General features: G+C 39.5%; 18 protein-coding genes and 1 long non-coding RNA gene across 29 annotated transcripts; 9 read left to right on the forward strand and 10 right to left on the reverse strand.

Moving 5' to 3' along the window:
• Positions 1-289: 289 nt before the first annotated feature.
• LOC147054497 (chloride channel protein 2-like) lies at positions 290-61726 on the forward strand. Of its 2 annotated transcripts, XM_085916565.1 has the most exons (24): positions 290-561; positions 13470-13620; positions 24394-24525; positions 24665-24793; positions 25008-25141; positions 25924-26001; positions 27126-27204; positions 27352-27477; positions 28776-28860; positions 30254-30355; positions 30652-30736; positions 31979-32134; positions 36336-36405; positions 36729-36839; positions 40364-40577; positions 44309-44442; positions 45301-45491; positions 45995-46106; positions 46260-46333; positions 46747-46821; positions 53279-53314; positions 54089-54193; positions 56935-57021; positions 58916-61726. In XM_085916565.1, exons 1-24 carry the CDS (start codon positions 511-513, stop codon positions 59111-59113), a joined length of 2715 nt encoding a protein of 904 aa, XP_085772691.1. In that variant the 5' UTR covers positions 290-510; the 3' UTR covers positions 59114-61726. The 2 variants fall into 2 exon arrangements, with proteins under 2 accessions (XP_085772691.1, XP_085772692.1); XM_085916566.1 differs by lacking the exon at positions 46747-46821.
• Positions 61727-62214: 488 nt separating this feature from the next.
• On the reverse strand, positions 62215-64363 carry hspb12 (heat shock protein, alpha-crystallin-related, b12). The gene is made up of 3 exons (XM_085917124.1): positions 64138-64363; positions 62531-62688; positions 62215-62409 (listed from the first exon to the last, which is right to left on the reverse strand). Exons 1-3 carry the CDS (start codon positions 64361-64363, stop codon positions 62215-62217), a joined length of 579 nt encoding a protein of 192 aa, XP_085773250.1.
• Positions 64364-70026: 5663 nt separating this feature from the next.
• fam131ab (family with sequence similarity 131 member Ab) lies at positions 70027-82228 on the reverse strand. The gene is made up of 6 exons (XM_085917028.1): positions 82198-82228; positions 78585-78724; positions 76178-76271; positions 75719-75901; positions 71577-71708; positions 70027-70643 (listed from the first exon to the last, which is right to left on the reverse strand). Exons 1-6 carry the CDS (start codon positions 82226-82228, stop codon positions 70027-70029), a joined length of 1197 nt encoding a protein of 398 aa, XP_085773154.1.
• A 4318-nt stretch (positions 82229-86546) lies between these two features.
• On the reverse strand, positions 86547-95424 carry alp3 (alkaline phosphatase 3). The gene is made up of 11 exons (XM_085916075.1): positions 95315-95424; positions 93665-93781; positions 93335-93450; positions 92568-92742; positions 92118-92290; positions 91918-92058; positions 91427-91496; positions 90005-90139; positions 89264-89455; positions 87701-87817; positions 86547-86958 (listed from the first exon to the last, which is right to left on the reverse strand). The coding sequence occupies exons 1-11, from the start codon at positions 95382-95384 to the stop codon at positions 86639-86641; spliced, it is 1626 nt and encodes a 541-aa protein (XP_085772201.1). The 5' UTR covers positions 95385-95424; the 3' UTR covers positions 86547-86638.
• Positions 95425-97243: 1819 nt separating this feature from the next.
• Positions 97244-120382, reverse strand: eif4g1b (eukaryotic translation initiation factor 4 gamma, 1b). Of its 6 annotated transcripts, none has more exons than XM_085916331.1 (31): positions 120320-120382; positions 117827-117867; positions 117607-117729; positions 116616-116681; positions 115143-115337; positions 114640-114742; positions 110755-110894; positions 107659-107748; positions 107377-107464; positions 106135-107100; positions 105908-105996; positions 105554-105743; positions 105168-105301; positions 104591-104716; positions 104059-104472; positions 103844-103987; positions 103482-103718; positions 103283-103387; positions 102837-103121; positions 102560-102668; positions 102386-102485; positions 101726-101967; positions 101481-101608; positions 101180-101352; positions 100458-100583; positions 100299-100380; positions 99933-100031; positions 99645-99779; positions 99200-99281; positions 98800-98940; positions 97244-98679 (listed from the first exon to the last, which is right to left on the reverse strand). In XM_085916331.1, exons 3-31 carry the CDS (start codon positions 117679-117681, stop codon positions 98501-98503), a joined length of 5043 nt encoding a protein of 1680 aa, XP_085772457.1. In that variant the 5' UTR covers positions 117682-117729; positions 117827-117867; positions 120320-120382; the 3' UTR covers positions 97244-98500. The 6 variants fall into 6 exon arrangements, with proteins under 6 accessions (XP_085772457.1, XP_085772458.1, XP_085772459.1 ...); XM_085916332.1 differs by lacking the exon at positions 120320-120382 and adding an exon at positions 118931-120271; XM_085916333.1 differs by lacking the exon at positions 116616-116681.
• Positions 120383-121212: 830 nt separating this feature from the next.
• On the reverse strand, positions 121213-127490 carry psmd2 (proteasome 26S subunit ubiquitin receptor, non-ATPase 2). The gene is made up of 21 exons (XM_085916340.1): positions 127099-127490; positions 126641-126697; positions 126384-126548; positions 126136-126257; positions 125770-125994; positions 125516-125674; positions 125289-125433; positions 125001-125061; positions 124677-124823; positions 124489-124595; positions 124193-124320; positions 124004-124091; positions 123743-123905; positions 123439-123540; positions 123201-123349; positions 123047-123130; positions 122733-122901; positions 122393-122487; positions 122195-122321; positions 121958-122076; positions 121213-121786 (listed from the first exon to the last, which is right to left on the reverse strand). Exons 1-21 carry the CDS (start codon positions 127219-127221, stop codon positions 121604-121606), a joined length of 2718 nt encoding a protein of 905 aa, XP_085772466.1. The 5' UTR covers positions 127222-127490; the 3' UTR covers positions 121213-121603.
• Positions 127491-127545: 55 nt separating this feature from the next.
• prss59 (serine protease 59, putative) lies at positions 127546-132373 on the forward strand. The gene is made up of 9 exons (XM_085916341.1): positions 127546-127818; positions 128075-128256; positions 128577-128809; positions 129689-129824; positions 130134-130248; positions 130745-130946; positions 131698-131788; positions 131877-132079; positions 132157-132373. Exons 1-9 carry the CDS (start codon positions 127630-127632, stop codon positions 132264-132266), a joined length of 1461 nt encoding a protein of 486 aa, XP_085772467.1. The 5' UTR covers positions 127546-127629; the 3' UTR covers positions 132267-132373.
• Positions 132374-135150: 2777 nt separating this feature from the next.
• On the forward strand, positions 135151-139525 carry serpine2 (serpin peptidase inhibitor, clade E (nexin, plasminogen activator inhibitor type 1), member 2). Its single transcript, XM_085916137.1, has 9 exons — positions 135151-135394; positions 136767-137040; positions 137119-137337; positions 137421-137618; positions 137789-137987; positions 138074-138171; positions 138605-138691; positions 138782-138865; positions 139033-139525. Exons 2-9 carry the CDS (start codon positions 136773-136775, stop codon positions 139068-139070), a joined length of 1191 nt encoding a protein of 396 aa, XP_085772263.1. The 5' UTR covers positions 135151-135394; positions 136767-136772; the 3' UTR covers positions 139071-139525.
• A 650-nt stretch (positions 139526-140175) lies between these two features.
• wdfy1 (WD repeat and FYVE domain containing 1) lies at positions 140176-150277 on the forward strand. Its single transcript, XM_085916136.1, has 12 exons — positions 140176-140545; positions 142475-142542; positions 142651-142724; positions 142902-142956; positions 143529-143679; positions 143752-143864; positions 145061-145187; positions 145838-145943; positions 146349-146450; positions 146541-146671; positions 146800-146908; positions 147299-150277. Exons 1-12 carry the CDS (start codon positions 140409-140411, stop codon positions 147356-147358), a joined length of 1233 nt encoding a protein of 410 aa, XP_085772262.1. The 5' UTR covers positions 140176-140408; the 3' UTR covers positions 147359-150277.
• Positions 150278-150956: 679 nt separating this feature from the next.
• Positions 150957-155450, reverse strand: dhrs12la (dehydrogenase/reductase 12-like a). Its single transcript, XM_085916362.1, has 10 exons — positions 155395-155450; positions 154021-154154; positions 153358-153440; positions 153184-153279; positions 152978-153059; positions 152833-152894; positions 152521-152625; positions 152283-152373; positions 151302-151439; positions 150957-151091 (listed from the first exon to the last, which is right to left on the reverse strand). The coding sequence occupies exons 1-10, from the start codon at positions 155448-155450 to the stop codon at positions 150976-150978; spliced, it is 963 nt and encodes a 320-aa protein (XP_085772488.1). The 3' UTR covers positions 150957-150975.
• Positions 155451-156260: 810 nt separating this feature from the next.
• ap1s3a (adaptor related protein complex 1 subunit sigma 3a) lies at positions 156261-159623 on the forward strand. Its single transcript, XM_085916069.1, has 5 exons — positions 156261-156397; positions 157031-157209; positions 157708-157816; positions 158251-158388; positions 158485-159623. Exons 1-5 carry the CDS (start codon positions 156395-156397, stop codon positions 158518-158520), a joined length of 465 nt encoding a protein of 154 aa, XP_085772195.1. The 5' UTR covers positions 156261-156394; the 3' UTR covers positions 158521-159623.
• Positions 159624-159752: 129 nt separating this feature from the next.
• Positions 159753-161671, reverse strand: scg2a (secretogranin II a). The gene has a single exon (XM_085916068.1). The coding sequence runs from the start codon at positions 161669-161671 to the stop codon at positions 159869-159871; it is 1803 nt and encodes a 600-aa protein (XP_085772194.1). The 3' UTR covers positions 159753-159868.
• A 5033-nt stretch (positions 161672-166704) lies between these two features.
• LOC147054509 (uncharacterized) lies at positions 166705-170933 on the forward strand. The gene is made up of 3 exons (XR_015066721.1): positions 166705-166829; positions 167913-167969; positions 170363-170933. It is a non-coding gene; the product is annotated as an uncharacterized LOC147054509 (long non-coding RNA).
• Positions 170934-179291: 8358 nt separating this feature from the next.
• Positions 179292-181021, reverse strand: kcne4 (potassium voltage-gated channel, Isk-related family, member 4). Its single transcript, XM_085915709.1, has 2 exons — positions 180451-181021; positions 179292-180044 (listed from the first exon to the last, which is right to left on the reverse strand). Exon 2 carries the CDS (start codon positions 180015-180017, stop codon positions 179496-179498), a length of 522 nt encoding a protein of 173 aa, XP_085771835.1. The 5' UTR covers positions 180018-180044; positions 180451-181021; the 3' UTR covers positions 179292-179495.
• Positions 181022-181174: 153 nt separating this feature from the next.
• On the reverse strand, positions 181175-196468 carry acsl3a (acyl-CoA synthetase long chain family member 3a). Of its 2 annotated transcripts, none has more exons than XM_085915705.1 (15): positions 196322-196468; positions 192085-192509; positions 191255-191432; positions 188666-188775; positions 188335-188473; positions 186854-187004; positions 186393-186516; positions 186247-186318; positions 184740-184879; positions 184297-184469; positions 183854-183928; positions 183022-183210; positions 182764-182878; positions 182547-182704; positions 181175-182475 (listed from the first exon to the last, which is right to left on the reverse strand). In XM_085915705.1, exons 2-15 carry the CDS (start codon positions 192457-192459, stop codon positions 182318-182320), a joined length of 2157 nt encoding a protein of 718 aa, XP_085771831.1. In that variant the 5' UTR covers positions 192460-192509; positions 196322-196468; the 3' UTR covers positions 181175-182317. The 2 variants fall into 2 exon arrangements, with proteins under 2 accessions (XP_085771831.1, XP_085771832.1); XM_085915706.1 differs by having other exon boundaries at positions 196210-196348.
• Positions 196469-196853: 385 nt separating this feature from the next.
• Positions 196854-205512, forward strand: farsb (phenylalanyl-tRNA synthetase subunit beta). Its single transcript, XM_085915704.1, has 18 exons — positions 196854-197052; positions 197566-197621; positions 197855-198009; positions 198122-198194; positions 198285-198400; positions 198626-198776; positions 198863-198971; positions 199571-199641; positions 199718-199779; positions 199955-200006; positions 200083-200144; positions 200277-200484; positions 200569-200649; positions 200736-200828; positions 200932-201049; positions 201770-201922; positions 203948-204095; positions 204397-205512. The coding sequence occupies exons 1-18, from the start codon at positions 196995-196997 to the stop codon at positions 205154-205156; spliced, it is 2526 nt and encodes an 841-aa protein (XP_085771830.1). The 5' UTR covers positions 196854-196994; the 3' UTR covers positions 205157-205512.
• A 516-nt stretch (positions 205513-206028) lies between these two features.
• On the reverse strand, positions 206029-214918 carry sgpp2 (sphingosine-1-phosphate phosphatase 2). 2 transcript variants are annotated; one of them, XM_085915707.1, is made up of 5 exons: positions 214669-214918; positions 213823-213984; positions 209201-209380; positions 207711-207800; positions 206029-207069 (listed from the first exon to the last, which is right to left on the reverse strand). In XM_085915707.1, the coding sequence occupies exons 1-5, from the start codon at positions 214891-214893 to the stop codon at positions 206527-206529; spliced, it is 1200 nt and encodes a 399-aa protein (XP_085771833.1). In that variant the 5' UTR covers positions 214894-214918; the 3' UTR covers positions 206029-206526. The 2 variants fall into 2 exon arrangements, with proteins under 2 accessions (XP_085771833.1, XP_085771834.1); XM_085915708.1 differs by lacking the exon at positions 213823-213984.
• A 2433-nt stretch (positions 214919-217351) lies between these two features.
• On the forward strand, positions 217352-218134 carry rnf228 (ring finger protein 228). The gene has a single exon (XM_085915748.1). It carries the CDS (start codon positions 217358-217360, stop codon positions 218132-218134), a length of 777 nt encoding a protein of 258 aa, XP_085771874.1. The 5' UTR covers positions 217352-217357.
• Positions 218135-223101: 4967 nt separating this feature from the next.
• Positions 223102-240664, forward strand: pax3b (paired box 3b). 3 transcript variants are annotated; one of them, XM_085915744.1, is made up of 9 exons: positions 223102-223186; positions 223413-223648; positions 223762-223891; positions 224061-224204; positions 234723-234922; positions 235601-235766; positions 235851-236050; positions 237716-237995; positions 240630-240664. In XM_085915744.1, the coding sequence occupies exons 1-9, from the start codon at positions 223102-223104 to the stop codon at positions 240662-240664; spliced, it is 1476 nt and encodes a 491-aa protein (XP_085771870.1). The 3 variants fall into 3 exon arrangements, with proteins under 3 accessions (XP_085771870.1, XP_085771873.1, XP_085771872.1); XM_085915747.1 differs by having other exon boundaries at positions 223762-223819; XM_085915746.1 differs by having other exon boundaries at positions 237716-238000; positions 240630-240647.
• The last annotated feature ends 32422 nt before the right edge of the window (positions 240665-273086 follow it).

Below are 273086 nucleotides of genomic sequence, written 5' to 3' on the forward strand. Positions count from 1 at the left end.
CACCACGTAGCTCCGCCCCTGTTTTTTTCTCCCAGTTACTATTGTTTCAAATTAGCGGTACACATTGGAGCCAGAGAGGTCTGTTTATTTTTTTATTTTAGTACTACTCATATTACTGACAGTCTGGAAAAAAAGTGTTTGTTTGAAAATACTTTTCCTTAAAGTCACAACAATACATGTACTATAAATACATAAATAAAAGAGAATAATATAAACAACAAATCAAGCAGGAGGTATGTTAATTGTGCTGATCTCAGATGGGAGTGTCAAAACCCACCTCAGTGAGCCAAAGTCCCGCCTCACAAGTAAGTCTCCTCCGGCCGGGACTTGAGACTATAAAATGAAGGAAACAGTCAGCACTGAGTTGGAGTTTGATTTCGAACTAATCTGACGTTTTAAAGCAGGTCAAATGCTCTGATCGCTGCACACACAGTGAGACGTCGCTGTCACCTATCGGTTTCCTCTCAATTCCAAGCACCAAGCTTTCACCCGGGCTGCACGGAGCTCACCATGGCTGGGGACGGCTCCGACCAGCGGGCGCTGCAGTATGAACAAACTCTGGTGAGTTGGAGTGCAATGCTTTCCACCGATCTCCTGCTCGCTGGTAACACGCACAAATGTCACTTTCTGCCCAACTGTTAAATTAAGCCGAATTTCAGCGAACACACCGCCGATTCCAGCGATTCACATCAACATTAATATGAAGGCGGTTTTAATACTCATGTAAAGTAGCGACGTCAAAATATAACTTTTATCCATGCAATTTGTTACTTACTGGCGTCTGCATGTCGCTGCTGCTGAAAATGAATGGACGGATCGAAGCGAGAAAAGTTGCAATGCTTTCTCGTGGTCTATTCGTCTACGCTTACGTTTGGCATGTGACGTTTTGGTAGACTAAAATAATAAACAGAAACACGAAAAGCATTGCAGTGCAGGTAGCGAGCTAAATGCATAACATCTGGATTTGACTCTTTCACATGATATTGACAAATGTCTCATATCATATATCCCCTAGGAAAGAAATAACGCCTCAGGCCAAATTCGCACTCTAACAACTGTTAATGTCTAGAAAAAAAATCAATACTTACCACAAGCCTTATAGGTGGGTTCAAAAAGTTAATGAAAACATTTATTTGAATCAGTTAATTTCAGTAGTCGTAGTCATATTTTGCATTAGTAATCTTCTTTAAGTGTTGCCAATATTTACTGAAATTTGAAATAAAAATATTTATCAGTTAATCATGCTATCGTTTTATATTTGACCTGCAATCTTTGTGGTCTCACTTAAGATAAAAAACGCTAGAGGATGGAGTTTGAGTCAAACCCATTGTGTGCAAGTGTGCACTTGCATTTAAACGTCACATAGTGTTTTTACTGACAAAACCGCTGAAAGGCTTGAAAAATCTTCTCTTTCAGTAGACTTGTTTTATGGGCCAACAGTAGCCATTTAGCAATTGAAAGACAAGCCTTTCGAGAGACACTACTGTAACACATTTATTGCCTCAGTTTTCTTTTCTTAAACAACTTCCCTTGCAGAAAGCCCTTTAAACACGCGCGCGCAGGCACGCACGCACGCACCCACACACGCGCGCAGATCGCACGCACGCACGCACACAGTGTGTGTCATTTAATCTGTATTTGTGTGTTTGAGCGATTACACAATGTGCGCCCTGCTGATTCAGCACTGGACGCTCCGTCACCCTGCAGGGTCTCATGCTCCGAGCAGAGCAACGTGCACAAGCAGCTTTTGCTAAAGAAAAGTCCCCCTGCACCTCCTCTTTGTTTAATGTCCATCACCCTGCTGATAATTTGAGGATAAGCAAAGCATCAAAATTGAAACAAATACACAACTCTACTGCCAGAATAACTTCTGATAGTGTAAATGGGCTCACTCTGGGCCTGTCATCAGCTCCCTGTTGGTTGTAGTAACATTGTTTCTTTGTATGAAACTGGCAGTTGTGCTGGTTTCTTGTGGGCAGCTGAGTCAAAGAATTCACTGTAAGAAGTACTTTATGGCTGCCTACTGAGATGTCTGTATTGACAATTTATTGAAGGCTGAAGCAGTTAGTGCTTAAATGTGGGTGATTTTAGTGTTGTAGCAATTCATTTTTTGAATAACTAGATGTTGAGGTTGAAGCTTGTAATTACTAATCATCTGAGTTCTCCCCTTGCTACGTTTACATTGGCAACATTTCTTCAATCCGAGTTTGGATTAAAAATTTTCCACGGACACTAAAACTATTGATAGGGCTTGTGCGTTCATGCATCACACTTTCGATCAGAGCAAATCACTTTGACGTGCGGAGATTGACCAAATACACTGGAAATAGTGGGAGAAGAAGAAGCCGTAGCAAATTCTGTGCCAACAAAACACATCTCCTTCCATTTCTACTTTTAACATTCGCATCATTTTTCTAACACTTCCTAATGAAACTGTACTTTTGTATTTGCGATTGTTGATTTTTAAGACACAAGTCCAGCTGTACGTTCTTCCACATGCTGTGATGAACTGAGAGCGACGGCAGCTTCCGAGAAGAACAGAAACATATTGACGTTACGGACATGAGCGATGAAGGCGGTTTGTTCCAAAATGTCGGAATAAGTGTTTTTACATGCGCCAAATGGATTATCAATCGACATAAACCACCCCTCTCATTCGTAATGAAATCTTGATCGAAATAGGCTTGATCAGGTCACAATATTCCAAATGGGGTGCGTACGTGAAGCATTTTTATTCCAATCAGTCAATCAATAATTTGAATGAATGCGTCTATTGTAAACGTAGCCACTGAACAAAGCAATTGTGGACTATTCTATATTTTGTGGATCATTGTCTGGTCAAGTGTGCTCCAGTGTACAGAGTCATCACCAGAAAGGAATGGCTGAAAGAGTACGGTGTTAAAGATAATCTTAGTCCTAGCAAACACAGTTTGGACGGACGAATTTGACCCAAAAGTGAAGCTGGGTGTCTTTCAGTTCCAGTGACCTTTTAACCACATAAATGTTCCCCGGGCGGAATGGAAAAAAAGTCTCTTTGGAAAACAAGTTGATAAATGAGCATTCACACAGCGGTTGCAGCTTGCCTCATTTTGATAATTTGATGTGTGGTGTCATAAATTGGCAAATCCTTGGTTTATGTCAACCCTTAATCCAGCATCTGTACCTTACACATGGGACAGCAGGAAAAACGATGTGATAATCTCGTCATATGTAGAGGAAGGTTTGCATTGACACGTGTTATTCAGCCTAGAGGCTTGGCATGAGTTAAAAGGTTCTGGACTTTAAGCACTTTGAAATTATACAATAGCTGGGAATCACAGAGCCTTGTCAATCATTGATACAGCGTATCAACAATGTGTAACCTACTGTTGCTTAAAAAATAATAAAATAGCAGGAGGTGGTGGTAGTACCTTTAAATTACATGCTTGTAAAGATTTGCATGCAACAGAGCTGGCTAGTGGTCACTTCTGAGATTTTATTTCGTACTCGAGACAATTGGAGGAGTGTTGGGTTTTGAGCTGGAAGTTTATGAATTAAGGAATATTAATAGGAATGGTGGAGGTGTAGCAATATGTAGGAATAAAACTGAAATTTGAAGTATTAGAAGATATGACATCTGTGATTGACAACTTACTAGAATGTTGCAACTTACTACTGAAACACATTAGGAAAAATATAAGAATGTTAGTTCTCAAGCGGGCAGCTCAACAAAACTGGCAATAATCGAAGCTGTTCAAAAAATATCAAACACTATTGATCAGAGAAAGCAAACTATTGGAATATTTATTGTAGGGGTTAAAAGCATGGAAAAGGAATTCTTTATGTTGTGACATACTATTTGAAGTTTTTTTTAAAGTCCTATTTCTTACCTATTTTCTACAGAAGTTACTAGCTCTGCATTACTTTATTCTGAAACAATACAACAGTCCAATCAAAGTATGTGGCAAAGAGCAATAGGAAAATTAATAATTAATAAGCATTGTACGTGCGTGCTTAGCCATTTGTCTTGAAACATTTCAATGGCATTTCGGAAATTTGATCTCTGAAATTCTGCCATTCCTTATTGGCCCTCTTTTCTTTATTTAGCTATTGATATTTATTTGTCTGGGGAAGAATGTCAGGTCGACAAGTACTTGACCTATTCTTTTAAGGCTAGTAAAAAAAAGGCTGTTTACGCAATATTTGTTCAACAGCTAAACTGAGAACATGCTTCTGGCTCTAAGCATAGATAAGCAGCAAAAGCTTCCAACATTTTCCCCAGGTAAAAAGGATGGCCTTGGCTGTTTTGTTTGCCAAAATGATCCATTCAGCTCAATGTTTGTCATGAGCACTTGTCGTGTGAATAGATGACAGGATTCAATTGTAGATGTTTATAAACAAACCAAAAAAGAAAACATTTGCTTGAAGTAACGAACGTTTAGCCCAAGGGTGAGCATGCTAATCTCAACGAGTTTGCAGTTAGAAAAAAATGTCCTGCATGTGTAGATATGGTATGTATTGGTATAAATTAGGAAATAGGCATTTTAGATAAAATTACCTCCCAACTCATATAAGTAGTTGAGACTTCCAAATATATAATTAAATGGGAAAGCGGAATCATTCACAACTGATGCATGTCGTTTGTCCGCAGGCGTAAATAGCCCATCCCCAATTTGCAGGTTTACCCAAGATTTACAAATCAGCGACAGAATGTGGCAGTTCAGCTCCGCAGGATCCTGATAGTGAACGTGATCATTTGAATCAGGTGTCTTGGAGGAGGGCATTATCTAAAACATGCAGGACCAGGGTTTGAGACCTCTAGTTTAAATTGAAAAAAAATCGGTTTCAGTGCTTTTCTCAATTTCTGGAGCTCTGTGTTAACTGGTGTCGTTTGGACGTTATCAACCGCATCTTTCAAAAACACTGAAAGAAAGTCAGGGTAACCTTGAAAAGGTGGCATGCCCTTCAAAGTTCTCGTATAAGCGGATGTACAGTTTATAATCTATTGTTTGTATTGAATTGGGAACTGTTTGTTGATAACACAATTTTGATCATATGATCTCGTTTACATATCAACTGCACATCATTTAAAAGATCAAGACAGGAAAGTATGGTAATTTATATACATTTACCAATTTAAAAAAAAATGTTGCTCACTTTGCATCAATAATTTCTCAGTTTTTACTGATTCTAATTCACTTCTGACTTTTAAACTTGCCAGGTTCCAACCAATTAAATATTAACACAACATTCTTGGAAGTAAATTGTTTTTTTTTGTCACTATATTTAAAGTTGCAGTGGACCTCATAGTATTTATTGCACTACAAAGATTTTCCATTTCCAATTTTAGGGCAAACAGACAAAAATGGAATGCCAAATGATAAAATCTACAAGAAAGAATTTTTTGAGCTTGAAGGATTTCATCTCTGTCCACTCATGCAGATATTTGTCACAGCAAAAGGGGATGTGGTGTTAAACGCAATCTTGTGATGGCATTGCGGAATCATTCCTTTTTTTTTTTTCTTTTTTTCCAAATAATAATTCTTTATTTTCTTAAGCACTTCCTTAATCTTTCTGTAACTCATCAAAAAAACATTGAATATTTGAAGAGGTGTGTAGAGTTTTTTTGTCCACTGTATATACTATTTTATTATTTTATATTTTATTGCATGACTTAAGTGTTTTTTAGTACTTTTTGATTGTGATTTAATCAAGGACTCCTGATCACATGGTCAAATAGAGTTCCTGTATTACTAAAAAAGTGATATTGTTACTATATTTAACTTACCAAAAGTTTCATTTATCAGCTCGTTTTGCATACAATATTGATGTTTTAAAACATGATAGCATTTGAAATATAAAATTTGCTTATTTTAACTTTTCTTTTTTAATGAATGCCAAAACAAAGTTACAATTTTTAACCCAAATAAGTCTCTCGGAAAAAAGATTTATAGGACAGAAGGTTCCCTTTTCTTCCAACAAGGACACACTTTGTTTGAAAGTCTCCCCATTGGGTCTCAGTTTAGTATGTGTGTGTGACTAGACTGTTAACTTCTTTGTTTTGGATAGATCCACTCTTCTCTTCTCTTTCTTTTTTGAATTTTCTATTGATTTGCTTTAGTGTAGTCACAATTGAATGTTCATTTAATCTTTTTTCATGTGTACACTAAATATATATCGCACTGACATCTATATGAGTAAAACGATATTGTATTTTCTGTTTTCTAGTTCGCCTTATTTTAAAATATATTTAACCTGATTTTCTCGAAATGTTTAACAGTTAATCTCTCTGTTAATATGTTATATAACTTATTTCAGCATGCAAGAGTTTGCTTTGCATGCACTGCTGAGATGCCTTTGAGCAAAAGTGCTAAATGGTTGGTTGTGTAGCCTGAAAACAACCCTGTCCTACTGAAGATCTGCAACAGGCCATTTGTCATGCAAGCTCAAACTGTTCGCTTAGACCTCTCTGAATGTGCTTTTAGATCTTCAATGATATCCCAGTTGGCACACATGTTTGTGTGTGTATATAATATACACATAATAATAATGTGTGTACAATGGATATAAAAACTCTACACACCCATGCTAAAATGCCAAGATTCTGTGATGTAGGAAATTGAGACAGAGACAAATAATTCCAAAACCTTTTCTACCACTGTGGCGTAGGATATTTACAAATCAATAGAATCAAAAATCTGAAAGGGAGTAAAAATTAAAAAACAGAGTTGAAACAACATTTCAAGACAGTATATTGCATTTATGCCCTCAAAACCCAATATTAGTTTGCATTTTTTCCTTTGATTTTTTTTCTTTTGATTGGCGTGCTGTGAAGAATTGCCAAGTGCATTTTTTATTTTTTTACAATGGTTCACTTCAGTCACATTCAGCTGTGTTGCTCGTTGTGCATCCGGCCCTAGGCAAGAAGAAACAAACCACACTAGTTTTCAAAATAAACTTGTAAAACCTGATCTGATACACTAAATAACATATTCGCAAAGTGTTTCTGTTGTTCAGAAAGGATCCACTGTGTCCATCTTAATCTTTGTGTTTCACTATCATTAGGAGTTTAATATATAAAATTGGGGAATATACATTTATTTTGTTAAAATACCGAGAGTAGCTAACATTGCAATAATAATGTGAAGCCTTAAATTTGATAAAGCTTGTTAAGGCTGAATTTAAATGCAGTGTCACAATACAGACCTTTTTCTTATATATTTTTTTTTAAGACCACTGTTAACACCGGGGCTTGTGAGATGTGCACTGCTACACTTTTCACACGGGTACAATCTCATTATATATTTATATATATATATCTCCAGGGATTCCTCATCCCTGATTTAAACTCACAAATAAAGTAAATGAGATTTGTGTATACATTTGCAATGTAGACTGTGTATTTGATTTACAACAAATAAACAAATGACTTAGTGTGACTTGTTAGCTATCTTTAAACACTGACTTTTTCCACAAATTTTCCACGTGATGGAAAATGATTTCACTTGTGACTAAAAACCAAATCCCATCAATCATATAGCATTAAACAGACGTTATCACAGCACACAAAGATGACAGTCACCAAGGAAGTTTTTCTCTTTTCATCACCACATATTAGTCAGGCCCGTGCTGTGTATTTCCCCACTAATGTTGTTCCCAGAGTCATATGATCTAGCGTAGCTATCAATTCACTAATTGTGCACGTGTCCGCAGATATTTAACATCAGGCCGAGCACTCCAAATTGTTCCTAGGTGTGAGTGCGAGTGCGAAGGGTTGTTCGTCTCTGTGTGCCCTGCGATTGGCTGCCAACCAGTTCAGGATGTCCCCCGCCTACTGCCCGATGACGGCTGGGATAGGCTCCAGCATGCCCGCAACCCCCGTGGGGACAAAGCGGTTCTGAAAATGGATGCATGGATGGATGCATGGATGGTTATTTGTGTTTTTTGAATAGATGGTTGAATCTTTTTTAAAATAGGTGGTGTTGACACTGTTAACAATTCTTATTAGTCCCACTACTAGGAAGCAAGGTCTCTCTAGTGATACAGAAAAAGGTCAGGTCAAGGCCTAAGGACAGGTATTAACCACTTTTTGGGACCACTTATCCTCACAAATGTCTATTGTATGAAATGTTAGTAAATTCTCTGTTTTCTATTTGATAAATACGTACATGTATTCTTAGTCTAATATTTATTTTTATGCTCGTCACTAGGTGATGCTAGGAATAGTTAGGTAGCAAAAAAAGTGGTTGCAATCTCTCAATGTTTTTAAAAATGTCAATTATGGAACAGAATTTGGCAAGTAACCTGAAGTAAATGCACATGATTTCCTTTAGGGGCCAAAAAAAAATTATAGGGTGGGCTGGATCGGCACCCTGGGCCTTGAATTTGACACCGCCCATTAAAGTGCAAATTGTAGTCTTCTCTGTGTCAACCCTGTCAGCGATGCAAGATATTTATTCCTTTTGCTAGCATATTTGAGCATATGTGTAAATCTCAACAAGCTAATCTGAAGGCACATGATTAAGATGAAAAAGCTTTGAAGCATTTGAGAGTGCAATCATGCATGCATGTGTGTGAGACTGGGGAAGTAAATCTTTTATTGCAATTATGGATCGGTATTTGATAGATTTTACTTTTAGGGACCAACCTCAGATAAATAATTACATAGATAAATACAAACAAACACAGCCTTCCTTTGTCTCTCCTCTGCATCCTCTTTGCATGTCTCCAAGTGTGCGTGAGAATTTTTGAGCCTTCATTTGGAGTGTCTTCTATTGTTTATCCTCCCACCTGGTTGGGTATTTGACTTTCTCATAGTCTCTGTTTTTTTCCTCTTTCTTACATGATCTTCTAATCATGTTGTGACTATCAGATTTCACCCCCCTCGCTTCTCCATTATTCCACCAGCAACTCAAGAGTCTTCACTTGTTTTTTGGTTGCTTTCTGTCCTTAGATTTGTGTCAACAAGTTCTTCTTCATCACCTTCTTAGGCCTGATATTATCACAGCTGTGTTTTTGAAGTCGGACGTGAGTGATGAGTTTTTCAGATAGAGCGTCCCCAGGCCGAGAGTGTGTGCACTGGGGCCAGTGCAGGGCAGTGCCATGGCGGTGCTGTCCCACATCCTGATCAAGCACGTGCAAGAGACACGGAGAGAAACACTGGGAGTCATTGTGTGCAAATGTGTCTCCCTCCCGCCTCTTCTCACTTTGTCTCACGTCTTTTCTCACTGGTACTATTGTCTGTTCATGTTTGTTCTGTTACTTATGTTTCACTCAATTTTATCACCAGAAGCAATTTGAGGCAAAGTATGTGTAATATATGACAATAATATATTACAATGATGGACCTATTATTAGCGATGTTCAGTACCGTTTTTTTTTTTTCAGAACAATACCAGTGCAAATACTCAACTCTTGAGTATTCACTAATACTGATACTAAGTAACTGATACTATCAGGACTTTTAATACATGAGATTTATTTTAAACCAATTACAGATCATTTTAAAAACCTTTCGTTCATTTCTGACAAAAAGCAAGAAGTGATTGCAATAGAGAACTGAAATAAAAAAATAAAAAAAAAATTTAAACAACTCTATGATTTCGGATTCATTTGTAAAGAAAGTAAATAAAAAAGATGTAAAAAATAAAACTGGCAACTTAGTTTTAGTCTTTGTTCAAAATAAAGTGGTGCAAAATAATACAAGTTCAAATCCTAAATCTTAACCAGGACACTAAAGTTGAAAATACAGCTCAGCGATACAAATAAAACATTTAACTGAATGTAATTTTTTTCACGTCAGCCAATAAGGGCTGTCAGAATCGATTTTTCAATCAATTATTTTATCGATTAGTCAAATAACCAGATAAATATTTATTTCTGTTAGTGTATTGAAAATGTTTTCATTTTCCCCAATTCCTGTTTATTAACCAATTATTTTTGTTCATTATCATTGTTCATGTCACATCGTCCATCACTAAATATAATCTGAACTAAATGACAGAAAAATTCTCAATCTCGAAATATACCCCAGTTGTCCATATTCCTTTTTTAAATGGATACATTTTCAAGTGTTTCAAACAGTGATTCACGCATAGCTGCGATTATGTCACTGGTCATATTATTAGGAAAAGGAAACAGTTATTCCTAGGCTACTTGCATAAGCACTAATAAAAAATAGAGGTGACTCAAATGTAAATTGAGAATTAATTTGACAGAAAATGAACATACTACATAACAATGGGCATAAATCTATTGTTTACAAGATGTGTTTGCACTTTAATATATCCTTTTATCAAATGGGATTCATCGAGGCAACAGGTCTGAAGGCCTTGTCGTTTTGTCTACCAATTACAGTATTCTTTTTGTTCCCTCTGTGTTTACTTTCTACAATCCTTTGACTTAAAAAAAATGGTATAGTCAGCTCACATGAATTCTGTACTCCATTGCTCAGGTTCATGCTACTTTGTTTAAGTGCCTCCTGTGGCTTCTTCTGCCTCTCAGTTTTCTGTCCTTCCTCCATCCTGCTTTTATTTGAAGTCTTGTCCAACTCTGGGTGAGTGGAAGAGAAGCCTAAAAGGTTGGCATGGCAGTCTGGCATAAGCACACAAGACTTCCCCTATTAGGCTCCTAGGGTCCCCCCACAGGGCCATAGAAAAAGCTTTTATTTATTGTGCATCCTTTTCCCTTTTTCAGTCTCGACAATACACCGTTTTTTTGTTGATACCAGTAACACATCCCAAGTAGTTACTTTTCAGTTGTGCACATTTTTGCGTAGCGACTGAGCACCTACTTGCGTGTAAAAAGTATACAATTACTTTTATAATATCATGAATATGTTCGTATGAGTATTTTCCTCTAAGGCACTCCCTCCTTTTCAGTACATTGAGACTCGCATGTTCAATCACCTCAAGGGAGGAGAGACAGAGATTGGTGTTTTCAATATGGAAGTACATGAATGATTAGTATTAATAATTAAAGTAAAAATAATTAATAATGAGTCTCATTATTGTCAGCTAAGAATAAGAATATTAAGATTTGGTGCACACTGTGCTCTCAAACTGTGGAAAACAAAGGTCAATAAGGGTGGATAGCTGCTCTTTGCCATACCAGCTGAAACTTATCCACAAAGTTACAAGTTAAACGGTGGACAGTTATTCAAGTGGTATCAAAAGGGCTTAGTTGTAATTCTGTAACTTGATCCAGCTCCCTCAGAACACTAAAGTGGATAAGTGATATACAAAATGGATTTGATGGCCATTTGGAAAATTAACAAAATCAGAATTGGCCTATTAATAATTCAGGAAGAGAATGTAGAACGAAACATCACAAATTGGCTCCGCAAACTTGTGTGGGAAGGGAGACAAATCATTGAGCAATTAATCAGAGGGAGGCTATGTGTAGGGGAGTGAGGCAATACAAGATGAGGAATTAATCATTTGTTTTGAACTGAAACCAGGGCAAACATTGTTGGCCGAATACACGTTGATCTTTCCTTCTGGTGTAAGTTACTTGGTTTACCACTGAAAAATATTGATTTTCTTATAAATTTGTTTTAAGTTTTGGAAACTTCAAGAATATATCTACAAATTGCTAAATACCACTTGCACTGCAAGGTTTTCTTAAGCTACAGGGCATTGTGCTTTTCCACTCACAGAAATAAAAATCTCATAAAAATTATAAGCACATCTTTTGTGAAGGTAATCATCTGAAGCTGGAGTCTTCTGCCCATTTGGGGTGAATTCCTGGATCTGTATTCATTTCTCTCTTGATCTCTTTTTCGCCCTTGGCATGTGGAACATTTTGTGATTCATATACTTTTTTTTTTTTTTTGTCTTGGCACTGCACATTAGTTCTTGCAGCTGTTCCAGTGGGTAAAACAAATTGTCAAGCATTGGTATGTCTGAATCTGAAGTCAGGGATGGGCAACTGGAGGCATGGGTCCCACAGCCACTGATTAATTCCCTCCTATGCCCTATATTACATTGTGAGTAGCCCGAATATTATTTTGCAGATTTAGAATAATATGCAGGACAAATTTAATAAGTACCTCAATAATATTCCCATTTTCTGTGAGTTGATTTTTATTTTTATTTTTATTTAAACATGCACAAAATTAGTTTTTGCTATCACTTTAGCGACCAATACTGTGTGATTTCGTATATTTGCGCGTTACCCGAAATAGTCGGTCACGTTATAATAAACCACGTGGTGACAATGTTAAAATATACTTGTAATGTTTTGTATTTTCAATATTGTGATTCATGCAGATAACAGTCAGACTTTATTAATTTACTAAAAAAAGGGCCGTGCTGTTTTTATCGGACGCTTACGTTACTTAAATGATTTCATGCGCCTGTCCTTTCTTAAAGGACACTGGTTAGGGTAATGTCGAGGACATCGTGTTTATCTTGCATCAACAAGCCCAAGAGAGCAGGCTCAGCTGAGGATTTTTGAGTATACACAACAATCCCATTGTTCTGGTTGGATGTGATTGTTTTCCTCTCCTGGTCAGCTGTTAGCTTTGAGGGATTTTATGGAGCCAGGGTAGGCTGATAGATGAAGTTTATTTTTGTTTGGAGCTAATTTCTATTACTTGATGAATTTGATAAGCATTCCTGGAAAATATGACAGATTTTGCCTTACCAAACTGTGTAGTGAGATCAGAAACATCACGATTCTCATGTTTGTTTATTGAGTCCTTGTTTTTCAACGATGATATAATGAGGCCAATGAATAGCTCCTTTTCGTGTTTGTCTTTTTCAACGCTGATATAATGAGGTCAATGAATAGCTTCTTTTCATGTCTGTCTTTCTTTCTGTCTTTCTCTCTGTCTCCTGAAGTTACACCAATCAGCAAAGACACCTAAAATACTTGGTGCACCAGTAAAATTAGTGTTCCGCTTGGATGCCCTGACTGAAACCAAACTGCACGTTTCATAGGCGCCAAAAAGGCTAGACATTTAATGAGTCTGTTTATCAAACCTCAGCAAATCTCATTCTTTGTGACCTTTTACCTGTTCTTCGTTCTGTTGTTGCGACCTCTTCCTGGCCAATAGCATTAAGAAAGGAGGGGTGTTGTAGCTGAAGTGGTCCACTTGGCACTTCCTGTTTCTTGCACTGCTGACTTAATGACTTTTGCACTGTGATTTTTTTTTTTTATTTAACTTTGATTTATTTATTTCTCAAAGGCTGTGTGTAATTAGGCATTCATGCTGAATTTGTATGTGTCGCTATGCTCATTCCATGCATTTCATCACATTTCATGACCCCCAGATATAAAGAATTGTTTCTCATGGTACACAGGTCTTTCTGGTCATTTTTGGTGGTTGCTCTGTAATCTCACCCAAAGGAACAAAATGGCACGCAATCTGTCTTTTGTGTAACGTTTTATGTAAACTACTCACACAATTCTTGTCGTTTGCTAAATTAGGTAAGAGAACAATCCTTGTTCCTCTCATTTTATTAATTTTTACTCTGACTTTTTTCTAGATGTATGGGCGCTACACCCAGGAGCTGGGGGTGTTCGCCAAAGAAGAGGCAGCTCGACTGAGGGAGAGTGGGCAGAGGCGTTCGATCAGTGAGCGAAGCCGAAACTTGGACCTGCTGGAATATAACAAAGGACGCTGTGCTAAGTGTCGCAGTAAGTGTCAGGACTCATTGTTAGTACTTAAGAGACAAGCCACACATAAGTAATGTTCTACTCCTATTTCTAAAATATACGACCAGTTTGTTGGTGTTAGCATTTTTTTTTTTTAATCTGCACTTTTTTGTGCTATGGGAAATATAATATGAGCCATATAAATTCTTGAAAAATTCTAAAATACAAGAAAAAAGGTTAATTCTATATTCTATCAATTTTTCTTCTCTGTGAATCTGCGGAAACATTGCCCAGTATTTCTTTTGTGTTGCCTCTTAATCTGTTCATTTTGTGGTGATATCGTCATACACATCAGTGTGACGCACGAGTATATGTATCAAAGATCCCAAAAAGAAAAAGCAATGATGATCCCTTTTGAACATGTGTCCTAAAATGCACAATGGATAAATTTACAAGACACGCAATTGCAAACGAAACATATTTCGTGGCCTCTGGGTCTATGTGGCAAATTATGTAAGGTCATCCTGCTCCATATACCTTCATCCTGGTGCAGGAATTGTTTCTCTGGAAATGTAGCACCCTCTACTGATACTCAATGCACATAGCATCACTGACATATGGTATATCACCTTTATGTTCCTGTGTCCAAAACAAGTCTTATCTCTTGCAAAACCTTTGCCGTTTCACACATGAGTCATCTTCCAGTAATCCTAAATCAACGGAGCTGCACATGACAACAACAGCATATAGATAATTGTAAAGGTTGCCCCCAAGCAGCTTGCCTCACGTTTAATAGATGCGATGACTTGTCCAACTACCACATGTCCTGTACTGTGTGATTAAAAAGGCAAATAAACACAGTAAATCTAAGTAAAACTCTTTCACAATGCGCACACATTGCAAAATCTTATTCCAAAATGCAATATATATTTTTCTTTCCTCCACATTCTACAAACAAAACCTCATGTACAAAAATTTACACAGAGAATTTTAATCCAACCAAGTGTGGACTCGGCTACTGAAGGACATTCACAAAGTTGTCCGAAAGCCACCACTTTGGCACTATCTTGGCTCTGTGCTTCGGGTCGTTGTCCCGCTGAAAGACGAAACATTGCCTCAGTCGGTCGGCTCTGTGACGTTTCTGTGGAAACTCTGAAACAAATAGACTGCATAATGCTGCCTCTTCGATGTTTCATTATAGGGATGGTACTGGCCGGCTAATTGTCTCTATTCTGGTCTGTTGGTTTGGTGAGACAAGATGTGTGTTTGACCAACTCCAAGGGGGCTACCATTTGCCTTTCTACTAAGGAGGGACTTTTTAGTAGCTTGCTGAAAAGATTGTTGTCCTTCTGGAAGGTTCTCTTTCCTATAAAGGAGCCCTGGAACTCTGACAGTGACCATTAGGGTTTTTTCGTCCCCTCCTTGTCTTCTTCTTCTGATGGAGGTGTGACTATATTTTTGAGAGTCTTGCTGGTTCCAAACTACCATTTACAAATGGTCAATCAATCAATCAATCAATCAATCAATCAATCAATCAATCAATCAATCAATCAATCAATCAAATCCGCTTTATTGTCATTACCTATTACTAGGCAACGGGATATACTGAAAACAAATGGATTATTCTGCTTCCTATTCCAATATGAATCCGAACAGTGCTTAGATTAAAGAGAGCACAAATCATAATTGCAAAAACAAATTTGACTTGACTTCCACTTTAAGGCCTGTCCCTCTTGTTGAATTTCACTGATCTCTGAGGAAGATCCTAGTTTGGATTGTCTTCCAGGGAAGGTTTCCTTCCTTCTTGGTTTCAAAGCTGTGTCAAACACAGTTCGTTTTTGCTTCTTTACTAAATGAAATATTTATTCAGGGGTTTTCATGAAGGTGCTTTGCCTGCAGTTTTCAAAGTTGGCAAACCGCACCAGCAGTTATGATAAATCATTCAGTGTCCTCACAACACAGGGGTTAGGAGTTAAAACAGGAAGTGTAAGTGACTGGGAATGACAATGCCTTTACATTCCTTATATGCCTCACTTTCACCATATCATTATTTTTGTAGGCATGTAGCCATCATTGCAACTTCCCAGTTTTTATCTTTTTTCAGATAAACTACAACTCTGCAGTATTGGAACAGTGAGGCCAAAGTTTTGCTGTAGACTGAAAAAAAGTTCAAAAAACGAACACAAGATGATAGTAACAGTTACTTTTTTTGCAAGTATTTAAACCCACATCTGAAACACATTATTTCTAACAAAATAAACAAAATTGTATGTGAACATTTGAACAGATTTACAATAGAATTTGAGCCAGATTGGGGGGGAATAATGTTTCATATAAATGCTTAGTTTGCAAGAAATGCGACTTTTCCATCCCCAAGTTATTTAGGGCCTTTTATTGTACCGAAAATAGACAGCAGGGTGCAGCATTACACAGTAACTTTTTATTCAATAGTTTTATCTGTATAGTGTACGTGCTACCGTAGTACTCTGTTAAATGTTTTTTTTTCTAAAGACTATTTTAGTCTCCCATTATTTCATATGACACTATTTGACGAAAATCGTGATAATTCGTCTTGGACCATTAAGTGATACACAACTTCAAGGCATTTTGTGTTTGATGCAATTTGATGAAAATTGGATTGGCCTGCATAGAGCCGTGACCCTTCTAATCCACTCTAAACTACAACTGGTATTCTAAATCAGGAACTTGCTCATGGACAAGTGTCCCACATACTACATAGAGTGGAAGCGTAGCAGATGACAACTTTGTTATCTTCAATATTCTCTGTTCTGTCTGAAACAGATGTATTCTACCCCCTATAAGGTTTTTATGATTATTTTTTTTTCTGTTCGTTTCCCCATTCCTACTGGTCTTCTTTTCTTCACCCTGTTCTCCTGCTATGTCATTTATTTGGTTCTGCGGACACATGCGTTTACCCACGTGCAGTGTTTCGCATCAAGTGTGATGTCAGCAGGAGCTCAATTCTGGTGCCTGATGTTGCTATGGAGACATGCAGGCGCCTAGCGACCGACAGTTGCACTTTCTTCTTCTTTTCTTATTATACTTCGTCATTTCCTGTTTTTCTTTGTCTCTCCTCATTACCAAAAGCCATCTCCCTGCGTTTGCACTCTCAGCTTTGTTTATCCCCCTCTCTCACTCAGCTACTTTATGCCACCTGTTCCATTTGTTAGAATGTGAAAATAGATTTGGTTTGGGATAGGTAGGTTGAATGTATAGTTCAAGGGAACACACAGCGATAAATGTACATTGTCTCATTATCGTTTGCAATATTGTGTTTGAGTGGGCAATGGGTGAGTGTATGAAAGCACCTGCACAGTGTGCAAAATTATAGCCCCAGCTTGGTAATGGCTTGTGACATGTTGTCAGAGCCATTTAGGAGGGAATAGCAAAAACCATCTGAAATTCACCTTTTATTCTGTGAATAATTGCTGCAATTCAAATGAACTAATCATCATCTGTATGCGCGCCACAAGACCTGTGTGCGAGTGTGTTTGTTCTTTAAACACCGCTAGTGCCGTCTGCCAATCAGTTCAGTCCAGATGTAATGAAATACGCACATGAGCACGCACGCACACACAACACTACACACACACACACAACACACACACTTGGGCATTGTTCGCCAATTACTGTGTTGTGGGAAAGTTTTAAAATTAAATTAAATGAGATAATCAAGGAGACACTGTGATCAATATTTGGGTCAGTGCCACGTGCAGGGTCTGGGTGTGTGTGTTTGTGTGTGTGTGTGTGTGTGTGTGTGTGTGTGTGTGTGTTAATCTTGGACTGTTGTTGCGAAGTGTTTTACTGTAGTGGTTCTTGGCACTATTCTATATGCTGTACTCAACCCTGAATGTTACGGCATTGAGAGAGTCCTTGATACACAGTGTTGGCTTACATTGATTTTGTAATCCGACAATCTTAGGTTCAGCCAAGATGCAGCCATAAGAAAACTTGTTGTAAAGATTTAGATAATAGTGATGACGTTTACTCTTGTCCCATGTCGCCAACTGAGTCGTAGTTGTAATTTTGTTTTACAGCTTGTAGTGCACAGCGCAGGTCAGGCATTGAAAAAGGAAGATTGCTTTTTTTTTTTTTGTCATTCTTAGTTAAAAAAAAAATCCACAAATCAAATACAGGTACTTTCAAGTCCAATAAGTGCAGTATGTGCTTCTTATCCTAATAAAGTAAAGTAAAATTTGCTATATCTAAGTTCTATTTTGTGTGGATATTTTAAAATATCGTCAAACCATTTCCAAAACATCTAGCAATTGGAAGCCAAAACACTGTTACCATTTACGAGACTTAATATGTCCTTGTTTCATAAACAATTCTGTTATACCCTGTCTTCTGCAAAATTGTTAATTTTGTCGTTATTGGACAGTTCGTAATGAAATTGAGTTTAGACATAATCCATTAGGGTTAGCATACTCATATTGCCCCTGTGTTACAAATTTTACAAACAAGTCAAGTGGTATGGATGGATGGATGGATGGATGGATGGATGGAGGGAGGGAGGGATGGAGGGATGGAGGGATGGATGAGTGTATTTACATATTTAAGTTAATGATGCCTCATCTAGGTAGTTTCCTTCCACTCCAGACAGAGGAAGGGAAACATGTGGAGCCTGTTGTTTTTCTAGCATTTACAAGGTGGTGACCATGCTGAGATCATAATGATGATCGCATCTCATGAAATACTGGGTCAGTGGCTTACAGTAAAAGCTGGTTTATATGATCAGCAAACTGTAGATGAAGGAAAATCTGTCCATGAAAATGCTGTATATGAAGTGTTTTACCTTATTGCAACTCTACCTATATTCAAAGGTAACATTTTTATGAATCCTGGTATTGATTTTGTGTTTTAAAAGATGGTTTTATAGATGGGTCCCTTCTCAGAACACAAAATTGATAAAAAAAATAAATACATAGGGTAAAGCCATTCAAGCCTGTATTCTAATCCCTCTTCAGATACCGATTGCCTGCCACCACCTTTTTTTAATTCAGATCATTCTAATACAAATTGAAATACCAGTGATCTTGGCTGCTATAACAGTGTTTGAATTGAAATTTTAAATATCTCATCAATTATAAATTCATAATATTAGGTCTATGAATTATAGTGATCCTTTTAGTCTTTTTTGCTCCAATTGCTTGTAAGAACAGCTTCCAATTTGCACAGCCATAGTCTTCACTCACACTTTCCTTCAACACTTTGTTATCCCATTCTGACACCTCCTGCCCTTTCATTCTCATTTTTTTTTTGCATTTTCAAGCCTAAACCCACTCCCAGAGAACCATTTTTTCTTCATGTCTTCATCCATCTTCCTCATGATTTCCCTGTCCTTTAGCCATATAATAGGCTGCTGAGTTTGCAAATATAAACTTTATTTTATTTTTGTTTTTAAATATACATTGAATGACAAAGTATCAGAATCATTTACTATCGATTTATCTGTTTTCAGCACATACTGTACTTTCTTACGATAATTATCATCTGTGGTTTATCTGTCCTCCAGGGTCAGGGTATCCATATGTTCTAGAAGCACCACCCCAGGACTTTATCTCTGGTAAACAAGTAAACAACAAATTGCCCCTTTAACTTTCAATTCCTCATTAAACCTGTGTTGCCATTCCCTTATCATTAACCTTTAATAACTTCCATTCCCACTTGCTTTGAGACATAACAGCCATACTCTTGGAAAAAAAAAAAAAAATTAATGTGTAAAATATAAACAAAAACAGAATGTGATGACATGCAAACAAATTTCAACTAATCTATCGAAAACACTACAAAGACAAAAAAATTCATGTTGAAATTGATGAGCGTTTTTGTTTTGTTTCTTTCTAAATGTTCTCTCATTTTGAAATTGATAACTGCAGCATATTCCAAAATAGCTGGGACAGGAGCGATTAAATAAAGGTTGAGGAATGCTAAAAAAAAACAAAACGGTGAATAGGTTAATTAGAGAAAGATGAGTATGATTAGGTATAAAAAAGAGCATCCCAGACAGGCTCAGTGATTATAAACAAAATGTCTGAACAAAAGAGTCTGTTTATATTCATTACATAGACTTGATGAAGCTCATCAAAATAGGCTCAGTGATTCACAAGCGAGGATGAGACTACGTTAACCACTTTGTGAACATCTTTGTAATGATATAAGGTTTATCAAAACTATCTGAAATTGATAACAATGAAACATTTGTCAGCCTATTCGTTCAAATTGTTAAGTGCAACAATGATCCTAAATACACAAGCAAATATGAAACAACAAAAGAAGAAAGTCTTAAGATGTTGTGATGGCTGACTAAAATGCAGTGACAAGATTATGAAAGAGATTTTATTCATGCTACAGTTGTTTTTTTTTAACTATTTTGTGTTAAAAAAGTTCTGACTTGTGGCTGCCTCACCATGACAATGCACTTTCGCCATAATGGAGCAAAATCACCCTTCTGACATAACCTGGCTCGGTGTGATTTTTTTTTCTTCTTCTATTCTTTTCCAAACTCAAGTGGGTTGTCAAGGGCACCCATTTTAAATATATGGCTGATATCAAGATTTCTGTGATGAGGAGGATCCTGGAACAATCCTTCCAGGATTACAAGAAGGCATGGCAGAAAATGCTGGCAAAGTGTGACATTTTGATGTCAATACTTTGAAGTTTGTCTTTTGGAACTTTTTGGATACACCTTAAATAGAACTTTTTGGACACACCGTAACTATAAAACATGATTAATATGATTTGAATTCCACAAACTTCATCACGTCAGGGTCTCTATTGATTTTGCAGTCAACACAAACATGTTTATTGTTTCCACAAATTCACCATAGTGAATCTGTGTGTTGACTAATGCTCTCATCCTGGCCTTATTACAGCTTGCCCCAAGATCTAATTGAAAGTAATAAAGAATGTTCAATATCTTTCTTTTGTTTTGTGTGCATACGTGCATTTGAGAAAAAGGAGAATGGTAGATAGGAGAGATGAATATAGGTACAGTATTTCAAAGAACATCCGCAGAGGACTGCAGTGCGGAAGTGCTGACACTGCAATAGCAAAGATGGGTTTGGTGTGTGGGTGGGCTACAGAGAGTGAGCGTAAAAGCGGGAGCAAAAAGTGGAGAGAGGGAAATGCAAAAAATCAGAGAGTGATGACGAGTAATAAAAACAAAAGAAGGGGCAGTTCCTGGCAGAGGTCTGAAGGATAAAATGGATGCATGAGAGAATGATGTAATGAAGACAGAGGTCCCTTGGCTTTTGATCCAACACACTTTAATCCAGGAAATGAGCAATGCACATTAATCACATTGCCAGTGCAAAACATTTTCATCAAGCAGATATAGTGCATTCTTTTATGAGATGGACACTAGTTTTCTGTTTTGCTTCGCGTGTTGTGGCCATAGTACGTTGTGGTAGACATCAAATGGATGAATCTCTAAGGACAAATACAATTTCCTATTGACTACATGGTTAAGATCCCCCCTCGAGATTTAAAACAATTTGTACTACAGGAAATTAAGTGAATCAATTGTACAAGGGTCAAACTGTGACTCTAACAACTAACTTTTTTTTTAGCTGTATGGGCTTAACTTATAAATAGTTATTGTTATAATTTACCATGATAATAGTTGAGCACTGATGGAATAACTGTGTTTAATTAGAACGGCATAATGCAAAAATGATTTCTATCGCTAATGTTCTGATCTGTATAAACAGACGAATCTTTTCAAGTTTATTTCTCATGCTAATCATGATTTTCATGTGCATTTTCATTACACTGCATTTAGCATACCGATACATTTTATTACAATCAGAAGAATGATGCCACAATGGCTGTAACCCTACAAGTAAACAGATTTGCAAAAAGAGGCGTTTTGTCTGAGACCAACACCTATGCCATTACACAACATTTGCATAAACATCACTTTTAGACCTAATTAGAATGGAAAATACGTCATCATCACAAAGTCTGGAGGAGATGGTTCTGTTTTGATATTAAGTGTACCAAAGGCAACACTTATAAGTATACGGTTGACTTTAATGGTCTTTTAAAACAGCCACAAACACACTTGGTCAATATTTTCAAAAACAACCTCAATAATGGCCACTGCAAGGATTTCTTAAAAACGGTATGTTTTTGTTTTTTTTTCTTTCATGTCACATCCATTGTTTTTTCCTCTGTTAAACATTTTATGTACCCACCAAAATTGAAATTGGGCTCACTCGTTACGTGGCGAATGTAAGTCTCTACGTATGGAGAGAGATTGCAAAATCCATTGAAGAAAGATGCAAAGAAAAAGATTGTAGGGATGTTGCTTGGGGGGGTAAGTCAGAGATGAGAGCCTATGATACGCTGAAAGGCAGAACAGTTTTGGGGGTGAACAAATGAAGCAGGGCAAAGGGAGATCAACAGGTAATGAGAGATTGGGCTGGAACATGATTCTTATTGCATGCCTCCAAGAATCAAGATGGCAATTCATCTGCAAGTTAAAGTCTGTGTGCCTGCATGTGTGCACATGTGCAGAAACTTCCATGAGATATTGCCAGCATCAAGACCTGGAACTAAAGTACATGTTAGTTTAGACCTTAATTAGCGATAGAACCTGCCTATATGTCAAATATTGGCTCAGCAAAATAACCACTTAAGCACCATTCAGAGGAAGTGCACAACTTTTTGTTCCGCTCAGACCTGACTCCAAATGTGTTGTTTTCATTTTAAAGAGCGATGCATTTGCAAGTAATAGTCATCACTCATCAGTCCTGTTCGCAAAAACCCACAGAATGAAATAAGAGGAAGTAACTCCAGCATTTGTGTCTGTCAAATCCAACAGTCACGCTGTGCCAGACAGCAGCTGCTACTCCAACTAAGATTCTGAGCGCACTGCTATTAAGATGCGTGTGACATGAAGCCATCCAGGCACAACTTGTTCTGTGCAGCAGCTCGTTCAACAAGCAAGCAAACAAACCCTCACCTGGGAAAATTGCACCACTGACCTTGGTTTGCATGATGGATATCAAATTAGCTATTCCGTTTGTGAGCAAACCCATCCTTTGGTAGATGAAAATGTCCTACTAAACTTTGACTGCCTTGCAAACACACAAATCTTCTAAAATATTGAAACGTTGAGGCCATTTTTTTCTTTTTTGCTGAAAGACGATAACAATGGGCTTTCAAAAGCTCAATATTCAATTTTCAGCTCAGTTTTCTAATTGTCATCTCAACAATTTAGATCGTGTGAATAGCGTGCTCAGTTGATGCACACTGTCTCACAAACGGTATTCTCAGCGTTTTGAAACAAAGTTGGCACTGATTGTCCGGCGTGGGTTCCACACGTCTGATCTTGTTACTTCTGTCCGTTGTCACATAATCAATAAACAACAGTGTGCTAGTTCACAGCGAGGAGTTTAATACTAGGTTACGTAGAATGCATTTGGATCCATAAATTTAGCTCACTGATTGGTTGGGGGTATATGTTCTCTTGGATTTTATGGTGAGTGAAGAGTTTGACAATTAGAAATTATGTTTCAGAATGCCAATAGGTAGCGTGATATGCTCCGCTTTCTCTTGGAATGGCAGAAGTAATACGAACTCCAATAATGGGATTGCAGTGGTGATTTCATTAAGGATCTAATGGAGTGTATAACAAATGGTAAAGGTTTTCTTCACTTAATAGATGTATTTACATAAATAATGTATTTATATTAAGATTCAGTTGTTGGTTATCCCTCTATCATAGGTGAAAACAGGTGAACAATTTATGATCACTGTCACATAAACATCTGTTCTGCATGCTACAGATGAGAAAGAACAAACAAAAATGGTTGTGCACATCATTAGTTCATGGAGCCTCCTACTGTTACCAAGAAAGATTTCCCTGTAGAAAACGGAGATGAGAACACCGTTTGGTAATGGCAAAGTGAAAGAACAGAATTACTGTGTGTATCAGTGTTGCTTTGAAATATAGTGTGTGCATACACAATTGCACATCCGATGAGTCATAGTCAAACTGTTTTGTTCCAGCAATTAAACCTGATTACTAAGCACATGTGCATGTCTCACAACAACTTTACAATACTTGTAACCAGTTCCTGCAGTGTTAGAGCCCAAAAGACTTCATACCTGCAAGGGGTGGGTGTTTAAATACATTTCTTTCATTTTATTTCATGATTTTTTTTAGTTCAAAATGTACAACAACAAAAAAATCTATATTTTTTAAACCAGTGTCAAAAATTGTTGACATAAAGTCATCTCTAATTATACTTTGCTGTTGACCAGTGTTGTTAGTAACACAACAATAACATTGTTAAAATTAACTTAAGCAAATGTGTTATTTCTGAAGGGAGTGCCAAACTGATAGCCCTTCTTATTCATCAGTACCCAAGAAATAGCTCTCAATCTCCAACAGTTTGGTTACCCCTGTTACCCCATTGCATTTGCATTCTCCATTTTGTTCACCAGCAGATTTAGTTCCCGGTTTATCATTTATCACTATAATGCGGTTGCTCTTATCATCACATTCCAATTCATCCCTCATGGGAGTCGGCACACACCTGCTACCAAGTGCTTCTCATAGCCCAAAATAAAGTCCAGATATTTATTCGAGGAGAATCATCTTAATATTTTTGTGATCACAAACGGAAGGAAGAAAAAAAAGGAAAGAACAGAAATAATTTCAAGGAATTAAAAATAGACCTTGATATTTTACAATTAAAATAATTGTTTGTTGCAGCCATCAACTAGTTTTTGTATCATATGTGATCTTTGAGCCTGAACATGTCTTCTTGTCTTGCCTTTTAGTTTGCACTGTTCGCTGCCAGAAGTTCCTGATCTCGCGGGTCGGGGAGGACTGGATCTTCCTTATCCTGCTGGGCCTCGTCATGGCGTTGGTCAGCTGGGTGGTGGACTTCTGCATTGCCATCTGCCTTCAAGGTGAGACATGTTGAACAGTAAGGAGTAACAGTCATGTTTTCTTCATGGGTGTAAAGTCCATACAACCTTTATAAATACATTGGATGCTCTTTATGTTCCAATAATGCTGTTGGTTACACTTGTGTATGTGTTTCCACAGCACAGAAGTGGATGTATGGTGGCCTGGACAGTAATGTTTTCCTGCAATATCTGGCCTGGGTCACATACCCTGTAGTACTCATCACCTTCTCAGCTGGCTTCACTCAGATTCTCGCTCCGCAGGCTGTTGGTACGATTAAATACAATATTCATATTCGTATTACAATTAAAATGTACTTTTTAGAACAAATCTTAATAATGTATCTATTTGAGAAGTGGCTCATAGAGAAGGTAAATACTTAAAATGTGCCTAAAATTTAAATGTGTTGACATTGCAATAACTTCAATGATAAAATCTACTGTACATGGTGGATGTTTCTCTTCTCAATTTCTACTGTCTTCAGGTTCGGGTATTCCAGAGATGAAGACCATCTTGCGGGGAGTAGTACTGAAGGAATACCTCACCTTCAAAACCTTTGTGGCTAAAGTCATCGGCCTAACCTGCGCCTTGGGCAGTGGAATGCCGCTGGGCAAGGAGGTAACACACTGAGCTACACAAGTTAGCCCCAAATAACTTGTGTCCACACATTATACATTGATGTGAAACCAGTAAGGGCATTCCATCATTGGTGAACAATTCTGCTCACATCTGTCTAACTCATGCAGTGGCTCGTATTGTCCCACTCTAGAAGCACCCCACAGCAAGAAGTCTGCTGGAAAATACATCCACTACCTAATTGTTATTATGCACCTACGCTGCTCGACTAGTCAACGGATAGTGTAGTGTTATTTGTTTGTATCTTATAACTTTTCAAACATTTGTTAAAATTGGTTATGAAATCTTGAAATGCTGCAGCATCCGGTACATACCTACCCTACTTTCTGGTATCCCTGCAGCATGAATAACAAATGATTCTCAAGAGGCACACCGCAGGCACATATGCTTGGCGTTCATACAGAAGGAAGGTGCTATTTTTTAAGTTGCCCCAAATCCTAATGCGAATACTTTTAATTAAAAGAAACAAAGCAAAAAGGTCTCTTGATTGACTCTTTTTTTTTTTTTCTTTTTTTCCCCGACGTCAAACCCAAATGTTTTCAGTCCATAACAAACGTAAGGAAATTTGCCTTATTGTTCCAATACTTTTGGAGACGAGAACACTGTACTTCACCAAGACTCTAAATACAGTACATCACTGCCTTGAGCCTTTCAGTGCAGGCTCTTCTTTTTTCTAGAGTGTCCGCGTCTTGCTGTAATCTTAATTCTCAAATATTTATTCCACTTTCTGTCAAATATTTTTATTGTGCACTTTTCTTCTCCAGGGTCCATTTGTCCACATTGCCAGTTTGTGTGCAGCTCTCCTCAGCAAATTCATGTCTCTATTTGGAGGAATTTATGAGGTATCTCTTGTCAATGTTATTTTTGCTATTCACTATTTTCTGTTTAAACACTAGTTCTTGCTATGTTTTAACCCATAGTATTAGTAGTATATCTCTTTAACTACACAGTACATCCCACTCATGATCAACATTGATAATACTATATACCAGCAGTCTCCAAACTTTTTAGAACGACGTACCAGATTATTGTCGGGCAACTTGGTGTCGCAAAAGACTTTACTGAACATACGCGTAAACAAGGGATAGAAAGAACAACAACGGAAGTGCGTTACCACATAAACACCACTTTCCCAACACATCCTTCAACCCTTAGTTTCATCGGGGAATTTTGTATGCAAACACCAACTGCAACTTTACAAGCAGCGTTCTCATAACATCACACCAACAGGTTTCGACTATGAAATCCAAAAATTGTCTATTGTCAGTAAAAAAAATAAAACAAAATTGTGTGTGTGAATGTTTAGAGTCTTCCTGTACCTTTATCTCCAAAACAAAGTTGTTTTCGCCTCCCATACCACACATTCTTAGATACCCCATGATAATTTAGTGAGAATTCAGTTTGATCAACAGCTGCTAAGCTTGGAAGACAATGATACACTACTGAATGTACACTTAATGTACACCGAAAAAAAATGCTCTGTCCCCTTTTTACCACTGTCACGCTGCTTGAAGGAAGTCAATTTTACAGGAATAAAGGTATGTTAAGTAATTGGAAAACATGTATGTACATACACACCATCCATTTGTTGTCCCTGCTCAGACAAATATTGCCCTATGTACATTTGGAAATTTTACATACAGTTTTACCTCCACATCCAAATATATTTCCTCTCAATATAGAATATTAATTTGGTTTTAACAATTTTTCATCTCTGTGGTTGTCTCATCCTGTCCCATTGTCATTTGTTCTATGTAATAGTTCACTTTTGTTTGTTATTTTTCATTTTGTGTGCTGCACTACAATTAATCAGTTCTGATCTCAAAGCATCATGAAGAATTTGAAATCTTGCAGGTCACATTTCCAAATCTGTTCAATGTAATTACCTACAAACCACCCTGGGGGTCAGAAACTGACTGGAATTTACAATAACCATTTGTTGTGCGCACGCGTTTATGTTATTTAGAACGAGTCAAGGAACATTGAGATGCTCGCCGCAGCTTGTGCAGTGGGAGTTGGTTGCTGTTTTGCAGCCCCGATAGGAGGTGAGTTGCTCAATACAATAGATCAGAAAACCCTTTAAGGATTAAATTTAACAATTGTTAAATATAAAACATTTATCAAAGAAATTTCATGTCATATCTGAAGTCTTTTCATCATATATCTTAACTGATATCTTGTGTTGCATTTAGGTGTTTTGTTCAGTATTGAAGTAACTTCCACATTCTTTGCGGTGAGGAACTATTGGAGAGGTTTCTTTGCTGCTACCTTTAGTGCCTTCATCTTCAGAGTGCTTGCTGTTTGGAACAGAGACGAAGGTAAGATATACATGATTCTGTTGCCTCTTTACATAATCAGTTTTACGCAACAGGCTGTTACAGTGATCCCTCATTTATCGCGGGAGATACATTCCAGAACCACCAGCTACAAGTGATAACTGAAAATCGCAAAGTAGAAACGATATATGTATTATTAAAATGTTTTAACCCGTTGTATTGAAATTTTTAACGTGTAGTGTTTCTCGTTGCCCGCTACGGGGCATGGGTGTAATGCACATCAATTAGAAGAGTGATTCTCCTTGCCATTAATGCAAAGTGTCCCCCTTCTGAAATCCCTAGGGACATCATGCATAGCAAAACCAAAGTGAGTTTTGGTTGCGTATGAATCTCCTGTTGCATTATGGTCTAGTACACAATATTAAAGCTTCTTAAAGCGTCCCCAATACCTTTAGAGTAAATAAAAGAACAAACACGTTATATTGTCACGTGTCCTGACCCCTTCCGGACTGGTTGGTGCATGGCCAGCTTCCACCTCCTGCGCTTGAACTCAGTCACGTCCGCAGTAACGCACATTGCTCAGAGGCACGCTCAGCGCTATCAGCTCCCATTCTCCCGTCACTTAGAAACCCGCTAAGTAGCATATTCGCGAAAGATGAAGCGCAAAGTGGCAAGGGATTACTGTATATTCAAATGTATTTGCAAATTCTCAGGAGATGCATTTTCCCCCATAAAGACATGGACGTGTGCACCAAAAATCTTCAAACTTATTAAGTACATGCTCATAATGAGTCAATGTTAACCACAGCTGATTTATTTTCATTTTTAACAGCCATGAATACAACTTTCCTTAATTATGTATGTAGGTAAATCCAGTGATTCTAAATCCTTCTAGGATTCTAATTCAAACCTAATTTGTAACTTCTGTCACATGTGCATTTCTTGAAAACTATTTGAATGAACGCCTACAACTGTAATTGTATGTCTACTGACTTTCAAGACTGAAAATGTTGAAAGGCAATAAGCAATAAAACCTGCAATATTTACTCAATGTATTTAGTGACTCTTCAGGCAAAATGCTGGTATGGAAATGAGATGCATCGAATAGTCATACACAAGTCATTTAATCTAAGAGCGGGTCGGAAATTCAAACTTCCAGCCAATTTAATCATGGCATTGTTATTTCCTCCGTTGATGAGAAAGAATCAAATTCTGAAGCCGAATGTACACTGTGAGAAAATAAGTGTACATACATCTCATTAAAAGGTGCAATATTTTTTTCCCGTTTTAATTGTTGCTTGCCATTTTCTTTCTACCCCCGCCCCCACCCACCTCTCCAGAGACAATTACAGCCCTGTTTAAAACTCGCTTCCGACTAGATTTCCCATTTGACCTCCAGGAGTTGCCTGCTTTTGCTGTCATTGGGTAAGTTCTATACAGTAGTTAGTTAGATGCTTTATTCTCAAGTACATATTCTTAGTCAAACCCAAAAAGTTACATTTTTACTCAATACAGCGATGTCTTAAACAAAGTAGACGCATAAATCTTTTTAACATTTTAACTGACTTTTTGAGGGAGCCCACATGACAATACATGTGTTCATCTACCTAACAATCTCGCCATGTGCAATCAAGAGTCTCATTCCCCAAACCAGCAGTCTTGCCTATGACCAGAACTGCTTGTAATAAGAGGCTGCATGATTACACAAGGCATCCCAGACTGTTAAAATATATAAAATATACTTTTAATATTAGAAATTGGAAATGGCAACATTTCTAAGTTAATTTTTACATATATTCGGCCATATAGCATAGTTGCCTATAATTAATAAAATAACCATCAAATTGATAAAATTTTAAATTAGCGATTTCTTTTTTGACATGGCTCTAGATGAAGTTCTATGTCAAATCAAGAGCATCTTTCTCTCTCTAGTTGTGTTAACGGCCAAACCTGTATGAGTCATCATACATGGATAATTCATCCTCTAACAGTTGCTAGGGCACTGAGGGATAGCTTTTATCCTCCTTTGCCTGGGAGGCATTTTCATGACCCTGATTGAGACTCGTTTACAACAAGAAAGCCAGAAGAGGTAGAATGGATTGCAAACACTTCTTCTTTAGTAGAAAATACAGTGCACTAAATGTTTGGTCTTTTCGAGCTTTGACTGGATGTTTTGGCACCCACGAATCAAAGGTTGCTGATGTTGTTTTTTTCCATGGGTATCACTAAGAACATTTGTGGCCTTTTCTCAAAAGCCAAGTCCAGGCAATGAAAACAACTCATTTTAATGTATTTCTATTCCACCCAGCTGCTAATAACTGGGGACCAGTGTAATGATTACCTACATTAACTATGGTATGAAGAGTGCCGCCTGTTTCAATCAAAATATATAAAGATAAAACAAAAAGTCTTTAAATGTGTGTTTTATAGATTATCTCACTGGATAAAATAATTCTTCTCGTCACACTGTTGAAAAGCCTGTTTACTTTGAAATGAGGCACTAGTTCATAAACTTGCATTTGTGCTGTGACGAGCAAAGCAATTGTCTCTGCGAATCTTTTACTGTTGTTGCAATTAGCCAGTGTTATTCAGTAGACTGAATTAGAACCTCGGGGAGAGGAATAAACATTGAAGCAATCTGGCTAAATGTACAAATTTAAGGTACAATTGTAGAAAATAACGCTTCTACAAAGCTTGGGGTGGAATTTATTAGTGTATGTTGGTATAATTTGACTCGTAAAATGTTCTGGAACATAATTTCAAGAAAACAGTGGGAATTGTGATATCGTCTTTCAAGCATGTTTGTCTCTCTTTGCAGCATTGCCAGTGGTTTTGGCGGAGCTTTGTTTGTGTACCTAAATCGTCTTATTGTCCAGTTCATCAGAAATCAAAAGGCCATCAACAGATTCCTCATGAAAAAGTGAGCATTACATTTTGGGACATGTTCTACAAGTAACTCGTGGGTGTTGGCATCTTTCTTATTGTTATACAACGTTAGGGACAGAAACCATTTTAGCCACTAACCGCTCGAATGTGTTATGCAACAAATCACTCACTTCATTACTTGATGAGTGTTAATATTTATTCATTCGTTTATATCTTTTATGTTTTTACATGCATTTGGCATTTTGCTAAATTAATTCAGTCTTGGGTGGGGTTTTTTCAGTTTTGCAAATTTCTATTTTTTGGTCACTGCCTCTAATATCTTTTTCTCAGGCGTCTTCTGTATCCGGCATTGGTAACTCTGCTAGTTTCCACACTAACATTTCCACCTGGCTTTGGACAGTTCATGGCTGGCAAGGTAAGTGAATTGCAACAGCTGTATTGCAACCATTATTCTACGGAATGTATTCAAATATGTTGTGGACATATCTTGAGTTCCTCGTTATTGCTGATGTACATGTACATACAAGGGCTATGTATCCAACCAAGGTGAACATGATCTACTAAAAGTGTACAGTACAATGCAGAGGTTCTCTTCAGAGGATCCACGCGTACTCCAGCACCCGTGGACCTTTTTTAATTTATTAGTATTTTTTAATATTTGCATTTTTAATATTTTTTTAAACTTGCCTGCCACCATTTTCATCATTTTTCATGGCAAACACATATTTCAGGTTTATCACATCATTTTCATTCGAGTCTAATGATAATGATCTGGCCTAATGATTAGACAATCAGAATGCATACTTTGATTTGTTTTTTTACTGAGGCACACAAAGCTCATAATATCTAAAATTAAAATCACAGGCTATGGGGTGATTTTAATTTTTTCTGGAATGTATTTAAATAATGACTCATACTACGTATATTGCATTGTGTCCTTTACATTGTAGGAGGTAGGTAGGAGACATGCTTTTGAAGCTTTAATTTGACCTACTCTTAGCCACTTCTCTTAAAGTCTATCATAAGAGTTTGCATGCAAAATATTCTCATATCCTTCTTTTTTTACAGTACAGATATGCCATTTTTAAGATCAACTGCAGATAGTCTATTTAAATCTAAATCTGTTTGCATGCAGTCTCAAATCTTTGACATTTCTTTATACAGTATCAGCAAATCATACCGTATCAAATTTTTCCCAAAACTGCAGTGCGCAGCAGATTTTAATTATTCTCATAGGCCTACACTGAAGAGAGTCTGAAGCCCCAGAACTGACATGGAGAAAAAAACAGAAGGCGCAGTATATAGATACATACTTAAAAATGATAATGTGTGGTCACTAAATACTGATTGTGGTCAAGAAATAGTTATGTGTGCACAAATATCAATTTATCAAAATTGTTAAATACAATGTTGCCTTTGTTGGAGCAAATTTAACATTGTTAAATACAATAACATGTCAATCATAAACTTCCTTTTGCCTTTGTTGGCGCAAAATTCTTAAATATATCTCTCATGTTGGATCTTTGCAAGCACTTTATTTTTATTTGACTAACAGAAATAATTTAGTGCATTATGTTTTAAAATCCATATGTCATTGTGATCTTAACATGACGACCCATGTCATTTTGATAATGATGATTCCTTTTGTGGCCTGCAGCTCACCCAGAAGGAATCGCTGGTGACTTTGCTTGACAACCGCACTTGGGCCAAACAGGGCATTGCTGAAGAGTTTGACTTCATGGGACACTCCCAGGCCTGGCAACATCCGCAGGTCAATGTATTTGTCACACTGGTCATCTTCATTGTCATGAAGGTAGGTGATGAATGCAGAAAGATTTACAGTGAGCATTATTTCATATGTATATGGTTAGGCTTGATTTCAGCACTGAAATTAAAATCTTAAAGCTGTTTTTAAAGGAACATTTCACCAAAATGAATTGTTAGACCAGTATGTCAAATCATATAGATTAAGTACTATATCTATGGTATAGAAAGATAAAACAACAAGTCTATAAATGTATGTTTTATAGATTATGTCGCTGGAGTAACAATTCTTCCAATCGCTAAATTGGACATTATTGAGAATCCTGCTTATTTGGAAATTATGCACTAATTATGCACAATTATACATATGTTTTTGTGGTGTGACCAGCACAACAATTGTCTGCAATTTATTTACTGCTGTTGCAATTGACCAGTGGTATTCAGTAGACTGAAACTTATTGATGACAAGGAAAAATCACTACATGCTACTTAATGCTATTCACAAACTAGAAGACCCATACCACAACAACGTGGGACCTCCTCTTTAGCAGGCTGGTGCATGAGTGGTCATGGTCACTCTCGTGCAAATGGCAAGCCCAAGCCAATCACACACGTGGTGTCATCTTTAAGGTTGGAGTTTGATCTCAGACTTTCAAGCTACCGGACCGTAAAATCTCATTTAAATATCTCATTGCGTTGCATCATTCATGACATTCTAACCAGATGCCACTTGGTGAGCAGTTGGGGTTACCTACTGGAATTGCAAAATAACATTCAAAGCAACAGTAGTTAGTTTAGACAGTGAATATTTTGAACATTTTACTGTAATCTCGGTGCATGTGCTATGTGTATTGTAATTTCAGAACCATAAACCTCACACAAGGATAAATTGCACCAGCTAAAATTAGAGGAAAATCCTGTTTTGCTCATATATATATATATATATATATATATATATATATATATATATATATATATATATATATATATATATATATATATATATGTATGACGCACTGGACTATATATAATATAATGTTTAATTTCCATATATAAGAGAATATGCACAAATCATACAATATCATCAAAATCATTAAAAAAATCCATAGAATAAACCGTGCAGGATTCAAAGCTTGTGCAAAAACTAGCGGCTTATAGTCCTTAAAATACGGTACTCTGTCAACCATCCCGTAAATGCACGTTCCTTACAAATGTGCCTTATTTAAACAACCTGGCGTTTCAGGCAGAGGATATCAATAAAACACAATTCACATAAAATATTGAAGGATGGAAAAATAGTCATGGTAAAAGTTCCAGCGTGATTCCGTGTTATATGTGGAGGGACATTATTAGCGTCTACATGAGTGCGGAACTTTATGTCATGTCCAGTATGCATAATTCCCATCGATAGTAGCCGCACCTAGTGTGTTTGAGAAATTATCTTATACAATATGTATATGTAAGAAACAGAAAGATTCACACTTTTCTCAAGTGCTGTTTTCCCCACTGGTTCAGACAAATACCAAAACAGTACAACGGGCACGCATGCATGCGCACACACACACACACACACACACACACACACATTGAATCTGCAATACCTCCGCCTAATTGCAGCCTTTGGTTTTCTTAGATTCAGCATTGTGGTTTTCAAGGCGAAATTGCTGTCTTAGTCTCAGTCTCTGTAATGAATAGTTGTTTTATTCGTCATGGCAGCCATCTTTGCCTGTGCTCCTTTCCAAACAAACTTTCATTCCAACGACCAGGCTTTACTTTTAGGGTTGTTGAGGAAGGGAGGGTTCTTTGAAGGATGTTAAATTAATCAGTGCTTGTAACTGTAACAAATACTTAAAATGATGTGTTTGCAAAGCAAGGTTTGTGTACATAACCACACAAATCTGGCATTCCTTGTAGCAGAATCCCATTATCGTGGAAAGCAATCATGAAAACTGTTGGCTCCCATTTTGAAGTTTGCATCTTTGTTGGTGATTATTTGTGACAAATTGTGCTTGCTTATGTGACGCAGTACTTCTTACAAAACACCTTGAAACTCATCATTGCAAATATGAAAATACACTGTACACTAAACACTTACTGAATAGTTACTACAGTTTTGACAATGTGGAATGAGCAGTCACTGGCGTACAATATTTCTGAAATACACCTTAACATTCTAAAGGTGATACAAGTACAACTGTGAAATAATCTGAAAATATCTTCAGTTTTTTTACTCAATATAGCATCACGTACAAAATGAATTTGCAATCAATCGGTGTTCCATTACCTTTTATTGTTGCTTTTTTTTAAAAAGCTTATCAATCAATGTTCACACTTTCACTCTTGCCTTGTGCTTGTTGTCTGTGCAGCAAGTATTCTTATGGGAAATGCGAGCCCAACACTCATATGTGACAATGCCACAATGAGTAAACAAACTATTGGTTTCCATTACATTACATCACCAGTGGTAGTTTCTTCCACTCTACAAGAATGTTGCATAAGATCACTGCTTGTGACACTCGGGAACAAAGTGTCCGCACACAACTAAAACCCGATGTCCACAGTGTGCACCTCCCACTCATGTACTGTATATCCTCTTGTTATAGAAGCGGAGGCAGAAAAGGTCTTGCTGTACTGTAACGAAGATAATTGTGACAGCATCTAATTTTGGCCTTACTTTAGATTGAATAGATTAGATGATAAAATAATAATAATAAGTTATGTAAAGTTATTATAAATGTATGGTGTGTACCTTTTATTGTCTGGTTATATTAATATAAACCTATGGATTTAATGGGTACGTTGCAAAATGGTCATGCACAGCAATAAAAAAGAAAGATGGTTAAAAAATTGAAGTAAGATTAAGGGTATTGCTTCAATAAGGACAAACGCTAATCCAACTGTCCTATTTTAAACCAGTGGGAAAAAAAAGATAGAGCCAGAATATCTACACTACAATCTGTATCAGAAATTTAAAATAGTATACTTTTGAATATTCTTTAACCCCACAGACATTACATTCACAGCAAATTTATCAAACTAGTTCATAACCAATTCAATAAAGGCACAATGAGATTTTTTTGGTTCCTAGATCCTTTCAGTTGTCTTTTGCTGGAATAAAGATTTTTGTGGCTGAAAAATAGCCTTAAAAAGATGATGATGAGACCATGGAGGACAGTCAAATAGTCTGCTTTGTTCTTTGTCTGACCCATTTTGTTTATTCATTTCTCAAACTCTCTGGTGCATGACAGTAGCTTTGCATTGTGTGAGCGTGCACCTACGCACTTTGGTGTGCGTGTGTGCGTCCGTGTGCATGTGTGTGTGCATGTGCATGTAGAGGTGTGTGAAAAAGACAGCAGTGTAGGGTTACAGGAGAAGATCTGATACTTTGTGGTGGCAGTCGGCCTTAATTACATCTAGCTATAGTGCGGGGAGCGGAAGAGGACTGGAAGTATGCAGGGATGTGGGAGACAGCAACTGTAATTAAGAAGTCGATTACAATGTTGATGTTTTTACGTTGATGAGATCTGCGCAATGGCTAACTTGTAAACTATTTCTAAGTCTTCATTTATCAAATGCAAACAGGTGCGGTATTCTCAAAAATCATTCAATATTTTATCTGCATTGGCCTCGGGAAGCTCCAATTTGCATTTTTTTTTACAACAGTTAAGCTCATTATTACATTCTCATTACAATATTCTTATTCTTAAGGTGTGAGACATTTGTAAAAAAACAAAAACAAATCCTTAATATTGAGCATTTTTTGCCATCAGATCACATCAAATGATCAGATCAAAATGTGTTTTTGAGTAATGCACTAATGCGTTTCCTAAAACCAAAGCCAAAAGGTGCATACCCACATACCCGGTGGCAGCATTTCCATTTTATTTTCAATTCTTTTCTCATGACTCCTCCAATCTTTTGATGCAGTGTTGTTCAATCATTAGAACAACTTGTTCTTTAATTGTGTCGATTTTATGTGTGTTCGGCGACCTTGAGTGCCATGAAAGGCGCCATACAAATAAAATGTATTATTATTATTATTATAATCATTAGAACCTGCACATTATTCAGAGCTCATTAGAAGGTCTGTCAAATTAAGAAGGACCGTGACAACTTAATCCAACTTGAGCAATCAGCCGCCTTCTCATTCTTCTCCTCACTGTCAATGAGATAGTAAAGAGAAGCTAATTTAAAACAATCTATTTTGTTTATCTTCTACTGTCCTAACTCTCCATCATTTTCTTCCTAAGTTCTGGATGTCTGCCCTGGCCACAACTATTCCAGTACCCTGTGGGGCCTTCATGCCAGTATTTGTTATAGGTAAGGCACTTGCCATATGTCTTTTTGTATTTTAACCATTAGAAATTAGTGTACATTTCAAATTAATTGAACAACGTTGGTATCATTGATTAACAAAGGAAAATTAATTTGACGGAATTCAGTAAAATACCGGAGGAAAAAAAAAAAGAAAATTAACTGCAAGTGATGAGAAGCCCACACACTACTAGTGCGGTCCAATCTACTTGTAGTATAATCTGGACTCAACTCAGTGATCTTCTTAACTCTTGGCAACAGAATGTAGTCAAAGCACAAATTGTTTACAGTTGTTGTATTAATTACTTCATTAAAATCCAATCATTTAGGAGCAGCATTTGGTCGTCTGGTGGGAGAAAGCATGGCGGCCTGGTTCCCAGATGGCATTAACACAGATGGCACCATCTACCCCATTGTGCCAGGAGGTTACGCTGTTGTTGGTAAGCAAAAATAACTTTCTTGTCGAGTGGTGTATGTGTGTGTGTGTGAGTGTGCGCGTATATACATGAGTGTGCGAGTGTGTTGAAAAGAATAATGGCAACATTGATCATCGATACCAGTGGTCACCAACTTTGTAGCACCAAGCTTCTCAAAAAGCAGTATTTTAATGAATTTAATAAAAACAAATGAAAAATAAAAAACAAACAAATGAAACTTACTATTACACTAATTATAGTTGTTCTAAATAGTGTGCTTATTTGTTGGCCCAACTTTTAGAAATGGAAGACCCCACGTGTGGTGCTTAAATCTAGTCTTCTCCAGAATTTTGTTTTGCTCAAAATGTATGGTAATTAATGTTTTGGGGTTTTTTGGGACGGGGGTTGAAGGGTTGAAGACAGCTCCTCATTTACGAGTCTGTCACCACATAACGCAGAGCGAGTGTTGCTTTTTCCTGGAAGTTGGAGTCTCATCATTTGTCTCAACATTTGACCATAACCCTTTCTAAAAAGTATTGTGTTTGCTATCTTGTGGGCTTATAATTTTAAATCACTTCTCATGATCGAGATGATCATTCTTCTATAGTCATGGACAGATTCACAGGCAGATGCACCTCATTTTCAAAATAAAACTTCTTTCACAGATATCCACTTACTTATAAAACTAGGTTTCAGAACATTGTTATTCATCTTTAAAATAAGTTATTTTATAAATGATTTAATTAGATATCAAAGAAATGAGTAATTAAATTAAATGAATTTAAATTATTTCTCCTCTTTTCCGACTTTAACAGATGTTAAAATTCAATCAGGGAATATTAGTGTGTTTCATTCCTCCGATACTCAAGCAGACAAAATCTTTCCATCAACTAGTTGCTCTTTTTACTTTTGTCTGCAGCAGAGCTCAAACCACTGCTGTCCAGCTTCAAAGCCTGAGCCCTTTCAGATGAGCTACTGCTACCCCATATGCCGTTAATTTGATCGTACCGTATCGTTAGAGGCTGCGGATTGTGTTTATTGTCTATTATGATTATTCTGATGTTGTGATTCACTACAACTAATGACTCAGGCCTTGGCATTCTGATGAGCCTCTTTAATTCCACCAAGGAGCTTGTGGTGCATGCTAAATGTGAAGATGGGATGTAGCATCCATCAGAGGGGGAAATTGGAAGAACACAGCCAACTTTAAATTATGTGAGAGAACAATGAAACCTCCATCTCTGGAATACCATTTATTTTGCCTGGCTTTGTATGGTCTTTCACTTTATTTGAATGCGTTAATTCCTCGGCTATCCCCATCTCCCACTCATCCCCAAGTATTTATTTCAGTCTTTTGACAGGTCTGATCTGTTTTGCCGGTTGAGCAGTGAAGGCTCTCTTCACATCACTCTGTTGGTCCAGTGCAGCTTTTGTGTTGTTATCCACAACATTATTGGTCAAACGATACGAATAATTCTAATTTCTCTTTGAATTAAATTAGCTGAAAAGCAGAGAGAAACGATAATTGGATAAAAAGAATGCAGTGCCATTTTGAGCAGTTGATTTATGTTACAGCAATATGTTGCTTTCTACATTTGTCAAACCGTTAATCCTCAATAATTAATCACATTTTTGGAAATGTCATATTAAGGAACTAAGAAAATTATGAGATGACATATTAGGAATGATGGGGCAGAACAAGCAAAACAATTACTGTTAAAAATCCCCATGCCATCATGGAAGCACTGTATTTTTGCATCTTAATTGATTTTTTTGAATAATTTCTTCTCATTCTGTTTGGTGTGCACAATGTGGCAGGTATTTTACATATTTGCTGGAAGAAACAATCGAGCGCGCAGATACACACATCTTGTGTTTTCGGAAATCATTTTTTTAATTATTATTATCATAATTATATGAAGCGGCAGTTGCCATTAATAACTGGTTTAATGATTTTATTGCTTATACAACACATTCAGGTTGGGAATGGGTTTGTTCCTGATCCCTCCACAGAAAACGAATTAGGAAAACGGAAATTGTAAACCACCTTCACCACATTCTTACTGCTTCTTGTGCACACTGATAAAAGAGCTAAGGGATTTCAGAGTCAGACCATTAGCTTTAAGCTTTTTGCCATGATGTGTTTCAAGCAACTGGTCAAGCCCCATTTCCTTTTTTTTTTTTTTTTTTTTTGTCAAACGACCCAATTGAGCCAGTGTAGTTTGGCGTTTATCAACTTAATATACTTTACAAGCACCTCAAGAACAAAAATCCACGCCAGACTTTTTATCTGCTTTTAGCACAATCCAACCATACCATATTTTAAACAGCCAAAAGAATATGCCATCTACAAGAGTGTAGCCTGGCAGCGGTACTTTTTAATTTACAGTATATACTCACGACTTTTGGCGCCGCAGGCATTTTGTTAGATGTGCTGACGATACAGTCCAAGTCTCTCTCCTCGGCAATGCAGAGGTTCATCATGACCTAATAGTGGCAGGTTGAAAATGCAATGTCCCCCTCTACCCCAAAAAAGTAATTGTATGATTACTGATTTTAGCAAAATTTTATAGACCCTCATCAAATTGTAGGTGCAGTTGTAGAGCTAGGTCCCTCGTTATACCTAAGGATAGTTATTAACAAATATTTGTCCTGCAATCCCAGCACAACAAAGACATGCAATAGTTTTTTTTTTTCCTGTTCAGACTAAATTATTTTCCAGTCAATTTTAACTTTTTCTTTTTTTATTTCACTCTATGAAAGGGGATGGATGGATGAAAATCTGCAGCAAATGCCAATTGTTATAAAAGCCAGCAAAACAAGTGTCATATAGCCGATGTCTTGAACATAAATCCTTTCCAGTTTTACAAAAGCCTGAGACAATTTTGTCTGGTCCATTTCTTGATGGAGATATTGACATTCAACTGCAAAACCAATGCATCTAAAAGGGAAGTCCATTGTTGTCTTTCCAATAATACTGTACGTTCTATGCAGACCCACGAGTCTAAACTTAATATATTTGGATAAGAATTACCAGTAAAATCAATTTGTATTCATCTCAGTGAGCGCACATTTTGTTACTTGCCATCAACCGAAACTGACATCAGAGGTGCTCAGGGAAAAAAAACAATGACGGCTCATATTAAGAAAACAGATGTGCTGTGAATGGTCATATTGGTTTATATTACTTAGTGATCATAGCACTTACAAATCATTTTTTTATTGCAAAGATTTTGAAATTCATGACCGCTTTATTTATATTTACTTGTTACCTGCCTTTTCAGGTTAACATGACTCTTCCTCTGGGATGGTTTTAAAACGTTATGAAGTCACACTTTTACTTTTTTTAGTAGGGCTTGTCCTGGTGTAACTGGTATGTCTTGAAATTTGAGCGAGGGGCTGGCACACAAAATTCTTGTTCCCTATTTGTATCCCCACATCCATCATGTTGGTGACCCCTGGACTAGAGTGTCATTGTTGTCCAGTCTTTAGATGTCAATTCCAATTTGCTCTTCTGCTCAGGTCACTGTCTTCTTACCTATTTACAGGTGCGGCAGCATTGTCAGGGGCGGTGACCCATACAGTTTCCACTGCAGTGATTGTGTTTGAGCTGACTGGGCAGATCTCTCACATCCTGCCTGTGATGATAGCAGTGATCCTCGCCAATGCTGTGGCACAATCGCTGCAGCCCTCCCTCTACGACTCAATCATCCGTATCAAGAAGCTGCCCTATCTCCCAGAGCTGGGATGGGGACACCATGAGTAAGTAAAGTGGACATTGTTGGAACTTGGGCTTCGTGTGTGTGTGCTTAAGCGTTCACATTCCATATTAAGTTCGCCTGGCGTTTGAACGTATGCCCAAAGCGACCCACATGCGCAATGAAAGAGAAAACATCACTCCAACGTAGTGCCGAATTGTGGGTGTCCGAAAATTCCCAAGATCTGAATTGTCCCTAGTAGCGTCACACAAAGCAAACAGGTCCTGGGTGAGAGACTAGACAAATGATGAAGAATAAGGTCAGAGTATCTTCCTCATTGTCTATCTGAGGACAGGATTACGTGATTTGTAGGATGTGCCCATTTGTTGGAAGCTAACGTTCACAGTCTTACAGTTTGTGTCAAGTGGAATTATGAATGAAACGTGCTTACGAGAAAGCACAGTTTGTTTAGATGTGCGTCGCCTAATAGCTCAGAGTTGCGTTGCCTTTAATTGCTTTTATGCCCATTAATAATTTATAGCAACCAAACAATACTGAATAGAAGTGCCAGCTGCTTGGTGTTCTGTGAGCTCTGTGAGACAGCACAGAATTCACATTCTCTAAATTGTCTGGAACCTTTTATTGTTGTGGATGTTGCCAAATCATTAGACAACAATATAGCTTGGCTGCATCATTTACAAAATGAAAATAATGAGATTATTATTATTATTATTATTATTATTATTATTATTATTGAATCCTCCATCTGTTCATCTTTGTGTGTGGCCTTCCCCTGAGGCGCCTTCTTCTGGCCTCCTGCTTGGATACCTCTATTTCTTCAGATGTACCTCAGTTGAACTTCTCAAGCTATCGCTTCAGTTTGCATTCCTCTCTCGCCTTCAGCTTTCTTCTTTATCTCTTTTTACTGTAGGTTGTGACCTCAGGGGCTAGCTTTATGTCCACTGTCTTCATTAGTTTAGTTTTTTTTAAATCAAGGAACAAAATGAATGTGTTTAAATGCACACACACACACACACATGCAATACATATATACGTTGTGCAGGAGATAAAACGGCTACTCTGATTATGTGGTTGCGGGATAGCAGATACATTTAATTTCAGTAGGATTTAGGGCCTCCCCCAAGCTGATTTTTACTCAAACTGGAAAAACCTCACCTCCACACATCTACTTGCCCACGCACAGAGGAACACTTGTGTAAAGGCAGGCTGCGTGTTGCGACCAGCTGAGGATTTGCTCACACATTCACAGTGATGACAGAACACCTTTTTGGGGGAGAGGTGGATGTTTCTGGTGCATATATGTTAGCGGGACATCTTGGAAAAGCATTGGAACAGTTACATAACGACAATCTGCATGCATGTGTGTGCATCTCTGTAGGCGTGAGTGTTATCTGTCTCTGTCTTTCTTTGTAAATTCTGTGCAATTTTAGCTTGATGAATTGGCCACGGGTTTCATCACTTATCGCATGCGCTTTTGATCATTCAACATTCCTTTTCCACACACGTGTATCAGCCCTTGGTAATATGGATGACCCTTGAGCCTGGATTTCTAACCTTATAAATCTGTTATCTGCTTCTCAGATTTGTAAGCAGATGCTCAGAGCAGAACTAATCAGAGACAAATTGCCCAATGGCACGGGATGGAGGACAAATCACATATTCACATCTTCTGCTTGTATCCTCAGAGAAATTTGTTTTGGATGTAGTTGAAGTACGTTCAGAGGAGTGCATTATATTATTCTCTCTTATCCACTGCAAGTTACAAAGATCTGACTGACAGACTGCAGAAGTCTTCAAAAGTGGTGTTTTATCCAAAACTACATTTGGGGACAGCTCTTTCAAGAGCAGGAAGACTCAATAACTACTTTGATTTTACTGCAAAGATCAAACCCATGCCCATATTCGATTATAAGAGCTTTTTCTGTCCAAGTGGAAGAAGTTGAAACCTGAACAAGCTATCATTGACTGATATTTGGGACTCCACGTTGACTTAGGCCTCAGTTCCAGCTGAATGTTCTTTTGGTGGCTCGCGGTGTTGTACTTATGTGCATACCTTTTGGAATTATGGGCAAAAAGTTCAATCTCGCTCTCATTGACCGACGACACGTTTTCCCTCATGCATTTCTTCACAAAATAAGGATTCCGTCTTGCCCCATTTCCCAGTGATTTGAAGATGATTGTTGTTAAAATAAAGTATATGAACAATACATGAACAGCATGTACGGTATTTGCAGTTTCTTTGGTACGTATTGCTCATGGCCTCTTGGTAGCCGACCTGACCAGTTATTTTCTCTTTCTTTCATCATTTTTTGGAGCGAGGTTCAGTTCTTGGTTATATTTTGGTTGTGCCATATTTTTTTCTACTTGATGATGACTGTCCCCACGGTGTTCCATGGCATATTTATCGCCTCTGAAATTCTTTTTTTATTTTTCTCCTGACTCGTACCTTTGAACAATGAGATTCCTCTGATGCTGTAGAAGCTCTCTATGGAATATGGTTTTATGCCGTAAGATGTGACTACAAAAATGTTAGAAAAAAGCATGCTAAAATATCTAAACTTTTTCATGGTTTGATCAGCGACATTTTAAAAGGAATGTGCTGAGCTTCTATTCAACATGAATGTGAACATGTGTAAAAGAGAACATAGCCAAATATGCCGTTATAAGTGGGTGTGTACACCTGTGCAATCATAGTATTTTCATTCCTCTCTTTTTTTTGCAATTTATTTATGTAGGTTAATTAATGTTAGGTTAATCCTCCAAAAAAAATGAAATTATTTTTCTTTGTCTCATTTTTATATATCACAAAAGCCTGGCATTTGAGCAAGGGTATGAGGACTTGTAGCCATATGCAATATAATACTTTTCAAAGGACAGAGCTCTTCAGGTTCTAGTTTTTTTTTTTTCTTTTCAACCTTTCTGATCTTTTATTCTAAAGCAATAGTGTTGTTAGGACATTATGTTGACTTTGTCTAAAGAGAGGTCAGTGTATTGAGTTGTAACTGCAAGGAGAGCAGAGTTGGCCGGAATCTGATTGCTGGCACGGTGACCACGTTTGGCAGCAGAGAAATCAAGCAAGTGCTGCCTCGTTTGCAAGTTCTGAAATGCTCAGACAGAAAGTGAGCTGAGTGTTTATTAGTGGTGTCCAATTCTGCTGATGCAAGTGTCCACATGGCCATGCCGTCAGTGTCGCTAACATCCAGAATGACGTGTCAAAACTTCAATGTGTGGATTGACAAGATAGCTGACGGAAGCTGAAGCTGTCAACTTCAGTTATCAGAATGATCCACACCGAACACATATACGTAAAAATGTTTTATGGCAGTTGTGTCAGTGAATTCTCAACTCAATTTAACGTAATAGTATATATACTGTATTGGCCCAAAAATGAGACAACCCCGATTATAAGACGACTCCCTCTTTTTCAAGACTCAAGTTTGAAAAAAGCCTTTGTCTAGACTCTGAATGTAAGACGACCCCCCCCCCCCCTTTTTCAGTTTTATTTCAATGAAAAAACCTCATCTTATATTCGGGCCAATATAGTAATAATAATAATACAAAATGATGTACGTTTAGTTAATAATAAAGATGGTAAATACAATAAATTAATAACATAAATTCAGCAGACATCATAAAACACGAAAACAGTGACTATGAAATATCAAAACTCACTGTGAACTTGCTCCCTTTGTATAGTTTTCTCGTAATTGTGCTTATTTTGCATTGAAATCGTTATTATAGCTTACTGTTATTTTCTCATAATTCTCTTCTTAGGAAGTACAATATTCGTGTGGAGGACATCATGGTGAGGGATGTGCGCTATATCACACTCAGTTGCTGCTACAGAGACCTCCATAATGTCCTCTTGACGGGTCAGCTCAAAACTCTGGCGCTGGTGGAATCAGCTGGTGAGACACAAACAAACCTTCTCATTCAATAACATGAGCTACGTAGTGTGTCCGAAGTCTTGAGTCATATCAGTGGGCAAAAGACATAACACATTCAAGCCACCCTGTTGCAACAATTACATGCTGCATTTACCCACATAAACTAATAAAGTGAACTTGCAGTAACAGTACTTATTGTTATGAAGGCAATCACTTACAGCAGAGTGTGAAGAAAAGTGACATGAATTAATTTTCAGTAACTGTGTGGGAGAACAAGCAGTGCAGATTTCCATTGGCCGTATAGGAGAAATCGATTTTCCCATCATATATGATTCTTGGACATTTATATTAAGTTGTAACTTCATCTTTCAACCTGTTTCATTAGGTTTATTTTCTTTTTTTTTTTTGTCAACACCCAAGTGTATGCTATCCTCATTCATGAAAGACGACAACGACTTAGACCTCCTAGATTAGTTTGCCAAATATATGCGGCTCAAAAGAAGCATGTTGAGTAGAATACTGCTGTTGGGATTCATATCCGTGGGTTCAAGTGCTCACAGCCCAAACTGATTTTTACACTGAAATTAATATGAAAATTCCCAATCTATGCAAAAGACATTTTTTGAACAGGTGTACCAGCAAATTGCCAGAGTGCATTATAAATGAGTACACAGAAAAATATACTTAATAAGGGTGATTTTCCTGTGGCATATTAAATTCGAGAGAACATTATACTCACAAAATTACAGTACTCCTCATCAACATGCTGATTACGCCATTGCTTCTCTCTTTGCCATTTATTTCTCACAACGGCCCAAACCCCTTTACATAATATAGTAGTGTCTTCATGTTTTTCTCCTTTTGTATTTTTGTACTCAGCCTCTATGATTCTCTTGGGCTCCATTGAGCGTGCTCAGCTCCAGGCGCTGCTCTCCCTGCAGCTTGGACGCTCTCGCCGCCTGGAGTTCATCAGAGAGCGGGCAGCAGAAGAGAAAAAGCGTCAGTCTGTTGTCTCTAATTCTGACAATGAAGATACCATCCACAGAGCAAGTCAGGAGGTCCGCTTCCAGGTTAGAGGTCACAGGCAACATTAAACTCCTTGGTTTCATTGTTCCCTTGCTGTTACACGACACATTTCCTCTGTGACAAATATACATTATTTTCAGTAAAGAAGAAATGGGTGCACAAATTAAATTTTATCCACTTTCCAAATACCATATTAAGACTTAAGGTTATTAGTATTGAACTCACCGTGGCAAAAATACTTTACGATATAGTGTTTTCTAGCTGGCTAGTTCTTTCCATGTGATCTAGCTGTATGGTAGTGAATCTTTTCGTGATAATATTTGCTCACAAAAGGATTTCGATATACTTGTCTCTCAAGGTAAGTATCAGGATGCATTATAACCCTAAGCTTCTTTCTCTTCTAAGACTGCTATACCCTTAACCCGACTGCAGATATGCAGAAGATTGAAGGATAGGTCATTTGAATTGTTGTGTTTTATTATGTAGTTTAAAGTTGATGTCAAAATGATTTCTTTTATTGTCTGTTTTTGTGTATGTGCATTTTCAGATCTCTACTGAAGAATCAACAATCAGTCCAACTCGTCCAGTTGCTCTCAAGCCCTTGAAACCTGCTCTAAAGAGACCCTCTGCCGTAGAGCGGCCAATTGATATCCCAATCGGTGTGTCATTCTTTTACAAACTTTTTTATTTCTTAATATGAGATAGATTAAGTCATCTAGATTTGCTGAGATCCTGCATGCTTTCGGGAGCTTTTGACATACTGAGAATCAAGATTAAGGTTGTGTGACAGTATTGGCTATTTTATTTCATAGGCTCACAGAATCATTCAAACAACTCCAGCCTAAAGAACTTGTTTTGCGCCAGTCCAGATGCAGAACTCATGGAGGTAAGAGAATCCTGTCCTTGAACGCACCCAACAAGAGCACGCAGACAGAACATGCAGTGGCGCACGACATGCTGTTCACACATTCTTCGCATTCTCACATACAGACTTCACGCTCGACAGTACAGTACCTCCCACACAAGCAGATAAATCCAATGAACAACATTGCTATCTCAGCAACCATCAGTGCAGACAACATTTTCCATTTTGTCTGAGCATCGTATCCAAGTTTTTTTTTTCTCATTGAACTACAACTCTATTTCTTACTTTACTTTCCCACAGCATTGCAATATGCTTGCAAGGCACATGAGGCCATGCAGGAAAGGTTTTTTTTTTTTGGTTTTGTTTGGTTTTTCATTTTTTCAGCAGTTAAGGGTGTTTTTTAATGTTGTCTGCTTGTCCTTGGTTGGTGGAAGAAAAACAACAATCTCGAGAGCCCAGTGTCTCCTGACAGCAGGAGGCAGTCAAAACGAGTCCGGATATCAGTTGTGGTAAGAGCCACCATTTGGGGCAACCCAAATGCCAAGATTCACAGGTTCATCAGCCAATCAAAAACGTATCACCCTGCCATTCCATTCCGGGAATTCATGCCGATGGCCTGTAATCTGGGCATTGCTGACCCCAAGCCCACCTGTGCCATTGTGCCAACAATGTTTAAACAGTCTCTTCTTGTTAAACCTGCCTGCTGACCTACCATTGACAAGTACATGTATCGAAATTATTTGTATTAAAAAAAAAAACATTACAGGCCAATGTCTGAAAACTAGCCACAAAAATCTGTTCCTTTTTAAATGAAAATTTTCTTTCATTAGTTCTGGATACATTTACACAAAAGATAACATCACATCATATTTGATGAATGCATTCAAAATAATGGCCGACACAGCGGAACATTTGTTTTAAATGCTTACATCAGGGCAAGCGATCAAAACCTATTCAATCCACCCTATTGTGTTGAAACACTAAAACTCCAGGAATCTTTTATTCCTACTTTTAAAGGACTCAAGACAGATGTCCTTTCTGCCAAAAATAATTGCCATGTGCGCGGGTTGTACAGAGCTGTTAAAGCTACACTAACGGCAAGTCGCAAGTCATGCTTGTTTGTTGACTACGTGTCAAACGGTCAACTTGATGCCAATATCAAATTTGTCTAAGTTTTCACATTTTCATAAAATACTACTTTTTGTATTTATTTCCACACGATTATATTGTTTCTTTAGTTACACAATACACATTATTGTTCAAGAAAACCGACAAACAAGACATCAGTAGTTCAAAAACGATTTCTAACGTAGTTTATTCTGTAAAAGCTTATCTATATTTTAAAATTGAACACTTCCATACATCTGTATAATTTTCATCTTACGTCAGCTGAAAAACAAGTGATCAGGTGTTCTGCAAGTTTGAGACTGTTCAAACCTGTCATGCTGTTCTTTCCATCCTCAAACTATGTCACCCGAGGTGTCCAATCAGTGACGGCCTCCCAGAGTAGGTATCGCCTTTCTGGAGTGACCTAAAGTCTGATTGTGTTTTGTCGAAGTCTGTGATGCTCTGTGGATTATATACGCTGAATAGGGAGAGTGAGTTCTCCTCCGCATGCAGCCATGCATTCTGTATCACAATCAATTAATCATATCATAATAAGACATGTTTGAAAAACAGCTCGTATGAAACCACTACGGTGGTAAAATAATAATGCAAGGGAAGTGCTTGGACAAATTCTTTGAACTGCGATGGAGCCTGCTGGCCAATTACCAATTACTGTATTTGTATAATTGGACGACAGTCAGTGGTTTAATAAATTGATTGTAAATTGAAAAATAATTCTCGTAAACATCTGCTTTGATTTGATATGTGATGATACGTGATAAATCCCCCCCCAAAAAATCATAATTCAATATCACATGTTCGTGTCAGCACAGAATAAATCAATTATGTTTCACTGTGCCATTCCCGTCACCAGAATCCACCACGAAGCCTAAGGAGTTTCTTTGGGGTGAGCTGAATGTTATTTCCATTCGTTCCAAATATAATAAGACACAAGTGCTGAAAATGCACTTTCAAATCTGTAGTCCCTAAATCATGTCGGGATTCACAGCGGACCTGTAGTAGGCATCTCAGATGCAGTTTTGAGATTCATGTCAATTGCAGCCTTCCTGTGTAGACTTTGCATTTTTTTCCAGCGCTTGCGTGGGTTTTTCTACAGGTACTCCGGCTTCCTTCCACATTCCTAAAACAACTTGTAACTTCTCCATAGGTGTGAATGTGAAGACAAAGGGTTGTACGTGTGCCCTTAGATTGACTTCCGAACGAGTCCATGGTTACCTTTTTCCCTTAATCAGTTGATATTGTCCTTCCAATGGGCGCAAAACAGCTTAATTGATGCTGGCCAGATATTGTGAAATTTGCTGCCATTATCTAGCAGTGGGGGTATGAAGTGTATCGTGCCATAATTTTTTTGCTTGTATTTCAAGACAAAAACATTCACCCAAGTAACGAGTCACATGTTGAAAATCTCAAGGCACTCTCCTCTCAAGGCACCACTGTTTAATATTTGGGCATTTGATAAATAAAAATCTTCTACATAACCAAATGTAACAGGAAAGTACTTCATCAGAAAATGAAATTGATTCATATTTTGGTTTTAATTGTTGGACCGCCACTGATTGTTCAGACAAATTATAGACTTGCTGTGTTTTTAGTGCCGAGAAAACACATGGTTAATTTTTTGCTGGGTTAAGTGGGCTTTGTAGCACATTAGTCATTGCAGCTTGACAGGAAAGTCATACGTAACAAAGCCTTGTGGCGCCAGTGTGTGTGTGTATGTGTGTGTGTGTGTATTTCATTGGGCTGTGGCCTTTTGTCCCATTCAAAGCAGGTTTTCTTCATGTTGTCAAATGGCGATGCTGTTATATGGACCCAGTCAAGTATATTGATAACTCTATCCAAACATATTTTTTTCAAACCTTCTGTTTTCCCCTGCGATAGAGGAGAAAGCAAGTTCGTCCCTCACAATTTCTTTATTCACATTTGTTTGGAAATCTGGGTGCGTCGCTGCTTCACATGCTTCGTCCATCTTTATGACTTTTCAAAAGCCTTCACACCTCCATCACGCCTCCTCCACTCCCTCTATCTTGGTTGTGAAATATTGATGCAGAGTAAATGACATCAGTAGTCTGTTTCAGAGAAATGATGACGCCCAAACCTCTCAGTCTCAGCTTTCTCATTATTTTTTCACCTTCTTGAGTTTTCATAATGCTGTCATGCTTTATTTATGATGGCTTGTGGGCTCAGTTTTGTTTTGTGTGTGCATGTGTGCGTGTGTTCTGGGTTTTTTTTTCTGTTTCTTATGCTCTCTTGAAATGATTTAAACTTTTGTAATGAACTTCTTTACATTTCTACTCTAAAAAAGTTTCTGCTTAAAAAGAGTAAAAATAGGTTGCATTAATTTAACTGTATTTATTCATAGGTTTAAACACTATTAAACAATAAACATGTTTTCATAGTATACATTTGTTTAAGTTTATTTAAAATGCTTGTAAAATTAAATAATTTAACTTAACTCAGGCGCACTGGCTAGCACGTCCGCCTCACAGTTCAGAGGGTGCGGGTTCTATTCCCTGTCTGTGTGGAGTTTGCATGTTCTCCCCGTTCCTGCGTGGGTTTTCTCCGGGTCCTCCAGTTTTCTCCCACATCCCAAAAACATGCTTGGTAGGCCGATGGAGCACAATTGCCCCTAGGTATGTGTGCGAGTGTGGATAGTTGTTTGTCTGTGTGCCCTGCGATTGGCTGGCAACCAGTTCAGGGTGTCCCCCGCCAACTTCCCGATGACGGCTGGGATAGGTTCTAGCACGCCCACGACCCCCGTGGGGATAAGCGGACCAGATAGTGGATGTATAGAATATAGAGCACATAAAATAAATATTATATATTTTACTCCTTTTTTCATTTTTGTGTAAATACCTTGTTTCTGACTTAGGCCATCACTTTGTTTAAAAATCAAATATGGCCCTTGAGCGTAAAAGTTGAGTATTAATTTCCATGGTTAAATGGTGTGCAGTTAAATAGATGAACTGACACCTTGACCCATCATTTCATTACATGAAAAAAGAAGCTGGAGGATTTCTCAGTCAGTGGCAGAAGGCGAACAAGTGATTGTAACATCTGGAGCCTCCAACTGTTGAGGCCAAATACAGATCTCAGTGCTCCTTGCATGCTGTTCAATGCACAAGCAGACGTTTTAAATTTCAATGTTGTGTTTATTATTGGAAAACTATGAATAATTGATTCATTTATTTTGTCCGCATAACAGTGGAGCTTTCTGTTCATCGGCATACTTTGTACTTGTAATTTGGAGGAGGAGAAATAGCAATCGAACAGCACAAGTTGATTCGACGATTGGAGTAAAGCAGAAAATAGCTCTGTTCGAATTTGGTTATCATTTCCAAAGTTCCAAAAAATAATTTAACAAAAAAACTTACCAGTGGTTTGTGACTCCATCTTCAAGTATTAAAATTATAAGAGAACGGATGACGTAGAAAAGAGCTACAGCAGAGCTGAACATGATCCTTTTCCACTCCATTGTATTAACTACAAAGCCATTAACAATGGTGTTAAAGCATGCATCCTAATCAGATGTGCTGGTAAGGCAGTAATAGAATTTGCAAACGATGAGCAAAGAAGTTATCATTAGTAGCAGGAAAATCAGCAGTTAATTGCCTGCATGTGATTACTGTTGTAATGTTCCTCTCTTGCACCATTTAGTATCTGGCTGTCGCTTAGAGAAACATCATTACTAGAAGCATGAGCATGAGGGAGAAACTTTGGAATGTCTTTTTTATTACTTTAACAATTTAAACAGCTTTTCGGAGGAGGATGCACCATATTACGTAACAAGTTTTTTTTTCCCTACATGAGGTCGAAATAATGTCCAACTTGTTAAACTGATAAGTTTGTTGATCCTTTGAAATTAAAATATCCCATTCCCACATCCTAAAGCAACTTATCTACCTGTCCAAAAAAAGGAACAGATGCATTCATTTCAGCCTAGCCATCAAAGTTGAAAAGCCGCCTTTGCGGTTATATAAATATAATTATATTCTACATGATGTGCCCATAAGTTTAATAGTCAGCTTGTGTTTGTGTAGCACTTTTGGCGGGTGATACATGACATAATCAAGAACTGTGAAACTACTTTTTCTCTTTCCATTGTTCTTGGTGACAGTATCATTACCAGAACTACTGTTATGTTCTGCATCATTCCATTCAAAATAAGTGAACTTTTTTCTTTTTCTGTGTCCTTAATTCTGTTTTTCACATTTTTATGCAACAGTACAACAAATGTAAAAAAATAAACTAAAAACAAACCCCTCAGGAATAATAAATAGCCTTAAAATGTAAACAGATTTTTTTTTTTATTTATGATGCCACATATGTACGGTGTTAACATCATTGCTACTTGCAAACTCAAAAGATGACGGAATAGATTTCTCCTTTGGTCCGCCAGCTATTTACTAGCAGCTAAACTGATCATGTTTACGTGAGCAGCCAGTGCAAACTCTGCTTGCATTTTTCATGCTTTCCACAAGCTGCACTCAGATGCTACTTGTTCAAATTATTCAACGGGTTTGTTGTATTGACTTGCATTTGACGACATACCTTGCACATCGACTTCCTCCTCCATGTCGCTCTACCGTCACAAAAGCAATGAGAAGGAAATTGTCAAACTACCTTCATCTTCAGATGATTACACAGAATCATGGCTGCACATTTAGCTGCACATTTGGTCATTTTTACTATCAATTCCCGTTTACTGCTTCTTCTTTTTTTTTAGGTTATTGGCGGATTATGTTTTACTTCAACTTGCAAATCAAAGTTAAAAGGAAAATTTGGACTGGGATAGGCTGCAGTCACACGTTTTCACCGCATCAAGTGGTGTCAATATGCTCACGGGGAGCAGCTGGTCGCTGTAATATCAAGATTTTCAATCATACAACCATCCAACCCTACTTACATTGTCTTGGTGGTTCTGTCTCTGTGCGGCCTGGTACCAAAAGAGCCACCGGTATACATTGTGTATCCAAAAGGTTTTCTCACTCTCTAAGCTCCAAAATACTTGGATCGGTCATCATATTCCCAATCTTTTATTCATTGCCTTGTCATTTTTGACATTCAGAGTGGCCTTGTCATGTGACAGCGTGATCAGTGAGACAGCAGAAATTAAGTCTGCAATGTGTTTGTGTGTGAGTGCGCTCTTGGCCTCATCAACTCAAGGCTCAACTGCCCTCAGCTTGCATAATGCTACAGTCGAGCACCTCTTTCCACCCCACGGCTGCAGTTGCTAGGGTTACCAACAGGTCGTCCACTGCAGCGAAGAGGATAAATGAGCTCAGGCTCCTATCAGCCCCAGGGTTATGCTTACTTTTCGCTCTCATTTTTCCTCAACACACACATTAAATTCCGAGCAAATAAATGCCTGTTTGCCAGCACATTACTTAACACCCACTGTATTTCCAGTGTTTTCTTCAAGGAAGAGGGTTGCTTGTGATTTTCCCAGCCTGTCAAAGTCGAATTTATCAGCCAAAGGCTTTGAGGGTGGTGACAATCCATCATTATAATGATCATCTGCTCCGAAATCTCATACATCATACTCTCTCGCTCATTCAATCTACTGTAGTTGCTCCTTTAGTCACTCATTCTATTCCTGTCCACCTGTCTGAGAACAGCCGTGCGGTGATGTGATGCATGGTTGACCATGTGTCTGTAATGTATCATTCCACTTGCTGCAATGATAGAAACTCAACAGTTTAAATGTACAAATAACAGCCAGCGAGAATTCATACATCATACCATACTGACAATGCACATCCTTCAATTACAATTTAATCCAGTGCATGTAATCGATCGTCTGACTGACAATTTTTTTTTTTCTGGCCTTTGCATCCGCAGGACGATGATGTGGAAGATGACATGACACTCAGAGAGGTAAGTGACTTTTGGGGTATACTGCATTCATCATCAGCATCTGTAATTTCTTCTGTCATACGTAATTATTTTGAATTCATCTTCTGCGTGCCTCACGTCTGCTGTATCATCACTTTTTCGTCCCTTCTGGTTCACCACTCACCTGCCTCACAGAGTTTTATATACAGCACATATGATTTAGACACCATTTCAGTGTCCATTTTACACACTCAATGTGTTCAGAGAATCACATACGTTTGACAGGAATCACTGCGCTAGATGCTTGTGCCGCAGGTAAAATGATTGGCTATCAAGAGGCGATTTTTTTAGGAGGTGCTGTGGAATACTTTATAGGCCTTCTGTGTGACGACTGATAGCACACGTTAAAGCATGATCTCTTCTGAGCATCTTTCAAGAGTACGATTACGCCAGGTTTATAGCTCAGAATGTAAACTTGCCTTTGAGTGTCACCTTTTTAAGGGCCAGCAGGGCCTACTCTACTGACTGCATAAAGATGTCTGCTCACATTAAAGTAAATTAGAAAATTGCTCCTTCTAATTTGATATACTACCGCAAAGTAGTTTAGGCTTTAAAGCCGATAAAGCTCCGCTTCTTTGTTCTTCACTATCCCATACAAAGCCCAAAATAACTGCTATAAATGTTTTTTATATTTCATTGAATTTTCGAGTATTTTGAAATTTTATATTCAACAAATGTTTTATCTTATTTGTGCTGTTCTTTCTTATTTTAACTCTCGTGTGTGTGTACGTGTGGCTGGGTGCTTTTGTGTTGTAGATTGCAGAGTGGGAGGAGATGCAGCTGGATGAGCAGGTCAACTTTAACAACTGCAAGATTGATCCCGCCCCATTCCAGCTCGTGGAACGCACATCACTGCATAAGGTGCGATTATAAATACATTAACTATGAGGTGTTAAAGCAGCAATCGTATATATATATATATATATATATATATATATATATATATATATGTATATATATATAGTCCTAACTGGGGTCTCGTTCATTGCCATGGCAACCCCTCTTCACCCTCCTATAGTTTAGTGGTCATTGACCAGCCAGCCTGTTGTTACCCATTTTATTCTTCAAACTTTTATTTTTTTTCAAGTGCCGCACACTTGACTAAACTTTTAATTCAACCCTTTACTCCGATGTATGATGCTTGCATTGGTTGTGTTTGCAACATGCTGCAGCAGAAAAGACTAGCGTGCCTGCACACACACATGCGCACACACACAAACAAGCGATCATGTCGTGTTTCCAAACATGCCACCTCCTAATTCTTTGTGGGTTGCAGCTTTGGCTGGATCTAATGTCCTTCATTCAGAATACTACCTTCTCTCTGTCCTTTGTTGTCTGGGTGCTGGGTTGATACCTTTTAAACATTTAAGAGAGAGCGCCCCGTGTCCTATCCATCTCCTCCCTCCACTGCACACTACTAAAAGCCAACACCACACACAATCTCCCTCAGCATAATAAATACTGCCCAGTGCTGTTTACAGTCATGCATGGTTATACTCTTGATGCACTGGAGATAATTGTCCATGTTGAATTCAGTTTCCCATACTGCTCAACTTGATCTTTCTACAGCATGTCAACATTTTTTCTTTCTTATGCAGTATATGCACAAGTAATTTAAAGAATCTCAGTCTACAATGTAAAAATGCAGCAATAAATGTTGTCCGAAAACATCCTCATAGAATCCAGGAATAAAACCAGCTTAAAAATTTAAGCACTAGCTCAAATCTCGAATCATGATCAATATATGCTCTCAGATGTGTGGTAATTTTCTATTTCATGATTGTGAACTTTTTAAGTCATGAGAAATTCAACTACAATTCAGGAAATGTTTAAAAAATGAAGGAACCACTAAATTAAAGTGTGTTTCCATACTTTTGACTGGTTTGGTATCTAGCATGAACAAGTGTGTTTTGACTGCTTTTGCTAGATTGACTGAAGCATAAAAATTCATATTTTTGATAAGTATGTAAATAAATCTCTGAAGGGCGGCGTAGCAGTGGAGTAAATACACAGGCTGGAGTTTTTAAGTCATTCAAGTCATTGAGCAACAATTATGTATTACTCTTTTAATACTTACTCAGGGCTACACTGACCACTCAATTCAAGGACAATCCTACAGGTGACCATGTACGGTGCTTGATTTTTTTATTTTTTTTTCTTCATTTATTCACAATTCATGCGTGATCTTCATTGAGAATACACACTACAGTATATTCTCTGGTGGAAAGCCAGTTACATCATATGCTTGGCCTGGGCTTGAAAACAACAGCCCCAGCTGCTATTTACTTAACTACACAGTGGGATCTAACTCAAGTATCCCCAAATGGCTTTTCTGGTTCAACAGAAAGTGCAATTAAGCACTAAAAAGATCTGGAACAAACAGCAACAGACCGGCAACCTATCTGATCCGCCAGTAAAGTTTTTGACTTCTTGCTCTCTCTATTGCTTGTAGCAGGATGCATGCAGGAACCTGCAGTGAGGGGAAGATTAAATGCAACTTTAATGATCCTCATGGGAAAACAGAATATTCGTTTCAGCAAAATTCAGCACAAGTCAGAAAGGGTGGAAGTAGGAAAACAGGGCCGTGCAAACAATTTCAAAAGACATGAATCAAAGTGGTATTTGGTGTACCTCTGGGTGACGACCAGTGGTCACGTCTTGCTTGGCATAGGAGGATAGGACCCTTTCCTGCATGCTACTAGAATAGCTTATCTGTTTGACCAATTTGCATTCACCCTGTATGAGTGACGTTTCCAGTCTGGGGTGTTCTCCACCTTTGGCCTAACTCTCTTGGTCGTTGTGTAATAATGTAATATTGCATACAAATGGAAGATAGGAAGGAAGGAATTAAAAAAAAAAAACATGTAATATTACCCACGCTTTATGAGGCCTGCAGTCCTCTTTAATCCACTAATGTCAATCATTTCTTTATCTGGAGAAGATGCTGTCTGCTGAGTGTCCTGAGAACAGTGACAGAATTCCTTTTTGCCTGGTGCACAGATATTTTTTTTTCTTTGAATGCATTACTTGATCTTTTACTGAGAACCTTTCCTGGTTGCTCTAAAGTCCAAACCATCTTCTTGTGGACACCCAACTGTTTCAGTCTTAAATTGTTAGCATGAAACACTGAGTATCCTGATGCCATACTTGAAGTAATCCATCTTAGTTTTTATTTGAATTTCTCCATTGTAGATCATTTCGGTGTTTGGGAGATGAACAAATTGGCTTCTCGTTGATGCAACAACACATATTTTTGGTGAAGATGTTACTGTTGTGTTTGTTTGTCCTGTCTTCCTGATGTGCTGTAATAGCAACGGAAGAACGCTGGACGTGTGATGCTTCTCTCTGATGGTGTCCAGTGGAGTAGAGAACAATATTCAAATCTTTTTTTTAACAAGACCCAGAAGACAATATGGTTTCTCATCTGGCATGCACGCTGAAGTCTTTTCAGTCTCTTCTGTTGCCTCTTATGAACAGGAATCAATGTGTAATACTTTTTTTTTTTTTTAAAAAGCCAAGAAATTGCTTATTTTATCTGCCAAAATGTGCCTGCTGTGCCTATTTAGAGCATTTTTCATTTCTCGCTGCTGTCTTCCTTTCAGACGCACACGATTTTCTCCCTGCTGGGCTTGGATCACGCCTATGTCACAAGTATTGGACGTCTCATTGGAGTTGTTTCCCTTAAAGAGGTAAGAACATTAATGCTTTTTAATTTTTGTTTTCTTTGTGCTAAAAGTTGTGACTGCCATCACTTACCAACAGAATGCCTATGGGTTTCATAAGTGCAAAATTACAGGCAAGCGCATACTTCAGTCAAAATTATGGACTCCTCCCTCCACTTGTTATGTAAAGAGACAAACAAAAGGCTCTTTGATACTGCCAACTCTTTTAAATGACCATTTTCTATCAGTTTACACAGACTCCCTCTCTGTCCGCCTCACTAACAAATTTCCCTCACCCTCCATCCAACCTCCCACTCTTTGTGAATTGGCCAAAAAAGTGGAGCGAGGATTGTTTGCTAAGTGCAGCGCTATTTGTCCCCGACATTTAGTTGTTTTTGTTCTGTGTTGCATCAGCAGACAATAGCCCATCCAAAGAAGATAAAGCCCAGGCTCACCCACCCTGACACTGTTTCACACACACAAATGCTGTTATATCACCGCCTGGCTCACTGGTGTGTCGATATGGAAGTGGAGGGATGTTTTTGTTCACGTGTTCATAATTATGCTCAGATAAATTCATAGTTGTCAGTAAAATCCAACGCCTCAAATCATACAGTAAGTCTTACATTAGGTTGAAGGGCTTATGTGATGAGGAGTATGTGTATACAGTAAGTATTTGTCAATTACTGGCGTCACAGAATCATCGATTGTCTAAATTTGGTGAAGCCCATATTTTGTTCACAAGTCTATTCAATAGGTCAGTCCACACAAGTGCTCTTTAAACAAATGTATTGACCAATCTAAACTGTTGAAATTGCTTGCTCTCTCTTGACGATGCATTATTTTTAGGCTGAACAAACATACAATTTTTGGGGTCTCTTGAAAAGTCATTGGCGATGGTAGATGAATGGAGAGATAAAGATAGAGTTTTGAATTTTGAGTTGAATATTGAATATTTTATTTTGAGCACAAAAGTGAAGGTTCATTCACATATGTGTAAAATGAATGTATTGCATCATAACCTCTCAAATTGAGTCATACCATATTGAATGAAATTATAGTCCTACGTCTTTTGTTTTGTAATGCACAGCCCTAATAAATCGATAGCACTATGTTACAATCTAGAATATAATAACAAAGTAAATTGAAAAGGTCGCAGGGAATTAAATAAAGGAAGTGCTTGACAATTTATGTGACATTTAAACAGTGACTACTGTATATTGAGGGGGAAAAGAACAGTAAAGACAGAAAGCTTTCTCTGCTCTTTGAAACTTTCCAATGATGAGTAGTCAAATTCTGTGGAGACGCACAGATGTAGATATGAGGACATGATGTTTTATTCTTAAATAATGACACATACTTTGTGATTATGAATTTGATGAACACCCTCATAGATCAGTTATTGAACAAGGTGGTCATAAGTTTTAAACCAGTTGACTAATCTGACGTAAAAGAATTTGCATTAGTAACCTGAAATAATTTACGTGCAAAGACTAGGGAAAGGTAGAAGCACCTGTAGTAGTATTGTGTGTACTCGAGTCATTTGACACTTGCAATTGAAACAGTAAAAAAAAAAAAATATCTCTTTTTTTACCTCACTTGATACAAATTGAAGTGATGTAAAATACAAGTTAACATAGTATAAATGAAAGGGTCTCAATCTAATACAGCATCTTACTACATATTACTTTTGCCAAGTATTTCGAGACTGAGCCTCAACATTCTTTGGCAGCATTTGGAACACAATGTTTTTGACATCATCTTTATCTACTAAGAGTTCTTCGGCTTTCACCTCCTCCATTATTTCTGTCAAATATCTTCAGTAGACAACATCAAAAGTCAATCTGACCTTATTTTCCTTACTTTCTAGCACACGCTGCCCTCTGATCCTAATCTCTACTTCTGTTTCCTATCCATCCAGCTTCGCAAAGCAATCGAGGGCTCAGTGACGGTGAAAGGCGTGAAGGTGCGCCCACCCCTGGCCAGTTTCCGGGAGAGTGGCACCAGCAGCAGTGAAAACGAGGCCACTGAGCTCCACAAGCTGTGGGACCGCCAAAAGAGCATCACATCGCTGCCCGGTGAACGCACCCCATCAGAGTCTGACGAAAAGTCCCAGTGATACCCATAAATAGCTGAAAGAACCGTCAAACTTGAACGTGCTAAGGTCCGTAATCGCCAAATTCCTCAGGGCTTCGGATCAATATTTAATAGTGGAAAGTGTTCTACTGCTCTGCCGCTCTCTTCTTCTCATATTGTCTTTTCGTGTTGCCATAAACTCTTGAGAAAACTTGCAGTCTCCATTGCAGACACTCCACATGGGAGCAGAACACATGACAACCTGATCACCGCTCTGCACATAGTGAAGTCTTTTAAAGAAAAAAAAGGGATCTCCTTACTCAGACATTGTGTAGTTCATGTTGCTCATATTATCCGGACAATAGTCAACCAGTCTTCCATTTTGTCCTCCATTGTGTGTATTGTAAGAAAGGTGATTGCATAATGTGACTCCACTGTTTTTTTTTTTTTCTATTGCCTCATGAATGTGGTTTTAATAGGCACTATTTCTTTGTTATGGCACTATTTTTCACGCTGGAGAGGCTAATCGTTTGTCTTCTTACCACTCCAAGATTATGGACAACGCTAGCAGGCATGCCCAATGGCCTGTAGCCATTTGAATAATGTACACTCCTTAGCCACAGACATATGGTACACACAAACATGGCAGTGGCAACGTTCTCAAGGTTTTCTGCTTATCTAAATATAGCTCTTACCAATCAGAGAAGGTTGAGAGGACGGTAATGGAAGGAAGGACTGACGCAAGGGAGGGAAAGAACAAGTAGCAGGCAGGAAATGGATGACGGTAAAATGCAAGTTATCATTACCCAACCGGCTGCTTCAGGCCTCCTCATCAATCCGTCTTTGATCACCATATTTTCTAACGTCCATTACTGTTCGAAGCCCCAGAGCTATTTAATGCATGAATCCAGGGGCCTGCACATTACCCGAGGATAAATAAAGAGCAGAATCAGTTTGATGAATGCAATCATGGTTGAAGTACTAAATGAAATCAAGAAGTATTATCAGTTCAAAGATGGGTATTTCACCTTTCTCTGCTTCTAAATTATCACTCCAGTTATCAGCAGCAAAGTTGACTGGTGAAACTTGAGCCGTCATCGTTTTAATGACAGCATGGTCAGCAATGAGGCTGACGTGACAGACAATAACTCATGTGTATTTAATATTTAATGTGGGCTCAATGGAAAGCTCTGATGGGAATAATATCCACTCCTGAGCCCGCGGAAATGTTGCTACGGTTTGGGTGTAATGCTTTGTGCTTGTTGTGTAATCATGGCGGCCACTAAAGGAAAAATACAGTCGGCGTTGTTTTGTAATGAGATCGAATTCACGATTTTGACTTGCACACACCTCCCATCCAATGAGCTTTACTTCTAGTCTGATGTTTTTAAAGGAGGTGAGGATTGTGATCATAACTTTTTTTATACCACATCATGACTGCAACATAAAATCATAATTTAATGTCTTAACCAATCATTAATATTCAACTATTCTCATTCTAAGAGATTTGGATTTTTATATGAAATTGTGGATGATTATTTTATTATTCTGCTGTCTTATGATGTATTGTCCAAAACATTTCAACTTTTTAGTAGAGGAAATGGGGCCAACAAGATGGCGGCGTCGTTTAATATTCATGATGTCAAGAGAAACTCATGTCAAAGGGACCAACACGTGTGTGTGCGTGTCTGTGTGTGTTGGTGCTCTTTACATCATAACAATTGGCTCTAGATGTGATCGAAACTTGTCCAAGGGTTGCGCCATAGCAACCAGTGCCTCACCAGCCTATCACAAGAACTAAACCAGATATTTCTTATATTTTGTGCGTGCATCATATCGTGCTTTGTCAGCCTTACCGTCATAAACATTTAATAACTATTCATTTCATTGAACACCACACAGAAGAATCCAGAGCTAGATGCGTATTTATTTGTTTGGAGTGATCAGTGCTTTGGGATTGTTATTTTGTTTTTTTTGTTTATTGTTTTGTTTTCTTATGGTTGATCTTCATGTAGATAATCAAATCGTGCAATAACAGTTATTCATCTCACGTCACCCTTTTAGATTGTTGACATGAATGCAAAGATAACCTTATTTTTGTAAAGAAAACTTAAAAAAAAAAAAAAAAACTTAAAAGATTAATGTTTATTGGAAGTGAGCTCCATGTGCTTATGTCAATGTTTGATTCATTACTGGAAAGTGAAGGTTTCCCCCCAAACCTTTAATAACAGCTCTAACGACATGACTCAAATCAACTGTTCCTTGAGTTGTCAAGGGAAAGACTCATTTTAGACTAGTTGTTTAAAGCATCTGCCCTAAGACGTATGTCCATGTTTATTAACTTTGGGAAACCTTCCCTGTCTGGTTTCATACTGGAGAGCTTCTGGTGATTTATGTTGCATGGATGCTAGTTGATACACTGACACAGTGATGCAGCGTTTTTTTTTTTATCAAGGTTCATTCATAAATTAGAGTGGATCTTGATTTAAAACCGTCCATCAATTTTTGAGGAATCCATTTTTTAGGGCTCTTCGGGGGAATACATACTGTAGGGCCAAACCAGAGAGAGCGGAGCAATGTCAAGAGATATTTTTCACAATGAAAAATGCATAACTTTTGTATATCAGGGATGAATAAATGAGATTTTAACCTGCAATGTTTTTGTCACTGCTTTTTTAATTTATTTATGTTTGTTGTATCTTCCAGCAAGTGTCAATCAATAAGTGTCGATCAATAAGGGACACTGCTAAGTGTTTTCATTTTTATTGGATCATGTGCACCAGTGCTCCAATGCAAGCAGATTATTGGTAAAAAAAAAAAAAAAGATAATCTTCAATCCACACAATGTGTTTTCTCACTAAAATATAATGTCATTTTCTATGGCGCTCTAGTCCCACCCCTTTACCAAAATTCGTAAAAATTCAAAATCAACAGTTATCATAAGAATAGCCTAGCACGATGAGTGTGGCAAAAATGATTGATAAAATGGCAAATTAATTCACTTTTTAAAGGGTAGGTATATAGTAGCTGGTCATCAGACATCCACCAGTTACTCAGCAGAAGCAAAATGAATAACAATGAACAAGAATTGTTATGCAAGTTCAATACAGAAGCTTAGCTCGAGGCTGAACTTTGAGTCTGTGGTCAAAGGTGAGCTTCGCTGCGATAGTATGTAGGCACAGCCAGAAGATCCCGCCCATCTGTAGAGTTGTTTCGGCGGACACTCACAACCAGGATGCCGTCACTGTTAAAGGTCCCACGGACAGAAAGGGGGTTCATGTCCTTCGGGAATTGGGACTTATTGGTGAATGTGGCACTGATGCTTCCGTCATCCATGACCTAAAGAACACATTGCGCTGTGTAGTCAGTTCAAAAATAAACAAGGCTCTCTGGCATTCATTGAATACTTTCACAATGAGAATTTTTCTTTGACACAAAATGAATGCTTGAGAACACACACCTTCTGAGCGTGAATGACGACATGGTGGCTATATGCCATTACCACAATGTCATGCGGCTCAAACTGGCTGACATCGGCGGACATATAGTAGCTATCTCCTACACATTGCACACCTCCGGCGCCGGTCTGACAAACAGGCACAACACCACCCACTGGAGCTGCAAAATATGAGAAGGTACATGTCGACCAAAAGTGTTAAAAACTGCCGCCTGTTTGTGGCCCACTGTCAACAGTTACTGAAAGCAATGTTTGATGAGACCCATGTGATCTTTTTTGGAATAGGAACAAGCCAAAAATAATACAAATTAAGTTTCCAAGAAAAGGAAAAAAGGGGCAATTGCAGCAGTCCTTCCCAAGGTCCCAAATAATGTGTTGTGACAGGTTTGATGTAAAAACCTATATAAGCCGCACCAGACTATAAACTGCAGTGTTCAAAATTTGAGAAGAAAATAGCGGCTTATAGTCCGAAATTTACGGTATAATTCATTATTAGGATTTTATTTTATATATATATATATATATATATATATATATATATATATATATATATATATATATATAAAATAATCGGCCTCTTTCTATCTTAGGTTAGAAAGATAGAGGATATATATATATATATATATATATATATATATATATATATATATATATATATATATATATTTGTTTGTATTTCCAAATATGCACTCCATGACTGTTCAATTTAACAGGTAATAGCATCATATTCTGTACCACCTATCAATGTAGCACACCCACGGACTGGTTCATTTTTGTAGGAACAATGTTAACACGATGTTTCAGTAAATTTAGTGTGTCTGATTTCCTAATCAGCTGTTGGAACCCTCCATAATCATGTTGCTGGTGGCATCTGAGTTTCAATCTGGGTTTGGTATTGCATTCTTTGTCCCAACCCCCACACCACCAGTTGTCTTTTCTCCTCACCATTAGTTCTTTATGAGGACCAGTTGAGGTCTGCAGCCTTTTGCTCAAAATCAGACATTCTGGGTCATTATTTCTCTTCCATCCTCCTACAGCTCTGCTTCCTTCCAATGAAAAGTTCTGGTTTTATTTTCCATTTTTATGCAAAGCTGTGACAATGAAATAACAGCAAATAAAAACACTTGATAGTTATGGAGTGGCTTTGAATGCTTTTTATTGGGTTTCTCCCTGTAATTGGTAGGGTTATTTTGATTACATTTAGTGTACTCATTATAATCCCTCAAGGAGAAATTTAACTCAAACATTGCTGTGCATTTTGTTGCAGTCCACATAAAGGACAATTTCAGACCGTGACGTCAGAGAGCATTGGATGCACCAAGCATGCTGGAATATCTGAACAGGGGTTGTCTGGACAGTGCCTTTTCTTAATGGCCTCTTGACAATTATCAGGAATCAAACAAGCATCACTCCAACATTCAGTGGCTATTTTTATTGGACTCAAATGTTCTAAAACAGTGGCATTTACAATTAAAGCCTTGTAATAGAAATGTCCTCCTTGTTACCACCCCATTAACCTTTTTGTGTCTCGTTTTTAACTTCAGTCTAATACATTAGAAATGACAGTGTTCAATCTGTTCTATTGCATATGTGAGCCTCACCTGACTTACCACTGTGTCCATAGGAGTTTCTGCCTTGCCTACTAAATGGGGCCTGGCCATCTTCACAAAACAAGCTGGATGAGTTTGACGAGTCAAGAAAAGGCTCTAAAAGATCATCCAAGGAGTCCCCTGACCCGACCCGTGAGCTCTCTGACCGAAAACTACTGGAGCTGTAACGGGCTGAGGAGCGATAGGAGGAAGAGGATCTACGACCTGAAGAAGTAAGTGAGTCCATAGCGCCAAACACAGATTCTTCTCAGCAACACAGACTCACTCCAAAAACAAGATCTATCACTGGGGTGGCTTCTTTATAAAGCAGTGGTGCATTGCAAGTCACTGGAGCACACCACTGGTTCCATAGGCGTCTTCATTTACCCATAGATGGCTAACGGACTGACCACTTGAGTCAAGAATTTAACGGACAAACTGATAAGAAACATAGACCTCCTTCCATTGAAGCCTGCACAGAGCTTAGATAAAGTTAAGCGGGCTCGAGATGATACCTCTGGCATGTGGGCAGAAATAGCATGCTGGAAGGAAGGGTCAGATCATCCGTTAGGCTGACCCTCCCCACAGCGTTAAGTCTTTATCAATAATGCAAGAACATTGTGCTTACTGACTAATGGAATGGCAGAAAATAAATGAAAGGAGTTCCTCCAGGAGAAAAGAAGGTGATTACCAGAAAACTGAAAAAGCAAATGAAATAATTGGCCTTTGACCAGTACATACATTATAAATATCTGCATTGTTTTTTCACACATTTACTGTTGAGAATTGTGTAGCGAATGTTAGCTTTGGTACTAAAGCTACACTTTATGCGGCATAATTTGAAAAAGTTCATAATACTTTGTCACACTGTGATGCGGAGAATGACCACGGGCTAGATGAGGTGAGACTAGATTGTGGCCATAGTGTCCCCAACCTGTTGCCCAAAGGCTGCTGGGAGAGACTCCAGCTCATCCAAGCCCCTTATGGCCAAACAAGATAGAAAGTAGAGGCATGGATATTTTTTTCCTCCACAAATGATAGTTTTGTGTTTAGCCAAAAGAATAGTCATCTATTTTAAATGACAACTTCGTAGAGTTATTCGAAAGAGATTTTTCAAATCGGAACCAAGTGTGCAAGAGCGACATTGTAAAACATTTACTCGACAACACAGACAAAAAGGGAAACAAACAAGATCCAAACTAAACAAACAATTTTAATTAGATTTGATGACTTATGAGGTACACAAAAATAAAAATGGACAGTCTTACTCAGATGTTTCTTTACTAGTTGGATCGCAGCCCAGATGTCCAACATATAGAATAAAAATGGGTCGATCTCGTTTTTGTCAAACATTTGCAAAGTTTTAGTGGTTGTGTGTCCGTGCCCTCCAGTGAGTGTGCAAAGGGAGCCTCAAGCAAGAGAGACAAAGACTGTTGTTGTAAACAACAGATGGAATAAACAGTTGGGAGAAGACCAGAGGGACAAAATGTTTTTTAAAATCATCAATTTTTTACTCATTGGTCCAGATCTACACCAGGGGCAAACAAGTCAATCATAATGATTTTTTTCAGAGTTAATCCGAAGGAGACAAAAGTTGAGTCAAACAAAAGTTGATTAGTTGATGATATTACTGATATTGTTTTCAATACAGTACACCGATTGAAAACGTTTTTTTAACGCCATGGACTGGTTTCCTGTCAGGAGATAATTTGAGTTCATTTTAATATTCTTATATCACCAAAGCACGTGTGCGTGTTGTGCTTTGAAATGATCTCATCCTCTGGTATAACATCTCCTTTTCCCTCCCAATCAAACAAATGGATGGGTCTGCTCACTTCCATAATGTCATGGAAAAATGAAATATACTGACCTCTATGTTCCTATATGTCCACATTGACAGTGTGCTTGCTCACTGATGGCTGTCCCTTGCCCTTGTAACAACTGAATAATGATAATGTCGCCATATCAATTAGCTAATCACATCAGATTTTATGGCCTAGACTACTTGTATGGACTCTGTGGGGGTGTTGAAGAGGGCAGTTTCAGGAAAGGTTGTAATCACCCTTAAACTATGTCCAATGTGGAACACCAAAATGTTCAGTCGTCCACAACTTGTTCACAGTACCGTAAAAAAATTAAACATATCCAGTATACGTGATACGTGTTTATCATTAAGCATAGTCAGACTTTGTGATTTATTAATATTTTCCATCTTCCACTGGGTTTGACAATATTCCATCTGGATTAGTATTTTGTAACTGATTGTTGTTCTGATATAGCAGCTACATTGTTTACTCCTTTTCAACCATTTTACCCTAAACGCAAGATTCAATTTGTGTTCTGGGATATTTCCCTTCCCTTTCCTATCAACAACAGTATGTGGGCTCCATTTTGGTAGGCAGGGCTCAAAAGCTGGTGGGTCCTGGTCTAACTTGCAGCAATGAAGTCACAAGTCAAGCTAAGGTCTAGTAGTAGTTGTAGTCTCGTGCATTGTGTTGTGATTTCCATAGCTGATTGCTGGTTATGAACAAATGACATCGCAAATGACGGTTTAGTAGTTCACTTTCCTGAATGCAAGCAGCATGAGTAAAGTTCCTTCTCAGTGACAGTGTGAAGGTTAGTATGAATGGATGCACATTTATTATCAAATCATGAGCATAAAACATTTGATGGAGCTTTCCGCACTACTGCTAATGCTGACCTATGAGCGACATTCCATCCATAATCTGCTGCTTATTCTGTTGACGTTGGGTGTCTGTTGCAGCTGAACGATTGTATGAGGTGTATTTAGCCACGGAACCATTAAAAATAATGATCACATCATACAGTTCTTTGCAAAGAACAATAACAATACTTTTATTAACTTATGTCAGATGCAGCAAACAAGCTTATTATTATCAAATCCAAGGTGGCAATATTCATATTTAATTACATTCAGCCAAAATAGGAGGCAAATAATGAAAGTGGTTTAAAAAAAAAAGGGAGGCTGAGATTTCTGAGGGAGCTGTAGGTGTGATGTACTGAGAGGATGAAGATGTCACAGTACATTCAATCGGATTTCAATAACTTGCTTATACCCTGTTTCTCTGTCTCTGTTCCATGGATCAGGACCTCTCTATTCATTTTGTACATTCAGTTTCTACAGTGGACTGGGGTTTCAGGGTTGAAGGGCCCTCAAAGAAAGTAATGTGTCTGACTGTCTCTGGAACATCAATGCCCATTGATCACAACATCACTTTTCCCACAAACCACTTGAATAGGAAGAGGAAAAAGACAAAGGGAATACACACTGACAACCATGAGATACCGAGATGCAGTTTTTTTTATCAGGTGGTTTTAAAATGGTGGGCTAATTGCCTGTCAGCAAAGGTAGCATTTAGAAGTCCACAATGAGCCTCATGTGGGCCTAGATGGAGAAGGAGGAGAAGAGGAGGATGAGGAAAAGAACAAGTGGCAGTCAAGATGAAAGGACGGAGACAAGGAGTGTGGGAGGAAAAGATATGGTGGGGCTGAAGGAAATGACAGGGGAGAGACAGCAGAGAGGGCATCAAGCTGGCTGTGTGGTTGTGTGTGTGCATGTGTTTGTGTGTACGTGCGTCTGTGCGTGTGTGTGTGTGCCTGTGTGTCGGGGAAAGTTCTCCTGATTTTATCATTGTAAGGACAAATAGTTGTCAAGCATACACGACAGTCTTTTAATGTATAATAAATGAGACAAATGAGCCAGAAAATGCAGTACATTGAATGTCAAACACATGCACACACACACAAACAAGGATATGATGGACAGTTGACAAATAGAGCTAGAAGGATGATGGCCCAGCAGTGCGGTTACGTTCATGTCCGGGCAAAAGCACAGCCTGGCCTCGCTCGCGTCAGCCGACTTTTAATGTCATGGAAAAGGGCGATGACGTCAAAACGCTGCCCCGCTGTCCAACAGCAGCATGAGATCCAACAGGAAATCTGAACTCCCAAAGCAGCTGACCTTGTTTTCTTCTACTTTGGCGCACTGTAATAAAAGGGCAAAGTGGTGTTTCTGGGGATCTCTGGGGTGACAGTGATGATCAGGATGCAACTTGGGAGGTCAAAGGTGAAGAATGAAAGGCACCGCTTCAGTGTTTCCCCCTGAGTTGTTGCTGTCTCTTACTATCAATCCACAGACGTGACAACGTGAACCATCTCAGTCATTATACATCATCTACTTAATTTAAATTTATATTTTATAATCTCAAGCACCAGTAAAGGTTCCACGTCCATTGCCAGACATTGTTTAAAGGGAATCATTGGATTCAACCGTGCAAGTTTGAAGAACTTGCTGACATCTTTCAAAACTTCACATTCTTACACACATAAACACTCACACATTGAGGCTTTCCTAAACAACTGAAAAGGGGCTAAGGAATCCAAATCTGTGTGTGCTTTAATTATTTATAAATAATTCTAATCACAAAATTAAAAACTAAGCAAGCATACAAGGCTTTCCAATAAACACAGATATGCTGCGCGCGCACACAAGCCAAAGGAGAGATGTGAGAGTGGCGTTGATGCATGCTGGTGGGATGTACTGATGCTGTGGTCTGATGGGACTTCCTGAGTTGTATGAATGAGAGTCCCTCAGGGGGGACTTGAACAGATCTCCCATGTGAATCACAGAAAGATGCAAAAAGAATCGATCAAAAAGTCCAAGCTTTTCTGAAGTCATTAAAGAAAAGACAGATTTCAAGATGTTTGTAAAGTAACGTTATGACAAATGGCGATAGCTGTAAAAGACTCAGCATCCTCTTGAAATTAAAAATATTCACATTTGTTTTTTTTTTTTACCCAGTATAGACGATATCACACAGTGATAACAAAGAAAATGAGAAATGTACAGCCACATTATAGCTTCGTGCAAGAAACCACATACACTGGCACGCCGCATAGGCATAGAGATCAAAGCAAGACAATGGATACAAAAATATAGAAAATCTCCAAAGCAAGTCATGCCTTCACAGAAAAAAAGACTTTTCTGTCTTTTTCAGCCAGCCTACTTCACTTCCAACCAGCAGTCACTTAAGTAACATTCTCTTTGTATTTGTTCTTGCCACTGCTGCTCAGTGTGTGTGCGCGTATGTGTGTATTTATAAGACATCAGAAAAGTTGTTGTGTCCTCCATGCAGGAATCCACAGAATTCCATTCCATCAATCACAAGGACATTTGATATAATGAACTGATGACTGATAGAAAACTAGTACAATAAAAAGCATTTCATTTCTCTCTTATTTGAGACAAATCAGTTTTTTCATATTTCTTTTAGAATTCATAATATGTCCTGTCACTGTAAAAACATTCCAGCATTTGCTCATAATTGGTAGTGACAGGTAGATCGGCATACTCAGCAAGCCATGCCAAAAGGATGCTCTCGTTTGTCTCTTGCAAAGGTGGGATTGGGCGGGTTAGGGTTCATCTATGGGTGGGGAGCCAGGGTTAGGGTGGGTCATACGGAGCAGCTGAGATTACACACCTTGCTCAGGACGAACCATTCATTTCAGCATTTGCAAAAGACATGCAAAAACAAATTTGGAGTTGTGAACTCAGTCATTCTGTCTGTGTTCTCTTTTTGCAGTTTTCAGCGCAGGCAATGGCGCGAGTATCGAACCCACAGCTTCAATTGAGCGATGGCTACTATAGCAAGTCTAGAATGCGACTTCTCACGCACGGAAAAAAAGATTGTTTGGACGCTTGCAAAAAAAAACAAAAAACCCAAAGACACGTGGAAAGACTTTAAGGGACATCAAATGGAGTTCCAATGTTGTGAGTAAGGCAAAGACGCATGAAAAAGAGGAGTTTATGGATCAAACGGTGTCATGAGAGAGGGCGTAAAAAAGGAACTTCAAAGAGCAGGGGGGAGGTGGGACACTGAGGTGAAGGAGTCATTGGTTTGACTCTGCCTGAAGTGTTTCTTCATCCTCCTCCTCGTCCTCGTCAAGCGAAACGACCCCTGAGGAGGCCACGTCAGACATCCTCCTGCGGGGCGCGTAATCCGGGGGGAACTCCTCCCCGTTGGCCTCCGCCTGGCACAAGGTTGCCTCGTAGTCTTTGCAGGGGGTGTCGTCATCCTCCCCAGGGGACAGATATGTCTCTGAGTAAGACACGGAATACGCAGGAGACTCCTGACCGCCACAAGGTCCAATGCCATGCCCGCCCCCCCCTAGGCTGTGGAAAGCGCAGTCCCTCCCGCCGGGCCCCATCCGCCCCACCCTCTGAAGTCGGGCGAGAAGAAGCTCCTCTCCTCCCTGCAGCGCAGACAGAATTTTAGCGGCTAGCTCGGCGGCGTTGCCATGGGCTCCGCGGTGGATGCTCAGGTCGCGCAGAAGTGGGTGGTGTTCATCAAGGCTGCACAGGCTGGAGCAGAGAGTGTCCGGTGAGCCCGCCGTGGGAGACGGCTCCCCGCTGCCCCCTCCCTCGCAGGACGCCCCACGCAGGCCCAGGTGTTGACAAAGCTGGTTGTGGATCAAGTCCTTTAAGTAGGGAGGATATGATGGCACATCTGGAAGCAAAGACACACAATGCAAGCATGACCAGGAGTAAAGAGGAAAACAAATCACCAGGTGCACGAATGGGATTTTAGAACTTAGGGGACAGGGACCAGGTTTTGGGCATATAAAGAAGAGAAGAGCTCAAAAAGAGGAAAATTTGGGTTAAAAATTAGACTAACAAAAGTTGACAAAACAACCTATTTTTGTGCACAAAACCAATCCAGAATACTGTTTTAATCAAAAAGGCAATTTTGAGATTTTTCCAAAATAACCTCTTTAAGGTCTCTATTGTCATTTCCCAGCAGCTATTGTCCATTTCCTCATCTTTAACGTCATTATTTCACGTATGTTCACAACATGAATACAGCTACAAGACTGTTGATGTGCTCATCGCTGTAGTTTTAAAGTTCTTTTGCATGACCATACATGACAAAAATATTTTGTTATTGAAAAACTGCAGTAGCTAGAAATACTTGTGATTCTCCGAAAAAAATATATATATGAGTGAAATGATGGCATTTCTCAAAAGGCCAAGAAGCCAAAAATGTCTTGAGGAAGAGACATGAGCAACACTGAGCTGGCTGTTATGACCTGCAAGTTATTGGTGGCTAAACATAATCAAGATGAAAGCTTTGCTAAATAAACAAACACACACGCACAGATATCCATGGCCACACATCATCGTATGACACACTGCCACTGCAGGAAAGGAAATCATATTAAAGTTTCAAGAGGATATTAAATTACTCAAAGGAGCAAAATAATGTCGCAAGCAGATGAGAAGTGGGGCAGTGGGACAGAGAACCCTGTACAAAGAGAACTGGATGGACACTGACGAGGACAGTCAGAGCCAAATCTATGTGAACTCGTGTGTGTGTGTGTGTGTGTGTGTGTGCGTGTGGTTGGAATTGTGTGTCTGCGAATGTGCATTTGTGCGCGAATACCTGTACTTTGTGTAGCAGGCTCGTTGGCAGGCAGAAAATCTTCATCGTATGAGTCATCATTGGAATCGTCACCATCTATTGACGACCAGGCCCTCAGTTTAGCCTCAGCAATGGCGAACTGTTCCGCGACACCTGCAAACACACAACAACATGTACGTCAGCGCCGCACACGAACAAACACATGGTCATGCAGCTCATTATGAGCGGTAGAAGCAAAGCATAGTCATTCTTAATCAAGTCGGACGGACGATTGTCTCCTGCAGTCATTTAGCGGGTCCACTTTGTGTTTTCTATTGCTGAGTGTGCAGTACTTGAGAAAATATACACAAAGACACCAAGGTGGCTGTGTAGAAAAGATATCATTTGTGATTCAAGAATATTATGAATACAAAATGCATTGTATTTATTCCACACATTTTCATACTTTGAACTGTGCCTGTCCAAAATGACAGACTGTATCTAGCCTAGGAGGTACTTTAAGACCAGTAGCTGAGACGAATTTAGTTTTAAACCCCAAATCACATTTGAGATGATAGAAATGGAATAATTAGTGGAAAATAATTACTTGAGAAAGTTACATGAATTTTTTGCTCCAATAATTTTGGGGTTAGCCACCAACTGCATAAAAGCCATAGTTTGTTCGATTTAACTCAGCCCGAGTGTGTGGGGAAAGCTTTATCTGCCCATCCAGCATTAAAATTGCATTTAAAATTTGACACAGCACACTTAAAAAACTGTTGTGGAACAAGCCAGCAGCAATTTCTGCAGTATGCTGCAATGACGTAGTTGTAAGGAATGCAGTTCAAAAGAGTTTTGTCAACTCCTTGTGACTGGCTCAAAGTAAGCCCTTAGATCATCATTGCTAAAAGGATGAACTTTTCTTTTTTCTGGCATTTCAAAAATGTTTACACGGACATTACAATCCATTTGCCGCGTGACCTGCCTTTCAAGAAGCAAAACTGCTGTCAGGTTTGATCAGAGTGTGCTAAATCAATTTATTTGCGTCTACGAGTGATGGGACAATGAAACCTCAAATTTACAAATGGGACTGTTGATTTATAGAAGGGCTCAAGTATGTGTTCTTTCAGGTGAACAGAGTGCCATCTAGAGGTCTCAAAAAATACAACTGGTTCATGAAGCAAATTTGAAGCTTCATCTTCAGGCTCTCTGTTTCTAAATTGATTGTTTATGTTAGAGTAGACTTGTTCATAAGTGAATCTTCTTCCCCCCTCTGCAATTCTCCTCTTCTATCAGCGACAAGGTGTGACTTTTCCAGTTGTCTCTCTCTTAATAAAACGATTCTCTTTTGTTTGGCTGCCTTATCCCTCGCATCTCCAAGACCGTCTTTGTCTTTTTGTGACTGGTCGAAATATTCCGAATTCTCTGCGCCATCATGCCTTTCTGCTATCTTTCCCGGTACCTCCATTTGCTGGCATTTCACGTCTCGTTACTCCACCATGTCTGCTGCAATTCTACTTGCATCTACACATCGCCCGATCTCTCGATAAATCAACACGGCCTGCACCTCATTTCTTTTCTACCGCCTCGTCAATATGTACCAGCCTGCTACCTTGGTTCTCAATTAAGTCTCTGCATTCGTATAAAGTGTTTCTTTTTTATTCCAGCTTTCTCCTCGTTCCTCTTGCATCCACAGAGAATACCTCTCCAGAAAGAAATGTTTCTTTTTATCTGTAGCATTCATTCCTTAGCCTTTTAAGTTTGCCTCTGATTTTTCTTCAAGTCCGCTGTGTTGATTCTCTCTTGTGTATGTGTGTCGTTAGTCGTTAGATTCAGTTGCAAATCCAATATTAAGAAACAGCTTTAGCTTGAAAATTCCAACAATCCTAATTATAGGACACTGTTTCTTAAACTTATTAGAAATACTGAAACTCAAAAATGGTATACTTGCATTCACCTGACCCAAATGAGAGGTGTTTTTTGCTACATAAGTGGGCCATATTTCCAATTCTGGTATACCTGAAGTGTCCACTGTGTTTTTACAGTCTGCCCCTCAAACAGGGAGGCCACATGCACTTCCTCTGCATTGCTCCACAAATTTGCACTAGAAACTGGAAGACAGAGGTGCCCCACCAATCTGCAGACGAAGCACGCGTTTGTACTTTCACAGATTAGCTCTCTGGCTCGCCCTCTCTGGCACGGCCATCGAGGCGGACCAACACACACAAACATACTCGGTCATACAGTCGTTGTCACATAGAGTGCACACTGTTACATAAACATGCAACGTGAAGCGTTCCAAAGGATTAAAAAGCAAAAACGTGCAAAAAGAAACTCATAGTTCTTAGTCCGCCTACAACTCCTGCAATCATGTTTTCCATTTCACACAAACATACTCACACTTCACACAAAACACACCTACATGCTCACTGACATTTACGCAGTGTGTCCAGCCACCCACGGCGACACCATCACCAGGCTACAAGTGGACTGTTGACAAGATAACAGGACTCAGCGGCTCCTGTTTTATTCTCTTCTGCGTGACTTTGATTATTAACAGTATCCAAATATTTGCTGTACAGACCCACAAAGAGTCATTTGAACCTTATGAAAACAACATTTAATTTTACCTTTATTGGAGGGGCATATTTGCTTTCAGTTAGGTGAAACATCATTTATAATGGAAGGAAAATAAAAACATAAATAAATAAAATAAAATCTGTATTTGCTGTTACCTGTGTGCAGGCAATATTTTAAGTTGAATTTGAAGATTCTTGATTGTACTCCGAGACTTAAATAAAATAAAATAAGATGAAATATAATAAAAAAATATGAAGACAAAAATATCAAGAACGAGAAAATTGACTTGTTTACAGTGTATATAGAAATAATTGTGTCTGGAGTTCTCCAGTACATCCTTTCATACAGCTTATCCTCACAAGGGGGTCACAGCTGTGCTGGAGCCTATCTCAGCAGCCTTTAGATGAGAGGCAATGTACACTCGGAAGTGGTCACAAGCCAATCTCAGGGCAAATATAGACAAACAAGGATGAACTCTTATATTACACTCTAAAGATAACTGCGACTTTCCAGTGGCCCTAATGTGCAGAATGGGGGGAGAAACGGAGTGCCCCAATAAAAACTTCAGTTGTGTAATTATACACTTTATGTGTAGGCAGGAACTCCAGAGGCCCTATTTGTAGATCAGCAGTTAAATAGTCCATTTTCCATCATTTGTACCCTTAAAGGATACAAACACAAGTGAAAACAAGAGAAGTCTTGTGACTTGTAAGCCAAACGAGAAAGGAAAAAAAAGATTGGGAAAAAGCGCTCAGTCACAGTGGGACACACCACGAGCAAAACCTTACTGAGCAAATTAACCTTGAGAGTCTGCATTGCGGGGAGCGAGCCAGAGACTGGCAGCGGAGACGAGGTGAAAAACGGATGAAAGGATGAGATAAATAAATAGAGGGTTCTAAGAGATATCGGAGTGGAGTAAAAAGAGGATTGGGCATAATGAATTCAGCTAGGAGGAAATCAAGGGGAAATAAAAGAAGGAAAATAATTCATGGAAATAAATGAATGTCAATTTGTTTGACTGATAATGTCTGACATTGCACACAGTAATTAAATATATTGTTATTTTGATTCGACTTGTTGGACTTTGATGACAATATTTCAGGCAAACTAACAGATCCTGACTCAGGGTTTTTGGTCGTTTTTGATGATGACATGACTCTGTAGCTGTGGACAACACAAGATTGCGTGCTGCGCATTTGCAGACTGCTTACATGGCAACAGCCAAGTAGATGCTGTTCACTGAAAAGGTGACATGAAGGATTAGTGCTTACGGATTTATTCTAAAGAGTCAGGTAGGATCTGTAATGCTGCTCTGGTTCAGTTTGAAGAGTCAGACATGGAAAGTGTTGGTCCCCACTGGGATTTAAAACTAGGGAGTAATAATTATGTTATTAGCACGGCCTTTGGGGACATATTCCATTTAAATCTTACTAGTGGACTCATACATAACTTATAGATACGAAAGTAGTACATGTTCTTAAGCTATCCTTCGACTAATATTGCAAGCCATTGAGATCCTTTTGAAAAGCTCAGTCATGCTGCATTCATATTGAAAAAAAATGATGATGGCATAGAAGACTGTATAACCACAAACTAATTCTTACCAGCAGCAAAGCGCGCCTCCTGCTCTCCCTCGGTGAGATCAGAATAAGAATTAAAGTCCGATTCCAGGGCCGCAGGTGTTTCCATTGGTTTACACCATCCCTTCCACTCGATGAGGTGGGCGACTCTGCCCTGTGCCATGGCTGTGGGCTTTGTCACATGATCCTTCACAACCTGGGAAATACCTGTGCGGAAAACATTAAGGTTTATGTTAGTGCATTGTTTTTTGTTTTGTATCGTCAACATAATCAACAAAATGTTCGGAGATGAAATAGGACCATCAAATTAAAATGATGTTAAGATGCAGTTTGTAAATTGTCAAAGGTTTTCGGGAAAAAGGAGGAAAGAAGCTGTTGGTAAAACCATTGTGTGGGATGTCAAGAAAGACATCAGTGTATTACACAAAATGATGATTAGGCCTTTTAGTGTGTCTGTTTGTGGAGAAGCTCCATTGAACTCACCATGCAGGGAGGATCGTGCCAATGCCGCAATCTCTTGAATGGTCAAAGCTCGCCTTGATTTTGGTAACATTTCAATGGTGTCATCAACATTCACCTGTAAGGATGAGAAAACAGCGTGACTCAGAGGGGTTTAGTCGAGTCAGTAATTCAACTCAGTGTGAATGTAACAGAGCTGACTGCTCCCTGTGATGACTCGGGAGGAAACACAGTTTCACAGTTTGTCTGTTTTATTTGAAGTCAATTGATCATACCGAGGTCTCTAGAAATAAGAGTCATTCCAAAACTGGAGGACACTTTCTGGCCTGCTCATGGAGTTTCAAATAACCCAGGTCTAAAATGAAGAAATACAAAATAAAGGCAAAATAAATGAGGAATGAAATGAAAAACAAGGTAAGGGGCACAAGGGTTTATAGAAGCGCATTGAAATCTGCAAACATATAGGATTTTCAATGCCATTGGAGTATTTGATTGAAAAAATGTATTGTCTGAATCCACTATGAAAGGCAGTAAAGCATGCTTTTCTTCCAAACATATGCACCAACGATTATTAGATTTTTGCATTAATAACAAAAGATTTATTAAGTAACCATACCTTTCAAATTGTTGATTTAGTTTTTCATTTTACACAATCAGCATTTTTTGTAGCTCAGAAAAAGGGGTTGCATTTAGGGGTCATTTAAGGTTGGTGGTGCAAATCCCAATTTTTCTGTTCAAGATACTAAACCAACAATTGCTTTTGATGCTCCACAGTCTATGTTTGAATGAGTTTCCTATCATGAATGGACAACATCTGTCATTCTTCAATGACAGAAAACAGTGCCAGCTAGATGTAGGACATTCTATCAAATAAATGTAGGTCATTCTATCCGAATATACAAAAGCCCAGGTAAAGCTCCCTGTGTGCCACAATTGCTACAATGCAACTTGAGCTACCATAAAAAAAAATTACAGGGGCACAAAAAAAAAAAAAAAAAATTGGACACTTCTCTTTGTTGTCAGGAGGAGAGATTGTTTGTTTCCGGAATGAGCCAGCACACAAAAGCCCACAAAGAGAGTATCAGTATCAGGTGGTGACAAGATCATTCATCTGTCACTTATGGTCCAACCAGCTTTCACGTGAGGACCAGACAGAATGGCACCAGAGACCACATGCAGAGGTGACTGACTATTGAAACTCAATATGGGTCAAAACCGTTTGAACGGTTTGACCTGGAATAGATGCAGATTGCGTCGGCACACATAGAATATAGAGTTGCCTTCATGTGCTGCCCTTTAGGTTCACCACCCACTGAGCAACACGGCCGAGCCCAACTGAGCTGTCAGCGCAGTCTGCAGTGTTCTGCAATTAGTTTAGTTGGCCGTCAGCCACTAGTTGAATTTTGAATTGCTGACAACGTTGTAGATATAACAGCAAAATAAAAACTAAATAAGGTTTCTGGGTTTTAGGCCCAATGGCTAAAATGGTAAAGATTTTAACAACTGTTTTTCTAATTCTATGACTAACAAGTAAGCTCGGCTGCAGATGTCACCCTTTTTTTATTCAATTCAGTCGACGCACTATTTTATTGTCGTATTCCTGAGCGTGATTACGTAAAGGCGTGCAGTTCAGCTGCAGCCATGTCGCCTTTTGCGATGAAACAATGACAATTTGTCCACCGTGCTTCCAAAGTAACAAGCTAAACGCAATCATCCTTTGTCCACTGTGCCTCCAAAGTAACAAGCTAAATGCAATCATCCTAGACAGATAAATTCTTACATAATTACAGTATATTCCTGCAATTGACGCTTTGGATTTTATCTGAACTTATGTCATGTGAATCATATGAAGTGATATCAAGTGCATGAATTATCTTTCTATGTACAAGAACACAAGCTATATGAACAGTAACTTCACGTGACGCTAGAGAGGGAGAGACAACAACGCATCAATGTATCAGGCAAACTACCGTACCAGATAAACCAAATAAACAAGAGCAAATGTATCTGTTAGATGGGTTCTGTAAGCTTAAGAGGAGGGGGGATTCCAAGGTTGTGACGGTTTCAACCGCAGCCTGGAGGTCTGATAAGCCCCTTGTGCCACACTGGAGCGAACAGATCAGACAAAGGATAATCTGGAGGAGATGTGTCATATACCCCGAGGAGATGTCATGCTGCTTTTTGAATAGCCAAAACCCTGATTTTCCACGATCCAGAGAAAGATTGGGGAAGGAGTTTGCATGTGCAAGTGGATGGACGGATGGACGGATGGACGGATGATGGATGTTGGGACAGATGATAGAACTCTAATTGGCTTCTAAATAATAAACACTTGTCGTTTGCAGTTCATTCTGTTGTTGTTTTCTAATCTTACTTGACCGGACTGCTTTAAAACAGCTGACTCAAGTGTCATAGTGTATAAAAAGAGCACCTGGCTGAAGTCCAGTGCACCCAAAGGTGCTGACAGAATCAGTCTGCGCACCAGGCGGGTTTGCGTACTCCCCAATATCGCAAGTTCAGACAGGGAGCTTGACGGGCTCCAGTCCACGCGTAACGTACCATCAACTGCCACTGTCAGAAGGAAGAAAGTCCAAAGACATTAAAACTCACAGTAGGGCCACAACATACGTCTGGTTTTTAAGATACCACAGTCGTGTGAATAAAATTTATATTCAGCTGCTTCTCCATACAACACTGTGCAGAAGTCTTAGGCCACATAGGATGTGTTGTTTCAGGTACTCTATGAGTTTATATTTAACTCTCATTCAAAAGCCCATTCAAGATCAAGGCCGAGCTGTTAATGAAAGCAAAGTAATTTTGTGCTACATTTGTGCTTATTTTTTTAACTAACAGGTTATTTCCGAGTTCACGTGGGCTTGAAACCAACCACTTTATTGCACATATGTTTTTTCATTATGTTACCTCTTATTGTTTATGTATTTATATCACTTTTACAATTAGTGTCTTTTCTGACTCTTTTTTGTTTGTATTGTTTTATAAAACATAAAACTACCTAACCTGACTTAATCACCATTTTGTTGAGGTGAATGCTTCTAAAAGGTATTTTCAACATCAATTTTTTGTTAGATTACATCTAGATCTAAATCTAGATCTTTAAATCTATAGATTTAAATCTATAATACCTATATTTCCAAAATGTCTTGTGGAAGAACGTCATTTAGATAACAAAGCTAAGACTTTTGCACATCACCGTGGAATATGACTGCAATGCACCTACATGTGATGTATGTAAACAAAAGTTTTCCACAAGACTTATTTGTGGTCCAACCATCACCATGCTGGGCCATGCCTTTTGCAATGTGAGAATTCTGTCTCTCAATACAGTGACCAGCCATAGTGGAAATTAACATTTTAAGTAGAAGATTTTGGGATTGACTTGCATTGAGATAATAAGGACCTGTGAGGAGGTTTCAAGGCTTCCTCCATGCACTTAACAGCCATGCCATGTCATGCAGGTGACACCCTGGCAGCAGCCCAAAATCCGTTTGATATTTCATGAGATTTTCTCGTGGCGGCGGGTGGTGGGTGAAGATGGAGCATGTGTAGCGCATAATGGAAGAGACAAAGAATGAGAATAGGACACTACGGAAGGATTATGCAATTTTATCTTCCCGTTTCTTAATACAGAATTGCCATACATGTCATGAACACAGCGCAACGGGATTACATAGACAGATTGTAACTGCACCCCAACCCCGGAAGGAAACATCACCTGTTCGCAAAATTTAGCTTGGCTCACATCACAGCTTGGCAGACTTGTGACTAGTTGGCTCGAGGGCACAGTCCTGCCTGCGTGTGCGTGTATGTGTGTGTACGTGCACACGTGTGTGGGGCAAGTCCACATCGCCTGAAAACCCCCAACCAGTAACATACCGACACTGCCTCACTGCCCCCATGTGACACCACACGTTACTGGGTGTGCTCGCTATGCTTCAAATCGGATTTGCAAAACAAGATTAGGTGAGCCTCTAAATGTCAGAGCCTGGCTCCTTTTTCCCAGTCCCCACCCGACATTTCTTGTTTTGAAAAAAAACAACTTGTTCCATTAGTCTGCAGCATCCATCTCATATATTGAGTCCAACATCTAGACCCATCCCGCGCCATGGGTCAAAGACCTAAGCTCAAGTTGCCCCCGAGCAGAATTCAATATGTGCCATTTAATTGGGTGTGATGAGATCAGGTGGTGGGGTATATTGTATCGTTTAATCTAGGCCACCGTTGTGAATGCTGCCTTTTTGTTTCAGGAGGTGACATCTTTGCAAGCATTTTACTGTATTTAGGTTTGTGTTATGGAGGAGCCTGTCTGTGTGTGCTGATGTGTCAGAATAAATCAATGTAAATGGCACTGGCAAAAGTCAATCCAGTGAGAGCTGATCGGCTCCAAATGAAAGCAATATGCACTCGCAGGGATTATCTTGTAAAGCAACATAATCCAATGCCGGTCATTAACATTAATACTCTAAATCAGTCACATTATGAGCCCAGATCTGTCTTTTCTCTGATGAGCAATGCACAAACAATAGAATACAATACAAGGCATTTTTTTAAGTTATTCATTTTTGTCAAGAAACCCATCACATTAATGATTTCTCACAGTAATTAAGATTATTTTCAAATGATCACTTCTACAACATTCCTAAGAAATCACAATGTCTCGCTACTGGTTTAGCTATTTTTGCAACATGACCGCGAGCTACTCGTGGTCATTGGTGGGGTTCCAGCGAGCACCAAATTGTGACCCCTGCTCTAAGGAATGTATGATGATATCTAGGGACTACAATCATAGCTCATAATGTGAAAAATAAAAACATAACTTCATGTCTTATTGCCTTTTAATATGACATCTCTTAGCAATCACTCCATTTCTGAATTTGTATTATTTATTATTGTAATATTCTGTCTGGCTGGGTCTATTTACTTTAAGAAAACAGTTCCCACAAACACATACACACACACACACACACACACACATCTCTGTACATCCCGTTGTCGTGGAAACTGCAGAGACCTCGCTGCTTCACCGTCTCAATCTATCTCGCACATGCACGAACACACACACGCGCACAAGCGCGCGCATGCACACACACACGCCGCTATCATCATCATCGCTGCCAAACAATTAGGTCAATACCCTAAAGTGTCATTTTTCCTTATAGTACGTATAGGTCTGTAGGAGAATAAGTGAAACAGGTGGAAACTGACGTGTGCATACTGGGCTATGACGCCGAGAAGGTATCGTAATCATTAAGTGATATATTATGCAATCATTTTTTATAAGTAGAGGGAAGCACGGTGGGTAAACCTCACGTCAGCAGGTCGCTCATTACAGGTACATTACAAATAATGAAGGATGGTGTATAGACGCGGGGGTGGTGGATGAATGTGGAAGAATTGAAGTGGGAGACAAACACCGGTTCCCATGGACTGAACATAAACCAAGGCAAAGAAAATGTGTAAACAATCGAGAAGCAACCGGAAGCCTGTGAGTCGGCAACAAATGATCCATCGCCCCATCATTTGTGGAAAATCTTGATGAGATTACTGAGCGAGCGGTTGCAAAATGTGTCCTACCTTACAATTTAAGTGGGTCAGCGCACTCAGCACCATCGTGTCTGCTCAAGTCTTCACGTCACCACAGTAAAAAGTATTTCAAGGAGCATCTCTCTGTGATGTCATGAGCAGCTCGGGGGGTTCTCTGCCTCTCACAGGCGTGCAAGCTATAAAAGCTTCTTGCAACTCTAGCAAACATCGCGATGCTTGAGGCTGCAGACGGCAGCCCCCTTGAACACGTCCCCGACACCCCGCTCAAGAAAAGCACACAACACTGTACAGTATGTTCTCATGAAAATGTTGCATGGAACAAATGAAAGTCAAACTAAGCATGTGATGGTGTCCCATTTTGGGTGCAAGCATATGCCGCACAAGCTCCTCTTTCGCTGCGCCTAACGCAAAAGGTTGCAGCAAAAAATTAAGTGTCAGCCTTCCGTGCGTGTTAGGCAGAACAAATTAAAAACAACTCTTACCCACTGGCGTTTTAGAGCTGATGCAGCCCATTTGTGCAGCTGCATGTAGACAAGCTTGCACACAGAGATGATATCTATTGAGTTTCTCCTAAGGGAGCGTACCTCATAGAAGAAGAGCCGCGCTTCGCTCCTCTCATCCGAGGAGGCTCCCCTGGGTTGCGGTGCTGGTGATGGTTGGTGCGGCGTTGTCAGGCTGCCGGGGTGACACTGAGGGCGGGGGGGAGGTTGCCCATCACTTTGTCTCGCGTCTATCTTGCTTGAGAGTTGCTTTTCAGCACCACAGCGGAGGGACAGCGGAGATCTCCCCCGCGGCCAGGAAGCTCATGTTGGGGAGGAGGGGGAAGTCTCGGGCTGTCTAGTCCACACTGATCTGCGGTCTGCGTAGTGAGAAATCAGAGTATGACACATGGATATCCTAAGCCAAGCTCACACGCGTCTTTTATATATACCCCCATAGCCGTCATAGTGTCCGCCTCCTTGCACTGTTTTGCTCTCTTGGTAAGAAGCGCAATGTGATGTGATTGGCTGGTGTCACCTTACATGTCAGCCAGCCATGTGGGGAGGGGAGGAGATACAGTAAGAGGAGCAAATTGTCAACTAGTGGCATTGTATTTCTCCTCATCTTCCATAGAGAGCATTTTGAGGTTGTGCAGTGCGTCATAATTCAGAACATTCAATTGGAACGACACCAGGGATGTAAACGCAAGCAAATGGCAAAACCTTGATTTATGAGTTCAACTCAACCTTGCCCAAGTTCTTTATTCAATTTACTATACAAATTCCAATAAAGTTGAGACGCAAATAAAACCCCAAAACAATGATTTGTAAATCCTTTTGCCTTTATTCAATTTAATACACTCTAAAGACAAGATACTAATCTCCAAACGTGTTTGTTGTTGTTTTTTTCGAATGTTGTCTCAGACTACAACATCCCTAAAAGCTGAGAGAGAGGCAAGAAAAGCCCGGAAAAGTTGAGGAATCCTCTGAAAACATTTCACAGGTTAGTTGGAAATAGGTGAGTGTCATAACTGGTGCTAAAGGAGCATCCAAGGCTCACTCGCTCACAAGCAAGGAGACAGATATTCATTCCTTCTGCCAGTATTTTACTGTGAAATTATGTACAGGATAGTAAAGGAGTGCGAGTACTTTAGACTTGCCTGCTAGAAGGACTTGTGAACCATCTCAGAAGTACCTGTGGCTGAAGCTAAACCGTAGTACGGTTTTCACTTTCTCGACCTGGATTTGCCACCTCTGAATTGAGGCGCTTGTATATCAAGGTGCTACTGTATAAAAAAAAGGATTTCTAGTCTGTAAATAGGTGGTGAATGAATGTGAACAAAAGGACCTATTGTTACTACCATTGTAGCCCACTCAGTTGCATCTTCATTCCGCCTGCGTCCCTCTCTCGCTCCCTTCACGCCCACCACAGCTCTAAAGATAGCCATGCAGTGCTGCTCCTCTACTGTGCCCATCATCTGGTGCCAATGAGCCAATCCAGTTGCTCTTTTGAGAGTTCTTTTATATTCACCCCCAAAGAGAATTATTTTGGTGCTTCTGAAATATAAAATAATTTCTCTTTGGGTTCTCGGGGCATGCCTTTTATGGCATGTTTATTCCACCATCAGGCACTTTCAACAATCTACTGTATAAAGTTAGAGTTCATTTTCATATGAATGAGACGTTTCATCTTATTTTATTTGATTTATTCCTGTAGCTGCCCATTATATACAAATTTAGTGCCACCCCAAAATGTCCTCTGGTCTCATCCTGCCCACTCAACTGAATATTCCTTTGATTCACCCCTGCATGAAGAACTTTTTTAGGATATCCCCTGCTTTGCATGCACTTAAAATTAATTGTGAAGTGAATGAGTGTATATGATTGTTCTTGGCTCTACTAAGTTCTCCCGCAGTGCACCTTCAATATTTCATAATGTTTTAAAAATGCAGCCACTCAGTGCTACACAGTGTCTGGTGCTGTGGTGCCATCGAATGGTTGCATGTTGTAAAGGAAGGGAGAGCAATAGGATTAGGAAATCCCACTACTGCATTGATTCTAGCCATGTAATTTGCATGGACAAGCATGCTTTTGGTTTAGTCACACAATTTGAATGTCAGATTTGGGTAGACATTCATTATTAGAAGCATCTAACAAATCTTTAAATCAATTTCAAGTTGGAGCATGTATATTTTATGTGCTTCTTTCTTATCATTATTAGAGTACAGAAAGAAGAATTAAATATCTTCAAATCTCTCGATTGTATTATGCGAGTACAATTAAAATAGCATACTGTGGTCTGAGCCAGGCAATGTGCTAAGATGAAAAACATCTGCAGAACAGAACAAAGCAGAGGATGCTTTGACAGGCTACAGGGGAATAGCCTCATGAGGCTTGAGGAGATGTGCTGTGCGGCCACCCCAGAGGTTTCGAAATGTATGCCAATAGATCCTGGTGGAGAATAAGTAGGATGCCAGCAGCAGAGCTCTGACGTGCAGACAGAAATAAGAACAAGTCCACTACAGTATATTCACTTTCTTTAATTATATTAATGGAAATGACACATCATGGTGATGTACTCTTTTATTATTGGTTAAATTAAAATGAACTGTAATTATTTCATCATCCCCTACAATTACTTGAATGATTTTCAAACTATGGGAGATGGTAAATGTAACATTTTCTGACAAATCCGTCACACCTGTAACAGAGCACGCTCGGCCTGCACTTCCCTGGGCCACACCCCTTTCGTTACCGTAATGTCTGTCACCTGCTTCCACTTGTTACACTGTGTATTTAAGCCCTGCCTGTGTGTTTGTCTCTGTTTGTGTCTATTGTTGTGTTCATTCTTGTCTGTGTCCATTCCTGTCTGTGTCAATTGTTCCTCGATTGTTTTCCCTCTGTCTGTCTGGAGGCTCACTGTCAGAATTTTAACCTTGTCCAAGTGGACTTCATGTCGGTCGGTGTGTCTAGTTACTGGCCGTGAGTCTCTATCCTGTCTGTGTCTTTGTTTCCCCACCTGACTCCCTTCTAACTACCTTTTTCCTCTGTAAACCCTGGTCCAAGCTGCATTTGGCCGCCCTGTTCCGCTCATACCTGACAAAATCTTTACTATATGGGTGTCTAATTTTTTAAAATATTTAACTGTTGAATATCTCAATGAAAATGTTCTTTTCTTAATAGGTTTAGCGGAAAGCACTGACTAAAAGTACACATGGGTGAAGTTTTCTTTCTTTTGGTATTTTTGTAGATGTGCATAATTAGAAACAGGTGTTTGCGCCGTTGTGAGAGTGAACACAGCCAATTCACATCTGCCACTGTGAAGTGGATACTTGGAATCCGCTTTCCACCTCAAGTTATGCGTCCATGTGTGGTTTTTAGCTGGTGTAAAGCTTAATCTACTTTCTGCCAGAAATTTAGTGCACCATGGGCATGTAAAAGAAAACTCTCTCAGTCCAGCAGAATGGTGCATTGCAATCTGCTAAATCAAGTTGAGCCAGTTTTTACACCCAAGACCACAAGTACAGTCTATAGAAATACCAAAGTCCATTGTCTGTTACGTTTGTAAGCACTGTAGATCTGTTATGGATTGTCTGAATGGAAACTCCACATTTTAAAGCTTGTGTTGTTAAATACTGTTAACACTGCTTGCTTTGATTTCTACTTAGATTGTATTTATGTTTTTGACATATTTAGATTGTCTTATTATAAAAATGTATTGCGATTAATTGGTCTTGTTCAAGACCAGCATGTGTCCCAAAATAGGTAAGGCAAGGCTAAATTGGACTATTTTTCACTCTATTCTTGTGAAGTCTTGGTCTGCTAAAATATCTGAGTCTTGATTGTGAGCCAAAGATGAGAGCAGACCCTCATACAGAGCAAAATGATGGCCTGCGGCTCTACTCTAAATGAGAGCACGGCAAATCGAAATCAGGTTTAATAAACTCTTAACCCTAGCAGATGTCCACAATAATTACCATAATCTGTCTCCAAAGATAAAAATAGGTGGTCTTTAAATATTTTGCATTATTAACCATCTGCCGGTGGTAATGTCATCAAACTTCCAGCAAGCCTCAATAGCCACGCATATATCGAATGACCTTGTTCCATTCATTTTATTTCCTCAAATGTGCCTTTTATCAAAGCCTATTAGTGGAAAGATAATAATGCACATTTTTTGTCATTAAAAAGAAAGAAGCAAAAAACAGGAGCCTCACTTTGATTTTTACAACTGTCAAAAAAGTGTGTCCCAAATCTTTTCTCCACACAGCATTTTAAAAAGTGGTCCAGAAAAAAAAAAAAACTCCAATAAACGCTTTATTGGTCATATTTTATAAATAGTATATCACAGTAAGTGCCAGAAACATCACAAGTGTTCATTATTTCCCTGCCCACTCCACCTCCATGACTCTTGTCTTTAAATATTCCCCTCGGAGAGACACCATTACATCAGCACATTAAGGGCCACCAGTGCAGAGCTGAGGAGACCACTGATCAATGCAACTGAGCTTCGGGTTCCTCCAGCACTGTTAAAATCATTGACGAGGGTGGTTTGAACCACAGCTGGAGTCGTTTGCCCCCGACAGTGCCTCAGGTCTGCCCCCACGCAGGCAGCATAGGCCATGGCGTGGGCAATGTAATTTTGCTCCTGGACGCCATGGAAAAGATGGGCCATGGGTCCACGGGCCAGCACGGCCACATCTTCTCCGCTGTGAGTGGCTGAGTCTGTAGGCACTGCTGAAAGCTGAACGTATTCTTTAGTTTCTGTGGAAACACAGTGGTGACTATTATGCACCTGCAACAATAACCTGAGAACCTTCATTGGAATTGCATGAAACAGTTCAAATTAGTTATACAAATGAAACAATGGATTAATCAGTGTTTCTCAACCTCAAAAAGTCCCAAAAAGCTGAAATATTGACGATCTCAATTTACCCCCAAATTTACTCAGTGTACTCAGTAACGTTAGGTCAAATAATTTATTTTTATTTATTTTTAAATGGCAAAAGGTTAATACTTAGTTTTTCTGCTTAATATGCGTCACTGGCAAAGATAGATGAACAAAGATAATTTATTTATTTTTGTGGAATTAGATTGTTTTCCGCAGCACACCCGATGATGTAGCGTTTTAGCTTGAAGGAATAAATGCTTAAGTAATACACTTTGTATAGCAAATTTTGTTCACTTTCATTTCATGAGTCGTAAGCTCAGTACCAATTACTAAAAATAATATAAATATAAAATGTGGCTTTAGTAAAATAAGAAATGCCTGTTAAATTAAAAATGAAAGTCAACATGTGAGAATGAAGGAGCACCGGGGATTCAATTAAAGGCCAAAGCTAGTGTAAGACAAGAATGAAAAAAAAAAAGTACATGAAATACAGCCAATGCAATTGTGTCATAGTGGTATTTTTTTCATACACACTTTTACAATCCGTCTTGACCATTTCTACCTTTGAGACGATCATCCAAGCACCGAATACTACTGTGAGGCAATGGATCTTACTTGTGTTGACGTTGCGGATGTCAGGCCGTGTACCATTGATGATTTTGTGTCCAGGTCCATTTCCATACATCAATGTGGTGTACGGTAACATATCTTGGGCCCACAATGGAGACTTTCCTGGAAAATATAAAATGACCATCTCATTCATTGTTATTCGGCTTTTCTTGCCTCTGAAACACAGAGAGTACACACAAGGCACGCACGCACACACACACACACACACACACACACACACACACACACAGACACACACACACACACAGAGGTGCAGTCTCTGGTTCCCTAGCGTCCTGCCGGAGGTCTAGTGCTTGCTGGGTTAAACAGTCTTTTTCTCCAGATGAGCCATTAGGCTGGTGAGTCTCCTTGTTGATGAAGAGCTCAGGGTTTCACAAGCACATTAATCACTGCAGCACCACTGGGAGGAGGAGGATGATTAGGAGCAAGAGGAGGAGGAGGAGGGTGAAACAGGAACAGATGAGAAGAGAGTGAGTACAAAGAGCGCAAAGCAAACACCAAGCAATATAAGCTTTACAGAGCTGATGATGATCTATGTCTTCATAGAATGGGAATGTAGAGGAGCATCTAACAGCTCGGAAAATAAAGCTTACTACTTTGTCGCAACAGAAAAGCAATTATTTACATATAAGACACATTTTTCTTTGGATAAACCTTTCTTTTAGAGTATTTCTAGGACTACAATAACTGTTTGCTCTGTGGCAACCATTGGACTTCCAACATTGCTACTTCACATTTGTTGCAGCATTTGTGCCGTAAACAAATCACTTCATCACAAGCAAGACAGAGATTAGGGCAATGAAAATACAACATGGTCTTCCTTGTCTATGGCACTCTTGGTGTGATTACTAGCTGAATCCACTTAAGGCTGTGGAATCAACCATTGTCACATGGGCAAGTCCTTGGTGTGGATAAAATAATATAAGAACAACTGTTTTGGATAAATTAAACTTTCTTTTTGGCATCCATTAAATAGTTTAAATGACAACTACTATCATTCACCTTTAGATGTCCACCTATGAGATTTGACAAATCTTCTTTTGACAGATTTTAAACCCTGAGGATAAAAAGAGAAAAGAGTGCTACCTTTGACATTATAGGGGGAGGAAAAGGGGGGGGGGGAGGCGATAGCACAGAACCTCTAGGAGGAGATAAATGAGGAGGCCTGATGGAGCGAGTTAAGCTGAGAGAACATCATGTAAAAGAAAGACGGGCGTCAACAATGATGGCCACAGCAAAGTGAAGAGAAGAGAGACAAAGAGATATTGCCAAACTAAAATAGAAAGGCTTCCGGCTGGGTGCTGTTATTCTTGAAGGGTGTACAAACCTGAGGAAATGTCAAGCGAGTGGTGGCAGAGAATTACATATTATCAATTGTCACCTTAGGTTCTTGTCAGTATAAAATGGCTGAGGGGTTTCTGGCCCCTGTTAGGAATCAAATCCCTGAATTTCCTTGCTTCCCACAAGGCCATTACTCATCATGAGGATTCCTTGTCGTTTGACCAATGCGCAGAAATGACTAACATTTGCCAAAATGAAAACAATTACCCAGAATACTTTGCCCTCGAAATGGGTATCCATTGAAGGTAAACGGGTGGGAATGGTCAGCCATTACTATAGTGAGCGTTTCTTCCTCATTGGTGAGTTCCAGGCCTTTGGCAATGGCGTAGTCAAACGCAACTGTCTCGTGAAGCGCCATGTATGCTCGGCCATCGTGATGGGCCTGGTCAATGCGACCCCCTGAGAACAGGCAGAGTTAAAGGTCAAAGGTCAACTTTATGTCAAAAGGTTTCTCCTCATTTCATTGGAAGGAGGAGAGGAACGACTGAAGAATATAGTTGCTTATATTTTTACATTGCTTTTTTTTTTTTTTATGAAATTGAGACAACTGCGTAGCACCATGAAGTCCCCAGGCGTCCGCATGAGATTAAAGGAGAGCTAGATGGGGAAGCTTTTGTGGGGAACACACCAACAAATTCATTGAGTTGAATGCAAATGTATTTGCAAGTCACTGGATCCACTACAGGTACAAAAAAAACACCTTCAACTCTTAAATCAGTGAGAGTGATGCACACATATAAATGCAAAGTCATATTGATGTTTTCGAAGACATCCATTACAGAGAGGCCCTTAGTGACCAATGCAAGATCAATGAATCGATTCGGTCCTGTAGGTGCAAACACATGCTATTTTCTGTTTTTAGCAGCGCATGTCCTTGGGGGTTACATTAGTCAAACTTTGCCTGCCTGATTAAGCGACTCAAGGGGTGCATGTATTGCTCGTCCTTACCTTCCACTAAAAGGAAAAAGCCTTTTGGATTTTTCCTGAGAATGCGGATGGCTTTTTCCGTGGTCTCGACGATGGATGGGTCCATGTCGGGGTCCCTGTCAGCTTCATATCGCAGATCACCAGGTTCAAACAGAGCTGAGGAAGAAGAGAAGCAGACCAAGAGGACAATGCAGTCAATTGTGGCTACAACAGCCTATAATTGAAGTGCAGCTAAAAAAATCATTCGCTCCTTCTCTCTTTTCTCACACCACAGGAGGAGAAACGACAGATCAGCCAGCATGGCTCAATTTATCTCCTTCGCACTTTCGAGCTTGCCACAACTTTTAAGGTTGTTACTGAATAACAAGTCTTTATTTGGATTATACATGTCTTAGTATTGTATGTAACTGTCTCTGGCACAAAACCTGATCAAGCTATCCACAAGATGTGAGAGGATTAAAAAAAACTAGACGAAATATACCTCACGGGTGATGGAGGATCAATTTACAGAACATCAAGTGAGAGCCAACCTCTGTCCAGAGCGACACAATATTCATCAAACCTCCGTCCTTCCATCCCTCTGTACTTTGTCTTGCACCCTCTTTCTTTGACTGAACCACTTAATCTGTTCACTTAAAGTGGGTTGAATTAATTTCCACGGTTTCTTCTCCCGTATGAGTTGGAAAAAAAAAAAAATCCATATTTTTGATGATTGAATGTCAAAATTCAAGGACTATCGTAAATGCAACTGAGAACTGCCATTTATTCATTAGATAATAACCCATGCAAATGTTTTCACAAAATATTCTCACATACCAATAAATAGACCAAATATTCTTCATACTGATGATGTTGCCAATGGGACAAAACAACAACTGAAATTGGTTGTTAAACTAAAGTGGAATTTGACAAGCCTTCTCTTTTTATTATAACTATTAACAAATCTGAGTGTTAACTGAAGCCATGCTGCCTGCACCAAAATCAGCCCCATGTACCAATATACTCTCTGTAACTTTATCAAATTTACTCTTGTAAAAATGTTGACTTTTATTGATGTAAAATGTCAGTGTCATAATATTTGGCTTTTGTTTGATTCTTTTCTTTCTCATTATCCTTGCACATTATTTTCTTTCATTCTTAATATTCCTTTGTAGATATATGACGTGTTTTACAACATTGAGCAGCGGACATTAGATTCTTGAGAATGAGACTGTCGTATTCTGTAATGCATGATTCATGTGTAAGGAGTGTGACACTGCTCCATATGAAAAGTTCTGTGCAATGACTTTTACTGAGTGAATTTGTTATTTTGTTCAGGTAGTAGTCTAATGACTTTCTATTAAAAAAAAGTCAAAGAACCTATAAAATAGAGCAATGGTTTAATTTTCCCCTCTGCTGAGCAGAAAAGCAGTAACATAAAATATTGTAAACAAAAACACTCACCCATGAGGTAATCTGTGGTTTCTGGGTCAACAGCATCAAAATCTATTTTATTCCATACATAATGGGCTACCTATGATACACACACACACACACACACACACACACACACACACACACACACACACACACACACACACACACACACACAAGCAAACCATTCTTTAATGCTTGAGTCACATTCTGTCACATAACTTCCCTATAAAAATTAGAATATAATTTTGAATACATCAGGCATTCTGCTTACTGCTTTTCTAAGACCAACACAATAAGCATTCGACCAATTTCCTTGAATTGTGTATCTCCTTGTGAGCTGGTAAAAGTATTACTATTATTATCATTATTATTATATTTGTATGTATTAATTGAACCTTTAGTCATTTATGTTTAGTTTAAACATGACATGAAATGGGTCAAGTATCACTGATATTTTTACTTGAGATTAGATTTTAGAGTGTAAAATGTCATTTGCAGATCGCTAGGTGATGAGTTACCTTGCCCATTTTCTGGTTCTTCCATTCATGAATGAGGTTGCGTTTGTCTTGTCTTTTACCCCTGGATAAGAAATCTCTTGGGTATTCTGGGTCCTGAGTACCCCTGGGGGTCATGTACTTTCTTCCACCACCGATGATCACCTGCAAGCATGTACACTCCATCAAGTATCCAAATACAATCTTATGAATATTCATCTTACATCAATGTCTGTGTTATTGATCAACTGAGATGCAATGTCAGTGCAGCCGTCCCTTTTGGCGCTGGCGGGCATGTCGGCGTCGCTGTACCACTTCCTGCTGGCACTATGGGCATAGCTGGTGGCTGGCGTAGCGTGCTGGACCCGTGTGGTCGTCACTATGCCGACAGACTTTCCTAAAAAATATTTGATGTGTTTACTGATTACCACTGCTATTGTTGTTTGAGGGCTTAAACAAGCCTGCTCACTGCAGGAGAAAATAAGTAGAAACAGCACAAAGTCATACGAAAGTGTACATACTGTTATCGCTACAAAAAAATGTGGGTAGTAAAAGGATACGCGCTAGATCTGAATACCGAATACTTCGCTATGTGCAGATAAAAGATTATTGGTCAACATAGAATTAATTGAAATCAGAAGCAGTTAAGGTAGTTATTGTCTTGGTATCCTCACCTGCATCTTTGGCCCACTTCAAGATTGAGGTGACTTCATTGCCCTTCTGACTCTTACAAACACCATTTCGAGCAGCTGCGCTGACGCCAATGGTGTTCAGGTTGGTCTTGACCCCACACAGATAAGCAGTGGCTGTCGCAGCACTATCTGCAATCTGGAAGTCCACGCTGTAGGTCTGCACAAAGCGTAAGGAAGACTTTTAATCTAACATACTGACAGCCACTGTATTACCTGTGCATTGGAATGATCTTTTAATGGCAAGCCAACTCAGTGCCCATCCAAACAAGTCGTCATTTAAATCAAATACAATAAAAAAAACATTGGCCTTCCTGAAGAAATTTCAATAAAAGTATTTCAGTATAGTAATTGAAAATCATATGCCACAAGAAGCCTTTTGAAAGTCAATTTAACATAAATGTCTCTTTTGCTTCATAAGGCAGCTCAGGAAACATCATTTCTAAATGAATACATCTCTAACAATCAAGACTTATCACTATGCCATTGTCTTCATGTATGGCTCATGTGGCCACCCAGTGAATATATTTTTAAGAACTATATCTGTCAAAGGACAGATGCAAGGCCTTCAAGTTTATAACACTCAATTAACTGAGTCTCAGGGGCTTAAGGAAACCTGCTGTACGGCCCGCAGACCCCTTGGAGACAAAAGCAGAATTTTAGTATACATTATATGAATAAAATTCACCATGTGTGAGTGTGTGTGCATGTGTGAGTGTATGTGCATGTGTGTGTGTGTGCGTGCGTGTTACCTTAGCCAATCCAACATGGGGAAATGTGTCCATGGTCATCACAGTCTCCTCTCCTGTATTGTTCTGCAGTTGTCCCTTGAGGATACGAGCTGCCGTGTAGGTTGTGATTCCCATACCTAATGTGAATATATATACATGCAGACTTTCTATTTGTCATTTTCTAATGTCAATACAAATTTGTACAATGACAACAACCTTCATAATAATAATGATAATTAATATTGTTATTATTATTATTATTATTATTATTGACCCAGAAGCATTCAGAAAGTAGTGTATCTAACATATTGGACATTGTAGACTTTTGACACTTAATGCACTGCAACCTACCATCTCCAAGGAAAAATAGGATGTTTTTGGCCACATTGGTGTTCTGCTTCATGTTTAAAGCAGTTTGCAAAGTCTTCTTTGCCTGTGATCTCCAGAACTCTGGGTTTTCTTCTTCAACTGTGTAGTGAAACGAATGAATGGGGTTAGTTAGTCATAAATTGCATGTGTATTGTTAAAACTATAGATACGTGTATATATATATAGAGAAAGATCTCTCAGTGGATGAATTCCAAATGAATGGATGAGTTGAAGAACATAAAATAAACCAAGTGGATTTTTCTTTGTTTGGGCCTTGCATGTACAGTATGTGCTGGTCTATCTCACATCACTCTTGTCGCTTCTTCTTATCTACTAGATCATAATGCCCTAAGATATTTCAGGTACAGCAGTTCACAACAACAATCCACCAGCACTGCACATGAAATAAATACATTAATTGATGATTAATTCATATTTATGATATCAATGGAAAGAATGGTTGCGGGATTGAGAGATAATGGAGAAACTGAGGAACAAAAATAGAAGAGGACAAAATGTGAGACGGGAATTGTGTCTTTTCAAAGAAATTAGAACAAAGGCACCTAGGTAAATTAGTTTGAAACAGACCTGCCCATGTTCAGGATAAACGAGTGTGGAAGCAATATTCTGCACATCAAGTTGGAATTAAAGATGTCATTTTCAGAATAAGTATTTGGCAAGGCATTGAAGTTCCTGTAAAGTGAAAAGAAATCTTTTCTAAATTTTACACGGATAAGGGGGCTGTGAAGAATGCTACCACAGCTGAATGATTTAAAGAAAAAAATCACCCAAATGCCATTCTCTCTGCTCTTTACACTGTGGTCATGACTGCCGAATGCACTCAAATAAATTGGCTGTCAACTGTCAAATTTGAAAAAATGTAAAAATGGAACTGCCCTGACTATGTGCTGTATGACTACATGTTGGAGCCGAGGAAATATATCCCCTTAAAACCCCCCAGCAGCTCACCTCATGCCGTGACAATGAGGCGCTCTAAAGGGCTCATTCCGAAGCTGTCAAGTCATGTTTTTTTTATTTTTTATAATTCCTTCCACCCCACTCTTCCGCCTTCCTCCCTTTGCCGTGCACTTTGGTCGACAACAACGTGCTCAAAAATGGCCTCAACAGTTTCCACACAATATCTAATCAGGCTTTTTATTCCTTGGCATATTTCTAAGTCTGCACACTTTCAGCACTTATCTTCAATGCTATTCAGAAACAACTCTATGAATTTACGTTACAGGGGCTTTGAATTAACCTTCATTGCCACCATCACCTTGTATATAGCACAATAGTACAATTTTTCTTAATGGATAAATCGTAGTTGAACGTGCCTGAATAAAAGCAGTTGAAATATCTGCCCGTTAAAAAAATGCTGAAGTCTGAAATTGTTAGCAAAGAGTAAAGAGTGAATATTTTTGATGCTTTAAATGTCAGTTGAGATCTTATATTCAACTATCAGCATAATCACTTTGCTGTACAGAAGTGAAAAGCAATTGAAGTGTCACGGAGAATCCAAAGCAGCGAAGAAGATAACTGCTTCTTGGATGATGATCTGTAACTAGGCTATATTGAAGGCTTTAAGATTTTATCTTGAATGACTTTTGGGGAGAACATTTTTTGAAGGCTTACCTTTGGCTACAGTTGTTCCAAAGACCACAAGTAGGAAAAAGGCCACCATGGATACTTCTGAAGGCTTCATAGCTTTGCTGTGGCTGGAGGATTGATCCTCTAAGCTTCTTGAAAATCGCCCTCGGGTTGAAATATTGCTTACAGTCTTTCATCAGTTGTGATGTCATTTTTAACAGCATGTCATAAGTGATCCTTGGGCTTGTCATTCATTTATGACACACGAGTGCACGCTTTGTGTTGTCTTGGGAGCTGCAAACAGGTGATTATGTTTTCATAGCTAGCTGACTTTTTATTAAATGATTGTAAAAAGTCAAACAATCAATAAAAGCAATATTTGAATGATAACGATCAGTATGTGCATGTGTGTGTTCATGCATGCCTTGTGTGTGTGTGTATGTGTGTGAATGCATGTATGCCACAAAGGTTTTGCACTTAGCAGCCTCTAAATGGGGAAAAAAGTAAAAAAACTCCAAGCACCTTTCTGGTGATTAATATATTCTACATATCAACAAGTGCCTAGTCACCACGGGGCCTGTTCTATTTAAAAGGCTAATCAGTAACTATATTGGGAATGCGAGGCCATCAAATTTGTGCTGATAAATGTTCCATTATCTGTGTGACATGAGGTATCTGTTGAATAAGAAATGAGGTAACACGTTTGCATTTGTACTTTTGCCCTTTCAAAAATCAAAGACATTTTGACCAAGCAAAAGAAGAAGAAAAAACTATAAATACTATATTATTTTTTGGCGGAGGTATTTATTGTAAAATTCATTCCCTTGAATATAACCCAAAATTAGAGCTGTGATCAAATATTCTGCCCACAGGAAATAATCTTCAGCATTCAATGACACTGTCATAGAGGCATTAATCTAACAATATTTTTATAATTGTATTTTAGAGCAGTTTAGTTAGATCTCATATTTAGAGCTGTTTTGATATTGTGTCTGGCTCATGCAATTATGAGCCAGGGAAGTTCGCCACTATTGCAAACTCCATCCCGATAATGAACATTAAAATACATGTTTTAGCGTTAATATGAATTTAATTTAGAGAGGCTAAGTGGTTCAGAGAATGAATTATTTTATTTTTTTCTGAATGCATGTCTTATACAGCTTTTGTATTAGATCTCATTATACTGTATTGTGCAGGAATACAGAGATTGTAAGCGCAAATGGAGTTTCTGTCACTTACGTAATCATAGGCTGTTATCAGTCAATAAACAAATAGATAGGAATACACACCCTTGGATACAGTGCTCATTAGGGCACATCATCAGATGTACCAAAAAATGGATAACATTATCAATGCAATTCTCTATTTTAAAGACAAGGTCAGAGAGGGATTCATCTAATTACATTTTTATTTAGCACTGGATTACATGTTTAAAAATATGACACAGGCATAGGTTTTTGAATTGGTGCCCAATATTAATATACATATATCTTCGTCAACTATAAATTGTTGAATCCTTACAAAAGTACAAATGCAAGACATTATTTAACTGTCATTTCAGCATCAGAGTACTGTACTATAATTTGTAAAGTGCAACAACGCTCTCTAGTGAGTGTAGCGTAGAATGACATCATCCTATTCCTCTATTTTTAGAAAACTTCAGAAAAAAAATTAATTCGTCAATATTTCAGTTACCACGGTCCAGCATCTGCAAAAATGAGTCGTGGCAAATGTATTGTTTAGTCAGCCCATTTATGACGATTAAAAAAAAACTGCTGTCCAGCTGGAAAAAGTTACACTATTGATTTTGCTTTTTGTTCACATTGATAGTTTAATTCAATAAACATGCCAGCAATATCAACAAACAGTACAATACACACACACACACACACACACACACACACACACACACACACACACACACACACACACTCAAGGAAATATGACGAGTGTAAGAATTTTGTAATTGCAACAATCTTTATTAGTTCTTCCAGTTTGGGATGTGAAAAGAGGCATACTTTTCTTTAATTAAATATCTCTTTTAATAAAGTAAAACAAAAAGAACTATTTACACATTTTGTCTTAATGGCAATCAATTACTGTACTCTGATTTAATACTTACAAGCACTTTCGGCCAGCTGAGGAGAGAAATAAATACAGGGGTAAAATTCCACTTGTTTTACAAGAAAGGAAAATTACATTAGTATTCTCTCTTTTTGGGGGGAGGGGGCAAACTCATAAAATATCTATCATATATGTACAGAACTTTCCTAAAATCCGTTTCCACTCACATAGGAAAAAAGGCCTTCGGATTTGTCCTGTTGAACTTTTTATTTTTTTTTATTTTACTTTCGTAGAGTGGAGTTTTAACTATGCAACTTTTCAAGTTTCAATAACAGTATCTTATTTAAAAAAAACTCCATGCTTCATATCAAGGCATAGCCATGTATCCTCATTCTTGCTTGCTTCTTCAGGTTCTGTCCTGAAGTACAGACAAAGAAACAGTAACACAGATCCAGCGGAGGCTAAGTAAAGTAGGGTGGCGATCAATCATCATGATAATCATCATCATTGATCATCCCCAGCAGCAAAATGGTTAATGTTCATCATGAGTCTCCTCGGTGCCGCTCTCCTTGTGAAATCTGCGCTTAAGTCTTCAACTCTAGCCTAAAACTCTCCTCTCTCAAATGTCCACTTTTCTTTATATATAGTTTTTTTTCTTTTATTAAAAAACACACGCCAATCATTAATACAGAAAAAAAAGTCAAAAACAAGCATCTACATGGGCATGTAGATCAAACACCAAATGCAACATCTCGCTGTTGCCGTTGCCATGAAAAAAGGATGACATCATCAAAAATATATAGCCTCTGACTTTTATATGCATTTGTCAGCATAGTATTGCTGAGAAGAGGGCAAGCCTTTTCAAAATAAGAGTCAAACTCTGAAAGCAAACAGTCAAAAAAAGTAAATGGTATTATCTTTCACTTCTCAGTCTTCTCATCACACAGATTCATTAGAATTAGGACATTCAATTGCACAGGAAAAAATAAAAATAGATGGCATGATCGAACGCTCGATCAATAATACAATCTCTCCTAGTTGAAGATTTTTTTTTTTGTATTGCTTTTTTTTTTTTCTGTTTCTGCAGAAGGGCTTGGCCTCCTAAAGTCCTGTCTGAAAAGATCTCAATTAAAATCCTACCAGCCCAACTGTCACACTGTAGAGGCCCTAACTGTTGTCAGAGTCATCCTCCTTGCGCAACCATGTGAAGAAGCCGGTGACAGACTTGAGGGCCACGCCCTTGCCCTGCTGCTCGGCGGGGTCCTTGCACGACTCCCACTTGTAGAAGGCATCATCCTTGATGACTTCCTCATCATAAAGCGTGTCAAAGAACATTCGCAGCAGATCTGATGATGGGACAAGAGACACGACATTCGTATCAGGTTGAAGAACCAAACTAAATACATTCATGAACAATTGAGTGATAAATAAGTTTGGCAAATGTATTAGTTTGCATCGTCACTCACTGGCCGGCTGCTCCATGTGCACCATTAGAGCCTGTAAGGCATAGAGAGCTTGCAACTCCATCTGTTCATCCTTTAAGAATTTTTCTAGCAATGTGGCCCTCTGATTGATTATCTCCTCATTCACCTTGTAGGGATTCTCACCTGCAAAAAGCAAAGTCAGCAGAACATTTGTTACAGCTCAGATACAGCGCTGATAGCATCTAGCAGTTTCACTGAATGTACGTTCGACAAAAGTCAAATCAGTTCATTATTAGATTTTCTTACATTTTTGACGGCCGTGTGTAACAAACAGTTTTTTCTCTTCATTAAAAATCAGTCGTCGCTTGTCTCATGGCCAAGATTTAGTGATAACTAATTATTTATGGTCTTGGGTGGAAATATAGAAAAAAAAGCAACTCACAGATGATTGCTGACTGGCAGATGCAGGTCATCAGAACTCTGACAAACATGTTGGAAGAGGTCTGCTGCTCATCCAGGTTGGCCTACAAGACAAACATTTGAATGCTTAAACATGAGCACCATTTCAGCAAGCATCATTCACAAACTAACTAGTCGATGAAAACAACGTTGCCACCATTAGTCGTCTGCATGTTCAATGTTCCACATGACTACATTTGTCTTTGACCCCAAACATTTCGTTCATCTGCATAAAATGTTAAAATAACAAATTTAGTGCCTTTGCATAATAGTGAAGAAGAATCAGCATTTATTATAGATACAACTCAAAGGACATAACACATAGCGTCATTAACTGGCAGCCAGCGGGCCAAATCCGGCTGGATAATCAGGAATGGAATAAATGGAAATCAAATGTTAATAAACGTCCAATAGAAATGAATCCAAACCTCAATCCAGTCAATGATCCTTTTGTTGTCAGCCTTGTCCTGGATCAGTCTTTCAAGCTGTCTGCTCAGCTCTGCAGGACTCATCTTCTTGGGTTTACTCTTTTCAGATACTTCAGCTAGTGTGAACACCATATTCTTCAAGAAAACATAATTGTTACCTTGTTACCATTTGATTTGAACTCTGAAAAGTAACATCTTTAACCGAGTGTCAATAGCAATAGATGATTCAAAGAGACAAAACATGCTAGGTAGAGGAGGAGATAGAAGTTGGTGGTCATTGCCTCCTACCTTTTCTGTCACAAACTTATTGACGTCTACGTCCTCAGGGAGGAAGTCTTTCCATCGGAGTTCTGCCTCCCGCCACATAGTGCCCACCTTGTTATGGTTCTGGTTGCGGGACATTAATAAAAAGTATTCAATAAACCGTTTTATTACTTATCTGCCTTTTTAACTAAAGCCATCAGGGTACCTTAAGCAAGACCCCTGCATTTATTTTTGATACATGCTTGCTCCCTGCTTGACTTGTGAATGATGCAGACTTGATGAGGACAGAATATTATATAATATAAATACTCCTCTGACTGTTTGATAGAAGTGGCACATAAATGAATATCTAACTCTACTTGATGTGTGATGTCAAATTAATGAGCTCACCATCTCTTTGCAGAGTAAAGTGAGGATACAGACAAGCAGGTCTCCAGCTTTGCCCAGAGGAATCAAAGGTTTTGAAATCTCCCTGTAAAATCCAACAAACAGCGTTTACATCACTTTTGTCTTTGAACATTTAAAGAGGTACATAAGTCTGAGACTAACTTGAAGAGGTGTCCCATGGGGATCCCTCCCTCATGCAGCATGGGAGTGATTAGTTCGGCCAGATAGGTCCAGATGTGCGGGATGTCTATCGCCATTTCGTCAGCCATCTCCAAGATTTCATGAAGCCTACATAAAAAAAGACAATGCTATAAATAAGGAGTTTGCAACTAAAGTAGATGTCACACAGCAATTGTTCAAATTATCAGTATGATCCATTATTGGTACTATACATCCATGCCTGTCCCCATCTTGTACGTCTAATTAGATTTTTAAGTCATGGCTGCGGCTGAAGAAAAATAATCAGAGAGAAGGTGTGACAAGATGACGTGAAGATGCTGTGAAGTCGTGTGTTAGCTTTGCTTGCTTTCCTCATTTGACATTGAGACATAATATATAATTATTTATTTATCTTCTGTTACTATTGAGGCTGGAAAATGTATTATTAATTTATAACTATTGAGGGGAGAAAAAAACAAGAATATTGAGAAGGCGGCCGAGCCAAGATGGCTGTCAACGCCGCTGCATAACAGTTCTACTTCGGCTCCCTTTTTTTCCAGGCAATATGGCTGCGCCTGGGGTGTCTCGACAAATAGGTTTGGAGTGCTATATTCAGTTTGCTTTAATACAAGCACTATAATCAAAAATGCATTTGGATAAACCGTATATATGTTTTCTTCTGAGCTCCACGGGTACACTTTAACCATGCATGGTTCCATACAGACCCTTTATAATACTGCTCTGTCGGGAGGATGCTTGTCTTAATGAGCTGGTGCAGCAGTCGACCTAGGTTCTCTCTTGTAATGGTGTTGCGTTCCAGCGTGGACTCTAGTCCGAATTGTACAAAGCCAGACAATAGCTGAGGGCAGTTTATCTCCTGCACACATTGCAGGGCCTCCTGTGGGGACAGAGAAAAATATCCTTGGCTTGTCAATGCATGCTGAGACATTTATATTTGTACTTCTTTTCATATGACAAAATCATATGTGACATACACAAATTGAGGGGGGGGGGGGCATGTCTTACCTTGATATCAAGAATATGGAGGTATTCTTCGATGATGGCTTTGGATTTTTTAATTAGCTCTTCCGCAGTCAAGGTAGGCTGGGTAGCGGTTTGGAGAGGAGGAGGAGTGGCGGCTGTTTCCCTCTTCACTGTTTATGTGATCATCAGAATAATAAAATGTCATGACCAAGCATAAAACTAAAATCATGCTTGCTAAGACGGCATTAGTGGAACATAGGAGTATGAATGAGAGTCTGGTCAGATACCTTTGTCTCGGCTCTGAGCTCTCTCTTTGCTGCCACGATCTCTGTCATCTGTTCTATTTGCTACTTTGCGGACTGGATCTGCTGACCCACGTCGCTCTCTCTCCCGACTCGGTTCCTCGTTTTCCCGACTGAAAGTACGTGTAGCGGCAACCTGTGGCCTGTTGCGCTCACGATCATCACGTCGGTCAAATCCACGCTCGGAGCGGTCAAAGCGCTCTCCTCGCTCTCGACTTGAACTGTTTCTGTATAGGGATGAGATTAAGAGGAAACATGAGAAGAGAATTCGGGCGGGAAGCTGAATGTTTTAATGAAAAAAAATTGTCATGAGTGACATTCCTTGTAATCCCCAAGTGCAATTACTAACATAACGTTTGACCAAAGGTTACTGAACTAGGTGGGTCTGACAAGATGAAACCGATTGTGAACCAAAAGCACTATATAAATAAAGATATATTGGTTAAAATAAGGAAAACAAATATCTATGTATTTTTTTGCTGAATAACTTATGGCATTAAATAATAGATTACATTTCCTGGTCATTTGACTTTGGTAAACGTGACTTTCTAAAGAATACGCTTTTTCAATATTGAGGTATTCAGGAAAGAAAATTAAAATCACAAGGTTGACAGGTTTCCAACTTTAGTTGTGCAGTTTTCTTACCTCTGAGGAACCCGCCTGTCTGACTCTGCTGAAGTACCTGATGAGGCCTGTTGCAGAGCAGAGAACCTGTTGGTAGCTGGACGACTGCCCAATTCTGGTCCTGGGGAAAAACAATACACTCTTGTTTTTCTCCTAATGAAGTTCCAGACATACCTAACAGGGGAATGAACCTACCAGAATCTGGAAGCTTGTTGGTGCTGCCACCGCTGCTGCCCCTACCCCAGCTCAAAGCACCTTTACCTCCTGGAACTAGACACGGAGTGTGGATATCAAATGCAGGTGCCTGGGGGAGAAAAAAAAAAAAAAAGTTTGTTGACTAAAACCAAACTACTGCTCAATTGCTCCTAAGCAAGACCCTAAACAATATAAAAGAAAGTGAAACAATTCCCCATTGCGTGGTTGTGTTTGGTGCATGGTGGAAAGCTAATACATGCATATAATAGACAAGAACCTTTGGAAATTTCAATTTGGCGTCATAAGTTCGGTTCTTGGAGATGGGAACTGTATTCCAGCCATCATCTTGTGGTGGACCGCCGCGACCAGGAGTGTGAGATCCTCCACGACCGCCTGGGCCTCCTCCACCCATTCTGTTTCCTGGACCACCGAAAGACTCTTTTTTGGAGCTGAGGGCATGCTGCACTTTCATCTGCTCTCTGTGTTCCTCCATCTCAGCTTCTTTGTGGATCTGGTCAATAGTCTTTGGGCCTTGGTCGCCTCGTCTAGGCACCCAATTACGCTGAAACAGCACAAGAGAATTAACATAAAATTAATGCTGTCACCAAAACTGAAAGTATCATGCATAACAGTTACAGATAATTGGTAATTTGATAATTCGAGTCAGATGACAAGGTCTATGCATGCTGTGAGCAGGTATAAGAAAGTTGCTGGAGCGCTTACCCGACGAAGGTCCATCACATCTTGCAACATAAAGCGGATCCTGGAGCTGGTCTTTTTTTCCTTTATTATTTTCTCCATCTGTTTAAAGTACTGGTCCATAAGAGGCTAAAGACCATTACGACACATTAGTTTTTTGTTTTGCACATTGTCATCTTTGTAAGCTGAAGCTGATAAATTGAGCTACAAGTGTGTGATGTACCTTGGCCTTTTCGAAGTCTAAATCCTTTCCAATAGTGGATAACAGTCTGCACAGGCACTCCAGGGACTCCTCATCGTGGTTTTTTAGTAGCTTCACAATGCACTCATGCATAATTACTTCCGTGAGCATCTTTAGTTTGAATAGCTCACCAATAAATTTAATATTACCAAGTGAGCGCTTCCTAGCCTTGTTTTTAGCATCTTCGAGTTCCTCAATCAACTTTTGCCTCTCCTCATCCTGTTGTGGGATAGAAATGGAATGTCCAGGAGACAAAGATGTGGTAAAAAGAAAAAAAAAGAAATTAGTTACAGCGTACCTTGACGTAAAAAGAAAAAAAAGTTACTACACAAGGAGCATAATACCCCTGCAGCCTCCAGCTCTTGTTGCTTCTTCTCAAAGATCACATTGTCATCTTTATCTTTCTCAAACTCATTCTGGCATCGATTCAGTAGCAGCTTCCGGAAATTCACAGTGTCTCCTGGCTTATCTGTGGCTTCGACTTTTAGCTGAAAAGATCAGAATTTGTATTGCTATAGCCATTTATTATAAAAAATCATTATTAGCTGTTGATACATACCCCCATAACGCAGCGGCACATGTTGGCATAGGCCACTGAAAAGTCTGGCTCGGAGATGGCCTTTTCAAAGGTGAGGTCTATGACACCTTTTAACCTCTCCTCCGTGTCAATAGTAAGTTCTGACACTTGTTTCATTAGCTGTTGAAACTTTTGAGGGGTCAGTTTGTTGAGGATACTGCGGACCCTTTTAAATAATTCCTGTGTCTTGAGTTGTTCAGGGTCATTTTCCGCAGCATCTTCTCCTGCTGAACCACCACGCGCGGCTTTTTTCATCGAAGGCTTCCATGCTTTTTCGGCCTTGTTCAGCTTCACATCCTCATTGAGCGACATGCTTGTAATGATTTTCCTCGGTTCTTTCCGTTGCATTTGCTGAGACCGGCGCGGGCCACCTATGCCTGCACCCATACCCGGAGGCTAACAAAACAGATAGGAATGAGGGATAATTAAAATAACACAATAATTAGACAACAACATCAGACAACAGTACTAAATCGCTGGTCTGTGATCTTCGGGGCCAACATATGTAACTTACGGGTCCTCTACTTCCTCCTCCCACACCTGGCCGGCCAAGGTTGGCAAATGAAGGTGTGAAATCAGGACCACAATTCATTCCGGGCAGCCGACTGGGGTCAATCTGGCGCAGAGGAGTCTTGTTTGCCTAAATTGAAATACGTATGCATTGATCATAAAAAAAAAAAAAAGTGAATTAAGTGTTTTTCAACCCCTCATTATTATTATTATTTTTTTGCATTTCACTCGCATGTTTTTAGTTTTTAAGGGTTTCAAACAAAAACCAAACCAAATCATACAACTCACATGCACACACACCAACAAATGTGTGAAATATCAACTCCACCATTGTTTCAAATCTCAATACAAATTATATAGCTGCAAGACAAATATAGTTCAAAAGGCATTTGAAATGGTGACAAATGAAGGAAAAAAAATCTTACAATAAGTAATAAGTATCTTTTGGAAGGTGGTATTTCATACTTCAATGCTGAGAGATATTCGGAATTTTTTGTGGTGGCTTCAGAGGTAAAAACAACTCATCAAGTTTTAAAAAAACATTCAGACTTTTTGTATGTTACTAGTGTCAGTGGCTTTACCTTGTCTAGGACGACATCATTGATGGCAGGAAGACCTTCAGGCTTATTCATGCTGGCTGAGATGAATTGAAATCCCAGAAGAAACTTTCGGTCATACTTTTTCTTCTCCTCTGGATTGATTGGCTTCCATTGTTCTGAAAATAAAATATTTGTAGGAATCACAAATCATTAACTTTGTTTTATATCCGTGGAAAGTTTTGGTTTGCTGCAAGGTCTATATATCAAGTTTGTGTGGAATTAAACAGGCCTAGATTTTACCCTGATTAAAATCACCACTATTCCTCATTTCAAGCAATTTTTAGATATGAAAACTAGACAAAACAAATATTTTCAGGAAAAGTTAAATAATTTTGTATGAAAGGCAGCGACTGGGATAATGGACCCACCCTCTTTATACTGATACGCCTTGTTTGTTGCTGTCTGCTCAGTAAGGTTTGGTTGAATGTTCTCAGCATCCACCTTGTCCTCCTTGTCTTCCCAAGTTAGGTCATTGTTCACTGATGCTGGAGATGGAGCAGGAAGTTGGATTTCAGCTGATGTTGTCGGGACAGCCTCAGGCTCTGGTGGTACGACGTCCTGTAACAATGGGCGAAAAATGTGAATGGTTCAAAGTTGGTTCAAACATTCCATACCACTAAATATAATAACACACTATAATAATACATATCTGTATTTTCATTGAATTTTATGTGCACAGACTTTAATTCTAAGTCCTGATGGAAACAGTAGAACATACCCACCTCTTTAAATGCATCCAATAGATCTCCCACTACCTCCTTTTTATTCAAATCCTTCATTTTCCTCTTTTTCTTTGGTACAGACACAGCAGCTACAGAAAGATAGATAATAGTCATCGTATAATAAAGAATGCCTAGGACACGTTTTGCCCTCAATAAAGTGAAAAAACTGTGATATACAGTAACTCAGAAATGTAATGCATACAGTAAAGAAGTGGTAAGTGACACACCTTGCATAGGAGTTTCTACAAGAGCACTGGGGACATTCTGGGCAGGACTTTTCAGTGTTTCTTGGTCATGGTCATCTTTTGAATCGGCCACCAGTGGCGATGTCGTTGCTCCTCCAATGCTGTGTTGAGGCATCGGGGTGACCTTGTCGGTGTCTTGGGAAACGGGAGGAACTGTTTGTTCACTCTCGGTGTGGGAAGATGCTGCCTGGGTGATTGCTTCAACAGGAGGCTCCGGACTGACGGTAGAAACAGACTCGGCAACAGGAGCTGTGGTTGATTCAACAAGTGACGTAGGCACTGGCTTATTGATGGCTTTGGGGGGTTTAATGACGGGTTGCAGACAAACATCAGGCTCAGCAATAGGACTGTCGTCACACGCTTTTGTGTGAGTAACAGGGGTCACCATGTCTTGCGGGGATGGAAGTGGTACACCATTGGAAAGAGAGAGTTCCTCTGGTTGAGCAATGGGAGACTCCAGAGGAGACTCCTGGTTCGTAGATGGTGTCCTGATGGAAGGGATTTCTGGCATATCTTCAGCCACACCATTGGTGGAGGAGGAGCGTGTGAGAGAATTGTCCATAAAAGAAGCATTCTCTGATTGTATCTCCTCTCTAATCACCACATCTACTTCCTCAAGATTTGTAGATGTTCTTTCTAGGTTTTCCTTAACTGTAGAGGTAGGCGTAAAATCGGGAAGTGGTGCAGGGTAGGCAGGCACCTCAGGTGCAGGTTGGGGCTCGGGGCTTAGTTCTCTGGGAGCATACATTCTGTCTGTAATGGGAACAATGGACGCAGGGGGAGAAATACAAATAGCGTTGACAGGCGTTTCAAGTGCTTCTGATAATAAAGATGATGTAGCTGGCTTATTGTTGATGTCAGAGAAGGGAGCCTCTGCAAGAGTGAGGTCACCCTGAACAATATCAGGAGGCGGTGACAAAGAAGGCAGCAAAGGTTTTCCACTGTCATCTGTAATGTCAAAAAATGAAAAGAATTGGTGAAGTTGTAACAATATGTCACCGACACCCTTCAGTTCCGAGATTTTTCCATTTTGTGTACAACAGGTAAAAGGTCTCTCTACAGGTAGTTGCAAGTTTTCTTTAAGTTTTCATATGCTCCTTAGTGTTGAATAGTACAAACATGGATATCAGCATGGCTGCTTAATCTGTGTAACCTGAGGATGTTATTTGCACCTAAATCTTCCAAGGTTTAGAGTATAGCAGAGTGTCTACAAATGGAACTCACCTGCTCTAACCTCTGCTGGAGCAATAGTAGCTGGGGTACTCTCACCGTTGGGCTGGACTGACCCTGCGTCTGATCCTGATATGGCAGTCTGTACAACATAAGAATAAAAAATGTTGGTGTGAAGATTGAAGAAACCAAAGTAATGTCCATTTTCGGATCACAAAATGGTTTAGGTATGCCTGTTATTAAAAAAAAACAATGCAGAGAGCATACCATTGGATGAAATCATCTTAAAAAAGAGGGGAGAAAACCAGTAAAATCAAATTAGGTCAAAAAATGTACCTGTGGTGGGGTTGGGGTAGAGCCACTACGGCCTGACATAATCTCCTCGGTGATGTCCCGGCCTCCTTGTTTTGGGTCTCTTATTCTGATCTAAGGTAGAGGAAATCAGATAATAGAAAGAGTTATGCAAAGTCAAAAGAAAGAAATAAGGAAATAATTCAAATATACTGCATATTTGACTTGGGAAGATTTATATTATCAATATTGCCGGGGTAGCACGGTCATATTCCAGACAAGAATCACTCATCAAACATTGCCATAATGGTCAGCTTTTCTTGCCTGCCCTATGACTCACAAGCTTTATCGTTGAATGGCCATTACATTTGTCACATTCTAACATAGAAAACACTAATGCAAATAATATATTATGAGATAGATGTATATATATATAATATGTGATATGTCTTGTTACCGTGGGATAGTTGGAAAGGCAATTTCGATCTCTTTGTGTGTCTTGACGTGAAGAAGTTGACAATAAAGCAGACTTTGAATTTGATATATAATCTATATATATGCACACATCTATTGTAACTGAATTGTCAAACTCTATTCCAGCCTTGGGTGGACTGTGAAAATGTTAGTCTTGTCATAGGACAGACAGGTCGCAATCTGACTTGACAACAATTTTGCATTCACAGACATTGGTCTGCAGCTAGGAAGAGAAAAAAAAAAACTTTGAAGTGTAATCACTCTCACATTAAGTGCCACATAAACATTTTTCAAACACTCCCTCACGCGCACTCTCACTAACTCGCGACATGCTTATTCCAGCAAGTCAGCGCTGCTATGAAACTGGTATGAGCCAGAATGCAACTTAAAAAAAAGTGACAAGCACAGTCATGAGACTAAAATGTCAAACTTAACCCTGAGCAAATATAACGCACAACAAAGACCCTCTAAAAGTTCCGACTCCGAAAAACAAAATGGTTGTTTACCATTACTAACCTCTGCTAGGCCCGGTCCATTGGTAGCTATTCCTAACAGAGTATTCTCATCCCTGGAGTGGAATGGCTGCTCCAGCCAGTTCCAGGCTTGACATTAAACACCATAAAGCAGGCGTGTGGTGAACCGTTTTAGCAAATCTTAACTGTCCCAGGCTGAGAACTGAGCAGAGGAGGGTTGGGCTGGGTTCTAAGACTAGCTGGGAACTTCACTCCCTCACTCTTTCACTCATTTGATGATTCGAACAGGGAGGAGAGAGAGAAAAAAGGATGGCCACTGGCCTTCTAAAGCTATGGCATTGGAATGTGCAACTCCCGCCCACAGAGACAGTTAAAGGGGCCCGCCAGGGAAGTAGGGGACGCGGCAGTATTACAGAATAGGAGCATTTCAAGAGCGGCAAGGTTATAATCAAATGAGCTGATACTAGAAAAACAAACCTCTTTGCTCTCTCTTCACTCTGAGCCGACATGCTGCAAACTTACACGAGAACAGAGGAAACCAGCAGAAGAGGAAGTGGGAGTGCCACCGAAATCAGTAGGGGAGGGGGGATAGTTGGCCACGTGGAGCTGAGCAATGTGCTGACATGTCCTACAGCACCTCCCCCTCTAGTTTTTCCACTTTGGCATGAAGTGAAAGCAAGATAGATAGATAACACTAGTTTAGGAAAACAATTAAAATGCTAATGATTTTGCATGCAACGACTGGGTTGTCGCATAAATCAAAAACACTTACACTGTACGACACTCATACTGACACAAAATATTACCCACTCTCAAAGTCTTGTGGTTTGTTGCGCATATAATATTTTTTTTTTTAGATTACTTCTCGGTTTTCCCGTCAGTAGCACAGAAAAGAAATGGCTCGAACTTTCAAGACTGAAATGCAACAGTTTTAGTTTGACATGTGAATGCACATACTAAGGCTGAAGCACACTCACAAACTCAAGCAAATGTGGAACATTATGTCTCAAATGCTTTCTTTCTCATGGTTGTCCCTGGACCAAGTCAAAGTCCAATCCCAGGCAACAGCAGTCACTGATAAGCAGACCAAAGGGACCCAGTCAAAGTCTCAAGGCAAAAGAACGAGCTCAACGCACTGCAGATATTCATGTACAAATGTCAAACTGCCAGCGAAAGAGGTTCATAGGTTCATATATAGATTTAAAAAAAAAAAAATACTGACCGACAAATACATTACAAAGTGGTATTTAAAAAGCTTGACAATAGAAATTTTAGGGCCTGCTCTGTAAAAGACACAATTACATAAGATGGGGTTGCAGCAGTGCATGGCAGCCATCTATGCAGAGTAAAGGAAAAACCAGCCACTCTAGAAAGGGGACATGAGTGGAATAGTTTTACAGCAACTCAGGTTACACTCAAGTTCACCACTGTTTTAATCACCACATATAACCTTAATGCAACCAAACCCCACATTTACAATTTATAGGCCTGAGTGAGGAAAAATGATTCGGATGATGGATTGATGAATGAATGAATGCACGGATGCATGCATGAACGTATGAATGAATAGATTGTAGGATGGACAGACGTATGGATAGTTCAATTGACGAGTTACCTCATGAGTCATTTACAATAAGAAATTCATGGTATTGAAAAACATTCAAGAAAAAATATACTCAGTTTCGTCTCAAATTGAACAAAGATCAAACAAAATCTCGTCAGGTTTAGATGAAATACCTGTGGGTAATTTTCACTTAATATTGGCAGTTCATTATAAAAATGATACTCAGCACGGCCATCCCCCTAAGTTGTGTTATGATATTTACTTTTGACAATGTGAATATGCGAATATTTATGTTCTTATTTCTATTGGCAAAATTTTAGTTTACATGATCTGTCAATATCCATCCATTTTCCAAACCGTTTACCGTGAGCATGCTGGAGCCTATCCCAAATTTCTTCGGGCGGTAGGTGTGGTACACCCTGCCAAACACTGCTAAATTGTGCTTGAGTAAAGCATCAAATTAATATATTTATATTTCTGCCCTGTTTACATTGTTTAGAAAAAAATCCCTATTTTAATATGCCCAATTAAGCTCCATTTAAATGAATAAATACATAAATAGATACCTTTGTGGGAATAAAATGGAGGTTTGACAATTACCACAGTGATCCCCATTAGCAGAACACTGACCTGTTTACGTTCCCGTTTGGTGTGGATGTGTTGCGGAGGCTGTGGTGGTGGCTGCTGCTGTTGAGGGGCAGGGTTCATGAGGACGGTTGGTGCCTGCACTGTGGGAGTAAACTGAGGCTGGGCTGTATAGTAGGCCCCGGCTGTGGATCGGACAGAAAACCACAATCAAGTTTATAAGGAAACAATCATTCATGTGAGCTGCAAAAACATTTTGTGGAAGAGGACATTTTATCTGAATGATTTACATATCACCGAAAGCACTGCACTATTTTACTTGAGCCCTCTCACTGCCAGCCATGGTAAGGATGGTCTTCCATCCAAGCTTAAGGAGAATACATCTGGAAACTTGCAAAACAACCTATTTCGTGAAAGTGTTTGGTTTTAGCTCAAGCATTCTGAAAAATGAACAGTGTCAAATTTGGAACTCAGGATCAAAATATCTTAAAATCTCCAGGTAACCAAAGCAATAATAAAAAGACAAAGACTACTTTCAAAAATCTGAGGGAAAAAAACAGCTCACATGAGCAGTGGTTAAATTCTTTCCACTTAAACCATTTAAAAAATAACATATCTGTTGGTAATAAATAAATGAGCCAATAAAAGCTGCAACCATCAATGAACAACACTGCAAATCCTTGGAGCAATCAAAACTTTGACCCCCTCCTCAGGCCACATTTCTCCTGCATCCCCAAAACATGTATGGTAGACCGATTGGGCACTCCAAATTGCCCGTAAATCGTCTCTCTGTGCCCTGCGATTGGCTGGCAACCAGTTCAGGGTGTCCCACGCCTGCTGCCTGTTGATTGTTGGGATAGGCTACAGCATGCCCGTGACCCCCGTTGGACAAGCGGTATAGATAATGGAGGGATGGATGGATAAAAAAAAAAGTAAATTGAAAATGTAAATTATGTATTTCTATGTAAAATTGCAATTACATTTTGTGTTATTTAATTTAAATTACAAAACAATAGGAGTTAAACAGTTTTCACTTCTTCCTGTTTTGTTTCCTTTTTGCTTTTTTTGTTGATATCTACCTATTGTTTTTTTTTCTTTTTAAAGATGTTTGAAATAAATGTATTCATTCATACTAAAACATTTGGACCGAAATCAAAAATTGTATTGTCTCCCATTTTACAATAGCTCATTATGGGAGTTATACCACAAAGCATGAGTAAAATGGAAAACCCTCTTGAAAGTTTTTAACCGTATCGGTATGCAAGCTTTGAAAAGCCTGAGAGCACCCAGGAGGCCCTTAGTGTAGGTAGGTCTGTGACATAACAGACTCTCTTGACAGGTAACCATTCAACTCCAACTCCACCGTCTTATTACTAAAACTTCTATATACTTTAAATCAATTAAAGCAAAAAGAAATAATTTACCTACATTCCAGAATGATAAAAACACACAAACACAAGTTCAAAGTACCTCTGTTGGCTTAGACGGTCAATAATGTCAACAAGACATTCTGTTCTTCAGTGATACATATTAGCTGGCCTTGTAAATGGCCTCAACAGTTCAGCAAGAAAGTAGTGGTGTACAAAAGAATCAAAGAGGTCAAAGGCAAGGAACTAGTGGCATACAAAATATTCCAAAAGGCCTCTCTTTCAGCTCAGCAGTAACTGCACACTCTGACTCTCCACCACTCAAAGTATTACAGTCCAACTCACATTACTGAGTCTGCATTGTTGACCAAGAGCAACACAGCCTAAATATAGTCAAAACCCACATGCGATAGTTTGCAAGAGGGAGGGAAGGACAGACCAGGCGGGACGAAGAGCATGCTCACAACCAGAAAGCCAGAAGAAGGAATGAAACTTTTCTTGGACAGTGTCCCAATACTGTAAATAAGAGGCATGAGATATGAATCATTAAGCACAAGCGCATGAGACGTTCAACGTTGGGGGTGGGCTGCAAAGAGAGAGCGTTTATCTTGACGACACCTACCCCGAGAGTCATCCTCTTCGTGAGACCCGCGATTCCCCATGTTGAATGTCTAACTCAGTGTAAAATTGCATATAGACTGCAAAAAGGAGGGGGGGGGTCTTTTGAATGCCCCTTTTGACTTTTTCCTGCCCCCTCTACAGGTATCCACTCAAAATGATTTCTTTCAGTGTTAAGTTCTGCCTCTTCCAGCATGTCTCAGCTTTACTCCTCCCTCTGACCTGAGCAGCTCCTTTAATGCAGCTCCATTACTGCAAGTCGTTCTTGCTTACATAAGACTGATCAGTTGTACTAAATAACTACACAGCGCACACATGCAAACATTTTGGGGAATTGTCCCTGATATGCAGTATTTTCTGTACAGGAAAAGCAAGGCGCAACACACCTTTGACTGTGTTGCTTTTTGTTTACCACCGTATTTTCCGGACTATAAGTCGCTCCGGGGTACAAGTGGCACCAGCCAAAAATGCATAATAAAGAACAAAAAAACATATTGCATTTTTTGGGGGAACTTTATTTGACAAAATCCATCACCAAGAACAGACACGAACAAGCAACAACAGACTAAACGATACGGTATGCTAACGTTGCATAACCACAAACGAGGAACCGAGAACGTGCCTGACGTAACATATTAACGGTTATTTCAATAACTATAACATAAATAACACGTTTATCAAACCATCCATGTCACTCCAAATCATTAAATCCATTGAAATCTTCGTCCTTTGTGTCACTTGTAAACAACACCGCTGCTGACTCCGGAAGTGAATGCGGCGCTGACATCGAACTCATCCCCAGTAGCGGTTCCAGTTATTCTACGGGCCTAGTACGCCCTCATGCGGTTTAAAGTGAAAATAACATGTGACGTGATCAACTATACTAGTAAGTAAGTAAGTAATGTGTTAATGAGCAAGTAATAATGTGTTAATGAATTCACATACAAGTCGGTCCTGATTACAAGTCACACCACACCCCTGGCCATACTATGAAAAAAAAACTGCAACTTATAGTCCGGACATTACGGTACATGTTAAAAAAAACATTTTATTTTATTTGGATTGTTTTGATAATGCTTGTTCCTTTCAAAACATTGTCATAAAAAAATGTTTTAAGTAACATCCATCCATCAATTTTCTATATCGCTTGTCCCCACGGGGGTCGCGGGCATGCTGGAGCCTATGCCAGCAGTTCTTGGGACACCCTGAACTAGTTGCCAGCCAATCGCAGGGCACACAGAGACGAACAACCATTCGCACTCGCACTCACACCGAGGGACAATTTGGAGTGCTCAATTGTCCTACCAAGCATGTTTTGGGGATGTGGGAGGAAACCAGAGTGCCCATGCGGGCACGGGAAGAAAATGCAAACTCCACACAGGGAGGGCCCTCCTAACTGTGAGGCGGGTGTGCTAACCAGTGCATCACCGAGCCGCTCAACCTAAGTAATATTTTGACAAAAATTGCTTTGCCTTCCTTGTACTGGATCCTGGCAACATCTGCTAAAAATCTGTATCGGTAAAATCTACTATGTCCTTAGTTAAACAGAACATTCAACTCTACTCCTAAAATATTGTCATTTATAAACATAAGTATTTGGTTCAGGTTTTTGTGTTTTGTGGGGAGGATTGAAAACATAAAAAACAATTCCGTAGTTAGAACAAAATGGCAGCAAGGCACTTGCTTAATTTTTTAAAAATCAATAAATATCTGGCTTTTTAAAAATATTTTTAAGTAAGGTACAATGCAAGTCTTGTGCGATTATTATTTAGGGCAATTATTATTTGCTATGCATTGGCACATCACCTCTGGAGGGTGCAACCAAAACTGCAACAATGACGAGAAAAAATAAACAACTCTTCATATGTTATGCTTGATGCAGAACCTTATACATACTTCATTTAGTACATGCAAGAGTGGCTTAGATCAGGCTCTATCCACTTACCATAACTACCATATTCAGCCGGGCTTGTGCCTGGGTAGAAACCTGGAGCTCCAGCTGGTACAGAGTATTGCTGGGGTGTGGCCACGTAGGTCGGGGAACGGTACTAAAATAAAATGAAATAATATTATCAAATAAAATTAAAAGTATCATACGAGGTCAGGCCAAGCAAAATTGCAGAAAGTGATAAAGTGATTCACAATTACTGTGTACAGTCTGCACCAATACCAGTATTGGGATCAGCATCAACACAGTACTTCTGTACTTATACTTGTATCTGCACTGAAATTAAAACTATAATTCTGTAATATTCATAATAACGCTCCCACTCTGTTATTACAACACCAATAACATTTTACCAGCCTGATGTATAGTACTTTCTGGGCAGGTGGGGCAAGTAGCTAATGCCAAAGAGCCTAGGTAATGTTCCTTTATTAAAGTTTTAAAAGTTACAATTTTCAAACTGTCTACCCCCACCCCCCCTTCCCAGGTTTTTTTTTTTCTACCTGTCCTTGTATAAAATATGCTGGCCCTTGTGGTGAGCTTGGGAAGGGCAACTGTTGTCCTGGGATCATCATCATTTGAGAACCAGGGGCCGGCTGGTAGACATGGGTGGAAGCTACAGGCCGAGGGTTACTACTGGGTGGAATACATCGAGGCCCACTGCTGGGAGGCAAACTTGTTCTGTTGGCATAGTAGGGCTAGAGGGTAGACAGGAGGACAGAGGAAAAGAAAGCTAAGTGAGTACAGAGACCAATACAAAGCCATATTACTGCAAGTGGAGAAACATGACGAGAAACTTGAGTTTGCAATACGGGACAAAGGAGGTACACATATGGTTACCTTTCTGAAAAGTGAAAACAAAGCACCCTCATTTGATAAACCATCACTTAATTGATGTTAGTCCCAGGCTACGTGAAGTAGGCTCCCCCAACCTGATGGCTGTATTCTTGGCTCATGAATCGATGATTTGACTGAATGAAGACACAAAGCTCCCTCCTTCATGTTAATAATATTCTTCTGCTGCTGCAGCCAGCAGAATAAAACCAAGCCAGAAAAGTCAAACAGTGGCTGATATAAAAGCCCATCCTCAAGATGGCGATAAAGGTGAAAGGAAAAAGGAGGAAGAAATAATTACCTGTAGAGATCTGAAGCTTCCCTTTAGCAGCACAAACAAAGATCACAGAGCTGCATTAACTGGAAGCAATAAGGTGGGACAGTTTGAGAGTAAAGCCCACCACAGTTAGTCAAAGCAAAGCCGCCAGAAACATTATCCATTCTGATCCCAGCAGTGACTTGTGACAAGCAATACACAGTAAATGACTGTATAGCAATGTTACCCAAGCACCGGTCCGTGAATTGATACGCACTTGGTACAGGACCACACAGCCATATTTTTTATTGTTTCATATTACATTACGTGTTAAAGGTTGCCCATTCGGCATCCTTTGCAACCTGGCTGCCCCCACCCATCCCCTTCTCAAGGTTTCTCACTTTTCCCAGATGTTTTCTTAGTTTTGCTTTGCCCTCCCGAGGGTTAAGATCTCGTTAATATTTGTCAACTGTGGGTATGTGAAGCTCTCCGAGACGTGCGTGCGTGTGTGTGTGGGGGGGGGGATTATTTTTAACGCAGCTGGTTTTATTTTACAGTATGGTTGGACATTGTGGTGTTTTCCGCTACCATCTAGTGGCGCTGTATCTTATGCTCACCATCATTGTACCTCAAATTTAAGCTCACAGCACAAAGCAAGAAAAGACCAAAAAGAAAAAAGAAAAAGAATGAAAAAAAACTAGTGAATAGATTGTAAAATGTACTTATAGAAGGTACCACTGTATTGGCTTTTAATAGGGTTAAGGCAAAAATACTTTTTCAAGGGGTGGCACATATTTCAATATCAAACTCCATAACTTTCGCGTGTGTCAGTCATTGTGGTGGCACATGAACTTCAGGGGAAAGAAATGTGAGTATTCCTTCCTACCTGTGGTGTTGGGTTCATTTGTGGTGTGGCAAACACAACAGAAGGCAGACCAGAGGGGAAAGAGGGCTGCAAATGACAAGAGGCGATATCAACAAGAGCAAAGTGGGACACATGCAGGTAAAATAGGGAATGAAAAAGGGAAGAATATTTAGAGAAGGAGAAATCAATCCACACCAACTCAATTGAAGCAATGAGCAAGGATGTGAAGGACACAGCAGCTGCAGTAAACTTGGCATACTATTTTACAACTGCAGAGGACAACAATATCATTCTTATGAATATTGGTCACTGTGCAGTATTTTCTAGGTGAAATGAAATTATCATAATGGATGGATGGATGGATGGATGGATGGATGGATGGATGGATGGATGGATGGATGGATGGATGGATGGATGGATGGATGGATGGATGGATGGATGGATGGATGGATGGTCGGATAAACGGACATATATTCAAGATGGACATAAAATACAAATAATATCTAATCATAATATAGCTAAACTTGTGTATGCAGTGGAGCCCTGATATTCACGGGTGATAGAAAACAGGCCATCTGTGAATAGCAAAAATCAGTATTTTTGAAATTTATGAATCTGCAAAAAGGTGAGTCCCTAGGTGCTGAACTTCCAGTATTCAGCAATCCACTGTAAATTGAATGATGCAGCGTTCATATTAACAAGGATATGGTGTGGAGCTCACTACATCTAACACAGCCATATGGATAGCATCAGTTGGCAGCAACCATCTGGATGCTTATTGATTCAGCCTCAGTTGCTTTGCTGGATGAACAAGTTGTTGTTAAACAAATGCTTGGGCTTGAAAACAAGTTTTGTCCTTTGGTTTCAATGTTATACCTGTATAATATTGGTAAAAATAAATCAAGGTTTCTACTTCACCCCAGCGGAAAACGAGGGATTACTTTATTTCTACGTCAGTCAAATGTCCTTCAATGGTACAATGACTATTATTACCTCACCAACAGTTCCTTACCTGTGAGAGGCCAGGGGATGGGGCGGGGTGGGGAGTGGAGGGGGGTCCTGTTACAGGCTGTGGTGCTTTATTCATTTCATGGAGTTTTGCATGGGGAAGGGGGATGTGCACCTCTGTACAAATCTTAAGAAAATAACATAGAATTAAATTCAAAAACGAAAACATTTGACTTTCAACTGAGGGATATTATGCAGAAGTGTTTTTTCTCTTAAATACTTACATGTACGAATCTGTAAGAAGATATGATTTCAAGATTTTCTCCTAAAGACAGATAACAGCTTTGTTAGCAATGTAAATGTTTCATTTATCCGGGCATAAAACAGTAGATACAGTTGCCACTCATAAACTCTTGTGTTATCTGTGAAACTACTCATTCATGAAAAGCCATATTTTGGATCATGTTTAAAATGACACGAGTTTGAGCCAAAAGTGAAAAACGGGGATCTAAACCTCACTAAATGTCTGTTGTGGTAGACATATGTGCAATTACCACAACTGAGACAGTGTAAGCCGCTTTCTCAACAACTGTGTCATAGACACCCAGCCGCTGGTGCCAAAGTGTGCACTTTCAACTATTGCATAAGATCCCTCATGAACCTAAGATAGTACACAACTTAAACTTCACTTTACTTCAGACACATTCAATTATTTGTAGCAAGCAACCAACTGGCGGCCCATACCCACACTCGATTGATTGATGAACATTACATGCATACATTACATATGTTTCCTTGACACTTTCAGTTCAGATTGTGAAAAACATTGTTCACCGCTGGATGGTAGAGCGGCCTATCTCAATAAAGAACTTTTTTCTCTCTCCACAAAAAGCCGTGACAGTCCGCTCGATGTAAGAGTTATGCCCCATGTGTCCTCCAAAAACACACACATATTTAACGTTTTTAATAGTGTTGCAATCGGCTGTTGTCACAGCTAACATGGTCACCATGCAAATGAGACGCAATAGGTATTTCTTTTGGCTCCTTAACAAAGCAGATAACTGTGCAAAACACTGCACTGTATCATACAGGTGAGTGAGTCAGCCTCATCATTTGGAGATATTAAATGACACGAACAAACATCGTAAGATACTAAATTTGGAATCGGAGTCTGCTTCATCATTTGGAAATATTAAATGACATCAACAAACAAGATAAGATACTAAATTTGGAATCGGAATTTTGGATTTTCCAATGTTCACGCATTTGTTCCAATACAGTAATAATCAGAAATATGTTCTATCAAATCAACATTCTTTTTTTTTTTTCTCTAAAACCGTAGGTCTACTAATTGCTAATTATGTTGCATGGGTCGTGCCTCACCTTACCTTACATGTTTCGCCGCCGTCATGCTGCTACAGATACCCGAAGGAGACAAATCACTCGATCACAAATTTGCTGGATCAATGACAAATGTAATGCACTTCATCACCTGAGGAATAAGTTGTCTGTAATGACATTTTGCTTGCACCTCGAAATTTGACCACTAGATTACACTGAATGAATTTTTCTACAGTTTGTCACTTGAAGCATTTTTTGACACCTGTTAAAATATAATTTCAAAGAATCACCTTACATTTAAGAGTGGATGGTCGTGTGATCCACATGGACACACTATTTTTTTTTTGTTTTGTTTGTTTGTTAATGACATGGCTGCAAAAATAATCCTAATTTATTTGTCCATTCAAACAGTAGTAATGTTTCCGCAAAACATGGGCGTGTCTATTTGTAGCCAAACGGATGGTGGATATATTTAGCATCTAATAAGTACCCGGTGTATATTTACAAAAATATGTGCTACTGTACATGATGTAAGAAGGCATATAGACAATTCTGCGGCATGATATGGTAAATCACATGCTTTTCATGCTATTAGTGCTATTTGCACGCCTTCTGTTGCTGCCACACTTCGCTCTTACAAATGCTTCATATCCAACGAAAGGACAACTAATGCATATGGGAGAGTAGCAGAATCTACCGTTGCACCTTATTACAGTGTAATTACACCTTCCTCGGGGGTTGTCAAGGTACCAAATGTCATGAAATGAAATAAAAGCCTAGACCCATAAGAGAAACCGTTAGGTCTTGAACAAGTGCACACTGTTGCGTTTATCAAAAATCTATTCTCAACACACATTCCCAAGTGGTCACAACAAGAGACTGGAATCTGTTATATTCAGCTCAACTCAAAAGTAAACATCGAGAAGGGTTGACAAAGTTGCTTTCAGAAACAGTCCAACAACTTTATCCAGCGAGGAAACGTATGACATGGACTCAACAACTGTGATTTATTGATCATAACCAAAACTACACTGACGTTCTGATTGTTTACAAGATTGGGCAGTAAAGCATGTTGTGAACATGTGGATGGAAACAACAACAACAACAACAAATTGGTACTGGTACGTCACGTGATTGGGCGTGGTTTTTTTTTAATCTTTACTTTTTTCTTTTACTGGAGTGTTGAATTAGTTACAGCCAGAACACACACGTCGATTGAGGATGGTGATGCTAACTGCGAGCTAGCTAGCAGCTAATCTCCAGCAGCACTACTCATAATGAGCAATTTTAACACTCACCATAACCTGCACGATGACGAGTATACACACGGATATTTTTATGAATGACCTCTCTGTGTATATTTGTAACAGTCACTGACTATATGTGTAGTAAATGAGCAAAGAATAAAAAAATTACACGTTAAAAAAATGCATTACCTTTCTCTCCTTGAGTCCGCAGAGCCGGACGGACTGGAAGTCTTCCCGGAAGCCGGTACTGTGGTAATTCCGGTCAAATCCCGTCACGTGGAAGTAGTTCTCAATAAAAGGCAAAGGAACTGAACCCCAGCAAAATTCCGAAAGCCAACACTGAACTTCTGAGGCGCATCAGAGCAAACCAATTTTCCCCAATTACTTAGTTATAAACAGAAAATGAATTGATAAATTAATAAATTGATGCAATCATATCTGATCATGTAATATTTGTAATGTGTGTGTTCTTTTGTGAACCTGACCCAATTTAAATTAGGCTACAGAGTAGTACCGCTTGTTTCAGTGGTGCATTTGCAGTCTCTTACACTAATGTGCAGTGTAGTTTTTCTTATAATTTAATAATTCTTTGTCTCATGTTGCTTCATGATGATGTGTTGGAATGCATTTGTGCATGAAATGAGCTGTTAACTGTATTTATTTGCATATCTAGTATTTGGTTTGTTACTTTACATTGTGTATGTGATTAATTTGTGTCTTGACCCTGAGTCTGGAATCAAAGCTATAACTTGAAAGTCACTTTCTTGTCATATAATAGTCACAATGACTTTAATTGGGCTGTGTTCATACTGACAGGCAAATTCCATATTTTCCCAATTTCAATCTAACACCTATCCATTATGGACTTTTCAAGATACAAACCAGAGCCTCTCAATTTTTTGCATCTACTTAAGAACCAGTTTTCCACTTCGTAACTTTTTTTTTTTTGTATAATACATAAGGCAGAAGCCACGGTTGTGCACTGTGCTGCTACGTCAAGTTTTATGTCCCTTTTTATGTGCGTGGTTTATAATAGCTGAGATAATACTGTAGCAAAACAAATAAAAGGACCCCAAAACACCAACTGTTGAATTATTTAATTACAAATGATATCTGAGGATGTCAATAGCGGGGACAAAAACATCTGCTGCACTTAAAACACTGTGTCAATATTCTGATGATAAACATTTACAGGTGGGCTGGGGATGGCTGTTGAAGATGTTCAAACTGAAGCCAATCATTGGTCCAGGGCAAATCTGTGTAGAGTAGATAAGCTCCACGTGAACCTTACCTCTCCCATCTCACGGCAGTCCAATTAACCAGATGCCTAACCATGCATTTTTAAACACAGTTGGGGCTGCTCAGAGGCATCACAACATTGCCCTTTCCAGCAATGTAATAAAACAAGTTATAAAGATAGCAAACATCCACAGAGGCTCACCCTTGAAACACAAGGTGGGAGGAGTTGACAGTCTAGATTTCATAGTTGGGGTTTTTGCGAAGAATAACAAAGCCCTCCAAGATGGGGGTGACGGGTAAATACTCCTCTGTGGCCAACTCCGCTCTTTCTCCATGTGCCAGCAAAACTGGTGTGGTATGGGTCTGGAAACCTGTGATGGCCTTGGGTTTGCCTGCTTGGCCCACAACGTCCACGGCCTGTGGAGATATCACAGGAAAAAATTTAATTATGTCATGCTTAGCTGTTTCCTTGCATTTTTCCCCATTGTGGGATGAATTAAATGTGTCTTCATAATCAATGTTAAACCATGGTGATTTGCTTGACCATTCAGTCTTGCCATTTGTCATTTACTCTATACATCACTTTACCTGACCAACTCTGACAGAAACGGGCAGTGGTCGAAGTTCCTCGTCAAAGGTGACGAGCATACGCGGCTGCATGGCTGCTACCAGGCCATAAAGAATGTAGTGAGATTTCCCCAGGATTACTGCAATTCACAAAGTCAAACCCAGGTGACATTTTTAATGCAAAGTAATCACTGAAGAATTATTACGACGTGTGCAAATGCAAATGTGTGTAAAAGAAAAACAACAACAAGAACTCACTGTTCTTGACATCGAGGAAAGAGACGAGCACAGTGAGCAGCCCGGCCACGGCAACCTGACTCATCAGCTGCCTGTCGCTATGGTAGGGACAGAGTGTGAGTGTTCCCTTACCCAGGTGAGTCAGACCCTGTAGGTGCACAAACAGCAAAAAGTCAATACTTCATCTCCAGACAAGTACACGGGTTTCTTTGTGCACACCTGGGCCAGTCGAACCATGAAGAGATTGTTGGGGTCTTTGGCATGATACTGTGCCAGTTGCCGCAGCATTGCGGCCAAGCGGGCATTATTTGTTCCTGGAAAAGTGGAGTGTGGGGAAATAAGTTATAAATGGGATGGGACACGGTGTAAAATTATAAAATCGCTATAAACTATTTAGTTTCAAAACAATCGGCAAAATCAGCTATTCGTACTGAAAATCAACTGAAAAACACGTTACGCAATATTTTAAAACGAATGTGTATTTAATGGTTGGATACAATAAACAGGCATTGAATAAGTCAAACATAGAACTTGATATATTTAGTAGTTCCAAACTCACCACTGCCCACCATCCCCATGGCGAAGATAGAGTTGTGTGAGACCTCAGGGTCAGCATCATGGGAAAACTTGCTGAGGGTGTCCAAAATATTCAAACGGGGGTTGGAGACTGAGATGAGAGCCAGAGCAAGAGGCACCGCTCGCCTGAGCGTGGGCTCACCGTAACGCAGCTGATTTGGAAAAGCAGCACAAGGAAGCAGCATTTAGATCAAATTCAGAACTCTCATTGTACATCCAACACTTGAAACCAAGCTTTGAAGAAAATAATTGAATGCGCAGCTTGCACACCCCCCCCAGCCAAAAAGTACTTCTCACCAGATGCCCAAACGTCCGCAGTGCCATTTCAGAGCCAATCTCCTCCCCCATAGCAATGAGTGCAATACCAAGAACAGCAACCCCCTAGGATGAAAGAAAGTGGTAATTAAGCTTATAAAAATAGCACTTAGAAATGAAAATGTTAACAATTTACCTGGTGGGAGCCCATGTCAGCCGTTTCCTTCTTATCTTTGTCTTTTTTATCTTTCTTGTCCTTGTCCTCCTCCTTTTCCTTCTCCTTGGCCTCATAGTGTTCACTACAAATATGGAGAAGCTGTTGCACCTTCAACACATTGCCAGAACCTGGAAGAGATGTTAGTGACATAAGAGAAGATGACCTCAACAAAAGACGTGCAAACAGATAAAATCCCTATAAGGAGGTAAAAGCAAACCTGCATAAGCACAGATATCAACGAGTGTGTTGGCAAAGCTGCGGAAAGGTTCAGGAACAACTTGGAGAGCTGCCAGAGTGGTCTCAATGGCCTCTCCTTTACCTATGATGGAAAGATGAACGGGAAAAGAAGATAACAGTATTTAAAAGTAGCTAGGAGGCAACAATTTGTAATAAACTGGTATCACTTATCATAACTATAAACGGAAAAAGGTGAGCTTTGTCATTCCGACTTTTTTCAGCTATGTCCTCCTCCCAAAAACTATCATTGAGTATTTTCCAAAATAGTGTCGATTGATTGTTACCCAAGTGGTTGAGTCCTAAACCAAGAGGCAGCCAGCGAGCATATGTGTCTTTCAACTCCTGTTCATTCTTCTCCATGATCGTCTGCACAATGGTTGATGTCACGTCACCATTACAAGACCCGACCGCGATCATACCGCACGCCAATGCTGTTACTCCAACCACCTGAATGGAAAGTAGACACAGAAAGTTGTAAACATTTTCTGCATATTTAAGCATGTGGCGAGAGATCACCACATGAACCAACCGTCCACATGAAATACCTCCATGCTGGATTTTGAATCTCCCATGACAGGCAGAAGCAGGGACAGGACATCTTCTCTATTGGAGCCAGCATAAGCTAAACCCAATCTGTAAAAGAAGGTGGCGGGTTGGATAGAAAATGATCAATCACTGAGCAGTCAATTTCTTTCTTCCCTTTTTATTGACTTAATTTTTGCACTTGTCCTCACCCAAAAATGGCACCTATCCTCATGGTATTACTGTTGTGGAGGACATAGTCTGATAGCAGGGCGAGGGCTGGGTCACATTCATTTCTCACACCCGAGTTCACGATGCCACAAGCGAGGAGAGCACCGGACTGCAAAATATAATGACAAAAGATGACGAATGGGAAGATGACCTCATGTGCTGCTATCACGAGGACAGACAAAAAGCAGTATCTCTTGAGACTACTGAGTTATATCCTTAAGTTAGTGGCATGAATTTCATCTTAAACTCAAAGAAAACTATTCAATGTCTAATGTACCTTTATGTAGTCCTCAGATGAGTAAAGATATTTATCAATCTGGGTCAGGCCACCATCCACATCCCACAGCAAGATCATCCCGAGAGATGCCGCAGCACTCAACATGCCTTGTGAATGTCAAAAGGAAACGCATACGATCAGAAATACAAGGATGCAAACAAAAACGATTATTTATGGACACTCTGTACCATGGTCCTTGTTCTTGTACAACCATTTGTTGCCATCATCTGTTAATAGTTTATCCTGTCCAAATGCTGCATTCACAAAGCCATTCACAAAGGAAGAGGCCAGGTTCATACGGGCTGAGTCCACCTGAGAGCCGCTACCTCCAAACCCTTTAACACAGCAAAAGAATCAGTCAGTTGACAGTGATATTACGGCACATGTGTATTAGGCAACAAAAAATGAGAAAATAATGAATTCGTAATTTTTTAAAATGTAATGAATAAATAAAACTAAAAGTGTAGTGTGTCATCTTGAAGCTTGGAAGTATAAAACTACATTAAACTTACTATTATTTTCCAGGTGTGTTTTGTAGATGTCATCTGGGACTTTGGGTTCCATGATATCCAACTGTGGAAGTCGGGAATAGTGTTACAAAATTTTGCTGAATTTGACAATAATGTATGCAAGACTGAAATGTTCCAAACAGATTGGTTCAATAAGATACAAAAGAAAAAATAAATACAATTGGAACTTTCCAGGAAAAATAAGAGCTGATAACGTTGAGTCTAACATGAATAGTTCACTTGCAAATGATGTAGCTCTGCATATCTCCCCTTCACCCTTTATTTTCCTACCTCCCTGGCCAAGGCCAAGAAATTGCTGTTGAGCTGCACATTGGACATGATCTCTGTCAGGTCCTCGTAATCTTCTACATCCTCATTAAGTTCCAAGAACATGCCATGGCGACCCAGCATAAAGGACATCTGCTTCTGAATAACTCTTCAAGGAATATTCAATGGAGTTAGTGAGACTGATACATCTATGTGTAGCAACAATCGCTAAATGTAATGTCCCGACTCACATGTCTTTGCAGGAAGTGAAGATGTTTTCGACGAGCTCCACATCATTGAGCATCAGAGCCAATCGAAGAGCCTCGGGATAACGGTTGAACTTCCGAAAGATCTTCAAGGAGCATCGGAGCAGTGCAGAGTTTTCTGGCTCCGGAACATAGCTCACACAACTGGGAGAGTGGTAAGCAAAGTGTCAAATACTTCATGAGGACCTCATTAAATAAAGCAAAGTAGGTGATTAGAGTGTTTAATAAGGTGAGCATACCTGGTGAGGTAGAGGCAAACCTTGCCATAAGCATTCTCATCAATGTAGTCCTCTAGCATGTCCAGCCTTTCAATTTCCATCAACAGGTCACAAGCCTCGTGCTCAGCATTGTGCGCCATGTTGTAAGGTACAATTTCTTTCACCAGCTTTAGCAACGTCTCCTGCTGGGCCTTATCGTTCTCCTCCACCTCCTGCCACTCTTTTGCCACCTCTCCAGCGAGGTGCCTGTGACGTATTGACAGAAAGGGGATGCACGTCACCATTTTTCTTCACGCTATCTTCATCTGAAAGCTAACTTTTAAAAAATGGCTCCCTCGTAATATGCATTGCTAGGCACATTCATTATATTTAGTCAACATGAATTACCTAACATATTCGTGTCCCCAGGACGCCAGCTCTTCCTGAGAGCCCAGCAGGCGATACTTGAGACACTCCCTCTCCCCACTCATAGTCATGGCCAGCACCGACACCACATCGGCACAAAAATGCTGCAAAGACATAGAAAGTGTGAACAATTTAAGTTCAATTCCGTTGCCCCAAATCTAAAGGGGTACTTATCCAAATGGTGTGCTCTACTTTTCTCTCTCCTGTAATGTGATACATCAATGGCATACCTTGTTTTCCCCTGGTGCCATGCGTTCATAGATGTCTTTAAGCTTGCCATAATGTGGGCGCAAAAACTTGAGAGGCTTGGGTACTGATGTCATGGAGGTGGTTGAGGAGCGAATCAGCCTGCGCAGCTCTTCCAGTGCAGGACGGTACAACGCTGTGTCCTTCTCCTGCAAAGGTGTGAGAAAGTTTGGGTTGGGGTTGCTTGAAATCAAATTTACTGTATATAATTCAGGTATAGAACTAATCAAATAATACTCACGCCCAGTCTCTCCACCATCATCTCCAAATCCTCTTGTAACTGCTTATCCTCTTCAGACTAAAAAAATTGTAAAAACAGAAATTATATTTATCCCATGACTTAATAAATATGTTTTTGGTCAATTTAATCGTAGATGACGCAAACATCGTCAATAGACATCACTAAGCATGTTGACTGTTAGCAGGGTATGCGCAAATTAGCTTATCGGCTAGCTAGTGGCGACGACGGTTGAGTTGAATCATGGAATTTGTCTCCACACCAGTACAGCGGCCACAATAATCTTTGATAGCAGACTTCAAAGTCTGACTAAATAAAAACAACACATGTGTTATTTATGCACGTGTAGAATGACAGTCACCCTGGCCCGCTCAGCCATATTGTGAAAGTGGCAGTGACAAGGCAAAATAAACCGGCTGGCTGCGGGGACCTCGAATCATCAAGCACTCAGCAGTATTCACCAATTCTTGCTCCTCTTTCTTGTCTTTATCCTTCCCCGAAAGTTTGGAGTCTTTTTCCTTGTTCTTTTCATTCTCATCGGGTTTGGCGGCCGGCTTCTTCTCTTTGTTTTTGGAGTCCTCCATGGTTGCAATCTCCCAAAACGCAAAATGAACCGAAGGAAACCGGAAGCGTTTCTTCTTTTTCGTCCAGATATTCTTGAAGTTGTTTCTTCACTGCCCCTAACGGTGAGGGGTATTACTATCGCTTGTCGTGTTTACTTCACATACAGTAGTAAAATACTATAACAACGTGTACACTAACGCCGCTAAACTTTTCCGTTCATTCAAATGTAACGATTTCCCTGCCAAACTCTAGCATTGTATCCATCTAATTTTCACCATATTCCCCATATTTAGTTCAGAAGCATCAAACGTCTCATGTGTCTTCTTTGTATATTTCGTATCCTTTTTGTCGAGTGCCTTGAACTTGCCAAAGAAGTCATGTGACCACATCCAGTAAGTCACGCGCTCAGTGTTCCAGCTCATGTCAACATGGTTTTACCTGCCTATGTATTTGTTGTTTGTAAATTTTGTTTTGTGTTAGCTATTTTTGTGATTGGAGAGGCACAATCTAAGGGATTTAGTCGTTTTTATGAATCGCAAATAGATGTGTACGACGAGCAATGGTTCGTGCAGAAACTAGATCACTTCAATGGAGCAGATGACAGAATGTGGAAGCAGGTAATATTTATTCATCTTCCCTATTCCATTCCTTACCTTAGTATGAATTTAAACATATTTACAACATCTCATCAGATATTGTGCAGTAAAAAAAATGATTGTCAATGAAAATCCCATCAAATATTTTGCAGTAAAAAACAATTGTAAATGATGGATTTTGGAATGTCCAGATTCAAACTAGAAACTAAACTTTTACTACAGTCTGCATCAGACAGATTATTCTCATGACAAACCCCATCTCCCTTTGCTTTCTCAGAGGTACTTTGTGAATGATGCCTTCTACAAGCCGGAAGGGCCCGTGTTTCTTATGATCGGTGGAGAGGGTCCAGCCAATCCAGCATGGATGCAACATGGTACCTGGCTCACTTATGCAGAGAAATTGGGAGCCATCTGCTTCATGTTAGAGCATCGCTTTTATGGAAAAAGTCATCCTACAGTGTACGTGTTATTATGGTCATTCCAACCAACTAACTAACTAACTAACTAACTAACTAACTAACTAACTAACTAGCTAACTAGCTAATGATGTCATGTTCAATCCACACCAACAGTGGAATTATATCCAAAATAAATGTGACAATTACAAACTTTAAAATCAGCAAAAATATCCAGAAACCATAATGGAGGCTTTCATGCCACTAGATGTCCCCCATGAATTCAAATTAGGACAGCCCTTGCCTTATTGACCTCCTTTCTTACTTCTCTATACTCTCACTTACTGATGCATGTTGAAAATGATTTGTGTTCTTTCCATTTAGTGACCTGAGCACGGAGAACCTGCGGTTTCTCAGTAGCCGTCAGGCTTTGGCCGACTTGGCCCATTTTCGTACTGTGATGGTTGAGACCCGAGGACTGGTCAACCGCAAGTGGGTGGCCTTTGGGGGGTCTTACCCGGGTTCATTAGCAGCTTGGTTCAGGCTGAAGTATCCTCATCTCGTGCATACCGCTGTGGCCACCAGTGCACCAATTCACGCCACAGTCAACTTTCCAGGTAGAATGGAACTTATTACTTTCAAACGAGCAGAAATCCACACAATCCTGCCAGGATTAATACATTTTATGTCAACTTGTTTTTTTTGTTTTGTTTTTTGTACCCATGCCAGGATAAATACGTTTTATGTGAATTTAGATTGTTTTTCTTGGTTCATATGATAATGTTTTTCAAATGTATAAAATTGTAGTCAATGAGGTTGCAGGCGCGTTGAGGCTCTGAAATGTTCATGCAACCTTGAAGAGTCTCACGTTTGAGACGCTTTCCCAAGAGAAAATGTCAGAGACTAAACATACACTGTGAACATTGTGAACAGGTCTTATCTGCTTTGCACCCATTTCAACAGTGCCAAAATATGTTTTGCTAAAACAACACTGCAGTTAGTCAGTATTATTACTATTGATACAACCTATCCAATAATATAACATTTGAGGGGATTGAGGTTTTTGTTAAAGCAAAAAAAACAAATATTTTTCCCTTGGTAAAAAATACCCTGATCATTCCTTTAATGCAATTTATATGGAAGCAACAAAATCATATTCATAGTTGTACTATGTTCATCTTGTTTTTCAATTGTCAATTATTTTACTGGTTCTTTTATCACAAACAAATTATTTTTTCGGCTATCACTTCCGCCTTCATCAAATTTGTTGGTGAGAAAAGAACCAGTAGGATAAAATCATATTCATTTGTTGGTCTGTGGATTAAATGCTGATTTTGTTGTTTGACTTTGAAAGTACAAATGATGCTTTGCACTTCACTTCAGTTTTGGTATGTTATTATGCAATTTTTTTTATTTTTATTTACAGTCCTGTTTTTTTTTTATTTTATTTTATTTTTTTTAAATTTCCACCTTTGTATTTTTCATGTTTTCACCAGAGTACTTGGAGGTTGTGGGCCGTTCTCTGGCTTCAGAGAACACTGACTGTCCTCTCCTGGTAAAAAAGGCTTCAGATACCCTCATAGAGAAACTCCGTGACCCCGCAACCTATGAGAACATCACCAAAGACTTCAAGTATAGTATATACACTACGTTCTAACAGAAGTTAAACTAAAATCCTGGCTTTGTTTCAACACTGTCTTGACCACAACAAGCATCTTAAATTTTATTTCAGCTAATTGTGGATTCTATAAACGATCAAAAGAGACTTGCTCTTATATGAACACTTGTTAGCAGCTTCCAAACGATAACATATCAGAGATGAGTGTGCAGTATCATTGTATTTGTCTAATGTATTAGTATTGGTTAGGCTGAAACTCAAAACACTTGTAGATACTTTACAAAATTGTTTTTATGCCCCTTCCTCTCCTCTTTTCGATACAGGTTGTGCTCCAAACTACAGATTCAAACAGAGACAGACTCTGCCTATTTCCTGGAAATGCTTGCTGGCAACTTCATGGATGTGGTCCAGTATAATGAAGACAATCGGGCGTTTGAGGTAATAACATATACATGGAATTAGGGTCAAATACTGTCTGTATCAAAATTACAGTCCACCTAAACGCAAGGGAACTTGCAAGGAGCAGTTGTTAAGTTTTGATTTTAATTTCTTTTTACTGATTTTAAAATGTCCACAAGGGGGCAACCCGATATCGGTATCCGCCTCCATGACAAGTACAAATACCTTGAAATAAAGTATTGGTACATCCCTAAAAAATACATACAAACGCATACACATATAGTCTATACATTACAAATACAAAATAAAAGAGCAAATGAAAATATGTCCTCTGTATTATTGGTATATGGTTTGCAGAAGAGCAGATGAGACATGCTGGACTGTTTGCAAAAATAAGTTCATGGCTCATAGACAAACCATTGACACAGTCACACTCACATGAAGAAAAACTCCATTGACACACTCAGTCACACTCACATGAAGAAAAACTTAATAACAAAATATTTAATCTTTGACAATTTTTTTTTGCTTATAGGGTGTAGTGGGCACCAACATCACAATCAAGGTGCTCTGTGGGGTAATGGCAGACACATCGCTTGGAGACCCGTATGCTCGATATGTCGCTGTGGCCCACCTCATGATGGACACATTTTCACTGAAATGTCTGGATGTCAGCTTCAACAACAATCTGAGAGACATGACTAACACATCCTGGGATGGGCCGGCCGCAGGGGGAGGTGAGAAGAAGTCTGTTTGTCCCATGGGAAAAAAGTATTTTCATGTCTGTAAATACACATTCTGAAACCTGTCATTTCGATTTGTCTATTGACCTTTTTATATCTCTGGCTATTAGGTGAGACACGGCATGTTTTTTTTAGAGGTCATGTGACGCAGACTGAATGATGTCATGCTGAAACTTTCCAAAGCCAAAAGGCAGAAAGTCATGACAGCCCGAGAAGACAAAATCTGGTTTAGAATGACACAGTATAATTTCGTGGTGAAACATTCAAATGTTTCAACCACGTCACTGTGCTCTATTTACTATTTCAGTGATTTGTATCTGTCTCATAACCACATAGAGTGAAAACAAGCAAATTGGAAGTGGAAAGAGGGGTATTTTTGTGTTTTCCACAGCAAATCGGAACTCTTTTTTTCATTCTGCATTTCAACCAGTACTGTAATATAGTTGTTCTGGTTCCCAAACTCAATTTCTTTCATGAGTGGGAGGGCTGGGATCATAACAACAGGAAGTGGTCTCTTGTGAAAACATTTGTCTGCATCAAGTGGCCGCACAAGCCTGCCTCATTTACAGTACTTGCTGCCTGTTTCCTCATAAGGTCTAGAAACCTCAATGTCACCATTTGTGTGGAAATAATTTATTTTCAATTCTGGGTTTAGTCTGCGCTATTCTGCTGTGCCGTCTGTGCTTTTGTTCCTATCACTCAAGTAAATGTGCTAGCTGTGAGTAAACTATGTGTGCGTCACCAGGGAGACAGTGGGTCTACCAGACCTGCTCTGAATTTGGATTTTATCAAAGCACTGACTCCCCAAACCAACCCTTTGGTGGTTTCCCTCTAGAGTATGTATAAACAAATCTGTTCAGTCTATTATTGTTATATTTTTAGGATAAGCTACTTTTCTGATTCTAATGTTATCTTCCCTTTAAGGTATCATGTGAAACAATGTGCAGACTTCTACAATATCACTGCTGAGCAACTTGCAGAGGCTGTGGCTGAGACCAATGAGTATTATGGCAGCTATAGTGTCTACTCCACTAGAATAGTTTTCCCTAATGGCGCCATTGATCCTTGGCATGCACTGGGCATCACTCAAGACATTAGATCTGACCTTCCGGCTGTTTTCATCAAAGGTGAGTAAGAGTATTGGGCTTTGGAAAAAAAAGATATAGTTTGTTCAACTACCATCTACTATCTTTATGTATTTCAGGAACAGCCCATTGTGCTGACATGTACCCGGCCGACTCAAAGGACCCCCTCCAGCTTACGCTTGCCAGAGATCAAATCTTCTTACATTTGCAACAATGGATGAAGCAATAAATGCTATCATCTTCCAATTGCAGGTTTTGTGATCGAAGTTCTGATTTTTTTTAATTACTTGGACTGTAAGACAAAATTAATCTTTTAATTAAAGATTTTTTATTCACCCTAATGTTTATATTCATGTCTGTAATGCTTCAGAGATTTACATTAGTGTTGCTTTTTCTGATTGGGAAGCAAGATTGGTTACCTGTGCAGATCTGATTTTATGAAGCACAAGTTCAATCTTGTTCGATAAATGTTTTTTTCATAAGACGGGGGCGTGATGATATCGCCAATGCAATGTTTTTAAGCGCACCAGTAACATCTTCTTTCAGGATACGTGGGACTCTAGCAACTCGTTGCAAGTATATCACTCAAGTTCACAGCTGTGTTCAGTCAGTGTGTCCTTGAAACAGACCCTCGCTGACAAAATAACCAAACCACTTCCTCTATGAGTGTTTTCACAAGCCACATCGTAGCATCCCAGCTGTACTTGCATAACCACACACCCTCAAGGACCCCCCCCCCCCGATCTCCCTGCAGTGAACCCAGTATATCTGTAATGAATGAGTCAAGTCTGTCGCCAGTGATTTATAAGACAATGATATATAACCATAATAGAATGTAAGTGCTAACCAAATGGTACTTTTTTTTGTTTTTACCACCATACTGCTCCACGAGGTGCTGTGAATAGCATCCTGTATGTAATTCATTCCATCTTGTCATGGAACCTATACCATGAATTTAGAAGACATGGAAAGTATTTCTCCAGTGCCTTATTCATATTCTGCTCTAAATGTTCATTTTAAAGTTCCCTTGCACTCTTCATATTCTATTTTCATTCCTTTATTAACAACAAGTGAATGTGATAAATGTATACAATAGTGACAAAGCCCAAAGGTCTTGGTGGCTCAGCAACACCACTCCACCCTGAGCACACAATGCGAGACCATCTTCAATTTTGAAGTGTAGATACATTTCCATCGTCAATATTTGGGATGAGGATGTTTGCTAAGAGGGCAGAGAAATGGGCCCAGGGCAGGTGGCACAGCGCCACCGGTGCTTAAAAGATGCCCTCACGCATGAGGCAAGAATGGCGAATGGCTCAACACAGCTGGTGTGAGACCATTTTCTTGGGATAAACTGAAGAGAGCCAACTTAGATGGTTTGGACACTTCCAGAGGGTGATGAGTATGGAGGAGCCAGGAAAGAGAGCAAGTCCTCAGATAAAGCTGATGATAGTTGGGAGCGAAGGCATGAGAGCAGTTGGTGTTGAGAGCTGGATGCAGAAGACAGGACAAACCAAAAGGGGGCGGGGGGGAGAAGAACTGTCTTATTGACTAACTAAAAACTGCTTTTAATTTATCACCTGCTCATTAAAGTTGCTGCCTTGCTAATAACTTTCAAGACTTTAATGACTTTTTGGTACAAACTTAAACGAGTCTGTAAACACGATGAGCAAATAAGATCAGCTCTCAGCTATAATTTTTAACTATAAAAGAAGACTTTGTCTGTCAAGGTGATCATCGAGTGGAAGAAACATAAATTTACACGTCGACGACAGGCTACTGAGATGAACAACACAGCGAAGTGGTTGATCTTGGCTTTCGCTCTCGCCATGCTGCTCACAGCCGGTGAGTGAATTTTTTTCTCCATATATATATATATATATATATATATATATATATATATATATATGTGTGTGTGTGTGTGTGAATTTTCACTTATTTCCTTTAAACCATCCACCCCCTATCTCTCAGGTGATGCTCTGGAATGCATGGTCTGTATGAGCTCTGTTCCAATATGTTTGCCTCAGATATGTGAAGAAGGCCAAGTCTGCAAAGACCAATCATGTGAGTAGCTGTATGGTGTCAAATTTTTTTTTATTTTTGAGGGGACTTTCCGATTGTCAAAAAAAATCACATTTATTTCAGTGATTCTGGAACACAATTTCCTAAACTATTAATATTGTCCACAACAAACACTCACAAACTAAAAGCACAAATCCTTCTTTGAACTGAGTTTGTAATTTTGTCACACAAACTTGGAGTTCCCGGGATTCTTTTTGGAGAACTATAAATACAACTCACTCCTTGGGCTAAATTTTAAAATCATCAACACATTCCTTGCAAAACTATACACATGCATGGCTATTATTACAATATTCTGCACCTGTCTGGCCACGTCAGAAAAGGTTTTGTTTTTTTATCAATAGGAACACTGTTTTGTGTTACAGCAAATACAATAAGTAAACACAGTTCATATACATACTCAAAATGTGGATCCCTTTTTTGTTTTTTTTATCTGTGCGTGACGAATGATTGACATTCAGTAAGTCACGCTTTCTGAGTCGGATAGGTTGTTTTTTCACAGACGTGGTAGTTTATTGGACATTCAAGCTTGAACCACTACAGCCCAGTGCCCCTACAGTTAAAGGGGTTCACTGAGTTTCATTGCAGAGAAAAAGTAAACAACCATTATCACATATTGTTATTTTTGTCTGTCTTGCAGATGCTGATGGCACAATATGTTCAGATCCCTAAAGTGACAGCAGATGAACGCAAAGTCTCCCAATCCTTGGAAGTAGGAGCATGAAAGAATTTGAAGGAGTTAGAAGTTCTATGTAGTTTAGTTGGAAAGCATTACAAAATGTTAAAAAAATAATAAAAAAATAAGTGATCACTTTGCCCTTGCATATGAAAGTTGGGATGCTCATCAGCCTTCACACTGAAGAATAATACATAACCTTCACACAAAAATCCAAATTCCACTGGATTTTTTTCATCCCATACCGCAGAAGCCCTTATACTGGCTTGCTTACGTCACAAATGTTTCTTTGATCATGAAAGGTTCATTGAATTCTTTTATTTTGAATGATTAACGGATGTTGTCGTTGCAACGTTTAATGTTTGTGTCACTCTTGCTATTTGGTTTGGAGGAGGAGTTGAGTACCTTTCCGTTAAAGTAGTATTAAAACGGCTTTGTTCATTTTGGACTCGCGCTTTCTTTGAAACGATGAGCAATTTAGATTTACTTCTCATACGTCTGTAATATTTTGTTCGAACGGCCGTGAGACTTGAGATTTTGGTGGAGAAAGTTCTAGTTTCACCTGTGGGGGCAAGAGGAGCACGCGTCTTCGCGTCATAGTAAGTTAACGTCGTTTAATTCTACCACGTTACACTTGGCTAAACTCACTCTCAATTGCGCTTAAGTCAAGTTAGGTAAATTGGCACAAACCAAACTCATCGTTTCAATTCTGTTGCGTTTGTTGATTTGACTTCATTGTAAAAATACATTACGTGAGAGTCGTTTGGTCAAAAAGGCTTGTGTTCTTGATGATCCTACCTAACGTTATGATTAATACCTAAACTAACAAAATTCATTACAGATAGTGGTATTAAAAAAGAGAAGCTTGAACTTGAAAAAAACTGTGGCGCACTCAAATGTCATGTAGTGTGATTTTCAATCACAGATAAATGCCATCCATCTGAAATACGTTGTATATTATCCCGTCGTGTATTTTCATGAATGCTGATATTCTAATGGATCTTTATGCAATATGAAATAAAAAATCAACCATGGTACTTATCAGGTTAACTCTTTTCAATATAATTCAGCCGATACCACTATAAAGTACGGAATAGGATTAGGGTTCAGTTAAAAAAAGAAAGGTGGGGGTTACAGGATTCTGACTTTAAAGTGTTTTAAGCATGTCAATGGTGATCCAGCACTGAGGTCAAATGACCTTGTTAGGAGAAAAGGAAGAGATTTATACGTCCCCACAACAAATATCAGGAAACGTACACTAAAAATACTGCTGTGTTCAATTTGGTACACCCCCTATTGCTACATTATAATGTTGCACAGCAACTTCAACACAATACCACCCCAAAAGCAGATTCAATAGTAAATTTAATACAGTAAAAAAGCTAATTTATTATGATGATATAACCATCGCCGCGCTTTCAGATTCCTATTCAAAGATCTGGTTAGGTTAATCCTAACCTAGGGGTGCACCAAAAACGGCTTTAAAATCATTGTCTTTTCATTTAAAGGGACCCTGACATGAGCTTTGCAGCAAATCATCCTATGGATGCATTGATACTTGATCAAAACACTCACTTATTCACTAAAATCCCGCATTGTTGTCAAATTACAGGCTCCACCAGGTCAACAATTAGCCTAACATTGAACGAGCAGATTTTTTGCTGGGCGGGGCCAAGGCTCTTCTGTTCCACGTGCTTTCATATCATCTGAGGAAAAACACATGCTTTTGAGTCAATAGGTGTTCACCAAATGCCACCTTAATGTGTAAAATGTTAATATAATAAGTATAGTACCTCTACCTGGCTGCAGCATTGGATTAAAGCATATATTAGATAATCAAAAAAGAAAATCGTTACTTTGCTTATTATATGCACTTCTAAAATTAAAAACATAAGCCCACTTTGTATCTCCCAAATGTATTTTCAAAGTCTTTATGACTCCCATAACATATATGCATGTGTTTTTGTCAAGGTCAAAATGAGGTCCCTTACATTGCCAGTTGCCTATGCACTGGTGAGCCTGTTCTGCCATACAAGTGCACTGTTCCAAGTGCCTTCGTACGGGGAACGAGGATCGGAACTTGGTATTCAGGTGTTTCAGCAAGTGGTCAACTCCAAGCCCCTGGAGAATGTGGTCCTTTCACCTCACGGAGTGGCCTCTGTTCTTGGCATGCTATTACCGGGAGGTCATGGACAAACCCGCAAACAAGTCCTCAATGTGCTGCAATATAAGAAAAGTATTAAAGGTCTGTAAGAATTTCTGCACAAAGTTGTGAGAAAGGCTTGTAATTTTTGTTTAGTACATCTTTTTTTGATTTGCACAGGACCTAATAGATTGTTGAAGAGGCTGCATAAGAGCTTGACCACCAAGGATGCCGTTCTCATTGCCAATGGCATTTTCAGCCAAAAGGGCTTCCCCATGCTGAAGAGCTTTGTCGACACCAACAAAGCAAACTTCCAGGCTGAGAGCAGGAGCATGGACTTCGATCACCCTCAAAGGGCAGCAGATAAGATCAATGCCTGGGTCAGCAACAAAACCAAAGGTGGGTCATGTGAAATATAATATCCGCTCGACCACTAATTATGAAATTCATTTCTAATGCTCCTGTTACATATACTCATCCAGGTCACATCACAAGCCTGATCAAACCAGAAATGCTGGATTCTGCCTTGACCCGCTTGGTCATTGTTAACTCCATCTACTTCAAAGGCTTATGGAAGTACCGCTTCCAGCCTGAAAACACCAAGATGAGACCCTTCACTGGGGCCGATGGCAAAGTATTTAAAGTTCCTATGATGTCCCAGCAATCAATCTTCAACATTGGTAAATTGTGGCGATACGTATCAGATTTTTTGTCACGCGACCGCAGTCTGAGATTAGTGTTGCTACAGTTGTTGCTGCACTTTTATATTTTTCGATATGATGCTGCTATTTTTGTTGTGAAATGCCTTGATAGAGAAGTAAATGGTAATAAATGTTCTTTCATTCATCAGGCATAGCCAGCACTCCTCAGCAGGTGAATTATAGGATTATCGAGCTGCCCTATTACGGCAACACGACCAGCATGCTCATCGTTCTACCCATTGAGGAGGATGTGCATCTATCCCAAATCATCCCACACATGAACACCGCTACTGTGCAGAGTTGGAGAAAACTGATGCACATGCGCAAAGTTCACTTACTCATCCCCAAGTAAAATATATTCGACTCGATAAGCCACAGTTACAGCTTGCTTAGCTGAACATGGCTAATGTGTGGATGTTTGTGTATGTCTCTAGGTTTTCGGCGGATGTCGAGGTAGACTTAAAGGCCCCCTTGTCGGTGCTGGGCATGACAGACATGTTCCGTCAAGACAAAGCTGACTTCAGGCATCTGAGTGAGTCAAAGTTCTGTCAATCCCATTCTTCATACATGTTATTTTTATATCCAGCAAATTTAGTTCGACATGAGCAAGGTTTGAAAATATGAAGAAAATGTTGGCTGTTTACTGCTGCGGGCTTGTCAAACCAATGTAATATGTCGGTAAAGTGTGAAAGTCAAGCAAGTCACTTCCCCCTTCCAGTAATTGAGGAAGCTTAAGTGCACTAGTGCCGCCTGGTGCAGTCAAATATTAAGACATAGGATATGAATATTCTTTTCATTTCAAACCTGCACAATAACGTTTTCCATCCGAATCTTCACCAGAAATGTACACAGTCAATTTTGCAGAGCACAGTGCAGTCTTTAGATTTGTCTTTTTGTATATCTGCGTGCATCTGGAATTAAAGATGTGTCCATCTGTCCGTCCGTCTGGCTGTTTGCTGCCTCAGGTTCGGAGCCTGTATATGTCTCTAAGGCCCTCCAGAAAGTCAAAATTGTGGTGAATGAAGATGGAACAAAAGCATCAGCTGCCACCAGTAAGTGTTGTGCTGAAAGTGCTGTGTATTTATTTGGTCACTATTCTCTTTTGAATAGTGGTTTTTAATGCTGTTTTCTCTTTGATTCAGCTGCAATTTTGATGGCTCGGTCCTCTCCTCCTTGGGTTTCAGTGGACAGACCTTTCCTGTTTCTTATTCGCCATAACCCATCTGGTACAGAACTTTTCCTCCTATAGATACATTGCATTATAAATGCTCATTGGTACAAGGAAGATGCATTATATGACTTGTGGATAAACACATCATTCATATTTCTGCCCTTGTCACTTTTCCTTATGAAAATGTTGGATGTCATGTTGATATATAAACTGTGTCCTCAGGTACTCTCCTCTTTATGGGCCAAATCAACCAGCCTTGAATCCAGTGCTCTATGTGCAGCCCCATCTAGTGGTATTTTGGAGAAACACGACTTGCTTGCATGCACACAGACAAGCATACACATTTGAGCTGTAGATATTTGTTTTATTGCCTTTTGTTAGTCATTTTCAGATGAGCATGATCTGCCTTAACTTTCGTTTCTGGCTTTTTATTGTATTTTTTAAACATATAAATTCTTTTTTTTTTTAATGGACTTTGAATGTCATTTGTGTATTTTATTAACTGTGGGGTAGCATAAAATGTTGACTAATCGTTTCTATTTTATTATTTTTGTCCATTTCAATAGATATGACTCCAGTCCTTGTTAAGTTATGGAATTGCATGTCCAAACTTGAGGTCTTGCATACAGTGTTTTAATGTTCAAAGTTACTTACTTTTTGAGAAATGTTTCTGTTGTAATTCTTTATTTGGGAGCAATAAACACTCATTTATAAACTCTGCTAAAAGAGATTGTCTTGGTGAGAACTTGGTAGATCTGAAAGATTTTCAAGTTTGACCTATATTTGGCACTTGGATAAGGTGTGATCCATCCCTTTGAATTTGATAGATCTCATATGATCATTTTTTTATTAATTTGTATTGTAAATATCTAGATAACCTTTTTTTTGTAGTTTATTTTGCCTATGGCCACAGCAATATAGTATGAACTATACTGTGTATATATACTGTATAAATATTGGAATCACATTTGTCCAACAATTCAAATGAAAACTAATCAGCAGTACAACAAAAGGTTTCTATAGCAGCTTCATCAAAATCGAGTCATTCACAATAGGGACAAAATATTTAATCAAACATGCACAAGACAGTTAAATGTGACTGAACCAATAAGATACACTATAAATGTGAAAAGAAAAGTACATGAACATAAAATATGTAAAAGAAAAAAATATAATGCTAATAAAAAACTGTCTGGTTGATTTTCGAAATTAATGCAATTTCCCCTGCTATAAAATATATAATATAAATAATAATAAATAACAATAATCAATAATAATCAGAATAAATAATCATCACGTGGCCCATGGAAAACGAAACGCGTGTGTGTGAGTGAAGGGGGATACTCAGAAAAAAAAGGAAAATTAAGTTAGTTAATTAATTAATAGTTAGTTAAATTAGTTAATTAAGTTAAGTCGAATACTGCTGACTTGTATAAATGATTACTTGTAGCGATCGTCACGCGGCATGGTTTGCTGGGCGCATGCCTTGCAGTCATTACGGTAAAGTGAACAGCGTCTCTGTGTGTCAGCTGATCCTCTTGGACTGGGCGAGGAAGAGAATTAGCAGTAGGAAAACATTGTTGCTGGCTAGTTAAACCATGGCTGCGGAGATCCATTCGAGGCCTCAGAGCGCCAGGCCAGTTCTTCTGAACAAAATCGAGGGACACGCAGACGCTGTCACGGTTGCCGTTTTAATCCCCAAGGAGGATGGAGTGATCACTGTCAGCGAAGACAGGTGAGTTTTCCAACCTAGCTAGCTTATGTTAGCTTTATTGAAGTAGCCTGCGGGTTTGCTCTATTTTGTGGCCACTAGTTAGATCCTACATAAGTGCTAAAACTAGTATTCAAGGTAACTAAAGTAGACTTATATAAACTAACATTCTTGCTTTGCAAGTTAGCGAAACGAATATCTCTGAATACATCTCAACAATAAAGATTTACTTTGTGAAAGATGGGATGCTAAATTATTATTAGCAGTAAACAAAGCCGGTTTCTGTAGCAGTAAACAAGTACGGTTGCCTTTCCACGTTGCCACTTAAATCCCTAAAATCGATGCCAGTATGTTTCAAATGTTTCGATACAATTGTGTACGTGTGTGCACACTTGTTTGCTGCTCCCCCTCAAAAGGAACAGCCACAAGCTGTGTCCCGTGAAAGTCACATTTGGGTTAGCACAGATAATGCCTTTGATAATTTGTCATACAACGATGCAATATAACAGCTGCTTGCAATACGATCTACAGCTGTTTATTTCATTCAGTGAAATAGCCACATTTTGAAATAGCTAGCAAACTACTTTGCAAGTCTTTGGAGAAGCATCATCATTTAACATAAATGGGAAGTTGTACATTTTGCATCACACTTGCTAATTCTGCAGGGAAACAAGGCGACGAAGCCATTGACCTCTTTAAGAAAACTGTTTCATCAGTTTTGAATGTACATATGTTTGACTAGAAATGAAACTCAAATCTGAAAAGACTAACAGACCAACATTTACTCAATTTCGTTTGGACATTTTTCCCTGTATGACTCTATTTAGTTCATATCAGTCTATCAGCTATTTATCATGTTCTTAAAGTTGTTCTACAATGAGGGCTGAATAGTTGACAGTGTACAAAGAAACAGGTACAAATTAAAAAAAAATTCTAATCATCATAGGGCCAACATTACCCATACATGCTCAAATACAAACATAACAGGCCAATAATTTTGGGTTATAAGTTTCTCCTCTACCATCAACAAGCCTCCGACATAATTGCGGCTGGAAATTTGACCACTCTTTGCAGATGGTGCACAAATCTTTACTAGCTTTGAGGTTTAGCTTTGGAAAAAAAGATATTACAGAAGCTTAATGTGAGCCTGCTATAACAATTTAAAAAGCAGTTTTGATATGTCTTTGGCATCATTGTCCTGGCGGAACATCCACTCGCGTCAAGGTTTCAGCAGCTTTCATGTTGATTTGGCAATAGTCTTCCCCACTGTTGGCCCTAGAATGTATTGTTGCTACCGCCACTCTTGACAATTAAATTAATGCAGTAATCTTAGCTTTAAAAGCTTCCTTTCCATTGCTTCACTGTGGCCAAATAGCAATTGCTGTCTTGCTTGATCATAAAATTGTAGCCCAGACGGTTTTTGGATTGCCTTTGTGAGCAGCTGCAAATTTCAGTCAAGCTTGACCGTGTCAATTTAGAAATGGGAACTTTTTTTTTTCTTGGTTGGCACACTCTCAGTCCATGGTGATTGATTTCTTTCACCACGAAGTATGCTTACAGTACTGTAAAAGTAAACATACAACAAAAATAATTACATTCCTTTTAATATTTATGTAAATGCAACAGATGTTTTCTTTTCGAAATATTGCTACTGCTATACCTAAAGTCACTGTAAAATCCCATTGACATACTAACAAGTAATTAGCATTGACCTCTGGGAGTGGTGCGTCTAAATAACGAATATCCACACACAAATATATCTTTCACTTTGCCACTATTTTATAGGCAGTGTATTTCTTCAAGTTATAGTTCATTTCAGAATCAAATATTTAAAGAGTTGCAACACATCAAAACACAAAAAGCCAAAAACGCTTTAAAGCATAGATCATAAAACAAAAGGACCCATAATGGTTTGTTTTCTTCAAGTTGTATTCTTCTTCTTTTCATTTCCAGAACCATCCGTGTTTGGCTAAAGAGAGACAGCGGTCAGTACTGGCCAAGTATATATCACACAGTCTCCTGTAAGTACGATTGCACCACATGATTTTGAAAATGTCCATCCATTCTCCAGTATATAAACAAACAGCACATGGTGTAGGTGATAATTTCCTTATCTTTCCATGTTTCAGCTCCCTGCTCATGTATGTCATATCACCATGACAGCAGGCGCATCTTCATTGGGCAGGACAATGGAGCAGTTGTGGTGAGTGGAACATCCTCAAAACAAACGGCCTTGTTCTCATTTCAGGGTCAAGCTTTGTCTTTTGGTTGTTCTTTCCATTATTAAAAAGAGGCTTATTTAAACGGCGCTCCTCCTATTGCCTTTGAGGGTGGGTTCGTTATTTGACTTGAAACTTGTTTTTTTGTTTTTGCCCTTAAGGAGTTTCTCATCTCTGAAGATTTCAATAAGATGAACCATGTAAAAACATACCCAGGTAAGCTATTTTGATAATCAGGGGAAAACGAATATAATTGGTGGCCAAAATGTTGTCTTTGTCATTTTATTGTGAGAAAAGGTTGTCGCTGCAGTGATAGGAAAATGAAGCTTCATGAACCAGTTGTAGTCTTTGGCTCCTCTAGATGGCAATGTTGGTTTAGAGTGAGGGTTTTAAGAAATAGCAAGTCGGTGGGCTTTCAGCTCTTCGGTGAACGGAAAGTGCCACCTAGAGGTCTAAGTAAACAACAACGGGTTCTTGAATCATCTTGAAGCTTCATTTGCCCATCAGTAGTTGTCGGTAGTTCTCTAATTATGTTTATGTGTGTATAATAAGATTACTCTTTGTGGTGGAGTAAATAAAGCTGAACAATACAAACATTTTTAAAAGGACAAAGTATTCTACAGTTGTGTCTCAGATCAGTCAACAGGTGAGCTGTTTCCAGACAGGTGGTTATCTTTATTTGCAGATTGGTATACTAAGTGCCATAATTTAACATCATAAAGATATAAAAATGAAGACAATGTCAATTTCCAAATGTAGACAAATGGCTGTGCTTGTGTGTTCTGCAGCTCATCAGAACCGCGTTTCAGACATGGTGTTTACCCTGGAAAGCGAGTGGCTAGTGAGCACTGGCCATGACAAGAGTGTAAGCTGGATGTGCACCCAGAGTGGAAGCATGCTGGGCAGACACTATTTCACTTCCTGGGCTTCTTGTCTACAGTATCCCTTATTCATTGTTTTAATACAACAAGCATTTCTTTGAATACTTTGAAAGCTTAACACCCTACTCAGATATGATCATGACACTCAACATGCCTTTGTTGGCGATTACTCAGGGCAGATTACACTGTTGAAGCTGGAGAAGCAGACATACTCCGTTATCACTACACTGAAGGGCCATGAAGGTATGTTACCTGATCATTTCATTGATTGATGGAATGATGGATGGAATAATCAATTCTAGAAAATATTTATCATTGACAGTCCTTCTATCATCAATGACATTTTCATTTTCATCAACTTGTTAACTGTTCCAATGAGCCATCACATGAACACAAGGTATTTCCGTAGTCTTAAGTCTTACTGGTGCACTGTTGTGTCCTTATTTGGCCATTTTGTTGGTTGAGAATATTATAGAGAAAGATGAGTCATCTAACCAGATGGTAATCTCCATGGCACGTTTTTTTGTTTTTAACTACGGCTGTATTTTTTTACAGTTCGGCATCTAATTACACAAGCTAACAGTTTGCTCATGAAACATTCATGTTGACAAATATTTAAACATGGTAGTAAAAAAAGCCTCACAATTCAAATTCATTCTGTTTTTGTTTTAATGTCCTAATCAAAAGTCCAGGGTATGATGCTTTGTTCACTCTGCAATCTCCAGTACAAGGTCTGTTTTTGTATCAATATTTAATGAGTTAAATGATTAATCCAGTCATAAAACTCCAGCAGGAAAGGTCTAATTTGATGTGTTCTCACCATTAAGTTTAATTCACTACTGTTCTGAAACACAGTTTTGAGCAAATTTGCAATCTGTGCAGTTTTCAAGATGATGCTACAATATGTAGAATTTCAAGTACTAATTTCAAGCTACCCTTCCATCACCTATTCTCATAAAATTACAACTTCATTCTTTTGTGGGAGTATAAATCTTCTGGCACCCGCTATATTTTATTTTAAGACTTGTAAATAATTGTATTCAACACTATTTCTGTTTGTAGAAAATGAACAAATAGTTCAAGCATTTTTTTGTTTTTGTTTTTTTTTGTTTTGTTTTTGCTACTTGAGCTGTAGTTGCATTTTATGCCAGCAGATGGCAGTCTTAAACCAAAATGCTCAAAACCAAAATGATTATTGCACTGTAACATACAACATATGTGATATAAATAACGGAAAATTTATACTTAATAAATAAAAAAATCTGGACAAATTAAGTGAAATTGGGTAATTTCCTGCAGCACCCTGATGATCTCATGGAACATTTAGATGTTCTGGTTGGTAATTACTGGGGAAAAAAGTCTCGTAAATGTACACTAGGTGGCGCCAAGAAACCAACTGTTGCTTAAAACAGCTCCCTCCTCCCTCTTGCTCTTTTCAGGCAGTGTAGCAGCCTTGTGGTGGGACCCCATCCAGAGACTGCTGTTCTCAGGTGCCTCTGACCACAGTGTCATCATGTGGGACATAGGAGGACGCAAAGGACGAACCTTATTGTTGCAGGGACACCAGTAAGTTCAGCAGCCTGACATTTTTTGAAAAGTTAATGAGTAAATGTGCTGAAAATAATGTCTTAGTTGTCAACAGCAGTGTCTGCCTGCACAAGACTCTTATCACACAAAGGTCTCACTATTTAATCTTCACTTCTGTCTCTTTCCAGATTTTAGCATTGTCAAGTCCCATTTCTTTGCCTTGAGTTTAAACACATCATTGTTTTTGAAATGTTAGCTCCACATATAGATGGCTGCGGTGTTGGTTCGTCAGTGGAAAATTGGTTGGTATTTAGATGCAAAAAATCACGAGGCTCTGATTCATATCTTGAAAAGTTTGTAAGTATAGGCGTTCGTAAGTAGAGATACCGCTGTAACTGTGAATACATTACAAAAGCTAACGCACATCCTCGAGGGTTATTACACTAAATACATTGGTAAACATGCATTTGGTAGGTAGCGGCTAAACAAAGCAAGCTAATGTATGCACCACACGATAACACAAGTTGTCCGGTTTATAACATCATGTCTTCAAAAGATTCAGAGCAATTTTGAGCACAGCAAAGTTTGCACAAGTGATTGTGCGGTAGTTCATGAATGTCTGCACTTGTGACAGTGACATGTTACATTACCATAAAAAGTGTGATGGAAATCTATTCTTCAACTCTCAGTGAGCGTGTCCAGGCACTACGCTATCTCCAGGTAACCAGGCAGTTGGTGTCATGCTCAGCTGATGGCGGCATGGCAGTGTGGAACATGGATACAACCAGAGAAGAGGTTTGCATCAATAATATATTTATGACCAAATTTATCTGTGACTAATCAATGGCTCCTTTTGAAGAGCAGCTTTGTAATTATAAGAGCATTTTTTGCATGCTATTCTTGGGGACGTGAAGCACGGGTTTAATTAAACGATAAAAATGTGACAATATCACAGGGGAGTTGTAGGGCTGCAGCTGTTGAATACTTTATTCATGCACACTGCTAAAAATTCGATACAATATTTGGGTAAAATCATTTTTTTCCTGCATAAAGAACAATGATGAACAAATCACTTCAGTAAAAATAAACAAGTCACAAATTCATCGGTAGTCATAATTAACAGAAGCCCAGGCTTCGCACACCTTCCGTACAATAACATGAATCTTGCACTCTGTTACCTTGTTTCTTCTTTATCTTCAGGCACCTCAGTGGTTGGAAAGTGACTCATGCCAGAAGTGTGAGCAGCCTTTCTTCTGGAATGTCAAGCAGATGTGGGACACTAAAACCTTGGGGCTCAGACAGGTACCAACCATTGTTGTGCACATATTGCTTCTCGTTGTGTGTCATTTGTGTCATTAGTAGCAATGTGAATGTGTGTTTTCTGTGTCCTAGCACCATTGCAGGAAGTGCGGCAAAGCTGTGTGTGGTCGATGCAGTTCTAAACGCTCCACGTACCCAATTATGGGCTTTGAATTTCCAGTGCGTGTGTGTGACACCTGTTTTGACTCTATCAAGGAAGAAGAGTGAGTCAATCGTTGTGTACATGTTTTTAATGAATTTTTCACTTAAAGTTGGAGTTTTTATTTTTTTATGAGACTAACAAGAGACAAACCTGATGAGTTGTGCATTTCTTTGTGTGTGTGTGCTATAGTCGAACACCATTGGCCACATTCCATGAGGGGAAACACAACATAGCCCACATGGACATGGACCCATCCAGAGGCCTGATGGTGACATGTGGAAATGACCGCATTGTCAAGGTTGAAAATGTTTTGGTTTTTTTACTGTGTATGTTTGATACTGCTTAAAACAAAGTTTTTTGTGACTAAACAATATCTGGAACTGGGCTCTATTTTCTTGATCAATTGCAATGAGTATAAACAGTTCTTGGCATTTTTGCAAGGTGTATTAGACTGTATGGAATGCATAAGCATCAGGAATTGTGCAATCTAAATCAAACTTTTGATTTAAAACAAAAATGGAGATACCAAAGCCTCCACATAATAAGTGTGAATGAAAGACCCTGAGGCTAAACACACTTTGTCTTGATGATGATTACGGTTAAGTGGCGTAATGATGTCACATCGAAAGAGTCACATCTTCATACTCGGTGAAGTTCTTGACTTGTCATCGGGTGTTTGTCTCTACAGATCTGGGATATGACGCAGGTGGTTGGTTGTAGCTTAGCAACAGGCTTCTCCACACGCTGATTGGTCCAGTCCACTCCTCTGGTGTCATGGAAACCCCTCTGTACAGTGCATCATCGCCATCATGCCTGAACCCTGCAGCTTCTGGGGGATGTGCACATGTGTGCGTGTGTGTGTGTGTGAGTGAATGTCAGCAGCGTAGGTCTAGATGTCCCTTTTTTTTTTTTTTTTGCTTGATCCTTTGAAATGATCTATGTCACTACTTCAGTTGTAAGTGTATATGAATGTATGTGACCCCACACGGAGCACTAAGCACAATTATGTGTGTATGTAAATGTGTGCATGCGCCCTCATGGGAAGAGTGTTATTAGTGTTTACGTTTAATATTTCTGTTCCTTTTGACAAATGTTGACAATGGTCAGTTTGTTTGTTTTTTGTTATCCTTGTACTGTAATCTTAGGATTCACAAATACCTGACCTGCCACACCTGTAAAAACACACACATGCTTCCGCTGCATATTTTTTTGCAGTCCACTAACTCTGTCATACTCATTAACATGTATAACCACTACATCTATACGAATCCTGCTTCATGTTTAAAACGAAAACAATTGATTGGAATTACTTTCTGACCCCAGTTATCAGTCCCCCCCCCCCCCCCCAAGATTTGTTCTGTCTTTTTCACCAGAAGGCCTTAAATCACTCTCAGGAGGTTTTACATCAGTGAGTTGTCACTGGGTGGGGCGCTTCATTTCACATGTTATCATGACCACTTTGTGCAATTCAGTCACAAATCATTTATTGTGTTTACTTGTGTGCATTTTCAAATTGTTGTACGCCATGATGCAGCTGCTATGATGCTGACACGCCCTCCCTTTGTGTTGATGCTAAGTGAGGCAAGCAAAACTCGCGTTGCTATAGCAGCAGATCATCTTTGCAAAGTCCAACACTGATTAGTAGCGGCGTCAACGATGTTGTTGCCGAGATGGAGCGATAGACTGTTAAACTCAAGTGTTGAGGAGACAAATTGCACTGTTTGTAGATTGATTTAACACATGGTGTGACACTGATGGCCAAAAAAACTCAAATCACTTCTGAGACTTACTAATAAGATAAATTCATTGATCTCAATTGGCTTTTCACCACAAAGCCACTTAGTTCATCGACACAAAAATTTGTGGAGCACAAAATGCTACACTTAACATAGTTCCCGGCTGTATCAAGGCTTTTGATTTCCCTTCAAATGATTTAAAGACTAGAGGACACATGTTCAAAGCCTTTTCTAGTGGCTTTTACAGTCAAGTACCTGTGATTGTCCCCATGCATTCTCGTAATGAACTTCTGGATGTCTCCTCTTTTGGTTTGTTTGTTTTTCTTATTCATCTCTCCTTACTCTAAACACGTATTAACAAGGATTCCACTTAGGACGAAACTCATACCTACAGAGTGAAAGAATAGTTGGGTTTGTAGCGATCCTATAAATGGCGACAGATTTATGCTTATGTTGGATACCTGCCTTATTTGGTTCTGAAAAAGTGAACACTATATATATTCCTAATCACATTCCAATTTTTGATGTGTATGATTATATTTGTAGTAAAGTATTTATTATCTGTGTAAAATGTTATGTTTTTTTTCCCTTATTATATGATTACAAACTTTGTAACAGTACAAGTGCAGGTACATTGGCTGAAATGACCTGCAATTTCAATCATGCTTGCATAAAGTCAGAAGCTTAGCTTGGTGGAAAACACTGCGCCTTTCACTCTACAAAATGCTAAAGTAAAGGAATAAAATGGAAACATAGTCATGTATTAATTGTTGGGGTAAAAACTAATTACCACTGTAAACACGGGGAAAATGGTACTAAATGGAATTTACTTTCTTCAATGCATTATACCACTTTCTGGATTTGTATTTATTGATTCATTTTGATTACCACTTTTTGTTATTAGATGTTGACAGCCCTTTCTCTATGCTTTCGGAATCCATTTTCAAAAGGAGACATATGCACTCAGCAAACTATCGGTGAAATCTATACTCAATTTTGGGGAGCTTTCTGTGATACACATGCTGAGCATGGGCCGCCGCAGTGAAGAGAGCAGCTCGTGATTATAGATATTAATATAGCAAAGTTGATAAAATGTTATTGTTAAATGTAGTGACTCCTAAAACCCTTCGAGTGACTGTTTTTGAAAAAAAACATACTGCAAATTAAATGAAGCCCTCACCAGCTCATCAAATATGTTGTTTTTCAATGAGTGTACAGATTCAAGCTACGGACACCATACCAAACACAAATGCTATACTTTCCTACCAACCTACTCCTGTTGCAGTGTTACTGTTTGAGAGGAAGAAAAAAAGAACTGTGACTAATTTAGCACATTTAATATTAAAAAAAATAGAATTAGACCTTAAAATAGCAACAAAAATATTTTTGGCATCCACTCTGCTGTTGTTTTTACTCCAAGAAATTGATGCTAGTATCAGCTAGGCTTATAGGGTTCAGTCAAATGGACCTGAAATGTTTCTTTCAAAAACTGCAACAACCACAGGGTAACCGCTGATGCTGATCAATAGTCAAAGCTATTTTCTCATGTGCTAATAACGTGTCTTGCATTCAGAGCATTTCATGCTTTGGCTCATCAGTGGCGGGCTTTCACATCCAGTTTTTGTCCACTTCCTAATGGTTATTTGCTTCCATGACACCTAATGGAACACTTAGTATATTTGAAGTGCTTCATGTTTCGTTTTGGTCATCGAACCCAAGAAAGGTTTTATAAGTGGTAACTGTAACCAGATGAGTCATCTCACATGATTACCCTACAAACCCTTTTTATGGATATCTGTGTAATTTCACATTTTATGTTTGCAGTCTGCTTGTAAAAAAAATATGTTAAAAATGCAACAAAAAGCTCATTTTTAACAAACGTTGTTTCGATGACAATGGATTATTGCTTGATAATAAATTACAAATTACAATATGTTGAATTGTTTTTAATTTTGCAGAGTAATTTTGTGAATAAGAAATCACTCGTTTCTCCTTCTCCCATTTTTGTCATTTTATTTGAGAATACATTTCCAAATGTAAGTCATGTTAGTGAAGAAGCTTGTTGTCAAAGGTGCTGGCTAGATAATAATCATGAATACAAATATTGGCCGCAGATACAAAATGCTTGTGTGTGCTGCATTTAATGGCCAAAGATATCACTTGACTCCAGTTTGTATTCAACCTGACACACAGCAAGATGACAAACAAACAAAAAGGTACATGTCTGTTAGTTACACACATAAACTAGACGCAAGAATGAGGTTGAACACATAGCTGGGTCTGCGTCAATAAATAGTGGCTGAGACTTTGGTCTGATCAGATTCCCATCTGATTGACAACTTTCAAAAGTCACAGTGCGTTTGGGAGACTCTTTGAATGCACTCTCAAAATGAAAAGTCACAGAAAACATCATAAAACAATTGAAGTTAGTCTATGACACAAAAATAAATCTCAAGTTCTTTCATCATCCAAAAGCAATCCATGCTTAATTGTGCTTTTTTTTAAGGCTGTCTCAAAAGACATCTTAAAATTATATTATGCAGGTACGGGAAAGATGGGCCACAGGTTGGCGACTTGATGAGTATTACTAGTGTTATTAGTGCGTGTGATCTGGTGGTCTCCTTCAACCTTAATGTGGTTGGAACATCTTGGCCAAGTCATCCAGTGCGGATATGAGTTTCTGCTCCTCCAGTGGGGAACTGTGGGTCCAAGCCAGTGGCAGGTGGGTGGCCACCATGCTACGGTCTGTGGAAACACACAAATATAAGATTTTATGTGAACAGGAAGGAAATAAATGTAAAAGGATGTTAAATTGGAAGGTCTTTTGCTCTGAAACCCCAAACCCAATCCTGTTCTAATGATTTGTCGTTGATAGGGCACTCATAAATTACCGTAGTTAAAAGTTGTTAAAAAGTCCAAGATTCTAGTCGAAGTATCGAAGTCGAAGAGTCTTACCCTGATAGAAGCGACCGCTGGGTTTGCCAGCGGCAGCCTCAGACACAGCCAGCCACACCACAGTGTCCGCGCCCTGCTCCGGGGTCCTCAGGCTGTCCTTCATGGAGCGATGGAAGTCAGGCATGGCGTTTGCCACCGCTGATGCAAATACATGAGGGAAGAAGGGATTGCATCAGTGGAATCGATTTAAAACGATACACTTGTGGCTGAGCTAATGAGCATTCTTTGTGGGATTAGAAGGGATGAGAATCGGGTCATGCCGTTCTCAAACAATTCATGATCTAACTGTTTTGTGAAACAATTTCTCTGGTGACACTTTTGGTGATGCCATTTGGTGACAATGACTGTTTTTCCTGTTATTTAAATACAAAGTACAAAATCACATGATCACCTTTGAACGTTTAGTAATACATTTGTGTGAGCTCTCTCTTAAACTACAAAGTAACCATATTTGGTAACTTCAACCTAGGTAAAGATTAACTATTATATGGCAGCAGCTTGACTCCCCTTGAACATGCAATTGGTTAATTCTAAACACAGGCTTATTCCAATTACAAGACAAATCCTAGTTAATTTTACTCCGCTCTTGCAAAGATTTCAGATTTTTTAAGTGAGTTATACAAGTAATAGGTGACATTAATGATGGAAAAATATTTTGAAATTAAAAAAAAACATTTGTCTCATTTTTTAGAATTAAAAAATAACATTCAAACAGGGACGTGTAGACTTTTTATGTCCATCTTAACCAGGGGTCTTCAATCCTGGTTGTTTTTCTGGATGTTTTTTTATGTAAAAGGAGGTTAAATTGAATTATTAATTTTTATGTGTCCCTGCTGCAACACACCCGATTCAAATGATCAGATAATCAGCAAGGTCTGCAGAAGTTGGATAACAACCCTAATTATTTGAATGGGTTTTTTTTGCTGTAGGGAGACAGGGTTGAAGAGCGCTTATTTGAACTAGAACTTGTTATTGATGTACCAGGAGTGTCGACCCAGCCGGGATGCATGACAGAGAAGTGGATGCTCGGGTGGATTTTTGCAAGCTGCTCCGTCATCACCACTTGCTGCCTCTGCAAATAACAATATAAAATAAATACCAGGTACCATGTTTTTAGCATTGTCTTCACATTTTTAGAACTGTTCATCAGGATTGCTTTTAGTCTTTCCCATGGAACTGAATTATTTGACACTTCCAGATGTACCGACACTGGTCATACCTTGTGTTGGGCGTAGACCATGGCGCCATCATAGCGGCCTCTCTCAGACTGCAAGTTTCCTATTCTGAGTTTCTGTACCAACATCCCACCTGATGACACAGTAATCTGCGCAAGCAGGAATGGAGATATAAATGATAGTGGACTTGTTAGATGACCTCATCACAATATGCACCTAACAAGGATTGTCAGACAAACTTGGAGCACTTATGAAAAAGTGCTCATTTACCAAGTCAGTCCACATCATGTTAATAAATGATTTGTATTTTTTTTTTTCAACCCTGTAGATTGAAAACAAACATGTCTGGGACTCACCACTTTGGGATCCGCACTCTTCTCCAGCAAAGGAATGAGACTCTTGATGAGAATGTAAATCCCTGCAAGAAATAATAAGGATGAAGCATTCCACTGTACTTAGAGTTGTCGCTATTCCAGTAGCTAACCTGGTCGCGGGACTCACCGAGGACATTGGTGGCAAAGCCCTTCTCGAGTCCTTCCATGTTCACTTCCCGCTGACTCATGATGCAGCCTGCATTATTAATCTACACATGATCAATCACAATCAAGATCTAGTAACACTGCACAGATGTGATACGAAGATGAAATTATGATTTTTTTGAACAAGGGAGTGAAAATAAAATATTAATAATCATCATAATTTCTCACCAGAACATTGAGAGCTTTGTACTTTCTCTTGAAGGCCTCAGCAAAGTCCCAGACCTTTTTGGTCTCAGATAGATCCAGAATGTGCACATAGATTTCCTAGGGTCATATTCAGATTCTATTTCTGTGTCCTTATTTATAAATGTTTGGAGTAACACACGTCCCACTATACCGTACTTTATTTCCTGTCTCCTTGACAAGTTCAGCCCTTGCCTCTTCAGCCTTGTCCTTGTTCCTGCACACCATGTGGATAGTTCCACCTGTGGGAAACATTTTATTTATATCCTTTTTTCACTCTATATCCAATGTATTAGAATAGTCAATTCTAGACCAGACTGTCTGTGCCAGATGTACCAAGATCATTTACACAATGTCCCTAAATTCCCAGATATGGGATATGAATAATTGAACATCCGTTCATTTCCTCTACTGATTGTCCTTATTGAGGTCGCGGGTTAGCTGGAGCATATCACAGCTGACTTAGCAATAGGCATAGTGCACCCTGTACCAGTAGACAATCTTTTGGAGTTTATTTTTTAACTAAAGAAAACCCTCTATATTTTTCTTTCTGTAACATTAACTTCTTAATACATCCATTCAACATTAAACACTTATTGTACTGCTCATACAACAACACGAAACACTTAAATTTGAAATTAGGCCAGCGTATAAATAAATTATGATAGGCTTAACTCTATGGTGACATTCTAATTGTAGTGTATATATTTCCTGTTTATGGATGCGGCAAAATAAAATCAAGTTCTTATTATACACAACCACAATGGTTATCTGTTAATCATAGAAATGTTCAGATGTTCAAATGTCGATGGGGCCTCGTACCTCTCCTAGCAATAGCCATAGCCGTGGCTTTCCCGATGCCACTGTTGGCTCCCGTTATCATGAAGGAGCGTCCCGCCAAGGACACCTCCAGGTCTTTCTCCACAAAACGCTTGGAAGCTGACAAGAAGGCATTTCTATGGAGAACGAACAAAGACGTTTTTTTACATCAGTGGCCTTTCCATGAGTACATCAGGACTCTTTATCCTGGACCCACTTGTTCAGGATTTGCATTCAAATCAGCTTGCACTGTATTGAAACTCAGCTGACCTCATATGACAGCTAGCTGTATTCAGGTCAAAGAGGTCAGTAGGCAGACTTGGTATTGTGTTCCGCCTCACAGTTTGACTGTACACACGAGTGAGAGATTGTGCCTGGCAGCGGATGTGACAGGAAGAGTTTGACGGTGACTGACAACAGGAACGGAGTATGTGCACCAAAGTGTGTGTGGTAACCATTGTCCTGAAAGCTATTGTTGAGGAAGGCTGCACAAGGCCAAGTGAGACTGAGGCAAAATACCCGCTCTGTTCAGTGGTGTCATGCAGAGAGCTATTAGTGCAGGGACAGAGCGGGTCGCTCTGTTGGAGAAGCAACAACACAGAACAAAGGGGAGAAGAAAAAAAAACAATCGTAAAAGCACCTTTTCAGAAAATCCGACTCAGTCTCTGATAGGCTGTAGATGGACATAAGTATTGGGACACCAACTATTGATAGCTCTTATTTATTATTGTGTAAATGAAATGTTTGGCTGATGTCACGTTTAACTGGCTTGTCACAGTCACGTTATTTATTGGCAACAATAGAAAAATCAAGTTACTGGTAATTTCTGGATTGTAATGTATATTTGATGGCAGTTTAAGCCAAACGTGAATGGTAGAAGGCTGCTGTCATCATAAACACGGGAACCATATTATACTCTAATCTTTTCAATTGATACGTCTCAGTCTCACACCTTCCTCAGAGATATAATGTATCTCGTTTAAAAATGAGAGGATTCATTTATATGAAGCAAAATAACTAACTGAATAAAATAATTTGCAAAGGTGAATTTAGATGCATCACGATATAGTGTTCCATCTTACCTCTTTTCAATCACCCAAAGTGTTTTACACGTTATCACAAAAAGCATCTATAGTCAACATTTTCTGTCAAAAAATCTGAAAATTCTTTTGAATAATGAGAACAAATTACACCCGATGATAGCAATACAGATAGAAATTAAGCAGCAATATTCAAACAACGGTCGTATTATAACTTTACTGTGTAACAAACCAGAAGCAAAGAACAAACAAAAACAAACAGCATCATCATGAGAAAGGAATCAGCCAAATTTAAATGAAACCTGGGGGAGACAAAAATTGAAAGCATCAGTCATACCTGGTGAACTCTGTCATGCCCTTGAGGAACCAGGCCAAGTTGCGGTACAGAGACATGGTTGTGTTCTGGGTCTGGAAGCATCAGGACGTTTTGCCCTCTCCGCACCTCTTTTTGAGCTGCGCTCGGACACCACGTGGAACAGAACCAGCCTGCTGGGCCCACAACACCTGCAGCCCACTAGTGGCAGGCAGAGGGACAGCAATAAATACATTAACTGCTCCAATGAGGATTTCTGCAGAGATGTCAAATGTCAAAGTATATTCTGAAGTAGAAGTGCAACCCCTGGTATAATTAAGTGCTGTTTCAAGTCTTGTAGGTAAGTAAAAATTTGACTTTGAAGTTTAGTTAAGACAAGTTAAAAATTACAATTGAATTTTGACTCTCACTTGCAACCCGGTTTGATAGGTTGACACAAAGAAAACAACTTTGCTTGTCAGTGATATTCAAAGGCAAGCAAAAGAGGATGTTTTTAGCTTCATGACAAAGATTCAAGGCACAAATTTGGAAAAGAAAGGGAAAAGTGGAACATTGTTGTGATAATTCCCAATTCACCAAACAAAACAGTCTTCCAATGGGTGGTAAAATTTAATACATTTTTCACTTTCATTACAAACATGATTTTATTGTTTCTATATATGTGGTAATATTGTACAGTATGTGAGAAAAAATAGGAGTTGAAATTGTCACTAATATTTGTATGAGTTGAATATTTAGTTCATAACAACATTTCTAATGTTTATGTTTCTCTCTCTCTCTCTCTCTCTCTCTCTCTCTCGCTCTCTCTCTCTCTCTCTCTCTCTCTCTCTCTCTCTCACTCTCTCACACTGTGTGTGTGCGTGTGTGTACGTGTTTGTGTGTAGGTGTGGCGAAGGTGTGATGCACAATGTAAGGAGCAGGAGCCCAGCACGAGCACTTTCACCGCCCATCCTGTCCGTAAGGATGTTTTTTCCTCTTGTGGGTTTTACAAGTCCCATGATTCCAAAAGAGATTGGGAGACAAAATGGTGAGTGTGTGCTGCACGGGTTCTTCTGCATGCAACAGTAGTTATTTAGTTTTTCTTTTAAAGTTAAGGCAGTTTATATATGTCAGAATTCAATCGCTAAATTTCATTTCAATTTTGTGGTATAAATGAGAATAAAAGTTCTGATCCGAAAAAAAACTTTAAAATAATCCCTTATAAAAATCAAATAATAATCAAAGCAAACTGTTAGCTGCTGGGAACTTTTTTTTTCTACATAAGCCGTCTTATCTTGTGGTAAGTGTTTACAGGTGCTCCTCAGGGCAAAGTGCTTTCTTGAGTCACTCTTTGCATTTATTGTTGTAGTGTATTGCAAAATGGTGGTGTTTGCCATTTACTAGATCAGAGGTCACCAACGGGTTGCTGGCAATAAGCAGCTTTGAAGAAGAAGTCTTTTGGGGTTTTTTGGAATCATTCAATTTTATGACATTGCATGAATTAACACGGACAAATTTGTTGGCCCTTCTCTGTTAAAGAAGGAAAGGGGCCTCCTTCATTTTTATATTTTATGTTACCAACAATTTTGTTACCGTGCGGAATATCCACAACACGGTAATATTTAAACTTGGCAGAGCTGTCTGATGAGTTCTGTTTTGTTTCCTTATATGCTCTCTCCAGATTCGCTTCTTGCTGCTGTTCAGCAAGCAGGGAAAGCTACGTCTGCAGAAATGGTTCACACCATTAACAGATCGAGAGAAGAAAAAGGTGATCCGGGACATGATGATGATTGTGTTGGCCCGTACGACACGCTTGTGCAACTTCCTGCAGTGGAGAGACCTCAAGATTGTCTATAAAAGGTTCACATGCATGAAATGTAGAAACTGTTTATCACACCTTGCATTTTTCTTGGCGGAGACCAGTCTGCCATATTGGCAAACCCTTTGCTCCAATAAGAAAGTCAGGAAATTGTGTCCCACCACAGATGTGCTGTCTAGGGAAAACATGGATTCCCGTGTTTGTGCTTGGCATTGGAAATCAAACAATTGTTTACAAAGCTAGTGTTATACTTTTGTGTCTGTTTATCTTGGTGTTCTTTCCTTCAAATAAGTTGTAAGTGTTTATATAATATTTTATGTGCTTGTCATAGAAGAGTTAGGTTACTTTTTCAAGTCATATGTCACGGTTAGCATATGAAAGTAGCTGCAATATATATATATATATATATATATATATATATATATATATATATATATATATATATATATATATATATATATATATATATATATATATATATATATATATATATATATATATATATATATATATTTTCACAGTAATATTCTCCACTGCAGGTATGCCAGCCTTTATTTCTGCATTGGTCTGGAGGAGCAAGATAATGAGCTTCTGAGCCTTGAGGTGCTGCACAGATTTGTTGAACTGCTGGATAAATACTTTGGCAATGTAAGTACCGATACATTGTGTTGTTTTCACCAAACATGATGTGCCTCATTGTATTATAAAGCTTAATTTCTATGCAGGATGCATCTGTTCTATTGTCATCTTAGAAGATTGGACAGCATGTTTTCTGTAACATTCCGCTGTTCTTGTTCAAGCGTCTGTTTAGTACAGCCGTTTCTTTAGATGCTGGTTAATATTTTCCAAGGTAGCTCATGTGCAGAGTTTTTCAATCAATAATGGTGCACAAAAGATTTCACCAAGTCTGATATTTCACCAAGTCATATATTTTTATTTTTTTACATCTATTTATATTTTATATATTTTTATTTTATTTATATTTATATATTATTATATTATATATTTTGTATAGTTATAGTTTGTTTTAATTGCCTTAGAGTCCAGTGTGTGTGGTACATTGTCTTTTGCTTCATCATCAGGTGTGTGAGCTGGATATTATTTTCAATTTTGAAAAGGCGTATTTTATTTTGGATGAATTCTTGATGGGAGGAGAAGTGCTAGAAACCTCCAAAGTGGCCGTGGGTGTCTCTCTGCAGGAGGCTGACGCACTCCAAGAGGTGCAGTAAGCTTTCACACTCCCTCGTGAACGTAGGTTTGGAGAGAAGTGACTCATGAGAACTTTTTTTTTTAACTTTCATGTTTTGTCATTGCAGACAATGGAGGAATATATGAGCAAACCTATGTATTGAGCTTATGACTGACCTCTGCCACCTCAGGACATAAGGTTTAAATCTGTGCAATATTTTCTCTTTGTCATGAACCACAAAGTGCTTCTGTAAATTAGCACCCAATATTTTTTGCAAAAGCTCACATTTCAAAAACTTTTCTATTTGAAAGAAATCATTATTAACATAATATATTTACAAAATGTTCTCTGGTTGTCTTATTTTGCTTCTTGAGAGGGGAAGGCTCTGGCTTCAAATCTCGGCTCGGTCTTCCTATGTTGCTTCTTTCTTAGGTTATTTAAAGACTTAATTCACCATAGGTGCAAAAATAAGTCTGAATGGTTGTTTATATATGCCTTGTAATGGATGTAAATGGTTGGATAATTGCATGTTAAATTGATTCTACAAAACAGATACCACTTTTATTCGTGTATGCAAGGGTACCTAATACCGTGGCATTTTAGAAAATAAATTAGAGTACAACTAAATATTGCATTCATAATTGCCCTACAAATTTTACGACACTGTCTATGAATTATCTCTAGTATATTGTGCTAGTGGCTAAGATTTTATTTTTATTGTTTATTTTATTGTGGCATTACATCTCAGCTTCCTAGAAAAAAAAATCTCAATAGCTTTTGATTTGGAAAAAAATCTATATGTTGTCTGAGAGGAAAAAAAGAACACAACTCGGTAAGAAAAAATAAAGTCAATGCTTTATTAACCTCAAGTATGTCACATATGCCCACATTTAGGAAAGAATTGCCAACAAACACAAGTGAAAGTAAGGGGTCCAACACTGATGTGTGTGTGTGTGTGTGTGTGTGTGTGTGTGGGTGCGTGCGTGCGTGTGTGTGTGTGTGGTGAATCACATGTACGGGAGGTTGAGCAACTAACTCAAATTATTGTCAGAACACTCATATTTCCGCTAGTAAATAAGACATTCAGTAAACCTACAGAGGAACCACAGTTGACTGCATATTTATATCTTTGAAAATACTTAATTTTTGTCTCTGTCCACTTCCACCAACACAATATTATATACATGGGAATACAGGTGCATCTCCAACATAAATTAGAATATTGTTGTAAAACTTAAGTGATTTTAGCAGCTGTACTGTATATAAATTCACTATACACATATATTATCATCATTATATTTGCTTATGATCTTGAGAAATTTGAATATTACCTTACGTTACCTACACATTTTCAATTGGTTAGAATTTGAACTTCTGAAAAGTGTTTTCCTCCATCCTATTTATGAAATACTGAAGTTTGGCCTTTTGAACTGAAATAAAAGAACTTTTTTTTTAACGATATTCTAATTTGTTGAGATGCACCTATTTATGATATATATCTGCCACTTGATTCATATGCCATTTTCCACCTTGGCTTCACTCTCACTGTCCTCACTTTCTGGGTTGAAGTAGCTCATCAGTTTCATCACAGCCTCATTATCAAAGCCTCTCTCGCCATCCTCAGACTGTCTCTTTTTATTCAGCACCTTATTCGAATCCATTTGATCCAAATAATCCTGCATGGCCTGTTCAAACGAGTCTGCCGCGTTCTGCCCCGCCTCGTCCCGCTTTTGGCCGGCCTTGCCGTAGTGGTACGCCGGGCCGGGATAGCGTGCCAGCATCTGAGACGCCAGATACGCCGCCAGCTCGCCGTCTGCTGTGTCGTCATAGTCCTTTGACTTGCTGGGAGGGAAACGTCGCTGCGTGGGAGCGGCGTCCCCCGGGCGCCCCGCTGTCAGAGCGCGAAGTCGTGACGCAGGGCTTCTGTACGGCTTCCAGACGGGAGTTGGATCTCGGTCCTGCCCGTTGCCCAACCCCAGGATGTTGAGGATGGCTTCCCTCTGCAGGTTTTTGGGGCTGCTCTTTCTGGCAGGAAGACGTCTGCTGTAGAATTTAGTTTGGGGAATCTTGTAGATCTTCTTTGAGGATGTCTTCCACAGTTTGTTTTTGTCTCTGCTCTCTTGGGCCTTCCATTGACTAGCTGTTTCTCCTGTCTTGAGCATATCCAGGAGATCCTCAGGTGGGATTTGGTATTTCCGTGAGATTTGAATGAGCTGATAGATAACTCGTGGGTCAATGTTATCTCTGTATTGAGTTACTCGCCTCTCAGCCCTCTTGTTCTCCTCTTCTTCTATTGCTCTCTTCTGCTCCTCCTCTTCAGTTCTCTCCAACACCTTAAGAAGGTAATAGTCGACCTGGTCTGGATCATTTGACCTCCTAACTGGATACCTTTCATCCTCATCCTGCTCTTCCTCGTCATCGACATAATCGAGGCTCCTGTCCAACTGATGTTTGTCCTCTTCCTCCTCTTCCTCCTCATCCTCCCCTTGCTCTCCAGGACCCCAGTCTGTAAGGTCCTCTCCTTCGTCATCATATACTACATTTCTTAGATTGAACAGATCTTCTCCTTCTTCTTCCTCTTCATCCTGCGCATCGTCGTGCTCTTCCTGTCGTTTGTGTGTCATCTTTTGATTGGTAAACTTGTCCAGTTCGTCAAAGACTGACTGCAGCGTTGCAAGGTTTTGAGGCGTGTACTTCTCCTCCACATTCTCATTGGTGCGTTTGAAAGGGTTCTCGTGATCATCGTCCCCCTCCTCTTCATCACCCTCCCCTTCTTCATCCTCCTCAAACATTAAGGGCATTTTCTTGTGAGGCATGATACCCCGTTGCTCCGGCACTTTGGCGTATACGCCACTCTTCCGGTCGGCACCCGCCAGCGAGGAAGGACGAGGCAAAGTGGGCTTGGATGACTTTTCGGTCTGCTGCAGAGTGCTGAGTACGGCTTGGAGCAGCTCCTCGCTCTTATCCTCGCTCCTTTCCTCGTCTGTGTCTCCGTCATTATCAGCGTGTATCGAGTCAGGAGCCAGTCTCAGCGTGGCGTGCATCTTCTGAGCATCATCCGAGCGGCGATCGGCGTTGGGGAGAAGCGGCTTCTCCTGTGAGTCTGTTCTCTGACGAAGGCTTTCAATGTACTCCAAGGCTTTGATCATGTCAGCATTAGGTGACTGCTGCGGTTCTGATTCACTCTCCCTGAGTCGATGCTCTCGGAGAGTAGCCCCATAAATGGAGTGGAGACACAGAGCGACAAACAGAAGCTGAGCCAAACCGAGGAGGGAATGTTTGCCTCTAGTGGAGTTGCAGAGGAATGGCAGCATCGTGAAACCTGAGGACAGTCCAAAAAGCACAAATCAGCAGTGACCTTTGGGGGCTGGAATTGAGCATTTTGATCGTGTTTGTACACAGTTGTATGGTCTGAAAGACACTTTTTCTCTGCAAAATTAGGGGAAAATTCTGCTCGGTGTGTGGTGTAACTGTGCGGAGGTGAATTAGACCCACTGTCAGGCTGTCAGATGTGTGTCGGAGGTCTGCGCTGATGTGGGAGTGGTCACAGCCAAGAGTACTTCAATCATGGCATATAAGCTTTTCATTTCATTCCGTTTAAATGCGCCGAACAAGTTGCTCACTCATATCTCAGCATGGAAAAAGCACAGTGTAAAGTCGACCACCCTCTCACCACCGATCGATTGAAAGTATGCTGCTCAGTGGGTTGGTTTAAAAATACAATACAATGTCGAATGCCCACTGTTCACATATTTATGAATGGAAAATGTTGTATTGGACCAGCTGTCTACTATAATTTAGATCCAATTTCTGCCACCAAATTACCACTCCACCATCTCCGAGACGCTAGTGCCCAGTTTGACAGAGACCGGTCCAGCTAAAGAGGCATATATGCAAAGTGAGCTTTGCATGAATACAAAAATGAGGATCCTCTCCCGATTGTTTTATGGCACAGATGCGCAGTCTTCAAAAATGCAGACCATAATATTTCTAAAAATGTAATTAAATTATTTGTGTCCATGTTAACCAGCCGAGTGTTGTCATTTTGTCATTTTACTTACACACGTACACAGTATGTCTGTCTGTCTGTCTGTCTGTCTGTCTGTCTGTCTGTCTGTATGTATGTATGTATGTATGTATGTATGTATGTATGTATGTATGTATGTATGTATGTATGTATGTATGCATGCGCAGGATACAACAGTAAATCTTTTTTCCACATGCTACAGGTCCTCGGCGAGATAAAATACAGTAAGAAAGATTGATGAAAGCTGTATTTGAACTATATTTGTTGTATTCCTCTCTCTTTTAACTAAATAGGTTAAGAAAATAAAATCTGTCACTATGATGCAGTGCAGTTCACAGCGTTCACTAATAATATAGTACAACCACAGTCATGGATTCATACTCTGTCAGTCATGCTATTAATTAAAATGAATAATAATGAATAATACAATAGCACCACTGAGACCTAAGTATTATTGTTTTCAAAATGTGAAAACATTGGGTACAGTTTTTGTCACATGTTGTCACGCTATGACCAGTAAGCTGATGTAATTGATTTTCTTGACTATTCAAACGACCGCTTCATAAATTCATGCAGTCAAATGGAATTGAATATCTACAAAGGAATATTTGTTGTATTAATTCATCTTTTTCTGTGCGCTACTTGAGCGTCATGATTAGTTAGTATTATTAGGACTGCTTAGCGCTGCAGCGATGTTATCGCTGCCGCCTGTTGCTTCTTATCTGAGGATCACATCCTGCAGCAGCATAGCAGCATTCAGCTCCCCTACAAATCTCATTAGTCGTTAAATTGATGCTCACCGTGAGTCACGGCCCCGTTGTCAAGGCAACCCCCTAAGACTAATGTACCCACAGAAGCCACAGTTATGCGCAAACCCTTTTAAACAGCAATCATCACCCACTATTACCAGCAAACAGCAATTTGGATAAATAATGTTTGTATGAAACGTGCTTCTTTGAGACGCATCATCTCAAGAAAGGCATTGGAGTGTGCTTTTAATAACAACCTGAAATGAGCAAATAGAAGTGGGATTTTATTTTGTGAATTTAATTCATTTTTACTCATTTTACTTTAATTTAGCTGGCTTTTTTTTTCAACACACAACGTTTTTCTGTGTAAATATGAAACTTGCAAACATAGAAAACAAGGCAGCAATGGTCAAAGAGAGTCATAACAAAAAGAAATAGTCAAAGAAACCATGCACGAACAAAGACAACACAAGATCAGATCATCAGGTTGCTGAAGAGCTGCCTAAGAATAAATAGAAAATAATTAAAAAATACCAAGTCTTCCTCTTTTCATGTGATGAAAATGATGTGCGATCTCAGCCAAGTCATGACTGAATTCGAAATCCTTACCTGTTTGGACTTAGTTTGCGTTGACGGTCTTGTCAAGTAGTGTGAGCATCGCTGTCTCCAGCGTGAGTGTGCGCTCAGCACCGCGGACAGCTCCACATGCTATGAGACACATACCACGTGACTTGGACGTCAGCGAACGCAATAGGCACAGTTTTTTTTTTTTCATGTCTGCAAAATCAAATTGCTTCTATTTTTAAATTTAAGGCCCAGACAAAAACATTTATAATGCTTCCTTGGAATATATTTTATCTTACAATAGTTGTGTACCAGGTCAGAAGCAGCAATCTCAGGTCAAATTTGTCATTCTGAAACTATTTGATACATGATTCACTCTTTAGAGAAAAGAGTCAAGCCTCTGGTACTTTTTTTTTTTTTTAAATGACTCACTGTAGTTATTTAATTCTGTGTCCATTTTAAGTACCCACCTATGTTATAAATAGTTCCTTGCTTTTATAAATAGTTATCACGATCAGACACCTACATCCTTGTAAGGTCTATCAAAAAAGAATAGGAGCTTTATGTTTCATTTTATTATATTCCATGGATGAAGCTTGAAACCTTTGACTGTTTCAAGCCTTGGCGAATGTTATTGATGTTGGAAACCTCATTGCATGTTTACTTTTCTATAGTAACTGCTGTTCCCATCGACATATGCTGGAACTCTGCTGCAACAGTGAGGGACAGACGCAGTTAAAAGTCCAGCGATGACTCATGTTCCGACTCCACCAAAGAATCAGTTGGGCGGGGGGTGATGAGGGACTGCAGTCTGCTGTGTGTGTGAGTGTGTGTGCATGCGTGTGTGTGTGTGTGTGTGTGTGTGTGTGTGTGTGTAAAAAGAAGAGTGGAGAGCCCTTTACTTGTAAGCACGCACACACACTGTGGCCTCTAATTCTGGCAGCTTGTCAAATCTGTTCTGTTATGGATCACTGTGAGCCGCTTACACTTTCATTCATAAATTTGCCTCCTCACTGCCTTTGATGTGAGCATTGGCTATCCCCCAGTGACCTGCTTGTCTTGTTTTTTTTATGCAAGCATAATTTAATTTTAGATTTTTCCCAGCTAAAGAACAGAAATGGATGAAAATGGCTCTTTCAGATTTCCTGTTTATTTTCCTCCTTGCAGCTTTCAGAAATCAATGTCTCCTTATTAAGTTAGAAGTCCGTTGATGTCACCCATAATATGTTGGATGAAATTTTAACCATTGAGGGTTTCTAAAAATCACTTTAAAATTAGCAGTGCTGTACTAGAAATAATACATTTGGGCTTGTTTACAGTGCACTAAATAAAATGTCGGACTGGCATAGACAAGCATAATACATTTATATTCCTTCTGCTGTTTTATTTACTAATTGTCCACCTGTCAATCCATCCATCCATCCCTCCATCCATCCATCCATCCATCCATCCATCCATCCATCCATCCATCCATCCATCCATCCATCCATCCATCCATCCATCCATCCATCCATCCATCATCACGGGCCACATAATCAGACCCTCCGAACCTGAGTTTGTGTTTTCTACCAGTGGACTGCCCTATGTACAGCTAGGCCAACTGGGAGCCTGGCTTTTGCTACCACAACGACCAGGGGCCGAGCCCTGGCATTAAAACTAGAAAGGCTTCTACTTGCCAGAGATGAAGGCTTCGCTTAAAAAGATTTTTTTTTAAAAATCCTATCGGGCAGCAGTTCATACACTGCACTCTGTCAATAGACCATGGCATTTTACAGTGAGCCCCCATGTGTAGGAATCAGCCACATAGTGGTGACACAAATTGGAACAGCTCGCTCACAAACGCATTTTCAGTAACAGGCAGACAGCACAAGATTGACTTACTTTGCTTAATTTCACACTTAATGAGTGGGCAGGGAGTCCGGAGTGCCAACTACTTGTGTGCAACCAATTAAAAAGTCACATTTCAACAAGATGTCCCCTTTAAAAATGTATGACCCATCCAGTCAACCTAATTCCACTCTCCCACATGACTAATACATATCCTCCTCCACACACTCACATTGTTATGTGCACATCAAGCTGAAGCTGTCTGGCTAATTGCTTGTGGCTGCGCCTGTGGCGGGATTACTGATAAACAGAAATCAATTAACAACTCACTTCACCCCCACTGCCTGCGTAATAAAAGTCAACAGCCTCTTCTCTGTTCACGGAAAAAGTTTCTTAAAATGCTCCTAAATTTCTTTCCCACACTCGCAAGTGTGTCGAGACTGAGGTTGAGGTGTCACGACTCCCATAGGATGCTTTACTGTACGAGTCAAAACAATTCATTCCTGGAAGTAGTGCCCTGCCACTTCCTGTCCCATTCTCATTAACTGTCTGTTGGACTCTCACTCTTTTGTGCCAATACTAAGGCGGTCTTCCTCAGCAGAAATATACCACAAAATCCAATATAAACAAGAAAATTGATGTTGAAGACAGGATGCATTCCCCACTGTATGATCGCTGATTCACTATAAGATTAATCATTGGGTGAAAATGCTGACACACAAATTGAACCTGGAACGCTCATTCCCATTTTATTCCATTTATCTTCATACTACAGACAACCTAGTACACTCACTGGATATTACATTTTCCATGTAACTGTTCTCTGCAAAATATGGAGTAGTAGTGGAGTACAAACGAGTCGAGTGTCTCTTATGTGTGTTCTCATTCAAAAGAGTTTAGTTTTCCGCATTTGGTCCACACACATCAAACTGTGACATCATAGAATAGCTATGACCCAATTTCCACCAAGTAGTACAATTTGTTGCAATGCTCCATTGTATTGTGTTTACATTTTCAAAAGTTGAGATGAAATTTATTTAAACAGTCCAGTACAGTATCCAGTATTCTTGAAAGGCAGTTCTTGTTCTTGTCTCTGTCACGACTCATCACCGGGTTCTTTAATATATCTGTTACCATGGTTTCTGTTTGCGTCACCCCTCCCCATCCTGTGTTGCCTCACAATCAATGTAATCAGTCACCTGCCTCTTGTTACCTGTTGTGCATTTAAAACCTGTCTGCCGCTCACTCCCTGCCGGATCGTTGATGTCTTCACGTCTGATGTCTTTTTGTCCTACGTCTTTGTCGGTCAGTTCTGTTTCTGTTATCTAGTCTGTCGGTCAGTCCTGTTGTTGGTTTTGTTAGGAAGTTATGTTAGTTTGCCGGTTCTGGTCAGAGCTGCATTTGGTCGCCCTGCTCCATTCCGATCCGCAACGCTCTCCTCATATACTGTAGTAAAACTAAGAAAATAGGAAATCTATCTAATTAAAAATAATGAAGATTAATTATATGAGCACATGAGTAAACAACTGTTGAATTAAATACATAAAATACCGACTCGAAATAAATTTCCTTCTACCATTTTCGGGGATATGGTGCAGTGCGCCTATGCGCAGCAAATGACCAATCATAGCTCATCTCAAACTTTGTTTGTGACCTTCGCAAGCTGAGCTGTGATTGGTTGTTACCTGAGGCCTCTGCGCCTGATGTCATTTTTCAATTGACAATAAGTAGCTAAGTGCACTTTTAAAGGTAGTGGTGTGTGGCGGTGTGCTCTTGAGCGCAACACTAATTCACCATACATTGCTGGCATAGATAGGTGAACAAAAACACGTTATTTGCTGTGAACAAAATATTTCTGGACCACTTAAGTAAAATAGTTCTCTCTGCCGCTCTCACCACACTGTTTGGGAATGAATGCCTTAAGGTCCCAGCAAGGCTCGCAGAGGGTGTCTGTCTTTTCTAACCATTAGAAAATTAGAGAAATCGGCATGTGGTGCAATAGTGACGTAATAGGAAGATCAGCTCCAAAATCCATCCATAGCTGTTCTTCAGCACTCGTCTTTAGGATGCCTTAACTCGAGCATATTTTTCATGGATAGTGCAAACAGTGCCCTCTGTTGCCATCTGCACATTATTCGTTTTGTAAGGGCAGAAATTTGGCTAAAGATTTTGAACTGGATCTAGTATTGTTTTGGCAGAGTGCCTGATGTTGCGGCAGGTGAGTTTGGCATTCTCTCTATATAAAGTCTTTATCTCTCCTGTTGGAGGGCACTGGGCTCTCCTCTCCGTGCTGCTCCATGATGTGCAATTGTCCCCTGGCAAATGGCCAGCTGCTCCCCATTCATTACCACCAGACTTGGCAGCCAATAATTCTGTTCCTTGATGCAGGTTTTCAGAGGCCTGGCAACCATAACGTTGAAGGAGGGGGCTAGATGCTGTGACTAGGTATGAAGCATTTGACGTCACACTCTTTCCTTCTATGTCTTCTGTGTGTGCACGTGTGTTGGTACGTGTCAAAAGGACTGTGTTTCCATTTTTGCTACAAATAAATTGGCTATAGCGAAAGAGAGAAAAGTGCACTCTCAACACCCATTTACATGTTGTTTTGTTGTTCTGATGAAAAGAAGGAATAACTGATTTGTGAGCATGACTCACCTGCTGACGCTTTGTGAGGAGAATACAAGAATCACAATCAGAACACTTTGGTTGTTTTGGAAAATGAACTTGGCAAACCCACTCATCCTTTAATACATTACATAGACTTGGTGTTGATGTGACCTCTGTGAATAACGTGAGCTACCAATTAAATGGCGTGTGACTAATGTTGGGACCCAATGACGAAAGGAATTGATGAACAGACTGTTTATAAAAGACAGCACGTTTTAACGTTGGGTGATCAAAAGCCCAAAATACTGCCATGTATTTATTCAACATTCCCTCATCTTGATGGAGGCTTTTACTTATAATAGTCAACTCAGCAATTTTCCAAAATTGAACAATATTTTTCCAGTGAGGCTAGTGGAAGCGTCAATGTTGTATTTCATGTTACATATGTGTGGCTTTTCATTGGATCTTTATCTTTTATGTATTTATTTGTGTCTTGTCAGAGCCATTTTTCACCAATGCAAATCAAATATTTTCTGAGCTTTTTATTTTTTTTATACTGATGAAAAAATTCCCTGTTGTGTTCTCATCTTTTTTTTTTTGTTTGTTTGTTGCCTCTGGCTGCTGATGAGAATGTGTGATAGAAGTGAAATATTTCAGAAAAGCAGATGGAGAAAATGAAGCCTGGCTTGTTTTTTTTTTTTTTTTTTTTTTTTTTTTTTCTTCTTCTTCCTTGTCCTGATTTGATCTGACCATTTAACTGTCCTGGAAGTTGGACTGCTTTTTGCCTTTTGCATTTGTCAGCCTTGTGATTGATGAGTGATCCGCCATCTGCATTACTATAAGTCAACAGGGATTGGCTCTGGCTTGGATGGGAAAAATACTCCAACTTGATATGTTTTATGCTCCTTGGCTTTGAGCAGGGAAGGTTGTCCCCTTCAATAGAATCAATTATTATTTTGATGCTACTGTTGAAGGTTTTTTGCCTCCTTCTTTTGTTTACATCACCATTCCTGTTTCCCTCAAAGAATATGTTCGCCTTCCCTGTTCTGATTAACTGTGTAGCACTGTGAAGTAGTTCAGAAAGTCATGCTTCCTCATTGAACAGTCAATTGAAATCATAGAAGTAGGAACAAACCATGGGATATTTGAATATTAATGAATGATGATTAATTTTGACTCGATTCATGAATACATTTCATTGATGGTTTGTTTTTCTGACAACACATCAATCACTTAGGTTGGCTACATAATGAGAATACACCAGTAATATTGTTTTCCTGTCTGAAGTGATTTATAATTTCAGTTTTTCCTTGAGTGGCAATGTTAGGTCAAGCTTGAAGCATGTTGTTAAAATAGTTTCATGTTTGATTTGTTGCAAAGAAGGAATGCTCTGAAGGCATTGGAAACATTAGGATTCACTGCCTTGTTCTTGGATAGCTCACATTTGTTTATACATTCATGTAGTGGAGGGGTGGGGGTGACTTATTATAATTCTAATTTAGAGGTGAATGTGATGATAGCCTTTTTGTTGACCTGTGTTGATTGTTGGATGTAAAGTTAGCCAGGGCCACGTTTTATTCTTATTGAGTATTAAAGTCAACTCCAGGAGACACTGGTTTTCCTTGGGCAGATTTTTTACATCAAATATCTACCAAAATTAATTCTAAACATGTATTTTTTAAGTTACATATGTGGAACGGGTCCTTGGTCTACTGCATATATATTTTTGGGATCTCAAAAAGGCAATATCATTATTTCTGTAAATTTCAGTCCATTTGTTTCTATTGTATACAATTTATTGAACTTAAGCAGCTACCACTTTCTGAACTTTTAAAAGGAAGCATCATGGACATCAATACATGGAGACCTCCACACCAATTATATTTGACAGGATGAAAAAAAATCTGTCCCAAAATGTACATTTGAAGCAGTTGAGTCTCATAACAACTGCCATGAGATGAATCTACAATGCAAAATGATCACCCCTACTTTTTTTAATACTTAGCTTAGAAAGCCAAAAATGAGCAAAAAAATACCGTACAAAAAATATTGTAAAAACAATTTCTGATGATCAGTTCAGCAAAGAAATTGCCCAATATTAAGCAAAATCCACAAATCAGATTTATTCTATCCAGAGGGTTGGCATAATCCCTAGTAAAAGAAGTACTGGTAGTAGAAATGACTGGCTGTTTATTAACTACTGTCTCTTTGTTTCTGTTTTATTTCATCAGTGACCTGCATTCTCGCCTGGAGGGCGATGACAAATGTTTTCATTAATTGTCCCTTAAACTCCTGAGCCTGAGCCCAGTGGTTGCTAAGTGCCCAGAGAGAGACAGGAAGCAGCACCAAGACTGCGGCTGTCTGCTGCCTCCATCCTGTCATCCAGTGGCCGGCCAGCCAGACAGCTTCAGGAAGTGCAGCCAGCATGACTCATAGGTCATATTGTGCGCACTGCTTATGAACAATAAAGTTCGGGGCATTGCGTAGGCACTGGCATTGTGTCAAATGTGTACCTGTGTCGAATCCCATCTGTACTCAAGTACAGTGCATTATGTAATGTTGACTATGATGTCTGACTAGGACTAGACTTTCTATTATCTTTTTTTTTTTCTTCTATACGTTAAACCCGGTTTAAAAGGCTGAATTATCGGCTTGATTCAAACCCTGAATCTGTTTACATGACTGTAGTAGATAGCATGAAGTCTGTCTGTCTTGGAAGGTTTGTCTCCTTTCTGAGTTGGAGGAGGGTTGATTAAAATTTGCATGCCCATGATGGAAGAAGAACATTCGTTCATTAGTATTTTTTGTCGTCTTACATGCCAAAAACTGGAGGGGGACGGATCGTTGTCCTACTGAATCTGCGGGGGATATGTCCCCCGTGTCCCCAATGTCATCTGGGCCTATTCTTCTGTCACACACACCCCCTCATCATTTTATTTCGGTAAAGAGAAAAGTCACATTTTATGAGATATTCCCTTTCACATGATGCACCATCTCGTTTCACATTCTCATACCAATAATGGTATAGAGAGTAGAAAGTGTTTTATTAGTATTGTCGTCACCAGAATGAGACCCAGTATTTTTTTGTCTGACGTCGTATTGATGCCCAGGCAGCTCAAGAGAAAAATGACTGCAATTCAGTTGAGTCACTGAAGGGGGAGAGAAGTGCAAGCAGGGGCGGGTGTATGTTGATGCTGAGGTGTGATGTGATTGCAGAAGAGGCACATGCATATATGCTAAAGCGGCATGATTCTCTTACTAAAATAGTACTGCTCACTTAACTTTTATTGACATTGTTTCATCTTATTTAGATTATATTTTTCCCCCTGGCCATAATCAAGTTATAAATATAGAATTTAACACCTGTTCAGTCGTGGGCATGTCATGCTTTATTGGGACATTTAAAGAGGTGATGAAATGACTCAAATGTTTTAGCACTGGCTGAAATTCCTGGTGGAAGATCTTGTGGATAAAATTTCCCTTGTGGGTGTTCTGATTTTGAGTGATGATGGAAACCAAGGTGAGAGATGTTGAACTCACTCACTCACTCACTCACTCACTCACTCACTCACTCACTCCTGCTTCATCTTGACTTCTCCCTGGTGCACAGCTGGTATCCATGGAGATCAGAGATGGTTCTCAGGATGGATACGCCCCTGCGGGAGCAGTTTGCTTGTGTCGTGTAATTGGCTGTGCGGCATGAGGTGGCACATATACTCACACAATTATTACTATAGTTTCCCACTGTTCATACTACAGGAACTGAACAAGAGGAACTGGTAATGATGGTATGGCAATGCCTCAACAGCCCATGGAGAAAAATTGGAGGCTTGAACCATGCAGTTCACAACATGTCACTCTGAGATGTCTGCTGACAATGGAAAACAAAAAGAATAACTCGAGTATGGAATACATTTTAATCAATCAATCATGATGAGGGGTACCCAAATTATTGAAGTACATCATTCTTTTTTGGCACCTTATTGCTGAGATACCAGAGTCGAGTAACTAGACTGTCATGAAGTGATGCCTAAAGTAATGGATGAAGAGAGCTACATAAAAACACATCTGTTCTCAAACAGAGCACAAAATAAATAAACCTTTTCAAACTCAAGGCAACGTGTTAAAGAAATGTTAAAACTCATGTCTTAAAATTAACATAAGAACATTTGCCCATGACCCTCATGAGAAGAAGTGGTTCAGAAAATGAATGAATGGATGGGTGGATGGATGGAACATATTTCCTCCAACCAGACAAAAGTAACAGTAAAAGGATGTTTCATTATCCTGGAGTATGCTATTATGTTGACATTTTTCTGAAGCAACCATTCTTCTCAAGCAGCCTGTATTTTTTGTAAACAAAAAGCTAAATCCTTAATGTCCACATCCCCCACAAACTACTCTACATAATGTTTTTGCTTTTACTATCCATTGAACATTGTGTCTGCTTTAGGCTTGAGTGCATTCATGGCCAAAAACAATGGCACCTGAATCAGATTTGGCTGGGGGTTTTTTTCTCAGCTTTTTTTCTTATGTAAACAAAAGAAATAAGACATGGATACGGAAAAATATCCTGGGGCAAGTGGTGCGTTATTCGACAGAAGCACTTGGGGGCCATTGTTTTTAGCCATGACTGTATGATGTGCTGACGGTATCACAATTAGAGTCAAGAGTCATACCCCAAGGGTATGAATAATTTAGGGCTTGACTGTACAATCCATCCATTTTCTGTAATGCTTTGTCCACACGGGGGTCGCGGGCGTGCTGGAGCCTATCCCGGCCGTCATCGGGAAGTTGGCGGGGGACACCCTGAACCAGTTGCCAGCCAATGGCAGGGCACACAGAGATAAACAACCATCCGCACTCGCACTCACACCTGGGGGCAATTTGGAGTGCTCAATCAGCCTACCATGTATGTTTTTCGGATGAGGGAGGAAACCCGAGTGCTCGGAGAAAACCCACCCGGGCACCGAGAGAACATGCAAACTCCACACAGGAAGGGCCAGAGTCGGAATCGAACCCGCATCCTCCTAACTGTGAGACGGACGTGCTAACCAGCTTTAAATATGTTGAAAAAAATTCTGTCATCACTAAAGACAATATTTGATATTATTACCAAAGAGATAAAGTCTGGATTCACGACTTTGAATCAATACTTAAAAATGTCATCTGATTTGCTTAATCCATTTAAGAATGTGGGAGCAGGGACAGTAGACACATGCATGCACTCAGTGGAGCCGTTGTTCATCGGCAGAAATGATTTTAGACACTAACTCCCTTGTGACTAAGTTAAACTTTGATAGTGCGCTTCCTGCTTGGTGCTAATTAGGCGGATGATGATCGCATTACATTATTGTCTTTTTAATGAGACTTGCAAGTTATTGCTGATCTGCAGTGCAATATCAGGAAGCACTAAGAGAACTAACTGACATCTTTTTTCCAGCAATATTTGCAAAGGATATTTATGAGAACCAATTTTTTATTTCTAAATCCACAAAGGCAAGTTTAAAGCAAGGTGATAGGATAGCAGGTAGGTTAGGAGGATGAGAGCCCTATTTTCGTGCCCAGTGCAAGTCAAGTTGATCCCTGAAGGAGCTCTCCTCATTCCCTTTAAATTCATCGCAGGGGAGATGCATGGTCTACATGTCAGAAGCGCTCATTAGAGTCCGTGCAGCAATTGCTGGGCACAAAGTACGTTTAACAGAAACAAGTGCTTTACTTGCAGAAGACGTTAAATTGGTCAAAGCGAGCACTTGGAGACCTCTTTAAACTCTCATCTGTGTGTTAGACCACCAGCGTCACAATCTACACCTGGTTTTCAAGTTAGGGTTGTGTAGAATCCACCCAGAACTCCTACTGAGGTGAAGATGTGCCCGTCTTTTTAGCAAACATGCACTTTTTTACAAAAATAAGGCCACATGATTGGTCATTACACAGATATCTATCTACTATAAAATGTGCAATTATGGAATTTTGCAATGAGCATGAACAATTTCACAAGGGCAGAAACTTGAATGTGATGGAAAATTAAAATGATTTCACAGTCATGCTATTTGCTAAATGAGCCCGTCCAAAAAAAAGACATAAACAGGACAAAACATCATTGTATGTGACTTTAAAGTTAACATAAGAAATTTACTTTTACAATAACTTAGTACATACAGATACTCGTGTCTCCGGACAATCAAGTGTGATATTGTTAAACCAGGTAAAGGGTTGGTTATTTCCTGTGGGATTTGGTTTAAAATTATGACCAAATGGGTATTTAAAAGGGTTCACTGTATACGTGTGGCAATTCTTGCATCAGGGCGGGTTGTGGCTAGCAGATAGAATGCATAAGAACTTCTTTGCGTCACTATAAAAGCTTAACAAAGTACCCTGGGCATGTTTTGGTCAACTCAGAAAATAGCGACACCATTTCCTTTTTTTTTTTTTCTTGCACCTTAACAGTGAACGACAGCTTAGCTCATTAGTGCACAAAGCAAAATTGGCAGGAAGGAGCAACACCGCCCACAGACTTACTTAAGCTTGAGACACAGCGCCAAACAAATTGGCAATCAAGTATTTTAGGGCCTGGGTTGGCTTTATTAGTCAGTTAAACCTTTGCGCTTGACTTTAGTTACATTCAGTTATAAAACGAACAGCCCATGCAGGAGGTGACTTTTCATAAAAGGACTTCCAGCTCACAAGCAAATAGTGGGTCACAGGTGAACTGAAACCTATCCTTGCTGAATTTGTGTGAGAGACAGTAAACACTCTGAGCTACTTTTTAATTCATTGGGAATATGAGCTTCAACTGGTACTTTAAAATGTTTGATTTATTATATAAGCCCACATGACTCCTGGGGGAAAAAGGAAGCAAAAGCTTATGAAGTGAAGCAGTAACAAATTGTGTGTATGTGCATATGTGTGTGTTAGAGGTGGTCAGGCACACAGACCCCTCCAATGACTCCCACTGGGGGACACTAATAACAAGCTTTCTGCGTAGGAGGTGCTCTGTGTGTCCAGTTAGCTACTCATACCCTTCTTGGTCTTCATCCTCAGAAAAACTCTTGTACTTTCTGTCCTTGTTCAATTTTGCACACTCTCTCCCACCTCTCTCTGTCTCGCACGTCTGTCTATCTGTCTCTGTCTCTCTATCTCTGTCTCTCTCTGTCTCGCTTGTCTATCTGTCTCTCTGTCTCTCTCTCACACACACATGCACACATTTAACGCCCCCCGCACACACAACTGTAATAGTACAGTAAGAGGACACACTACAAACTCAGCAGCGCTTCACCCGTGTCTTCCTTGTAGAGGCTGATTTAATGTTCTTCTGTTTGTGTGTGTGTGTGTGTGTGTGTGTGTGTGTGTGTGTGTGTGTGTGTGTGTGTGTGTGTGTGTGTGTGTGTGTGTGTGTGTGTCTGTGTTCTGCATGAATTATTCAGTGGTGTTTATGTCAAAGAGAAAATAGGATGTTGAATGCTTCAATGAGTCCAGATCTGCGCCACTCTGCCCGGGTGCCTACAAGAAGCATAGAAAATGTAATTCCTCTTAGTGTGCGCTACAGTGGCCTCATTCGTATCAGGAACAAGGACGTGTGAGCAGGAAGATCCCAGTATGGCAGTGCATTGTGTCACGCTTCTGATGTGAAGGAGATGTCCCCAGTGGAGCTTGATAATCTGTCTGAAGGTAGCAACGTGTTCATCACTGATAAAAGAGAATACATTTTCACTTGACAACGTAAATGTGATCAGTTTGTCAGATTATAACAACAGAAGACAGATGACAGGAGAATGAAATTAATGTGACCCAATGGAGAGGCGACTGCATTTTGATAAAGGCCTGTGAAGTCATGAAATGCCATGAAATGCTCTTTCATAAAGGATATAAAAAGTACGTTTTTGACGTATTTTGCAGAAAATGTGTATTCAATGATCAAAAGAAAGCTATTATCTAATTTATTTCATGGATTTTAAAGTTTTCACATTATTTCCAAGATTTTTCTCAGGTAAGAAAATGGCAAAAATAGAAGAAGAGAAATGTGATTAATTGAGATCAAATATAGAAAATAGATCAATGGCTGTACATTAGCATTCAACAGTATTTTTTAAATGATGCTGTTTGCTGTTGTAAGTCAAGTTACACTGGTGCATGTTACATATTCCTAACAACAACAAATAAAAAGAGAGATTGAGCCAATTTCTTCAGTTGGCAAAAGGCATCTCTTGCCTGAGGCATCGCTTGCCAACTGTCCATGCATTTTCTTGGCCTGTCAAGGCAATTATTCTTTCCATATATCACAACAAAGGTGTTGCGTGTGCTCCTTCTGGACTGCTGTTTGTGTTGGTGTGACAAGCTGTCTTTGTAGTGTAGTGTAGTGAGACCGAGAGCCTGACAACCAAAACACTCCCTGGCCACAACATTAGGTTTGCTTACACAAAAAAAAATAAAAAAATTCCTTGCCTACACCAAGAGAATGATGTTCGTTTTGGAGCATTGTTTTTGTAGTGTTATTGTTAATTGAATGCTAGCGTGTTCGTTTTTCATCAATTATCGCACAAAATAGTACTCAACTAACGGTTATCAAAAACTTCATCAAGAACCTCTGCCACTTATTTGCACTCGAAAATATTGAGATTTGGGGCAGCCTTCCCAGTAGCCTTGGGCTGTGGCACCCCAACCTTTCTGCACCTCATACTTCAGTGTTGAACCATGCAGTCAGAATATATGCATTTCTATTTGTTCAGAGGATTTGTGTACGTATTTAGGTGGGCATGTCTTTTTTTTTACATTTGTTTTATTACTGTGTTTTGTTTTGTTCTTCTTTTTATGATTATTATTAGTTATTGTTATTGTTTGTATGTTTGGGTACTTGTGAAGCTTTTTATGTATGAAAGGTGCTATCCATTAATAAAGTTTGACTTCACCTGACTTTGAATGTCCAATACTCGCAGCTGTAAGTCAACAGACACGACTAAATGAAGCTTCATGAACCAGTTGTTGTATTCTTTGGCTCCTCTAGATGGAAATGTTGGTTTAAAGTGAGGGTTTTAAAAAATGGCAAATCGGTGGGCTTTTAGCTCTTCGGTGAACAGAGAGTTCCATCGAGAGGTCTAAGTAAACACAACAACGGGTTCATGAATCATCTTGAAGCTTCATTTGCCCATCATTACCTGATGCCATTTATGGACACACTACGTTTGTACAAGGAGTTCGTTATGAACAGCCATTAATAGAACACTTGTCAGCTTTGAGGGTTTCTTGAACCATTTCAGGTCTCACCGTCATTGCCCACTTGACTGCATTGGAATACCCTGGCAGAAAGAGGGAGTCCCTACCAACACTGCTGAGGCTCTTTCCCTTCACGAGAGCTGACATTCCAACCCAAGACCTGTCAAAGTCTCTGCCTTGAGCTGCCACCCAGGTCTCTAAGCATCCAACAACCTTGGCATTTAAACCACACTATACTGTTACCTTGCATCATTATCTTTATGAAGACAGTGTGAACTGACCAGGCTGTTCAGATTCAGCCTTTTCGAACTGCTTTGCAACATGTATTGTGTATATTTTCTCTGCTTTGCATGGAATAATGACGTGCAGAAGGTTAGTTCCAAAAATAACATGGACACATCTTTCCTCTCAGTTGACCCTCATTCGATTTATACTTGGTTCATTGAATAACCGCTAAAATACTACACCCTATTGGTATGATGGTGTATAACAACAAAAAGAGAGCACTCCAGCTCTCTCTCTTAAGTCGGCTGTATTGTAACAAGTCAAAAACATTGTTTCCCTTAGCACTTAAATCAAGCCTTATATGGTGATAAATACTAACATTCACAATGTATACTATAGTGAGCATGCAAATTTACTCCACAGATGATCAGAGCACATATCAGGAAAAATAATTGACATTTACTGACAGGTCTATTCAAAATCTTTCAAGTGCGTTCCAGGTGCATTTCAGCTCTAGAGCATAAAAGAGAAAAGGAACAAAATGCAGTTTTAGTCTACTGAGCCAAAAGAAGATGGCTGGTTCCTTAGTTATCCTGCAGGATGAGTCATCACTCCAAACTAGAGGGGTTTGCAGAGAGGGAAGGCAGTTTTTTTCAGAAAATTATACAAACATTTTCATCCAGCTCAGTGGGATTTTTACATCAATGGAGCACAAACAGCTTAGGAAGGCAGCCAGAGCAATTGGATGTCTTATGTTCAAACTTCTGATGACTCTTTCATGAAACACGTACTAAACAGCACAGACAATGAATACAATCGATACATCACAAGTGAAATGGCTTTACGGTAAGCACAGCAGAATGGCTTGGTTTGTTTTTCTTGTGCACTACCCTACAACAGCATTATTAGGATAAGTGAAAATCTGTTTTGCACATTGGTTACATAATTAAATCACCAGTCTGCATATATATATATATATATATATATATATATATATATATATATATATATATATATATATATATATATATATATATATATATATATATATATATATATATATATATATATATATATATATATATATATATATATATATATATATATATATATATATATATATATATATATATATATATTGGAATGAAAAAAAAAGGAATAACAGTTCCCTCCAAAGATCCATTCTCTGGCTGTGGTGAAGCACTGCCCCACTTATCATTGATAATAGTCAACATAAAATGGCTTCATTTATTTTACCATCACAAGAATAATTTCAGAGCTGATTTGTGTAAGTAACGCTACACAATACGAATAGATGTAGCCGGCCAAATTATATCCCAAGAGAGGATTACTTATTTATCATCCATTCATTTTCCAAGTCTCTTGTCACAGGTGAGCTGGAGCCTATTCCAGCTGACGTTGACCGAGTACAGACAGTAATGGTAATACATCCTCGACAGGTCGCTATGGTACCTAGGTTTTTGTTGTCATTTTTTCATACTGTTAAAAAAAAAATAAACTTGGCATTTTTTTCTATAAATATTTTATAGTTGAACAATTACATCCATCTATCCACCCTTCCATCCCCCCACACATCCACCCTTCCATCCCCCCACACATCCCTCCATCCCTCCCTCCCTCCATCCCTCCATCCATCCACCCCACCCCACCCCACCCCACCATCCATCCATCCATCCATCCATCCATCCATCCATCCATCCATCCATCCATCCATCCATCCATCCCATCCATCCCATCCATCGCAAATAAAAACTGCATTTTTATTACTATTACTTAAGTACTAAATTTTTACCAGAGTATTTCTTTGAACACAGTGATCTGTCCTTAAGTGTGTGATTATCTTTGGTTCTTGTCTTTGCAAACCCCTATGACGGGGTTTTGTGCAATCCTTCCTTTCCTTCCTTTTCAGCCGGAATCCTCCCGTCTGTTCTCCACTGTCACCTTGGGGGTCTCATCCGGACTCTCCCCACTGCCGCTGTCCGACTCCTCCTCCTCGATGGCCAAGCGCGTGTCCGCAGAGGAGCACAGAGAGCTGACACTGCTTTGCTCCGTGCAGAGCGTGCACGCGAGCGGAGAGGGCAGCGCGCTCTCATGGCGAAGATGTCCGAAGAGGTTGCCGTGGTTACCAGAGAACGGCAAAGCCAGGTTCAACGAGCGCGCTCCCGTGGCGGCCTCCCCTGGGAAGCAGAGGCTGTGTTTCTTGGGAAGTGTGCCCCACTCCCGCTTCTCCTCCTCGTGCACGAGGCGTGTGAAGATGTTGGTCCTCCTCTTCTCCTTCCTCTTGGAGTGGAAGTAGCCCAGCATGATTCCACAGAGGAAGACTCCGTAGAAAGAGATGACGATTAAAATGTACAAGTAGGCAGTCCCGCTGCTTTGCCCCGTCTGTGCGTGTGTGGAAGACTGGGTGGAGTTCTCCAGGTGCTCCATCTTGTCTCAGAACCCTAAGTTGGTAAACTAAAGAGAAAATTAAATCCATTCATAAATATTCAGTAATACTGTCATTCAAAGACTTTTGGAATTGATTATAATACTGTCAATTTATTCAATGGATTGATAACTTTTTTTATAGTGTGTGTTTGTCACACTCCTGCATGCCATTTTTACAATTCTATATGCAGTATAAAGTACATAAAGAAAAAGAGCACCATCTGGTGGATAATGCATCATTTTATCTATTAATGACCTGTCTCGTGCACATACCTATTTCATTTATACTGTTTATCACCATTTTAAATACATTTTTCAGTTTCATTTGCTCATTAAGTATTGGATGAAATAAAACAGCTGTCAATACAGATTAAAAATAATTTTCATACAAACTAATATCAATGATCTTTAAACACAGTAAATGTTAACTCACCAGAGGTCAAATCTCATGAGCTTTTAATGACCAGCGTGTAACTTCTTGGAGCTCTTCCTGGAGTTTGGCAGATGTTCTCCGCGGATTTAATTATTTATACAGTCACCACCCCCAACCCCAACTGTGAGTCACGTGTAAGGGGCTGACTGTTTAACAAAGCTTGTGTCTGTGCCTGTGGAAATCTTAACAAAACACAGAAAAACTTCCCAAGTCCCTAGAATGAACATTCATCATCGACAACTTCTATGAGACAATTATGTTTTCAGAATCATGGTCACATCAAGCTGCATGAGGGTCAAACGTATTAGAACAGTGATGGGCAACTTAAATGCTGGAGTCACATAATTTTTTTTATCAATACTACTGGGGGCCATATAGGACACACTTCCTAAACTGATACTTTGGTTATTTATATCTAAAATAGCATTTTCATCAGAGATCTGAGAATCCATCCAACCATCCATCTGTCCATCCTTTCATACCAGAGATATGAGAGAGCAGCTATGGTTAACATAGCATTGCCAATCAATACTTTTATTTTTTTCTCATTGATATATATTTTAAGCAGTTTAAAATGATTTTAATTCCCACTATAGAGTAATGTTTTTCCACAAATTTACCATTCAAGGATGGAACAAAACTTTCAATTTCTTCATTCTTTCCACCACCTGAAAGATTCCAGTGACATACCAACTAGGTTCTCAAATTACACTTGAAGCCCACAGTCAGATTCCTTTTTATTTCTTTTAAATTTTTACAATGAAAAAAAAGAAATTGTAAAATAAATACAGGTCATTCTTGCAAGCCACGTCGCCATTTACAATGGCACATTGTGATAATAAAACTCTGTAATTTTAAGTCATTACATTTTATTTCACCCTGGAAAACACCTACAAAGAAATAAAACCCCACCAAAGGTTATAAATGTTTATCGCGGTCCTTACATGTACTGATTAAGTTTAATTCTCAGACCTCTCAGACTGTCCTCATATCTTAGATGCACTGGAGTTATTTCCCTCGAAAATCATGTTGGCTAAAGTGTTCATTCCTGGTGTTTAAAGAATTTTGTGCCTTTCTTGGCTAGGAATTAGTCATGCTCATGTTTGCACCATTGATCAAAATGACGCTGCTTACAGAATACTGGGAAATACATAAATAAATGAAGTCTGGAGTGTGTGTTCAGAACATTGGAAAGTACACTTCGTATAGTTGAGCAGACTAAACAGTCCATTTTTTCCGCCATTAATATAATCAATCCCATTAGGTGCAAACCAGTGCACTTCATAAAACATCCATAACATTATGCTAGAAAAACATCTTAAAAATACTCAATTCAAATGTGCAATTATTCTGTGCTTTTGGAATCAACATGCTAATCATGCTCGACAAAAACTACCACAATCCATTTGTAACTTAGGAAATTAATTTTCAGGCCAACAGGACAAAAGACCGAAGTGTCTCCTGACCTGCAGGATGAACAAAATGATAACCTTGAGATTAAAACAAATTAAAAATGAACAAACAAATCTGCGACAAAAACGTGTGCAATCAAATGCAACAGAACACATCTTGCTGAGAAACTCAAGCGAGTTCAACAGACAACAAGATCTTAGCACACAGCAGTCTGTTTCACAACTCCCATCTGAAACAATAAAACACTAGACACAAAGGTCATACACGTGGGACAATGGAGGATAAGGCAGAAGCATACAAATCGTTTGCACTTCCTGGTAACTATGTCTACAGTAGTCAATCATGCCGCTTTAGTTCAGCTATAAATTCAAGTAGGAGGTGGGTAAAAGTCAAAAGCTATAAACAACCCACCTAATTAGGGAATTTTGTAGATTTCTGCTTTGTGCATAGACTGTCACTTCCCATTGTACATCCTTGCAATCTCGTTCGAGTAATGTTTTTCCAGCTCCTTTCGCTTGAGCTTGAATGCATCAGTCACTAGTCCCATCTCAGGAGTCCACATGTCTGGGCTCAGGTAGATCTTGCGAGGAATCTCAAAGCGCTCGAGTTGGGCTGAATGAAGACAATAATATATCATGACCTTGGGAGAAAAACTGACTTTTCTGGGTCTTGAGTCTTCCTACCTGCTAGAGCGGCCTCTGTGATGGTCTTGAGCACCAGCTCTTCCATCACCTTGTTGTTACAAAGCTCTTCCCATGAACCATTGATGCCATATTGGTCAGCCAGAGCTTGCAACTGCTTCTGATTTGGGACCATGAAGGCTATCGCGTATGTCTGATCACTGCAGCAGGAGAACAAGTCAAAGACGTTCCTTCATTCATTCATCGCATTGCAGCTCACCTTTTGGCATAGGCACAGATGTTGTCAACCAGAGCGCAATTCTTCAATATGGCTTCCACTTTTCCCAGGGAAACGTATTCTCCCGCCTGCAGCTTCACAAGATCTTTTTTACGATCTGGAATGACAGGTAAAATGGTTTTGGAGAATTCAGTATACAAGGACATTGGCGTGTACATTTTCACGTGCAAAATACCCATTATTACTTTATTAATCCTTATCAAATTTTCGAACCCACTTTTTTTTTTCCTTTTAGCTCACCAATGATCTTGAGACATCCGTCTTCATGAAACTCTCCAATGTCTCCAGTGCAGAACCATCGCTGGCCATTCTCATCCACAAAGAAGTCACTTTGTTCTCCTCGATTCTTAAAGTATCCCATTGTTACGTTGGGTCCACCAATTATAATTTCTCCTCGTGGGTATGGCTTGTCATTGTGTAGGTAGCCCCCTGAGATGAAAATATAGAAATTCATGACTGTCTTTGCGAATGAAATACATAAATGCTGACAAAAAATGCAAAATCCTGCTTCTAAAACAAGTGAGCCATAGACGGAGCTTTATTTTAAATTTTACATCAATATTTAGCAAGATGATACCTTGGTATAAAATGTGTTCAATGTCCCAGTATCAAAATTTAGCGAGATGATACCTTGTATAAAATGTGTTCAATTTCCACATTAATTAAAAAAATATGCTTCAGGAATTTTATTTACAAGGTAAGAACTCAATTTATCCTTGAGGCCCACACGGTTGGGTGCGACATGGCTCTAGCAAGTTGTACAGAGATCCTGTACAAAAAAATAAAATAAAAGTAATCAAGGATGGCCTACTGGCACAAAATAAGATGAAGGTCTTTTTGATCAGTCTGTTCAAAGGTAAGTTTTTGTGCAACTCTCAAGGATTTTTTGTTGTGGTTGTTTGACCCACAAAGCATTTGACTTTGGAAGCTTCCGCTTTATTGCTATGTAGACATTTTGGTAACTTTTGACCACTATTTGCGTGTGAGATTGAAATAAAGGACAGCGACACTGTGTACGTGCATTTTGGCGGGGCCGGGGTTGGCATTTTCTGACCCAAATAGCCTCACTCACCCTCTACCCAGTCTTTGAGTTTGATCTCACAGCACACAAGCGGCCCTCCCACTCGCCCAGAGCTGTAATCCCAAACTGAAAAAGATAAGATACACACATGTAGACACGAAAAGGAAGTGCACTCGCACGAGCAACAAGTTTCAATACCACAATGTGATGACCCCCCCCCCCGACCTTATGGCAGCCCCAGCCCAGAGAAATGTCCAAACCAGTGGGGTGCATGCAGGCTGTGGTTAATTTTCAAACTAAGTTGGTAAGAAAGACATTCCAAAAAGTTGTGAGTCAAAACATATTGATAGACTTAAGTAATATGTGTCACTGCAGTGTCATCTGGGGACATTTAAAATGTTTCATTAGTCATGTATTTTGCAATTGTGTCCTATAAACCGAGAAATATTTCCCGTATTTTGCATGAATGGTTGATTTGAGATGAATTGACTTACCCTCGCTAACGGTCCCAGCTCCACAAGTCTCTGTCAGACCGTATCCCTGACCCACAGAGCAGCAGAAACACACATTCATGAAGCGTTGGGTGGCAGCGGACAGAGGGGCTCCACCTGAAAATAACACTCGTACACGTCCTCCGAGAAGTGCACGAACTTTTCTGAAGACCAATCTGGATAGGCACATAGAGAAAACTGTTAACATTGATTTAAAAATGTATCTTAGTATGTAGCGTTGACACTGAAATGGATTGTGATGCTTCTTATAAGGTAAAATCTTATGACAGTGGAGTTCTAAAATCACTGCCCACAACCAGTGGTCAATGTGAGCCTTACTATATTTGTGGAGGCTGAATTTTTGACATGGCTCTCATAGTATTTGATCCAAAAAATATAATCCTAAAATGAGTAAAAGACGTGCTTCAGAAGAAACTCATACATACGTGTCACACAGAGGTGTGCTGTAACCTTTGCTGAGCTGATCCAATTTGTAGTAGTAGGCAAGAGTGAAGAGTGTTTGCTGCACAAAGTTCATCTCCTCAACCTTGGCCATCACATTCTTATAAATGCGATCCATGATCTCCTGTCATCAAGTGGTGTAGGGATGGAGTTTAGACAAGGACAGTAAGAGATGTGATGAGTGCTTATGACCATGAGTTAGTGTGAGAACAAGACAGAAAAGAACATTACAAAAAAAAAAAAATACAGCTGGCTATTACAGGGTTGGGCAAATAGTGGCCTATGGTAAAAAAAACAACATTAGGGCCAAAAACTTTGGATGGGAATTTACAAACCAATTTTCTTAACTACACTCACGGCTTGACAGTTGTAAATTCTTTTATTTGCTCATTTCTTTGTATATTGGAGGTTTTTCAGTGTGATTTGAAGAATTTTTGTGTCAACAAAAAAAATCCAGTGCTTTTCAATGGGTCTCAATTATACATAGATTTATATTTATATCTACACTGAAAAAGTTTTAAGTTGTAAAATCAGCACCCAACCCAAGATGGCAGTCACAACTTAGTAGCACTGGGTCTTATACTGCACAACAATACTAGAATGACTAGATAACAATACTAGATTTTCTGCAGATTTGGATTGACACTTAGGACAAACATATCACCTGAATGAAATAAAAACATGAGTGAGTTGATGCACAAAATGAGTCCTTGCAATAAACATTGGTTTGATATTCAACATTTTGCGCCACCTTTCCTAAGTCATAAATCTAATGGATTTGCACTGGGTGAAAAAAGTAATCACATTATGTGGTGATTTTTTTCATGTTCAAGACCTATGTTGTTGAAGGCTGGATGTTTTCTTCAAACGTGACTATTTTGTCCATATTTAAAATTGCATTTTTGTCATTCATCACATTAGTAAAGATGTGGCCCTATGTGCTGAAAAATTGAGCCCCCATCAAGTTGCCCATCCCAGGATTAGTATCTCATGTTTGCGTGCAAAGCAATGGCAATGGGAGGGGAAGTGTGCACAAGCCCGATGTCATATCACAGCAAACAATTTTCTATGAGTCTTTGTGATGATGCGTGTGAGCGAGTGTGCATTTCGTGGGGATGACCACACGGGGCTTTCTCACGTTCTGTTCACAGCTGTGAATGGTTCCAGAGACTGAGGGCCTCTGCCCTTTGCTCTGCGACCACTGGGAGATGGGTGGGGTGGGGGGGGGGGTTGTTGTGTATATGAGTGTGCTGAGGCAGAAAGAATACAGTGGGGAAAAACATGTCGCCTGGAACTTGCCTGTGTGTAGAAACGCTATTGATATTCCCCATCCAGCCTCAAATCCGTTTCCTTAATGGTTATTACTGTTTGGGATTATGCAAGAGCTGGAGCCTACCCCAGCTGGAAAAAGCTCTACTACACTACACACAGATTGAGAATGTGGCAATATTTCTTCTTTACATGACATCCAACAAGATGTTGCGCACTTACAGGGACAGCTGCCATTATAGTGGGCTTCAGGATGGTGATATCCCCTTTGGTGCCTTTCTTGATCTTAGTTGACTGTGAGTATAAGATTAAAGTTAGAGGAGACATTTGCAGTTTCACAAGTGACAAAGTGTTGTGACAAGTGATACCTGGTCAGACAGAGTCTGAGGTGAAGAATAGCCAATCCTACAACCGTGGGTAATACACACGAGCTCGGCACTCAGCTCCAGTACGTGAGCCAGGGGAAGGTAGCCAATGTAAGTGTCTTTCTCGCTGTAACCAGAACAATATTTAGCTCAAGTTATTCAATTACCGTATTTTCCAGACTATAAGTCGCAGTATTTTTCATAGTTTGGCCGTTGATGCGACTTGACACAGAGGACAACGATTTTGGTGGATTTAATAATTTGCAAAGACACGGACGGTTCAATAAACTTGTTATTTATATTATAGGTATTTGATATATAGTTTATAGTTATCTCGGCCTGTGGAATAATCGGAACAATTGTCTTAAATGATACTCATGGCCAATGGCACTAAGACTGTGCACTTCAGGTTAGGTATCTGACAGTACTGAACCCAAACATAAGAGTCGATAAAAACTGCGCACCCCAGGTTAGGTATCCGTTCAGCCAATCCAGTGGTGGCAGCCATAATGTTGCTATGGGAGATCATGGCACCTTTGGGAATACCAGTGGATCCACTTGTGTACATGATGACTGCAATGTCAGAAGCTGTAGGCTGATTTTGCCCACAATTTGCTGAAATGAAAACAAACAACACTATATATTCAAAGGAACGTTGGAAAAGTTGGTTATGTTAGTCACAGAAACTAATCAGTAGTTAGACTTTACACTCCGTGCATGCAGAACATCATTAAGAGATTCTTCATTCTTTTGACATGGTGATACCAAGTGAGTCTCTAATAAACCTCGTCTTGAGATGTATTTTCATTGTAACATGGTGTGTGAACAGTTTTAAAAAAATTAACACCTTGGTCAGATCCCTCTAGTCAGTTGAACTAGATTAGGTTAAGGTTTTCTTGAATTTGAGATGTTATTTTAACAAAGGAAGCTAATAACATGCCTTTACAGTTCCCATTTTACTGTTGTCAAACATGCCGGATCAATTACACAATCAATAAGAAACTATTGATGGCGTGCACTTTCCCCAAAGGCACGGATGACTCAGATGTGCTACAAAGTAGAAAATGTGTCACTCTGGGATATGGAAAAGCCAAAAATCCCTCTGATTGAATGTCTCTAATTAGATGACAGTTTGATATACAAACCAAAATAATACATAAGCACAGCTGGCCATAAAAAAAAGCTTGATGAAAGACGGCGAGGTCCTCTCTTTTTCCTCACATGACATGTAGGCGTTAGTGCTCTAAATTTGATGTCATGTGAAGTGATCGGTTCCAGACTGTGTAAACAAAGCTGCCCTCCCATCCTGTGCTCCATCCACATTTTCTGATCCCAACCCCCCCTATTCTATATACTACATAAGAACAAGAGTGCAAATCCATTGGAATGTCTACAAAAAAAGAAGGCAAAGAGGATCTTTTTTTCTCCCCCCTTTAGCCATCTATATCGCTCTTAATCTCACACAGATGTGTCCACTTCCTAATTCACATGACCAACCATGTTGACATGTTGTTTGAAAGTATCAGTAAAGTATGTGTATGTGAGTAATGAAGAAATATATGCAATCCGTATGAGGGCTTTGACAGCAAACACTGAGAAACGTCAACTCAGCAACAGCAAAATTAACTAAAAGGTCCAAAAATGATATGTATGTGACTGAAATTACTTTCAATAAATAATTGGAGATAGAAGTTCAAGAAAGATGCCAGTGATTTAACTTAAGACATTAATGGGGAACTGACACTTACCATGACGATTTAGGTTATGAGAATGACACGTCCCAGATCATTAGGGTTACGCTTTTGTGTGGGATTATCATTTAGTGGAAACGTGACACAGATGCTCTTAAGTCACTGGCTGACACTTTATTGCAATTCTGCCAATTCCCACGTATCCGTTTTTGGGCTGCCGTTGATATTACAAAATGGTCAAGTTGACTACTTACCATTTTTTGCTTTGTCGCCCAGCTTCAGCACATCGGCCATGTTGTGGACGCTAATGCCATTGCGATACCCTGCCGATGTGGTCGGAGTGTTGTCCACTACTATGATACACCGCAGCTTTGGAACTTTAACTAGAATAGCCTGTCACACAAGGATATGTTTATATTGTAGTCTGAATTGAATTCGGCGAGTAATGCATGAGATGTTCATGTAAATATCCAGATAAATGGGGGAAATCATTTTGTTAGAGCGGTAACTTTTGTGGAGGGATTTTGCTTGTGTCCTGCATCACACTAATTCATTGCCAGAGTGATGTTGGTGATGTTTACTAACCTTGAGTCTGGTCTCCAGGAGCTCTCTGCTGGTGATGATGTGCGTGATTTCCGTCTCATTCAGTCCGTGAGCAATGGCTGGACCTCCCAGTGTTGAATAGAAAGTAACCACTGCAGAAAAAAAATAAAAAATAAAAAAAACATGGCATATAAGAACTTTTGTAATCAGCCTCCTGCAGCATTGCTCTTGCTCCCCTCTTTTTGGAGATTTCAATAATAAGCTAATTGAATGGTTTAGAATCAACTACTGTGTCATATTGTGTTGGGTGTAACTTAACAACTTCCTTATGTAGAATTTCAAAAGTTACTGATAACTTCTGTGCATCATGCACACAATTCTTTTTGGGATGCACAACATTGAAAAAAATGGTGATATGCAATGTGTTTTCAAATACAGTGATATCAATATAATTGCAATATTTAACATTCTCCTAAAGAAATGACATTATTATTATTATCTAATGAAAACATTATTTTTTTCATGCGGAAAAAGAAATATCTCAATATATTCTCAGCTAATGAATCGTAATTACTAAACTGTTCAACTATCGGATGGCGTACATTTAAGTTAGCATCTGACTGGTAAAATTCAGACACAAGCATAATATTCCATAAGAAACTTGAGCCTTCAATATATGCATATTGCAGGGGCCAATATCGAGAGATTGGTATTTCTTCAATATATTATGCAGTATAAAAACAGTCGATATGTACATGTAAATATATGCAACACATTAGAACACATCAGCCAGCTATTTTGTATATAAGCATATACGTTATTCATAGGGACAACAGAGAACCGCAAGACGACCCCGAAGCTGACACTGAGACGGGGCTTGGTGACATTGAAGTCTTGCGTCATGGAGCAACAGTTATACATCCTGCTGTGTGACATTGTGTATGAGGCCATGACACCTCCAGCCGTGAGATCGAGATTCAAAGCTGCGTGTGTGACTTTTCTTTCAGCTTCAATTCGATGCAACTTAAAAGTCGCCATTTCATCAACCTTTTAGATTTGGTCAAAAATAATGCAACATTATGAGAAAACAATGCTGCTACTTAATGTAGTTATCCTGCTTCACAAAGATAATACAGTACAAGCACATTTCTTTTCCATCACAAAAATCCACTCCATCGTGACGAGAGCACACACGCACACAAACACAGAGTCACACAGTGCGAGTTCACTGGGGGCCTTTGGCTGACTCCTTGATGGCTCTGTCAACATCAGATGCTCACGTAGACTCACTCACACTGACCATGACGCCATTAGCCTTCACTTGTTTGCCTCTCTTTCCTCCCTGCCGGTTCTTCCTCCCTCGCCCCCTCTCCAACCTTTAACTCCTCTCGACATGTTCACTTTCCAATGGGGTAGTGAAGTGTTTGTGTGTGTAAGTGAGAAATAAAGATGCTTTCTGGCTTGTGCTTGCGGCATATTTTCAGTGTGACAGTTTAATGGAGCATAAACTAAAGAGCACAGAAAAAAAAAGAAAGCTCCTTCAAAGAGAATTAAAAACAATGAGTCTAAAGTGTAGCTGGGAATACTTCCAATAAATAAAAACTATTTCCAACACAAAAGAGTAAAGATATGTTTAAAAATGTGTTCTCTGGGAATACTTCCAATAAATAGTAAAGATATGCTTAAAAATGTGTTCTGGAGATTAGGTTGAAACATTCACCAAGTCACACATTTCATCAAGCGTGACTGTGCATGTTGATGGTATCATCACACAATGGTATGTTTTCCATCTGACCATTGCTTAAGTGCAAGTGACATTAGTGTATGAAATAAAACAGCAGGTTTCCAACTTTCCATCACAAAAAAAGAAAGATTTATAGTGACCAACTGGGGAACACTGCTTACTTATATAATGGTGGAAGTTGGAACAAATTGACTTTATTCTGTCTTATCATTTTCTTGCATGCAGAAAATCACAATATGAACACACAAGCAAACACACACACACGCTAACATTTTCCCTTGAGAGTTTAAAGGGGACTCTTTGTAACAAATAAATACTATTTTAAGTTTGCAAGTGCTATGAAACACATGGGAACTGAACCAGCCCCTGCACCAAAGTCAGGCGGGTGAATCCCCATTATGAACTGACTTTGTATATTATATTAGATGCATGTTTTCATAAAATGCATTCATAAAACAATGATTATTTTTCCCAAAGAAAAAAATTCATTATTTTTCCTGCTTACATTCTACACGAGTTAAAATCTATTTTGTGGAGCATGTTAAGAGGGAAAATCCTTTAGAAACCACAGGGTGAGAACCCAATATCAAAGTACAGAACTGCATTTATGTAAAGCTATGTCATATTCATTTACTATCCAAATGCATTTTTATTCTAAGGGTAGGTGTATAATTCTAAGCATTTATAACTCCATTTTGAGAGCCGACTATAAATTTAGAGCTTGAAATAGAATGCTCCATAAATACTGACCTGATTTAAAATTTAATAAGGGGCAAACAGTATTCTTGTCTTCATGTTCACAGACAAGCAGTACGCTTCAAAAGTCGCGCAACCAGTCATCCAAAGTGACTGGTGTCCTTTTGCATGGTACAATTCACACAACTTACGTGGGAAATTCTGCATGAAACAGGCCAAGGCGGCAAGCATCCATTCAGCCCGTGTCTCACAGAATATGGCAATGTTGTGTTTAGGTTTCTGCCCCAGTGCTGCCAGACCACAGCCAAACTGGGTTGCTGCTGCAAGGGTCTCCTTATAGGACAGCCAGTGGTACTTCCCAAGAACAACCTACAGGAGCAAGATACCAAAAAAAACAACCACTATTTAATTTTATCAGTCACCACAGAACCCGCAGCGACAATTTAGTGGGTATGCTTGATTTTTCAGGCTCTACTTATCCTTTCATTCATCCATTTTCTGAACCAATTGATCCTTGTGAAATCCAAACACTGACATACAACATGTTGTTGAGCCAATAGTGGCCTCTAGAGGTTGATCAGGCGTAGTGCACATTAAGGACTAATGACTGCTGCAGTCTTCCATCAGTTACCAACTAAAACCTGTTAACTTAAAGCACATGTGTCAAACTCAAGGCCCAGGGGCCCGCCATATCATTTTATGTGGTCCGCGAAGACAAATTGTGCATCAAAGTCGTGTGTCATTACAAGTGCAGGCTGCTTACTATTTCTGTAATAAGTTGTATTCTTAAAGCAGGTAATCTTTACTCAAAATGATAAGTCACTGATCCAAAAGGTTTGGAGACAGTGTACATTTATAGAATAAAATAATAATTACAAAAATTATATTTTGTAACTTAGTAAACATAGTCTTTCACATTACATGTTCATAATTTCAAATAAGCAACTTCTTAGTTTATTAAATCACTTTGAAACTGTACTATACAACGACAGCAATATAGATACTCCATGTGGCTTTTTACCTTCTTGAACTGCTTTCCGTTGCTCTGCTCCTCATTTTCCTCACTGATCACCTCTCTTGTACCGAGACAATCTCCGTGGGGGAATCTCATGGCTGCAAATTCAAACATCTTGGGCAGGGTGTCGAGTCCTGGGTAAACCGATTTCACCAGTCCCTTGGTAGCTTTCACTGCTCGATAAGGTCCTTCATGTTGTCCCAGCACCGAATAAGCCTTAACTCTATTTGAACGTTCCTCCTCGGATCCATATTGGACCTCTTTAGCTCTTGAGACCAACGTAAAAATGTAGTAGGGAATGAACATGAGGAATGAGTAAATCGACACCGTAAGGTGGAAGACAAAGAGTAGCAAAGGGTTCAGATCTTCTTTTTGTTTCATCTTGATCCGGGTGTGTAGACGCTCAACTCAAGAGTAGATGAAGACCAATCCTAGAAAATACATGAAAATTAATTCATACCACATAAACAGCCAACCACCAAAAACAAGAGAAAATGATCCACTTGATATTTTACAGTTGCTTCCACCTCGGAACCATCATGAGGAATAAAGCGCATCATTGCTTCAAAAGAATACGCTGTAATAAAGACATGAAAGTGGTGACAAAATAAAGCTACGGTTAAAAAAAAGACATGAAAGAGATCAAGTTAGCAAATATATAATTGAGAGAGTAATAACCTCAGGACTCAGGAGTGTGGGCTCAAGATCAAGTTGGCAAATATAATTGAGAGAGTGCGAGAAGGTTGAAACAATTGCTATAAAATTCCTTTGTTAAGAAAACTGTGTATTTTCAATTTGTTTTCTACAACAAAAAAATACCCTGGCCGCAAATATGATGGTCTTTGGCTGTGTCCACTGTTCTGAACAGAGATGCGTGAACACCATACCTAAAGTAAACCATGGTGGTGGCAACATCTTTCCTTGAAGCTGTTTTTATTTAGCAGAAACTGGGGCCAAAGACAAGGTGGAATTATGAACAGTTCAAAATAGTAGTTGGTGTAAGCACAAAACCGACTTCAATTATAAAACTTCTAAATACGTTTATATTTAATGGTGGCAGGTGACTCCCAATTAATCTGAGTTTGAATGTGATTAGTCAATGGATTTCACGTTTATTTCAAAACATAACCACATATGAGTTGTAAGAGTGTGTGCACATTTGTCTAACCAGATTATTTCAGTTGTTTATCCTAACCTCCTCTCAAAAAGATTGAAAAACATATTCAATTGAGTTGTGCAGGTTTAAGATCACATAAATGGCGTCAACAGTTTTGAAATTCTTTACTGGATTTTTTTTTGTCCTGTATATTAAAAAAAAAAGGCATTTGAACAGGGGTTGAAGAGATTTGTATACAAAGTAAATGACAGAGAGAAGTTGTGATAAACTATGTTCTTATTGTAGCAATTACAAAGCTATGTAGGAGCCGGTAGCACAAGCGAACTGCATTATAGCCACTTTATCAACCAGAGTAGAAATGCGAAATATGCGGCTTGTTTAAGACAGACAAGCTGCTTGACTAAAGGTCAAAGCACGAAATTGCACCACAAGATTACATACGAAAGTTTGACCCTAATCTCTTGCCTTTCGTGAAAAATCCTCTGTGTACAAGATGTGTTCATTCAATGGCCTGCTTTATACATGCTCTTAATGGATTAATGAGAAATATTGTGACATAGTCTCAAAAAAGAGGGCTGTGTGCAAGCATGTGTGTTTGCGAGGGAACTGTTTCCTATTGTGTGAATCTGGTGTTTTGTGCATCATTGTCCCATTACCCATTCAGCAGATCTTGCAGAAATGTGAACATGGTGGCTATAGTGACGAAAAGACAATTTGAACACAAGAATCCCACCGGTTGGCAAGAGAGAGAATGTGTATTAGGCTCAATGAGTCCATGACAATGGTATAAACTAGCTTTAATTCTTATCTATCATGGAATAATGTGAGTGGATTTCATGCTGTATGTCAAACTGTCATGCTGAGTGAAGATTAATTACTTTGCTGTCAGTGAAACTGAAAATCCATCTGAAGGTTTCGAAGGTAATACGAGCTATTCGGTCCTTGTATGACCAATGCTGATTTGGCACACATTGGATTCTTGGATTCATTTTCAGTGAGGTTTGTAGTCCACCAAGGCTGCCCTGGAGGGTCACAGATTTTTTTTTCTTAATCTTTACAGACATAATTTCTAGACTCAGCTAAGGCTACTGCTGCGGCGTTCTAATTTGATGACTTTCAGTATTACATCTCTGCTTTTTGCTCTTTGGTATCATCGAGCTGCAAACTTCAACTGTGACTTGAGTGGTTCACATGAAGCCATGAGTTGGATGAGAATCAGCATCCCGAATCTGAGATTGTGGTCTTTAGTCAGAAAAGGGTGGGGTGCTCTCTCCAAGTCTGGGGTAAAATACTATCATGAGTTCAAAATTCTTGGGATTTTATTCACAAGTAAGGACTGAATGGATACCATAGATTGACATGCAGAGCAATTGATGCAGCACCTGCAAACAAGCAGCTTCGCTATCTGTCCCAATGTGTCTGTCGTGGTGAAGGAGTTCAACCAAAGATGTTACTGCACAGTGATCGTTAATCGTTGTTGCGTAGCGAAATCAAAATCCGAAGGTCGTACTAATTCATTGTCATAATAAGAGCACAAAGCAGAAGTGGTGCTAAAATGTCGCTATCTTGACCATGCATTGTTTAATGATGTGAAGTGAAAGTATCCCTTCATCTATGTCGTGTGCAAACGTTTCTTAATTAAAGACAGACACATAAACACATCCATACCAAGACCATAATACAGTGGAGCCTCGGTTTTCGACCACAATCCGTTCCAGAAGGCTGTTCGAGAAGTGAATCGTTCGAATTCCGAATTATGTTACAACCCTATTACAAATAATGGAATGAAATTAATCCGTTCCAAGCAACAACAACAACAACAACAACAAAAACGCCTTTTGTAGGGATTTTTTAATTTGCGCATTTTTGTCCGATCGCACAACTGTAGCGCAACGCCGAACGCGCAACCATAGCGCGTCGCCTACCGCGCAACTGCACCGTGCTGGTCGCATTATTGTGACAGAGCCGTTGCTGAAATTTAGAAAATAATTTTAAAGTCCTGATGTACTTTCCAAAATTTAAGTGGACCTCAGTCCTCAGGGAGCTTGATTTTGTCCGATCGCGCAACTGCAGCGCACCGCCGAACGCGCCGCGGTAGCGCGCCACCGACTGCGCAACTGCACCGCGCTGGTCGCATTATTGTGATAGAGCGGTCGCTAAAATTTTGAAAATATTTAAAATTCCTGATGTACTTTCCAAAATTTAAGTGGACCTCAGTGCGCAGGAAGTTTATTTTTGTCCGAACGCGCAACTGTAGCGCACGGCCGAACGCTCAACCGTAGCGCGTCACCGACCGGCGCAACTGCACCGCGCTGGTCGCATTATTGTGACAGAGCGGTCACTAAAATTTTGAAAATATTTTAAAAGTCCTGATGTACTTTCCAAAATTTAAGTGGACCTCAGTGTGCAGGGAGCTTAATTTGGTCCGATCGCGCAACCGCAGCGCGCCGGAGTCAGTTGGCCTGCGGGTCCTCTCGGCTCATCTCCCGAGGTTCGACAACCGAATTTTGTCCGACATCCGAAGCAGAAAAATCTCGAACTTTTTGTTCGAATACAGATTTGTTCGAGAACAGTGACGTTCGAAAACCAAGGCTCCACTGTACTACTGTACCGATGTTGTATGAGGACAGAAGTGAATTAAATGAGGACACCTGGAGAAGAGCAAAGAAAGTCCAACACTTGTCCTGTGTACTTTATTAGGAATCATTCTTAGTTGGTCTCAAGTGGTGTTTAGCCAACACACCAACTAGTGTAAAGACAGCTCATTTACCTGAATCAGTGACTAAGAAGCAATTATTTCTATTTTTAGGTTAAGACATGTTAGTGCTGAGTTATCACTCAGACACTTCAAATAGAAAGAAACAATGGCATTTTTGTTTGATTGAATGAAATCTAATGTGTAACAACCCATCATGCCGCAAAGCAGATTAGAAGCGTGTGTGTTTGCATTGGTGCATTCAAGCCACGCATTACTCATGCATGCAGTTGTTCATAGGGTAATAACAATTGCCCACCCCGTGCATTTCTTGTGCGCCCCCCATAAAGACTGCGGTCTGGTGATGGGTCTGCCTGCAGCCGATCGCTCATCTGCGGATAGATAAGCAACACCGGAAAAGGAAAACTCACCTTTTGAACGCTGGTTGCAGTTAACGCAGTCTTTCTCTTCCCGTCATACAGCCACACACATGCAATTATTTCACGTCGTTGAACGGCTAGAAAACGAGGGGAGGGAGAGCGACTTTTGACGTACTATGATTGGACTTGGAGAAGTGGCGCGTGTAGACTGAGGGCAGGGCTCGGCAGGCTGGATGAGAGGGAAGGAGGACTGGAGGAATCTATGGGTTACCCACGGTCATATAAGCCAACAGGTTTTTTTTTTTTAACCTGCATTCCATTTTCAAGTAATACAACTTATCTGTCATATATTGACCCAGTTTTGATCTTTGCAATGAAATGCAGGTTTAAGTGTACCACCTCAGTAGGTGCACGCAGTTATTTAGGCTTCAATTGACATTTACCAGCCACTTTGTCCTTTTTGTCCATTGTACACCCCGTACTTCGAAGCATCTAACTATTGTTGGATTTAATGCAGTGTAAAATTCTTTGAATTGTTTCACTTGACAACCATCAAATTTAACAAACGTCCGTTTGTTTCTATGGTTTGCACGTTTACCTCTTGTCGAACTGGAAATACTGGTTGAATTAAAAAAAAAAAAATGCGTGTGCAGTCAGGCACCTCTACAGGCAGCTAAAGCCGTCTGGTTGGGTCCTATAACTGGTGCTAAGCTAACCAGGAACCATGCCGACTGTCGGTGTCAAAAGAGATCTTCTTTTTAAAGCGTTGGGAAGAACCTATAGTAAGTAACACTCGTGTCCTAATCAAACTAAGAAAAACATTTATTTGACAGATTTTTCGATCCCTAAAACATCAGCACGAATATTTGCAGCCTTCGCTAGATGATTTGTATTCATCAAGATTGAATTAGCAAATTTACAATCTAAGAATATTTTACATGAAACGAATCTTCAAAACCAATGGGTCATTATTGATGGCCTACAGCCACGTTGTTTGACTACTTTGTTGTTGTTGTTGTTGTTGTTGTTGTTGTTTTTTGAGGATGTCAACGTCATTGCGTCATCCTCAGGCATTTGCGTTGCATGTCAAACTTGACACGTTGAACATGCTGTTTGGAAAAGTAAAAAGAAAGTTGAACGTGATGTTGTGTAAAGATTTCTTTTTAAAATAAAATAGCTGAAAATCGCAATGAGGTACATTGTGAACATTTGTTTTTCATGTTGATATTCACTCTAAAGAAAATGTACTGATTACCACCGTTTTAACATTGATGCCTGGCCTTCTCTTCTCTCAGCTGATGAGGAGTTCGACGAACTGTGTTTTGAATTTGGACTGGAGCTAGATGAAATCGTAAGTAGTTGATTTGCACTCACTTTTGTATAGACAGCCAAAAAATCAAATTATATTTATGGTTCCGATACTCAAGCAACAGTTTCCTGGAATCATCCAAAATCATGTTTGTTTGTAGCAATCATTTTAACCAAATGTACAGCTTTAAAATGTTTCACGTTGGCAAAGGTTGGTAGAGTTATTTGAATTGAACTCGGACATGTATCTAAAATGTGTTTCTGATTGTAATGCAGACCTCAGAAAAGGAGATAATTAGCCGTGAGCAGGGTGATGTCAAGGCAGCAGGAGCGTCTGATGTTATCCTTTACAAGATCGATGTACCAGCAAACCGCTATGACCTTCTATGTTTGGAAGGTTTGGTTCGTGGGCTGCAGGTCTTCAAGAACAAGTAAGATTTTGTCCTGCAGAATTATCATGTGGATGAAATTTATTTTATTTTCTTGTATACAAGTCAAACGTTGTTTTTCCAGTGCACCACAGATTTTTTTTTTTTTGTCCAGGATGGAAGCTCCTCGGTACAAACGTGTCAGCCCTATCAGTGGGAAGCCTCAGAAGCTCATTATCACCAAGGAGGTGGGTTGCAATACTCCATAATTTTTATACAAACAATGATTCAAATAGCTTTTCACGGGGTCCTAAATTGCATGTTATTGTCATGTGCAGACAGCAGCAGTGCGTCCCCATGCTGTGGCAGCAGTTTTGAGGAACATCACATTCACGCAGGAGCGCTATGATAGTTTCATTGAGCTTCAGGAGAAACTCCACCAGAACATCTGCAGGTGAGGTGGGCTGTGACTTCCCTGCCTATTTCCCAATAGGGCAGAAAAGCAGTCTAGTCTAGTCTGACGTGACTAGTCGATCATGGCAACCCCACCACCATTAAAACAATAATAAAGTCTGCATTACAGAATTACACTGATGCTTTGAATGTTTTTACAAAATAATTAATGCCATATTTTAGTATACCATGGCACAAATGAAACCTTCTAACATTCCTTGTGTAGAAAGAGGAGCCTTGTGGCGATTGGGACTCATGACCTGAACACCATCTCAGGTCCGTTCACATACACAGCTAAACCGCCCGGAGACATCAGCTTCAAGCCCCTCAATCAGACCAAAGAATACACTGCCACTCAACTCATGAGCCTTTACAAGGTTAATTAGCTGCTTAAGCATGTCGTCTACCCCCCCCCCCCCCCCCTTGCTTTGTTGAACTACTTTTTGTCCTCTTTTTGTCTTAGACCGACAGCCACTTGAGACATTACCTTCATATAATTGAAGACATGCCCGTGTACCCCATCATTTATGACAGCAATGGTATTGTCTTGTCGATGCCTCCCATCATCAATGGTGAGTATTTAACATTTGCTACTACTTTGATTTTCTACAAATTTCAAGCATGAAAAGTATGCCAGTAAAATCTGAATCTGATTGCAAATGTCCTACAAAAAACATGCATCTCTACCGGAATTGCCACAAATTCGACTTATTACATAACTAGATTCACTGGTTTATCTCGTATGTCCTGTTCAGCATCTACACGACACCTTGTAACGCACAGTTTTAATTAAAAACACACCTTCGCTATTCCTTTTGTGTTTGAGATGAGCAAAGACACAATCTGCTCGAAAGCCCAAAGCATGTGGTGAAATTCAGCAAGTATGAATTGTGCTGATTTTAAAGTGTATACATTACATTTATCATAAATGTGTGGGTGTGATTTGTGAGAATATTGATTTCCCTTGCCACTCTCCAGAATACCTGCTCTATATATTATCTATATTTGCTGCCAATAACATTGGACTATTTTCATAAAATAAGATGCTGTAAAACAATTTTTTTGTTTGTTTTATTGCTTGGCGCCGCAATGTGGAAGAGTTTTAATTGGACAACAATGAAATGCATTTATTCGTTTAGCTTGAATTTGTAATTTGCCTTTGGTTTTGCAGGGGATCATTCCAAAATTACTTTAAAGACAAAGAATGTCTTTGTGGAGTGCACAGCCACGGACCTGACCAAGGTATAACTGAGTCCCCAAATAAATGTTGGTGTTCATGCAGCATTGTCACAACAATTACAATTTGCCTCTTTTCCAGGCAAAGATTGTGTTGGACATGATGGTGACCATGTTCAGCGAATATTGCTCACAGCCTTTTACGTAAGTTACAAGTGAATCATCTTGGGAAATTGAAACATGTTATTTAGTGATAGAGCTGAAAAGGTAAAATCCTAATTATTCAGTCATTCATTAACCTCTACGCTCTCTTTAATGATGTCTCTGCAGCTGCATCATGAAATCTCTTTAATTTCTAATCTGTCTTGTGCTCTTTCAGTGTTGAAGAGGTTGAAGTGGTGAACGCTGATGGCACGACCAGCATATATCCAGTACTGAACTCATTACAGTTATCCTCCATGGACGCATTACATGCAGCTCCCCTCTAAATTGTCTGTTTTGTTTTAGGAACTGGCTTATAGGAAGGAGAAGCTCTCCTCCAAATTTGTCAATCATAAAGTTGGCATCAAGTAAGATATTCAGTCATGTTCACAAAAAAAATATATATTTTTTTTGCTTTGTTTTTTTGTTTATCAATTCAACGTTCCAATATGGGTCAATCTGATTGGCGACTTTTCATTTATTTTGCTTTTTCTTAAAAGTGAGTCAACGGAGAAGATCGCCCAGCTGCTAACTCGGATGTGCCTACGCTCTCAGGCAACTGGTATCGATGACGAAATAGAAGTTGAGATCCCACCCACTCGCTCAGATGTCATCCATGCGTGTGATATCATGGAGGATGCAGCTATGGCTTTTGGCTTCAACAACATCACCCGCACAACACCACGGACTTACACCATAGCCAACCAGGTGAGCATGTTCACTGTATGTTTACGCTAACAAGTGTAATAGTAATACTACCAAATATTTGTTTTCTTCTCCGTGTGATAATAGTTTCCACTGAATAAACTGACAGAGCTGTTAAGACACGACCTTGCAGCTGCTGGTTTCACAGAAGCCCTCAACTTTGCTTTGGTAAAAACACAAAACAATTCAGAAGCATCTTTCCCCTCAATTAAAAAAAAAAAAAGAGTAACATATTCTCTCAAATTCTCCTGTAGTGCTCCAAAGAAGATATTGCGGAGAAGCTAGGTAAGAAGATCACAGAGAGCAGGGCAGTTCACATCTCTAATCCCAAGACTGCAGAATTCCAGGTGATCAACATTTGGGTGATATTTTATCCACAAGAGGGCTCTCGCTCACTTTTGAAAAACTTCCAGCCCTTTTCTCAACCACAATATACTGCTGTTCCACCAGGTGGCGCGTACCACCCTGCTGCCAGGCTTGTTGAAAACAATTGCAGCCAACAAGAAGATGCCTCTGCCCCTCAAGCTGTTTGAGATATCTGACGTGGTGTTGAAGGATGACACCAAAGGTAGGCGTCTCAGAGTGTGAAATTATTAACATAGTCATGCGAACCAACTGCCCATGTGACGGAGAAAATTTGCAAAACAGTGTTAGTCTACAAACACCATAAAATGCATCCAAACCAGTAATGGTTGAATTTATCATTATTATTATGATCATTATTGACTAATAATGAAAAACAAGTGGTACTATTACCTTTCAGTAGTGTGTCCAGCTCACAGGGTGCGTGCGTACAGGATTTTCCCTGCTCCAATAAGTCGGCAGTAAACCTTGGAAGTCATTTTATTCTCGTGTGCTCCATGTAAGTTTGATGTTTGTTGCCAGAGCCACATATTGCTGACAATGCATTTTCCCAGCCATTGCAAATATGGTTTTAAGTTGAATAATTATAAAAGGCAGAACATATTTTGTTGATCAATTCCTGTGGTCGACTTAGCCGAGTTAGCCACCACCACTAAGTAAAATCATACAATACATGCAAGCCTTTTCATAATGTAAAGAGGAATACTATTAGAGCAATTTGAGATTGTATAGATTGTACAGGAGGTACCCAGCTAATAAAATTAGGTGGCAGTTGCACGAAGGAACACAGCTATTGACGAGGCAAAAAAAAAAGGCTTCTTCCTTGAAGCTAAGAATAATAGAATAGGGAAAATGTACAAATAAATGTATTTTTATATGACAGTATATAGGTATATTTAAACTTCTTGGCTATCCTATAAACCAGATGTTGGGGCAAGGAACAGCCGACATATTTGTGCTGTGTACTACAACAAAAGTCCAGGCTTCGAAGTGATCCACGGCCTGCTGGACCGTACCATGCAACTGCTGGCGGTGAAAGCTGCCAGGGGAGACGGCTACCACATCCAAGCTGCAGACGGTAAGGACCTCTGTCTTCCGCACACATTTAAAAAAAAAAGAACCCTTTTAATTGAACACTCTAAATTATTCGTAGGGAAGTAATTCGTAGGCATATAAAATGGATAGATGGCTTATGAATTGTATAAATTTCATATTCAATTGGGAAAATTAAAACCATGGTCTTGATTGAGGCTTCCTGATCTTGTAGAAAATAAGACATGTTCTGCCTTTCAGTCTTAAGCATATGCACAGCTAATCCGAACATATTTATATCCAGTACATTTAGTTTGGGCATCCCTTTCCTTGTTCCTTGCTTCAACACATAGCTCCTCCCAGCCATTTATTGTGGCTCCCCTTGACAAGCGTGCTCCAAGGGCACACTACAGGATATCCGCACAACAAATCAATTGGGCTCAGGTATCGAGCCGAGGGAAAGGTAGACAGAATTCAAGGAAAAGCGGCATGCACGAGGAAAAAAACAGAAAGGGTACTGTCGGGTGACTGAAGGTGCTATCAAGAATGGTCCAGAGTGAATGTAAAAATGTACAAATCAATTGGGCTCAGGTATCGAGCCGAGAGAAAGGTAGACAGAATTCAAGGAAAAGCAGCGTGCACGAGGGAAAAAAAACAGAAGGGGGACTGAAGGTGCTGTCAAGAGTGAATGTAAAAAATCTCAAGAGTGTAGAAAATATGGTAGTCACATACTCTGCTGCAGTGTCAAGCAGCAACATTGACATGACGCATGCTTACAGTCCATCAAAGTTGCCAAGATGCTCTTTGACCTTGTCACCTTGTGCACGAATCTGTCTGTAGAAGAAGTGGATAGTTGGTCTGGTTAGCTTTAAAACGAAAGTCTGCCCATCGGAAATGTTCCAAAGCATTTTCTACTGTTACCTTTGCTTCCATCTTAACACACTCCGACATGTGATCTAACACTAAATGTAAACGTTTTGATAAATAAACATATTTGGTTATCTTTTTGCAAATATATACTGCAAGCAATGGACTCCGGAAAGCCATTATCAGCCCTTGGTAGAATGCCATGTCTCTTGTGCGTGGGGATGTTGTCATAGCAACCCCTGTATCTTGTGAAATCCAGCACAAATCTCTGATTGCTTGGTCACTCTTTTGAAACACGTTGAGCCAATTGTTGGTCTTACTGTTAACGAAAGATAGCATTGGCACAAATAGGATTGTACCTTCAGATTTGATTTACAAAAAGAAATCTTTGTGAGAGTGACAAGGTATGTAATCCAATTCTGGTTCCATGGCCCCAGAGGTATTTGCCATAGAGCAATGAGCTGTGACATTATTTTAATAGCTTGCTGCTCAGTGATGTCGAACAAAAGACATCTACTGTACTACCCAGCCCGCCAAAGCTCTGCAGATCTAATCACCAAATAACTGCAAGGGATTCCCCTGCGCTTAGGCTTAAGCTTTGGTTTTAAAACAGGTTAATGGAGAACTGAGCAGTAAAAAAAAAAGAATGTGGGGAGATTGTTGACTGATGAGGGAAAATAAAGCTCGCATGAGTAGAGTTTATCTTTCTGAAATAATATGAGATGTCATGTGTCAAGTTGATTGTAAATGATAGAATAACACTACATATATGTAATGGCAGCATTATTGCTCACTTGAGAATCTGTTCTGTTACCTTACCCAGTTAAGTCAAGGTTATTGGTGTCTTTATTTCGAGTTGAATAAGAGTCACAGTGTATTCACTAGTGCAGCTTTGAACTACCAATACACCTGTAGCCTGGAATAGCAACTCTTCTCTTGCCTCTTGAAATGATGAATCAGCAAAGCTCTACGAATATGGCTCAGGCGCATTCTCTTTTGTGACAAAATAATGCAACATCCTCGTTTGTGTGGGTGAATGAAATACAGTTTAAAAAAAAATGCTTTGCAAACTAGGGCTGTGCCACTTCATGCCAATATAATGGTTTCTATCACATCGAGCAAGTCTGGAACAATACCTCCCGCTACACTGGTCACACTGCCAATATTCAAATAAAACTACAGAGCGATTACTCTCTCGTTTCAGATTCCACTTTTTTCCCCGGGCGCTGCGCAGAGATCTTTGTCCATGGAAAAAGCGTTGGACATCTCGGGGTCCTCCACCCACAAGTCATTAACAACTTTGAGCTGACGATGCCCTGTTCCGCCTTTGAGATGGACATCGAGCCTTTCCTGTGAATTCCTCTTTTTCTGCACTTATCTTATAAAATAGCATAATGTGATGCCATTTCGTAAGTAGCAGAAATACATTTGACAGTATGCCAATGAATGAGGACAATAAAAGAACCAGCAGCAGTGTTGAGCCATTTTGTTTTATATATATCTATAATATTGAGCAAGTTTACGTTCACTTAAATTCACTTTATCGTGTGTGTGTGTGTGTGTGTGTTTGTGTCAGCCTTACATGTGTGTTCTTTTCCACTGATTGTATGCGCCTCTATTCTATGCTCATCCTGTTGCTTTTGGTTTTTCTAGCGGCCACACGGCTGAAACAAACCTCACGCATGAGGTTCCTCTGCAGGAAGCTATCAAACACAAGTTCCCAGCTGAAGTGAAAACCCCTCAAGGTGCCACCTCCTCCAAAACTGTTTTTGGAGACTTAAGCACACCCAAGGCTCTCAAAGCTCTCAATGATTTCCTGGTAGACAAAAGCTACATTGGAGGCTATGTAGCATCTCAAGCTGACGTGGCCGTCTTTAAAGCCGTCGTCTCTACTCCCTCACCGACATTGTGTCATCTCCTGCGCTGGTACAACCACATCAAATTCCTCTACAGGGAAAGAGCTGACCTCCTTGTCGTCAATAAGCAGTTTATGCTGCCTGAGACTCCTCCCACATCTACCAACAGCGAAGAAGACGTCGACCTCTTCGGCTCAGACGATGAAAGTGACAGCACGGAGGCAGCAAAAATGAAAGCGCAACGGCTCGCAGAGTATACAGCCAAGAAATCCAAGAAACCAGCAGTCATCGCCAAATCCTCCATTCTTCTTGAAGTCAAACCCTGGGATGATGAGACAGACATGGTCAAGATGGAGGAGTGCGTCCGTAGTGTCAGCATGGACGGGCTGTTGTGGGGGCAGTCCAAGTTGGTCCCGGTGGGTTATGGAATCAAGAAGCTTCAAATAGGATGTGTGGTGGAGGATGATAAAGTGGGCACGGATCAGCTGGAGGAAGCAATCACTGCATTCGAGGAATATGTTCAGTCTGTGGACGTGGCTGTCTTTAACAAGATCTGAATGATATAGATGCTTGGCTACACTTAGAGTTCACACAGATAAAAACAAGGATGTAGAAGAACCAGCTTCTCAGGGTGCGGTCACACTTGGCCGGTTTGTTTCAGTCCAGTGTAGTTGCTTCCCGATGTGCAAGTCCACCTTTGAGCGATCTCAGTCTGCTTGTTTGGTTCAAATCAGTTGAGCCTATCATGTTTTTATTTTTATAAAAACCTCATCATGACACCTCAGCTGGTGAAAGATTTTCTGCTTTGTGCATATTACACATCCAAATTACAAGTGTCAGCACATCCTTAACTATTTGTGTCCCAATGTTCAAGATTCCCTATCTGAAAGCCAATAAAGCTCTTTTAACTCTAGGCAGAAGTTTTCTTGTCCTGCCCTAAGTGATAAGCAAAGCATGCTGTGCAGCCTTCTTTGACAGAGATGCCAGCATTCCTTCAAACTTTACTGTACACTTGAGGATTGCCGATATACTGTAGTTGAGAACTTGTTGAAACTTGCAGGATGATTAAGGTAAACATCCCTCTGAATATTGGCTTCTGTTAAACTGGTTCTGTTCAGCAATCTTGGCTTTCGTTCTCTACTGGAGCCACATAACACCCGGTGTTCAAATCATTGCAATGAGAACATCACTGGTGTGTCCACATGGTAATTAAGAACTCATGAGAAGACAACTCAATTGCTCAACACTTAAATATGTCAACTTCCAATAGAAACACATGCTCAATGTCCTGCCACAGTGCAGTTAAATAGCAATGCTGAAAATCCATCCATTTTCTCAACCGCTTTACCTACAACAACAACAAAAAAGGCAATTACAGTTGACCTGATATTTGGGGGTTGACCAGGCTGGCCCAGGCCACAAATAACGAAATTTCGAATATAATTGACAACCATTGGAAGGCTTTATTCAGATGTCTAAATTTGTATTACAAAAAGAACATTACAGACATGACACAAAACTGAAGTCATTTTGAAGCTTTAAATCACATTAAAAGAAATCAAGAATTTGTTTTCTTTTTTTATCCAAAACAAGAATTTGCAAAACAATGCGACCTGATCCACAAGTATGAGATGGTGCAAATTGTCCTGTTTAAGATAAATGCAACTTTGTTCGGAAACTTAATTGCCATGGGCCAAAATAAAGATTTCTACTAATACTTTTATGAAATGATCTTCATTTGCTCAATAAGTAAATAAAAAAAATAACAAATAACATTCTCAAGAGCCCATCACGGAAAATATAAAAGTATTTATTACACTTATACATTTGTCACTGCAAATGTAGATTATAAACAAGTTTTACAATTTTAGTAAAATTAAACAAGTTAAAAAATTTTTTTTATTTTTTATCTTCGATGTTCTATCAATCATAGCCCTAGTAGAATAAAGACTCTACTGACCATGATAGAATGAACAAGTCCAACAGCTGTATATGTGGCAAACTTGCTTGGTACTTCAATCTCTTTTCTCATCTTGGCACTCTGGTCATATTTTGGTACCTTGTACCACCAGTACAACAAATGCAGGCTGACTGCTTTCACAACTTGCCGAGTACCCACTAAGGCTCCGACTCCAACCAAGAAGCGGGCAGTGCCAGATGCCAATGTGTATCTTGTGAGTGTTGGTAAGGGCATGGGCAGCACTCCTTGGGGCTCAAATGTCTCCCCCAACTGTTTGTTGAGCCAATATCCAACACTGCAGCCTGCCCAGACTCCAAGGATGGTGGTGGTGTCCCCCCGCGTGGTGCTGTAATGGTCCAGCTCTGGGTATGTGTAGCTGAGGAAAAGGGGCAGCAACAATGCCACCATTGGCGACACCATGCTGCTTAGCTGGAACTGGTCGAAGGCTTCCCAGTAAGGGTGGGTGAGAAATAATAAGAGGGCCGAGATCAAAACACCACAGATGACATCCTAAAGGAGAAATGGTTTATTGTAAAGATGTTGCAATTTAACAGGCTGCATTATTTAATTGTACTTTGAAACAATCACAATTTAAGCAAGTTTATTTTCATAGCTATGTATATTTTGTCATGTAATGCGATAACCAAGGTTTCAGGTTAGTCCCAAGACTTAGATAACGTAGGGACAATTATTCACAGTTTGAAAAATGTAAACGCATCAGCTTTGTGTGATTTCCCAAAATATGATGGAGAAATGATCACAGCCTCAAGGAGGTTGATAACCGATAATCTGATCCAGTTATTTTTTGCAGTAAAAAATTACTAATACTGGTGTCACATTTTGGGATAGTAATATAAGTTATTTGTTGATTTTTGTATTTTTTACCCTAAACCAAATATTGTTTCAAGATTTTTTTAGTACCTGGGAATTTTTGTCAATTCATCCTTTGGCAACACACTTCTCACATCCTCTTTATCATTTCCGATGATTGTAAATATCCGAAATTTGAGGAGATATTTAGAGAACGGTAGATGATGGTATCTTTAAAACCTTGCCAGAAAGTTGAACTAGATGCAAATAAATAATATATTTTGCTGTGAGTTTAAATCTTTAATGCAACGTGCATGCAAATGTGAGGATGGCAAGCTCACCAAAACTGAGTGCATGCCAGTGTAGAGACGGCTCAAGCACACCATCGTCGAGAGTGTCACAGCGATCAGTAGACCCGCCTCGAACTGGAACTGGCACGAAAAAAGAAATGCAAAACATGTGAAACGGTAACTTTTAAAAAAAAAATACAGACAGAATGTGGTGTAACAAGGTGTCTTGTGAAGTCATGCTCTATTGCCCCCCCCCCCCCCTCCTCCCTTCCTTCTAAGTTTGTGATCAAATCTCCCTGCTCAAACTGACGTGCAAAGCTCTGCCACAGGTCCATTTAGCTGCATGATGTAGTGGCCATCATTAAGTGTGTGCGTCTTTACTCCTTCGTCTCTCCATCATCCATCTCTTCCCAGCCTATTCTACCTTTAGCCGCAGTTTTTGTTTGGCCTCCATTTCAATAACAGTGACGAGAGAAGCCTCATGCATTCATTTACCCCCGACTCTGTGTCTTTTCCTGTCTGGAAGCAGTTGGAAGCCTATTCACTGGAAGTTCATGAAGAGAGGTTTTTTTTTTTTTTTTACTTTCTTCAATAGCCACAAAGGATGCCAGGAACAGGAGGGGGTCACCCTGTGATTGACTGAGGTGACCTCTGACCTGTTCCGGGAAGTTGCCCTGAGGACTTCAGGACCTTCTGCTCCTCATCTGTAGCAATGCATGCCCTTCATTTCAGGGCGATTTCTAGTATTGAAGGTCAATTCAAAGTGCTGTGCACGTAAATGCGTTGAGCTTTTCGAGAGGATTTCTTACACCTTGAAAAAGCTCTTCACAAAATTGCGATCATCATATTCCGATCCACAAATTATCTTCGTGGATCAAGAGTCTATGACTCCATCATCATTAAAATAGTTCCTATTGAAAGATCGGCCGTCATTAAGGAAGTCCATGATTGAGCCTCAGAGTGTTTTATTGACACGTTGGTGGATTTAGAGCGATAAAGAGGCAAAGAAGTCGTGAAGAGGAGGAGGCGGGAAGTTGGGATGTGGACTGACAGTCATTGACTGCCTTGAGTCTATCAGGAGTCTAAACAGTAGCTTGACAAGTGCAGTTGATGGAGACTGATGGCAATTGCTGTAGGCCCCGCCCCTCCCAGCCTTTTGTCAAGCCCCTTAGTTCAGACAGTTTGATAGACAGTGAGGTTGCTTCCCATCTTCCCATTTGGCTAACATCGAGGATGCTTCCATCCACTGGTCCCATACCATCCTCCCCCACAGCCATATGTATAAACATGTGCGTGTTTTCCACGTTTAATTTATCATCACTGCTTTTCAGTATCTTAACATGGGGAGATGATGATCACCTGTTGCCAAGCAACTATTGCCCAGATTTCCTCTTGGTTTAAAAGCTATATTTTGATAGACTGTATTCGTAAACCAACGTGCAGCTGTTTTTCTGTTCATCTTCAAGAGAAAAAGCCTAGAAGTAAACATCTTGTATTTAGTTTTTTCTTTCTGTTTCTCTCTTGGTATTATTGATTCTCACCTGGATTCTGGAAGGGGCACTCAGTAACAATGTAAATGAGATTGCTGTGGCAGCCATGGCATGGGTCGAAGGCAGCCCATACTCTGCATCAACACGCATCTCCAGCTTGACCACAGGAGGGGAAGTTGGACGGGGCAACTTGAGCACGTCCTTCATTACCTGGCCGATGTACATCACCAGCTGCAAGTGAGGAAATACATACTTCTTAGTCCGAGTGGTATTAAATTCATGGATGAATCTCTGTTGTGAGCAGTAATAGCATGGAAAAACTTAACTTATGCTGCTTTTTTCATTTTGAGTGTCAGATATTCATTGTAATTTTCACTATTGTTGAACTGTATTTTGTTAAGAGATCTGTTTGGATGCGTCAGTTAGTTAATAAAACAATAATATTACGAGTTAGTCAATCTAAACTCCAAATTTTGATACAGCTCTTGTATTGGATGTCATCATCTTATGCAAGTGTTTTTTTTCATTGCAAAATTCAACCACATACAGGGAAGTACTATTTTTATCTGTTGAAATCATGGCAATTGCATTGGTCTACCTAGTTGGAGTCTCTGATGATCCTTATACCAAAGAAACAGATATTTTTGCTTTGCTCGTCATAATTGTGAATCGCGGCCCAGATTGGATGGTTCGGCGGGCCAATTAATAATCGCTGCTGTTTAGTATATTCCATTTCCTGCAATTTTCATGGATTCCTAAAATTATGCAGACAAATTTCCCCACTCTTAAATAACAGTGTCAAATTAAAGATGACTTAACTGTGAACAATAAAACTAAAAATCCCATTCAGGCCACGTTCTAAAACTAAGCACGCACTCATGAATAAGTGATTACAATGTCAACATAAGAAGAGATGGGATAAACCATAAGCACTGCAGTCAAATACTACCAAAAAAGACGAGTTTGGGTTCAGAGTTCAGCCATATTCGATGCTGACACAAAGACAGGTAGTCTTAGTGCAAGGTATTTGTGTGCACAGGGTGGTGTAAGTACATTTGGCCTTCCAAATGTGCCATCTCCTCTCTTCTTTTTCCTCAGGTGCCCTTAGAGGAGCAGCCTACTCAACTCGGTTTTATTTAAAGCTCTGCCTTTTTATATTTAATGAATGGCTGACACTGAGGGACAGTGATGCAATGTGCACAGTGAGGGCACATAGTATTTATGTGAGTGCTTAAAGGAGGAAAGTAGAAAGGTTGTTATTACCAGCTATGCTAAAAATGTCATCAGAAAATGCTTGTTGCTATGGAAAAATAAAAGGTCTACTGATTTTGCAGGATTATTAAAGAGAGAAAAATATAGGCTGATATCATCTAAAAGAAGCTGCAAAAATAAGCATCAATGACTTTCATTTCAAATTATTGTGATAGTAGGAAGTTAAATAAACACGGGGCTTGACTTTTTCTGGGGACAATTTCTGGATTGTTTCTGCTGTCTACATCACAACTATAGATCCCAGACAAGTATGATAATTAATGCCCTTCAAATCACTCATTAACTAGGATGCTTTATTATTGGAACTATTTATGTGCTGTGAGATATTAATGTTGCGTTTTTTATCATGAAGACATTCAAATATATCTAAAGATAAAGCTCAATGCTGATAAAAATGAATAACACTATATAAAACCTTCATAAATGCTCATTTGCAATTTAGGATTTCCAGTTATTTCAATCAACCATACCATCAATCACCACTAGAGCTGACAGATAGAGTCGTAGCTCAATACTAATTGTATATTTGGTTAAGTCTCCAGCGCTATCTCTGATTAGGCAGGCAACTTCATGAAGAAAAAATGTCCAAAATATTTTTTTACGGTTCTCAGCGATTCTCCAACTGACAGGATTTTTCAGTCGCTCATTGATGGAAAAATTTGTTTTGCTAAATATGATTGTGCAAAACGTCTTCCATTGCCCCATTTTGTTGTCACACCAAAAAGTAGTTATTCTATTCCACGTCAATATTTATAACAACACGACACCTACTCACCAACACACAAATGGTCCCATGAAATGGCCAGTAAACAGAGGCCAGGCAATGTTGAGCCCATTAAGCATGCCTGACCTCATCTATTCACCGTGGCTGTATTCACACAACAACACATACTGTGTGCACAGTCATCCTCTACAGCCCCCCCCCCCCCCGCATTCAAACAATGCAGCCCAAGTGCATGCATGATATGATACCCCCACTCTGCCCCTTTCCACCCACCAGCGACCGGCCGACCCACATCACGTTCAGCTGCGTAATGCCACCAAGCCGGTCTCACTGGTGCCTTTGTAGAAGTGAAGACAGTTCAAGACACAGGGAAGTGTGTCCATGTGTGTGATTTCTGATTGAGGTCAGTGTAGAGTTGGACTTTGATCTGTCAACATCAGGAAGCAAGCGAGGGAAGAAGACTGTGTGTTCCCTTGGAGTCAAGAAAACTCTCACACAGTGTCTCGCTCCAGAAACAGTACATGATATACTTGAGATATGTTAGGTACTGATTTAATAGTAAACTCTAGCTCACTAAGACCTGCTATGAACTCTGATACCAATATAATAAGCAAGATTTCTTTTTCAGTTCTTCTTTTCTTACTTATGTCTGGGGTTTTTTTTCGAGTTTTTTTTTCCAATTGATGGCAAATGTAAGAGTCTCAAGGCACAGAACACTTGGAACCCTTGGTGACCTGATGTCGTCGGATTGAACCTGATTAAATAAATAAATGAACTTCAACCTGATCTTATCTTGCTTGGACTGACTCTTAAAATTAAGAGGGTTGTATTAATAATTAATAGGAAAAATAGCACAATGAAATGCACTGTCATTTAAACATACACATAGGGTGACATAATTAAAACAAATACAATTAAACATTTTTAGCGTACATTTTTTGCTTCAGTTCAATGCACATTGTGCTGCTCCTTCTGGTGTGTTTGCCTTAGCCACCTGGGACCAGTATAATACAGACATGCATGGAAAAGGTCAGAACGCCTCAGTCAGCCACACTGGTATTAGTTATTCTTCATGGAGGATAACAATATATGCTTGTAAGTATTGTTATAGTACCTGTCTGATAATGAGATATATAGCCATTTGTGTTGAAATATCTCTCGTTGTCTATTGTGTTTCGTATCATTTACTACAATTAAGCAGTGCAGTCATTGTGTGATTTCGATAGATTTCTTTAACCACAGTTACCCGACAAACTATTATGCATCATTCAGCGTTTGTTTGTGCACACATTGTATCGCCATAAAATGCATAAATGCATTTCACTTGTTAGCCTGAGTTGTTTTTAATGCGGGGGGGTGGAAGAGACACAGGAACAGCATAACACAAAGACCCCCATGAACATTGCATTAGTCTATAAGCACAATGGTGGGTCGTTGTTAGAAGTGCATGGTGATGCGCCCCCGGGAATGACAGTCCAAATGGTCTACCCCAAATGAGAGAAAGCACAGGCCAGTGATGATGCCTATAAAACACTCTGCTGCTATACTCCAGGGGGAGGAGAACACAAGGGAAAGCTGGTAATGGCTAACTAGAGGGAGGAGAATTAGTGTGTTTAGCCGATGAGATTAAGAGAGGATACATGCGTGTGTGTGTGTGTGTGTGTGTGTGTGTGTGTGTGTGTGTGTGTGTGTGTGTGTGTGTGTGTGTGTGTGTGTGTGTGTGTGTGTGTGTGTGTGTGTGTGTGTGTGTGTAGGAGAAGAGTTCATGCAGGGGCCTAGTGTAGCCAGGATGGCAAAAAGAATGCTAGGTCCTACCCTTCGGGGGCAAAACAAGGGGTTCAGGCTCAGGGCACCCGCTCAGGGCTCGAGGCAGGAACGCAAAGGGCAGAAAAACACACTGCCTGTCACACACTCTAGTTTCACTCTCCAAAATGTCAAAAGCTCTTTTTCAAGCATTAATACCATTGGAGGCTCACTAGTGTTGTGACATGTTCTCATCAGGAAAACATCTGAAAACAAGGTAAAGGCCTTTTCCTTCAGATGTCCTCATATGTGACCTCTCAGTCAGGGGCCTGATCAGTCTGGCCCCAGTGGACCCTGGCCTGGGGATATATGGACATGTATGGTGTCATAGACAGGTCACTGGAGGGGGAAGAAGGATGAAAGGAGGTTGACGGGTGAAAAGAGGGAGACGGGAGTGCAAAGAGAAGAGAGGATGCTTTGTGAAACTTTGGGAAATTCGACTGAAGGCATTCTGTGGTGCTCAGACTGATATGTAGACGTGCATACAAAGTGTGTCAGAAAGGTTTTAGGGCTGGTGTCACACCACAGATACGTATATCCAGATATAGTATATTCAAGAGCTACAGAGCATCCTTGAAGAGTCCACTTCTAGGAGAATATTTTAAGACGCTGGTCCTGTTACTTTGCTGACGCACCGTCCAACCACAATGTTAGACCATATGTACAATCTAATATTGTATTGAACCGTACCAAATATAATGCATCTAGGAACATTTTAAAAAATCTATTTGGATAAAACTGTGAGAAAGGTAATAATTTGACAAAATTTGTATGACTGTTTGTCGTGGTGTAGAACTGCAGTATACTGAAGGCTGTAATGATTGACACATATAACTGAGTGAGGTAATCATGTACATATTGTATTTTGACTCACAGTCCACATGTTAATAAGGCGTCGACAAAGGAAGGGGTCCAGGCACCAATGTATACATGGCAGGCAGGTGATGTAAAAGACTTCGTCACCAAGGCCAGCCGAGAACAAAAAAAGGAAGTGCAGCAGTCGGTTCCTCACTTCATATGCAGGTGTGCTGCAGTTCTGTGATACAATAAACAGCAAGGAATGTGACAATGGGTCAACCAATCGCTTAAAGGCTGTAGCTCATCTTTTTACCCCTTATAAGACTCCAAATCTCAGTCAGACTCTCACATTATTTAAGAAAAACCCATCTTTTTTTAACGTTGGATAATGCACCTATTTTGACGAAGCAATAAGAAAGAAATAGATGTTTTTAAATGTAAGTAAAGTTAAAAAGACATCGAAAAATAGAAATATTTAAGTACAGATACCGAACAAATGTACTAAAGTACATTACCTAAGTACTGTACTGTATTTGTATTTAGTTGATTGACATTCGCCACCACTGCTAATTGGTCATGTCAAATTCAACAAATGAATTTCCAAGAAGTACTTGTTGGCCATTTAATTACTTTGACATACTACACATCCACAACATGCCGACAAAAAGGCAAGACAGCCAGGCAAATGCAAACACTTGTCTCTGTGCAGATGAGGACCCGGCTGCAAACAGAAAAAGCAAGACTAACAAGAAAAGCCAGTCGGTGTTTGATGAACAATTCGTGATAAATAGAAATTGGACTCTTTTCCTTTTTTTTCTAACCCAACATAATTGCATGCGAGCTGCATTTGAATGTTTTTTTTTTCCCTTCTGGTTTAATTAACAAACAGCTCGGCTTTAGGATCATTAATTGACGTACATACCTGTACGTTTTTCTCGTATTTATAGTTGGAATTGCTGTCCTGGCGATCCAATGTCGTTTTACGTAAACTAAGTGATTGGTGAATATGCGTTCCAGCGAGCGTCATCCTTCCACTGTGACGCGTCGCTCGGGCAAGGTAAAGTCCACATCGTCTCTGGAAAGCGGCCACAAGCTCCGAGTCCTGAAGGTAGACCAGGGCCTCCAGTTTGGCCGGTGAACAGATCATGTGCTCAAATGTGTTAAAAGGTGGCAACACCTGACTGAAGTAAGTGCAGAAACGCGCACGGGTGCGGCTGCTGAAAGTCAGGTGCGCGCGCTGGGCGGTGCTTGTCAGATTTGGGAAGTACCTGGAATCATGAGTGGTTGGAAATGTTGGACCGACCTTTCTTCAAACGTCTGGGAGTGTTTCATGGGAATGACAAATTGACACTCCTCCTGCTCGGGCAGTTTATTTCGTTTTGAGGCTTTATCATACAGTAGTTGAGTACAAAGTACAAATGGAACTTAACTGATAAATATATGCAATCCCTGTTACCATAACTTGGTACGTAAGTACATGAATACTTTTCTGCGCAGGAGTGGAAGCCATTCGGACTCCACACAAAAAGATTTTTCTCATTCTAAATGCTAAGTGATGGCATTTTCCCAAGTTTTCCAAGTAAATAGCAGAGAGGAAAAAAAAAACTCTTACCCCACACCACAGCCAGGATAATCTTTTTGAGACGTCCAACAATCGGGTCTTTTGCTGACTTGATTCAGAACGGGCGGATTGTGGTCAAAATTGGTGTGTAATGGACTGGACTTTATAAAGAAGGGCATCAGTCAAAAATCTCTTTGCCAGGATCAAAAAACAAAAAAAGTATTCTTGTCAACTGATCCAGAAAAATAACATTTCCTTTTACACTGCTGAGGGAATAAAAACGTTTTCCAAACTATGAAAAACAATTCACCATTAAAGGCTGTGTATAAAAAACAGACTGTGTAAAAAAAAACTGAGTAGTTTGAATGTCGACTGTTCCCTTTAAACTTACATGCCAAATAAAAGTATCTAGCCTACAGCGTGTTGGGTCTTGCTGAGAAATATGAGCATGTCACCATTAATACACCCTTGAGACAGTCAAGCAAATGCAGTGAACCTCAAATCAATTTACTTATAAAGCACTAAAAAAAAATACAGCTGAAACAAAGTGCTGTCCATAAAGATTGAGTTTGAAAAAAGACAGCAATAAAATGATTCTGGAGCCTATCCCAGTTGTCTTTGGTCAAGAGGCCGGGTATACCTCTATTTGCAGTAATAAAAAAATATATTTCTTACAAAATATTAAGCTAATGATTAGCTTAGAGCAAACTATCACAGTTGATTATTGACCGCCTGCTGTTCCACCAGTGGGCTGTTGGTGGTCTCAATATGTGTGAAGTTGAAGTCACAATCCCCAGAGAAAGAAAAACAGGCTTTATCATACAGAAGGTCAAGGCTGAGTTTTATTCAATCATTCCCAGTTTGTGTGAATCTGTTAGGAGGCGAGAGAGACAAAAAAAAAAAATGGAAGCTTCCGTTGGTCAGTATGAGGGCGGCAGGATGCTGAAATTGTAATTTCGCAACCAAACAAGTGCAGTGTTTGTTGATGGAGTGGCTGGGATGATTACAATAAAGGAGAAAGGAATAAAAGAGAAAGTGAGTCAGATCTACACAGGCTGTTCCCAGGGCCCGGATGTGAACATAAATTTAATAATGCAGATATACAGATCTTCTCATTTTGCCTGGATGATAAATTGCTTAACATGCTAATGTTCACTCAGTTACACCAGGATTGTACAAACTAATCTGTCCATTATGACAGCCGCTAAAGGATTTACACAAAATAATTTGTCATAAATGTCTTTCATTTGAAAGCAAAAGCGGATTTATAGGGGAACTAGTAAGCAGTCAAGCCTATTCTGTGGTTGACTAATAAATTGTCACCACTCTTAACATTTATGTCAAATGTAAATTTGCTCATGTGAAACCATTTGTATTAACATAAATAGGAACTGTATTGTGGAAAGCAAAACATGATACATATGAGGATTAAATTGTTTTGCAAGAGGCCTACAGTGAGTGGATTGCACAGTGTGTATACTTCCAGATTATGATCTAGTCTATAGTAGTGGCCAGATGGCAACCGAGAAAGGCGCAAACACATTTTAATTAAGAATATATTTTCAGAGATGAATTATTTTCCGCTGTTACAATCTGATTGTTTTTGACTCGGATCTACAAATTAATCCCCACCACTGCATTTTATCCTTCCTGCAGAGCATTTTGTGTTGAAGTGGAGTTGAAGGGGTCCTTTGTACAGGAACCCCAAATCGACGCGGAACAAACGTTGAATGTGACTCGCGACCTCATTTTACACCGCTTGCCCCATCATGATGAGAAGATATATCTCAGTGCAGCATTCTCATTAGTTCTCACACGGAGTGAGGACAAAAAATGGGACATTGAGGTGCAGCCCGAGCTTTCAGGTCCGATCGGTCGACGCCCTGCACGCTCTGCGTTAAGGATGATAAAGCAGCCACGGTACAGTTTGCGGTAATGATGGCGTTTCCATGAGCAGAGAGGAGAGGAGGAGATGAGGAGGGGAGGGGGAGAAGAGGATAGACGTCAGCATCTGTCCGCCAGTTCCCTTTGTGTTCAACAGAGAATGTGAATGGCGAAAGATGACATGGCAGAGGTAGATTTAGCATCAAACGGAGCGGATCCCCCCCTGCCGCCCCCCTCTGCGTTTCCCTACGAGGAGTACGAATGCAAAATTTGCTATAATTATTTCGACCTTGATCGCCGGGCGCCTAAGATCTTGGAGTGCCTGCACACGTTCTGCGAGGAGTGCCTCAACACTCTCCATCTCCGGGAGGAGCGGCCATGGCGCATCAGCTGCCCCGTGTGTCGCCATCGGACGCCGGTGCCAGATTATCGGATACAGAACCTGCCCAACAACACCAAGGTGACGGAGGATTTCCCTCTCTATATCGACTCCGATCCTTTGCCCCAGGACGCTTTGCCGCCGTACCCTCCCCCGCTGCACCCGGCTCTCGTCGCCCTCCGCCGGGAGGAGGCGTCGGGGGCATCCGGCAGCAGCCAAAGCCAAGCGACCCCGTCCACCACCGTGTCCACGGCCACGACCATTTCCCAAGACTCGGTTCGCTATGACAGCTGTCAGAGCTGCAAGCGAGTGGCTTTAACCACCGGCTGCGTATGTGTGATCTTCTCCTTCCTGTCCATGCTGGTGCTGCTGTTCTTGGGCCTGATCTTTGTGAACAGTCACGGCATCCCTCCCCTCCCGGCGGGACCCATTTGCTTATCGGTGGCCAGCATTCTAGCCATGTTCTCCGTGGTGGTCACGTGGCTCATGTGCTGGCTCAAATACAGACCGGACCATGAGACTGGTCGCCCATCTAGCACCGGTAACTTTCGAAGAAACGCCTGACCTGGCTGCTTTGGACTGTCCACGCGGCGACCTTGCCTGGCTGTGTTGTGATGTACAGACTGATGTTCCCCTTTGCCCCTTTACCTTTTCTAGGGTTTAAAATGGTCCCAAATGGCCTTTGAGTAGGATAGGAACTCCCTAAAGGGCCTTTGCGTATAGGAGCAAGTGGCCATCTTGACCCTCAATCATCTTTTCCTCAACTTGGAATGACTTGATCATGAATTTGGACTGATGGCTTCAGCGGATGTGTCTGATTCGGCGACTGAATGTGTGGTGCTTCTTTCCAGCCCCAACATCTCCAACTTGTTACATAATATCCATTTTGACACCACCTACTGTATGATAATTGCCCATTGCAAACAAGTGAGCTTTATTGGTTGGCTGTTATGAGCTCTTTATGCACACTTTTCACCTCCTCCAGCTTGAGTAACTGTTGCTGCAGGATGACACTGTTTCCCTTTTTTCTCAATGAAAGCTGTACCTGCAGGGTTTCCTATTTTTGGTAAAGATTAAAAGGATGCACTCAGCGATATATTTTTTTCCACTCTGTGTTTGTCTATGTGCACGATAGGCTACTGAAGTCAATCCCATGCTTTGTGATTCCGCTTTTTTAATGATGGGGACGTGTGTCTCTGACTTTTGTGCCTCAGCTTGTTGCTCAGTGAAGCAACCATGACTGCAATCATCTATGTGATGTGCAGTCCCACTGCAACAAAGCATCCATTAAAAAAGTAGGCCTATATATTGCAGCATTTAGTTTGAAAAACTTTGCAACATGGTGTTACTTCACAACCTCTTTATTTTTGGGTTTTGAGATTTTCCTGTCGTTCATTCTTCTAGTCAAAACACTAGCAATGTACTTACATATCCTGGAAAGGTCTGTTGAAAATTTTACAGACATCTGTACTTTAAATAGTTGCAAACACAATCAGCTATGTAATATGGCACTCAATATTTTCAATATTTAAGTATGAGGCACAGTATACAGGAAGTACAGGGTACTTCCTCGAATTTAATAGGTGGAACACAGAGAGCAAATATGGAGTGTAATCATATGGACACAAAAGTGTTTTAATGTTGCAGTTGTTTCCCCCGCCGGGCAAAATCCTAACCATCTGAACTTTCCATGAGACACAGATAAGAATCAAACTGTGAATTTTCAAGCCCCGCAAGCTCCACATCCCAGTCCAACATTGATTTCAATTGTCCTGCTTAACCTTCTCCCAACTCTATACCAATGAAGCACTTTCCCCTTTTTTTTCAATAAGTAATGGGGTACATTTTCAAATGTTAGCATATTGTATTTATTTCCGAGGACCTAGAAGCTATTGTTGGCTTTTTCTGAGACTATGTAGTTGTTGTTAAAGTACCAAATGTATTTGCACAGAGAAATGCTCTTTATGTTCTGTTTTGCAGATGCATTTCAATAATAAAGCAAACAGAAATATAGATGACATTGTTTGCTGTGTATTAATTTAATTTGTTTTCCAATTTGTTTGTATATGTATTTTTACAGCTACAATGTCAAGAGGTTTGCTCTGATAACTGACCAAGATTTTAAAAAAAAAACCTGACCAAGATTCACTTGACAGATTAAAATTCCTCATATGTATCAAACACGCCCTCTAGCGGACAATTCTATACTGCACGAATAATGAATACTACGTCTCAGTATACTGTATGTATGTGTAATTTTAGTCGAATCTAATGTTAAGTTAATGATTATCAGCTCATGCCGAATAGTTGCAAAACATGCACGCCTCGTACATTCAAACCAGCACACAAAAAACGGGACTTTCCCCAGTTTGATGCTACTCCAAGCAAAAGCAAGTAAACAAGTCTCATGTCCAGAAGCACAGTGGGCCAAGCTGTATCTATCAATTCGATACACTCAACTGATTTCTGTGAAATGGATAAGGGTGTCTTTGAAAATTAGCCATGACCAAATGCCAGGCATGTTAAAAAAGGGAAGAGAGAGGGGGAGGAAAAACACCCCCCCGTTTGTGACTATGCCTGTCAATCAACAACTTGGATTCCATTGAAATTATATCCAAACCTCGCAATAAATTATAGCCTACATTTGCATGATTTAGTGAAAGCTCATGTGTTATGGTGAATTTGTTTTAGTTTTGCTAAATACTGCATGCTCAATACAGCTACTGTAGTTTGTAGTCGTGCATAGAGATACTGATGGGCGTTTCATTTTATTGCATAGTGGCCACAATATTAGAATCACCACTTATAATGTAGTTCTATCTGCAAACATACGTGTTGTTATTTTCTTTATACTTTTCCATGAAATATGATCGAAAATATTAAGACGATTATAGAAAGTGTTTTGGTAAATCCTAATTGTCATATTAGTCTGAGTAGATCGTTAACATTTAGGGAAAAAAATAAAAAATTAATTTGAAATGCAAGCATACAAGTTGCCATTGTTTGACCATAACTGATATTAATTAGACAATAATCTGCTTATAATTGGCCTCCATGCAGAGCATGTGATGTAACCCACTCATTTCTCATCAAGCCAGAATTCTGACTTTGAATACCCCCCCCCCCCCTCCGCTAATGGATTGGACACGGAGATTCGATGTCGCTTTAAAAAGAGCGGTCCGAAGTTATGCATCGTGCCGCATGGTTCCCATTTGCCCCCTCTGTTTTCTTCACTCTTAATATCCAATTTCAACAAGACCACCGACTACCCCAAATCGTCATGTTTTTCAGAGGTCTCGCGCCTTCTTTTGGTTAGTAAAAGAAATAATCGAACAGTGCCGTCAATGTTGCGTGCGTTTTATGGTTGAACCTCAATGTACAAACCACTTAAGTATATATTGGCAATCCAAATACGCATTTTTAGGACATTATCTCGTCGATCACACATGAAAAAGCAGTCAAGCGAAAACTCAAATTTCCTCTCTCTTTGAAGCCATGTTACTAGAATTTGCAGGATTCCTTATCTTCTGCCTGAAGGTATGGGACGGCCCACAGCAGGTGAAAGACCCCCGTTGGCGCTGCTTATTTTAAACTTTGCGTGCACCCCTTGGCTGTGGGCCTTTTTGATAGCAAAGACAACATTTGAAGTGGATTTTAAAGGGGAAAGCAATGGAAGAAGCACATGACAATTGAAGCTGCAATAAGTCAGTGGGAACCCTATCGTTGTGTAAATTCAACTGAATGAGGATATTTATTGGTGCATACCGAGTGGAGGCATGAAGCTGTTTGGGACATTTTTAAAACCCCAAAATTAAAGTTGAGTGACGTATTTTTTTCCGAATAGGCATGACGTGTGCATTTTATTCTACTGAATTTGTTAATATTCCCAGCAGACACAGCTGGACGTTTCTCGAATCACATATAAAAATGTATTCAGTTAATATCAATCAGATTTATTCGTCAAGGACAGCCTGGATAAATGAAAAGAAAAACACAAATGAAAGGATGAGTGTGACTTTCTTGCTTGAAGTGATACAAGATTTTATTCTTCAGTATCATTCCCACTTAATTTAAGACAAGCAAAAGGGATGACCACGTGTTTGTCTCTTTTGAGGATGCGACTGTCGTGATTATTTGACATTATGGGATGCCGTCTTTACAGCCTCCCTGGCGTCGTATCCTGCTGTGGCGCACGTCCCCCTTTCAGATTCTTCTCGGCTGGTTGGAGCTGAGACTGAAAACCACAATAAATTCCTTGAGTTGCGCACACTTTAACACCATTTGTGTCAAATACAAGGGCATGGGGTGGAAACAAATTAGAGTCAGTGTAAGGTAGCAGGCGTTAAATGGCTCATGACGCATACTGTTAGGTGACAATAATCGGTAAAATAACATTTTGGTGTGCGTGTGATATGTCACTTTTTCTTTGTTTGTTTTGCTTGGTGGGGTTTTACAAGTTTAAGTTTAACGACATCAGAATGCTGCAAAAAACCTCACCGCATTTTCCTAGAAGAATAAAACTAGTGCAGTGATGTTGCAATGCAGTTTTAATTCGATTGTCATTAAGTAAATTTGTATGTGATACAACAGCTGAAAAAAAGAACTACTACTTACTACTATTATACTTTTAAATTTAATTCATTTTTTACAATGTATACATGCATACTTTATTGTGCAAGCATTTTTTAACCTACATTTTAATTAATTGTATTCAATATTTTAACTTTCAAACTTGTTAGCATGCAAACTCATTGGAATTTCGACAATGCTCTTTTTCCCCCTCATTTTTTTAACCTCAATATGAAATCGTATTAAATATTTGAACTTTTGAAATAATTAGCTTGCAAACTCTTTGGAACTTAGACAATGCTCTTTCCTTTCAGAAAGACTTTAGAGAAGACAACCCCGTATGAGGAGCAATAAACTATTTTTATTGACTATAACAGCCTGCAAGTGTCTCGTCGTAGTTTTCTCAGGCCCAAATACACTTTGAATTTTGGAAGTTCTTTAGACTATAGTCACGGACTGTTGCTTTTGCTCCAAAATTCTGTCTTGGTGGTGCAAAACTGTAACGACGTCTGTGACATGAGAAAAGTTTTTCGCCTAAGCCAATCACCGTAGCCCTTTGGTTTGCGGGTCTGCCCCCTCGACCAATCAGAACATGGAGCGCCGACTGGCTGCGTGATGAGCGCTACTACTTGGACCGCGTATTCACACTTTGACCCATATCAAAAAATAACAACAACATTTAGCCTTCTGGACGCACCAGTCGCTGCATACATTTTCTAGGCAGAGAGGATAAAGTGGAAACATTCGAGATCTCAATTTCCTTTTTAGGTCTCTTTTGTGGTCTTCCATGCTCGGAGAGAACCGATTGTCTTGGGACACCTCGATGCGCGCTTCAACCATATAAGCGATCCATAAAGTGTGGCGCTTCTGGGGTTATAGACGGTGACCCGGGGGTCCCCTTTGTACACTTCGGACAGCCTATTCGCTGGAGGGATCTGTCTATCTTTGGGTTTGTAGGCGGTATGACTGCGCTGGCTGGGTCTATTCCCAGGATGATGCGACCCACGCTGGCACAGAACTACCCTCGCAGTGGCTTCCCTCTCGAAGGTAAAGAGCTTCACCGATTGTCACTAATTTCTCATTAAGTCTTTATTGCCAGTTAAAAGGAACTCACTAACTTTTCGTCATTAATTAGGTCCATTATAATGTTTCAGATATCTCAACATGCTCAAGAGTCCAGTTGTAATAAATTAAATGTACTTTTTAAAAAGTGGTTTTACAACATATGTTTACACTTTTTTTTTTTAAATATCAATTTTATTTGACTGTGTAGTGTCAACTCCGCTGGGTCAAGGCCGAGTAAACCAGCTCGGTGGAGTTTTCATAAATGGCAGGCCTTTGCCCAACCACATTCGACATAAGATCGTGGAAATGGCCCACCACGGCATCAGACCGTGTGTCATCTCCCGGCAGCTGCGGGTCTCCCACGGCTGCGTATCCAAAATCCTGTGCAGATACCAGGAGACCGGCTCCATCAGACCCGGGGCCATTGGAGGCAGCAAACCAAAGGTACGTGCGTGAAAAGAAGAGAGCAAGACAAGACATTTAAGGATTAACTTGGAAAACTGCACCAACTCCACATGCACGGCCAATAATCTCTGAAACCTTTCTGCCATATAAAGCAGGCAACGACGCCCGACGTGGAGAAGAGAATAGAAGAATGCAAGCGAGAAAACCCGGGTATGTTTAGCTGGGAGATTCGGGATAAATTACTGAAGGATGGCATATGTCACCGCAACAATGTCCCTACAGGTAAAAGGGGAAGGAATTGATGATGATGGTTATTTTGATGATGATGATTATTATTATTATTACTATTATTATTATTATTGTTGTTGTTGTAGTACGATAGCATATTTGTAAATGTTATTTTAATTTAAGTGTAGATTTAATTGAATGCTCCATCCGTGCACTTTTACAGTCAGTTCCATCAGTCGCGTTATGCGCAACAAGTGTGGAGGGAAAGACGACGAAGAGGAAGATGAGGATGACATGGAGAAGAGCGAACTGGAAGAAAGTGACCGAAGGGGCAAGCACAGCATTGAAGGCATTTTAGGAGACAGATGTAAGTAACCAACTCCGATTTTCTTTTGAAAATGTGTAGCCTGTTATCTTTTTTTTGTTTTCACTTTAGTATTTTTTTTCCATGTTGTAAATTCATTTTAGAAGAGAAAAAATGATATGCGACTAGTTACTGTCATTCATATCATGTGCGTGATGTTGGGATGGGGGTTGCAGAGCATTGTATTTTGATTTGTTTATAGACCATGTCTCTCCGCCTAATGCTTTTCCCATGAGGCCAGATAGTTAAATCAAGCAGCAGGTGATAGTTTAGTGCTTGCAAAGAGTGTGTGTGAGTGCGCGCGCGCGCACGCGCTCCTATGTTTGCGGCGTTTTCGTTCACTCACTTTGCACCAACATCTAATATCCACCACTTTCAATGTAAAAGTCATTTCAATTGGAATTTTATTTTGCACAAAACCACTTGTTTAGAATTTGGTGGCTTTTTTTCTTCATGCACTCTGGTCCATCCTATTATTTAAAACATCCAGAGAGCGCATTGATTAAAGAAAGCTTTGGTTGCGATATGAATTTAATTCCGCAAGTTTGTTCGGACTTTTTTGTTTTGTTGGATATTTTTGTTGTTAATGTGTTAGAAACGGTTGAGTTCTAATCTAAATAGACGTTTTTATTTGAAAATATCACACATCGTTTCAATTGCTTCTCCTTTTATTTAGTCAAGTATCAACATTGAAATGTCAACATGTCCCGCAAAGTTGAGTGGAGTAGAGGATGAGCGATAAAGCGCCCTCTCCGAGGAGACACAATTGTCCCCCAGATGAGTTGATCAAACATTTGTTCAACGGTTTCCATCAGCGCACAAAGACGAGCCAGCGCGCACAACGGGGATGAACTTGGGAGACAAAGGCGCGGGAGTCTATTCGAGCCTCACGCTTGGGCTGTGCACGGACAAAAGAGCCAGCTTGGAAACACATTTGGTTGCTGCTAAAGACGAAAAGGAGAAACCTGTTTAGAATTCAAAAAGGGGAGAGGACAGCCTCTCTCCGCGGCAAAGCGCGACAAAACATAGGCCGCAATGATGGATGAATTATTCAGGGAGCGCGCCAGCCCTATTTTAGAAGCTGTTGACCAAGAGAAAATGGCCACTTTCCCCTACAAAATGTTTCCTTTTTAGGCTCTTCTATTGAGGCCGGCTGCCCGTCAGCCAGTACAATAAAAGCCTCAGGAACCCACTCACGTATAGTTGGGAGAAGCGCGTTGGTCCCCCACATGCATGCGCGCATATACCTCGCTGCAAACACAATTAAAAAACAAAACAAAAAAAACCTCAAGCTCAACATTTTAATACAGACATGGGTTAAGATTTAAAAGTGCAAAACCTTCTAAAATGACCATATGAAATATTAAATTGACAGAACAAATTCCAGTTCGAGACATATTTTATGTTTTTTTTTTTTGTCAAGTTCTATGAAGTGGTGTTTCTTTAAGAGAAACACCAGCGCCCAGGGGGGATCCATTGCTATTTGTCACATATCCAGACGCTAAATGGTCAATCAAATAAAGCCCCTGCACTTGGGAGGGTGAGCTAATAACCAAGACGCTTTCACTCTAAAACTTATGATCTATTATTGATTCTTTTGGTGGATGGCGGCCTTTCCTCCCCCGAACATTAATAATGTCTTTTAAACGATGTCGATATTGTGCTATGACACTTTTAATGACGGAGGGAGTGTATTAAAGAGTGTGTTGGGTGAATAGCCACCAATGTTCTCTCCCCGGAGAGCCCAGCTCTGGCCCCGGAGCGTATCGCTCACAATTGGGGCCGGCCACCGGTCCCCACTGACCCCCTCCCTTGCTTGCCGCCTGCTCCTCAAATCTCTTCAAGCAGATTAAATCGACTCTTTTATTTCATCCCACTTTCATCTGGAGAGCAACTCCTCCCCTCGCCCTCTGTTTCCTATTCTGTCTCTTCTGCTGTCAGCTCTGCATGTGTCACCTGCAAAGTTAGTCCACTTCCATGAAAACCTTTGAACCTTTTGTTATTCATTTACCGTCATGAAACAATTGCCTATAAAATAAATACAATTCATTCTTCTGTTTGCGACTAAAACAGTAAGTCCTAAAATTGACGAGCACATTTATTGGATAAGGAATCATGAAATAAAAATGTGCTAAACAGATTGTGACTGTGGAGCAGCCAAGAAATATTTTTGTAATTTAAGTCCAATTATTGACTTCTCTTCTACTACAAGAACTGCCCCTCCCCGCAGATAAACAACCAAAATACATACTAACTACTCCAGTGAATGTCAAATGAACAGTCATTATAAAAGCAATGAAAATGTCAAATTAATGAGGACTAGATTTTAGCAGTCGTAGGCAGTAATCTTTGTTTCCACTAGTTGGCTGTCTTAAGGACACTCATTGTTAATCTAATATACACGGCACCCAGCCAGAATCATATGATAGTCAACAACAGTCTCTTATGAAATAGTCTCTACTTTCTGTTTCCACAAAAGTGCCATTTTAGATTCTGTCAGATATGAATGCATTTGGCAGTAAGGTTGGTCCTCCAGCTCAAGCGTCATCGTAATACACCCATAAGACAAAGTAGTCACAGAGGGCCAATCTTCTCTTTACTGCCGCTTCAAGTTTTCACAGTGTGTCTTTAAGAGTCCATTCATCATTAGGTTAAATTAGCCAGATAATACAGACGAGTGTTGTTGAGGGACAGATAAGTTTCCATTTAGTCGAGTGCGCGCACACATACACATATACGCAAACATTCCTCTTTGCAATGCAAACAGTCAAAGGGATAACTTTATTTGGCGAAAGGGGATCCTGGAAAGAGCTAATTGAATAAGCTCCAAATCTTTGAAAAAACCCTTACCATGGTGAGCGCAGTCATCATGTCATAATTAGGTTTATTGAGGCGCATTCCTTCAATCTGCCTCCATTCTCCCAGGCTCATTGTAACCAGGGTCTGGGCCAATGGCTAGGGGACAAAAGGGAACCGTGAGCAGACAATACATGAAAGAGCCATTAAGATTTGGCTGGCTTTGTAACACAAACTGAGCAGGACTTTGTTTGTGCAAATAATGTGGGTGTGTTAAAATGACTTGGGTGGAAGCTTGCCGTGCTGCAAGTGTAACAGGTTGGCATACGCTGGATCAGTGCCAGGGGGAGAGGGGATTTAGGAAGAGTAATGCGGTTAAAGGCAAATGTGTGGATAAAATATATGTGACGTATAGCGCCGTATCTTCAAATGACTCCTTTGCAGTTTAGTCACCAAAGCTACAAAAGATAACTCAATCCAAATATTGAAGAAGAGTGCATGTTCTCCCGAAAGCCGCCGTAGTGATTCTGTCATGACGTGACAACGACAGGACCAATAAGGTTTTTGAGGTTCTTATAATAGCTATTGGCTATATGTGTCTTGAGCCAAGTGTCTGCTGAAGAGGGCTCTGTCTGTCTACTGAAAGAATGAATGTGTCACTCTGGGCATGAGGGCAAAGGAGGGGGGCACCAGGGCCAAGTGGCGAGCACCAAATCACGCTCCTCTACCCCCGGGGGCTATCAAGCCCGCTCTCCTCGTCCCGCAGTTCTCCCTCTCGGGAGTTTTTTTTCTAATAAGCCCATGCATGATGACTACCCAAGCATGAAAACATAGTTAGCCTCAAATGAATGGCTCCTCTATACTTCGTTAAAGCCTCTTTCTCTTTTCGCACTTTTATTGTGACTCACTGATATCAATTCAAAGAGCAATTAATGAATGCACACCGACTTTGAAGTCAGGCTGTGCTTTTTGGGAGGCTGCTGTGTGTGCAAGTGGATGGGGCTGGGAGGGGGCAGACTCTATTTGGGGTATTCCCCTCTTTAAGACTGGCTCTCGTGCCCCAGTCTTGGCCGTGATGGACTAGTCACATTGAACTGCTGCTGAGTGCGCCCCAAAGAGTGAAAGAGTGAAAAGGCCTAGTGAAGGTCAAGTAGAATGGCTCGCTTTAGAATAAGGCCTCTCTTTATCTCTTACAAGCTCGCACTATAGGGATAGCGACGAGGGCATGGATATGGCTCCGATAGGTTGTCTTTAATTATGCATATTTTTGTGATGTGATACTTTTGAGTTTAAAGCAAAATTTGAGTATTTTTGTTCATGGAAAACTTGAATCTGCTTGTCTCTATGACAGATTGATTACTTTAATGGGCACCCATGTGTTTGGGTAGTGTAAAGTTGAGAGTCAAAGATGAAAGAAGCCAGTCAATGTAAACATTTGCGGGTGCTAAATTGTGTGTTCACTCACATGAACAGCAACAGGTACAATCGAGGTTGTAAACCACAAGAGGGTTTGTAGTGCTGATCATTTTCACGACATAACATTTGGGAAAGCACCGCAAGTGGAAAATGAACTCAACTTAAATTTATTTATACACCTCTTTGAAAAACAACCACAGCTGAAACAAAACGCTGTGCATGGATAAGATCGCACATAAAAATCAAACAATCAAACACCCGTTTTCACCCAAGGTTCACCCAGCGCTGAGAAACCCGAGGAGGGCAGGAGCGGTGGGGCCACAGTCTCTTAGACGAGCCGGTGTCGGGTACCAGAGCAGGCAGGCGTCCGTGGGACCCGGCAATGTCATTACACAACAAAGTGTGGCATAAATCTTTTCAGAGGAAGCAGCCGTGTCTCAGTGGAACACACGAAGCTCCACCCTGGTCGCCTGCTGGCTCTTTACGATACAGTCGTTATTTCATCCGTTTATCCCCTCCCGTTATGATTGATAGGAGGAATGGTTTAAATCTCCTCCTGTCTTCCTCGATGCTCTCTCACTTTGGCGTGGGTTGTCTTCCCTTGAGGTGTCCCTCTCTATATCTCCTTCAGAAAGTATGCAGGGAATGCAAAGTTGTTCATTGGAGTTGTAGGTGTGAGCATCATAAAAAAAATGCCAAATAAATGTGCTGATACTCTACCATTAAAGATCATGGCTAAAATGCTGTAATTTTGCAACCAGTAAAGCAATGATAATGAAAAAGGATGAAAAATGACAATTTAGGAATTGCTTTGTTAGGAGTTTTTTGATAGGGGATATGATATGACTCCCTCTTGTGACTGGCTCCGAGTCATCTCTTAAATCATCCAGAAGCTCAAAAATGACATTGATGAATAGTCGGTCGATATGTTGCAATAATTTATGTTGGGATTTCCAAAAGGTTTAAAACTTTCCCCTGCTGTTTGTTTTTTTTTTTTCTGTGCTGTGCTGGCACCGCTTTGCATGCTAGTTTGCACATGCGATTAAAGCGTGCTATGTAAATATTCAAAATCACACAGTACAATTTGGCTCAGATTTGACAAATCACATTTTGCACACTAACTTTATCTACTGTGTTTGCTTATTCTGGTCCTACATCACAGAATAAACTGCACGGTAGTGAGTTTTATCAGACAAAATCTTGGTTACCTCAATAAGACAATCTAAGCCTGTTAAGCTTTCACGTCGATTTGTGTGTGCGCTCACGTTTGCGCCAGTTTTTATATAATAATATAAATCCATTTTCTGTATTTTGAGATAAATGGCAAAAAGTTGCTCGGACCTGCACATTTTTACACTCTTTTTAAAATGTGAATTCATTGACTCAGTGTAAACCACTTTAGTTAAATGATTCTATAAACAATAAATCGCATGAATGTAGTCATAATTTTACAATAATTCTATTTATTTTATTTATAAGTACTTTTGTCTTTTCATCTCCTTTTGGAAAAGAGTTCTTTAGTATATAAACGTTACGCTTACACACCAAGGCAGCAAATGTAAGCCAGATCACTCTTACCTCTATAAGTGAGAATGACAGTTAACATGTGAAGAGTTCACCTTGTTGGCTCTTGACATAACTTCCCCCTCCCCTCCATGACCTGAGCGGTGAGACGGATTTAAAAGACAGGGAACAACAAGGTCATAGGGCTGGCTGCATGAGGTTACTCTCTCTTCACACACAGGAAACAAGGTTAGAAACACGTTTAGTTAAAATTGACAGGTAACCATTTCCTTATATCCCCCACCACTAATTTTAACAACTTCCATGGCCATCGGCTTCTCTTTTTGCAACAAGGATGTGATTAATCGCACTTGTCTAGCCACGCGCATAATTTGTTGTCCATCTTAAAACAGTCCACTTGTGAAGGTCACAACTTAGCAAGTCAAGTAAGCCCACCACCCAAAAAAGCCCAACCAGGCACACACCATCTTTTTTTTTTCTAAACCAGAGCGTCACAGATGGGCCCATAAGCTGTCAGTAAAGCCATTATCTAACCCAGCATCTGCTTGCGTTGACTTCTATATACTGTTTAATGCAGTCAGCCAGTCACTTAGTCCCCCGACGCCTGAATAGAAGCGGCATGGTTGTCCCGCCCAAATAAATGCTGCGTTTGTCTCCTCTGCCTTTTGTTTTGTGTGATTTTGGGAGGGGAAGGTGCAGAGAAAGGGGGTGGACAAAGTGTCACCGCCTCACTGTTAACTAAAGCCCCAGAAGTGTTCCTGGGCCGTGCGAAGAAGGGGTGTAAATAATCCACATATGGTCGGTCAATTCCCCCAAGTCCTCAAACTCAAGCTGGACACGTCGCTTTTGCTCATTTTCTCTCGCTCTGCCTCTCACGCATGCGTGCATGTATGTTGAACCAGAACTGTCTCATGTCTCAGTGGACATATTTAAGCCTTTGTGTACCCCCCATTCTTCACCCCACCAACTAAGCAGCAATACTGAAGTCTTTCCAAAAGTCTGTTCCAGCTAAATCCTCTCCCTTCCCTCTGGTTTTCCCTGGCGTGGCAGGAGACATTCTGGGTTCTCTTGGCTCCGGAGCGGTTGTTTTGCTCGGGGTCCCTCAAACTGGGCCTCTTGGGGCTTCAGTTTGGTTAAATTAAACAGTTTTGTTTTCTCCTCTGACCCTCTCGACCCTCCCCTCCAACTGCTTCTCCTATTTTGAGGAAATGCTCCTCAGGTCGCCTCCACCGAGATAATGATACCCTTTTAAGCATTTTATTTTCTTCATATTTTGACGTATGAACCCGATCAGCCCCCCGCCTTTTTTTTTTGCTATAGGGTGGGGTAAACATAGCAAAAGAGAAGTCAAGTTTGCTGAATTTTCAAGATGAATACTGGCAAGACAGCAAGAGGATAATTTGATTGGCTAATTGTGTTTGACAGTGCCAAATCGATGCGATCACATCTTAAAGACAACAAGGGAATGATGGAAAATGGGGCTCTCTCAAACCATTTGCTTCCAAAGTTGGATAAGTTCCCAGAAACAGAAAATGTTGAAACTTTTCTTTTTATTACTCTCTCACAAAGACCTTAGAACGACTGTGGCGCTTATTTACGATGAGAAAAAATGTTTTGAAAAGTGGCTTTGTGTTTGTGCTTGACCACTCATCAAAGATAAAAGGAAACAAAATGGCAGTCAAAGAAGGGACAGCACGATTGTGGGGGAAGGCTGGGCTTATGTAAAAAGATGGCCATGTGCTTGTTGAGCTCCTGACTCAAGCTTTATCAATAGAAACAATTATAGACCGTGATTGGGAGGATGTCTCTTGGCATTACTTGATACAAAATGTCATCTCATGTTGTTTACCTCACATCAACTTCACGTAGTACAAGTGGTGACCAGCTGTCGCGTGAGTAGAAGTATTACTTCTACTATGCTTCTCAATAGCGCTGACAAGAAAGTTGTGTTTCCACTATTTTACAAAAACTTAAACCAACACAAAAAAACAACCCAGATGCTCAGACAGACTATCCCCTCGGGTACATTTACATCAGCAACGACAGACCCCAATGCTCCCATCAGCCCCTGAGGTGCTTGTACAGTTTCCTCCAGAGGAAAGAGTTTTCTTTGAGGGGGAGGGCTAAAATGCCTCTGGCTGTGCCCCCATCTCCCCCATTCCTCTTTATGCACCCCCTTCCCTCTCCGGCTCCCCCGTGGGGCAGGTGACAACCCTCCACTGTGAAGGGCCGAGGGAGCCATGACGGATTCCACAGATGGAGCGTGGAAATCGCCAGCAAAGAGTTCAGCTCTTTGCAGCAACAAAGGGCCGGAGAGTCAGAGAGAGAAATATGGGTGGAAAAGAACGATTGGAGGGGGGGGGACAAAGCAAGACAGTTAAGAGAAAGAGGACAGGGAGGAGTAGGTATTGGTTGTTTAAAAAAGGGAATATTTGAAAATTGGATTTTCGCTGAGATTTTTAATGAGCCACAAATAATTACAATTGATTATCATTTTATTATGAAAATGAGTTTCACTACACAGAACTTTCACAACCAAAATTGTAGCCTAACATTGATTGAACACACCTTTTTCTGACTTTGTCCAACTTTTTCAACTTAATCTTTTACTCTTTAACACACCCAGACTATTTGATTGGAGACCAAATTCCTTTTGCACCACGGATTGAACATCGGAGCTGTGCTTCTGAGACTGTGACTGATTGCAACAGGAAGGCGGTTGGGGGTCCTGTGTGGCTCAACAAGGAAATAAAATGCTACTGCCTCAGTTTCAACAAGTCATTGTTTTAAAGCATACGCCAGGAAGAAGTGTAGAAACATCAAAACTGCTTTTTTTCTTTTGCACTTTGAAAAGAATGACATTTGCCATTATGTGCCATTAGGTCATGGCCACCTGAGTTTGGAAAAAGAACAAATTATAGGCATGTATCTGATACCTCAGCAAAGTGTCAAAAAGTGAGAGTCCATGTAACGTTTCAACGCACATAGAGCGAAACAAATGAGCCAATTTGAGCCGTCCATGGAAGATCAGACTGTAGATTGTTCACATTGCCCAGTCGAGGTGCCACGTTCTTTTCTTTTGAAACTATGGTAGCAGTTTTAACTGATAGGTAATTCCAAAATGATTAAGGATTTTCCCAGCTACCTCCACTTTCCCAGGGCCCAAATCCCTGTGAAATGCTGAGGAACGTGCATGCTGCTAAAGTCGGGGGGTGGGAGGTGTGGGATTCCATGTGGTCCTGCTTGAGAAACCCACTATGTGTTTGTGTGTGTGTGTGGGGGGGTCTTTGTTGTGTGTCGGGGGCAACAAACCTTTCATCTAATTTTTTGCCAACCTGTCCACAACACCAAAGGCCTATTAACCGCACCCCAAATTCCAACCAACTTGTATGTTTTTATGTTTTCTATTCAGTTATGTTATTTTGGGTGGGTCTGTCAAGTGTTACGACAATACTACCTGCTTAGTTGTTGTTTTAGATTAGACACTATTAGAAAACGACTGTACAATGATGGCACTGCAAGATTGCAAAATTGCAATTTATTCTGAAAATGCCTCTATTTCCCTTTACACCCCCCTTTTGAAAATATTTTACTTTTTGCCTCCCTCATGAATGTTTCTTTACCAATTTGCCCCTAATGCATGTGTCTACGATGGGGGTGCAAGGATCAGTTTCACACAGGGGGCCCTCATCTGGTTGGATTCACTCGTCATTTTATTGTTGTTTCTGAGAAGTTGCACACTCAAATATTGCCTGTGCTGAGGTTGAATTAATTAGGTGTAACATAAAAGGTCTTGGTGAATTAATAAGGGAACCAAGAGTGTGTTTGAAGTACTAAATTAAAAGACATTGCTGGATTATTGTATGGAAATCACAATTAAATTAGAGATCCAAAGTACAGATAGAATAAGGAGAATTTAGCACTGTCAAATTTAAGAATGGAGCTTCTAAGTCAAGTTGAACATTCACTATTACTTTAATTGTTTTTGTATCTATGATAATGAAACACCATTGGGCATCGAAATAAAAAAAAATCAATTTGGATATCTAGCCTATACTACTAGGTATACATGCAGTATTAGAGGATATCAGCTCAATGCTGTATTTACTATATGTGTTTTTGCTGGATCAAATATTGCAGTTTAAATTTTAAAAAAAATATGACAAACTTTGCTACATTTTCTTGAGATTGGTAAATGGACTTGGGGTGAAGAGTCTAACAAGTCACAAGTTACCTGAATAAGCAGTTTGTTCAATGGTCATGCATGCTTTCCCTCTCTCCCATGTGCTCTCATGCACACACGCACAAACACAGACACACACACACACACACACGCACACACACACGCACACACACACAGGGCAGAAGAATGGCCCCAAGATCCAAATTAGCCTTTTGTGTGCCTTTTAGTCCACCAGTACCCCTGTGGAGCTGTGGGATTTTCTTCCATAGAGATTATTCACTCACAATAATTCTCCTGAATGGAAGTCTGTTTGGCCACAAGACCTCGAGGAAAACTATCCCTTGACAGTGCAGGTGCATGTGTGTAATCAATAAACAAAAGGTGATTACATCACTGTGTTTATTTTCTTCGTCGAGTCTGTCTTTTCAAGATCAGGTGGCCAATGTGACTCCTTATTGACTCTGATGATACGATAAACCGCTTAACAAAATACAATTTGAACGTTGGTGAGGAAGATGCTGCATCATACTTCTTTTCCTGTTTAAACATCTGCTGCAGGGAGAAAATACTGAGTGCTTTTTTTTCTGTCACCCTTTGACTAGCGAGTCACTCAGATGAGGGTTCGGAGGTAGAGTCAGAGCCTGATCTGCCACTAAAACGGAAACAGCGGCGCAGTAGGACCACCTTTACGGCAGAACAGCTGGAGGAGTTGGAGAGGGCCTTTGAGAGGACCCACTACCCTGACATCTACACCAGGGAAGAGCTTGCCCAAAGGGCTAAACTGACTGAGGCCAGAGTGCAAGTAAGAGATGACATACCTACTGATGATGATGATGACGACACATTGACCACATTCGTTGACTGTACACTAGCGCATCATTTTTAATAATAATAATAATCATAATAATAATTTATGTATTAAGTGTTCAACAGGTGGAATTTTCTTTCTGAAACCATCATAGCTAAAAATTGCAACACATGGTAAAATCCATAGTGAGCAAGAGTCAAACTTCACAACAAAAATATAACAAGAAAATAGTAAAGAAAATTTTTAATTGGTATCAAAAATACATTTTGGAAGATAATAAAGCCATATTACAAAAATATGTTGTTGACCAGTGTTATTTATTGGGAATCATATTTCTAATTCAATACTTGGTGATGATGGTGTCAATGAAAACATTGGTATTTCCCTGAAGGAAACTTGTGCAAAGGAGTTCATTAAACTGTTGATTCAGTCCCTTCAATATTGATATTTTCAAGTTTTAAAAGTTCCAATTAATCAATACGAAGCTTTACAAAGAGTAGAGTTGCTCCAAGTCCTTTTTTTTCCAGGAATAAACAAAATGAACCTGCTTACGCTCCATAAAGGAATCAATGTCACTTTACTATGTTCCTATGGATCCAGCGCGTTGTGTTTCAACATCAACTGAATACGCAATACCAATATCCTCACATATGCCAACAATGTCAAAACCAGGTATGGTTCAGCAACCGAAGGGCCAGGTGGCGAAAGCAAGCAGGGGCCAACCAGCTGATGTCCTTTAATCACCTGATCCCAGGGGGTTTCCCACCTTCAGCCATGTCCAGCCTTACTCCTTACCAGCTCTCTGACAGCGCCTATTCCTCAGCATCCATAGCACAAGGTACTTCCATAAGATTCCAACACACGTTCGTACCTCTCAAAGAAATATTGCTAGACTACAACCCATCAACCTTGTCCAATGTAGAGCCACCCAGCACGCTACACCGACCACAGCCTCTCCCGCCGTCGTCGGGTCACCAAGTGTCTAGTGGTGGAGGACAAGGTGAAGGAAGCTCAGCCTACTGCCTTGCCTCTGGACGCCACTCTTTCTCAGGATACTCGGAAAGCTTTGTGAGCCCAGCCAATCCCATGAACCCGGCCATTGGAAATGGACTCTCCTCACAGGTGAGTGAACATCGACAGCCTGGCATCTCTGACTTTGACGCTTTTCTAATGATTATGTTCCCGATGATACTGTCCTATCACCGCTGTGTGAGGCAGTGGAGGCCTGAGCCTCAGGTTGTCAAGGAAATAGATTGGCAAAAAATGATTGAACCAAAATAGTTGCCTTTCTTCTGCATAATTTTGCCATAAACATTTTCATTGAAATGACAATCACCACCAACAGTGGATGTCATGCACCGAAATCTTTGCACAAAATATCATCCAGAAAAAAAAAAACATAATAATATTGTGGCTAAAGTGAAAGAGCACATTTTCAATCCTTACCAACGACTGCAAACAGAGAACAGCAAACACTGGAGCCTGAGCCTCAAGGAAAGTCCTGTGATTGCATTCTTAAAATGCCTCCCTTGATATTACCCTCTAGTGAAAGCAGAGTTCTTATTTATTTGTATGTTTCATATGTCGAGGAAGGAATATTTAGTCTCAGATGTTTTTCCCCCCTCGTCCCGACATTTTTCTCGCCGGACTCCTGGATACACTGATTCAGGCCTCTGGCTACGGCAGTGTTCCAATATGAAACACCCTGGAATGGCAAGTCAGCAGCCCTCTCATGAGGCAGGAAGCGACTCCGGGCAAAGAAAGAGACATTCATTATTGGTCAAGACGTGCAACAAGCAGAGATATAACACAAGCATTGGCGTCATTAGAGCAGAACTTTGCAGTTACAGTGGCGGCGGGTTACTGGTTTCGGCAGCATTTTTTGGCAAGTTCCTGCTCATTTTTGCGTCCAGCAAGCCTTCCAAACACAATTTCTTTCTTTTTTTCTGAGGAAAATGTTACAGGGCATGAGAGGAAACACCACTCCTCTCTCCAAGTCAACATGGACTCCTCTCTTACTTGGAAATGATTTAAGCAGTACCATGTGTGTGAGTGGATGTAGAATAATATGTCACTTATAGGGCCAGGAGGACACATAGTGCTGCATACCTGCTTCTTATTAGGATGGCTCTCGGAGCCTCAACCCGTTGATCACATGTAGGGTGGATATGATACATTTAGAGCTTGCAGGTTTAGTTACACTGCCGTTGCAAGGTGATGAGCGCAGACTCGATTTCTCATCAAGAGGTTACTGGAATAGTTGGTTGTGCGCTTCTGAGAGAGTTAGTGCTATCAGTCCCTATTTGGACACCAGTTGAACTGCTTTGCCCTGCAGCTCTTTTCCATGCTTTGCCGGCCAAAGAATAGTCCTCCAAATTCGATTATTGTGTCGCTAATAAAGACCAGGTCAAGAGCTAATGCTTTTCTCAAGCTGCAAATGTATTCTGAGGTTTTAGTTAAGTGAAGCTTACGGACGTTTTTCTTTTGACATCAGAGATAAGTTATCTTTTGCTGTGATGTTTTTCAAGCAGTGGAATTTTAGAATTGTTGGGACTGTGGATCTCGAACAAATTATTTAATTCTCAGTCTATGAAGCTGAGTCCATATGCTTTCTGACAGTCTTTTTAAAGATCTCTGATGCATTGTGTATCAATGCATACGCAGCCAAGTATCTGAACTTGGAAACTTTTGTAAAACAAGCCAAACAACACACAACATTGTTTTCTATTCACATATTAGACTGGTGCTATTCTGGAAACTATATCTTCTCATCTGTCTTTCCAACAGGTGATGGGTCTGCTGAATCACGGTGGGGTTCCACATCAGCCGCAAAGTGACTATGCCATCTCACCTCTAACTGGCGGTCTTGAACCGGCTGCCGGCATGGCCGCCAGTTGCAGCCAACGCATGGATCACATCAAAGGTCTGGAGGGTCTGACCAGTGTTCCCTCAATGTCAGCTCTGCCCTCCCTGCCCAGCTCGCAGTCCTACTGCCCCCCATCCTACAGCTCCCAGGGCTACACAGTCGATCACATGGCGTCCTACCAGTATGGCCAGTACGGACAAAGTAAGGTCAATAGAATTCACTTTATATTTTTTTCTTTCACCACTGCATTGTTTTACGCACCCATGGCTTACTCTTGGGGAAAACAACCATAACAAAACATTCGGTCAAGCTTCACAGAACCAACTTGAGCTTGCTGTCTTAAAACATTAATTGATAACATACTTTCAGTTATGTCAAGTTGTATTCTTCAATAGTGTTAGCATCACAAATATAAAAGATATTACTAGGGCCAAGTAATTGAAACTGCTGTGACTGCTTGGAAGTCAAAGGACTGTTTCTGAAAGCACGTGGGTGAATCACTGTCCTACCTAGCACACTGGTTTGAGGTTATTCTTTTATTCCCTCATGTTCCCCTTAGAAAACACATTTTTAATCTTTGTCAGCATTTTCTGTAGAATTCTTTGGTTTGTAATTTTTGTTTGTTAAAATTTGTTTGTTTGCCCCCTACAAAAAAACTAATCCTGCATTGTCATACTTCGACAATCCTTTCTGTTAATACAACGTTTCCTAAAGGCCATTTTCTCAACCAGCATGACTGTGGGCTAGTACACAAAGCAAAAATGTGAAAAAAATAACTTCATTGGCCCACACAGAACCCTGACTTCAACCCTATTAACCATCCTTCGGAATTTGATTAGGTCTGAATCAATGGACACAAATGAGGAAGTTGTTATTTTGACAATTTAGACAACACATTTTCTTTCTTTCATTTGCACTTACCCTCAACAGAATTGTGTCTAAATAGTGGAGATACTGTCCTGCTTGCAAAGGTGCCGCCCCACTCCAAACTCAGCTTTTGGGGGTAATTGTGCATGTCTGATTGCCACCAAAAAGTAATTCACCTAAAACTGTGAGACAGTCATTCAGTAGAGTCAGATTCCATCACGGAAAAGTACAGCTCCAAAAAGGTTTGAAGGTCCGACTCAGCGTGTTTGCCCTTTAAAGAATATTCACTTGTTGACTCATGAGAGGGTCTTTTCATTTCACATTACTGTTCTGAAAGTCTTGCAGTCAACCTCAGACAAATCAGAATTTGCAGGGCAATGTCGTTTTCTGCTATGCTTTGATTACAGCAGCCAGCGTTTCCAATTTTGGTCCGCAGGGGCTTGGCCAATCAGTCTCATCCAATAATCTTGTTTCAAACGCTGGACGGTTCTCTTCAAAGAGCGTGAAACTGAGCTCAAAAGTCATGATTAATTTTGCGAAAATATCAAATAGATATGGAACTTTATATCAAAGAATAGAACAAAATATGTTATGCAGTATTCCCATAATATAACATAGACCAAAAAAGAATCTTGGTTGTACACGTGAAAAACCTTTAGCCTGTTTGTGTTGTACACGGGCCTAATAGTGCAAAGGCGTTCACCAGGGCAACCCGTGTTCTCATACACCTACGCACCATCACAAGTCCATCTTGATGTGATTAATCAGTGGGACTGGATAACCAGCGTGCAGTTGGGCTTGGAGCTGCAAAAGAAAAGTCTTTTCTGGAGGTGGATGGATCCTAATAGCCTCTGGCAGGGCGGCTATTAGAAACAGGTGTGAGGACTGAGGTCAGCTGGGGAGGCAGCATTTAGCACGACTGCTTCAGGTTCCGTTCTAGTGAAAGGGATGGCGGTCCGATCCATCACCGGACTGCTGAAAGAAGAGTTGGAATTATTTTTTTTCTTACTGTTTGGTGGTTACGAGACTATCTTTCTTTTGGTCTTGTAATATGACAGCCCGGTGTGTTATTGTCTTTGGGTTGTGAGTAAAATTTGACGAACAAGTGATTATATGTTACCTCCCAGTAAGTCTGTTGTTTTTTAGTTGACTTCCATTTATTGTGCATCTATTTTATCAAGGCTATAAAGCCCCCCAAGGGCATTAAAATACTTTCCAAGCTGTGGTGTGCTTTCCATGAAAAGATGAAAAAGTGATGGAAAGAAAGAAAAGTGTGACTAAAAAAGAAAAACAGTTCAGTGAAAATCAAATGAAAAAAAGTAGCCGTTCTTTTTATTCTTTTATTGATATCATTGTTAGTTTTTATTAAATATTTTTCTGTTATTTTTCCTATTAAAAATGTTGGTGTTTGTCAGAGGGCTGGAACAAATAGTGTCCTTTCCTTTGATTTGAGATACAAGTGGTATAAACAGTCACGGAATGAATAAAACTTGCAAGCCAAGGTACCACTGTGACTCAAGATCACCATGGCAGACATAAGTAATAACAATTTGCCTGTAGCTGTATTGATCTTTGTTTGATCTGTGGTGCACCTCAAGGAAACATGTCAAAAAGAAAGAGAAAGAAAGAAAAAAGAAACGACAGTTTCAAGAATATGTGTGTGATTCAGTATGAAGATGGGTTGGACAATAATGCAAAATTGCTTAAAAAAATCAATACCTCTATTTTTTTATTTTTAAAGTATTGCTATTACATTCACCTAATTATTTACTATATTAAATCCGCACATTTTATGTGTAAATTGCTTGACCTTAGACTTTTGATATGCCCGTACAAATTTGTTAAGGGACCAGCATCCATTTGACCATAAATCTCCATCTTTTATTGTCTTTCTACAACATTTGATTTCAAATCCGTATTTCCTGTTGTCATCACTCCTCATCCTTTTTTTTGTATTTGTTTTTTCAGGTCCCCTTCCTTATCTGAGGCCTGAGATTGCCTGACCCAAAGCTTGAGTCCACAAAGAATGAAGACGATCATTCGTCAACAGGACCAAAATAAATTGGATTATGTTCTCTGATGCAGGACATTTCATGATTATATCTTGTGAAAGCAAGAGAGCTATAAGAAGGGAACATGAGAAAGAATATCCAACCAAAAAAAAAAGTCATCCACTGTGGATGAATTGCGGATGAACAGGACAGAATTCAGCGCTTAATTTGGTCAGTTCTGGACATGTGGATTTCTGACCATTTTTACTTCTCAGTGAAGTCCAACAATCACTCCCTGTGGGGTCATTTCTTTTTTTTTTTTTTTTAAACGATGATGAACCCCACTGTTTCGCCGCAAGAGTGACTCGAGGCAACATGTTTACATATCTTACAGCCACATGACGATGTATGAAATTCCATGTAACACCAAATGAATCTCCCAAATCGTTTCTGCCCGGACGGGTGGGAGGAAACACGCTTTGCTGATTTTATCTATATGGCATTTATTTGGGATCCCACACAAGCCACACATGAAGAAATATTCTAGAAGCAAAGAAAGCAAACACGGGGAAATGAATATCTGGGTTAGAATATATAAGTAACGCTAACATACACCACAGCTGTACTGCTGAGGAAGTTCATTTAAACCTCCATCTAAGCACTCGCGCTCCTCCTTCGTCTTCTTCTCATTGACATTTCGGGCGGCGAGCCACAGATCTTGGCCTTTTGTAGTGGTCCGAAGGCCTTGCAGGAGGTCAGAGGTGACTTTAGAGAAAGTGACAGATGAGAGAGCAGTTGAAGAGAAGTGGTTTTAACAAAAAGGGAGGGGGGGTGGGGACGGTTGATAGGCAAGATCGATCACAGGCTTAAACCCTTTAAAAGATCTTTCTCTTGCGGGAAAAATAAGTCACCGGGTCACAAGTCACGACCACAAAACACTTGAGAAAGCAAACGAGCAGCAAAGTTTAGATAAAAGCTGGACATGCATTTTCCCCGTAGAGCAGGAGTGCAATATATCACATATCGCAGTGTCAGCCACATCATTTGAGGAAACACTTGACCTATTTGAGACTTTTCATTGTATTTTTACAATATTTTTTTTAATAGGAAAACATTTAAGTTCAAAATTATTTCCAAGGTGGATTATGTTTTTTAAGCAGTTAACTATGACCAATTCTTTTCTCAAAATCATGATTGATTTTAAAAAGATACCCACTTGGGTAACCCCACCAATATGTCAGTTTTTCAACTAATTGCAGTCCATTGCTTTTTGTGTTCATTCCCACAGAAATTGTCATGAGAACAGCAGTTTGATGTGCTCACTATTAGATGATTAGAATACAACAAATTACATTAGAAAGAACAAAGACAAAATTGTTATGTACTTATATCATTGGACCATTCTGTCTCAATTTTTCATTCCAACCATTTTTGTCACAAACTATTCCAAGCATCAAAAGGGGATTTTATCTATAACCCCACCACCCCTGAAAAAACAAAAACCAACCAAACAAGAAAACATGCCCACATGCAAGCACTCTGTTGTTTGAATATTTGGTAGTATGAACCAGTTATTTTTAGTCATGTATGGTTTTTTATTATGAAATGGTATCACATAAGGCCATGTATGTGTATAAGCACATTATCATTATTATTTATAATTAAATAAAAAGTCTGAAAATTCATGTGGTTTTGTTCGTTGTTTTCTCCTCCAGATTACTAAATAGAGTCTTTGTGTTTATTTTGGTCATATTGTGGGGGAGGAAAAAGGCAAGTGACTGTGATTCACTTTAGTGAGAGAGTTCAGACCCATTCAGAGACAAATATGTACTTTTGAAGGCACTCGTGAACCCCCCTTCCCCCAATCAAAATAGGCCCGCCAAATGGTGATCACCAGACATCCAAAGGGACACTGAACACAACTACTTTTCTTACTAACGACTGTTGACTTTCAGACGGCTGTATCAGTGGGTATTAATACCCCCCTGCTACTGTAACAAACTGACTTTTGTTGAACAACGTCCAAGACGAAGCGAACAAGCCTTAAAGCGTTTTGGACAAACCCGATTCCACGTCCACATATCCACCCTGGTTACATACACAGGGGCCCCTCTGTGTGTTTGGGTACCACAAGCATTCATATATTATTTTCATGGTCAGATATAGTGTTGTTTCTTTGTATGTGTGTGTGTGTTCATGAAGCCTGAGGGTGTTGAGCCTAATTATAACATCCTTCTGATTAATAGTTTCTGCTAGCTGGCCTCAGAGTGGTGGGCACTATCCATTGCACACTCTGTAAACACGGTTTAAGTCAACAGCACTTCCAAAATCAGCCGGAGTTTTGTTGCATTAGAGTACTAAGGACAAGCCAGGATCGATGTTTGTGGGCTCTGTGGGCTCACAAACATCTTCAAGCATTCAGATGTGCACACACGTGTACACGTAGGCACATGGCTACATCTGCGTCCACGCCGTGTGTTTGTTTTCCTACCCGGTTCATAAATGAAGACAAATCACATATGCAAAATTCCAAGGCTCAGACTTTTTTTCTCATGAACCTCCTGCCTCACGTAGTAAAAAGGAAATTATTTTTCTTGGTGTGCTTGTGTACTTTCTGGTGACTTGTTTTTCGATATGTGCCGTCATTGCATATGGGTAAAAAAATCGGAATTGCGCTGCAGTATGAATACAGCGTATGTTGTGGTGCAATAGCCTATAACCCTTTATGCAATCGATTAAAGATTTAAAAAGTGCAGCAACACTTGTAGGGAGACAATGTAACGGTACTCACACTCATATATTCTTTATCCTTTGCAAAGAATGATAACCATTATTTTTTTTAGTTTTTAAAAAATATATAATATCAGATGCTAATTTTCCACTTTATAATACACATTTATTTTTTGGGGAGGGAGCTGGTACAAATTATTTCCATTTATTTAGAAAAATAGCAAAAAGGTGATTTGCAATGTGTTTTCAGTTACAAATGTGGTCACAGAACAAATGAAACTCATTTCTCAAGGCATCACCACAATACATCTTGTGCGATGAAACGTCAAATTTGAAATAAAGATGCATCACATCTATGCTTCCCGTCTTCCCTCTGTCTGTCTCCCTCTAACACGCACATGCACATAGAGACTCCATGCAACCCATTTGTATTTGTGTGCGCGTTGTGTTGCCATGTGATCCTGTGCCCCGCATCTAAGACAACCCCCTGGGGTCAAGAATTTGTTTTCTTCCTCACTTTTGTGATCTAACATGACCTCCTGATCACGCCAGCAGCTGTTTCTGTCATTCTCACTGTGTGCTACTGTTGAAATGTGTCTTACATGTGTATTTGTGTGTTCTGTCACAACTCAATTGACATTATCATTGCTGGGGCCTCCATCAGGCATCTGATCCCACGCCTATGCATGCGATAAAATCTTCCTTTACTGCAAGATTTTATTTGTACCTCTCTGACAGTGATGCTTCAAATTGAGAATGGTGAAGGTGATTTTTTTTTTTTTCATACAGCTCTCTTGTACCGAAGGATGCATCTCATTCATGTGTATTTTACACGAGGTGACACAGGAGGAATTGTCTGGGGTGTCCTTATATTTCAACTTACCATCACCCCGCTGCATATGCACTTAACCCCCTGACACTCTCCTGCATTCACACACTCTGTCATTACAGGTCCTTGCTGCTACTGATCTGAGCATAACACATGCTGGGCACAACTTAACCCCCAGACCCCCGACACCGAAGAAAGATGGCATCTGAGAAGAAGATAACATACCACTTCTCTAAAATATTTGATTTGAACTTTTCTTTTGTTTGGTGCAGGGAGGAGAGTATCCCAAAGCAAGGAAGAATTAAATATGCTACATTCAAGCCATAATGTAGCACCGTTTTTAGCTGTAAATAGAAAATTGTTCGATTTTCTGTTGTGTTGTTATGTTGAAAGATTACAGTCGTCTGATTTCAATATATTTACTGCTCCACTGCAGCATGATTTATTAAATTACAACTAAAAGAGGCACAATAAGAAATAAAGAGTTTCTTTCATCATCCCAAGTAGAAACCCGTCTTTGTTCGAGTCACAGAGAAACGGCAGTGGTGAACTTCACTTTTATTGGGGCCATCAGTGCTACAAAAGCAGCCAATGTGCGCACGATTGCTCCTCTTCACTGTAAACACATCAACACGTATGTATATGTGGAAATAGCAAACGTAAATGCCAATTTAGTAAATTCAAAGTAGATGTGCAAGGAGCATCAGTATTTAAATTATGTATGTAATGTAACTTAAATTCACACAGTCATGGAGGCAGCTAAATAATAATGCATTTTTGTATTCAGAGATAAAAATAGCAGAATATTGAGTTACACTTAATAAACTGAAATTAGTATATAAATGACGTCTTTGCATTTGAATGTCTTTTTACTTTTTTAAATTGAATTTGCTTCTTAAAGTCACTTATTTAGCCAGCACTCAGAATTTAAGATGGATGACCACAGCAAAGACTATATGGTGGAATACATTTCGAATGGGGCCCGAGACATTTATCTCATTCCACTAAATCTCAGTTCAGTGAGCTTTTAATGTTAATGTTTTTCCTTCATTCTTTATTCCATTTCACCAGTGGCAAAGAGGACACATTTCCCCAAAGAACTTGAAATGTGATGTGCTTTGTCCTGGCAGCTCAGTACAATAACGGCATTGAAAATAGCAAAACAAAAAGTTTTGGTCTCCGTTTTAGTCCAGTCATGCTTGTTAGTTTTTAGGACATTTTGTCAACATCATCCCATTTTTGTTTTGTCAAGTTTTAGTCAATGGTAAGTCGAGCATTGAAGTTTTTATATTAGTCCAAGAAAATATTATTTTATTCATTTAGTTTTAGTCAACCAAAATGGTCAACATTTTATTCTAATTTTAGTCAGGACAATCAGTTTATCCTTTTTTGTAACCATATAATTTTCATGTTCATTTACATTTCATGTATGAAAAATGGTTAAAACAGATTCCTTTTTTATTTTGTTACATTATTTTAGTTCATTTCATGGAGTTTACTTGTTTTAGCTCCTTTTGGATTTTAGTTTGTTTTTCGTTGCTATGTGCAGCTGCCCAGGCGATTTGTGTTAACTACAGATTCGGTCATACATACTTCAGTCTGCAGAAATGGGGACTCATAACTCGGACTCAGACAAGAGACTTAAGACTATTTGGCTTTCTCTAAGTTTCTCTCCTTACACCAAATCTATCTGTGTGTCTGTGAGTGCGGCTTAAGTGCCAACTCGTAAGTTGTCCATCTCTTTCTCCATACCTTCATGTGTGCCCAAATAACATTCAATGTTAATGACTTAGAGTAGACAAATCTGACAATCACCAGTATGAACTCAGAGCTTCAGGCTTTCAGATGCAAAGACAACAATCTGTAATTTCTTAGACATTTGGCAATGTGCAAGCAAGTAAGGGCTGACTAGATCGCCACCACATCTTAATTCGTTTCAGGCATGATATGTAGTATATATTGATGTAAAGTCTAAGTGCAGGGGTCAGGGGTAATTTACAGGTTACTGACTATCAGGGTTGGGTAGAGTAGCCAAAATATCAACTGCAGTATAAGTAACATTTTATAATGTTACTCAATTTCAGAAAAAGAATTGGCCCAACCAATGACAAAAGAAGTGCTAATAAAGCACTTGGATAAACATCTACTCGAGTACTACCAGCATTAAATAACTGAGCTTTGGAATCTGGTCTATCTTTTAGTTGTGATATGAGAAACAGAACAATAAAATACAAAAAAAATCTGAACATTATGAAGGAAATTCCAAAAATGATTGCGGTCAAGGACTTGGACTTGACGCATGGTTAAGAACTTGAACTTGGAACCTCAAGACTTGGACTTGTGGATCAAAGGCTTGAGACTTGACTTGGACTTGGCCATAGAAACTTGTGCTAATAAACTGGCCAACCAGTATCACATGGATCAGTTAGTCCTAATTCAACTTCACACAATAAGTGGCTACTATCGCTACATGCTGCAAGCTTGTAAGTTAGTCAGTATCGCTAATGTTCTTGGCGCATTAGAGCCTTTATAGCCACGGTTTAACGTTACATACCCTTTGTGGTGAACTGCGACATGTCTCTTCAGGGTTGTTGTTTTTTACCCCCAGCTACCTTATGCCCACATTCCTTTGCTTTGACTAAAATCAAGCCCAAGGTTTTTCCTTCACATCAATGTAACAAAATGGTGCCCATATATCACATCTTCTTCTCATGGGCCCCATGCATGACCATTAATAAATCACTTTTTCACAGTGGTTATTTTACTGTGATCAACAACCCGCTACCTACTATTCTTTGGCCGTGAATCTCGCGAAAACCCGCCACCATGTGTTATTTTGCCCTGAACCTTGCTAGAACTTGGAAAGCAGTAATCAATGCCAAGAAACCTGATATTAATTTTTACTGGTTTTGGATATGCATGGTAGAGTTTTCATCTGTATCTGTTGATGTAGCGACAAACATCTGGGGAAAAATGACAAACCCTGAGAAGGGGGCGCAGACGGGACGATCCGCCTTCAGGCCGCAATGGATCCTGTGTGGGCAACGTTTGACAATACTAAACAAAATAAAAAAATCCATTTAATTGGATGAAGCACTGCAGGAAGGCTTCTTCACTCCTGGTCCAGTTGGTGAATGTAGAAATCATCTGTCAGTCATTTTTTAAGGCCAATGCTGTAAGACGGCTTAGAAATAATATTGAAGTGTTTTAGAACAATTCTTTTTTTATGTATGTAGCTCAATCCCTGTCCTTTACAAAAAGCATTTATTTACTATGTCTACCGCTTTTACATCTTATGGGAAATATTATTTCTAAATCAGAGCAAAACGAAGGTCAAGCAACTTTGAATTTTGTTGTTGCTGTTGTTTTTACTGTGCATCTTTGTGTTTTCCTTTTGCATGTAAGGAGAGACATTGGACAGACAGTGACGCAGTTCAGAGAGACACTGCTAGTGGAATGAAAACATAGAATTTTAAAGGAAATGATGGTTTACAGAACAAGAGCAACGTGACTGCATTCATGGAAGACTGCATTCCCTTCCGCCGCTCCCAGATCTGACATTTGCCCGTGGTGAAAACACATGTTGGGACACGGGTTGGGTTTGATGCAACCTCAGGGCCTCTTTTGTGTACCACGTCTCATGTTAACTTTTGGAGAAAAACATTGAAATGATCATCACAATTTTTCTAATTGTTTAATTAGACTGGCTCATGCAAGACAGTATTGATTGCAAGAACATGCAGGAAATTTGGGGAGTGAAAAGAAAAGGATTGTCAGGACCCAATTCTTCTCCATAATCTCTTCTGACAGTCGTCTGGACTAACATAGAGACATCTGTCGGCAAGCCGTTCTTTTTGGATTTACTTCTGTCCTGGATGATTTAACCTCGAGATTCATCTAAAAGTACGTATTTGTGTTGTATTACAAACTCGCCCATCATCCTGCTACTATTATTAAAACAAAGGAAAGATATAATGAAATAAAAAAAATACCTAAACTATACAGACCCATCCCCCAACACACACACACACACACACACACACACACACACACACACACACACACACACACACACACACACACACACACACACAAAATATGATTTTGGGATTAACTAGACACTCTGAATCGTCCATAGGTGTGAACATCCATCCATCCATCCATCCATCCATCCATCCATCCATCCATCCATCCATCCATCCATCCACATGGCCTTCCAAGAAGGTGAAACTAAGTTTGTGGAGAAAGCCAGACAAACAACAATTAGAAAATGACATATAGAAAGAGGCAGCTGTCAGTGATGTGGATTGTGTTCCATCTACCTGCACAGAAAAACAACTATCTTCCCTCAGTTTGTCTGCCAGGACTAAGGCATGACAAGTATGCAAATACTTTTGGGGAGAGGACGTGATGTAGGTGACTGGTAGTGGAATAGCAGCTGAGGCTGTCCAGTGCTCATGAATCAGGCTGAAGCACCATGAAGTAGTGGCCCCTCATAGGAGCCAGATGGGCCCTTGGCCACACACACACATGTATACACATGCACACACACTGGTTAAGGTTTGTGATTGTTTGAGAAACCGTGAAGACAAAAATGCATTTCTTCAAAATTACCACACCAACACGTCTGGACTGACTAAAAGCATTGATTTGGGAAAAAATATAAAATCTACCAAAATGTGACTGGTTTTGAAATGTACACAAAAATGCAGACGTTTCTTCAATTAATTTCTCGTCGAACTCAATGAGAAAAACATGTCAAATAGATATCCACTTTCCAACAATACAAATCAACACCCTGAAACTAAACTATTCCTTTTGAAAAAGTGCCGTATAGGCAGTTTACTCAAAGCAGACGACTTGAAAGTTTCAGCGCTCTTAATTGATTGAAACCTAGATGTTTTGGCTTGAAAGTACATATTTAGTTGGAATGAATGACTGCCTGTAGCCCATCATCCTTGTCTGCTTGACTTAAGTTCGATGAACTGTGACCGATACCGTATCATAGTAAACCCATATGATTTGATTTTATAGGCCACAAAGATTCAGGGAAAATAACACTGAAAGATGAAGAGCTACTTTTTTCTTTAACACTGAAACAATTTGGGCCATGTACATTATGCAAATCTTTAATGATGTTATGTCCCAGTGTGTTTTTTTCTTTTTTTTTGAATCGATACACACATTGTTAGTATACTGAATATTGCTTAAAATGTGTTAAACCACTTGTCATAAAAATCTGGAAGAAACTATGGTGAGGGTTTCAAATTCTGTTAGAATAAAATTTTAAAATGAATTCCTTTTGTGAAGCAAAGCATAAAGAAGCAGATGAAGAAAATGAATTAAACAAATACAACTTTGAAGCACAAAAGCAAATTTCCAGTAAAGTGAAACAATGTGCTTTTCTATTTTTTTTCAGACAATGCTTTTTAAAATATGTAAAACACAAAATATGCTAGACTCTCTCTCTCACACCAGTATCTCTCTCTCTCTCTCTCTCTCTCTCTCTCTCTCTCTCTCTCTCTCTCTCTCTCTCTCTCTCTCTCTCTCTCTCTCTCTCTCTCACACACGCAAACACATTAGATTTCTATGAATTATATTTTACCATTAAAAATATGAATTTATTTTTTGAGATTCTATTTTTTTCATGAGGTGCGATCACCCTAATACATTTAAAAATATATATACATTTCATTTATAATTATGTATTTTTTGCGAGTTTGCCATGAAAGTGTAACTTTCAGCCTGCATGTCCACATTTTGTAATTAATTAAACTTCTCAGAGAAGCCCATTGAGTTGGCGAAATGTGGGTACAAAAAGTAGTGGTGTACAAGAATATAAATAAGTATACAAAGGGAAGCATTCATAAAATATTAACTGTACTTTGGATGGTGCTGAAAAAACATCAATAAAGACACGTTTGTTATCTTTTTTTTTTATTATCAGACTTGCAATCCATATTTTATTTTCACAGAAGCCAAAAGAGGTGACATACTGCTGCACACTGACATCTGCTGACCATTTCTGCAAATCACATTGTAGAATCCATAAAACATATGAACCATCCTGGAAAAATAAAACGATTCTTGCATTTTTGGCGATACCGAATTTGTTATTTGTTGTGTTGGACGTGCTTAAATTACTCAAAAAGACGTGCAGATATTTGTGTTAAGGAGATTTCGGTGGACCCCAAGTGACCAGTGTCAACTCAAAGTGTTTGTAGGTAAGTAAAAGTGGAAGTAGAGATTTCATAACTGCTTCAACTAAAAACTGTAAAAACACTGCAACAGAAAAAAGTTTAATTCCAGACAAAAGATTATCCCACATTTTAGGGGCCTATTGTGCACTCCCCAAGGTCCCCCTCCCTTTTTTTTCGCAAGGCCAAAATGACTAGAATGATAAATTAACATGTTAGGTTGAAAGCTACCTGTTGTATGATCATTGAAATCATCACATTTAGTAGGCTCACAAATACATTAAAGAACTGTGTTTACAACTGAGCATTGACGTGTTTTATGAAGTGGAAGATTCGATGACTATAATCTGAATGATCATCAGGGTTGGACTTTCTATTTGCTCTCTATGTTTCTGTGCCATGATTTGTCTTTGATTTATTACTCGATTTGTGTCGTGTGTATGCAGATAAACGGATCATCTAACCAAATCACATTATATGTAGTGACCAGTGCCATAACAGGGGACCCGTGGGGACCCAAGCTAGAAGGTAGTTAGCGGCTCTACAACAAGGACCCAAAATACCAAAATGTATTGTATTTGTATTATAAATCACCATTAATTCTCAGTGATGCTAAGTCAAAAAAGAAATGAATGAATAATATACTATAATTTAATGATTACTGTGACCTTCATTCAATGGACACCATCAAATTGCAAGGACTTTGCCTACTTTCCCACAAGATGGCAGTAGTTATCTATTGTAATTTATGAACTCATTAACCTCCTTGACTGTGTGGGTGGTGAACATGTCTTTACCCCTCATCGCTTTTTAAACATGCATGAACTGTTGCTTGTGTGCGTCCGTGTGTGTAGTTCTGCCGTGCACTGCAACCCTGTCTTGACTGTTAAATAAGAACTGTAACTGATGCATATGGATATAACCCTGGTGAGATGTTGTTCGGAGGACGGAAGCTCTTTGTATATCCTTAGACATAAAGTTCTTACATGAATGTTCGGCTTGGAAAGTACGCTTCATCAAGCCGCCCACTACTCATCTCGGACATGCTTTCAAATAAGACCTTTTCCTTATCCACAACATGACTTCCCATGCGGTTGTGTGTGATTCAAATATTGTAGCTTATTGAAGCATTTGTTTTGTAACAAAACTTGATCGAAGACGTTTTGCCATAGCGTTGCTTATTTCCTATAGAAAACTAAACTAAAGTTTAAAAAATACAGTCAAAGGATTTCAAATATTTGGTTATTTGCTCCGACACAATCCTACTTTTAACTGTATCATTCTGTTCTTGTGTCACACGAGCCTAAAGTAGATATGGTTGACCTTTCTAACCCTAGCCCTAATGCAAAACGTAAACATGGCTTCAGATCACCTGGAAACATAGCAGAAGACATCATCGGACACGTATGCACCAGTTAATCCTTCTCTCCACCCTTCCCATTGACCTCACTCCTCTGTCATTATTTCATCATCTGCTTCACTTTGAACATATAAACACAACTTCATAAAGCTCGATGAGGAATGAGTGAGAGGGGATGTACGGAAGAAGGACGAAGGAACAAGAGGGGGAGGAGGGCAATCTCAAGTTTAAACACCGTGATGGCCGCCTCTCCATCATGGAAAACCCTTGAGGGCTTGCAGCTGAGTCGAGCCGCTCTGAGCGCGGTCCACTGAAAGATGAATTAATCATCGGCTTTTCTTCCACACAGCGCTTAACTTGTTCTCCTCCTCTTCTTCATCACTCCATAAATACTTACGGCTACCTTTTCTCTATTTGTTCTCTTTTTGTCATTCTAGCTCACCTTGCATCACTTTTCTGTTTACACTCTTCTCGTTGTGCCCTTCAGTTATTTTCCGCATCTTAAAACATCCCCTTCAGAATGCTAAGTTACATTTCTGACCCACTTTTAACCGATGGGAAGCACAAGCAACGGCAAATGAGCAAGAAAGGAAGGATGGAAGAAGGTAAGGACAGAAATGTGCTTACAGTGCTCCCCCTCCTCTCCTCCACATGCATGCTGTTTTTAAAGTAAATATTTTTACAACACTGCTCAGCACAAGGACATCTGGGACGGCCTTTGTCACATGCTCTCATAGCTTGATCAAATATTCATAAGTCCTGGCATCACCCTCCCCTCCAGTCTCTTCTCTCAAGAATGTGTGCATTGAACATTCGCATTACACAATTTGTAGCTCACATAACACGACAGTAATTTCTCTCCCGTGTCTCATTTTTGTTAAAAAAAAATCTTGATTAGAACGTATCTGTTTTTTTCTAATTAATAATTGTAACGCTTTTGGGTGTAATTCCACTGTTGACCACCTGATGGGAGCACACTATTTTGTTTGCAACTAAGTTTAATTTAAGGTTTAAAACAGGAACTATTTCATTGCACCATAGTTTTTGCTGAAGATTATTAAACAAAATCAATTTCCTTTCACCCAGATTTTTATGCCCACAGAAAGCAATGGCTGTGGAATCATTGGGCATGATTATGGATAGATATTGTGAAATAAGTTAAGTTTGTTTGTTTGAAGAAAGAAAATGATTTAGTAAAACACGCTGGTATGTTATGCTAGTGGATGTGTATAATCCCTGTTTGTATTTTATATTCTCATATTAGGGGCTCTTTTTCACTCTCTGTCATTTGTTCCATATCGTTTAATCTCAGCGGATTTAATCTCAAGAGTTTGTTTTGCCGTTCATCATTTCAACAGTTCCAAGAAATAAACTCATAGAGCAGTGACTCTTAGCGTGCCATGAGAAATCACTAGTTGTGCTGTGGAAAAATATTCAATCTCAACTATTGTGACAAAAAATTCATTTCCCAAATATTTCTTTTTGTCAATTCACATTTGCCAACCATGTACAGTAAAATGAAAAGAATAACATTTCTACCAGATTACTGAAGCTATATATTTATCCGGTACATCCACTTTTTGTGAATCATTCTGCTAAATGTTGTGCCTTGAATATTTTTCCCCGTGTAAAATATGTGCCTTGGCTCAGTAGAGTGTCTTTTATTGACTCAACTGGATATTCGGAAATGGTCAATTAAGGGAGAGGCCTTTATTTCTACCACACTTGAATTATTCTGAGACTTTAGAAGAGTTTACTTCCCTCAATTTGCATGATTTATGATTGAGGACAGTTAACTTGCCATTCCAAATGTCTTTTGCCAAACATAATGGTGCTTCAAAGTGGACTCCTCATACTTGTTTTCTGCTGTGCCAGTACTAAACTTAGATTTAGGGAAGCACATGGCCTCAACTCAACACAAAACTATAAATCTGCCTCCAGAATAAGAATTTACTTTTCCATGTATCACATTTTCTCAAGGATGTTCCCTTTTCGATGTGTAAAACCTGCTCCACTTCCCTTATAGATAAATCACAAAGAGCAAGGAAGCAACAGGCTACAACAATAGAATCATAGAACTACAGTTATGACCATAAACCTCATCCTCGGTTTTCGCTATGAACTTTCTCAATGTTATTTCGGAAACTGTAGTATCCAATTCCAAACTGATGTGCTCAGATGGTATTTTTGAAGAGACCACACCATGAACCAGTGTTCAGGCTGTGTAATTGCAGCCTTCAGACCCTGCAGAGCTTTGCTGCACTTTCATTGCTCTTGTAAATCATCAACACTCCACTCAAAGGAAGTCAGAAATGAAGAAACGTAGAATGTTTGTGATATAAAATGAGTACAAGGTAATATTATCACTAAATTGTCATCCAATGGAATACAATGTAAATAATACCTTTTAACATTTGTCTTTAAGCATTTTGATTGCACTTGTCTGTGGACAGAATGAGAAAGAAAAGGCAAGATGGAAAGTCAAGTAATGTTAAGGGCCAGATGAAGGAAGGCATGTGAGTCAAATGGATGGAGGATAGAGAAGTATATAGCAGAACCGCCTCTGCTGTCTCTCTATGAATATTTGATGCAAAGGTCTAAAAGCAGTAGTGCAAAGTCTGAAAAGGTGTGACAGCTGCTCAGGGGGGGAGACTTGCAGCCGCCATCCAGAAGCAAAACGAGATTTGCCACTGAGGGAGGCGCTGGTGAAACGTGACGAGAGATCACATGTGAACAAGTGGAAGCGATGGGAGGGGTCAGAGATCGGAAAACGTACCCGACCAAAGCATGGAAAAGAGGAAGGATGGCAAGTGAACACGAGAAGTGGCAGTTTATAATATATTTGTATATAATCCGAACTGTTTTGAGGGTCATTTATATGTTGTAGACTGAAAACACCAACTTTTTAATTTCAAGTGAAAAACAACAGAATGTCTGTCGAAACACAGAAAGCGTTAGTAAGGTATGTCACAAGCAAATCAATAATGCTAGATCATGTAGCTCTATAATATCTTGAACATTTTTGGACTTCTATACTGTTGGTTGGTTGCTGACAGCACATTTTTTAATATAATAACTTTGTCGATGTTAAAAGTGTGAAGCTCAACAATGAAAAAAATTTTTTCCGTGATTTTTTTTTTTTTTTTTTTCAGATCACACACACCCCAACTTTACTTTGATTAAAAGACTTATAACACGGTCTTGGCATCCTTTGAAGATGAACGGAAATGTTGAAATTTGACTTATTTTGTTACCCTTCATTAAAGGTTGAATCAGCAACTTAAAAATTTCAAAACTTTAAATTTATATGTTATTTTTGAAAAATGCAAAGACATCACCTTCATTTATACAAGGTTGTGGTCCTATAAAGGTACACTGTATTTTCACCTTAATTGGCTTTAGGTTCTATATTCAAGGTCATAACTACCTCTCTTTGTGAAGGTGTATCAGTGCTTGCAAGTTACCTCAATCTCATTCCATTGAGAAAAGTGTGGAAAATTTCCCTCCCCAGGCTATCCTTGTGAGGACTTGTGGTTATTACAAAAGTGCAAGAACACAAAGGGTCATTCGTACTCGCTGACACACTGTGGGCAGGCGGGGCCGCTGAAATATTGATGGAAACTCTCTCCTTGCCCTAATGAAAAATCATCTTCTGATAAATGTTTTATACCTCCAGATGCATCACCTTGCAGTTTTGAACGGACAGCAATTTGTTGTAGATTCACCATCGCTGCGATTTGCTCAACACACACCTAAAACGACTGAAGCCACATCGCACTACTGAAATGTTCTTGTTGTTGTACAGTCCAGTTATTGTGTTTTTCGACTCCTCTAGATGGCACTGTCCGGTAAAGATAGGGGTTTAAGTCAGTGTGGAACACAGAGTACCATGTAGAGGAGTAAGAAAAAAAAAATCAAAGAACTGGTTCATGAAGCAAATTTGAAGCTTCATTTCCCTTCAGTTCTCGTAAGGGTGACCCGTGGACAGCGTTGGCTCACCTGCATGAGACATTATTCGTCACTGAGTGTTCAAGAGTTAATGTTAAAATATAATTTTTTAAAACTCGTTTAAATTGTTTAAAAAACATTTCTGTTTGTAATTTTCTAATTTATGCAAACGTAATCATGATTTAAAAAATAGCAATAAAAAAACAAGTGTAGCTCAATGATGAGTGCTGCTATTTTTCTTTCAGAGTAGCAACATAAAAGAAATTGGATGCATCTCAATGGTGAGCTATTTTTGAAGCAGCCCCGTGTGGTACTCAAGTGGTACTTGAGGGCTACCAGGTGCCTGTGGCCACCATATTGGTGACCCCTAAACTTGACATTTCATTTTCATTTGTTTTTTTTGGTATATTTTCAAGACTAGGCATTATGGGCTGTGTAAAAGATGATTCTATCGCTCAACTATTCTCACATCAATTGTGCAGAGGAACAGAAATGGCCTCTAGGAGGAGACAAAGAAAAGATGTTGGAAATCTGCTGCCTGATGGGGAGAACCAGTCGAAGGTGACTAGAGCCTCATGCTTGTCCTTATTTCACACAATTGCTTACTGAGGAGGAATTAAGGGCAACGCTTAAATGGGAAAAGGGAAATGGCAGCAGTACTAACGGTGGTAATGGCATTACACAGTATATAGTGAGCTATATTATTACCCGAAATAATGCCAATTAAGTGTAAACAATATATTTTTGGGGCTGCGTGTTGTCATTAACTGGACATGTGCTAAATACTTTGGTCACATTTAAAATGCCTAAGCCAATTAAATGCGTTTAGTGCATTTGGCTTGACCCCCCCAACCCAAATAAAAGTCTTTCGACTGTCTTCAGGAATTCTTAAGCACAAAGTCTATGAAGCAAAAACCATTCTGTATCATCATCTACATACTATGATATGGTCTTGTTGCAATCACCAACAACTTCTGCTCGTGGTTAGTATATGCACATTTACTAATGAATGTGCAATAAAAAAAAAGTTTTCTCTGAGGGATCGTCTTTTCACATGCTTGTATGGACTTTGAACCAATAAGTGGAAATAACTCCCAAGAGTGTGTTTCTCTGTCACAGCTGGGTGGTTAACATTTTGTTCAAAAAGGTCTTGTGATTGCAGCCTTGACAGCCTTTTGTCCACTTTTTCTCACCTCCTTTATGTTGCCAACATCCTGCCTCTAGTCAGATATATGGTCGCTGTGAGGGAAGAAAATGTTTACCGTGATGTGGACTTCAAATAATATAATATAGTATATAGTATAGTGTGTGTGTGTTTAGTTTGGCACACACCAGATGCATGACTTAAACATCTCATGTCATGCAAATGTCCCATCATTCATTTTATTGTCCAACTGTCTAATTGGCTGGAAATGACATTACCATCCTCTGAGGCATGAAAGCAATGTTGGGTGTGCTTCCACGCCCTCACAATAAAACTGGCACACTGTGGACATATTGACACAGCAGTATTTTCAGGTTGGCAGTGTGGCAATCATGCCCGCACATTAGTGAGCTTGGCAGAAACATGATCTGGAAGCAACAGCAATTGGGCCCTTGAGCATGGCGCCTGCCATCCCTTGGCATTTACGGGTGCTGCTGTGAGGTGTGTGTGATGGATTGGGACCACAATATGGGCTCATGTCCGCTGAGTGGTGCACAGACACACACCATGGTGGCTGACAACTACATGAATAAAAGATTATTAGAGAAATTATTCTCTTGGTGCGCAGCCGAATTGAAGTGTGTTTACTTTTTTTTTGGTTTCTGCTGGGAAGGATGTTTCCTGTTTTCCTCATGCACTTTCGAAAATGGCGCTTTATACATCCATAAGAAAGCACAATAGAACGATGTAATTACCAGTGACAAATTGCATAAATGGGACAACCTGCAAAATGATTAGTCCGGTGTTAAAGGTTACTGCAGTCATGTGAATAATTACATTTCCATGCTTTGGGGCCAGGCTCTCCTTTAGGAAGCGAGATCATGATGAGACAGGCTCTCCTCTTGAACTGCTTTGGAAGAGACATCCAGAATTTTAATGTTATCATGCTTTAATGAGGGCATTTGCACCAATGGTCAAGGAAATTTGACTTCAACGTTCCGAAGAAGGATGGCCTGGTGCGCTTATATTATTATTAATCTCTCTAATTGGGCCCTGTAGTTCACAAGTTAATGTGGAAAAAAAAAAAGGTGTGGCACTTTATCAAGTAAAGGGATTGTGGATAAACCAGTGGGCAGTCCAAGACCCTGGCACGGTCCTCCTGCCACACAACTTCATCTTCAGCTCACTTACCCAAATGAATGAACTGTTCACAAGACTTAGGTTGTAGGTTATTTCCCGAATCTAACAGCAGGACAAAGAACAGAAGTTAGTCTTCTTTCTCTCTCGGTATGCTCATTTATTGAAACTTTTTAACAGGTATTCTTTAAAAGCATAAAGGGGGCCTTAATTCCAAGATTGAAATAAACCCTCCTCTGCAAAATATTAAGAGTGTCTGTCCTATGAAATGGGAGATTTACCTCTACTTTGAAAGGTACACTAAAAAAAATCCATCAATTGTCATCTGAAGTGGGAATTTATCAAACTCTTTGTATTGATTTGTAATTCATCATTCAATCCAGGCCAATGAGCGCAACAAGAGTTGGCTCTGGACCAAATGATGACTTGCATATAATCAATGGCACCTAATACAGAGGCATCTGTAGTTATTGATGGTGAGAGGGATGCTTCTCTCTTACTCCACTGCTCACGCACAGTGAGGTCAATTAAATAGCACCCCAGACTTGCAGGGATGAACAGTTGGTCAGAGTGGGCTAGTGTCCCAATGGAGACAGAGGTGAAAGGGTGAGAGATTGAGGGCCTCAAGGCACGGCAGCGCACAGTTGGACTTTCTTACCAAGAGGGGATAAGATGCAGAAAATGTTCTTATCAGGCGGCTCATCAAGCAACAGCCGCAACCACAGGTGCAGCTTGGGCTCAGAGGGAGGTCACACAATCAGCAGCAGTAACTCAAGGCAATGATCCAGTCTCCTTTTCATCTTCTCTTATTTCATGTGTGTGTGTGTGTGTGTGTGTGAGATGACACTCAATTTCTTTTACAAATATGACTGAAATAGAAATCAACAGAGCACATGCCTCTCTGCCAAGGCTGCACTGTTAACAAAGGTTTGTTTGGCTGTCCATAAGGTCCCCTGCCACACGTCGTCTTTCATGGAGGATTAGAGAAGATGACAAGGCTGAAATTGTTAAATGAGAAAATCAATTTCACTTATTGTCTATCTGTATTTTTATTCAAATTTGCAAATTAGTGTGGTAAGTGTGGGGCTGGGGTTTTCTGGCAGTTTCTTGGGGATTACTTGCATTGCACCCCAGGAGTGTGCCTGAGCACTTTGTCTGTGCTGGATGGGGTGGGTTCTAGGGCTGCGGGTGGCTCCTTAATGAATTGAATTGACAAGAAGAAAAATTTGAGGCCCAGTAATAAATATACTAGGTACCAGGCCATGGTATATCTAAAGCACAACAGTTTCTGTTTTGGTTCACAGTAGAGGTTGTCCATAGTGAGTACTCGTGCCTAAAAGTGCAAACCTTAGCTAAACTGCAGAATGCTTATGGGCTGCACTCGGAAAATGTGTTTCCATTTTTCTGCTGACGAGAATCACTCATCAAACGTGTTCTCGATATTTCTGTGTCTCTAGGGTGAAAAATAACAGGAACAAAAAATGGGGAAAGACGCATCTTCATTTCTTTTATCTACACCACTGGGCCACAAAATGAAAATGACAATGTAATAATATCCTACAACAAATTGCTTATTCTCACTGTGCCACACTGCAACGTGTAATAAAGATTCAAAGAGCACACTTTCATTGTCAGATCTAAAATCTCTTGCTCCTTCTCCTTCTCTGACCTGTTCCACCAATATCCTATTTCCTCACCAGGTGACTTTTGACCCCGGTGTACTTAAAGACATTATCTTGATGGCACATTGTTACCAAGCTGTTAAAATGAAGTCATAACAGAAAAGATTGCTCCCATACAAAGATGTCACTTGGGGAGATTTCATAACTCATTGCCAATCACTTGCTAATGTGTCTTTGAAAGCCAAAACATCCACAATGGTATGCATGTTTCTTATGGAGTATATTTTCTTCCCAGTTTGATGCTTCACATGTGATGTCACAGTTTCCACATTTGAATTGACTCTGTGATACGGCATGCAGAGTGCTGGTAAAATAGCAGCAATCAATCTGCCTTGTGTTTTTACAAGTGTAAATGTTTATACCTACAGCAGTGTTACTTCCCATTTTAACACTCACACATATGCATTAGATGGAGCTAGACTCGATGGGTCTTTATTAGTGAGAGACTCAAGCACTTGCATACTGGGCAGGTGTGTGTGACTGTATGACTGGACCCATATGTGAATGTACAAACACCAGTTTGAATAAAGCTGAGACATTGTGTAAAACATATAAAAACTGAATGTATTTCATTGAAAACACTTTCAATCTATATTCGGTTGATTACAGTACAAATAAACATGCCCCTGTTTGAGCTTTTTTTTTTTTTTAGAACAGTTTGCAGAAATCCAATTCAAAATGAGTGGACATTTTTGAAAAGCAAAAATTATTAGTTTCAACATTATACATCCTGTTTCTGTAGTCTATCGGTTGAAAAGGATCATTTTTTGTTTTTATCAACTTTTTTGGGAATTGGGGTCGGCATGTACATGATTGCAGAAGAAGAAATTTTACGGATGTTAAACAAAAGATATAATGAAGTGAGACTGGTATTGGGAGCCTGTGTTTTTGTATCACAGGTCAGATTGCAAGGGAGTCGGAGGTTGATGGGATCGTGACACAAGAGCCATAACATGCTCCCTAACGCACACATAAACAAAGACACTCCTCTCTATCCCATAAGGAATGCCATTTTTCAGTCACGGTGTGACTTTCCTGTTTGAATTAGAGACACAAACATCAGCCAGCCTTGATAAATGGTGTTTCTTCAGGGCCAAAGGCTCAAGGGAACTGTAATGTAGTGTAAATTGATGATGGAAAGAAAAAAAAAAAAGATTGCAAGCAAATGATGTCAATGCTATAACCAAGACTTGGGTCGTAAGACTAAGAGGCAAAAATAAATGCATTTTGGTTTGTGGAAAGAAAGGCAGGACAGCTGGACACTGGGAATACTGTACATGAAGTGCCACTCTTGTCTCTCTGAATCAACGGAATGCACACACACACGCACACACACAAATGCCAATCGACGGGAGATTTGCGCTCATCTTCCTGGGAATATAAAGACACCTTTGGGGTAAGACAAAAATGTGTTCATGCCTCTTTGTCCATGTGGGATGAAAAAGGGGAGGAAGACATTCAGTGGCACCCAACTTCAACAAACATCCTCTGTTCACGCTAACGTCTTTCCAGCCAGTGCCTGGATAGGTGAAATGTGTTTATCATGTGCGTGGGTGGCGGTTGTCGTGATGTTGGGGAGGGGGCGGCTATTTACTGACAAAGGGGCACAAAGTGCACAAAGTGCACAAGCCACGTGTGTGTGTGTGTGTGTGTGTGTGTGTGTGTGTGTGTGTGTGTGTGTGTGTGTGTGTGTGTGTGTGTGTGAATGAGAGAGAGAGAGACTTTTGACTGTCATGTCACAATCACCGTTTGCATCAACCAGTTTTCAGATGAAAATTGTGCTGCGTGAACTGTCCATGTGTACATTCATCCAGGAATTTTTGGCCTCTTTTTTTTTTTTTTATAAACCCATAGCAAGATTGCATAGTGTAAGCGTACACCTTTCACAAAAATCAGCATTAAATTTCTTACATTCACATTTTTTCTACATATTACATTTTTGTATTACATCTCATCAGATTTTCTTTGTGTCATAATGACCTGTTCCGACCTCCCAACCCACCTTTGTGTCATTGGGTATGTATCTATATATTTTTTTTTACTGGCCGTACTAGGGGAGTCTGGATCATGCAGTTAAAATTCCTTGCAACGGAATGTCCTCTCAGCTGTAAAATTCGAGTAGTGGCTTCACTTAAACTACACACACACACACACACTGAAAGTGATTTTTTTTTTTACCCCACTGACGTTCATTAAAGTGTCAAGTCCTGTCTGTCAGTTGAAGAATTATTGTACATACGACTTTAATAATAATGCAATAATCAGAAAGCTGTGGTTTTATGGGGGGGAGTGAGTCTTTTGAGAGCCGTTGGTTTCAAATTGATTCAAAAGAAGTTGGCTCAACTTTTGTAACAGTTACCTAGACTACGTCTTTGAATCTCAATTCCACCAATTATTGGCAAGCGGAATGACAGAAGTTAAACGAATCACGTCTATATTATATTGCAAGAAATGAAAACAAATGTTTGATGTGAATTACGTTTTACTTTTTGTCCTTACTTGCACACCAGAACGGAACAAGACATTCTTCATTGTCCATTTTCTGGATTGTGCTTTCAGTGGCCTGATGGGAAGTCAATGATGAAAACAATAACAAATAAAAGTTTGACAATACCAATAAAGATCTGCTGTCACTCTAGAGTTGAAATCATGATCTGTATATAGCAATCTAATACAAACACATATTGTTTGGTTCTTTCCAAAGTAAGCTATAGTAAATTTATGGACGAGTTTAATTAAAAATTTCAAAGTTAGGAATGCCAGGAACAATCTGACAAAAGGACTTGCTCTAAATCCAAGAGCGCAAAATCGTAGCCTCTCAGCAAGACCCTAAACCCCTTTAAGTTTGAGTCTGAGCTCAAGACAAAAGGTATGTGGCTTGGAGAGGATTAGTTATTTGGATACAGAGAGAGAGACGACGTCTCAAAACCTGATTGTTTGGTTGATGATGAGGGAGGCCTCCTGAGACTTAAGGTAACTCAGAGCAGACGGAAGATCTTTTCTGATGTTAAATAAGGCAGGATCGAAGCAAAGTGGGGGAAGTGACTCACAAGATGTCAATAAGGAACACTTGTTTTTTAACGTGGAAGACACGGCTGCTTTTGTGTCTGACATCCGCAGGGTGGCCCGTAGGGAGTTCTGATCACACATGCACTCATGCAAACTTTATCACACTACTGCTAAGAAACCTGAATGGCTTTGAAAAGAGGAATACGCAGTGCTGAAATAGGTGATGAATAATTTGGCATAGTTTAGATTGAGTAAAGTAAATTCCATTTTTTTTTTACCCACCATGGAAAGGAAAGGAAAGGAAGTTTAAGTAAGTTTAAAACTTGGGAACCTTCCAATAAACAGAAATGATTAATTTATTAGCACTACTGTATCTGTCCAGAGATGTTGATTGTATTTTATTAATCAAAAAAAATAAACAAAACGTTTTCTAACTGTGCAAAAGCTTGTTTATAAAAAAACAAATCCACACATAAATGCTAACTTTGAAGTGTCATTTCTCCAGTTGCTGTTAAAGTGTGTAGCTGGTAAAGCAGCCTCTGTCACTTACTTTAGGTTCAGTGTGACAAATATGAGCTGCCATCTTTCTCTGTGATTTGCAGCAAAGGATAGAGGATAGAGAGAGCAGGCCTGGAAAATGACTTCAACCCTGGTAAAGAACTGGGTTATCATTAACTGAAGCGCAATACCGTTGAGCTGCTGTCAGAGCTCTTAAATCCGCGGCACATCTCGGACAAGAACGTTACACTTTTTTTTCGGTGGGGGGGGGGACATTTAAAGAGAGGCTGAATGTTGGCAGATCAACTGTGTGCTTGGCTAGTTTTCTTATTTTTGTACAATTTAGATTTATGTATCATGTATTTATGTCCATGGTGTTTTAGAAACATGAATCACACTTCGAGGAAACATGCAAACACGTAACCGCTTTGTGGTTACTGTTTGTTGGTTCGTGTTTCACGTTTCCTAGCTCTCCCACCATTCATTCATTCATTCATTCATTCATTCATTCATTCATTCATTCATTCATTCATTCATTCATTCATTCATTCTTTCTTTCTTTCTTTCTTTAGATCCAAACCTCAGAACTTTGAAGTGGACATGTTTACAAATAGGTCTCTCTGCTATCTTCTGTTGACACTGAGAAGAAGAAACAATAAAACAGTCTAATCTTTGAAGACTAACTAAAATACAAAGCTGTCTCTTTTCTCGCTCATTTGAATGACCTTTGATGAAGCTGTCCCATTCTCTTGAAATAAGTTTATAACAAACACACAAGCAGCCAATAGTCAGTTAATCCTTTGGTTGTTTGCTGAAGTGCAGGTTTCTGTGATATGCTTAAATCGCACGTGCCGTCTTGTATGTGCACATGGTTCAAACCCCCAAGTTAAGAGGCATAGTTACTCTTGTTGAAAAAGGAATCGCATTACAATATGAATTAACATGACAGGAATGTAACTTTTTTTTCCCCCATTTGGTCAAAGACAGACAAGAAATATTTTTGTAGTTTCGGTCATGTTTATTAACAGTTACTTTTAAAAGCTATAATGCAATTTAGACGTGTGTCAGAAAAACTGCATTACACAGCAGAAATGTGGTTTCCTTTGTTGTATTGTAAAGCGGATGGTGAATAAATATCTAATGAAGATGGTGCTCACACTTGCTTGGATAGCAGTATGGTCCATACAGCAGAGACAAATCTGCTATGAAGGGGACAATTTTGTGTTTCCATTCTATTATCCAGATGTTAAAACCACAAAATTTGTGCATCCCCCCACCACCACCCAGAAGCTTGGAAAATGTACATTTATGGGTCCTCTGTGAGGAAGCCGACCAGTTCTGAAATGTATAAAAAAAAAAAAAAAAAATGTGACTGGAGACACCAAAACGCTACTGTACTGGAACAGCAACAAGAAAAAAAAAAAAAAAAAAAAAAGGATGCCCAATTGATCAAACAGTGCCCGAGGTGAGTTCTTTATTTTAAACTTATTACGTACACATGTCAGCTGTAATATTCCATCAGCTTTATGTTTTAATTCCAAAAAAACACCTCCGTCATTGCCATTTTCTTCACTCCCTGCCAATTGCTGTCTCTGTCCCCCTTTTCCATCATTTCGTCAAGCTGTCGCTTTCTACACAAGCTGAGGCAGCGCAGCATTGTTGTTTTTTATTTCATACATGTCATGTGACACAATTGCGCTAATAGCTCTATGAATGGATATCACACAGAGGCTGTTCAGAGACACAAAGATGCTGTCATTCCTTTTTGGCCATCATCCAAGAGGCACTTAGTAGCAGATGGGTTGTTTGACAGCCTCAGATGAAGTGACATTTTTTCTTTTTTTAATATAATGAGCGCTTTCCATCCATCTAATCTGTATACAGTTTGCCCTTATTAGGGTGGTGGGTGAGCTGAAGCCTATTCCATGGGACTTTGGTCGAACACCCCGGGGTGGTACCTTGTCATTCACAGGGCACATTGATCAAATAGTCTGGAATAGACTGTTTTTATATGTATTATATATATTATATACTGGAGTATATTTTATATTTTATATTTTATTATTTTATGTATACATTATTTATATAATTTTTTATTCTGGTCCATTACTTTAGCAAATTTTGATACCCAATATGAAGAATAGGATTGATTTTCATATGCCGACATATTTTTTATTGAATTGGATTCAATTTATAAAAGTCACAAAAAGCCCCTCAACAGTTCATTCTAAGAATTAAATATCTTGGTCATATAAAAAATATAACATGCATATAAAATGTAAACAGGGACTCATCCTATAGTGTAACAAACCATTTTTAAAGTTTGTTTTGAACTTAGCAGCAATATAACGTTCTTGATTTACCATATGAGCACTGTTATTGATTTCTTGAGAAAAAAAATTAACAAACTACTCGCTATGATCTTTGCACAACAAGCCAAGAGCAGTGTCACCAGTGTGACGTGCTTGATATTTATTTTGGTTTCACAAAATCCAGTGAGATGTTGCATTTGTGATAATTTTCTTCGTGAAAAGAGCACAAATTTAATAGGCCTCAGTGGCATTAAAAGGGTGTTGGATTAATCGCATGAATAACTCGAATAACTAAAACCATAACTTGAATAACTAAAACCATATGTGTGTATGTATATGTGTGTGTGTGATTATGCGTGCATACATGAAATTGATAATACCAAACGCAAGAAAACAATGTATTCAAGAATTCCACACACACCAAAGGCTTTGCAACCATTTGCTGCCATTCGGTCCCAGACTCAAAGCATTAAAGCGGAACAACTATACCACAGGGTTGTAAATGCCAGCACAACACTAAAAGAGGCATTTTGTTCTTGGTGGATGTCTTACAAGTCACACTTGTTTTAAACATAGTATTTCCCACTGTGAATTAAGCAAAACTGCCTCTGTGGAATCCCAACGTATATAACATATAATTGGAAAACAATGGGTTGCCTTTAATTTATGACCAACTTCTATGTATACTTTTTTCACCCTGAAGTGCATCTGTCATATGTGGTCAAGAACTCAAGAAGTCAGTACATCCATGTACAACATGGGAAAGTCTGGGAAAGAAAAAAATACTTGCTATGTTTTATTTTGTTATCAAAGAGGGATTTAGTGTACGTATGCTGCTAGCTCAGAGTGTTGCTGTAGTGTTTTCTGGCTAAATGCCACTCCAGCTGCAGTCGTGTTTGTCAGGATGTTGCACAGCTTGGAGATTCTGCACTTCCATTGCCGATACCATGCCAACTAAAACTGAGTTTTTCTGCTGTAGGGAATTTCACATTAAACAGTTCGTTTTTTGTTGGAGTCAGCTCCTGCAAAGTGGCTTCTGGTGTTTCCAATTGGGCATTACTTGCATCAGACTGTTGATTGTATTTTTATCATTTTTGCTGTTTTTTCAGTTAAGTTAGTTTGGTTAGTGGTTTGTGTGTTGCACGATTAAGCACGACAGATTTGTCTTGTTGTGGGTCACAGTGTGGCGCACGGGGATGGTGCGTGTGTGTTGGAAGGTGGTGGTGGTGGTGGTGTGGTGTTAAAGGACTGCACCAGCTGTGAGTGAAGCAGGAGGCGTGGGCACTGCTCATTCACTACAATAGACCCAAAGGGAATCTAAATCTTTGGTCACAGGTAACCTTCTTAGTTCTTTTCTCCAGCCCCATTCAAATCAGATTGATCCGGTGGCTAATAATGAAGCCATAGTTAAGATCCGTACCACTTAATCACTCAAGGTTTTTGGCAACCGAGTGCATTTGTTTGGTTGTTTTTCCATACGAGTGAATGCAAATGGTTGTCCATCCTTATGCGCCTTTTGATTGAACTGACTGTTCAAGAAGTGATACTGTTACCTTTATGTTTGAAGTAAAGCCAGACATGACGAGAGAAAGCTTGTCTGCAGGACTGAGGTGGTTTGAGATTAAATGCTTTCCTTCCTGGTGACCCTTTCTCACCCATCTCGGTAGGTAAACAGTCTGCTGACATCCCCCGACACTCTACCACGACCCTGATCAAAGTCAGGGGTGATCCTTCACGGATTGGCACGTTGAGGTCAAGAAAGTGACCACATCTTTAACGTTAACTTTGTCTCTAACATCTGTCACAAAACATGTAAATCAAGAATTCTTGTTAACCCCCTTATATAAATCACCACGCAAAATCCTATTTCCTCGCTTGGGGTCAGTGAGAGATTCTCGGCAATTAGTTCTCACGTTCATGACAGCGGTCAATGGTTCTTCCTCCACGTTGACTGAATTTGCAGTTACCAAAAGGGCAATGTTTTGTTGGTCAACCTTTTAAGGCGATCACCCCAATCAAAATTTCTATCCTAACTCTTTCAATTTGTGCATGCCATCTTGGCTGATTCCCCATGAATGTGCTCCAGTTGTCTCAGGTTTGACGCCAATATTTCCACCAAGACTGTATGTTTCAACTCCTTCCGCAAATTTTCAATAAGATTTAGATCAAGACCTTTCAGAATTATTCCGTGTTTTGTTCTTTGCCTTTCTGAAAGTATGTGATAAAGGGTTTTAATTGGAAAAGCCAAACAGTAATCACACATGTGAGCAACATTGCAGTGAAGTGATCAGGACATAAACGTATACAATGGTAGAACAGGAACAAATAAGTAAAGGCGATACGCGTGTGTGTGTGAGCGTGTGTGTGTGCGCACCTGCCACCTCAGCCAGTTTGTGTGTACTGACACTAAGGTGAAAACCTCATCTACAAATGATGAGTGTCTTCTAACAAACATGGTAAGTAGAAACATAAGTAGAGAAGAAAAGTTTAATCAGTGGTGTGCAGTCTGGGCATTCACAGCCTTCTCTGCTGGCTCAAGCATGGAACTATAATTACAATAAATATAAAATGGTAATCATTTATTTCTAACAGTTATTGTTTTCATTTCATTCTGTGTGTCTTGCCCGTGCCTGTTTTGTTTATATACACAAGCTATACTATAAGACGCAGGCAATTTAAATGGAATTTGGAATGGAATTTAAATGGCAACTTAAATCCTCATTTCTATTGCCCGTATTACCAAAACAAATGAAAAATCTTGAAAAATCCATAGCTAAACCGCACCGGACTATAAGCCGAAGGTTTCAAAGTTTGTGCATAAAGTATCGACTTGTAGTCAGGAAATTATGGTATAGAGTAAAATGTGCTTTCTTTCTTGTACTAAATTTCTGTGTAATTTTACGATTGGGAAAGGTTGGGGAAGGGTTAGGGGTCAGAGTTAGGTAATGAATACTGGATATCTACATGTAGGGTAAATAGAACTGTGGTACAAGAAGTAATAATAAATTATATTTATAACGCACTTTATATTCGGAGGAATCTCAAAGTGGTCATCTTATTGTGTAAGTAAAATAGGTACTGTATCAGATTCTCATTAAAGTAAGTATATTGTAGTGACATTTACACGTTGGTAAGTATTATAATGTCAAGTTCCCACAAGGTCAAGCAAGCAAAACAGCTCTGTGTTACTCAATAAACCTCTTTAATTATTCAAATGCACAAACCACTCATAACAATGTGCAATGCTAATCTGAAGACAAAGAAGACAATAGATAAGGTTAACAAAACGAGAGCGTGAAAATTAGCAGGATTGCTCTCAAGTTGTGTTCTCCTCCTGACAAACACATCGCTCTGCATTGGTTATCTGCAAATGAAGAGGGAGGTAGGAGCCCCAGCAAATGGAGGCGTGGGTGATTAAGGATCGAGGCCTTGTTGACAGGTTGTTGCCCAGTGGGACAGACTTTGTCTCGAAGCCCAGTTCAAGAAATAGTGTTGACGTGTCTTGTTCTTTGAAGAGACAGCATGGTTCCTGTGTCATAGTCGTTGGCCCCGAGAGTAAAGGAGTATTTCTCGCAACCTGCAACGTGTCACATACTACATGCAGACCTTTTACAAATTACATAAAAACAACAACTTTTAAATGTATTTACTGTATTTTTTTAAATATAGGTCATAGTGTGGCTGGTACTATGACTTAAACCCAGCCACGACAGCAGGTCATGCTCGATCCATTTTCATCTGTACTGCCTGACACACTGGGCACAATGCATTTGAGTTTCAGAATGGTTGGAGAGAAACGCTCAAAACCTATTTCCAAATGCATTCAGTTCTTTTGCTGAGTTGCAAGTTCAGCATCCTCATTATAAAGGTAGTGACAATCCATTCACGGGGTAAATATAGAAACTCATACTAGGATGTTCCAGCAAAGGTTTGAAACTCACAACAAGGTTGACAAAGTAACACATATGAATGTGCAAAAACTACTTGTCTTCCTGTCAAATGTCATTTTCAATAACTTAGTCGGATGTCTCTAATGAAACTTTATCATTTGCTCAAAGAAAAAAAAAACGTTCATGTCTTTTTTTCAGTGAAAAAAAAAATCTTTCTTTTTCATGCTTCCACATCAAGGTTGTGAGCTGGAGGCTATCCCAACTGACTTTGGGAGACCGATCGTTCACCCAGGACTGGTCCACCTCGCTCAATTGCACTAGCTCAAAAACAATGGCGAATGGCCAAAGTTTTGAGTGGCACCACCAGGAGAAAAATAATAGCGGGGCACCGATGGGACTATCCCTAGACATCAAAAAGACACACCTATTCAGCAGCACCCACTTCTCCTACATACCACCCGAGTGACTGAGGTGTCCCTGTTCAGTCTCCTCAATATGTGTTCAGTCTGTATGATGTACAATTTACAACGGTACACATTATAATTCAAAGGAAGCGAGAAAGGCGACAACTTTTTTTATAATTTGACCATTGCTCCTTTAGGCTACCACACATTTTTCAAAAGATACCTTATACCTGATTCATGTTTTTTCCAGAGCGCCCTTGAGGTTGGTGGGATTTGTACTGCAGACGCTGGTTGGAGAGAAACGCAATAGGCTTCCATATTGGTGAGCACTGAGTGAAACAGTCAACATCAGTGTTTCAGGGAGCAGTGGAGCTTTAACACCTACTGTAATGCACAGTTCCACTTCCGGCTTTGGATTACATCAAGGTTCACTATTGTACAGAGGACACACATACAAATCTGTGCGCGCACACACACATGCTCTGTTCTGTTGTGGCTATATAATCCTAAATAATTGCATTAGAACAATAGATGTAAATAAAATAAAAATAATGTTTCTACGTATATGTTAAATCAAGTCAAAACTCCACGTGTACTTTATACATAATCAAAAATTCTTGCAAATGATTGGAAAGCTAAAGTATAGATTTTTCTTTTTATTAAGACTCGCATGCCTCGACTAACTCATGTAAAAACACATCTTAGTTGTTTTCTCTTGCACTGAAGTACCTACTTGTGAGAATCTACTTGTTGGTCCCAATCATCAATTAGAAAACACTGAAAGAATGAATCATTACTGATGACGCCATCATAACACATAGAGTAAAATTTCACATACATACGTACTCTTGAAGTGGAATTAGAGAGGCTGTACACTTTTGACAATTACCTATGAGAGGGTTAAACAAGATATAGCCTATCCCCATGCCTCTTCTGAGAAACAAACAGTCACATGTATACAGATGACACAGTCAAGAGAGAGTTGTGTCAGTGTTGGAGGCCACATGGATCAGTTGAATTCCCCTCTGAGCAGCCCAGTCTGCCAAACACGCTCATGTGCCATCTGTTATCGGGATGTCTTGACCTGTCATACCTGCCTGTCGTCTCCAGCCGCTGTCAAAGTAACTTCACTGATAACACTGCTGGCTTGTGAGGTTTTGCCAGACACACTGATATAGACTTAAAGGTTCTCACACTTTTATGCATACACAGTCTAGTAAACTATTCAAAACATTACTAATGACTATTCAGCATCTTATTCAGTACAAAAGTAAAACTTTTAAAGCAAATGAGTCAAGTGTAAGTCCCATGTTCATTTCAGTGAGGAAATCCAAGTAATCGGATTTGTCGTAAATCTACACTCCCCAGCTTCCCCTACAAAAGCTGAATTCTTGTTAATTTAATGGGGAAATAAACCCTAAATATTTCTTTGTTCGATGTTCTGTGCCAGCCCAACTCGTCAAAACACAGTGTTCTGATTAATGTATCTTTTGTGGAATATGAATTAAATGGGCAAAAATCCACCTGTTTTATCCATTTCAGTGGGCGGCCAAGTTGCCACTTGCTGTCGACTGAAAATGATATCACAGATTTCATGTCACAACCAATCACTGCTCACGAGTTTTCTGAGGTTGAGTTGGGATTGGTTGTGACCTATGACCTAACAACTAATTTTCAGTGGACAGCAAGAAGGAAAAAGGACATCCGCTGAGATGAACAAAAACTGTCCAGTTTTACTTCTTAACTTATATTCCACAAACACAATATTTATCAGAATGCTCTGTTTAAACTAGTGCAACAACATATCATTATCAAGAAAATGTTCGGGTTGACTTCAGAATGAGTTTATTATTGTGGTCACAGTTTTCAGAGACATAGATTCATTTTCAAATCAATTATATGTCTTTCTTTGTGCTTGGTTTGTGCCCAAAGTAACAAGCGACCACATCAAGGTGTGGTCTACTTTGATGGGCTCCAACTCACCCATAAATCTGAACAGAATAAGTCGATGGATTGGTGGATGCTTAGATGAATAGAATGGAGAAAGTGGGTGGATGGAAAGTTTGCAGAATAATACTGCAACATATTGAGAGATTTCTCTAATATTATCACTGATTTATTTGACTGTACATAAGCGGGTGGCAATATTACAAAGATGTCCACGGATATCTTGAGATTGTTAAACGGAAGGTTTTTTACACATTCATATTTATTATAGTATTTTACCAGTTTTTTATTTGTTTGTGTTTCTATCCCAGGTCATTTGCGAAAAACAAAAAACACACACAAAACCAATTGTCATTGGCGCTGATAATGTATGAACCCAAGAACGATCCCACTACCTTTTCTTAACTCTGTGGTCACATGGACAGAAAGGGAGCACAGACAGGAGAGGAAGTGGAAGACACAGCTTGGAGGTGGGTGGCACTCTGCTGTGACTCTTGGTAATAAAAGTCGAGCCTGATTTGAAAAGGCCCTATTGTGGTTTCACTCTATTTTTCCACAAGGGTAACATTCCTCCCAAATTGGACAAAAGAATTTTAATGGGTTGACTAATGGACTGTGATTAGATAGCAAGAGACAGTGTACGAGATGGAGAGAGAGAGAGAGAGAGAGAGAGAGGGGGGTAAGGGCATTTTGGGCAGTGGTGAGGAGTGTGGGGGTCTAAATGCTGTGATGGGGTACTTGAGTTCCATCCATGCAAAATGTGGGCCAGAAGATTACCCCATTTACCTGCAACCTTTGAAGGGGAACTCGAGAGTGAGTGTGAGGGGCGTTTTAAAGCAGAGGTTTGGTTGCAAGTGGGACACATGGGATTCTCCAATGCTATATGTGTATACAGGGGGACGGGTTGGAAAGAAGCTTGTTTGCTTTTAGCTGTAAATGGATTCAATACGCTCGAAGTGGTTTGATCTGTCATTTTTGTTTAAAAGAGTGCGAGACAAAGCCTCACATGTTAACACACGCGTGTGTGCATTGATAAATTTAGCAATTATTCAAGCTGTAGAAAAAAAGAAAGTACAGAACACACAGAGAATTTCTAAAATTATCTCTTGATGTCACTCTGCTTTTGGTGTGCATTTTAAGATTGAATGGCTAATACGATTGCGATAGGCCAGCAATCGTTTAAGACCATTCCCTGCCTCTTGCCCAAAATTATTTGGACTCGGCTCATGTTCACTTATGACCCAACAGCCCCTATCCCATTGGACGGCGAGCAATTGCGAGTTGCATTCTCGACAGGGTTCATCGGGGTTTGTTCAAGCTAGGTCACAATAGTTTGCCAAATGTTCA

The sequence above is a fragment of the Syngnathus leptorhynchus genome, chromosome 7 (assembly GCF_054491065.1).
Source record: "Syngnathus leptorhynchus isolate UIUO chromosome 7, UIUO_Slep, whole genome shotgun sequence".
Taxonomy (NCBI): domain Eukaryota; kingdom Metazoa; phylum Chordata; class Actinopteri; order Syngnathiformes; family Syngnathidae; genus Syngnathus; species Syngnathus leptorhynchus.

What these genes read in the sequence shown, in the direction of transcription:
- kcne4 (XM_085915709.1), bottom strand. Translation starts at nt 180,017, where the DNA reads ATGGAGCACCTGGAGAACTCCACCCAGTCTTCCACACACGCACAGACG.
- LOC147054497 (XM_085916565.1), top strand. Translation starts at nt 511, where the DNA reads ATGGCTGGGGACGGCTCCGACCAGCGGGCGCTGCAGTATGAACAAACT. An exon ending in AGGAGGTTACGCTGTTGTTG is followed by an intron (nt 36,840 to 40,363) that starts GTAAGCAAAAAT and finishes ACCTATTTACAG; the next exon opens with GTGCGGCAGCATTGTCAGGG. An exon ending in GTCAGGAGGTCCGCTTCCAG is followed by an intron (nt 45,492 to 45,994) that starts GTTAGAGGTCAC and finishes GTGCATTTTCAG; the next exon opens with ATCTCTACTGAAGAATCAAC.
- dhrs12la (XM_085916362.1), bottom strand. Translation starts at nt 155,450, where the DNA reads ATGTCTCTGTACCGCAACTTGGCCTGGTTCCTCAAGGGCATGACAGAG. An exon ending in ACAAAGCTCTCAATGTTCTG is followed by an intron (nt 153,060 to 153,183) that starts GTGAGAAATTAT and finishes GATCATGTGTAG; the next exon opens with ATTAATAATGCAGGCTGCAT. An exon ending in AGAGTGCGGATCCCAAAGTG is followed by an intron (nt 152,626 to 152,832) that starts GTGAGTCCCAGA and finishes CTGCTTGCGCAG; the next exon opens with ATTACTGTGTCATCAGGTGG.
- pax3b (XM_085915744.1), top strand. Translation starts at nt 223,102, where the DNA reads ATGACTGCGCTGGCTGGGTCTATTCCCAGGATGATGCGACCCACGCTG. An exon ending in CCGCAACAATGTCCCTACAG is followed by an intron (nt 223,892 to 224,060) that starts GTAAAAGGGGAA and finishes GCACTTTTACAG; the next exon opens with TCAGTTCCATCAGTCGCGTT. An exon ending in GAAATGGACTCTCCTCACAG is followed by an intron (nt 236,051 to 237,715) that starts GTGAGTGAACAT and finishes TCTTTCCAACAG; the next exon opens with GTGATGGGTCTGCTGAATCA.
- sgpp2 (XM_085915707.1), bottom strand. Translation starts at nt 214,893, where the DNA reads ATGATCTGTTCACCGGCCAAACTGGAGGCCCTGGTCTACCTTCAGGAC. An exon ending in AATACGAGAAAAACGTACAG is followed by an intron (nt 213,985 to 214,668) that starts GTATGTACGTCA and finishes ATTGTATCACAG; the next exon opens with AACTGCAGCACACCTGCATA. An exon ending in CTGGCATGCACTCAGTTTTG is followed by an intron (nt 207,070 to 207,710) that starts GTGAGCTTGCCA and finishes TTTCTCCTTTAG; the next exon opens with GATGTCATCTGTGGTGTTTT.
- serpine2 (XM_085916137.1), top strand. Translation starts at nt 136,773, where the DNA reads ATGAGGTCCCTTACATTGCCAGTTGCCTATGCACTGGTGAGCCTGTTC. An exon ending in ATATAAGAAAAGTATTAAAG is followed by an intron (nt 137,041 to 137,118) that starts GTCTGTAAGAAT and finishes TGATTTGCACAG; the next exon opens with GACCTAATAGATTGTTGAAG. An exon ending in GTTCACTTACTCATCCCCAA is followed by an intron (nt 137,988 to 138,073) that starts GTAAAATATATT and finishes GTATGTCTCTAG; the next exon opens with GTTTTCGGCGGATGTCGAGG.
- scg2a (XM_085916068.1), bottom strand. Translation starts at nt 161,671, where the DNA reads ATGCTGCCATTCCTCTGCAACTCCACTAGAGGCAAACATTCCCTCCTC.
- wdfy1 (XM_085916136.1), top strand. Translation starts at nt 140,409, where the DNA reads ATGGCTGCGGAGATCCATTCGAGGCCTCAGAGCGCCAGGCCAGTTCTT. An exon ending in TCCTGGGCTTCTTGTCTACA is followed by an intron (nt 143,680 to 143,751) that starts GTATCCCTTATT and finishes CACCCTACTCAG; the next exon opens with ATATGATCATGACACTCAAC. An exon ending in AAACCTTGGGGCTCAGACAG is followed by an intron (nt 146,451 to 146,540) that starts GTACCAACCATT and finishes TCTGTGTCCTAG; the next exon opens with CACCATTGCAGGAAGTGCGG.
- fam131ab (XM_085917028.1), bottom strand. Translation starts at nt 82,228, where the DNA reads ATGGGCTGCATCAGCTCTAAAACGCCAGTGG. An exon ending in GGAGGCGCGCTTTGCTGCTG is followed by an intron (nt 71,709 to 75,718) that starts GTAAGAATTAGT and finishes GTGTGTTTGCAG; the next exon opens with GTGTCGCGGAACAGTTCGCC. An exon ending in GCCTGCTACACAAAGTACAG is followed by an intron (nt 70,644 to 71,576) that starts GTATTCGCGCAC and finishes CTTTGCTTCCAG; the next exon opens with ATGTGCCATCATATCCTCCC.
- alp3 (XM_085916075.1), bottom strand. Translation starts at nt 95,384, where the DNA reads ATGAAGCCTTCAGAAGTATCCATGGTGGCCTTTTTCCTACTTGTGGTC. An exon ending in TCAATAACACAGACATTGAT is followed by an intron (nt 92,059 to 92,117) that starts GTAAGATGAATA and finishes ACATGCTTGCAG; the next exon opens with GTGATCATCGGTGGTGGAAG. An exon ending in TCGAGGGCAAAGTATTCTGG is followed by an intron (nt 87,818 to 89,263) that starts GTAATTGTTTTC and finishes TATATTTTCCAG; the next exon opens with GAAAGTCTCCATTGTGGGCC.
- acsl3a (XM_085915705.1), bottom strand. Translation starts at nt 192,459, where the DNA reads ATGAAACAAAAAGAAGATCTGAACCCTTTGCTACTCTTTGTCTTCCAC. An exon ending in ACTCAAAGACTGGGTAGAGG is followed by an intron (nt 183,211 to 183,853) that starts GTGAGTGAGGCT and finishes TTTTCATCTCAG; the next exon opens with GGGGCTACCTACACAATGAC. An exon ending in ATCTGTGCCTATGCCAAAAG is followed by an intron (nt 182,705 to 182,763) that starts GTGAGCTGCAAT and finishes CTCCTGCTGCAG; the next exon opens with TGATCAGACATACGCGATAG.
- hspb12 (XM_085917124.1), bottom strand. Translation starts at nt 64,363, where the DNA reads ATGGACTCACTTACTTCTTCAGGTCGTAGATCCTCTTCCTCCTATCGC. An exon ending in AAACTCCTATGGACACAGTG is followed by an intron (nt 62,689 to 64,137) that starts GTAAGTCAGGTG and finishes CATATTTTGCAG; the next exon opens with CTCCAGTGGGTGGTGTTGTG. An exon ending in TCGTCATTCACGCTCAGAAG is followed by an intron (nt 62,410 to 62,530) that starts GTGTGTGTTCTC and finishes TGTGTTCTTTAG; the next exon opens with GTCATGGATGACGGAAGCAT.
- rnf228 (XM_085915748.1), top strand. Translation starts at nt 217,358, where the DNA reads ATGGCGAAAGATGACATGGCAGAGGTAGATTTAGCATCAAACGGAGCG.
- farsb (XM_085915704.1), top strand. Translation starts at nt 196,995, where the DNA reads ATGCCGACTGTCGGTGTCAAAAGAGATCTTCTTTTTAAAGCGTTGGGA. An exon ending in TATTGCTCACAGCCTTTTAC is followed by an intron (nt 199,780 to 199,954) that starts GTAAGTTACAAG and finishes GTGCTCTTTCAG; the next exon opens with TGTTGAAGAGGTTGAAGTGG. An exon ending in AAGCCCTCAACTTTGCTTTG is followed by an intron (nt 200,650 to 200,735) that starts GTAAAAACACAA and finishes ATTCTCCTGTAG; the next exon opens with TGCTCCAAAGAAGATATTGC.
- ap1s3a (XM_085916069.1), top strand. An exon ending in TGGATAAATACTTTGGCAAT is followed by an intron (nt 157,817 to 158,250) that starts GTAAGTACCGAT and finishes CTTCATCATCAG; the next exon opens with GTGTGTGAGCTGGATATTAT. An exon ending in AGGCTGACGCACTCCAAGAG is followed by an intron (nt 158,389 to 158,484) that starts GTGCAGTAAGCT and finishes TTGTCATTGCAG; the next exon opens with ACAATGGAGGAATATATGAG.
- eif4g1b (XM_085916331.1), bottom strand. Translation starts at nt 117,681, where the DNA reads ATGAATAAAGCACCACAGCCTGTAACAGGACCCCCCTCCACTCCCCAC. An exon ending in TGTAGAAACTCCTATGCAAG is followed by an intron (nt 105,997 to 106,134) that starts GTGTGTCACTTA and finishes ATCTTTCTGTAG; the next exon opens with CTGCTGTGTCTGTACCAAAG. An exon ending in TAGACTTCGAAAAGGCCAAG is followed by an intron (nt 103,388 to 103,481) that starts GTACATCACACA and finishes AATGGTCTTTAG; the next exon opens with CCTCTTATGGACCAGTACTT.
- psmd2 (XM_085916340.1), bottom strand. Translation starts at nt 127,221, where the DNA reads ATGGAGGACTCCAAAAACAAAGAGAAGAAGCCGGCCGCCAAACCCGAT. An exon ending in TGGCACCAGGGGAAAACAAG is followed by an intron (nt 126,258 to 126,383) that starts GTATGCCATTGA and finishes ATGTCTTTGCAG; the next exon opens with CATTTTTGTGCCGATGTGGT. An exon ending in TTTAGGACTCAACCACTTGG is followed by an intron (nt 123,541 to 123,742) that starts GTAACAATCAAT and finishes TTTCCATCATAG; the next exon opens with GTAAAGGAGAGGCCATTGAG.
- prss59 (XM_085916341.1), top strand. Translation starts at nt 127,630, where the DNA reads ATGGTTTTACCTGCCTATGTATTTGTTGTTTGTAAATTTTGTTTTGTG. An exon ending in ATGACAGAATGTGGAAGCAG is followed by an intron (nt 127,819 to 128,074) that starts GTAATATTTATT and finishes TTGCTTTCTCAG; the next exon opens with AGGTACTTTGTGAATGATGC. An exon ending in TCCGGCTGTTTTCATCAAAG is followed by an intron (nt 132,080 to 132,156) that starts GTGAGTAAGAGT and finishes TATGTATTTCAG; the next exon opens with GAACAGCCCATTGTGCTGAC.